Source organism: Pholcus phalangioides, unplaced genomic scaffold (genome assembly GCF_987345545.1).
Source record: "Pholcus phalangioides strain wild (caught in Gottingen) unplaced genomic scaffold, Ppha-v1.0 ptg000015l_1, whole genome shotgun sequence".
NCBI lineage: Eukaryota > Metazoa > Arthropoda > Arachnida > Araneae > Pholcidae > Pholcus > Pholcus phalangioides.
This window is the reverse complement of record NW_028301608.1, coordinates 79,739,232-80,027,589: the sequence shown is the minus strand read 5'-3', so window position 1 is coordinate 80,027,589 and position 288,358 is coordinate 79,739,232. Positions and strand designations below refer to the sequence as shown.

At 36.0% G+C, this 288,358-nt stretch overlaps 1 protein-coding gene across 1 annotated transcript; it reads left to right on the top strand.

The window, feature by feature from the left end:
• Positions 1–86,405: 86,405 nt before the first annotated feature.
• LOC149076767 (glutamate receptor ionotropic, kainate 3-like) lies at positions 86,406–219,560 on the top strand. Its single transcript, XM_089244429.1, has 15 exons — positions 86,406–87,129; positions 169,285–169,443; positions 179,717–179,968; positions 183,216–183,394; positions 186,603–186,656; positions 187,449–187,613; positions 191,255–191,407; positions 191,546–191,656; positions 195,060–195,173; positions 199,555–199,761; positions 202,093–202,454; positions 206,906–207,104; positions 210,046–210,271; positions 213,820–214,067; positions 218,293–219,560. The coding sequence occupies exons 1-15, from the start codon at positions 87,027–87,029 to the stop codon at positions 218,452–218,454; spliced, it is 2,694 nt and encodes an 897-aa protein (XP_089100555.1). The 5' UTR covers positions 86,406–87,026; the 3' UTR covers positions 218,455–219,560.
• The last annotated feature ends 68,798 nt before the right edge of the window (positions 219,561–288,358 follow it).

Sequence of the window (288,358 nt, the reverse complement as noted above, 5' to 3'; positions counted from 1 at the left end):
AGACCGATTCTTCTATATGCTGTGCCTGTCTGGTTGTTCTCGAAGAAAATGAATATCATCGCTCTGGAGAGATTTCAGAACAAGACTCTGAAGAGATACACCGGACTACCTTGGTACGTTAGAAACGTTAATATCAGACGTGATTCCGGAGTGGCTGATGTAACGTCATATGCAAAGAAACTGGCAAAGAACTTATTTGATAAATTGAACGATTCTGAATTTCCACACTTTGCGGAGATTTCATCATACGACAGTAGAAACAAATCACGATTAAAAAGACCAAAAAATTTTCTACACATGCCTCGACCTGTGTTGCCAGGTTTATGAACATTTGAAAACTAGGAAATTATAGCTCGGCTCTCGGGAGCCGAGAAGAAAAAAAAAAAACCCTCGGGTCTCTCAGGTGAACCTACGTCTTCACCCACTTTATTAGAATCTAACTATCATTGCAAAGCGCACTACTGCACAGGAATTGGCAGAGTCATGAAGGGGGTTTGATGGATTATAACTATCCATTGGAACCCCGTTTCACCAATTACGGTTTTCGGTTTAACTAAGATTTCTAAAATCTTTTGCTTCTTGTATGATATTACATAAAATTTAGAGATTTCTTTGAATTTTGACAGTTTACGAACAAATATTTGCCCCCCCCCATCACCTTCATGTTTTTCATGTTTTTGTCTTCTTATTTGTATCACCATTAATTTATATATCGTTTGGTTACCAGTAATTTTTGTATGTTGAACACGGAAATTATGGAACTTATGTATGTGCACGCTCATACTTATGTATAGTTTTTTTTTATTCTGAATTTTTATTTTTTCTCTTTTTTTGACTGTGTAATTTTTATACCGATGTATTCAGTATATTTCGCGCTTCAAATTCATCAACCAATATCTGTTTTTGTATCTGTGTTGTCACTTTTGCTTTTTGCTTATGGTTTGTTACCAACGCAAATAAATAAATTATTATTATAGTAAATTACCCATGACGATAGACCGGAGTTGTGTGCTATTTATTTGATATTTTATTGCATTTGTGTAGTAATTAAAGATAATTTTTATGTGAAAGTAATTTCTACAATTTATGACTCTATTTGCTCCATTTTACCCCCAAATTATCCTTAAGGTAGGTCAGGTCCATATTAGCTCGGCTAATCGGAGTCTTATTCCACTTATGAGTATTAAATGCAAGTTTAGTTCCTTAGAGCAATTAATTTTGATTCAAAGTTGCTTGAAACAAAATGAAATACACGCATATCCAAAAGAACCTTTTAAAACTTGAATTCCGTAGTGAACGAGGCAGAGTTTCCCGTTGTTCGCAAAATACGAACTGAAAACTACTCATTTTCTTTCTTACACTAATCCTTTTTCTCGCCATAATTAATTCTTTTCAGAAAGTCTCAGACTACAAAATGAATAATTTCTATAATCTTGTGTAGCTCCTGATCTACCTGCTCAAATTGAAAGTGATTAATTGTAAGTTGTGAGACAGAAAAGGAGCCTTGATGTATTATAAGCATAGTATGGAACAACGTCTCCTCGTAATGTAGGTAAGGCTTTCCTCCCTAGCTCTGAAGCAAACTTATGTAAAGAGACGTCTTCATCTGAATTATGCATTAATCATATTCGTCCTCGGACTTCTCGTGTGTACGAGTGCTAATTTGAATCCAGCCGAATTCTAAAATGGGATTCACCAAAGTCATGGGGAATTTTCACCGTCTTGTTTTAAATGCGAGGAGATGCTCCAGCTAAATGAAGCGTTAAACATGTTGAGAGCATACGATGAATGGATTTATGGTAATAAGTTACCGACTTATTACTCTGCGAGTTAAGTGTTCCACAAATTTAAATTAGACTTCGCATTTTATACATGCTTTCGATAGAAAGTATTTTTATTTGCGAGTACAAAAGTGCTTATATGTAAAGTTTTAATTTCGATAGAAATAGTTATCGAACAAATAATTTGTTTGCGCAAAATAGGATTATTCGAATAAGTCACGTAATTAATCGAAATTCTCTCTGATATTTGTCCGATACATTTCACGATGAGAATTTATGATAAAACTGTTTCAATGTAATACGTGAATATTTTCCCAGTAGATTCCGGAGTGAGTATTTGATTGTATTTGATTATTTTATTTTGATACCGAAACAAATGATAATATTTCAGTTAAATTCAACGAATGCTGGAAAAACCGATTCTTTCTAATTGGTTGTCTCTTATCAGGAATGCACATAAACTTACTTAGAGGAAAGGAAAAGAAAACATTGCTAACATTTTTATTTTTGGGATTTACATTCATTATTTTTTTCGACGTTAAGACTCGTGAAAAGAAACGCATATGCGCTTTATTTGGCTTAATTGCAACTGCAATGAAATAAATAACGCTAGTAAAAAAAAGTCCGTAACTCTAATTGGAATGATAATCACATAAATGCCTGAGCGGATCATATTTTTCGGCGGTGACTTCTGAGAAATGTATGTGAAATAAGAAAACATTTTCGAAACGTCGAAAGTTCAAACGTAAGACTAATTACAAAGAAAACCCATAGAATACACGCTAGTAATAAATAATGCAACTGTTTTTCTCTGTCTCGATTTGACGCGAAGCACCATTAGGCACTATTAGTTGCTTGTGAAAACAATGCAATTAACTCGAAAGCGATACGAAGGCTGCACATACAAGCTGCCCTAAATTGTTTACACAACAGATCTCTTTGCAATCGTTGACTTTAGAGAAACATGCTTTTAATTGCAAAAAGTTTTCAAATCTCGTGCACTTACTTAAAACCTCAAAATTTGATTGAGGTGTCGTATACATAAAAAATAATTTATTTTCTATACAGTTCCAATGTGTTCCCAGAGTTCCAATTACGCAATTCAACAGTTTTTAATATTTTTTTTATAACGTGAGTGAAATAAATTTTTTAAGCCAGTTTTGTGTGGGGTGCTGAATGCAAATAAGATTGCCAAAAAAAAAAAATCTCCATCACGTACAATTTTTTTCTGTATGCGCGATAGTCATTTTTTGAAATACGTATACACTATTAAAAACTTACACATCTTGAAAATATGCAGGTTTAAATACAAATACAAATACAAATACAACGCCACAACAGGCAAACCGCCCAACGAGGTGGCTGACCTAAGAACATCATGGATCCCCGAGCCATTTTTTGGAGGCCCTACCTACTACTGCTACACCACACATGCACCCCCCCCCCCCGCGGAACCCCCCCACAACGAACCCCCAACGAATCGGTACATGCGGGAATGTGCGTGTACATGTAGTGCAACCTGACGTAAAGTTTGTTTCTGTGTAATGCTTGTTATGTGTAGTGCTGTCATCTGCCCCCAGTTTTTCTAACTATGAGTGAAGTGTTATGATTGAATGATTTATCGTTGTAGGACTGTTGCTCTCTGTGGCGAGACTTTTTAACGGGGAGATCGGCTCGCATTTGCGCCTTGAAGTTGGGAACCACAGAAAACCAACTTCAGCCGACCACCACTGTGGGGTTCGAACCCGGATCCTCGCATCACGAGTCCGGCACTATAACCACTCGACCACCACAGCGGCACCATTAATATATATACTCTTATAACAAATTATAAAACACACACACACACACATGGACGCACGCGCGCGAAATTTCTTTCATCATATTCAGACATCGCTATACATGAAATAGGAAAAAACAATTTTCTTTTCTTCATATACACATACACACAGGTTTTGCTGCAATTCACCAGCGAACCGTTGAGCCAGGACTTTGCCACTGGACTTATCCTGTTGCCGAGATCTCTTCCAGCCCAGCTTTCGTGGCAGAGTCTGGAATAACCTAGAGCAGTGGTTCCAAACCTTTTTTCATACCACGATCCACCAAAGCATCTCCGAAATCCTAATGCCACCCCCCCCTCCCCGTGAGAGCTGTGAAAATAAATTTTTGATTTTTGTTAGTAGTTGAAAACTTTTTGCAATTAAAAGTATGTTTCTCTAAAGTCAACGATTGCAAAGAGATCTGTTGAGTAAACAATTTAGGGCAGCTTGTATGTGCAGCCTTCGTATCGCTTTCGAGTTAATTGCATTGTTTTCACAAGCAACTAATAGTTAGTATCCTCCCTTCCTCCATGAAACTCCATGCTTCCATGACAAAGTTTTGTTGTTATGTATCGTAAAAACCATTCTTTTCTGCTTTGCGTCCTTAAATTTTGCAACTCGAAGGCTTCCAGCTCTAATATTGTCTTTTTTCTCCCCTTGTAAACACTTGTAATTCTTGTTATTCAAAAAATGCTGAGGGAGCCAAGAGAGCAAGTCATTTACTTCGTCAGAAAAGCACTGTTCTGAACCAGGGGCCCTCGATTTGATGAAAAATTAAACGGGGATGAGTGGGTGGATGAGTGAGTAACTACATGAGTAATCAAATGAGTGGTTGAGTGAGTAACTACATGAGTAATCAAATGAGTGGTTGAGTGAGTAACTACATGAGTAATCAAATGAGTGGTTGAGTGAGTAACTACATGAGTAATCAAATGAGTGGTTGAGTGAGTAACTACATGAGTAATCAAATGAGTGGTTGAGTGAGTAACTACATGAGTAATCAAATGAGTGGTTGAGTGAGTAACTACATGAGTAATCAAATGAGTGGTTGAGGTGAATAACCGTATGAGTGATCGGCTAAGTTGGTGAGTAATCACGAAAGTAAGCTATTGAGTGTGTGACCAAGTAAGTGGGTAAGTGACCGATTTAGTGATCGTATGAGTAAACCGGTGAATGGGTGAGTTGTTGAGTAAGTGAGTGATTGAGAGAGCCAGTGGATACATGAGTGCGGAAGAGTAATGACTTTGCCTAATAATACTTAAAAAAACGTCAACGAATAAGGTAAATACCAGGAAATACTAAAAAATTCCTAACGAAACTTTTTAGTATTTTCTGGAATTTGCTTTATTCGTTGACAATTTTTTGAGTAAAATATGAGTGACCGAGTAAGTGATTGAGTGACCATCTGAGTGAGTGACGGTATGAGTCAGTCACTTGCTCACTTGTTCACTCACTTGCTCACTTACCTACTCATCCACTCACTCACTATGTCTTTTGTCGATGAATTGTTAGTCGGTGAATTTCCTGGACATGAATTGTCATGTCAGTGAATTTTCCTTTCGGTGAACATTGTGGTGGTGAGTTTTGTGGTTGCGATGAATTTTCAGCACATGGGGGGGGGGGGGGTGCTCAGAGAGACGATGGGGCTCTGTAAGCTTGGATGAGAAAACAATTAATTCATTGTTTCTACACTGCCATGCACAGAATATTATCTTATAAATAAAGCGGTCGATAGCTTCCATTTCCTTCATTTTATTGGCACAGAAGATCCGCGGACTTCATCTTACTATGCAGCGCATATTGTCCATCGATGAAACAGAAAACGTTAAGAATCCCCTGGGCGAACCCATTCAAAAAAAAAAACAAAAAAACAACAACAATGAAAATAAAAGAAAGAAGAAATCATTAAAGTGTGTAAAAAGTGTCAATTTGAATTTGAACTGATATAAAGATGGTGGGAGATCTTAAAAGTTCCAAGCCTAAAAATGAATTCGTCCCCCTCCCCAATTTGTGAGGCGTGAGCTCCACGTTGGGAATCACCGCCCTAGAGGCATAATTCCATACAGGAAAAAAGTATCCAAATACAGTGTAGAATTCAGATATGCCATCTATGTTGTAAGGGGTTGTATAGTTATTGAAATAAAACCATGAACTTTTATACTGACACCCTGTCCTCAAAAACCCAATAAGAAAGTTGTTGGACTGTCACTCCTGAGGGCAAAGAAAGAAAAATCCACGTTTCTATTCGCTGAGATACATTCTTATTTGAATTAAAAAAAACGGAGAAATTTGGGAAAAACATGATAAATGTTACTTATCTTAAATATCTCAGTGAATGTTGCACTTAGAAACGTAGAATTTCTTCGTTGGCATCAGGAGAGACAGGGTAAAAACTTTCTCGCCGGGGTTTTGAGCACAGTGTGCCCGTTTAAAAAGTTATTTTTTTATTTTAACAACTATACAACCCCTTGCAAAGTCAATGATTCACTTGGATTCAACACGTTATTTGGATAATTTTCTAATTGGAAGTATGCCTGGTGGATCAACGGTTCGGCAGTAAAAGGCGGCAAAGGGAATTAAGTAAAATCCCCTTGTATAATATGCATAGACTACACATGTATATACACGGGCTATATTTATACGTATTTTTCCAGTATTTTATAAAATGTAGTTCTTTTTCCCCCTCTTATATGTATCGTGTTGTCTTCTCTCTGCAAAAAACCAACAGTAATCACTCATCCTTGAAGGGTCCCATCTTCTTCCTCCATAGTTCGAATGCCTTGGCGAAACATTTCGCCTTGTTCATCACTGACTGCTCCCAAGTTATCAGGGGAGAAAAAAAAATCAAAGTATATTTTTGGTGGCATTCGATATCCAAGATTTGTGAACGAACAGAGCAAGTCTTGAACAAGCTGTTGGTAATTTACTTCTTTGTGGTTCCCTATGAACCCCTTCACTACAAATATGTGAATTATTGCTTTGCAGAGAGTTAAAAGTTACCTACAATTACTTTTTTTATTTTAGTTTTACCTCACTCAATTTTGGAAAATTTTTCTTTCAAATGCAAGAAACTTGATGCCAGGTATGCCCATAGCCTTCATAATGTTTTTTTCCATCAGCCCCAGGGAAGTACGCAAGAGCGACTTAGAAGGGGCCACAGAGGATTTTGGGGGATCCGGAAGTATTTTCTTCCAGAGAAAATGTTAGTCGTTATTCAAAAAGCATTTAAAATAACAAAAATGTATTAAAATAGCTTATGTGTAAGTACTTTCTTTCGATTTTATTTTTTAAACTCAATTTTTTTTACTTACTTCACAAATACAAAAGTATAATACACAAATTCAGACATGTGTTACCCGAATACAAACATGTAATACACAAAAAATACATGCACACATATTAATGGCTCGGGGATCCATGATGTTCGTAAGTCAGCCACCTCGTTGGGCAATTTGCCTGTTGTGGCGTTGTATTTGAATTTGTATAAATGCTGAAAGCTTTTAAAGTCAGATATCTCTGTTAAAGTCTAGCGTTGAAGAGATAAATATATCTAGTGTGCAAACAATTTGCTGCCGCCTCTACAGCAGTGGTTCTCAAACATTTGTCCCCTGCGGCTCCCTTGATGAATTCAAGGCTCGTCTGCAGCTCCCCAAAGTACTTTATAGTAGATACTTTCATTTATAAAAGAACCACCTCGAAGCGTAAATAAACATACAAATCAATATAATATATTTAATTTTTAATGAAATCGGGTGTACCCACTGGTGTCATTATGACCTGGCTGGAAGAAATCTCGGCAATGAGACAATGAACGCTAGGGCTTGGCCACAGTAGTTATCCCGTTGCCGAGATCTCTTCCAACCCAGCCTCGTGGCAGAGTCTAGAACAAAGTGTGCGTGTACCTAAAAGTCTGAGTCCGTATCTAGTGTGTGTTTGATTCTTTCAGTGCCACCATCTATATGTCGAGAAATCTCGGCAACGGTTTATGACATTGACTTGGCATTCGTGGTACCGTAATGGGGCAATTCTCGAAGACTATGAAAACGATCTATACGAAAATTTACGTTAAAAACGCAACTGAATAAATACGTACGGATCCATAGTGATTTGGATTCAATTTGATGGATTTCTCCCCATCATTATGTAAATCCTATCATCACAGAATAAAGTTTGAAAAATGAACAACCAAATAACAACGGAATATAATTGCGTAGTTTATCATTGCAACAGGACAAAAAATGCATAACATTTAAAAACCCACACAGGTTACGTTTCTTTGGAACGAATTTCACAAATTTTTAAGTTTGCTTTTAACGCCGTTTCACTATCAAAGTAATGTAATGATGCCATCCGCAATCTCACCCCGAATTTTTAAAGGTTCTTCCGAAATAGGAGCCGCTAAAGCAAATTAGATTTTGTCCTCGCAGCAGATGGCTTTTAAGTGAAAAAAAAAAGCCCAAATGTGAAAATCTATTCATTAAGATCTGCTTTTTCGTTCCCGGTGCATTTTATCAGAGTATGAATGGCAGCAGCATCGAGATAATGGGTGAGAAAGAAGAGAAGAGTAAAGATTCTACGCGGAAAGAATTTTGCATAAATTCTAATGTAGGGTCTTCCCCGGGAAGAACTTAAGATGTTTATCATGCTTTTCATTTTTTTCTGGCGAAATGATCCCGCCAAAGATTTTGTGGATGCGTCTTCCCCATATCCCACTTTTCTATTCGTGAACTTCGAGAGAAAATTGCTTTCCACACCTCACATATTGTTATTTACAAACTGGATAGGAAATGTGAGCAAAAAAAAAAAAAAAAAATCTATCTTACAATGATACATCATTCAAAACCTTGAAATGGTAATTCAATTGAAAGAAGACACTTTCCTGGGTCTTAAAAGTTTAATACACGTTGAAATGAAACATGTGACATCAATTGAGGAGAAAAATTCGGATGTGCGATTTTGATGCATTCATCTAAGATTTACAAGCAGCTTTGAGTTCAGCTGGTTTTACTGCTTTGAAAAGCCATTCACTTGAGAGAATTTGTAAAAGAAACGATCACGCGAGGTTCTCCACCATACCAGTGTGTTCAAAAATGTGGCCCGCAGATCCCTGGGGGTCCGTGAGTAATTTGTAAGTGGTGCGCGGGGTCATTCTCATTTACTATAATTGAATGAATGATGCATTTAGAGATAGTGATATATTGATAATTATTACCTCAGTTTTTGTGATAGAAAAATTATAAAAAACAATGAATTTTGGATTCTAGAAAATTGTAGCTACGAAACTTTTGGATTTTTGGAGATTGATAGTTATTAATAAATAAAGCAACAGGTAAATTTAAATGGATATAACAACTCTGGATTTGGTTACAAAGACAGTCAATATCTGTATTATTAGCAATTTGTCATTGAATTAATGAATAAGAAAAAAACATTTTTAGCATAAAATTTCATTTTACCAGGTTTTGGTTGTCATCATTCATTTATTTAATTGAATGAATGAATTTAACGAATATATATATATATTTACAACTGTCAGGCTGATATACTCTGTTCTTTTTAAGTATACAGAGATGCCATAATAGGATCGAGAGCATTTTACTAGCTTTTAGCTAGTGCTCTCTCTTTCCTCTCTCTCTCTCTCCCAGCTTTCTTCATTACATTATATAAATAACTGTTCTATTGTGCCCATTCAAATATAATTTTTTCTTCCTCTCTTTGTATTTTCTTTCAAATATTGTAAAATATGTAATTTAATAATAAACTTTAACTTGTATATAGTTTCATTGCAATTGACTAGAGACAAGTAAATTATTTTATGTTATGTGATTTGCATGCTCCTTATGCATTATCATTGAAATAGGACTTACATTTTATCCTAAAAACTAGAGCCGACCGGAGAAAATCGATGCCGAATTCGGGATCAGCGCCCCAAAATCACCATAATATTTTGGCCGGGCATTGAAATTCTGGTTCACTCTTCATTTTAGTCATGGAGTTTAACTTTGCGTGCACTTTATTTAGAATTACTTAACATTTCTAAGATGAACGAGGATTTTTTTCTCCCTTCAGCTTAAATATCCAGCGAGCGCACCGTAAGTAAACATATGAGAAAATATGAATTAAAAAAAATGTCATTTTTTTAACATTTAAGAAAAGGATGCAGTATAGCCGTTGTCTTGGAAAGTCGACCCAATAATCTCTTGGTTGATGATTGATGGCGTAGAAATAATGCAGTGACCGAACCGGAAATGCAGCCTTTTAGGTTATTTCTTTTATATTTCTTTCTTTCCATTCTTCTGTACGTCCACGATCAGTTGTGTGCTATTGGCAGTGAGCCATTTGTCATCCGAAGCAGAACATGGTTAAGATGAACATCACAGTTCTCTCTTTCGTTGAGAATCATATTCATACACAAATCCAATGCACGCAGCAGTCGATTCTTTCCAGATTTCAAAACATTCAAAGTAAATTCTTTTTAGTTATTTATTTTTTCGAAATACAGTGTAAAATAAAATAAACTAAAAAAATTAATGGAAAAAATGGAATTTCATGATTCAGTAAAAATCGATAAAACTTTCACTTTTACTTTGTGCACTTGGAGTTGGTCCGCACAACTGATCTAACTTTAAATTTATCTTTAAAAACTAAATACAGTACATGCCTCTTAATTTGATCGGGGTTTCGGAAAAAAATAACCGGTTGATAACAATATCCGAAAAAAACTCGGTTGTAGGCACGGCGACCATATGTCCGGTTCGGTCACACGTTGGAAACGGGACGACTCCGTTCTTCTTGCTAACATATCAGATTTCAAAATGTTAAATCGTGCACTTTTTAATTATTCTAATATAAAATGTGTATTATGACTTGCGATTCCTTTTATAATGTTCGGTACATTCCATAGACTTCCTTGTGGAAGTATTCTGGCCGAGAAACTGTGAATGTGGTCAGTTGAAAGAAACTGACCATGAACTGAAGAAAGGGACATTTTTTTCACCTCACACATGCCTTCACTATAGCAAGAAATTGCAAAAGAAGCGCTACACGTACATAAACCATAACGGCTATTACGGCACAGTTATGACATTGGGAACCTGTGTGCGGAAAATTTTCTCAATAATGGAGCCTTCTGACCTCCTACATAGTCTAGCAGATTGATAACGATAACATATAGAGATGGGAGAATGAGCCTTTTTTTTCAGTTATAACTTCAAAATATGTTATTGTTCTGAAATCACAGTAATTGAAGTTTTAATAAAAGGGGGAAAATATATATTTCATTCCAAAACGACGTTTTAAACCTCATCGGTACCTTGATCGAAAATATTTTATGTAGATATAAATATATTTTAGCATGCCATTTTCTCTATTAGTATCTATTATAAATTAGAAAGAGCTTATTGAATAATCAGCAAAAAGAAAAATTCAAATTTCGAATGTTTTCACAAATTATCTCAAAAACGCATTTACATGAACACATTCCATTGCACACAACGCAACGGGAACACAAAAAGATAAATCCCTATGCAAGAGATTATAATGAGAAAAGTCAACAACAACGAAAACCTTTGGATTCATCATCTGAAAAATTTAATATATTTTGTTTCATATTTTAAAACAAACAACTTACAAAATATCTATTTTCAACGTCCGAAATAATTGAGTCACGTCTTCCCCCCCCCCCCTGAAATATGTAATGCCTTTCAAAATGTAATGGAGTATGAAATTGGAATGAATAAGAAGTTACAACGATATATTTCTTCTCGGATTATTTACATATGGTATGTTCAGAGGGGGTGAAATGCAAATGGAAAATACGTAAAGATGTTAATCGTATACAATATTCAGTTGCCATAAATAATGACTGTTGTTATAGTTTCTCGCCTGTCTTCTACCTGAATATTTTCTGTTTAAAAAAAAGAAGAGGCCGAAAGGAAACAACACCACATTCATTTAATTTCCTTTTTTCCAATTTTTTTTTTCTTTTGGAAAAAGCCCTCGAGATAAAAACTACGCGAAGGAATTAAACGGGAATTTTAAAAAAATAAAGAACCATAATATGAGTCTGTTTGAATAAAAAGAAACAGAAGGTACCATTAATGTGATAAAACCCTCAAGATCACGCAAATGATAAATAAATAAAAGGTTAATGAATACAGCGTATCTCGAGTTAATTAAACGGTATTATATTGCATTAGACAAAAACCTCGTCATTTGTTTATTCAGGATATTTGAGAACATTTTTAGCTTGAATAATTTATTGCAAAAACTGATATCACATGAATAATGATAATAGTTTTGTGAATAATGATTAATATATTTCATTATTTTTGAAACAAATTTTCCAGCAAAAATTTCCATGATCGCTCGAGGGGCGGGGGGGGGGCGGTGTTCAGGATTGAAACCATACGTCAGTGTACATAATGTAAGAAACATAATCGATTTGGAATCTGAATTGGAAACATTTCCTTGGGGGATTTTAGATCCTTCGAAAAACATACGATATAGATCAGGAGTGGCCAACTTTTTCCTGTTCAAGGACTAACGTAATGGTCAGCTGTAGCGTCGCGTTCCGTATCAGGTCCAACACACCGTGTCTGGGTTTTGTTAAGAAGGATGAATGTACACATATGTATTAGAATAGAGGTATATTTTAAAAGCAATTGTAGGGGGGCCCCCATGCCATCTCATCTGTTGATCTTACACTTGTCATATTATATACATAGGATACAACAAACAACACGAAAATCTTATCGTGTAATATAAAATATCCATCCGAGCGAGATATCTCGCGTAACACCTTGTTGGTGAGCACAAATATTAAAAGACCCGCTGCATATTTACAGACAGACACCTTGAATGACCCACGGCACAGTCCAAGATCACTTGACCTCTTCGCTCCAGAGGTGCATATATGTGTAAATTCATTTTTAAAGGTCTTTAATGGTTTTATTGATTATTTTATCAGATATGATAAGACATGAGGTATGGGTAAAAGGGTACCTAACTCAAATGGTCCTGGTAAAGATATCGACCCAAATTAAGTAATTGGTTTTTTTTTTCTTTTTAAAGAACATTTTGACATGCAATAAACATAAAAAATCAAGAAATACGGAAGACTGGATGTTGTGAAGATATTTATTATTTGAGATGTTAATTTTTTAAGGAAGGAAAAAACTCATCTCTGCCTCTGCCGGGAGTCATGTCATATAAAAAATCAATCAATCAATTAAAAAAATAGTAATAAGGGTTAGCTTTGGCTCAGGTTTCAAGAGGTTAAGTGGCCCGCTGCGCATTTACAGATTGCATAAGTGATCAGCGGCACAGTTCCAGATCACTCGAACGCTTCGCGGCACATTAACATATTATTTAAGTTACCCGCGGCATATTTACAGATTACTTGAATGACCTGCGGCACAGTCACAGATCAATTAAGCGGCCCGCGATGCAGTTCCACAACACTTAGGTCATCCGCGGCATAATTACAGATCTACATAAATAAGTATCTGCGGCAGAGCTCTTAAGTAGTCCGCGGTGCAGGACATTTAAGCGATCCTCGGTGCAGTTCCGCATCACTCAAGTGGCCTGCGGCACAGTTCCGGGTAACTCAAACGACCCGCGGCCCATTTACACATCACTTATGTGATCTGCGAGAGATGCCGTTCCAGATCACTTAAGTCGTCCGCGACACGTTTTCAAACCAATGAGGAACTCTGCGCTGAAGGTTGAGCAGAGCCCTTGGAGAGAGCCCCTACCGCCATATAGAATAAATTTTTAAAATTTGGTTATTCGAATTTTCAAATTACACGCGTGCCTTACACGGGGTGTCTTTTAAGTGCTAATGCGACCTTTATCTCATCAACCGTCCGTCATGCAGGTATGATTCCAATTTAAAAAATGATCAAAATGTGTTCAGAAATCATTCTGTTCCAGTTTTGAGAGAGAAAATACAATGTGCCACAAAAAGTGCCGTTTGTCAGCAAATTTTTAGCCATTTTCGACCCCCTCACCCCCTTGTTAGCAAAAGTCAGCAAAACTCTGACCCCTTCCCCTCATTGTTAGCAAAACTACGTCATCGGCTCTGTCTCCTAACGCATATTGGTGGAATCGGAGACGTACGCGCGAGGGGGGCGGGATAGGGTGGGCCGTGCCCACGATAAATAATTCATTGTTTTAATACAAAATTAAAAAAAAAAAATTAAATTTCGGAAGAAAATACCTTTATATGCTGTTATAATCAATTTCTGTTAATTTCAATCCTATTTGACGAACTCAAAATTTATTTTTAAGAAATTCATTGCGACCCACCTTCTAAGCCATATATGATAAACACTTGGCCCGCTGTCCAAATGTGGCCCTGGGGGTTATCTGATATGACCTGCCCCACCTCAAACATAATTTTGCAATAATAAACTAAGCCGCACATTTACAGGTCACTTAAGTGGATCGTGGCACGACTCCAGAACACATGAGCGATCCGTGGAACATTTAGAGATCCCTTGAGTGACATGTGGCACAGTTTCAGAGCGCTTAAGCGACCCCTAGTGCGGTTCTACATCACTCAAGTTACCATTCCCAGATTACTTAAGTTATCCGCTGCTTAATTACGGATACTTGAAAGATGTGACACAGCTCCAGAGCACTTAAGCGGCCCGGACACATTTCCAGATCACTTGGATCCGCGAAATATTTAGAGATCACTGAAGAAGCTCTGTCGGGGACTTATCAATAGGGAGAATGTTAGTTCAGGTGGCCACAAACTATCGAAACGTTTTTCTCGTTTTTTTTGCGCACCGAATAAGATGCGATTAAGAATAGTTCATATTTTCATAAAGGGTGGTTGATGACGTAAGCATTATCCAACACCCCCCCTTGTCATCAAAAGTCAGTGAATTGGAAACTACCATCGATGCTGACGTAATACTTGAATGACCTAAATAAAAATAATCTACATTTTTATACGGTCCCCTTGTCCTCTAACTTTCAATTAGAAAGTTGTTGCCTGTATCTCTCTCTCCTAACAACCCCCCCCCCCCCAAAAAAAAAAATTGCATGTTTCCTACTGCAATATTCGCTGAACATATTTGAATTCAAAAATCGACGAAAAGTTATGGAAGAACAGCAAAAACTAACGGACAACTCTCATTTCACTCATTTAGGCTGTCCTTTCCAAACTTTTCTCCGTCTTTTGAATTCGAATATCTCAGCGAGTATTGCACTTAAAAATGCGAATTTTTTTCTGTTGCCCTCAGGAGAAAGACGTCAACAACTTTGTAATTGTAAGTTGCGGGACAAAGAGACCGTATAAAAATTTGGATTCTTTAATTTGTGACAAACTGTATTTTTACTCTCAAAACTGGTGCAGGGTAATTTTTGACTAACTTTTCAGCATTTTTTAAAACGAATGATTTTTTCCATGTCTTCTACGATAGACGGATGATGCGATAAAGGCTGCATTGGCACTTACAGGACACCCTGTATGTAGCTCTACGTTTCATTTTGTGGTGAGCAGTCAGGTTTATTTGATTACAAAAATGTATAGTTGGCTTAATATGTGGAGTCATGTCATCAGAAAAGCAAGAAATTGCATTTTTCCCGGCCAACGATATCTGTCTTACTAACTCAAGGAGACCACGGGGAAGTTATTGTTTTCGTGGATGCTGTTAGACTACGTCTGACTTTGATAAGAGAGGAAAAAGATCAAAGATTGCGCTCTTTCTTGTCTTTTAATACTGATCTCTAGGATTTCTTTGGATATGTCAGGACTATAGGAAATATCCGTCCTCGAAAATTATATGCCTCCATTTTTTTCTTTCTTTTATTCTTCCCCAGAGAGTATAGGGCCGATCAATTCGGGGTCTCTGCCGAAGAAGAGATCGATTATTTCCCGTACATATAAGAACAAAAATATCAATAAAAGCAATCTTGCCGTACATGAAAATTTTCAGATGACTGGAGCAAGTACCGCTTATGCGGAACTTTTCAGAATTTTTGAAGGGAAAATAATACTTCTTGCATTGATTTCACCCTTCTTGTTCATGTCACACCAGCTTTCGTCTTTTAGGCAGCCCATAGTCGAGGAAGAAAAAGGTGAAGATGTCTGTCAAGAGTGGCGGATGGAAATAGTTCAGGATACGTTCACGCCGCGTAAAAAAAAAATTAAGAACAATGTTATACCTTATTACTAGCTGTCACTGACTTTTTCACTGTGTATAGGTAGCCTCAAAAGTCGATTTTACATAAAAAATTGAATTGTACCTATAAGCAGAAAAAGATAGACTTGACGGGCTGGGCAAGTAGTAGGCCACCACCATGATGATGATGATGATGATGATATGGTGCCCGAGTGGCGTAATGGTAAAATTTTCATCTACCACCATGAAGACTGCCATCGGGTTCGATCCTGAGGAAGAACATTTTCACTGGTTCCTTAACTTCAAGGCGCAAATGTCAGTCTATCTCCACGTTAAAAAGTCCCGCCAAGGAGACCAACAGGCCAAAAACGGTACAGTTTTCAGTCATTACACTTCAGTCATAGTTCGAAATATAGATGGCGGATGGCAAAACTATAACAAGCATTACACCGAAACAAACTTTACGTTAGGTTTGCAACACATACACTCACAGCTACCAGCATGGACTAAGTCTTCGATCACTTGCTTATATCTCTTAATTGAGACATGGGGCTGGCCATGATCTGGTTAGGAGGAGGGAAAAATTTAGATAATTAGTTGTTTTCCCTACCGAATCCAACTCGACCACCGATAGATGGCTAATTAATTTCATACTCAACTCGATCGGTAACAAATTGCTGCAATAAAATCTTGAGTATACAGGTGATGTAGCATTGGCACCCGAAGATTATTGCACAAACTCAAATCCTCCCTTTTTGCAGACATTTTCTCTAATTTCGAGAAATTGCATGGATTTTTCGTGCGGATTTTTTAAAAAAATTTACCGTCTTCAAAGTAGTAAGCCAACTATCTATTGGCTTAAAACAGAGGAAAAAGAAACAAAATGAAATAATTAAATGGAATGGGGACACACAGAGCTTAGACACTTCGAGTCCCCAAGCGTAGGTTTTCTATTAGCCTTAACTGGCAACGTATTTGCCATAGTTCTCAAATGTTTTATCTAATAAAAATATTATGCACATACATAGTGGATAATGTATATTTACAGTTATCGTCTGAACCCTAATATCCGATTAAGCGGGGAAAAGTTTTCGAAACTATTCAAAAAGTGGGGAACCTTAACATATTGTTCGATGGAAGAAGTTTTGGTTCTAGGGGATTTTATCCGTATAAGCGGGATATCCGTTTATGCCTTACTCGATTAAGCGGGGCCCGACTGTATTTCCACTTTTATTCTGATATTCCAATAATATTAGGAGCTCCAATTTAATGCGAAAGAAATTTCCGCTGGCCCCCCAGAGTAAAGCGAAAATATTACGCAAATCCAATCCACCCCAGCATGTAAACATTTAGGCTGTTTTTCAATGAACGGAAATCTAAATTCCGAGTGACAGGTAAAATGGTCATAAATGAAGCAATAAGTTTGTAGTATAGTTGCTCGTGAATAATTTCGTTTGAAATATATACCTGGGAAAATGAAGTTATAAAGACTCTACCCAGAGTCTATTTTTATGTATATATCTATATTTTATTAGGAAGAATCGGGATTTCTTCTTTCGGAACTGAAGTACATTTGTGAGTTCCGAGAAGTAAGGGTAATATCACAAAGAAATTCCGTAAATAGGAAAAGAAAAGTGTCTTCTCTCGGAATCCCTTTAAAGCATTCAGACTCTGTGTACGGTTAACAAGTTGCTCTTTCTTTAGAAGTCGGAATAAGGAGGATTTTTCTTTGAAGGTCTCAAGAATTTCCGATATTTCCTTCAAAGAGTCTTCGCGGTAAAAGAAGTAAATTTCATTTATGTGATTTCAAATCAGCATCTGCAGTCACGAGTATTTCGTTGCAGAATTTATTTTCAAAAACTGCCTCTCCCTCTTACAATGCAAGCAGATCATCATTAGAGTCGGATTTCGGAAATAAATTCATTTATAATATATTTTTCTTTCCTTTTTTTCACTATCCTTCCTCTTTTTCTCCGTCAGGGCGTCGTACCAGGACCGATTCCGGATTCAGATTTGGTAAGAAGAAAAATAAATGTTTTTATTTCTCTTAGCTGTTTCATAAAATTTTAGTTACATTTTGATACGTTCACCTTATTACATGGCTTTTTTTGTCTTTCTGTACATGCCTTTTTCCCTCTCCATACTCTATAGTACGCTGCTAAGGGTCATTCAAGTATTACGTCAGCATCCGGAGGGGGGGGGGGTTCGGATTTGCTGACTTTTGATGACGGGGGGGGGGGTTCGAAGGTTGCTTACGTCATCAACTACCCCTTTTTGAAGATATGAAATATTCTAAGCTGCTGACGAAATTTTGCTGACAAGGGGGGGGGGGAGGGGTCAAAAATGGCTAAAAATCTGCTTACGTAATACTTGAATGGCCCCTAACCAGTCGCTGTGTGTGTTGGAGTGGGCAGGAATCCTACTGGACCCTAATTGTGAGGATCACATTTTTCTAGCACGGCCCAGATCTTCGACCACCTGCTTATATGTTTTCTTTGAAACAGAGCGGTGGGCCATTATCTGGTAAGGAGTACGAAGATATCCGAACCTCGTTGGTAGTGAAGTTGATTTTATGCGGTTTTCTAACCTCGAGGCGTGAACGCCAGTCAGTCTTGCATTTGAAAAACTCTGTCTGCAGGAAGAAGGCAGATCTATAATACGATACTTGCATAAAAGCCGTAGCGAGAAAGTTGGGGACGAAATGGTGCTAAATGGCTAATATATAGTGAATAACATAATATATAGTGAATAAGGAGGACGCTTGAAATGACATAAAAAAGAGGGATGTCTGGCAACCCTACATGTATGGTCAAAAGTAGTATTAGTACACTGCTAACTATAAATGCTGGGCAGATGCAAAATGTGAATTTTAGGATGTGTAAAAATGACTGAGAATGGTACAAATTAACTGAAGACATCGGTAGACACATGAGGTAAATGAAACTGATAGGCCGACGATTATTAAAACTTTTTGAATCACGTGACAGCAATATATGGTAGAACCTCGTTTATCCGAACAACTCGGTCAACCGAACATCTTTTCAACCTAACTAATTTTCAGTTTTCTACAGTCAATGGTGGTCAACAGTTGGTATTTTCTTGGAACTTGAATCCTCTTTTCTCCCAACTCGATAGCTTCACTCTATTGTACAATAATTCACTTCCAAACAACTTACCGTACCTGTAATCTACAGATGTAAGTAGGGGGGAATGAGATGGTAAGATAAGTAGGGATCCGCGTACAGTTTATGTAATTATACACGATTGACACAAGAGCGAACAAACGTGTGAATGGGAGCAGATTTAGCTGTCATCTTTTTTTTTCGTTTCTAACGAATTCATCTTAAATTGAATTTGGTCCTTCGCGCCATCGAATTAGAATGCCCTAAATATATTTTTCTTTCCTATTTTTAAACTTTTGTTTTTTATAAAAATGCCTTTTTTTGAATTTTTTTCTTTCGTTAATGCGAATTTCAACATTGTTTTATGTTTGTCCATGAATTTTAGAGGTCATATCTTATATGACTTGAATATTTTAGGCATTAAAAACCTCACAACTATTTTTCATTTTAAAATTATCAATTCTTAGTGCAAATTTCTATCAGAAAGCCTCACCCTTTCCAGCCCCAATAAAGAGAAACAGACGGTGTATTGGCAGCCAATTTTGAGACTTTTAATATCTTATTTTCTTTTTTCCCTTTGATTATAAATGCATTTTTATTTCGTGCCTTTTTTGAGCATATTTATTGCTTTTTTGGCTGCCTATACTTTCAGGTTTTTTAGTGCCTAAACTTCCGGTCTCTAGATATGATATACCATTTACTCTTCGATCCTTTACAAGATTTTTTTAATAGTGATAAATAATCCACATTGTGAATGAACAATAGAGATTTCACCAATGCTAAAGTACTTTTGTTACAAAACAAAAGCTTTAAAAAAGCTCGATATTTGATATCAAAGCCTTGAATAAAATTAAGGTATAAGGTAAGTAAGGTATAATTAAGGCAAAAAAAGCACGAATAACTAATTCTTCATGAATTAAGCACAAGCTAACTCCGATTTTCAATTTATTATAGGCTAAATTTTATTTATATTTCCAAATGAAATCTACATTTAAAAAATCCTCGCAAAAAACGTCATGAAATGATTTAAATGGGAGCGAAATATTGTTACTTACAAAAGCCGAGATCAAATTAATAGTTTTATTCCAAATATTTCCAGAAAAACATCTAGAACTGACTTATATTATATTGACTCTATCTGACTTGTCTTTATTATCATGCAAATAGAATGATCACACCAACACAGGGATGACTGTAAATTATTTTTCTATACTTGTTATATTCTTCTATATACGCTTTTCATCCAATACTTAATTTACATTCCGTCGTTCATATTGCACTCTTTTGACTTCAACGCAATTAATTAGTGGCTGTCTTTGTAACACGCCTTTTGCTTTCATCTAATGCAATCGTCTTCCATTTACGCTAAATTCTTCGAATAGCGGTCGGAAGCAATTTATTAGTATGGGGGAAAATAACAGAATTTTTCTTTCTTTAAGAGATTCTCTTGGTCTTTTGAAATTGCTTTTCAGCCACCGTTTTTTTATGAGGATTCAGGTTCGAAACCCGTTGACGAACTATGGAATTGGTTTTCACTGAAGTTGGTTTTCTGCAATTTTTCACCTTCAGTACGTGAGTGCGAGCAGGTCTCCTATTTAAAGAAGTATCTGTGAATAGAGCAGGCAGGCCTACAACACGATTCCAATATATCCTGAAAACATTTACTTCAAGCACATCTTTAGTTCAAAATATGGAAGACAGATCATATCACCAGCGAGAACACGAAAATATTGTAAGCACGATTCTGACAACATAAATACCTCTATATACTCGTGTGCAAGCCTGTTCGTGCATAAGCCAACCCGCCCCTCTCAACTTCAGGAGCACCAAAAGAAGAGAAAATTGGAAACCAGTATACATCAGCCGATTCTAAAAAATTAGACACAATTTGGAATGAAAAATGTATATTTCCTCTAAGATATAAAAATTGTGCAGGGTGCATGAGAGCTAATGGTCGACAAAGCAAATTACTGCGAACCGTTGAGCTTACAGGCACGCTTCCAAGTAGAAAAAGAATCCGAATAACATGTAAACCACATATACGACATTCATGTTGCAAGGTGTTGTAAATTATCAAAATACAAAAATGAACTTATGTGGACACCCTGGGCTCAAAAACCTTGTTAAAAAGTTGTTGCTATGTTTCTCCTGAGGCGAACAAAAGGAATTTCACGTTTACCAAGTGCTATATTAGCTGAGACATTCGAATTTAAAAAAACCGAGAAAAGTGGGGAAAGAACGGGAAAAATGGAGATAAAACGCTTTTTATCCCCATTTATGGGGATTTTTTTCTCAACTTTTCTCCGTTTTTATGTATTGATCCTGTTTTTTTGAGACCTCCTTTGACGTAGGACCGTCCAAGTGCAAGAACTCAACTGTTGGGCCTCTTGGTGCACGAGGGGCTCAGATCATGGGTTTCAAACTGGTGTTCCGTGGAGCTCTAGGGTTCTGTGACATCTTTTTTTGAGCTCCGTCAGACCAGACACGACCCGGGCTCTGTCCCTCCCGGGATATAAGCCTTTTACCCGTGTGGGTTGGGTCGCGCTGGGGAATTTTTTTTTTTAACTCCCGTATGATTAGACGCCATGGGAACCTTAAAAACCCTTAAAAATCCCGGAATCCGGAGAGCTTTTAAAGAATACTTTGTTGTTACTTGAATTTTAACGATATATAGTGTGTTAAAAAAAAATCAGGTTGTTCTTGGTTGACTCAACATCTTAAACACCTGGAGCTCGTGAAAGCATGTGAACGATCAAAAGAGTGACTTGGGCATATTTACGGGTTGAAGGAGCGAGCCATATAGTCCAAAGCGGCTACTTTGGAGGAATGGGAGGAGGGGATATTCTGTTTATTTCACCTGGACACCGACTTGCTGTTACCCTGCTCACAGAATTTCGATATCGGGCGAAATGGCGAAATAAAATACTATGTTTTACAATTACGGGGAATTTTTCTCTCCTCAGCAGAAAAATTCTGTATACAGGGTGATTCAAAAAAGAAGGGAAAAACTTTAAGAGGTGATAGTACACACCAATACAAACAATTGAAATCAAAAAGTTCGTGGTCTAACATGAAACGCAAACGCACTAGCGCGTTTCGAAACGGCGGCTCCGGAAACATGAAAACGGCATTTCTATTGAAATTTATCGGGAGAAAAAGAACATCATGCATGCATGCATGCAAATGTACCCTGGGAAAGAAGAAGAAACCGTATGCAAATCTGCGTCACAGTGAATAAAAGCCGCGGACGCCATATCGTACTGTTAGAACGGTTGCACGTTGGAATAACTTCACAGGGCTGGCGTCCGTGCTTTTTATTCACTGTGACGCGCATATTTGTATATGGTTTATTCTTCATTTTCTCCGGGTTACATTCGCATGCATCGTGTTCTTTTTCTTCCGATAAATTTCAACAGGAATATCGTTTTAACGTTTGCGGAGTGACCGTTTCAAAACGCGCTAGCGCTTTTGTGTTTCATGTTAGACCAGTGTCTCCCAAAGTGGGCAATATCGCCCCCCGATGGGCGATAAAAGCTACAGGTTCAACATAGGATCCTATGGGTTCGCTTGAGGGGGGGGGGGGCTATGAGAGAGAAAAAAACAAAAAGTTTGAAAAACTATGTGTTAGACCATAGTTTCCCAACCTTTTTTGTCCCATCGCCCCCCAACGCAATCTAACCCATAGGATCCTATGTTATACCCGTGGCTTTTACCGCCCCCCTGGAACATTCCATCGCCCCAAGGGGGCGTTAATGCGCACGTTGGGAATCACTGTGTTAGACCATGCCTTCTTCGATTACAATTGTTTGTATTGGAGTGTACTATCACCTCTTGAAGTTTCTCCCATCTTTTCTGAATCATCCTGTATAGGGAAGCAATTCTCAGTCATTCACAAACAGGCAAAAATACAATTTTACAGTAAAAATGTGTATTCTAGAAATTATTGAAAATAAGTATACACTAGAGTATAATATTGAATGTGAGAAATACATTAAATAACTGGAACACCTCCTGCCACCTATCGAATAAAAATTCTTTTTTTTTTCTTTTTAAATTTCCAATTTAATTCTTCGATTGAAATTGGTGACCAGCTCCTGATTAATGTGTCGCATAGAAAAATCAATGTAGTGTGATATCAATAAATATTTTATGGGCAATAACATTAGTTGTCACGTTCGCTTTAATATCTTAACAGTTCTTATTTGAGTGTGATAACGAACATTAGTAAATAACGCGGAATCAGCTCGGTTCTGGTCTACATCCTTTTTGATTATAAATACAAAAAAACACCTTAGAATTACATTCTGTGCATCTTACTAATAGCAATTTATCGCACGCAAACAACAACTGTTAAATTTTTGAAGCAAACGTGTCAATTTAAATTAATCTTACTGCTCATAAAATATTTCTTAATAACGCACTACATTGACTTTTTTTCTATACGAAACATTAATCAGAAACCGATCACGAATTTCGATCGAATAATTATAACAGTTTCATTTGATAAGTGGCAGAAGGTATTTAATTTCAATGATGTTTCTTGCATGTAACTGTATACTGCACTCTGTATACGTATTTTCAATAATTTCTAGAAGGCACATTTTTACAGTTATATAAAATTGTATTTTTACCCGTTTATCGATTATGGACAACAGTAACAAAGAGATAGGCCCCATTTTTTTTCATGGTGAATAAGTTTGCAAAATATGGACGTTTGCTATCTGAAAATGACAGAGATTCTACTGCGCAGAAAAAAATATACCCTATATTGCATAAGGTAGCATGCTATTTTGTTATCACGCACGGATATCGAGGTATCAAAAATTCTGTGTTCAGGGGAAAAAACAGATCTGTGCACGTGAAATAATATAGAATGTGTGGACGAAAAAAAAGAGGGCACACATTTCACGTAGGAATAAACATTTCCATTTTCCCGCGAACATCTTGGTGCTTACCATGTCGCTCCCCCCACACAAAACCTCACCAGGCTCCCTAGACTAAGATCTTTGGTGGGCCTCCTCTATAATGAATTTATAGTGTAATATATATATATATATATATATTACACTATAAATTCTAATATATATATAATATATATAATATATATATAATATATAATATATCTAATATATATATAATATATATAATATATATAATATATATATAATATATAATATATCTAATATATATATAATATATAATATATCTAATATATATATATATATATATATATATGAGCACAAGTACTTTAAATCAGATCAAATAATTTTTTTGAAATAAAAAATAATGCAAATAAAATACACAATAACACATACCAATATTAGCGCCTAAGGCAGCCTGAATATATAGTGTGATAAAAAAAGCAACGAAGATGAAATTTGAAAGCAAGTAGCTTAGTGCAAAAACGAAATCTGAAAGTAATTTAAAATATTAATATTCAGTCGAAACAAATCCGACGTGAAGAAGCAAAGCCATTTTTGATGTTCTTCATCGGGGGGAAACACCACAGAGAATGTCTGAAATAGCAAAAACGTTTCTGAAAGCACTTTAGGCCTGAGCCTTAAACGAAAGTCCTTGTTGGCCTAGCACTTTGGCCAATGCAGAACATCAGAGGACCATCAAACGCATTCAACTGCGAAAATCCAATCACTCCGTGCAAACACACTTTTAACATAAATAAACTGTGAACAATAAACAAGAGACGTAGAAAATAATTATTTATACGTAGGAATCGCATTATATATATAAAATGGGATTTGTTCCGGGCTCCCTGTGCTAGCCCTGCCAGGCCTAACCTAGAGTGCACCCTGTGGGAAGGGGATTCAAGGTGCTGACTTAAACCATTGAGGATGGATGCTTGATTTCGTACTCAGGAGATATGTATTAACCAACAACTCAGATAAACACCCTGAGATTCAATGATTCGAACTATAATTATTTCAGTTTCAGTCAATACAGGTTCTTCTACGGATGCTTTTCTTATGGTGATGGTTACAATTAAAGCTCTTAATTCGTGAATATGCCTCCCAATAGACTCACAGGCCTCCAACTTCGTCACTACGCATCGATTTGAAGGCTGAAACACACTACACTGACGTGACGAGACTATCACGTCACGCCAGATACGTTGTGAATTCTGATTCGTGAAATTTCGTGACATGGAAATTATATGACGCGCCGTGGATGATGAAAATACGGCTTTGTTTTCGTGGGTCAAGTTGAACCCACTTTGCGGGCCAGAATTAGTGCACTTTGTTACAGGGGAAGGGGTGTTGTGTGCTAAAATTCGGGCTGAATTTTTTTTTCTTTCAAAAACTGACCCGTGTATAAGCCGATCCTCCAAATGTATGAAAGATCTTTTCTGAACAAAAAATCTCGGCTTATAAACGTGTATATATGGTAGTCAGGACCACACATACACTCCGAACACACGTTCCGGCATGCAATTCGTTAGAAATTCCGTAGAGGAATGTGTACGAGTTGCATGAACGGTTAAGTAAGAGTAGCCATTGTATTTATACAAATTGTAAAATATAGCCCCGTATCAAGTTTTCTATGAAAATGAAAAATCATTAAAGGAATCAAAATAAAAGATGTTAATTAAGCACAATTATAATGGGTGACGGATATGATATAATTTTAAAATTTTCAATTAAAAATGGCTACTCGTAGCTTTGAATGCTTCTTTCCCTCTAAGTACAATTTGGTTTATGTTAAGGGAGTTAAAAAAATAGTATTCTTTTTTTATTTTTCACCAAATTTATCATAAGAGACGATTTTTAAAAAAAAATATCGCTTAAAGTATGCAGTGAGATAAAATCTTAATCAGTTATCTTATATTTGAATATGTTCATTGGGTTCTTGAGAGACTCGACTGTCGGGTTTTATGTGAGCGCTTATGCTATAGCTTAGCCTAGGTGCTCGCTCAAGTGATGGGATGCAATGGAAACAAATTGAATGAACACACGATCAACTTGACTGGATAAATACCATCCCATGGGGTTTACAGCTCGAATGAATTATTGATTGATTCGTACTCCTGGACCCTTCCTTTATCACGGGAAAACATACACTCTGATCCAGAAACTCTGTTAATATTGTAAGGCTGTTCGGTAATAATAACAATAATGGTCTTATTTACTGTCCTCGCGGCAGAGACGATAATGGTACATTAGTTTACTTGCGGAGAACATCATGAAATAGATCCTAAAAATGTTATTTAACTTTTAAATCGTAAGAACTCATCAATTGACATTCTTTAGGACAGAATTTCTCATCCAATGGTTCCCAATGATGGCATAGGTGATCGCCGGCAGAATCGATAATTTGATTCTATCTGATTGAAACATTATTCAGTTGTTGCAATTGAGATTACTAATATCCATATGTGTTCAAATAAAAATTGTACCTTCATTACTTTGGGGGAAACTTGGGTTCGCTATACCTCATCAACGAAAATGCAGACAAATTTTCTTATTACTGCAAAAATGGGTGAAGGTTGGAGGAAATAAATGGCTACTACTACTACTACTACTAGTAGTTAACCGTATATGCCCTTCGTACACATTCGTCTAAGGAATTTAACATATTTAAAAGAACTAGTTGTTCTACACGTGCGCCGTTATGAGGTAGTCGTAAAGTAGTTATATAGCCTTGGATGCTATGGGGGTTAAAAAGTTGGTTGTACTTTAAACTACCGTCAGCACTGAAAGGGTGAAGCGATAGTCTGCCAAGAAGTCAGCGGACCAATTTGAAAACCATTAACACCGGATTATTATTTCGATATCATTAAAGTGACTGCCTCCTTTCGGAATACTTTCTTTTCAACAAAAAAGTCACTTTGGATAAAACGAATGTGGTTTTAGTTTGGATATGGTATAAAATTAAGGAAATAAATGTTATTTCATGAATATTTTGGCCAAAAAATATTATTGCCAATTTTTTTGTGTAAAATTAGAGCATTTTACTTTTTTTAGTACTTTTACTAGATATTGTACCCTAAAAAATATTGCCTATATCATGTTATTCACAAAGACTATTGCTCTGACATTTTTCTGTGCAATGGGGAAACACAAGTTTTAGAATATTGCAAGAAAATTTTGATGTTAACGTGAAAAAAACACATTTTTCATTAAAAATACTTGATTCTCTCAATTCAAAATCATGTAAATCTAAAAGTTTCACACACGTGGCTTGATTTTCAGTTCATTGCACAGCCAGAACTCTCTAGAATACAGTGGGAAAGTTTTATCGATATAAGTTAAAAAATGCTTGAGCTATTAAGCTTTCCGTGAAGTGAAAAAAGCAACAGGAAAAAAAACATACCTTGAGAAAACGCATTCAAAGATTTCATTACCGGATTTAGAAAATTAATTTCGTTTAACTAAATCAACAATAACTTCGCTTCTAGTTATTGCAGAGACAAAAATAAAACAGCTTTGGATTCCATAATAACTGCACTCAAATGAACACATGAAATCAATTTAAAACATTTTGTGAAATTCGTCATTCGAAGGCAGGCAGTCGCTTCGAGTATCGATTTCATTAAGTACTGACGAAACAAAAATCTTCGTAAGAAAATTCACTGATTCTAGATAGTTCTTTTGCACTGCTACATTTTACAAGCCAAAAAAGAAAAGAAAAACGGAAAGCTCATAATGACCAAACTTCTTATCCATGAGCACTCGTAAAAAACATGAAATTTCTAATGCAATCGAACAATCGAATAATAAACCAAAGATGATTTTAAAAATGCTAGTACTAACTGTGATTAACAGTGCGCGTATCAAATAAGTCCAACTGATATGTTTTCGCTGGAAGAATTTAGTACTCTCCGGAATTTATTTAAATTTAAAAACATGAAAAAAATTATTTTTGCCAAAAATTTCATTTTTGACTAGAGAATTTTGATTCGAAGCGTTTATCATCAACCAAGTTCTCTATTGCCAGAAGAAAAAAAAAGTTATATGCATTGCCGTCATATGTTATTTAGTTGTCCAGTTAAAATTTTCTACCATGGATGATATAGCTCCAGACGTAGCTTATTGAAGCACTTATTTTCTTCTTGGGTACGGCAACAAACGGAAAACCACCGTCTGAAATGTACTGTGAGCTGAGCGCTTGATGTTAAGAAAAGCCATAACGATGTTGTTCATTGCCATCGTAAACTTGATGGGCCGATCAGAGCAATGTGAGTAAACTCGTTCCAGTCTCATGAACCATAAGTCTGCCGAAAATGTTTTCTGAAAAGTGGATTTGTGGGTTTTATCAAAGGGCAAATTCAATAACATAACCTCCGCTCTTTATTCTTTCACGCGGAAGAAGTTTGGAAAACTCAAACTGAACTCGATTTTGAAGACGAGTTTCTATCTGGAATTTATTGTTCAAAAAAAATTAAGAAAAAAAATCATTGGGGTCCTTTTCAGTTGAATAAAATATATATATTTTTAAATTCACACACGGTTGAAAAAAAGAGACAATAAAATGTTATATACATTGATAAGAATATCGACAGATTAATAAAACAGTTTTCAGTTATTTCCATAGACTAAAGATATAATTCTAACTCTGTGGTTATTTCGTTTCATCTCCATCGAAGATATCTACCTCTGATGTGGACGCAACGCTTGTAAATAAAAATTACTCTCGACTACAAATCTCTATCCTATGATCATTTATTCCTGCAGAGAAAGCCACCAATATCTTATTTCATATATTATGACAGTCATCTCTCAGTATTCGCAGGGGTTACGTTCCGGGGGTCATCTGCGAACAAGGAAAATCTGCGAATTAACCCAAATTATATATGTATATATAACAAATTATCATATATATTTATTTATTTATTGGCATCTCGTTTATATCTTCTTTGCTTGACAGAACTAGAAAGCGGGTGTACTGTGATTCTGAGCAATATTTTCTAAGCGAACATTATAATGTCTGTTAGATGTTCCTTCTTCATTTAAGCAAACTTGTTAGAGTATAGTGACAAGGCATAATCCACCAATTATTCTAGGCGTGAGCAACGCACCATAGACGGGTCTACACACATTTAAACAAACAAAACCGTTGCTCATAATGAACTCTTGTTTCCCACTTTTTAATTTTTATGATCTTCATCGGGTATTGCGTTAGCTTCTGGAACAGTCAGCGTGAAAACATCCTCCTTTGTAAATTTCTGAATTTCTGTTGATTAATTCCCCGATTTATTTTACGCTCACATCATTGAACCTTTCTTGATCCCTTCCTGTTTTGCTAACGTGACAATGTCTCTGATAATGTGTTCGCCCTGGCTCCGTAGTAATGGATGTGCCTCGTGCACACATTGGGGACAAACGTTCTTCCCCCTCGAGATGACGCATCCCATCTTTAGAACTCCCATGGCTCTAGCAATGACGCTAATGACATCATTGAAACATTCATCCACGACTTGACTGGTAAGACGTTTCTTGCATTTGCATCTTCTTCGATTGCCTGCACAATCATTATTGAGTAATGTGTATAATGAGCCATAAATGTTCGCATAAACCGTGATCAAGTAGCTGAATGCTAGATGTTGAGTTGGAAGACTTATAGTGGACTTAAACATCATGGTGTTCAAGAGCGTTATACAGTATCCGAAGAATTTTGACTAGCATGTCTTTACTCTCAAGGTGCCTTCTGATTCTAGGAACGAAACAGCGTTTAGATCAATCCAGGAAAACTTTCGTAGTCTAAGCTTGTGGATTTGCAGATTTAATAATAACAGTTGTAGAGAGTACATGCAAGCTATGCAGTACATCAGTTTCATACTTTTTTAATCGCATCCAAGGAGAGATAAACCACTTTTGAAATTTTTTGAAATTGAAATTTTTATTTACACACACGCACGCGCAACATAATATACACAAAGCGCGCAAAAACGCGCATGTATATACTGTATAGGTAAAAATCTGCATGTGGATCCACGGCTATAAAGTATGGTAGCAGGTGTGGCTACAGAAACGGTTGATCGAATTGTGTTTTATTTTGTTAAGTATATATCCGATTGTGTGTAGATTCATTGATGTTATAATAATGGCGAACCGCAGTAATCAAGCTAACCATTGCAAGTATTTCAAGTTATCACTTTCAAATACATTTGAATAACAGCCTTTTAGAAACATTTCCGGAAGAACTTGAAAAACCTTTAGGACGGGGGGGGGGGGGGTTATACAAAACGTTTATTTAACACGTACAATTTATATTTTGATCCGGTACGAGAATTATCTTTGCAAAAGTTTCTTCCAGAAAAACTGGGAAAAATACCGTGACAAGGAAATCCGCGAATACCGAGGATTACTGGATATCGGATATTTATGTAAAACGTAAAGGCGTGAGGGCAGGACCGTCTTAAGAGCATCATGGGCCCCGGGAAAAGTGTTTTTTTTGAGGCACTACCACGTAAGTTCTATAACATTTCAACCAAATCTCATTTTTGTGAGTCCCCCTCTTCTCTGGAGCCCGGGTGGGCACATGCGTTAACACGGCACTGCGTGAGAGATGTTACATGCATTTAGCCAGCCATAACCAACCAACACATCGTTATAATAATGATAAAAAGCGCCAACAAGAACAAATCTAAAATCTCCGTACATTAATTAACAATAGTTATACAGAAGGAATATGAATATTATGTGAGAGAAAGTTTACAAAATGAATCGAACTTTTCAAGAAAACTATACAAATACAAACACAACGCCACAACAGGCAAAATGCCCAACGAGGTGGCTGAGAAAAAGATGCTCATAAAAATATGGATGTCATATATTTCAAAAATACAGCAATCCAATTAAAAATGCAATTAACAAAAATTATAAACAATATATACAAAAGATAAAATATTATACAATGCCCATAAGGAATACTTATGGTTGTCTTATTCTATTCTAAGAATGGATAGTTTCTCGATTTACCCCAACATGTTTAACTACCATCACTATTATTTATTATTGAAATGTGAGTACCTATTTTTTGTTGAGACAACGGAACATGCAAAATTGTGCCGGTGAATGTTATTATTTAAATCGGGTTGGCCGGGAGAGCGTGTTCGAGGTACTCGACGAGTTAAAAAGAAAGTTATATAAATGGAGAAGGGGGAAACTCTTCAAAATATTCCTAATCTGACAAATGAAAATTCAAATATCTGCATTGAAAAATGTTATTGCTTTCATAAAACATTCTTTGGCTACTTTCGCTTGACATTCTTTAAAAAATTTTGAAAGAATTATGATTCATTCTTTTGAAATTTTCATACGGAAGAAAATTTTTATTTGAATGGAATAGAGAGGATAACAGAAATTTGGTTTGTGATATATATATATACTTCCATATGCTTTTCTCGTTTTTTTCATATTACGTTTTCATTACTGGCGAAATTCACGGAATAATTCAGTGAATTCCTTCGTCGGATTTTATTTTAAGTTATCTCCGCAATAATCACGGTCAAGAAAAAAAATGATAATAGATGAAAGTGCGCGCGCACACACACACACTCACACACCAAAGACAATGGAAAAATTCCAACATATCACTAAATTTTTTTATTTATTTTTGCATCATAACATGTTCCGCGACCCCTCTCTACGAAAATAAGTAAAAGAAATAAAAATTTTCTTTCGCAAATACATTTTATAATGAAAATTTTCATTCGTTGCAATGCTTGAAACGAAAAACTAAACATAGAAAATAAGAATTTCATACGTCAAATAGAAAAGAAAAGAAATAATAAGAATAATAAATGCAAAACAGAAAGGCAGAAAATTGGAATTCCAATTTGAAGTTTTTCAAAAGCATAACAAATAACATATTTTGTACACTTGACGAACTGAATTAGGTGACGAAACGCTATTTCTCATAGTCATTTTTCTCCCAACGTGAACGCTAGTTTCTTTTTTAACATTCTGTTAATCGCTTTTCACTTTTATAGGAATAAATACATTTCAATGTGAAATTCCCTAAGGGAAAGGTGACCGAATTTTAAGAAAGGGCTACGGGGAAATATGCTTAAGCTTTTATTTAATGACGGTGGTAAGTATCACTTCACATAAACGCTTGGATTTATAAGTATGACAACTTTCTGACGGTTTTCAGTGGGATATACAACATGAATCTCCTGGGAGTAGCCGAAATGTTGTAAGAAACTTTTACAACATTTGGACAACTCACAGGAGTGTTGTAAGAAGCTCTTGTCAATTTTCATTCTTTTAGTCATGCAGAACATTCTGTTTTCCCCCAGTAGAGTAGAAGTTATTTTATGAGTGAGACTCTGCGTTCATTCATACTTTTTTTTACTATTAGTTTCCCATAAGTTTTATAATTTTTCTTTGTCTTTCTTCTCCAGGCGCTTCGGGCGTGCTATCGATCAAAAAATACATTCTATACATCATAATGTACGAGAATGTACTCCGAATTTTATGTGTACAATCGCTATCACCGAGCATGGTACTTTTCCAGTGTATCTTCGGCGTTTTAAACTCTAGTAAATACGAGAGTCTAATTGACCTGGGTTAAAGCCCATACAGGCACATTGTTACGATATAAAAGTGAAGGTTTTATAATGCCTGGTTATGCCAAAAGCATGAAGTGAATTGTAGATGACCACTTGGCAATATGGTTTTTAGAATGGCTACTGTAAATAAATCTGTGATGTTGAAGGCCGGGCGTTTCCTTGTGTGAAGAGTGTCATTCACTTACATTCGATGTATCTGGTTCAACCACTCCGTCGTATCGCAACACATATTTGGCCAAGTAGTTTGTTCCATCGGGTGCTTAGAGAGGGCGTGTTGCAGGCGTGACAGATCAACTGGAATACATGTGCAGCACACAGAGGATGCACACAAAATATAATGACGAGTCCACAGGAGTTCGAACGTATGACCTGGAAGGAAAACAATCGCTATCACCGAGCATGGTCCTTTTCCGGTGTATCTTTTGCGTTCTAAACTCTCTAGTAACAGCGTATGCATCTGCGGTTCAAATGGTTCCTTGTGACATCATCACGTGCCCCCAGACGAAGGACTTCTCCTTTGGCGAACTGTCCGAGTCCAGAATGTTGGGTTGGAAGATAAGAATTTTAGACAGCGCTCTGAACTTCCAACGTTTGCAGAATTTGATTCAATTCCTGGACAGTAACCTACATCTACTCCACAATAAGACTTGAGCTGTAGGAACAAGTGGGTGGCATTCACGCTCAGAGAACCCGTCTTATGAGCCAACAAGAGAGGTAGCACGGATACCTATTAAAAAGTATAATTTACAGCCGAGAAGACAAGCATCGGCTGTTTCATCCAGTACTGGCGGACATGAATGAAATGCACACGCCGGCCCATAGACGACAATTTATATCCTATTCTGGCGTGATTACTCAAAATCAATGAGATTGGTATATTCTATATATAAATTGGACAAATTGAATTCCAGATTCTATCATTGTGCGACTATCTACATAAGAGCAATGGTACGATTACGAACTGATTAACCATGGACGATGTAATGATTACAATTTTTATTCCATATTCCTTATTGTAGATATTTATATATATGAAATATCGTTGTTTGTTATCTTCACATAATTAAGAAATTACCGGATAACACATCCTTCGGGAACGCTTCGATATCTCTCTGAGATGGGAAGCGGGGTGTGTGTCCGGTAGTTCGATGTTGAATGTCTTAATTTTATCGTGAAATTGTTTTAAATGTTCATAAAATAACGTTCAATCTGCAATAACGGAATTTATACAAAAATTATTAATATTTTCATATTGTTTAAAAATAAAAATAAACGAAAGCTATCTAATTAATTCATTGGAAAGGTAATCTGTGGTTTAAAAAGTGAAGTTCTTTTCCTCATTCGACACAGTCGTACACAAATGAAAAACTGTAAGATGTGCATTACTTTGGTATTCGTTTTACATACACGATACTAATTGAAATGGACCATCTGCAAAAAATAATAAAAATTCGATCATTTACTTATGTTTTCAAACTCAGATACACGTGCGTGGTTTATAACTTTAAGCTAAGATGAATATGACAAAAAGTAGTAGATACATGTTAAATGAAAACGTAACGGTGGAAAAGTCCTATGGACTGCTTTATTTAATGTGCTGTAGCGCGTAACATACAGTGAGTGGTTATTTACATTTGCAAGTTTTTGAATGATATTGCCTTAGGTTTATCGCAATGCCCAAATAGTGAATATAGAATGATACAAGGTTCTTATACGGGTAGTATATATTCATTTGCTTTATTTTTTTTGCTTCGCGAATGATGTATACTCATCAGTCATGAACGAAATACGGAGGAATATTGAAAATAGACCTTTCACGAGTGAATTATTTCAGAATCCTTACGAAATGAAGTTTTCCCTATTTTTTCCCCCGTTTCAGTGATACATAAATTATTCTATTTTAATGCAAAAACTTTTCTTACGTTTATTTCTTACATGATTATCGTTTCATCTGGTCCCCAAACTTCGCTTTTTCTTTTCTTTGCAGCGATCAAAGAAAAAAAGAGATTCAATATCTGATACATAAATATCTTTCCTAATTTACATATAAATATCTTTCTTGCTACGCGGGGTAACCGAGATACGCCTGGATGATTAAATTTTGCCCATAATTCTAAGATATAAATAGGTTTCTACAAACAGGAAAAAATTTCTTTTGGAACTTACGTTTATTTTCATGCACCTTCAAAAAAGGGAGAAAAATACAAATAACGTATTTCACGAAGAAAGTTGAGTTTTTGAGTCTTTCAACCTATTATGTCATTCTGAGAACAGAAGATACAAAAGAGGGATAAAAAAAATGTCTATCGTATTCGAAACTGAATTTATCATCAAAATCAATACAACGGAGCACATATGTACATTGTACAATGCACATACGCTGATGAACTATAAGTAAATGAACTATAATAGCGTCGCACTGTGTTGCCGCTAGAGGGCTGGGCTAAGAAAGGAAAATTTAACTCCCAAGACAATAGCATAGATGAATTGTTTGTGAAGATATGTAGAAAAAACGTGATTTGATGGAATTTGAGTGTGGAGTATTTTGGAGGACCTTGAAGCTATGGGGCGAGTATCAGCGAAAAAGTCACATTTGTGAAATATTCAAGAACAGCTGTAGTTAAAATGTGAAAGACAAAAGAACGCAGCATATTTTAATAAAATCGGCTCAAAGCATCTCTGAACGTATTGCTTGCCGTACAATGTAATGCAATGTACGAGATATGGAAGCTAAAAGCCACATCGTTGCGGTGTGCATCTAAAGCGAACAAACGTCTCGAATTCGCTCAGGGATCGGACAGTGGGAAAAAAAAACCATGCGGTCCGATGAATCACGTTTTCAGCTACACCCATGCGGATGGGTGAGTGTGAATTTGGCAGAAACAGCACGAAAGCATGGGCATTGCTAGAGCCCTTCAAGCTGGTGGAGGCAATGCGATGGTTTGGGAAATATTTTTGTTGCATGCTTTGGTCCCTTTAATTCATGTCGCCCCCCCCCCTCGCGTAAACGTTTAAATGAGGCATCATATCTAAACATTGTTGATGACCAAGTACATCCTGCTATGTTGATGGTTTACTATTTACTCACAGACGTAATTAGCGGCGTTTTCGTGGCTGGAACCAATTGAACGTTTTCTTCTGCAGCCACACAAGGATACAATGGTCTATCAGTTACTAATTACGTGCATCACATATAGGCCTATTGGGCTTGATCGTTCTCGAGAATTTGAGGAAATTTATATAATCATTCTCAACAGGATTATCTAGTAATTATATCTATTTCTGCAGGAACGCAATCAGCGTAAGAGTTTGATTTTTATTTACAATGACCGCCGTGATACCCGATTATGCCACTGCGATTCTAGATTTCCACTGCTAAAGTAGCAGATCTGCTCATTGTAGCTGCGTTTTTTTTGTGCCATGAATAGAGGAATGAATCACAGTCCATCTAAACGACGACAGACACTATGACGGCTGGACTGGCAAGATCATGCAAGAATCTGAACTGACTATGTAATACTACACCAACCACCATATCGCTATATACTGTCATTAGTGAGATGGGTTGGAAGTGAAGACGCTGTCTATCGGTGGTCGCCTCGAGTTCATTAGGGAAAATATCTTATCCATATCCTCCCTTGGGTTCGAACCCGGGACCCTGAAAACAACCTTTACGATGATAGACGAGCATCTTACCAGCATGCCACTCGGGCACAACTATGCAATAAGTAATCACGTCCTCATTCTTACGTCCTCGAATGTCCTCATTCGAGATTACTGTTTAACGGAGGATATTCACCTACCCTCAAGGACGATCCCAGCGCGAAGAGACGATCATCGAATGTTGTATTCGGGATTTATAGAGTAATCCTTGTGTTATTGGGCCAGATTGCTCTAAATCTGTATTAATACCTCGAGCTTTATGATACCATTACATGGATAATTATTGAAGATACTAATCAATTTACTTTTACCACCCTTGTCGGAAGCGGCTCTATGTTACTTGTTATTTAATAAAATTTCCGGACACATCTATCCTTCGAGAACACTTCGACATCTGTCTGAGAGATATGAAGTAGGATGTGTTCGGTCCTTCATAGTTTAATATGTGTTATCCCATGACGATGGTTACTTTCAACAAGATAATGCGCCCTGCCATAGTGCTTTTATTGCACAGAATTGGTTAGAGGAATATGAAGGAGCGTTCACTTTGCTTATGTGCCTCCCCTCCACAATCCCCAGATCTTATTCAGCATTTGTGGGATGAGGACATCAGACGTCTAGATCAATAATTATTCAATCCCCTGCTATTGAAATGTGCTATTCTTCAAGCATGGGTCTCAGATTTCACAAACGAACTATCAACATCTCGTAGAGTCTGTCCCCAAGGAGAATCGACGCTGCATTAAAGGCAAAAAAGTGGCCCAACAAAATGTTGATTAAGTGGCCACTCAGTGTATTAAGATGTACGACACATAGTTACATGGCTGTATTTTAAAGAAAGAGTCTATATAGTAATAAATCAAAATTAGTTGTAGAGACAAAAACAGAAAATAGGAACCATCAACATTTTTTGTTCTTGTTACGAATAAGGAATGTTTTTTCCTTATTCACGGAATCCCCTTATTACGTCAAATGTTTCTGTATCTCTTGTCTTCTCTCTGCCAGAGTGTGTTTTATTTCTGATAACGACACTGATTCTTCTTTCAGTAACTAATGGAGCTAACAATCATTAAGGCTAATTGCAGTGGCTAATTTGCAGATTACTTTGTTTTTCCCCAAAAAAGACAACTTGGGAAACTTCTTAAATCCACCATTTTTTCTATCATCCTTTTCTTTCCCTACAATTTATTTGTGAACTATAGTTGTGTTTGTTTTGTGCTCTTTGTGTTGCACCAAAAACATTTGGAAGATTCGCACCAAGAAAAGCATCATCGACATTTTTTGAAAATTTATCGCTCTTCCATGTGAGTTTTCTTTCATCGGAGTGAGTGTGTTTGTAATAGGTAAGCATATGCACAAGGTTTCCTCGGGGGTAGGGGTTCATTTTTAAATGAAAAGAAAAACAAAACAAAAACAAACGCTATGATATCAGCTCAGGGGGCTTCTCCCTTGCCTAAGCCAGTGCCTACAATCAAGTCAAAAAAAAAAAAAAATCCTAAAATTGGGGGGCTGTGTTTCTGTAAATTTTCACAAAATTTTGTATATACAGGAAAGTTCTTTTGTCCTGGAATAACTCACGAACCGTTGACCCCAGAATTATATTTTCAATTGGAAAAAATGTATCCAAATAACGAGTAGACCTCAGATACGTCACTCATATTGAAAGAGGTTGCATAGTTATTAAAATAAAAATCGGGGATAGGCAGTTTCCTGGACACGGCCGCAAGTTTTGACGTGAATACGTTATTTCCGTCGTCTACCTTTGCGTGGCAGGTACTGACATAATTTCATTATGTCATTATCAACGGCTTTGTCTTTGTAATAGCTAATAAACAATGCCAATGTTTATTACTTTCATTGTGAACTAACTGCTCTAGACATAATAGAAAAGAATTCGCAACTAATCAGGGAAGCGGGCCTGGTACCCGGGTGGGAAGAGATATTAAAACAGGAGTGACATCACATTGAATGCATCTTTCTAATGTGCATCTGACGATACCATTGCTTTTGACTTGCTTTTCGTACTTTTCATGATATCAGCGTTCAAAGAATTTCGTCACGCAACCCTTTGCGAATGGTCCCAGTATGGTTAGATGATTTAAAAGACGTACCGTCGAAAAATAACTTTTTATTTGGTCATCTTGTCATAAAAATTCCAACTAGAGTCAGTTGTTATCTCTCATGAGTACGACAAAATATTTTCCATGTTTTCAAGTGCAATGTTCTGTTTGATATTTGTTCGCTGAAAATGAAGGAAAGAACAACATAAACTAATGGACAAGCTCATTCTACGCATCGTATGCTTTCTTTTCCTTTCCCTTCAGCAATATTTAGATAAATCGTACAACTCAAGATAAACAAGAGTATATATATACATGGTTTTCATACTCGAGTAAAAGCAAACCTCATGACTTGAGAACCACCAAAGCGACAAAAACTTTGAAAGTAAAAAGTATATATTACCCTGTATATATAATATATATAGGGTATTCTAATTTTTTTGGCCACAAAAAGGAATTCAATATCAAATACTTATAATTTGTTAGAAGTGTAGGGGCATTTCATTACTGCGCATGCATGTTCTTATTGCTGTCGGTCTTTTATTGATTAGGAATGCCATGCTACTTGCATTACTTTACTTTCAAGGAGGGATAGATTTTTCTCACCGGTGTAGGTATTAGGTATTTGTATATTCTCTTCCAGAAAAAAAAAATCAACTTTGGTTGTCTTTTTTCCTCGGCGCCTATATGCAAGAAGCTTTGGCATTCACTTAGAGTATTGACATTCGTTTGTGCCGAAATTCCTATCAATGCTGTTTAGCGAATTAGGAGGTATACCCTATTCTCCTGTTAATCAGATTGAGAGTTATTTTGTTCTTCATTCCAAAGTAAGTTGCATGCCTGAGGAGGTTAGGAATGCACAAGAGGGGGAACCTAATCTTGTTGAGCAATAACGCCGTCCACGCAGGATTTTCCTTAAACAAGAGGCAAAAAAAAGGAACCCGCGAAGTGCAATCTTATTATGCTCTCTCTCTCTCTCTCACTATATCCACCGAATTTTGTATTGGAGCTGGGTTTGTTTGAGCGAAGCAAAATAAATATAAAAAAAAGAAAACAAGGGGCTGAATTGATTCTTATCTCTTGGGACGTAGATTGGTCGTTAAACACTTAGCTATGGAGTTTTTCATGCACGAGATAAACGCCAAGCTGGGTCTTTTATGATGCGGCAATTTCATTAAAATTATGCTTATACAGTACGCCCCACTTGATGTGATCACATCGGGACTCTGGGTTTCCGATAACAATAACCGAATGGTAACTATATCCGGAAAAGGTCCAGACTTTTTTGCCATGGTGTCTCATTACCAGCAGTTGTAATTGAATCGGGGGAAATTAACTTTATAATTTAAAAGTAAATATATTTCATTTCGTTGACACTAGAACGACGGAAGCGGTAATTTTCAACGCAAAGCAACTTTGACATGCGATTACATCTATACGGTTTATCTCAAGTTGCTGAAATTCCATGTCTTTTTCCATCATGTCAAGGCTCTTGGATCATCAAAATATAAATGTTCTAGGTTTCTTAGTTCATTGGTAAAATGAAGTTCTACCTATAATGACGATGACAGTCATTTTTTGACCGCTATAGAGATATTTAACTAATATGATTGCAAAACATGCTGAAACGGCCAGTCTTCTTACGAGAAAATTAATATTGGGAGAATAGAGAGAGAGAGAGAGAGAGAGAGAGAGAAGTGTTCTAGCATGGTGTGTGTGCACCGATTTTGTACCATTCAGACCTTCTACTTTTGAAGAAGCTCGTCGTCATACGTTATTCAATTCATTTAGCGTTTCTATGGATCTTTTTTTTTTTGCTGCATTGCATGCACTGGTACAATGTCGCACGACATTGTACCAATGAACAAGGCTCCGGGGGTCGAGAAAATTCTCATAATTTTTCGTTTTTCCGCAATATAAACTCTATATAGAGGGTCTCCGGGGGCCCCACCAAATATCCCAGCCTAGGAGCACTACTGGATGATGTTTGGAGACGTTATTCGACCACATATGCTTTCGACTGGTAAAGAAAGTTATTATAAAAAAATAATACAGATGGTAAGCAGAGGAAATCTTGGTCTTAAGTACCATGCGCACACAAAATTGGAATCACAGACAAAGAAAATTTCTGCCTGAAATTATGAAATTTTATCTACTATGAGTGTTGCTGATGTTTTCGACAAAATAAACTCACTCAATGCGCAATGCAATCGGCATCTAAAAGCTGTCTAACGTATGTATTTTGTATTGTTCGTGATTTTGCGAATATTTGCGGCTTTTTCATTCCGCACACGCAATCTCTTCGCAAACTTCTCAAACATATCGTACTTCACACTTCACGCCCTGTCAGGGAACTGGCAAGTAAAAATGAAGCCACGAAAAAAATCATAGTCAAACGTCTTTCTAAAGGATTAGTCTTTGACATAACATACTCTTTTTGTGCAAAATTGCAAAAAAAAAAAAAGTACGTGAACAAGCGCTTATTGCAGAAATGAGTCAAAGACTGAATTGATACGTTTAGGTAAAAATATGAATAATTTTTACTTTCATTTTTTTCCCTATTGCCGCCAAAATGAACGATAGCCGTCGTTCTAGTTCTAACAAATGCAGTAGACTCTCTATATTCCGGCATTGTGGTAATCCGGTCCATCCAGTAATTTGGCATTTTTAGGCGGAAAATAGTTCCTCCGAGACATTTTGAGAGGAAACCATCTCATTGCATGTCTTTGCACAGAATTCTATATTATTTAAATGGGCCTTTTTTCAATCACTTCCAGTATTCTAGTGATTTCGGTAATAAGACATACACTGATTTAATATGCACAGGATTAGCGAGATTTTACTGTATAATCAGAGAACGCGTATTAATTACAGCATGTAAGGAACAGAAATTATTTTATTAGGGAAAAAACATGCCATTAAACGAAATTTAACTGAAAATGTTATCTATTTTTCGATCAAAAATTATTTACTTTTATTTCAGGAATCGATAAAAAGCGATCCATAAATGTACATTGATACGAAAATCATACCTCCCTCAGTCGTTGTTTTATTATTTGTTTAAAGTTTCAAAAAAAAAGATTGCTGGAATAAAAAAACACACACACACACACACACACACACACACACACACACACACACACCCAACGTTCCATAGAGCAAAGATAGATAACATAAATATATCAGTTCACGTTCACCAACGGTATGATAAACCGCTGTCGATAATTTCGAAACGCAATTATCGATTTTTAAGCCAAAGAATAATCGTTGAAGCTGTTTTCATCCCTTAAGACGAGCTCGTAATCTGTACATTATTCTTCTCTTCAGCCCTCCTCCGCACTAAAAACGATAAATTTTTCTTTTGTATTGCGTGTTTCGTGTGGCAGCCATTTTCGAAGCCAGGGACGGAAATTAGTACTTTTGTTAGCGATTCTGCGGATGAAACTCTTCCTTATCTTTAGCTCGGGGAGATTGTTCCTGCGAGTATTTCTAATGCATTCTTAATGGAACAACCCCCATAAGGGAATCGTTGGGCGCCGATGTTCGGGGGAAACTCTTTCTGCGTCCGGAATATTTATTCATTACTTTGTTTCTACGGCTCTGACCTTGATAATGAGTGCACGGCCGAACAATTCGCCAGTTTGGCAAGTGAATAAAGTAAGCAAGCGTAAGACACCCGATATCAAGAGATAAGCTCGATTATTCACCCTGACGGGAAACCATTTTTTTTCGTTTTATTCTCGCCGAAAATAATACGTTCGGCGAACCTGCAAAATGGCATTACATATGACCGACCACATACACGCGAATAATAAATTTACTTGGATGAAAAAAAAGATAATCTCGACCACCCTTCCAATTGTTTTTAATAACTACTATAAAAAAACCCCCTGCGAGTAAATCAATGAACATTAAAAAGGTTCTTTTTCTTATTTTTTTAAAAAACTAAAAAGTAGAAAATTTTTCAGAAATTAATGTAATAAAATAAGGAGAAAAGTTTTGTGAACGTGGTGTAATTAGGACCAAAAAAGTTTTAGTTTTCTGATTCATAAATTTAATGTTTCCATGATGTAGGTTATAATCACAGTTTGTTTTGAATTGCTATTTAGATAACTAATTTCATACCGAATTTTTCAAAAAAATATAGCTCATGTATAAAGTTCATAATAATAATATATTGAAAAATCATTTTAAAATTAACTTTCAAAAACAAAGCATACAGAAAAACATTCGTACCACTCATAAGTTATTTCTACATTTTTAAATAATGTATTTGGGATTATATTATTATTATTCAATTGCTTGATATTATTTGAATATCATTTGAGATATTTTTTTAATTCAAAGAAACTGCTACGTTTATACCCGGTTTTGGTATTACATTACACTGTTTCATTTATCCAACTACGTTTGAAATGTAACTTTGGAGAGAAAAAAAAATCGATTTTTATCTTTTGTGAAAACATTTCTTGTAATTCCAAAACAGGTCTTGTTTTGCTGATATGCTGGTTTGAACCAAAATTACGTGCAAATTAAAGAGTGTTGCGTTTTCACATAAAAGTAATCGGTGAATAAAAACTTTAAATGTGTTTTACGAAGAATGCTATTTTTGACATTTGACTTGAATTTAAAACATGGTTTCCATAAACCTATTGATTGTATCATTAAAAATTTTAACATTATGTTCTGCCATATATTTTTTTTATGAACTGAAATCTAAGGTCTATAGCTTGTGTTTGTCTAATTACAGTGTCTTTTACACACGATATATTAAATGAAATTTCAAAAAAAAATCGCGCGTACATCAACAGATTTAGGTATAACTTATGAACATATTATGTAATCATTTAAATTTTAGTTCATGACCTGCAGCATTACTAGCTGAATTTACTACAAAGAAAAATAAACAGTTCATTTATAGAATTTTTTGCGATCATGTTTCTAATATTGCATGAATTTTACTTAAAATTTGACATAAAAATGACTTTTTCAAAGAAAATGACATCCAAAATTTATCATTGTTCGCACCATTTGAAACACTTTGTATTAAAAAAAAATTTAAGTTCTCTCCGGTACCATTTTATAGAAAACTGATAAGAAAAGTAATCCGGTACCTTAAAATATTCTATATTTGGCCATTATGCTCAAGAAAGAAAAAAACAAAATATGTTGAGTTTGCTATAAGGCTCATTCAATATGCTTTTTGGAGTATAAAAAATAAATTTATCTTATAAATCAGCAGAAATGAGTTGCGAGTTAAACGCACTAAAACATTTACTAAGCAAAGTTTTTTTTATCACACACAATTAGAAACTTTGCCTGGTTTGAATTTATACAAAAATTGCCACGTTTTCAAGACAAATAAAATTTAATTGGTCGACGCATTTCGGCTCTTCAATGGAGAACCGTCATCAGGACCTCGTGGTCAGAATTGACACGACTGAGTCGTGGAGGGGTGATGTTTACGACCGGTCGTCCGAAGAGTTTGAATTTGTATTTGGTGCGTCCGAGTGGTCTTTGGATGCGAATTGGGGGATCCATCTGTTTATCATCGACAAGATCCTCAAAAAAATTACCCAGACATTCACCACGAACTTTTGCTCCCAGCTGACTCAAAAAAGTTTTCTATAATACCGTTGTTCTTCCATTCGGTTCTTCAACTTTCATGATCTCTTCTATCTTAAAGAAATTTGACTTCCATACAATATTCCAGCCAACAAATATACTCACCTTTTCCCATCTGAAAGATACTATCTCACCCTCCAAAGAATCTGGTATCTACTTCATCCGATGCAAGAATTGCGAAAATGGGTATATTGGCCAAACTAGGAGAAATCTAAATATTCGAGTTCTGAAACACCGAAAGCATGTTGAAGGGGGACGGACGGATAGTTCGGCTATTGCCCAACACTGCTGGTAACTTTCACATTATTTTGATTTTGATAAAGTGTTTATTTTTAAAAAAGCAACACATAATTGCGAACTGAATTTTCTCGAGGGATACTTCATCAGAACATGCCAGAATTTCCTCGTTAATGATGGAAGAAACACGCCACCTATTTCGTCAGCTTGGACAGGCTTTATTAACCTCAGTCGTGACAAAACTTTCAACACTTTGCAACAGATGGCTCCCCAATTCGCATCCAAAGACCAGTCGGACGCAGCAAATACAAAGGCGAACTCTTCGGACGACCAGACGTAAACATCACTCCTCCACGACTCATTCGTGTGAATTTTGACCACGAGGTCCTGATGACGGTTCTCCATTGAAGAGCCGAAACGCGTCGACCAATTAAATTTTATTTGTCTTGAAAACGTGGCAATTTCTGTATAAAGTTTTTTTCCTGTATGACTGAAGAGATCGAATACAGCATTTAAAATATTTTTACTTGTAACTATATAGTAAGGGGAAACGACAGAAACCAAGCAGATGGATGGCATGCCATGTCATTCTAGAGCAGTTGTCTTCAACCTTTCAGGCATTATGGGCCAAACTGAAATTTTTCACGAAGCTCGCGCCACCACTTACATCAAGTGTTTTCAAAATTCTGACGCAGTATGCGTTCTGGATTCACAGGGGCTTAATGTACAGTGACTTCTGAACGGATTGGGCACCACGGCACCGAGTTAAGATGAGCGTCTAAAATAACTGGAGGACACTTATTCGTTCTAAAATAATTTCTTTCAACAATTCTGAAATAATTATTATTTTGATTTTGATATAATTTCTTTCAGTATGTTGAAGTTCTTTAAATGTTTTTTTTTAAATATTATTTTCCTCAATTATTCTGAAATATTTTCTGTCGCTAATTCTGAAAATTTTTCTGAATTTTTTCCTTTCGAAAATTCTGAAATGACTTTTCATTAAGAGAGTTTCAAGTATTTCCGTAAATTGCATAAGAATGAATACCTTTTTGGATGCCGATCCCCCCCACCCCCGCCTGAGATAATGAAATTAAGGTCCCCAAAAAAAACGTGTTTGCTCTACTCGACCCCCACTGCAAAACTAGTAATAATGCGGGCTTTAACAATTATTTTTGATTTATTCAATAATCTTCCATTTTTTTTTACAGATATTTCTTTTCTTCCAAACTAGGCACAATTCCGGTGTATCGCCATGGGCGTGTGATTAGTGCCGAAAGTATGAATGTATGTACTTTATAGTCTGAGTGTGTATATAGTGTTGTTCGATTTTTCAGTGCTGCCATCTATATTTCAGAAGTGAAGTATAATGATTAGATATTTTCACCATTGTAGGCCCGTTGCTCTTTGTGGCGAGACTTTTTAACGGGGAGATCGGCTCGCATTCTTACCTCGAAGTTGGGAACCACAGAAAACCAACTTCAGACGACCATCACTGTAGTGATATGGGTTCGAACCCGGGTTATCGCGACGCGAGTCCATCAATATGAGCAATCGACCACCACAGCGGCAGGTATTATCTAAAAATGATCAATGATTTACAGGTGAAAACTTCGAGGCATTGCAGAACCTTGTACAAAAGTGTTAGAACACTTAGTTAGTGATTCACGAGGTGATAGAAAACTTTCGCCAAAACGCAGCTACATCAAAGTCACTCCCATTGTTGCCATTGTGGAACGAAAAAGCATCGCATTCATGTACGAAAGCATTAACGGGCACCGCAGCATCTCTAAAAACCGTTTGATGAAGAACTTACGATCAAGTTTTGTGCTGATTCTGTTCTTTACTTGGAATTCTGTTTCGAGAAGAGCTTTATTTTTTAAACTCTTTTCTGTTTGCGTTCACTCTCTTTCGTTGACTTTTATATTACTTGTTCTTTGCTTTTGCTAAGGGTCTCCTCTTGTGTTAGTCTTCACACATACTGTATTTTTTCCTACGAAGGTTTCCTTAAAATCGAAGTTTTGTTATCGATTCTTTTTGATATCTTGGTAAACAGAGGAGAATCCTATGACTTTCAGTGTGACAGATAGTGTTATCTAACCAAAGTTCTTCAAACTACTAGAGTTCATGAAAAATTTAACTTCATTAGTATTATTTTTATTTCAGTCATTAATTTACGCAGGGGTGTATGTAGAACCTACCTATTGAAAATGAGAATACACTGGGGTAAATTGGTGAGAGAGAGAGTTGGAATCTCTTTCAGAAAATTTGTTATGAACCAACCTCATAAAAATACGGTTTAAACTAAAATAAATTGAACAAAACATCAAATAAACATTAAAAAACCCCACATCCAAACAACAATATGTGCAGCTAAGTGTCCATACTTTACTTTTATATACAATTTCAAACTTTGCACTAAAAAAATTAAACTCTCAATGAAACGTAACAATTAAAAAAAAAACCCACATTTTAAAGGGTGTTTAGGCTCTTTGTACTAATATTTTGATAATTTTAGGTATATATTTTGCACTTATAAAAAAAAAAAATGGCGTTTGTTCGGGTTACCCTAACAATTTAGGTGTGGGTACCCTAACTTGGAACAATATAGTTTTTGTGAGTTGTCTCATGTTTAAGTGCCTTAGTTTTGACTTAGGACTGGTTAAATGTTTTTAGACAGAAGCCCTAAATCAATATCAGACTAGAAATAATTGTATTGCTCAAAAATAACGGCACAACGTTTATTCTGGTAGGGAAATATCGCACCTCGCAACACACATTCAAAAAAGGGACAAATGAACTCGGGAAGTATAAAAATTTAACTAAAAAAACAACATGAACAAACTTGAAAATTTTTAATATATGTACCGACTATGGCTGATACGAACGAAAAAGAACAAAATATTGCAATGTTTGAAACGCTAGAGGACAAAAGTATAACAATCTCAGTAGACTCAATTGAATTTCACCATTCTTTTTATCTCACTTTTTGAAACTTCAAAAATTTCATCAATATCAGAATATGGAAAAAAATATCTGTTTTGCTTATGTAAGTTCTCATGAAACAGATTGTGGCTCACCTGAACCAGCACAAAATAAAAAGTTGTTTTTATCGAGGGATTGGATTACACTCGATGTACCGCATGTCAACATTCGGAAACCTGTACAATGATATCACATTTTCTAATATGGCACAGTGTCCCAAGTTTACACAAACTTGATTTTTTCTATTCAAGGCTGGCGTCACTCAACAATAATGACGATAAAAAAGATTGAAACTGTCTTTTACGGAAGAGACCTTGGCCTAAATCAGAAAAACCCCATGTCTAACTGTAGTGCAAACCTTAGAAGTTCATTAAAAAAAAATTGCAAAACTTTAACAACGCATGAAAAACTTTTCCTCTCAACCGAAACACTTTCCACACTACTGAAGCTAATCATGAAATGTTAACACAACAACAAACGAACGTGATGACTCGTTTTTTAAACGTAACCTGCAACAACTGTCAGAGCTACCAACTTATTAAAACAGAGTCCTAAATTTTCCCAAGTAAAGCCCCTGTCGCAAGTATGGACACTTGAGTTTATATAAAATTTTTGATCGAAATACGATAAATATAAATATCAAAGTTCAGTGCTAAAAATAGCTGCAACCGTAAACTCGGTTACCATACTTTATTATTATCAATAGTAAGGGGCCGTTCAAGTATTACGTCATCATCGATGGGGGGGGGGGGGGAGGGTTTTCGATTTCCTGACTTTTGATGACATGGGGGGGGGGTTTGGATAATGTTTACGTCATCAACCACCCTTTATGAAAATATGAGTTAGGATTCAGAGAGGCAGAGCTGATGACGAAATTTTACTGACAAGGGGGGGGGGAGGGGGTAAAAAATGGCTAAATATTTGCTTACGTAATACTTGAACGGCCCCTAACTATATGTGAAAAATGCTAAATGGAATCAATGATGATCATAATCATGATTATCATCATTTAGAGTATAATGAAACATCATACTGTAAAATAGTATTTAAATGTCATAACTTATTAAAATATCAAAAGCAGGACTTACCAAAAAAATAAAAAAATGGAGAAAAATATGCAAAAATAATTAGCTTAAGTAGAATATTGAGTAATAAAATAAAATAATAGCGGAAAAATTCATGGCTTTTAATCGAAATCGATTTTTTGAATGAAAAAATTATGTATTTTTGTAACTATTACTATTTTTTCTTATTAATAGAGTAAAAATAAAACAAAAATAAAAAGGCTGAGATTCAGTAGACGCATATAAATATAATGGCAGTATTCAGTACAAATCCCTATCGATAACCACCTGAATTTCGAAAATTCAGTCATTAAATCAGAAAATGTCTTCATTTGTTCGATAACCGTTGCAATGAATCATAAAGAAAAGACATTCACGATGCAATTTTAGACTGCATACGAACAAAGAAGGGAACTACCGTTTGTATTTATTGCCGGACATAATGCTTTGTAATTGATAGCTATTAAACGAAACTATTTTTTTCGCATTTCCCACGGTCCCATTAAATTTTTTTGATAAGAATGATTTTCATGTTCTTCGAAAGTGAATTCGATTTGATTCATTTTCATGTACATTTAAAATATTTAATAGCGTAATATGTTACGGTTAATGTATTTTAATGTCGAATTTTTTATAAGAACAATAGAGTTAGATTTTCTTGTGAACAAGGGTAACCGTATGACCCCCATTTCTCGGGAAATTCGCATATTTTCCCATGATTTTGGCCATCCCGTTTTTTTAAAAAAATTAAAATGTCCCTTTCTTAATGTATTTTCAACAGTCTACTTGAACTATTATTATTATTTTTTACTGAAATGAAGAATAAATTAAAATTATTTTCGCTATTTTGAACTTTCTTATGATAACTATGACTATTTAATTACGAAAATTCATCTCACATATCTTTCATGTTTGAAGGTTTTCATTTTGTTTAGTAGAACTCGTTTAAATCCACTGCATAATTTGCAGCAATGCTTCAACTTCATTTCTTGCTATTGGTGATTTTGGCAATAATTGGCAACTTGGCTTACATATGGCATAATTTTTAGCGACGACTGGCAATTTCACGTGTTTTGGAACTCAATTTCCCGTGCTTTTTCCGAGGAAATATGGTCAGTCCACTGTTAATGAAATCGAAGCTGTGAAGTTAGTGAAAATATGGAATTTAAGAAAAATTCACAAATCAATAATTAGTTAGCAGAATCATTTATGAGCAGTATAATTGTTTCGCAGATACTGGCTGTTCCAGGAACTCCGAAGCCGTTAACCTTTTTGGCTTTTCTCGTACAACAGTATCTCGAGACTTCAAACAATGACAGCTAAGCCAAAAGCTTCGAGCGGAAAGCGGAATAGGGGTCGAAAATCGCTTCTGAACGAAAGAGGTGCCAGGTGACTGACACGCATTGTGTGCAGCAACAGAAGAGCTACAACTCAATAAATTGCAGAGCAATACGACTCAGGATCATCGCAAAGCATATCTATTCGTTCTACAACACGGATCTTGAAAGGAATTGGTTTTAGTAAATGGCGAGCACCTTCGATTTCACCGCAAAATAGAAGAAAACGGATTTTGTGGGCTATAAAACGCCTAAATTGAACAATTGATGAATGGATGAAAGTTTTCTGGTCTGGTGAGTCAAGATTTCTTCTACATGATGTTGTTGGCGCTATCCGTGTATGGCGCAAGCAGCACGAAGCCATGGATCGGGCATGCCACATGACAACTGTTCAAGTGAATGGCAGCGGAATCACTGTCTGGGGAACATTTTCCTGGTAGACTGTTGGTCCCTCATTTATGCCGCTGTGGTGGTCGAGTGGTCATATTCCGGGCTTCGAACCCCACCGTCGCCACAGTGGTGGTCGGCTAAGTTGGTTTTCTGTGGTTCCCAACTTCAAGGCGCAAATGCTAGTCAATATCCCCTTTAAAGAGTCTCATCACAGAGAGCAAGAGACCTACAAACGGTACAAATGCATTTCAATCATAACACGTCACTCATTTCCCTTCTGAAATATAGATGGCAGCACTGAAAAATCAAACACAACACTACATATGCACTCAGACTGTTAGGTACACACACAATTACACTTCCGGTGCAATTCACTAGGTAGTAAATCGCCCATAGATGGTGATAGACCATGAGTTGTGCTTGGTTTGAAAGAAAGAAAGAAAAGGTCCCTTATTTCCATTAGAAACATCCGACAATGCCAGCGCCTACCTTCATATCATTGCTGACCACGTGTATCCGTTTATGGCCATAATGTTTCCTGATGATGATGGCTATTTCCAGCAGGACAATGCATCCTCCCACGGGGCTGGAATTACATCAGATTTGTTTGAGGAATATAGTCAGAGATTCAATTGCTTTAATGGCTCCCCTGAGTCGATCTCATCTCAATTGGGCATTTGTGGGACGAGGTTGAAAGGTCTGTTAAAAGCTCCGAAACACCACTTTCTAATCTGAGGGAATTAAGAGCTACCATTTCTTTAGCATGGGCTAATATTCCTCCTCAACGATATCAGCGACTTCTAGAGTCCATGCATAGAAGAATATCTGTTGTCGTCAAAGCCAGAGGAAGTCCCACACGATATTAGTGACGAGTAGCAGGGTGTTTCTAATTTTTTGGCCAATGAGTTTACAATCCAATGCTATGATCACAGTCACAGCCTCTCTTTATGTGACAATGGGCCATGCGATATTGAAATTTTCACAAAATACCAAGTTTTTGGTAATTTTTTATGACTGATTTCCAAAAGTACTAATGCCACCATTATATATACATATAAATTGATCACATTAAATAATTTTTTTACAGTCCTAGATAGAAAATCAGCAATAATTAAAACACAACGTGTTCCCTACGTTTACTATGAAAAAGACTAAAAGAGCGGTTTCAAAGAATGTGGAATACAAAGAACTTTCCAACTAATTCAAAGATTGAAAAAGCTTGGGATATCTCTGTTCGTATTTATAACGGCTCCCTAGGTAATCGCTGGACTAAAATTCATCTTATAAAGTTATGGAAAAACATAGAAATCTATGCAAAAATGAAACGTTCAATGTTTCTCCAAATGGCACATCGCATTCTCCACGCTCATCTCGAAAAATTCAAAGAAAGCATGAGTATTTACCCAAAAGAGCACTATCACCACAGTATTCTTGAGTGTTGGAGCATTTATATAATAAAATCTCTTCACACCTGAGCCAAAACTGGCCATTAAAGAAAATTTTTTTTTATTGATTTGTGTTTATTGTATGTCAATATGCCCTTTAAAAGAAAAGAAATACGAATTAATTAGTTAATTTTGGTCAATATCTTTACCAGAGAACGCGTAGGGTGAGGATGAAAAGAGGACTCTACAAAAAACACCGTATTATCTACCTTATCTATTATTCTTTTTCATTTTTATCCCCCCCCCCACTCTTTTTCTAACGTGCGATTAGGTTAAACACGTCTACCAGATTTATCGTCGATCCACCAAATAGACATAATGCAAATTTCTTGCCAAAAGCTTGTAAGTGAAGTGGCTAAAAATAGAGTAAAAAGGCTTTCAATGTTTTTCGATTTACACTAAGAAAAGAGCTATATATATATATATATATATGAAAAACTGAAAACAAATTAATTATGTGAACATCGAAATCAGAATGGGAAACTGGCAATTGAATGACTATTTTGCACGCATTTGCAGCGCCTGAGGAATATTTTGCTTTATAAATTAAAGAAGATGTGACGAGTAGTCAGGTTATTCGGATGAGTTGTGGGGGGGGGAGGGGGTTGGACACCGAAGGCATCAGCGGGGTTTTGATCCCCTAGTAAAAATATAAAAATAGATGCAGAAGATGCAAGTACATAACATGTTCAAGGCTATGGACGGTCAGATCTAAAGTGAACAGTTATAGTTACTGGTGTGATGAGGGAGTAAGTCCAAAGTGTAAGGAAAACCTGTTGCATATTAAGATTTTTTTAAGATTATTTGAAACTCGCTGGCATTATTACAAATATGTTTGATGCGAGAAATTTGAGAAAATACAATATTTTTGAAAACCTTTTTGCTGATATTTGAATTGTGATTGGTTAGAAAATTGACTTTAAAATTAGTCTTTTCGTTTGTTGTGGATTGTCAAGACCATATGGTTAGCAATGTTTATTTTTAAGGTATCCGACTACGTTGAAAACGTCATTTTGGAAGAAAAAAATATGGATTTTCATTATTTTTTATAAAAGCCCTATTTGTTGTGATTCCAAAACGGGCCTTGTTTTGTTTATATGATGTCATAATCAAAGTTACGTTCACTTTAGTGTTGCGTTTTTACATACAAGTAATACGCGAATAAAGACTTTAAACGTGTTTTACGAAGAATGCTATTTTTGACATTTTACTTGACTTTGTGACATGATTTGTAAACTCTATTCATTGCATCATCACGAAATTTTAATGTGATATTTTGCTATATATTGTTGAGGTTATGAACCAAAATCTAAGATCTATCACGTATATTTTTTGAATTATAGTGTTTTATAGACAAAATGTAGGATGAAATTTCAAAAAAATTCACACGTACTTAGACATATTTTGGTGTAACTTATGAACATATCATGCAATCCTTTAAATTTTGGTTCATAGCCTGCAACATTACTAGATAAATGCACTGTGAAAATCACAAACCACTAATAAAAATAATAAAATCATAATAAAATCATAAATCACTAATAAAAGTTTTTGCAATCGTGTTTCGAATATCACATGAATTTCGCCTGAAATTTGACATAAAAACGACTTTTCAATAGAAAATACAATAGATAGACCAAAATTTGTCACTGTTTTCACCATTTCGAGACAATTTCTATCAAAAAATGTATTTAAAGTTCACTCCAGAACCATTTTAAAGAAATGTGACAAGAAAGGTAGTCGGATACCTTAAGTGAATGAAATCAGCTTGATTATTGTTTTAATTGGTTTTTTAAGATTTAAAGTGCTAGGATAAACTTGCTGGCTGCTTTGTGAAAGTTTTTGTAGTTGAAGATTATTAAATCATTAGTGTATCGGAAACCAGTAATATATTAAGAGAAATTAAATTTTTGTTTTCAAAGTAATGCAAGAAAATATTTGCAAAAGCACTTGAAAAACAAGTCCCCGTAGGAATCCCCGTGGTTTGTTTATACAAACAAATACCATTAAAAAGATAGTTCTCAAAAATACAAAATTTTTGCAAGATTCAACCATTCGTTTTTTTCCATTTTTATGTTCATTCATATGTTTATTGTTCATAGTTATTATAGAGAAATTCACAGATGTTGAGAATCCGTTCGATATTGCACATTTATATATTCAGAAAAATGTACAAAATGAGATTATGAAAATTATGAACATTATGAAAACTAAAATTTGTCGAATCTCACCAATACCAGCGCCATAGACAGCTGCAATTTGCAGTGTAGTGAAAAAACGTTGTAAAAATATTATTTTTATATATGAAAACCGAAAACAAATTAATTATGCGAACTGGAAAGCAAAAAATTAAGAATGAAAATTTCAAAAATGAAAAATTCAAAAAAAAATTCAAAAATGAAAGAAGTTATAGCTCATGTGTAGGGGGGTTTCTCATCTTGTTTTTCAAGTGCTTTTGCAAATATTTTCTTGCATTACACTGAAAACAAAAATTTAATTTCTCTTAATATTTCTGGTTTCAGATACGCACATTGATGATTTAATAATCTTCAACTATAACAACTTTCACGAAATCAGCCAGCAAGTCCTAGCACATTAAATGTTAAAAAACTAATCACAACTGATTAAAAAAACTAATCAAGCTGATTTCCTTGACTTAAAAATAAACATTGCTAACAATATGGTCTTAACTGGTATACACGACAAAAGAAAAGACTTCAATTTCAAAGTCAATTTTCCAACCAATCACAATTCAAATATCAGCAAAAAGATTTTCAGAAATATTGTATTTTCTCAAGTTTCTCGCATCAAACATATCTGTAATAATGCCAATGATTTTAAAAATGCTTTGAATAATCTCAAAAACATCTTAATATGCAATGGGTTTCCTCCTTTCACTTTGGACTCACTTCCTCCTCTCACCAATAAATATAATTGTTCACTTTGAGCACAAACTAGAACTAACGCATAGTATGTACTTGCACCTACTGCATCTATTTTCTATTTTTATATTGACTGCTACTTGGCTATTTCATGAATTTGACAAAAAACACTTATTTTTTGGCTTTGCTTTCCAGTTCACATAATTAATTTGTTTTCATATAAATGTATAAAAATGATATTTTTACTATAAATGTGTGTGTGTGTATGTGTGTATATATATATAGGGTGATTCAAAACTCAACGTACAAACTTTTAGAGGAGGTAGAAAACACAAAAACAAAACAGAATCACATAGGAATGTATGACCGGAAACCCTAACCTGATCAGCTGGAAGATAAACGCAGAAATGACAAGCAAATAATGGGTGAGGAAACAACTCCTTATTTAGCGATACTTTACACGAAGACAGTACGTGTACACGTTAAGTTTCAAAGACTCAGGACCAATGTCGAGTAATTCTGGTAGTACCTCCTCCAGAAGAATGCGATATTTCCGGCCATGCAGTCGGGTCAGTAAGAGGTGTGGCCCGATTAAGTAATCACCAATAATACCCGCCCATACATTCACGGACAACCGTTGTTGGACAGCATGTGGGTTGGGCATGTGGCATTTCGTAGGTTGTCGTGGTGAATATGGACATTGTGTTGATTAAAGATCCCTTCAAAAGTGAAAATTTCTTCATCCGTAAACAGAATGAATGTTGGAAACCCCGGGTTCTCGTTGCGTTTGCCCAAGTACCAGCGCGAATTCCACACGTCGAAGATAATCCTGAGGCAGCAATGACTAGGCCCGTTGCAAATGGTATAGATGTAAATTCTCCCTGTGTAATGTGCGCCACACACTGGATTGAGATGGTGCAATATCACGGGCAATGGTTCGTGTGCTTGTATCAGGAACTTCTTCCATTCGACGCAATGTCTCCAAGGCAGGTGAGCGTGTCGTTCGTGGCCGCTCTGTATCATGCCTGCTGCTACAGAATGTCCCGTATTCACACATGTTACGGTGCAAGTTCCCAAACATGTGGTGGTAAACGTCTGTTCGGGTACCGTTCGGCATATAACCGTGCCGAAGCCCTTCCGTTCCCGTAAACTGCAACCATACACAAGGTGTATATATATAAGGTATATATACATGTTCACCATTCCAGCGTTCGTAAATTGTTGCTTGCTCACGCAATCAGAACTTTAAATGACTAATATGGCATTCCAACTACGGCGCTGGTGAACAGCACCCTCATGCGGATAACAGAGCCCTCAAACGTGCATGACTGTGGATGGTATCACTTGTTTTGAAACTTAACATGTACACGTACTGTCTTCGTGTAAACTATCGCTAAATAAGTTTTCCTCAATCATTATTTACTTGTCATTTCTGCGTTTATCTTCCAGCTGATCAGGTTGGGGTTTCCGGTCATACATCCTTACGTGTTTCTGTTTTGTTTTTGTGATTTTAAATCTCCAAAAAGTTTCTACGTTGAGTTTTGAATCACCCTGTATATGCATGTGTGTGTGTTATGATCAGCATTAGTAAATTAAATTCTTTAATATTTAATTCGGGCATCGATCAAAACCTCACGAGTATGAAATCGGTCACATCGGCACTTTGAAGAGCATCACTGTGCTCGCGAGTTTTCATCAGCACGCAACTTCGTAGTAGACTGAAGTTGTTCTGAAGTATTCTCCATTCTTTACCTTGGTGGGATAGAACAGAAAGGAAAGAAGAGATGGAAGGAAAAGATTGAAACTGAATACATTTGAAACGACACGGTTTTGACTAGAGCATGGATCGTGAATGGATGAAAATGATACCTCATCCGTATTTTTACAAGAACAAACCGATCATGACATTCGCGCTGTTCCCATAAGGGATATAAACTGGTTATTAAAAAGAATATGGGTCATGGTGGGAAAAATCTAACGTATTTTTACAGAAAAAAGGAAAGAAAAGGAAATTATTTAAAATACATGGTAGTTATCTGTATATTTTTTTTCAGTTGGAAGTGCGTTTCTATGGTCAACGATTCAAAATTTGAATTCATATTCCAACGGAGATCACATTATTTTCGCTTCAGTTTCTGTTTATCGTTAGACATGACTTAACACGCAATTAGACATATGACTTGATCAACGATATCTTTTAGATTACCAGATGTAGATGGCATGCTATTTTGTCAACATAAAGAGGAAACTCAATCTCACAAAGCCTATTAATATTACGATGCGGCTGATGTTAAGCAGTTTAAGTTGTGAATATTAAGACGGCATTAGTTCCAACGATTTATGGTGGTAGAAAAGTAAATGGTCAAAAAGTGGCAGTCTTTTACAAATAAACGGGAGGATTGAAATATTATTGGTTAATTTTTCTCCAAACTCTAATGCACCGTTTATGTGTACACAGACATTTTCTATATCAAAAATAATTTTTTAAAACAATTATATGAGAAGGCCCATTCGAAAAAAAGATTGGGTTTTCTCTCTCCCACCCCAAACTACATTTCTTATACCAGATGGGACAATCACCTCTTTACGGTAACAGAAAATTTCGGTAAACGATGAAAATTGGCGAAACGGGAATCAGCGTAACGTTAAACTCGCTAAAATTATTCGTGATTTGTTGTTTGAAGAAATGAACAAGAAAAAGAGAGAGAGAGAGAAATGTTCTAATTACCACCGGTCGGGTTCTTGGAGAAAACAGTGAGAATCTTGTTGATGGAGCGTCGTTTCACGCTGCACCAATTTTCTCTTCAACTTAAATGCTCCGAAATGAAATTTCCCAAAAAGGGAATTGAAATCCAATCTCTTGTTACCGTCACTACTGTTTAAATTATTAGCTCAATAATTTCGGTCTCGTTATTCTGGTCCATAAAATTACCACCAGTGTTATGGCATCGCGACTTCCAAATTCTCGAGAAAGATGTAAAAGTTTTTTTGAGCATTTTTTTTTCTTTAGCGACGGCGACGCCGATCAACGGGAAAAAGAAGAGATGGTGTTAGAGGATGGTATAAGGGTAGAGGGGGATAATTATCTAATATGTGAGGAGAATCTAGCGTACGGATATACGTACGTCGAGTGCATTATTTCGTACTTTGCAGAACTTCTTAACTATTTATCTTTCACCAAATGAGTGTGAAAAACGTACAGTGGGGTAAAAAAATATTGGAGCAGATGAAAAATGGCGATTAGAAAAAAAGTAACAGTAAGAAAATTTGCGAAATTTTTTACGGAGATGGCGTAAAAAATTTGCGTTGAATTTGTTAGGTCAAAAGTATCCATTTATTCTTGTTAGTATTTAGCCTAAGTCGAAAATTTCGACTTCGTTTTTTATTGTAGAAATATATTTTTCCAAATTTTTAATCAGCTCTTCTCAGTTGTTGCAGCTGAGAACACCAGAACAGTATCATCTGCAAATGAGACCAGTTGACGGAAATATTATAATATTATGAATTTCGTTAATGTAAATCTCAAAAAATATGGGGCCCAGAACCGATCCCCGAAGTACGCTTGACCATCCATTGACTTCAACTCACTTATATTACCTCGTAAACATTTCTCCGGGGAATTTCTAACGAACCGGCGCATGCCGCAACTTGTGTTGTGTGTGTGTGTGTGTGTATAGCCTAACAAACTAACTACTGATATGCACTAAATACAAGCTCTAAACTGAAGACATAAATACTTTAGAGTCTAAAGTATTTATGAATTACAAATTCATACAAATTCTTTACAAATTCCTAATAAATTCCCCGAAATTACCAAAGGAATTTTTGCAAAGCCAATGTATGGTTAAGTAAGTCACATTGATTTTATAATAATATATATTAAATATACAAAAAGAAACCTGATTCAATTTTCGTATTCGCCCAACCAGATGTTTTTCGAATTAATATCCACTAGTTCTTCAACTTATCGAGCGTTGGAAATTAAATTCTACCCACTCGCTCGATCGCGAGGAATTCAAATACCGCAATATCTTCCCGATACATACAAGAATTCCAATTCCCCATTGGTCTTTAATTGAAATTATTCTGATTAACTTAAATGCACTAACAAGAGTTTTGGGAATTACTGTATTTAATAAATTTCAAATGTATAATAACAAATCATAATTTTAGATATAAACTCATCGTTTTTTTCTTTTGCAATATTAGCGCAACAAAACAGAAAAATGAATACTGGAAAACTATCATTTTTTTCGTCTTCGAATATATATAAATTACTTCTTTTTTTCCTTTTTATTCATTTCAAACAGCACATGAAATAAGAAATTAAGTAAATTCACATTCAAAACTGCATTCGCATTGGAAAACAAACACTAACGACAAGGCAGATAATAAAATATCGTGTATATATTGTTTATAATTTTTATTAATTGCATTTTTAATTGGGTTGCTGTATTTTGGAATTATCACATCCATATTTTTATATATTACAATATTTCCGTCAACTGGTCTCATTGCAGATGATACTGTTCTGATGTTGTCAGCTGCAACAACTGAGAAGAGGTGATTAAAAATTTGGAAAAATATATTTCTACAATAAAAAACGAAGTCGAAGTCTTCGACTTAGGCTAAATACTAACAAGAATAAATGGATACTTTTGACCTTACAAATTCAAACACACAGACGATTAAAATGAAATTTCATGAATGTAATAACATTCTCTTCAATACTACTAGTAACCTGTACGTACATTGAAAGAGTAATGCACTACAAATATATATATATTTTTTAATTTTTAAAAAATAACGTGATCCACACGTATTCCGAAGGGACCAGTATTTGAAGGGTCCAGGGAATTTGTTAGTGTTAGTAAACATCCATGCCCGAACCGAGATACCTTGGAATTATTATTTCAGATAACCTAAAATGGAAAAATCATACTCTAATTCAATTGTCAATAAATTAAGACTGACTTCTCAAGACTGATATTTAACTTGAAAAATATTATACAGTAAAATCCCTCTTAACGAACACCCGTCAGATACGATCACCCCTCCTTTAAGACAAAATACTAATTTCCCCTTGTATAATAAAAGTATGCATTTCTAACTCCTGATTAACGGTCACCCCTCTTTTAGGGTCGTCTTTTCGTTTTTTTGTCCCGCCAGTGTCCGCAAAAGAGAGGTTTTACTACATCATATAAAAGTTTGACAAGTATTTTTTGCATGGGTGTTTCCTCACATTTTATATGGAACTAACGGTATGGGGAGAGGGTGAACATATAAAAATTCGATCTCTACTATAAATCATCTTCATGACTGTCTTCGTGATATCATTACAAACTGAGTTTTTCCCATAAAGGGTGAGTTTCAAAGTTAAGAGTGAATGAATAATCCAATTTAATATACGACAACTTTATTTACATAAAAGTTTTACTATTTATGTATAAAAACCTTAATTGGTACCCCAAAGTAGCTAAAGTGGCTCAGAGGGATAAAGAAGCACTTTGAGATCCATCACGTATATCACATACCAAAGCAAAAAAAGTATCCCTAAAAAAAAGAATTATTCTAAGAAAAAGGAAAACAAAAATGAATTTTACGAGAGTGAAATAAAACCTATGCAGTGGATCGTCATCAGGGGAAACCCCATGCATGGTTCGAAAAATGTAGGCGTTCCTGAAGGGTGGCTATGCCTAATTGCATGAAAAATGCCAACCCTTGTTTCCCGACACCTGCCTTGATAATTGAAAGTTGACGAAAGTTTTACAATGAAAAAATGTTAAAAAATACAATATGTGGAAAAATATACACAGAGCTTCAGATTGAAAGCTGAAAAAAACTTGAGAAAAATATATATAAAGTTACAAGAATACAATAATTACAGTGAATATTTTACAAAGGTTATGAAAAAAGTCAAAAATAAATTAAAAGCCCAAAAAAGTAGTCAAAAAATCACCGGACATACCTTATGAGTGGGGAAGACCGTTTTTATTCGGAAGAGAAGTTTTCTAAAATGTCGTTGCGTTGTGAAGAAGGCGGTTGGAACAATGTTGCCAGATGCAGCTTTGAAAAGATTGAGGAGTGCTGTATTGAACTCCTGTTTATTATTACAAATGTGTCTATATATATATATATATATATGTATACATATAATAATCAGACTCATGGAAGGTTCCTTTTTTTTTTGAATAATAACTGGATCCTCACGTATTCCCAAGATAACTGTATGATCTGTCCAGGGAAATTTGTAAGTGTTAGTAGACATCCATGCCCGAACCCAGACCTACACGGTCAGAACTCCCACTGGACTGCCAGGCGACTTTTTTTATCACTTTGAGTCAAAAAGTGTATGTTCGTGTTTTGTATGGTCGATTGTGATGGATGTTTGTTTGTTCGTTTTGTTCAATATTAAAAAAAAAGAAGGAAAGTGGTGCTCGAATTGTTGAGTAGTGTGTAGTGGAGTTTTACGACACGGTCCGTCCCTTAGCTATGGCAAACACTAATGTTACCACATGAAGATGGAACTTGGGCCGTGAATGGTTTGATTCTGTGTGTAGATATACGTTCTACTGCAGGCACATGAGTACTTGTAATTACTACTATCTTTTTCAAATTGTTATAAAGTGAATGTAATAATGGTGGAATCGAGCGATGCATTTTTTTATAAGTTATGGACTGCTTTAATTAACACACTTCTGTTTTGATGAATCTAGATATTATCATACAATGTTCTAGCCACAAATCGCAGCGGAAAATCAGTTTCAGCCGATTTGAGCTAAGCTGTCATTGGGATGGAATCCTGGGATCCTCAGCTGCTACCAACAGGCTCGATTGTGGATATAGCTGTACATAGAAATTTATTGCAAATCAACGATTTCAGCCCCATAATGATTGTACATTTGTCTCCATTGGTTTTTCTTTATGATAATGTGAACGACCAACGTAAAACGATTTCTATTGCAATTTCGTTTATCATGTGATTTGCCATCTTTTGCTCCACTTTGGTGTCAAATATAGTTTATTTAATTGAAGAATGTGAAGAATCATGGAATATGCGGATAAGGAAAAAGATGATTTTTTACGTGAAGGTGGCTGTTTCAAACAACGTCGATTCATCTCCGGAAGATGAACAGATGAAGATGTGACGTAAGCGATGTTAATACAAAAAAAAAGTAAATAAATAAAAAAATAAATAAAGATAATAAAAAAAAAATGAAGCTTTTTATGCTCTTCTTGTTCATTTAATGCCACATTACATTAACTGAATTGAAGTCAGTTTCAACGCACGATTATATCAAGAAAATGTTCCTCGTTACTTTTCTATGGCATTCAAGCTTCCGCCACCTGTTTTATTTCGCGATTTCATCATTTACAGCTTTCTTAATGAGGTTTCGTGGAAAAATAACGATGCATACCATATATTCCACAAACAAAATTTTCATACATACAAGCAATTACAAGTTTCTATTTCCTCTCTAAGTTTCACGCAAACATACAACGCGAATCTTCAGTTTTACGAGCCGCAGTAAAAGCTAAACAATGTGTCGTCGTGAAACAATGAAGCCAATCTTAATGTTCTCGTCTCTCGAGACTTATTCCGATCTTCTCCAGAAGAAGAAAAAAATCGAAAAAAATCTTATATATATATATGCATATAGCGAAATTCATTTTTACGATTTTTATTTCTCCGAAAAGAGTCTTTTGTTACGATAAAGGCCGCGCCTCTTCACTCTCTACGGTATATTCCTTGCTATGCGATATATTATTTCGACAAAATTTCTAACAAAAAAGGAAACAAGTTATGAGTGTCGCAATAATTCTATTCCGATAACCTCTTTAGCAATGCAGTAAAGTTCTTTTACGTTATATTTTACGCAGAGAGAACCATTACCATTTCCTTATTCTGGAGAATCCGAAGGAAATAAAAAACGATTATCATTTCCGAGAATTCGCAGTAAATTGTGAGGATGAAGGAAAAAGTGCCATTGTTTATGTTCGCAAATAATACGTAAGAGCAAAAAAACGTAATTTCACGAAATTTGTTTATAAAATATGTAGAATGTGCCTTATCGAAAGTACGAGTGGCGAAGTAACATAACAAACAAATAGAATTATTATTCTATTTTTGAGTGCCAACAATTTTCATAATGCAATTCTCCTTCTGGTGTATAGAATTTTATGTTTTATCGTGTATATTATTTAATGTTTTTTGCAATAATACAAATTTCTTGGGACCTAGATTCTGGATTAATTTACCATAGACTCTAACACTTATAAATAGTCTACCCAGGGCCTGTTCTTCATAAGTTCGGGCCTTTATACATAGCATCCTTTAAGACACAGTCGTGTGTTGAGGTACAGGAGCATGGAGGGGTCCCTGCCCCTCCCCCCAAAGGCACGATGAAAAATTAATGATGTTCATATTTTTGTAAAAAATTAAAACATCGAAAGATGATGCTGATTTTTTGACATTGATCCGAACCGGTCACGAAAATTTGTGTGCGAGAAACGGGCCACGTTCAAGAGGAAGTTGAAAAACTGCTTATAGCTATGTATATACTCGTGCGTTTTTACTGTGACATTGCCCTTTCCACTGGCGCACGTGACTTCAAGTGTGACATTATCACTCAGTCGTGACTCGTGAAAACCAAAAAATGGCTATCTTCCAACAAGTGGCATTCCTGTTAATTCTGCTCCAATACACACACGCACGCACGCACGCACGCTATGAGGAATTATTGACGAAAATTTAAATTTATGGTAGTTATACTATAAAATTAAATGATTATCTTGAAAAGTATTTTTTTAAATCCAATTCTATATGTCAAGTTGGTTTTTCTTTTCATATTTTGGTGAGGAGCTCATGGTATGGGGATTGCTGTGTAATTATTAAATAATTTACGAGAGCTTCGCAGGGCCACCTGAACGCATGGGCCAATCCAGACACGGTGTGTGGACCTTAGATGTGCTGCAGGGCTATTTATGATAATGAGATCTAATGCTATGATTTTTTAAAGTATGTAAAATTGGTGCTCCCTCTGAATATCACTTTTCCCAGAGGCCCATGCTGCTGTTAAAAACTTGACTCGTCCGCATTTTCAAAACATTTCGCGGAAGTGCACGAAGAATACTTAGTCAACTGTTGTAGGATCACCCTTGCAGGATGCAGGACCCCTTCACCCGTGCCTGTTTCTTGTATGAGTGAATGGATCACACGAACATAAAGTTTTAGGCACCCCCCCCCCTAAAAATTGGCTGTTATTCATTTATATTTAAATCTCTTCTCCGCCTCCCCTCTTCCGTAGAATTTTGCAAATCTGGAATTTATTTTGACAGCAATTATGTAAAGTTTTTACACAATTATACTCTAATCAGGCATATTTAACCTGTTACTTGCGAGCACCGTGGTGCTTCCTGAAGCACCCAGAGTGGACAATGCTCGTGTCCGTTTTCGTGCTTGAGAGCACTCGATCACCGTCCCAGTTTTAAACTGTACACAGTTAACACTGTTCCGTCTTCTATCGTGCAATTTTCCTTCGCATTTTTTTTACATGGAAATATGGAAATAATACCCGTTACGATAGTTGCATCAGCATCTGAATTTAAAGGTTTCGCCGTATACGTGTGGAGAGAAAAAGGCAAGACACTTGAGGCATGCGATAGAGTTCAGCGGTGAAAAAAATAAATAAAAAATAAACGGATTGAAAGTCGACAGCTGTTTAAAGAAGGCACACTAGCGAGGACATAGCTGGCTGGCATTCTAATGGGCATAGAAAATTTTTGTCCTGGGCACCTGCCTCGTTTGCCTATACGCGAAATAGGCCCAGAGTCTACCTATATTAAAGAGGAAGTTGAAAAACTGCTTATTACTAACATGTGCAACCCTACTAAATATCAATGCAAGCAGACGCACTCAATCTGTCAAAAATTTTTTTTCGTTTTTCACTCAGTTAAATGGTTTTACTATACTAATAGATGTGCCACTTGGTTATACGGGGTGATTCAGAAAAAATGGGGAAAAACTTTAAGAGGTGATAGTCACACTAATACATACAATTGTCATCAAAGAATGAATACATGGTCTAACATTAAACGCAAACGCGCTAGCGCGTTTCGAAACGGCCGCTCTGCAAACGTTAAAACGGCATTCCTGTTGAAATTTATCGGAAGGAAAAAAACACCATGCATTGCAAATGTAACTTGGGGAAGAAGAAACCGCGCATGCAAGTCTGCGTCACGGTGAATAAAAGACGCGGACGCCATCCCTGTGAAGTTATTCCAGCGTGCAACCGTTTTAACAATTGTAAAGTACGGTATATGGGCGCACTTTAGTAATATTGAAAAAGCAGACATGCATTTCATTTACACAGCTGCAAACGGAAGTACTACAGAGGCAGCACGAATGTATGGTGAGCGTTTTCTGAACATACAGTTGCCAAATCCGAAAACATTTGCTTGCATCGGCAGCTGTGCCAAAAGGGATCCTTTCTTGCTTCCCGGTCTGATAGAGGTCGTGCAAGGACTGTCAGAACGGATGTGCATACGGTTTTTCCTTCTTCCGCAGATACATTTGCATGCATGGTGTTCTTTTTCTCCCGATCTTTTTTTCTCAACAGGAGTGCCGTTTTAACGTTTGCGGAGCGGCCGTTGCGAAACGCGCAAGCGCGTTTGCGTTTAATGTATTTGTATTCGTGTATATTGCACTATCACCTCTTAAAGTTTTGTCTATCTTTTCTGAATCACCCTGTATGCTTATATACTGTGTGTATATGTATACCTATATGTATAGGGTGTACCGAAAATCTTGATGAGGCTTTACCTTTCATCAACCGTTCGACGCAGAGGAATGATTCCACGTTAAAAAAATGCTGTAAATGTGTTCGACAAAAATCATCCACGTACCAGTTTTGAGAATGAGAATACAGCGCGGTTTAAAATAAAAATAAAAATCTAATTTTTTATACGCGAACGCATAGTCTTCTAACTACCAATAAAAAGCTGTTGGCTTATAACTCCTGATGCTAACAAAAAATTCCGTGTTTCTAAGTGCTATATTCGCTGCGATATTTGAATTCAAAAATCTAAGAAGAAAAATTGGGGAAGAACAGCATAAGCTAACAGACAACACTTCTTTCTCTCATTTACGATCTTCTTTCTCAACGTTTCTTCGATTTTTTGAAGTTGTATCACGGGAAGGTCTCTACTGTACATTGTCACATTCCCGATTGCTTATATACACTGCTGGCCACCCAAATTGCAACACCAAGAAAGACAAGAGATATCGCAACAATATTTATTTTGTAGATAACATGTTGACCAAGCATCAAATGATTAAATTTATAGACTTCTGTGAAGTGTGGTTCCTGCCAAAATCAGTAGCCAGAGTAGCCGCCATTGTTGGAGATCACCGCTGCCACACGCCTCGGCATTGATTCAAAGAGACTTTGGATGTTCTTGGGGGTACAGCAGACCAAGCAGCTTCCACGCGTTGCCAAAGTTGATCTGGTGTGGCAGCTGGGGATGTAATCTGGGTCAATCGTTGAGCAACCATGGACCACATGTTTTCTATCGGCGAAAGATCCGGAGAGCGAGCTGGCCAGGGAAGCAATTCAATCTGGCGATTGACGAAGAACCTTTGGACAATGCGTGCCACGTGTGGTCGCGCATTATCCTGTTGAAATATGGCTGTGGGGAAGCCCTGAAGGTAAGGAAGGACAACTGGCTCCAACACCTCGGAGATGTAGCGCTGGCTTTTTAAAGTACCGGCAATGCGTACTAGAGGAGTGCGAGAGTGATATCCAATACCGCCCCATACCATAATACCCGGTGCAGGACCAGTGTGGCGGTGCATAACGCAGCTGTTCAGCATCCTCTCTCCACGTTGTCTCCAGACTCGAATCCGACCATCGTGGTGTTGCAGACAGAAGCGTGACTCGTCAGTAAAGACAATTTCATTCCATTGTGCCGTCAACATCCTTCTTTCATCGCACCATTGGCGGCGGAGACGTCTGTGGTTCTGCGTCAAGGGTAGACGAAGCAATGGACGTCTTGCGGACAGACCACTCTGCTGTAAACGGCGTCGAATGGTACGCGCAGACACTGGATGATGCGGTACAGACTGAATGTGCTGTGCTATGGTTCGTGATGTGGCTGAGCGATCCGTCACTGCCATACGCACAATACGCCTGTCATCACGTGAAGTGGTGCACTGAGGTGGATGCGATCGAACACGTCGGTCCATCGTACCCTCCTGCATCCAACGATCACATATCCGCATTACAGTTGTTTGGTTTCGTCCAACACGACTACCGATTTCCCTGAAAGATAATCCACAATCTCGGTAGGCCACTATCCTTCCTCTGTCGAACTCGGATACTTGATCAAAAGATGATCGCCGTTTTCTACGAGGCATAATTGATCGTTTTTTTGAAAAAAACACAAGAAAAACACAATTGCCGTACTTCAAATCGTCGAAATCTCCAAGCCTTAAATAGGGCTTTGAAGTGGCGCCACAGGCGCGCGTGATGTGCGTCTGCGCTGAAATTCTAATCATTTGCATATCTCACCTCCGCTAATGCATATTGTAAATTTCATATTATTTGCATGCTTCCTTCAGGGTGTTGCATTTACGGTGGCCAGCAGTGTATTTCCATTCTACAATATATTCAAGTGGAAAATTAACACACATATGAACATGTGCGTTTATTTGTATAAATCTTAGGAAACGAAATCATAAATTCAAGATAAAGTTTAATATCTCAAAGATTTCATCCATAAAATCAGAGTGGGAAACATCCAGTCATGAAGCTCTGACCAATATCATCGGAGGCAATTAAGGTGCCGATTATGTCCTGCTTCAACAGCTCCGAAAGATATTGCCGAGCTTCCGGCTTTTGAGTCTATCATACTCGCGCCTCAATCAGCAACGATGAAATACATAAATTACGGGTTCAATCCGTATCTTGAATGTTACGATGCGAATAAGTGAAATTACAAATTCAATAACTAATAACATTTGGAGAATCGTGGACTGTTACCCAAATACGTTCATCGAAATTAAATAAAATCGATCCAAATAGTAAGTAGTAATAAACGAAGTTGTTTTATGGGGGAAACACATGTTCGTATTGAACTACTAAGCTAACTTCGCCGTCTTTGAGCGAAAGTATGACGTCAGTACTATCGCTATAGCCAATCGCTGTCCTTTATCCCGTTCCCCCCCCCCCCCATCAATTTCAGTCGGAGATATCGCTTGGAGCAACAAACCTGTTTGGTTAATGAAGGAGGATGACGAGTCCGCTCTTCATTATAAAAGTCTTAAATAGGACCGCAAAACGATTTTTTTCGCCCTCAGACGTGGGATGCTCGTGAGAGTAAGGCCTGCCATCCATCTTTCACTCAGGATGATAGGGCCTGAGATTCGAGAAACGAATTTTGTTTCCATCTGCATTCTCTGTTATTGACCTCAGCATCTCACTCACGTCGGTAGGCAACACCTCTGCACCGTTTTCAACAAAATTGTCGTTCAGCGTTATTCAAACTCCAAAATAGAGCTTAGAATGTTTTTATTCGACAACGTACACAGTGCATTAACTACACACGCACGTAATGACAAATACTATCATAGTATCATTGATTCGAGAGCATTTTTGTACCGCATGGTTACAATATGGATTTCACTTTCTTTCAGAATGAATTTGTAGTGTTTTTAAGTATTATTATAGTAATTGTTTTTATGGTTATGATTATAAAAAGCGTCTTCTAAGCAGCGCTCTTTGGCATGAGAGCTTCAGGAGATAATGCCATTTGTTTTCCCAATAGAAAAGTACCTACTGTATACCATAATAATTATGGTGATGATGATGGAATTTTTTTGATTAGATGGGAACAGTTTGTTCTCTTGTGGAAGACAATCCAAATATATCTATACGTAGTAATGATCCCGGAAGTTTAGGCACTAAAAATGGTGAAAGTATGTCCCCAAAAAGGTACTAAAATGCCTCGAAACAAGCACCAAAATTTATAATTAATGGAAAAGTGGAGGAAAAATAACCAAAAACTATGATATTAATTTTTGTTCTTAGTTAATGAAACGCATAGAAAGCCTGAAAAAAGCCTTTAAAAAATCCATCTCGAATTTTACTGCTTATACAAAGACTTAAAGAGGCCGTATAGAGCCTCAAAAATCGAACATAAAGTAAATGTATTGAATTAATATAACATTCAATATATATATATATATATATATGTATAATTACGGTCTTTGTGATATATGATGAGAAAAAAAATTCTTATTACAAACTTCAAGGTAAAACCACAGAAAGAAATGCAAACAAAACATTTTAACAAATTAGCAAAATCACAGCCTAAGTTGTTGTCATTAATTGGAACATCTACCGGCAAATTCAAGACGTAACATGGAAAGAAATTCAACTTACATGAAAAGTCAATTCTGAATTTTCAACTTGAAACTGGCTGCAGTAATGAACGTCGGAATGACTTTTTGCATATACGCAAAGCTACGCATTTAAGGGTAAAGAATGCAAAAATTGGTTGTATTTACTCATGACAAAAATAAGTGTATGTTTCCTCAATTTTATATGTTGGAATTGATATAATCAGATGCGAAATACGTAGCTGACATTTAAAATGATGCTAGCTGAAATTGAATAATAATTAATGATTGATAACATTCGTGAAAGGAAATCAATTGCTTTTAAAAATATTTCTACTTCAAACAGTAATTTAATATTATCTATTCTAAATTACAGTCCATGTATGAAATTTTACGCAATCTAAACTGAATTTCATAATGTAAGTTCATTAATTAGGAAAACTTTGTAGATAAACTACAATAAATTCGCCGCTTCCAGAGAGAAACTTCCGAACACGAACTTCTATGGAGAACTTAATGATTAACTAGAGAAGCTCTAGAGCTCTTAGATCGTTCTCACCGATGGTCAAAGCATCGCTAACACAATATCAGGAATTTGCGTCTTGATATCCAAGTCGTCGGAATGATTGGGCTGATTACAATTTGATTCAAAAGCCATCTTTGCCTCGCAATGCCGTCAGCGATGGAATCGCTCGGAATGACTGATCCATCGGGAAAAGTTTTTCCTTCTGGGATATCATCGACGCGAAACAGCTTAAATGACTCGAATACTGTCTCCGAATACCGTGGAATTCAGACCCATTTATGCACTCGCGAGACGTAAGAAGAATCAATGCAACGTGAAAATGAGAAGTTTCCAGCTTTTGTACCCGTTATATAAGTAAGCATTCGATTACTAGTTGGAAATAAATTTAGATTTCCCTTCAATGAGTAGATAAATAAAGTTTTCCCTTCTAAAACGGGCCAAATGGAAATGGCGAAAAGAGAGATTTCCCCTCACGTGATGAAAGCTGGCGAATTAGACATTCCGCTCTCATGATTCACATTCAGTATTTCCCTGATAAGAATTATGCGCGTCCGCCGAAGAATTCTTTTGAAATAAATTTAAATTGATTCCTCAATTTAAACGTCGGAGCGAAAACTCCTTCCTCTTCCTAATCTAAGTATCAGCGGCTCTTGGGATTTTCAAATGGGGCCCCCCCCACCACCCTGATAGCCTCTCGATTCGATTCTTTTAAAATGGATTAGAAGGGTATCGATTCGAATCGATTTCTCGTCACTCACCATCTCCCTCTCTCTCTTTCCCTCCAGCGAATCACATAAAAGAAAATCGCATTTCATTTGACACCGTTTACTGCGTGAAATGGGAGTTTCAAAAAACTGTAATCTAATACAGTATATATATATATATGGGAGCTTGATGCATAAAAATATGTGCATCTCTTTATTTTCGAAACATAAGTATTCCTAATAATAATAAAATAATAGATATCGTATAATCAGTGTAGGCTTTTTTAAAAACCCTAAGTATATAATGAGTATGAGTGAAATCACACCACCAATTAGTAGGCCATTTTAACTCTTACAGCAATGACGAAATATCTCGTCTAACATGATCCACTTCATTTTGGCAATCCCGAAATATCTCGATTCCATATAACCCTCTCATTTCGGTAATCCCGTTCCCAGCTACTGCATTGAAGTGGGTTTTAGCAGGGCTATATAGTAAGGGCTGGCTGTTTCATCTCTTTGATGTTGCACTTGTCGCCTTGGCTAGTGGACGTAATTTAGCAGCTTCTGTGTGACGTCACGGCCCTGCTATTTTTTTTCTCGCAGACGACATCAGTTTACGAAATTTACTGTATTGAAGAGGATTATTTCAAATTTTGGTTGCTTGTTGCACTGCTTGTAAGTCAGTGATCTCTTGTTTATGGTGTTGTTTTAGTGTAATAGGTACGGGCTTGGTACTTTTATAGTCTTTTTTATAATTTATAAGCTAACAAAAGGATTAAATACAAGAAATAGCTGGTAACTAATAATTAGGGCTGGTCCAATTAATCGATTAATCGATCAGTTAAAAATTTTGTTAATCACAGTTAAAAATTTTAATTGACTTAATCAACTCGATCAATTCGATTAGAATGTTTATTAAATATTTATGAATTAATACGATTAAAAAAAAACCAGATCAGTGATGTCTTATAAATCATGTTCAGTGTAGAACATTTTGGATAAGTAACCATATTTAAAAAATGTTTGAGTCAATGTTTTGATCGAATATTGGATTCAACTGAAATTGACGATTTTAGTTTCAAATTGAATTTGGTGGGAGTTTTAGAAGACGACCAAAATTTATTGTCTCCGCTAAGACGTTTTTCGTATTCTTGGAAGCATTAGCTTATCTCCTCACAAGTACCATTCGAGAGGAGTTTCTAGGAAAGCAAGCAACAGTATAATCGAAAGTAGTGTCGAAATAAGAGAATAATAAACAAAAATAACCAATTTTTTTTGAAACGGCAAGATCCAAGTGAAGAAGTGACAGGTTTTGATAAAATATATTCAGCATATTAAATTGGTTGAAGTGGGCAAACTTTTTCTTAACCTATTCCTATATTCGTTTCCATCTGCCGAATAGATGAAGGAAAAGAATAAAATATATTTTATTTTATATCATCGCTAGGTCACGGGAATTTTTTTAAGACAGGAAAAAACATCCGATAGAGGGCTCTAGTACGAGTGACTTCGGTGGAAATATGCAAATGAGACAGTTATAAGAACTTGCGCTCCTAATCCAAAATCAGTTTACCGTTGTAAACCGTGTATGTGAACAAGGATGCCGAGTGCGAAGGATAAAGCTTTGTTGGTGAAGTTGTTTTACGTGAACCAGGAATCATCGACTATTGCCTTTCGTGAATTCCGAGTTCAGAATGTGAGGACTGGAAAAGGGCCTTTAACAGTGACAGTCCTCATAAAGCTTCTTCAGTGTTTGAGGAAACTGGAACGCTGGAGGATCATGTAAGAGCCGGATGACCATGTTTAAGGAAGGCAACGTTCGCAGCGTATTGCAGCCGAAATGGAAACGTTAGCGTCCGAATCAGCTGCAGGGACCAGCAGTGCTCGTGAAGCTGCTAGACGTTTGGGCTTACCACCATCTTCGATACGCAATATTCTTCATGGAATCCTTGATCTGTACCCATACAGATCGCAGCCGTGCCGTGAACTTTTAGCAGCGGATATCGTACAAAGGAAAGCATTTGCGAGGTGGGCTTTCTCCAACATCGAACAGAATCCCACCTGGGTCTTTAACATCTGGATGAGATCATGAAACTTGAAGAATCGAATGGAAGAACAACAGAATTAGAAAACTTTTTTGAGTCATCTGGGAGCAAGTTCGTGGTGCGTGTCTGGGTCATTTTTTTGAGGATCTTGTTGATGAGAAAAGGTGAAAACCACGATTGGAAGCGATGTCACGAAAGATATTGAGTTCATTCTGGAGGGAGGAAAAGTTTTAGTGCCCGATGAATAAAAGAAGAAAATGCCGAAAGTTTCTGATTGGGAGGATGAAAGGATTTTGCATGAAGTGGCATGGAGATAGCAAATGGCTTACGATACATAGATGTATGAATTGTGTGTTTTCAGCTGCCCATTTGACTTATCGAGATTAGACTGTATACACTTCATTATGCGTACAGTATATTGCTTTTTTTTTGTACTACAATTTTCCCCTTCTTTTGCTACAAAGAAATGATTCTTTTTGCTATATCTTTATGACCTTTACCGAATATATGTACAATATGCAGTGCGTAGGTATAAAAATGTATGCGTGTAACAATAATATAACAATATAACAAATCACCATATCTTTTTCTCTATTCTATCTTTTTTCATTTCTTTTCATTCCATTCAAAACCGAAAAGGAAATTTTTTTATTTTTCTCCAGGAAAGTAAAACCAGAACTGTATCCGTCTGTACGCATCTATGGCTTCAAACAAACTCTCTGCTGATTTCGATACATACGTAAAAAAAAGAAAAGAAAAAAAGAAAATCGATTTGTTACAATAAGAATTCGATGCATTCTTCCAAGATTTTGAAGCTTTTGAATTCTTGAGCCGGCCGATATTCTGCGAGGGTGTGCGCAACAAAAGCCACGACAAAGATTTATGCAGTGTTTACCCTTCGAAAACTACGCGTTTGTGGTCTTTAGAAATGCCAGCAACGATATAGACAGAGAAGCACCAGCAACGACTTCAGAACGTTAGTTAGTTTCGTATCGATTCGTTTCGAGAGCCACAAAAGGCAGAAATATTTCCGTACAAATTCGCGAAATGATCTCGTTACTCAAACGCCGAGTCTTTTGTCTTATCACGGATGAAGCTATTTTTGCGTGATTAATATATCATACTGGGGGCTTTTAAAGAAAACTATTCCACGTATATGAAATTCAAGTAGACTTGTTTACGTTTGATATGCAATATGGTGATCGCATGAGTATAAGCATGAGCCATATTATTTTAGTGGGTAAGCATATAAACTTTATATATAACTTAATATTTTGTTATCGCATTGTAAAAAAAAAGAACTTTGCACGAAAAAATCACCGGAGGATTACTGTATGTACGGAGTGTTTTATAAAAGACTTTCTAACTTTGAAATGATATAACTTGAAAACAGTAATAGATAGAAGAATAAAACAAGTGGTACGTTTGATGCACAGCCCCCCCCCCCTGGAATTTTAGATGCACTGGTTGAAGATCTGAATTATAAGTTTAACTTATAGATGGTACAACAGTTATTTTATTTCATGACTTCTTTCTGTAAGGGTAAGGTCTCATTTGAAGATAATTTTTTAAAGCAAGAGTCCTCCACGTTGCATCAGCTTGAACAGTTTATCCGTGAGGCATACGCATCTAGCGAAGTAGAGGCATAGCTGGAAAGGTGCTTTCGACTTCACACTAGTCACTACTTCACCAAACACCAACTCTGGCCATATCGCGATTTACTGCCATTAGTGAGATGGGTTGGAAGTGAAGGCGCTGTCTATCGGTGGTCGCCTCGAGTTCGTTAGGGAAAATATCTTATCTATATCCTCCTTTGGGTTCGAACCCGGGACCCTGACAACAACCTTCAAGATAGTAGACGAGCATCTTACCACCATGCCACTCGGGCACACACTAGTCACTGTCACTTTCGTCGTTATGGAAGGTGACCATATCGAACCCACCCTTATGTGCTATTTGAATGATGTTTGCGAAAGAAAATATTACCCACTGTTCTTAAAGGAGACCGTGATTATCTATTAGCCAAAGTTGTAGATAATTCCACAAACTAGCGTAAATGAAATTTCGGACCTGCCCATTGAACCAATTGATTCATATTTCTATCACTGTTTTCAAGTTAAAGCGTTCTTCGTGAAACATCCTGTGTTTTTTTTTTTACATTGACATTTCACTGTAAAGTCAACAAAATTGTCGAATAACCACTATTTTTGTTTTCTTTCTTTCTCTTTCTGTCTCTCTCTATTTAAGAATTAAGTTGAGGATGGATCTCTGTCATTTACCATTGCACATGCTTCTTGTAAATGCTATTCTGAGGAACTTCTAACAAAGGAACGTCACGGAGAGAAAATCACGCATTTGTTTACTCCTTCTTTCTATTATTAGTTTCTATGAATATGCACATTATTCATTGAGACTTTTGTTATTCCCAGTTTCTAACCATGGTCATTTTTCGCTGCCAGGGGCTTATTTGTCAGGAACAGAACCATAACAGTTTGAAGAACTTTTACTGTTTTCAAACTTCTGAACAACTCGTGCTATAAGAACTCTTCACATTAGTGGGAAGGTGTTGAGTCCATGAACGACGATTTCAACATTGAGATTATAATTGATGATTATCAAAATGAAAATTATAATTTTAATTGTTCGGTCAGTATGGAAAATTGTTAGCTACAAGCAAAAAAATCTAATTTCGGGATTGGAATCCTGTTTTTTTAGTAATACAAGACCGAAATAAACTTAAATAATGTTTGTTCTTCAACCACACTTCCGCGGACTAACGCCGGTCCGTGGAAATTTTCTGCCCATGAGAATCATTTCGTTCAATATTAAATAAGGTGCCAAATAATTTTATTTATTTAATTAAATATTATACTGCTCTATATCGGTTTTTATTTTTGTTTTAGCTACACATCAGTTGGACCGTTAAATATCTCTATTTCTTATTTTTTTTCTGTGACACAAATTATTTCTTCTATTAAATGTATTTATTCTTTGCTAAACAAATTTACGGATCAGCGAATTTGTTCTCCAATTTGTTTATTTTTTGTTTGTTCGCATTTTCTTTTAGTTATTTAGCGTTTTCTGGTCCTCGAATCATTTCTTCCATTTATTTATATTTCGACGGTCCGCAAATTATTTCTCCTATTACATTTTCCCCGGTCCCAAAACTATTTCTCAAACTTTTGCTGGTTCGTGAAATTGTTCAACTACTTTCAGCGGTCTGCAGTTGAAGAACTGCGGTTGACAAAGTTCAGAAAAAAAGTTGAAGAACACTGATATAAAAGCCGGTTGTAATGCACGTAAAAAATTACAAAGTTCTTATTGACAGAGTAAAAATAAAATTCAAACTCAATTTTTCCGTGAACTCTAGTTTTACCGACTTATTGTAGTTGCCGAATCACTGACAAAATCCCACTCCATTTATAAAAACATAAATGCTAAGATACTAAATAAAACTCACTTTTTTCGAATTTAATTCAAGAAAAATGTATGAATAACATTTTGTTTTGGAAAAATAAGCATTGCATTATATAACAATGAATTCATACAGAAGTGGTCAATCGTATAAGTTGTACAAATGTCGTGTATGTATAGCTCATAAAATGTAGTTTTCTCGCAGGAAAAAGAAGAAATGAGAATATTAAATAACGTCTTAAGAGAAATCACTGTTTTTATTCATGGGGGGGGGGGAAGCTTAAAATCAAACTTAAAACTCGTTATGATGGGCTTACGATGCTTTTTAATTAAAAAAAAAGTGTAACTTTTTCGCGAGAGAAAGTAAAAAGAAACATAGAAAAAAAAAATATGAAGAACACTTGAGGAAAAAAAACTCTCTAATCAACATTTAACTAGGTTTTTCCCGAATTCTAAATTCCGTTTCGGTCTTCAGTGGAATGGGGGGGGGGGGAGGGAGGAATAAAGTATATTCCAGAAGTTGATGAGTATAGTGTTTTCAATTTGTTTTCTTCCCCGGGATTTCCACTCACTGAAGAGAAATAGCTAAAAGTCTGGAAGTTATTAGCATTCGAATTCATTGCTTATGTAAATTGTTTCTGATGGAATATAATACCTCTTTTTTATTTATTTTTTTTAAAAGTAAAACAAACTTTTTTTCTCCGCAGATGGTAAGTGTAAAAGATTTTACGAAATTTCACTTGAAATAAAAATGGATATTTTATGCTGCACTCAATGAAGAGCTTTCTTCGATTGCAGAAGTTGATTGAAAAATAAGAATAAAAAACTCGCTTTCATCTTAGAGTTTGTTCAAGATGACGGTGTCTGAATAGTGTTACCGCAAAGAGAAATTTTAGTGCTTTTTTGAGCAATTGATAACAAATATTTAATTAAAAATATCATTTAATCCCCGTTTCTTGATGAGAGTGCAGCATCGCGATGCATTTAGCGATGCAAGTAGCGATGCCGAAAAGAAAAAAATAGTGAAAAAACTACAACTGAACAGAATGCAATTTAACTTTAATGTGGTAATTGCTTTTTGATAATCTATAAAAAATAGAGAATTCGTTGGAAAGTTTTTGCCGAATGCTCAGAACAAAATCTTGAATAGTTGAAATGTAATAAAAAACTGAAGCCTCCAGCTGGCAAACGAGTCTATTCAAAAAGTTTTGTCTTGGAGATTCATTGCGCGATTTCTCTAGTCGTGAATATCATATTGAAATAAACAAAACATTAAGTTATATTGTAGTTGATATTTCAGTACCGATATTTAGTTTTAAGATAATGTTCATAAACAACTTCGAGTTTCTTAAAATGGTGCCGCGTTCGTATAAAAGAAAATAAGTTTGTCGTAAAAAATATGTTTGCAAAAGCACAAGTTGCTCATCGAATGGATGGATAAAAAATGTTATTCATTAATTACAGGTAATAATTTTTATTTAGAAAACGGTAATTAGAAATTTTATGCAGTAGGACTTCCCAAATCCAGACTTCCTTAATCCGGACACTACAGCAGAATTTTTTGGTTTTTTCTTTACCGAAATTCTGTTTCAGACCAATCTGCTAAATAGATCATTTCATTTGTTTTTTGGTACCACTCGTTGTTGGTGTTCACTGCGATTTCCGGACTTCTCAGAAACATTAATGCCACCCGAGTGTCTAAATGAATATGATATGTCAGAAAGTCAGCTTTGATCAAAATAACTTTTCATTTCATTTCTCCGCGCTGTACAGTTAACCTTAGTGTTTTAAAACTTTCTTTTTGCACTGTACAAGTTATTATTTTCAGTGGTTATCGAAGTGAATCTCCGATCCCGCCGAAAACGTCAAGTGATATGACAGGTACAAATTGCAAATGGAAGCATCGTGCTTCCTTTAAGATACGTGAGAAGTTGAACTTTTGAAAAAGTCAGAATGCAGAACACCAGTATAAATATTGTGTGGGGAACGTGGAATCGGAAAATCTACTGTTTACGATCTTCAGAAAAAAAACTTTTTCGGAATTGAGCAATAAATAAAAAATACATTTAAAAAGCAAATAAGGATTTTTTTTATCCTATCGGTAACTAGTAAAGGCATATAAATTAAAAAGATTTTTTTTTAAATTAAATTATTTGTTACTATAAACAGATATATTAGTTTTTTTTTCAAAGGAAATTTTTAATCAAAGTACTCAAAGACGTATATCCCTGCTTTAAATATGAACACTTCGGAAACAAACAAAACTGGATTCATAACCTGGAAGATTCTCTAATCCGGAATCACCTAGATCCCGAGGAGTCTGGATTTGAGAGGTCGTACTGCATATATATTCCAAGGAAGAACTTGAGAAAAGGTAATGTCGATACTGTTCCAAAATATTTTTTTTGTTTCATTTCTTCAATTCGTTAAAAAAAATGGAACAGGACAATTTTATAAAAAATGATTTTGATGATGTTATCAACAGATGTGAGAGAATAAATTTTTTTCAGGACAATTAATTTTTTTATTCTGGCTGAACTCTTTTATCTATAATAATAATAATAATTTATTACACTTATTTTTCTTTATCTCAATTTAATTCTTCTTAAAACAAATAACAATACTTTTTTTAATATTATTCACATATATATTTATAAGCATATATTATTCCAAGGATAGCTCCAGACAGAGATTTTTTTTTTCTGTGGAGGCGGCAGCAAGCCAAACTGACTAGGCATGGAAACGATCCAAAAAAACAGAAAGAGACAGAGGTGAAGACGAGGAGGCTGAGAGGTCTAAACTCTCTCTCTCTCTTGATGACATTATCAGTTGCCTCTCTTCCCACATTATCAGTGAACGCGAGATTTGAGGAATCGGCAATAATGAAAAAAAACAAAAAACCGTGGATAGTGAGAGAGTAAGAAGTAGAAAATAAGGATTCCGATCGTAGACCCTAATGACCATTTCTGTCACTCATTGCCCTCACTATCAACACCCTCCCTCCGACTTCAGTTGCCCCAGTAAGGTTGATAATGTTCTCTCATCGTCCATTGTTCATCCATTATCAGTTTCTTGGAGAGAACATTTATCCAGATCGCGACGAGACACTTTTTCCTTTTTTTTCGTTCCTTTTTCTCCCCCTCTAAAAGCATTCATTCTTTCTCTTGCAAGATTTGAATTAAGTCACCTTGAACTATAAATTTTAATTGATTGCAGTTATATTGTACCCGTTTTTTTAAAAGTGTATTTTTTCCAGTGGAGGCTGAGCAACTAGTGTTTCAAGATACGACGTGTATAAACTCGAACCAAGGGTGTTCCCGACGTAAAACTTTCCGCGGAACCCTTGATTTATAAGGCTGTTTCACGGACCTGAAAAAATTGGGTCTCTACTGCAGTCTAAACAGCATCATAGCCCCAGGGCAAAATGAAATAGGGCTTAGGCACCACCACCCCTTAATTTGTATATTTCTTTTCATAAATCATTGCGAACGATCTTATCGTGGAAGCGCCTACGCAAATGAGGTCTTCGTGCCTTGAGCGGGAGGAATTGGGGTGTTAAGATGGCCCCTAGGTGTCACGTAAAGTAAATTCTGCAGTTAAAGAGTCTTCGCTTCCAACAGATGAAACATTTTCAAAAAAAATCGTTTTTGCAACTTATATAATTCCCTGATAAGGCAGAAAACAACATTCAGGAACTAGTGGTACGAAAATTCGATGTGGAAAAATCTAATGTTACCATTTCTAAGTTGTTACTCATCCAAAGTTGTCTGATTTTTATAAACGACACTATCTCGTTAAAATTCAAAATGAAGAACGGCTTTGCGAATGTCAGTAACAATAAAGGCTTACTGTTTGAAAGCTCTCCGGGTTCCGGAATTTTTAAGGGTTCCGTGGCGTTTGATCATGCGGAACCCAAAAAATACTGTCGAGGAAACCCAATGTTCCGTGGAACTCAAGTTGGAAGCCCATGTCTTAGTCGCACACAGAAATAAGAAAACAATATTTAAAGATATAAGGAAATCATCTGGCACTGATCAGCATACTATAGAGGCAAAATCTTTTTTCTCAGTACGCTTGCCCAGTTTGCAGGAAGTCCTGGGTTCGATTCCCGGTTGAGCCAACGGAACTTTTTTCAAGTGTTCACCTCTGTATAATAGCCAGAAAGGCTATTGATTCGATGTATCGTTGGCCGAGAACAAAAAATCATTATCCAAATCTAATAATCAAACAATCTCTTTTTACGGGTCTTATCCGAGTCTCTTGGAGGGTAAAAATGTGAAAATGTGAAATGCATAGTATTGTGAAAATTATCTTCCTGAATACACGAAATATTTGTTTCTTCTTGTTTTAGAAGAAGAAAAAAAATTCAGAAGTAAAAGAAATATTAGCATAAAAATATGGAATTATTTATTCACTATACTGAATCAATGTATCCAAATATATGACGTTCAGATTTCTCAGTCTACTGGAATGTTTCACATGAAGAATAAAAAAAAGAGCTGCTTTTATTTTTGGGAGTATGGGGTGAATCGAAAGGGAATTCCTTTCCAGATAGTTTAAGATTGATGATTTGATATCGCAATCATTCATTTTTCCATCCATATTGCTACGTGACGTTTCATGCATAACATATCAGTAAACATCATAAGTCATTGTCAAACATGACGAACAGTGTATAGAGACCTAGTGATGTGCTTTTTTTAAGAAGCTTATGGCAGAAATATAAAGATTACAGGGTTATGCCCGGAACCTTCACCCATGTGCAATGTTTTTACATCATATACTGCATATAATATCGCCATTTTTTCTCCTTTCCTTGGCAACGATAACAAAAAAGAAATACGGACTAAGAGTTAATTTTCTTTTGTATGTAAGAAACTTTGGAATACATATATTTTGGGAAATTTATTGTTAACGCTTGAGTCAATCATAAAATATTTTTTTTCCATTCTTATCGAAATTCGAACACCTTGAAATTTAGAAGCACTAAAAATTAATACAGTCCACGCCGCTGACGTTATCACATCGGGACTCGGGGGTTTGTGATAATAATTTCCGAACGATAAATATGTCCGAAAAAGTCCCGTTTGGAAAGTTCAGTGACCATACATCCCATTTGATCGAACGGGATATATTGTAAAAGAGCATTGGAAAAACGGAACAAACTGTTTTTTCCCCACATAATTGGTTTTCCCACATTTTTCCACATTGGTTTTTTTCTGCCTTTAAATTAAAATTCTGCATTGTATTATTCAGCCATGTGTGGTATTAGAATGAAATATCTAATTTGTATTAAGAATCGCGATATTCTTTATAATGTACGGTGCCTTCCATACATTCCCTTGAGAAAGTCTCACGGAAAATGAAATTTGAATCTGGTCAACTGAAAGAAACTGATTAAGAACTAATGGAAAGGGATTTTTTTCAGTCATAAATTTTCTTTCACTTTGGAAGGCTAAAAAAAAAAGCTTCACACGTACATGGATCAGGGGTGGGGCACATAGAACACTTTCTAGCCTCCTACAGTCTAGCAGCCTGATAACGATAATTTACAAAAAAAAAAAAAAAATAAGTGTGGTTAAACCTTAGATTAAGAATGCGCAAAACAACTTTCGACAGAAGAAAAAGATAACATTATACGGAGTCCTGATAACTTTTCACAAATTTTTCCCAAGTTATGATATTGGGCAGTTCCGTTCTTTGCTAAAATGATAACAATATTCGGAAGATTAACATTACCCGTGATTATTATAAGAAGCGTCAACTCTAGTGAAAACCCGAGGGAAATATTTTGCCCCAATGTTTTCCAAAAGTGGGAAATATCTCCCCCAGGAAGGTTCAGGGGGAATCTACCCATGGGATCCTATGGGTTGGCTTCAGTTGTGGGGGTGGGACAATGGAACAAAAAGTTTGGGTACCTCTGGTATACAGGGTGATTCGCAATTCTCCTTGCCACGTTTTACTGGCGAACCGTTGATCCTAGAGGCATACTTCCAAAAAAAAAGTATATATATATATATATATATACAAATAACACGTATAAAACTCAGATACGCCAGTCACGTTGCAAAGGGCTACATAATTATCAAAATGAAAAATTTTTTATACGGCATCCAGTCCTCAAAAACCCAACAAGAAAGAGAGTGTCCTGTCTTCCTTCAGGACAACAAACAATATTCCATGTTTCTAAATGCAATATTAATAAATTAATTAATTTTTTCTTTTTTTTCTGTTTTTGTTTTTTTTATTGATTCACTCTACCATAACATTCAATCAGACTACACTTTCTATTATACGTGTATCATGTTTGTGTATAATTTGTAATTTTTGGTTTATTTTATTAATTTTTTTTTTGAGTATTGACATGTCACAATGAATAACTTTTTGTATGCGCCAACATGGTCCACGCAATCCTTGGTGTTTCGAACACTTGATGATGTGTAATTATGTCTTAAATAAATAAATTACTAAAAAATATATATATATTCACTAAAATATTTTAATCCAAAGATTGGAGAAAAATTTGAAAAAAGAACAGCATTGATTGGAGAAAAAGAACAGCAAAAAAAACTAAACTAAACTTCTTTGCTTTATTTCAGCTGTTCTTTCCCAACTATCCTCCGATTTTTTAAATTGAAATTTTTCACTGAATGTTTCACTTAGAAACGTGGATTTTTTTTGTTGGCTTCAAGAGAGACAAAGCAACAAATTTCTCATTGGGTTTTCAAGGACAGGGTGTCCGTATAAAAAGTTGTTATTTTGTTTATTTCAATAACTATATAACTTCTCCTTGCAACATGAATGGATTATCTGAGTACTGCACTTATTTGGATACTTTTTTTTTTCAGAAGTATGCCTGTAAGGCGGTTATGACGGTAATAATAACTGGTAATAACGGTTCGCCGGTAAAATGCGACAAGTGAAATTAAGTAATCACCCTGCATACTGAATGTTTTTTCCCGAAAAGGGATCCCTGGCCATCATTTTATTTGTATAAAGCCGCGGTTCTAACTTTTTCGATTCACGGTTCTCTTGCAAGACATCACTTATCCCCAGACTGATCTAGAAAAATGCCATTTCAATATACCGAACAGGCACGCATTAATGATTAATGTCACCAGTTTATCGCGACGCTTCTAACGAAGTTTGGCGTCTCCCCTTAAGAGCTACTACGAACTTTTTGGGATACACTGATATAAAGGAATCCATGGGATGTGCAAATGGTTAAGAACCCTACCCCCCCCCCCCCTATATACAGGTGAATAAAGGGAGAAAAATTGTGACGACTCTCTGAGTTCCGTAGAACTGTTCATTTACCACGCCCATTTTAACGTATGTGCCTGTCCGTGGGACTGCATGATTAGATGTTGTTAAAAGTAAGTATGTAAATATATATTAAGCTGTATTTTGAAGTGAAACTTCTATAGCGCTGTCATAACGCTGTACATCCAGAGTGCTTCACTTTTTTTCATTTTCTTACTCTTCGTACTCCTGTACAAGACTTCAGTCTCGCTAAAAAGTCCTAACCCGCCCCCCTCCCCCGATTTAGAGCCAACCACAATTATCGCCAGAAATAAAATTCAGTGTTAAATAATTAAAATGAAATTCATTCGAGGTGAATCGAATCATGTAGCTCTATAAGTTTCACTTTTATCGCGGGAGATTTAGTGAAGTACGGAGGAACACGGTGTTGAGACCGTCTACCCCATAGAACTAAACTCACCGAATTCCAGCCCAGGGGTACGGCGTTCGCGCGACCTTATTTATACAGATATATTTTTTACTATAAGTTTACTGATTAAATCAATTGAATAAGTAGATAGGGGCTCACTCCTGGATGTGGGGGTGGGGGGTGGGGTATTAGATGAGCGATGAGAACAAAACATTGTTCAACGGGGGACATGGAAGAATAAAGCTTGAGAAACAAGGGTTTACTTACATAATATAATTGATATTTTAGAACGCAATTCTCTCCTGAACATGTACACTATGCAAATACCATTGATTTTCAAAACAAATATTTATATTCGAAATGGAGAAAATTTTGATTCATTAATACACTAAATTTCAAATCCAATTTATTATTGCGTGTCTTTGGCTATTCACATTCAGTTGTTTATTGAACAATCTTTCGATCGAGCCGACGTGGTTCTTACTCGTCTTTCGTGTTTACGAATTTGATTGAAATATGTTTTGAGATCAACTTCGGATCTGAATTTCGAATTTTTTGGAGTAAGTATAAAATTAAACAACGAAAAATTCGAAATTCAGATCCGAAGTTGATCTCAAAACATATTTCAATCAAATTCGTAAACACGAAAGACGAGTAAGAACTAAGTTGGCTCAATCGAAAGATTGAGAGAGAGAGAGAGAGAGTGTGTGTGTCTGTGTAATTAAATAATTTAATAATAATTAATAATTTAATTAAACACGCATTTCTCGGTGTATCCACCACAGTGCTTTATGCGTGTCTTTTTATAAAGAACATTATTTCGGAAAATTGTGTGCGGCGCATATTCTTTTAAGAATTCGGGTATAAACATTAACGTATCATATTCAAGTACCTACTGATTAAAATTATATTTTAATAATTTAAAATTGCTTCTGAGTAAGAACAAGCATTTTCTAATAAACAATTGGTTTGTGGAATACGGAAAAACTGCATGTACAGTCGACGTCGCTTGTTAGAATCACGGATAATGTGACCATTCAGGTAATTAGTTGATAAAGTTTTGCGGTCATTATTTGATGGAAAGTCGAACCCGAACAAACAATTTTCATTCAGGTAATGTTATCACTTTTGCAAACAACCGATATATCATAACATGGGTTGCTATCGGGTCTTCCGATATAATGTTACCATTTTTTTTCCGTCGAAAGTTGTTTTTTTTTGCGCATTCTGCAGCGAAAGTTTAACGAAATTAATTTTTTTCTCTGTGAGTTACCATTATAAGGCTGCAAGACTATGCAGGAGGCTACAATGTGTTATCTGTCTCCCCTCTCTCTTGCTGACAAAAAATTCTGTACTTAATGTCGTAATGTGTCCGTAGTATTCGCTGTGATCTATGTACGGGTGAAACTGCTTTTTCATTAGTCTTCCTACAGTGCAAGTCAATGTATGACGAAAAAGAAAGTCTTTTCCTTCAGTTCATGATCGGCTCCTTTCAGTTGACCAGATTCAAATTTTTTTCAGAGAGAGACATTCTCAAGGAATCTGTGAAACGTACTGTACATTTCAAAAAAATATCGTAATTTGTGATATACATTATACAGTTCCATTCCAGCACCTCACAATGGCTGAATGACAAAAATTCTGGAGGATTTTAGCTCAAAGGAAGAAAAACCCGTTTTAGATTAGAATAAAAAGAATGGAACGAGATTGGACATTTTTCGACCAATTACGTGTGAAAGAGAAACAGAATTGTCTCGTTTTACTACATGTTCCCGTTCCACGAAATGGGATGTATGGTTACTTACAAATGGGACTATTTGGACTATTTCGACGCTAAAATTTGCCAAAACTTGTTATTCAGTATAATCGATGATTGAAAGAGTGATCGAAAGTATAAAACGCCGGGATTACACTATAAAAGTTAGATAAAAGATCTTTTACAAAACTGGAAAAATGAAACCAATAAGCGTATCTGTTACATTCAATCGGATGCAATCAATAGGCTTGTTTTTTCCAAGTTTTGTAAAATATTTTTATAGTGTAATCTCGGCCTAAAAGACTATTTTTATGGTACTACATTTTGTTTATGTATCTGTTACTGCCAAATTCCGAATTTTGCAGAAATTATTCGGACTTTGGATTGACATTTCGTGAAGTCACCGGAGATCCCTGGTCAAAGCCTGATGTGCTGATGCAAGATGGCGTGGTAGGAACCAAATACATTTTATCATATATGTAGCAGCTGTATTGAATTAGCTCCATGTGACGAGAGATGAAAAGGTGAAATTTGAGAGGAAAGCTATAAAAATAAATGTATAAAAATACATTGTTTTCTGTCAAATTTTAGAGAAAAAAATGCTTGCCGCATCGAGACTGCGGTTTGAGGAGCTACCATAGCTAACGTGAACATAATTATCACGAAGAAATGCGCGAACTTGGTGATGATCCGGAATCATCTTTTGTTATTTGACTTTGTCGTGTCAATATTTAACGAAACTGGCCAATTAGCGAAGTTTCCGGTCCCTTCGGGAATTGGACAATATCGGGCTTTGGCAGTAACCCATCTATTAGAATTTTGAGCGTCTTAAAACAAAAATTTTTCAAATCATTGCAATCCCCCAATCATGCTGAAGCTCCATTAAGGCATCTCTTTTAGCCTAAACAACGGTTTTCTAAACTTTTTGTTCCATCGCCGCCTTCTTCAGAAATTGTTTTCTCTCATCGGCCCCAACACAAGAGTACCCATAGGATTCTATGTTATACCCGTAGCTTCTATCGTCCTGCTGAACAATTCCATCGCCAACTCTGGGAAACACTGGCTTAAACCAATTGAATTTCCGACGTGAACAAATTGACATGCCGGAAATAGTGACAGCGATTGTAAAAAAATATGTTCATGGGTGAAAAAAACAACCAATTAACCTATTGGTTACATTCGGTCAAATGTAACTGATGCGCTTATTGGTTGCAAGCTTTATAAAATAAGTTTTCTAAAACCTTTATAGTGTAAGGTTGGGATTACACTATAAAAATTTTATAAAAGTGTTTTTATAAAACTTGAAAAATACAACCAATGAACTTTCGGTTGTATTTGCTCGAATTTAATCGATCAGCTTATTGGTCGTATTTTTAAGTTTTGTAAAAGAACTTTTACAGTGTAATCCCGGCCTCATCCTGGCTTAAGAAATATGCATAAATACATAAAAGGTCAAGTTTTTCAATCAATTTCAGGTTTGAAACATCACTTTCAACAGGTAACCAGTCTTATGTTAACCGAGAACGGGATCCAAGAAAAGCTGTTCAAAGGAAGCAAAAAGAGAGAGTTTTCCTTCAGGAAGAAAGAAGACGTATAAATATGAATCCACAACAAAAATAGAAAGTCGCAAAAACTTTCCGCTTTTACTTTTGGGACAATAATAATAGAAGAAAACCTTTTATATTGTAGAAAAAGGAAAGGAAGAAGTGTATATACGTGAGAGTTTTCGGTGTGTGTGTGTATATATATAAGAATCAACAAGAGAAAGAGAGGTGGTTAGAGTCCCAGGCAGTTTATCATGGCACGTGGTGCTTTCTGGGAGAGTGCGGACGAGTCGGATAAGCGAGTTAACGTGCGGCGCGCGTGCGCAGCTGCTTTTTGTGGTGCGTGTGATTGGGAGAGTTAGTGCAGGCTCTCGGGCATCCCAAAAACTGAAAACGAACGATCCGGGGAGTGCGCCCGCTGATGGGCTACTGCTGCTGCTGCTGCGAACTCGTGGGCGCGAGCGCTTCGCACTCGAAAGCCGAATTCATAAGTTCTCTCGTCGGTCAACGAAGAGAGAGAGAGAGAGAGGGAGGGAGTGTGTGCGAAAAAGTGCGCGTGTGTGTGTCTCTGTAAATAATATGTATCCTAGTACTGCTATCCGTCGTCCCGTATGAAGTGTCGGCTCGGGCTCGACAACTACTTTTAACGGACATGTTACGTGTAAATCATAGCGAATGAATTTTTAGCAACACGTTCTGGATTACCGCGGAACTTTCCGAGAAGGATTACGAAAGTTTCTTTGTTCTCGTGAATGAAATTTAAGATGATGTGAATTATATTGAGGCGTTTCAACTGATCGGCGAGTTGAAGTGAACATAATTCTGAACCGTATAACCGACCGACCGACCGACAGTGTGTCTTTCGTTCTGCCCGTATCTAAACCTTCGATAATGCGGTGGAAGAAAAAACGTTTGTGGTCTTGTGTGTTACAGACTATAGTCGTGTTTAATTTGTTAGCCGAAACATTGGCTTTGCCCGAAGTTATAAAAGTTGGTGAGTTTTCTTCTATTCGAATCCCTATAGTCTCGAAAGTGTTTTTCTTTTATTCACATCTTACTTATTTATCTATTAAAAAAATGGAATTTTTTCAGCAGTTCAGGTTAACTAATTTCTCATGATACCTGCCTGTTTTAAAATTCACGTCATTTTTCTTGTGTGTTTAAATTTAAAATTTTTTTTCCGTAGTGCCGTAATTTCCTGCGTATGATGAGGATTTCCATTATTTACCTTCATTATTAGCTGATGTAAATTTTCTTCATTAATAATGAAATATTAAGGAATGGATCGGGTTATGGGTCACGTTTTTGTATAAAATTTTCTAGTTTTCAACTCGCGTATATAATATTCGCCATCTATACATATTTTTTCACAAACTAATTTTTTAAATATTTCTATTCTAACCTCTTAGAAAAAAAAATCTGCAGATAATACCAGCGGTAATAAAATATTCCAATGTTGTTTAAAGTATAGTTCGCGGATTACACGCAAGAAATCACGGTAAATATAGTTATTTTTCATTTAGTTCATATGTGCGTATCAAGGAGATATCAAGATATAATGGCTTTTCCATAATATCTCAAGCGTAACAGAATATTGGTATCCGACGTTGACTTTATGATTATATTGGATTTGATTTTACACATTTTAAAGAATAACAAATTGGGTTATCAATCAAGAATGGACGGAATAAGACATAACCACTTGCTAATGAGTTAATTTGTGAAGCAATTTAGTCCCTACTCAGTCACTCACTCACTAATATATATATGGGAATGTTTTTATGATTCTTCTGAAGCAGTGGTTCTTAACCAGGGGCACGAGGACTCCTTGGTCCTTGAAGACATTTGGGGGGGGGTCATGAGCTTAGACGAAAAAAAAATTAACTTTATTGTTTTTATTTTACTATTTTCTAAATATTATTTTGTTAATTAGTCCGTGCACTTCATCTTATTAACAAAAAGAGCTCGTGGAACACAAAAGTTAAGAACCCCTGGTTCAAAGCGGAATTAAAACAAACCTTCCGCTGTTTGGTCATGGTACTGTAAATTACTCTCAGAATCAGAAACATGTTTTCTTAACATATGAGGCAGAAAATATGTGAAAGCTTACGAAAAACATGTCAAAAAATTCAGCTGATAGCGGGATGTTAAATACAAGAACAATTTTTTTCTCATGGAATATGAAATCTTAATGTAATTTAAGAAACTGTCAATAAATCAACCCAAAAATAATTTATTGACATGTAACTTTTCTAATGTATTTCATTCCCGTTGTGAAGTTTTTTTCCCGTACATTTATTATTATTTTTATTTTGAAGTGATTGTCGTTATACGTCAAAAGACGTTCATGCAAGGAAGATTCATATAATATAAGCACACAATACACAGGGAACGTCAAGTATATCAAGAGATGGGAAACTCTATACTGTACTCAATTTGCAAGGATTACCGGGAGCGGAGCTGAGATTAAATGATTGTACAAATCTTAGTAATCGGTGTTGATTTATTTTGATAGATGACGTATGTTAAATGGGGAGAGAGCGATGATATCCATCTACGTGATAAATGTACAACTCTACTACCTAATTTTAGTATCATCCAATTTTAGGGATAGATGTATATGCATACGTACTGATGCTAGATCCCTGCATAGGGGAAATGCCATTCAACACGGATTTGTAGGAATATTCACGCGATTGTGGAAAATGCGTTCTTTTTTTTATGGAAAATAGAATCATTTCACCTTGAGGAGATTAGAACGTTTGGAAGTATTCAATTGATAATGCTCGAAAATCTCACTGACAATAGTTTTATTTGGCAATTCAAAATGTTAACTAAAACGTGAAAAACTCGCATTTCGTTAGTTTAAATATGAGGTTTTAACACTTTAATTAGTACTTTTATTTTCGAAAAACACAAAAGGAAAACAACAAAAAATCCTCATACATACAGTAATATACAGGGTAGACGAGACGTCCTGGATACATTTTAAAAATCAATAACAAAACAAACAATTGGCATGAAAAGGTGCGATTTGCACTAAAATAGTTATCATGGCCTAAAGTGTTTTTAATAAATTAAAAACTTCAAATTTCACTCCCAGGTGGCGCTGTAAAACAAAAAGCTCATCATACACTTAAAATACAACACAAACAATGCGTAATTAATGTTTATGACAATTTGCGTTGCACGAAACTATCACATTTCAATAGGGGGTACACTTTTTATCTCAGGCTACGTCTAAATATGTGAAAGCGTGCTCATTTTTGAAATATGGTAGTTTAATGTAACGGAAATTGTCATAAAGACATAAATTATACACCATTTGTGTTGCATTTTATGTGTTGTGTCGAGTTTTTGGATTCATAGTGCCACGTTTGAATAAAATTTGAAGGGTATTTTTTTAAATTTACAGGGGGAAAAAACTTCAGGCCATGATTAGTAGTATAGTACAAGCCGCGCCCTCCTTATGTCACTTGGTTGATTTCTAATTTATGTTTAAAATATCTCTAAGAATTCTCGTTCATCCTGTATATCAGGGGTGCACAACCTGCGGCTCTGAAAGGGGTTCCATCCGGACCGCAGAAAGAAAAGTAGGGTAGAAAAGTAGCAATATAGGCAATACACGGAAATTACATAGGCTGACCATACTCCAATCATAAAATACGGGAAATCGGAATCCTTATGGGATGTCGGTAATTATCGCAAAATATTGTCACATACTTTTATGTTGCCAACTACAGCTGTATAAAAACGGTTAAAGGCAATTAAAGTTGTCAATATAGGCAGAAAAATTGCAAAATGTGTGCAAGTGAAGTTGCCATCTATCGCTAAAATTGCTGAAAAATCACCAACAATGGAAAATGAAGAGCTACTGCAAGTCGCAGTGGGTAAAAATGTAATTCACAAAAAAAAACCCATGTTTTTGACAAATGTGTAAGATGAATAAATTTATGACAAAACTAAATTACGATACATAGCACAGCTTCTAAGTCTTGAAAATTATCTTAATTGAAATTGATGATTGAAAATTATCTTATTAAATTCAAGTAAGCTTTGTTGGTGATAAGGGGAAAAACGGGATATTTTATAAGAATGTTGGGGGCGGCCGAAATTTCGGGAATATCCCGTGGAATACGGAATACGGGTCATATGTTCTCTCGATCCCCCCATATATATATATATATATACCAGATTATGTCCCGCGTTGTGCACCCCCTGCTGCATACAGTGTCCTGTAAGTGCTAATGCGTCCTTTATTTCATCAACCGTCCGTCGTAGAGGCATGATTCCAATTTGAAAAATGCTCAAGAGGCGTTCAAAAATTACCCTGTTTTGAGAGTACAAAAACAGTGTGTAATAAAATAAAAAAATCTTAATTTTTATATGGTTCCCCTTTTCCACTAAATCCTAATTAGAAAGTTGTTACCCTGAATCTCATGAAGCCAGCAGAAAAAAAATGTCCATGTTCAAGTGCAATATTCGCTAAGACATTTTTGAATTCAAAAATCGTAGAAAAGTTATGAAAGAACAACAAAAACTAACGGACAACGTTCCTTACCCTCATTTATGCTGTCCTTTCCCAGCTTTCTTATTGGAAGTGAGAGGACACGGAAACAGTATAAAAATTAAATTTTGACTTTTCATTTCGTCACACTGTATTTTCACTCTCAAAATTGGTACAGGGTAATTTTTGAACGCCTTTTGAGCATTTTTTAAATTGAAACCATTCCTCTACAAAGGAACGGTTGATGAGATAAAGAGCCGAATTAGTACAGTATTAATTAATTAAGTATATAGGACACTCTTTATGCTGTATCTCAACGCATACATCAAAATTAAAAGAACAATAAGAAAATATTACGAAACGGAGTTTTTTTCAACATTCAACACTGGCGGTGGAAATATTTTAATGAGATAAAACAGCAAATAACAAGTTAATCCCTTAATTATCCGATGGAAAGCCATCACGAGTCTCAAGCCAAAGAAAGCGCAGAAATTTCCCTATTACATAAAAGGATAGTCACTTATTCTAATTAGAGATCCAATTGCTTCTGAAGCTTAAGCTCTTCAAGGATCTGAAGATCGCGTTTCACAGCCGAGGACAAGCTTTCGTGTGTCGATTTTCTCGTTCCAAGCTATCAATTGCAATATCTCGAGAAACACTAGCTGGCATTTCAACTTGAAATTAGGTATCGTTAACACACATTCCTTAGCAATTAAACTTTTTGCTGGAAAGGATTCTATGTTAGATCCACATCGCGTAATTTTCTGTATGTACGCAAAAGAATCGTGATTAGTGGATTGAAGGCAAGAAAAATCAGCCAAATATCTTTGCAGAATCAAAACGTAATATGATACATATGAAAAACGATCGTCTGCGTAGATCAGTTAGTGACTCCTGAGGCGTACCACCGGGGATATGTGATTGGTCATGTCCGCTTGAAAATAATAATTATTATTGGCCAAAGATCATTATTAATCCTAGAATTATTATGAAATTACCGGGATTCTCTCCAGCGATTTGATGAAAATCCGAAATACAGTATATGAAAGAATTTAATTAAACGAGGCTAATTTTTAAGTTAAATAGTTAAAAAATTAATCAGAGAAATAATTCCAGCACTAATGAGATAATAATTCCATAATTAATAAGAGAAATAATTCCATAATTAATAAGAGAAATAATTCCATAATTAATAAGAGAAATAATTCCCTAATTATTAAGAGAAATAATTCCTGAATGACTGAGAGAAGTAATTCTTTAATAATAATTGAGAGAAATAATTCTGGAATTATAATGAGAGAAATAATTCTGGAATTATAATGAGAGAAATAATTCTGGAATTATAATGAGAGAAATAATTCTGGAATTATAATGAGAGAAATAATTCTGGAATTATAATCATTCTCGACCCACTGGCTACTTTCCCTGATTCCAGAAACTAAACATTTTTTAAGTCAGAAGTATTCAATGCGATTAAACGGGGTAGTCGGACCCCGATATAAAAAACTCCCATTTAATGAATTTCAAGATGTAACGCCTAAAATCATGATTTCATGATTAAAAAGTCTTTAAATAGAAAAATTTGTCAAAAAGTCTTTATAGAAAGTCTCTCTTAGTCTCTAAAAAAATTTGTCATATAAAATGTTCGTTATATCGAGGCCTGATTTCCGAATTCGCCTTGTAGGAGTTACTTCGGGGTTGTTTGGAAAAATTTGGCAAATGAGAGTTTTCATTATATTCAGTTCTAACTCTGCTCTCGAGTCCAGCCATTCAAATAACAAATCTTATCATGGCAATGGGACCGATTTACCATATTTATGCATAATGCATAATCACCGGAAAAAGTGATAAATTGCGCAATAACCGGATTCGTCGTACTTAACGTAACATATGCAGTATTTGCATCATCAACGAAATTCTAAAAAAAAAACCAGAAAAAGTTGAATTTACCTTGATGTTTCTTAAACTACTTTTTATTCTGTTCCGCATAATTTCTTATCTTTTCTTGTTTTGTTTTATCGATACTTCGGTTAGTAGAAAAACCTCAAACTCTCGCACTTCACGTATCGAAGGACCGATCGCAAGACGATGGAAGAAAACGCTATAATCATCAGAAAAAAAAAAAAATAAATAAAAAGATAAGAAAAAGACTTTAAAGATTCGGCCGATCGATCGATCGAAACATTTTACTACTTCTTGCTCTTTCCTTTTTATTTTTCTTCTTGTTTTGCTTCCGGGAATTCCAAGCACATCGAATAAACTTAATCCAAATTTAATCTGCAGCAATTGCATCGCATGTACATGAGATTATTATCGTAAACATTGAAACTGACTTCATCGTTATAGAGCGAATAACAATAAAAAACTTTTTTTGAAACATTTTTCGCTTTGGAAAATATCCTGATTATTTCGTTACATATTTAAATATCACGTATCGGCAGTAAAATCCTTTATGGTATAATATTATATACGTATTTACCTCGATTTGTTTTTTATGCGTTTTAAGCTCTCTTTTTGCTGTCTCTCTAATTACTCTACTTTTATGAGAAGTAGTTATGAGCAATATGAATGTTACGGTGAATAGATGAATCCGGTAATTATATATAATAACCGGTTATTATGCATAACCACCAAGCATTTTTCTAAGATTAATAAATTTCCTTAAATTAATTAATTTCCCTTGACGTATAAGTTCTGAATGCACTAACAATGTATGAATTTGCATGAAAATATATGAAAATCTTCATGACATTTAAAATTATATCGTAAATATTGCGATTTTTAAAATGTTTAAGATAATAATTATTTTTTTTAATTATTAAGCCGTGAACAAAGAAGTGTATGCCTTTATAATATTTGTAATTAGTGTGATGCGGAGATATTTTTAGGCGATGCATTATATTTTATACATTAAAAATTAACTAAAATAGCGAAAAACATAACATAAGCGAAATAATGATTTTCTAAGATTAAGTTTGGAAACTCTAAAGCTCATAAAAAAAAGTTAATGAGTATGAACTTAAGTAGCTGAAATGAACAAAGAAAAGTTAAGAACCCTACCAAGAATTTAATCTTCATTTCCCGAACCCCTAAATTCTAAAATTATTCGACGAAATGATTTTAAATTAACGTTTCGAATGCATCGCAATACAATATAACGCATATGAAATTTAAAATATCATACGCGTTATTTTCATGTATTATTTGATATAAATTAAGTTAAATTATCTTATTAGATTATCTTAGAAAAATGTATTTATCTAAATGAATAATTTATCGCTATTGCTGAAATTGGGTTCTCACAAAGTCCTACTGTTAGGTGAGGTAATGATAAAATTAATTTTCAGAAAAATATCCACTAAAATAATTTCTTACTAAAAAATTATAATGATAAAGCAAAAAAAAAAAAACGAAAAAAAAAACCAGTTTATATTTTAATTTCTTTTAAAAGATGTTCCGTACTTTATAAAATACAAATATATTTGAATTTATCTATTCATCCGCTTAATTTGATCCCATCGGGACTCGGAGTTACTGATAACTATATCCGAAAAAAATCCGTTTGCAAGTACAATAACTGTTTGGTGGAAAGGTATGGATGAAAACTGAACTATATAAACTGAAGAGCCAAAAAAACTGGTACAGGCATGCGTATGCAAATAAAGAGATATGGAACCAATCAGAGTACGGCGCTACAGTCGGCAACGCCGATATAACACAACAAGTGTCTGGCATAGTTGTTTGATCGGTTACTGCTGCTACAATGGCAGGTTATCGAGATTAAGTGAGTTTGAACGTGGTGTTATACTCGGCGCACGGGAGATGGGACATAGCATCTCCCAGGTAACGATGAAATTTGAATTTTCACGTATGACCATTTCACGAGTGTACCATGAATATCGGGAATCCGGTAAAAAATTAAATCGACGACATCGCTGCGGCCGAAAAAGATCATGCAAGAACGGGACCAACGACGACTGACGAGAATCATTAAACGTGACAGACGTGCAAACCTTCCGCAAATTGCTGCAGATTTCAATGCTGGGCCATCAACAAGTGTCAGCGTGCGAACCATTCAACGAAACATCATCGATATAAGCTTTCGGAGCCGAAGGCCCACTCGTGTACCCTTGATGACTGCACGACACAAAGCTTTACGCCTCGCCTGGGCCCGACAACAATGACATTGGACTGTTGAGGACTGGAAACACGTTGCCTGGTCCGACGAGTCTCGGTTCCAATTGCTTCGAGCTGATGGACGTGTACGGGTATGGAGACAACCTCATGAATCCATGGACCCTACATGTCAACAGGGGACTGTTCAAGCTGGTGGAGGCTCTGTGATGGTATGGGGCGTGTGCAGTTGGCGTGATATGGGACCCCTGATACGTCTAGATACGACTCTGACAGGTGGCAGGACGTAAGCCTCCTGTCTGATCACCTGCTCCCATTCATGTCCATTGTGCATTCCAACGGACTTGGACAATTTCAGCAGGACAATGCGACACCCCACACGTCCAAAATTGCTACGAAGTGGCTCCAGGAACACTCTTCTGACTTTAGACACTTCCGCTGGCCACCTAAATCCCCAGACATGAACATTATTGAACATATCTGGGATGCCTTGCAACGTGCTGTTCAGAAGAGATCTCCACCCCCTCTTACTCCTACGGATTTATGGACAGCCCTGCAGGATTGATGGTGCCAATTACCTCCAGCACTACTTCAGACATTAGTCGAGTCCATGCCACATCGTGTTGCGGCACTTCTGCGGGCTCGCGGGGGCCCCCTACACGATATTAGGCAGGTGGACCAGTTTTTTTGGCTCTTCAGTGTATATATATATGTATACTTCGGTATTTTTTCTTCCCATACATAACAGGTGGGATCGGGAGCGTTTTTCAATTGTGAAAAAAAATGGTTTTTTTCCGCCTTTTCAGCTGAAATCCCTTTGTTTTTGCAGAAAGTGGAAGTGTCTGATATCTATTACGTGTTACGATACTTCTTATAACGGCACGGTACATTCCATAGACTTCCGTGTGAAAATCTTCCTGCCAAGGAATGGTGAATGTGGTCAGTTAAAAAATAAATACAAATACAAAGGCCACAACAGGCAAAACACCCAATGAGGTGGCTGAAAGAAGATGCCTATAAAAAACACGGGTGTCAAATACGGTACGTATATCTAAACTATCAAAAATACGGCAACCCTAAAAACCGAACAATAAAAAACGGATAATTATGATAAAAACTGCTCATAAAAAAGATTATGGTTGTGTTATCTAAGAATGAATATCTTCTCGATTTATCCCGATATGTTACGTATTTATTTTTAAACGTGTCAATTGTATTAGAATTCAGGAGCCCGGAGGTAAACTATTCCCTTTATTCATAACTTTATTGAAGAAACGTTCCTGCGACACACACGTTAGTACTTTACTTCACACAAACTCCGGTCATATCGCAATACGGTAGTTTCCAACCAATGGATGTAGGTGATAGTAATAGGAACTGAGGGCCTCCCAGGTTCTGTTACACTCGATGATGTTAGCAAATTGTCCCAGGGTACTCGGGGGAACCTAACCATTTACTAAGCTTGAACAAGATATACAAGGTATATAGATAACAGGGCGTATGACATTTTACCATTGAACTTAGAGCCACACTTTAAAAAATCCAATTAAAACGTTGTTGCCCTGTCTCTCCTGATGCCGACCAAACAAATTCCACGTTTCTAAGTGCAACATTCATTATCAAGTGAAAAATATCATTAATATAACATTTATAGCATTAAACGCGGAAAAACCGTTTTAACCGCATTTAATGCTGTTTTTTCTTCCAACTTTCCTCCGATTTTCGAATTCGAATATCTCAGCTGATATTACACTTAGAAACGGGGATTCCTTTTTGTTGGAATTAAGAGAGACAGCGTAACAACTTTGTAACTGGGTTTCTGAGCACAGGGTGTTTTATAAAATGTTTCTTTATATATTTTTTTATTTTAGTAACTATACAACCCCTTTCAACATGAATGACATATCCGATATACACGTTATTTGGATACTTTTTCTAATTGAAAGTATGTCCCTAGGATCAACGGTTCGCCAACAAAATACCATACGCCTACGCCCATCCGTCTAAAAGACCATACCTATGCACCCTGTACATGCATTGGCAGGTGCCTTTATACAAATCCCCAGTAAACAAGTATAAAAGTTTATGATCAAAAAATTATTATAGAGATAATCGAATCACACAATCTTCATAATCGGAAATAGTTCTTGACAATCGATAAAATTTGATCAGTTTCTCTTCAGGGAGTTTCATTGACCACTTTGATGCTGTATCTGATTACATTTGATACTGAATATTTACATTGATAACTGAATCAATTTGTAGCTGGGTTGATCCAATTGCTACTACTACTTAACCGTACTTGCACCTCGTACACATTCCTGTATGGAATTCTTAACGAATCCCGTTCTGAGTGTGCGTGTTTGTGGCCTTTAACGTATCTATGTTGCGGTTGTTTAGTGTTACACGCTTTTTTTTTTTTTTTTTTCAAACCGAGCACAACTCAGGTCTATTGCCATAGGCAATTTACTACCTAGTGAGTTGTGCCGGAAGTGTAAGTGCGTGTACCTAACAGTCTGAGTGCGTATCTAGTGTTGTGTATGATTTTTCAGTGCTGCCATCTATCTCTCAGAAGTGAAGTGAGTGATGTGTAGTGACTGAATATTTGTACTGTTTGTAGGACTGTTGCTCTCTGTGGCGAGACTTTTTAACGGGGAGATCGGCTCGCATTTGCGCCTCGAAGTTGGGAACCACAGAAAACCAACTTCAGTCGACCACCACTGTGGTGACGGTGGGGCTCGAACCCGGGTCCACTATGACCACTCGACCACCACAGCGGCAGTGTTACATGCTGCCATCTGTCTTGAAGTAAAGATGGAAATGCTTGTATTTTCGTGTTATGCCAGTATCGTGTTGTAGGTCTGTCTGCTCTCTGTGGCGATACTTTTTCAAATGGCACCTCGAAGCTGGAAAAGTGCAGAAAACCAACTGCCGACCACCACTGTGCTGTCAACGGGGTTCGAACCTGGATCCTGAGGACGAGAGTCCAGCATAATGCCCACACCACCTCAAAGCGGCAATGATCCAATTCCTGCACCGCGTGGTTTGATTAAGTCCGAAAGACATTCGTCCGACTTTAAAAATTTCTCCCTTGTAATCAGCTTTTTGGGAAAACCCCGTATATCTATCATATCTATCCTCGACTACTTTGGCTCCTCCTCCGTGAACAGATGTATGAGGTCGCTGTCTGGGTGTACTTCACGTTTCATTCTAGATCTCCTCGGAATGGAGTTGGGTGGGAAATGAAGGCTTCATCTATCAGGTTTGGTAGGTAAAGAATTTGTTTTCTCGATGTTCTTCCCCTATATCAAACCCGTGGAACCCGACGGTAACCTACATGGTGGAGGACGATAATCTTAACATTGTCCTACTCTGGCGCGACACCACAGCCCCTGGAGTTGTTCCTTACCAATCGATACTGGTGGACACCAGTATATATTTGTATTTATACGTATTTCTTTAGTTAACTGACAATTTACTGGAGAAAGGTACTTTTTTTTGTACCTTGCATATGCCTCCGTTATGGGAAAGAAACTGCTAAAGAAGCGATACACGTACATGGATCATCGCGGCAAAAGCGTCCCGATGAGGACATTGTGAACTGAGTACGAGAAGTTTTCTTCATAAGGGAACCTTCTGACCTCCAACATAGCCATGGAGGTCGATAACGATAACTTATAGGGATAAAATGAGTCTGGTTCAACCTTAGCTTCAAAAAAATGCGAAAATGGGGAAAAAAAAACCCTTTCAATGGAAAAAAATAAACAGTCCAGTGATAACTATAAACGGATATTTTCCATGTTATAATATTGAAAGTGATAACGATACCGTAATGGTAACATTATCCGTGATTTCAATAAGCTGTGTCTAGTGTATTTAGTTTAAAATAATAAAATAATTAACTTGTTTTATATATATGTAAGATGAAAACACTTAATGCACATGTTATGAGATACAAATATACGCGATTTCCAACGAATGTAATATCAGGAGTTCTGAGTTATTGAAAGAGAGTTTGAATAATAATGGTTCGCGAGTTATCGAGTAACTTTTGCGATTTGAATTTTCATCGAAAACGAGGGGAGTTGCCGTTATTGTCGGCGTTTGTCTTATCCGTTATTAAGCGAATATCAGCCCAAACCATGTAGTCGTCATTAGTATGTATGTATCTCCCGAATAATTAGAGCTCGTGGTCTCGTCTCTACGTTAAACATTCTCGGCCATAACCAATGCCCATGAGATGATGTTTGAGAGCTAGAAACACAGAAAACCGTTTTGAACGCTCCCCCGATGAAGCGGAAGGTGGTGTCCAAAGGATTGTGAGGGTGGAATAAATTGCCCATTTGCTGCCAAGCGTCGAAACACGAGTTGTCAGGAGAAAGGTTACAGACGTATCAAGCGCTAATTGCTAAGCGCATTTCGCAGCACATGATATCTCTCTCTCTCTCTTTCCTCGGCAAACAGTGGGATCCGTCTGAATCCAGAAATAAACCGCAGATGGGAGAAGAGAAGGTTGGGAAAGACGTATGGTGAGTTTCTTGGGTTCCCGTGAGTAGTAAGACACCCAAGGGAATGTCCCTAAATTAGCCGAATCCTTTTGACACGGAATATCTCTTCTTTTGCTGCGACTCTAACTTTGTCTGTAATTATAAGGAGTCGGGGCAAGAACTCGTTCATTGAATACACGAGGAAAGAGAAGAGGGAAATGTATTTTCCCGACCTTCTTGACTTCTTTTTGGATCGCAAAGTCCGAAATATCGAGTTGCTCGATTAAAGCGGTAACACGATCGGTATTGGTTATACCAGGGACGACGGCATGAAGAGGAAGCGAAGGTACGCCTCCTAGGAAATTTTAAGTGAATTATTTAATTCTTCGGATGTATCTGATACCAATTTAATGTCATTGAAATTCTGTTGAAAATGAGGTGGATAAAACTATAAGAGGAGTATTTTCCGTAAGAGTACTAGTTGAAGGGGGGGGGGGGAACCATTGGTAGAGGCTGTGACAGCGTCACGTGTAAACGCAAATACGGCTTTTATATCCCGTTACAGTGCAATGAGACATATTTAGTCTTGCAATTGAACTTGAAATTTCCTTTGCTTGCATAGGGTATTGTGTAGTTTTCTCTCAACAGATCTTGTTACGAATAAGGGCAGCGGACCTGGGGCCCGGCCAGAAAGAGGTATTAAAAAAAAAAAGAGTGTTATTATCGTATTGGTATTTGCAATACCCATCTGACGATATCATTGGTTTTGAATTGCGATATGAGCGTTCTTTCTGAGATATGAGCGCTTAAACATTTACGTTTTCAGTTACGCAACTTTTTCGTGACGTACCGTCAGATGATTTAAAAGATGTATTCACGTCAAAAATTGTCCCGTAAAATATGGAGCATATGGCCATCCCATAATAAGTTTTGGTGCGTGAGTATCAAGTGCCGAAAGAGAGGGTAGATCGAGGTAAGGGAGAAAATAAAATGGTCGGTTCCATTGATTATTATACTTTTTCTGGAAGCACGAAAGAAGCATCCACGGATACTACTTTACTACACACCAACTCAGGTCATATATCGCCATACGGCAATTTCAAACCACGATAGTTGGATGGAAATGAAGGTGCCATCCAATCAGTGGTCGCCCAGACTCGTACATTCATAGATCACTCGTAGGTAAAGAACTTTTCTAATGTTCTGTACCCGGACCCGTAGACATTGAGACATAGACGGTAACCTTCATAGTGGCATCTTACCATTGCACCACTCGGGCCTGATGCTGCAATATTTTACATTAGAACATAATTATTGAAAGAAGAGTATAAATTTTTAACCATATATATACGTTTATATTTGCAATATGCGATCGCTGACAAAGTTGTCCCATGCATAGGCTCACCCGGGCACAGCCCGTGGACCTCAATCGCCGAGCGGCCTCATGACAATCATACAGTATCTGGTTACGATTTCAGAGATTGAGTATGCTAATTGGTAGTCAGATATTTCATGCTAGTTAGGGAGCCTCAGATATAAGCGTATACAGTTGCTCCTCGAACGGGGAAGGCGAATAAACGTGGGTTTATATGGTGAACAAGAGAGTATATATATGTGTGTGTGTGTTGCGTTGATAGAGCATTACTATTTTATTACAGAAAGAATAGATGTACAGGCAATGTAAACAACCATTTGACCAGGTAACGAAAATGGTAATATACCCGCATCATAATGAAATGCAAAATCATTTTGGCACATCCCAGAATTTTCTGTGACGAGCCGCCATTTGAACTGCATTATCTCCCCGTCTTTTAATGAATTAATTTATTATTAACTGCATGTTGAAAGGCCTTGCAAGGCTCTTTTTGTACACATCATAGCTGGCCCATCTGACGACTAGTGTAACTCTAGCTTTTATTTAATGACACGCAAACACGCATTTTGTATCATTAATTAAGAGCAATTGCTCTTTCTGTCAATTTCTTCTAGTACATTTGCTTGTACCTCATTTATAAAGTAGTAATCAGTTGCATACGATTAATGTAGCACACCTATACTTAATGTTATAAACGCTAGATGTGCATATCATTTGTATTGGAAAGAAAATGAAGAAGAAAAGGAAAAGTGAAGGCCATGCCTGTAAGCACTCAGTCACAAACTGAATAATTTAGGTGCCATTACACATGAGAGATGATGTCATACGTTTCGGAACGATGGCTGCAAGAGAAAGAGTTTAATCACTCGCCTCTCTTCTGGCCTCGGAATTCTGAAAAATTTGCTCTCGTATTTCGAAGTCTTTGTATGATCATTTGCAACGAAACGAACTAAATCGATATCCAATTATATAGCGATGTCATTCAGAAAAACCGGACCAGAAATTCTACAGATCCATTTAATGGTACTTGTACCGATGGCAATAGACAGGACTTTATTAGATTTCAGGATTTCAATTTATACTCACAGTTCATTGAAGAAAGTTAACCTCGTGGTCTTTTGAGGATGGAAGGTAATGGTATATAGAACGATCCTTCGCAGAGATGAAAGAGATTCCACGAAGTTTTCTGAGGATGTCATTTTCTGAACTGCTCATCACCTTTTAATGAGAGAAATTCGCTAGAGTACAAAGGGTGGAAGAGAATAAAACTTGAGAAAACTCTTGATTTGACAAAAAAATATAAAAAAAAACCCTATTGTCGGACAACTTTAAATGTTGCGGCCCTTTAAACTAATCGATACCAACTAGTTATCGCCGAAAGAAAGAGTTATTCAAGAGAATCGTTCTTCCCATGTTCCACTTTCGCCATCTGCCATACGTTAATTACAATCTTATACAACAAATATACATTGAAACCAACACTGCCCGTGACAGCTCGATCCTCTTGTAGCTTGTTATGCAAATTTTAGTTACCTACTAGTTTTGATTCGGAAGTATTCACAGGAATCAATATCAGAAGGGAAAAGCGTAAATTATGCGTGTGGATATTAATGGATAAAGACATCGAATAACCTTTGTTCGCATGTCTCTAGGTTTTTAACCAGTATTAGCCGTGACACCGAACTTATGGCGCTCGATTCAGGTGATTTTGTGCGTTTAAGCATGATAACATTGATTAGGGGGTCTCGTACCTTTTGACATGGAAGGCGTGCACATGGAAGGTTGGTGCATAATCTTGGCTTCCCATGCTTTCCTATGGGAAAAATCTGCTTTCTTTAAGGAACATTTAAATTTCTATTCACTTTAGGGGAACTCAATTTTTTTTCCTTAAATACCATGTGTGTGTTTTTTGTGTGGATATATTCATACAATTTAGTTATTAGAAGCATTTAGGATTTTAATTGTTTTTACATGCAACTTTTTCAAAAATCACCACAATTTACCCATATTTCGTGTCGTAAATTTTCTTTTAAAGTAATGTTAACCAAAAATCCTCGTGTTAAAGTATGTAACACCATAGTATTGGAAGAGACACACAAAGTTTCAAGACATTTGAATCAGTGGTGTTCGAAAAAATGCTCCTTATCTAACAGAAAACTTAATTTTGAGAAAAGAGCATGAACACAGATGCAGAAAATTTTCATAGTATTTGAAAATTGAAAAATTCTAAAATGTGTTTTTTGATACATTTGCGTGCACCGACCCCCATAATTCAAATTTGCTATACATATTTCCGACTGCATATGCTACGCTATGCTAGCACAATATATTACATATCTCTAATACTATTTTTCATTGGAAATTTTCAAATGCAAAGAAAAGAAAAATAATTATTGTTAGCGTGGCATCAATGCAATATAATGAATATTGATTCGAAATAAAGAAAATTCTTCAGTTCATCAAATACAGCGGAATATTGAAATTTCATTGATTCAATGTGATTTAAAATTCAAATTTGTTTTTCATATCACATAGATAAGAATGGATCTCAAATGTTTTACATCATTTGACGAACTAGACCAGAGTGGTCTGCCGACTTAAGCCGGTCTAAAGGATTTTCCTGCCGATACGTGAATACATCGGGTTTTAATGTATTTTTCTTATAATGATATCATTAATTTATGTTCGAAATTTAAAATATGAAATTGAAAACAAATACCGTAAATCTTTTATTGTGTAGAAAATAAGTGTTCAAGATATAAGCAAGTGTGATTACGTCGCTTTTCTTTTCACGCTTCATCGCTTTAAAAAATGAAGGCCGTGTCAATAATAAAAACACAAACTGAAGAATAGAATGATAGTTAATACAGCGCTTTATATCCAAGAAGCAACGCCGAAGACACGTTTTTGTTTTTCACGAAGGAACTCGCGGATTTTCAAAAAGACTTTCTCGCTTTCCGCGGAGACTTACGTCCGAATAACCTCAGATGATGCCTGCCACAAATGCGGACGAAACGTCAGGAAGGAAATGCCTTAGACCATGGCCTAGTAGCCCGGAAACCGTTTGTAAGTCATTGATTCCATGACCCGATCGATTGAAAAGAGAGAACTAGAAATGCTAAAACACATTCTTGATTTGAAAACTATTGAAAAGAAAAAATGATGTCTTAAAAAAAGGATTTTTAATACTTCGTGTTCATCAAAATAAAAAGAAAAAATTATAAATCATTTAATGGTGATTAACTTAAGACTTGAAAGTTTCAAATAATTACATCTATTCTACTTAATTATGAAAGATCAATAATAACGATTCCTTTTTCTAATTTCATTATATGACATTCCGTCCGTTAAAGATGACTCAATATTTCAGTAGATTCAATCGATTCCTCCCCAACTCGTATTTTTAGTATTGCTTACAGAAACATTCGAACTGACAATGTTTTTTGTGGAAGTATATCGGTATTATGAAAAAATTGATCTCAGCATGAACCCCGAAGTTAATTTCCTGTGAAATAAGTTGTATTCCCCCTTCCCCCTTCTCGAAATAGAATGAAAATAATTTTGTCCGATGTGCACATTTTTTTGAAGTGGCGTCAGAGAAATAAATTTGAAGAAAAAAAATGTTCCGCAAGCTGTCGAAAAAAATTTAACTTGATTTCATAAGTTAAAAAAAAAATCTTCCTTGGAAATTTCAGTTTTTTTCTTCCATCGATTTGTTCAAAATTGCAAAATTGGCTGGTTGAACAGGCAAAATAAAAACAAGATCGGAGGAAAAAAATTGATGGCTCATCCTCTCGTCCTTAATTTTAAATAAAATTCTTATTTAAAACCCAAAATGTGCAGTGAAGAATTTTACTTGTTTGGCGTTTTTCATTGAGAATTTATTTAAAGAAACGTTTTTCATTTTAAATACATAAAATCAGTAACTTTTTTCCGACGAAATTTATAAAATTAACGATCAACTCAACGAGTGAAAACAATGAAGTTTTTATTTTGTAATTTGACGAATGATACAAATATTTTTTTTCTTTAATGCGAGAAAAGGAATTCGAATCTGTAAAGGATATTTCTTTTTAAAGCGCATGATTTCGGTGAAATTGAAGAGATCATTGGAGAAAAACGAATTTCATATACGCTAATTCATTTTTTTAATGAATCATTGAACCTGCATTTTTCAAAGTGATTAAGTCTGAAAAGAAAAGCGACGTAATCACACTTGATTATCTTGAACACTTATTTTTCTACACAATAAAAGATTTACGGTATTTGTTTTCAATTTTCACATTTTAAATTTCGAACATAAATTAATGATGCCATTATAAAGAAAAAAATACATTGAAACCCGATGACAAATTGTGAAGTTTAATGCTTTTTTTGCAGTTGTAATTGTTTTTTCGTAGCGTTTTATTCTGTATGTACTGTATAAACTTGTATTAATAATACTTATTTCTGACATTTCCATCCATTAACTACCACTAGATTATTTCCATTTAACCGTGCGTGTACCTCGTACAAATTCCTCTGCACAATTTCTAACGAAATGGTACATGCCGGAATGTATGTTATGAGCGTGTGTGGCTCTAACGTATTTGTATAACCACAGTTGTGCTTGTTTCGTGTCATGGGCGCAGATAAGGTGTGGGGAGCATTGGGGCAGGTGGAGTTGACTGTTCTAATGAATATGTGTATATATGAATTGACATGATCATCATCGTGCCCCCCCCCCCTCCAGAATTTCAAGTCCACATCCACCTACGTTTCGTGTTCTTGCTGTTGACTTCGAAAACAGAACCCAACCTCTATGTACCACTAAGAAATGTATCTATGATTTATGTATACAGATAATATATATAGAGACTGATTTTTTCTGACGTACTTGTTGGGTTGGAATTTTATTTAATCAAAATGATAACATACAGAAAATAAAAATACGCACATACAAATACATACAATAATTTTTCATATTATGACATATTTTGTTGCAACTTGTTACATTCTTGTCACAACAAGTTCTTCTTCTTTATCGCATACCAACTCCGGTCAAATTGTCATACGGAAATTTCCTACCGATTGAGTTGGGTGAGAAACGAAGGTGCTTATCTATTGGTGGTCGGTCGCCCAGACTCTATAGGTGAAGAACTTGTGTGCTTTCTATATTCTTCCCCTCAGATAGAATCCATAGACCTAATCGGTAACCTTCATGGTGGAAGACGAGTATCTTACCACTGCGGCACTGGGTGCTAGCGTGTTCTTCTGGTACTGCCATCTTTCTTCGATATTTTCCACTGAAGATATCAGATGTTTGAATTTGCATGTTATTTATCGTATTTACTCGTGTTTTGGGCGTGGTTTCTATTCAATTTTCACTGCTTCAAAAACCTAGGTCGTCCTATATGTGCGAGCGGATGCTTGAACAAAAGATTTCCTTGAAACACACACACACACACCTTGGGTCAGACATAAGTATCTCAACATTAGCGTCAGAGCCGGGGCCGCAGTAGGTGCATAAGCACGCACAGTAATTTGTAAAAAATTCGAGACAATGCAATTATTCATAATAACCGGGTATTATTTGTTATATACCCGATTTATCACATTAATCTTAACATATACAGGGTGTTGCCTTGAAGTGGCGAGAAACTAAGAGGGATGATATTAGGCATCAAGAGGATCAAAAATTGCCATAGAACATGGTACTGAAAACCACGTTTACTCTGTGCAAATCTCAGTTTTTTGTCTAGCACTGACATCGCCAGCACAATCGGTGTCTTAGAACGCGTCCGACAATCGTTACTCCGTCGCTGTCGGTTCTGCAAAATGACCTTCGAACAACTCCTGTAATCATTTGTCTTCGTCTACTTTCTGACATTTAACTGTGCTGCACAGGCTGTATTGTAATCATGCTGTCAAGTAAATTGTATTTGCACTCATTATTGCAGTTTATTTTGTACACCCCAGGCTGTGTTGTAATCATGTTGTTAAATAAATGTTAATTAAGTCTCTCCACAGTGCAAATAAAATTGTCTCCACAGATAGCAACAAGCCTACAACGGTACAAGTTTTAAATAATTACACCTCACTCGTAGTTGGAAAAATTGATGGTAGATGGCAACACTACACATAACAAGCAATACTCAGAAACAAACTTCCACGTTAGGTTCACAACTCTTACGCGCACATTCCAACATGCACCAATTCGTTAGACATTCCACGGAGTAATGTAGACGAGGTGCATGTATGGTTTAGTAGTAGTAGTAGGCTAACATAATGCCAAATAAATGTTTTTTTTCTATTTTCATTGGTCTTTTTTTCCACTCGACGTCACACCCTTCATAAGTATTTTTGTGATTATCACCGATTAAATGTGGTTTGCGATATCATGTTCTATGGCAATTTTCTTTATTCTTGATGCCTAATATCAACCCTCTGAGTTTGTCGCCACTTCAAGGCAACACCCTGTATAAAATGAATTCCTCTTTCTCACTGATTCAATGTTAAGGTAATTTTATCGGTGTTTTCTAAATATTTCAAAGTTTCGTACTCTGACTGGAACGTAATTTCAGCGTCGACAAATGACGTTTCTAAGTGCCAAATTGGAAAAGGGAAAGTCGATGTCTCCCGACAACAGGGAATCGCATCAATTAAAACACAGGCTAGAATTCATAATATATATCGAAACATAATTACTCCGGTTGGGAATAAGTGACCGTTCGAGCCCAATGACAGCTTTTCGTCGATGGAAAACCTTTTCGTTCCGGAAGTAATCATTAATTTCAAGGATGATTGAAGTAACAAATTGTGTACGGTATGTGTGTCCATGTTTAATATAACAAGCCTTGTGAAATGACCAACCCCACTTCCTCCTCCGCCTCGTTGAATATGATGTTAGCTTTAGATTACTTATGGATACCCTTGTATTCCAGAGTGGGAATAAATGAACGATGTGCTCTCTTTAAAAGATAAATTAAACTAAACATTATTCCGCGGATAATCTACCCTAATGCTAACTAGCAAAGATAATCATGCCTATTGGAAGATTAAAAATTTATGCTTATATAAGATCCGTTCTCTCTCTCTCTCTCCCTCAATTGTTTGGATAATTTTTTCTAATTTTTAAGTAAATCAGTTCGATTATTTTCGTTGATGTGATTGATTTAAAAATTATATTGAATTCAAACTTGGAGTTAAAATCGTTAAATGCTATTTTTCATTCACATCACCAGAGGCTATGCGAGAAATAATAATGAATATGAAGAGTATACATAGCATGAAGCAAACAACGGAGGGGGGGGGGGTTATGACATTTTGCTGGCGAACCGTTGATCCTGAAGGTATACTTCTAATTAGAAGAAGTTTCCAAATAACGTATAGTACTCAAATATGCTTCCTGTTTCAAGGAGTTGTATCTTATATATAAATGTGATTATTATTGTATGTATTGTATGTTTGTTCTTTATACAAATCTACAATTTTAGACCGATCGTCGCCAAAACATTTGCATATATATACTAAACAGGACCGGGATTGAACCATAGGATACGTTAAAAGTTATTCAGAGCTGGGCAAATGTCCGAAATGGGCGAAAATCCCTCGGAAAACGATGGTTCCTGGGCCCCAACAATAACTTTTGGAATGTTTACTTCGGTTACCGGGGTTCCCAAACAATGCGTTTCAGACATGCATATACCTTTGCAATGGTTTGCCTCTTCTTTAATGCTGCCAGTATTATAGTTTATTCCTTTATGATGGTTTGAAATTTTATCGATCCTACCAGTAATTGAAGAAAACCCGGGCAGCGCCGGGTATTAGAGCTAGTAGTTATTAAAAAAAACCTTTTATACGGTCACCCTGTGCTTAGAAACCCAATTACAAAGTTTTTACCCTGGCTCTCGTGACACCAACGAAAAACGTTTCTAAGCGCAATATTCACTGAGATAATCGAAAAATGGAGGAAAGTTGGGAAAAGACAGCATTAAATGCGGGAAAACCGTTTTATTCGCATTTAACGCTTTTTCAACTATACTCGGTTTTTCGAGTTCGAATATTTCAAGTACCCACGGCGTAGTTCTAGCTCAGTTAAATGACCCACAACACAGTTCCAGATCACTTAAATGACTTGTGGGTCTGCTTCAGATCACTTAAGCGTCCCGCGACACATTTGCAGATCACTTAAGTAGCCCGCGACACGTTTGCAGATTAGGACAACCAAGTGTCCTAAGTGTAGGATTAGTGACCCGAGTGTCATATTTACAGATCACTTTTGATTGAAGCGGTTCATAGTTCCAGATCACTTAATCGGCCAGCGGCACATATGCAGATACCTTAAGTGCCTGGGTGTGCGCCCTCCCAGATCACCTAATTAAGCGGCTCACAACCCGTTTTCAAATAAATAAAGTAACCCGTATCCTCCTGAAGGTTGAGCACCTTTGATCTAAACGATTTGTATGTATAGATAATTTACGGAATGTGGTTGGATTTCCTTGAAAGTGGTCGGACTTCGAGGATTCTATAAAACATGCGTATTGTATGAAGAGAATCGTGTTAATACAATATGTACGGAAAACTGAGTGTTTGCAGAGATACTGATGTTCAGAAAAGGAAAATTATTCTCTGTCCTCACGGGACACTCGTATACAAAACGAATGTTCTACCTCTAAGCTATGAAAGCAGGTAGAATATTCCCTCCTTGAAACGTGTTGCGCACATGTATATACGTAAACGACATATATATACGCTCCAAGGAGGGAATATTCTATCTGCTTTCATACTTACAGCTAGAGCACTAGTGCATGCGAGAGATCGGGGTTCAAGTCCCCGTCAGCGCAGAGATGATTTTTTTTCCCTAAGCCTAATTTCTTCACGCAGCCAGTTTCCCGTATATTTTGTATCAGCAATATATTATGTGCTCCCTGTAACATGAACATTAATTCAGAAACTCCTTGAAAAAAGAAGATCGTTTCAACCTTTCCTAGAATATCGTTATAAGGATTCTTCAGGGCATGGATAATGCTTTTTTTGCTTCGCGAAAATATCATGACTTCCTTAAGGGCAACTATCTTGAGAGACACTGCTATGACGTATAGATATTGCTCGGGATTCCAGAACAAGCCCAGAACCAATTGTAACGAGTAATTTCACTCCTTCCGTTTTTTTTAAGGAAATTTTCTTGAAAAGACGTATATATATATTAAGGAATAAATAATTTCAAATTATCGTGCATATTTATGGATGTAACATTCACACTTCGTGAACACTGTTTTCTACCGTACTTGAAGCGTCTGTTACAACCAAATCACAGTTTCATTTACATATTTACTTCTGAATTACTGATTTTGCCGCTTTCATATGAACTTTCGTGCAGTATTAAATTCAACGGCTTGGTGGGGGGGGTGTACATATATATTTTTTTAAATTAACCTGAAATACGAAAGCGTATTTTCACTCCTTGAAATTCCTTAAAAAAATAAATTTTTAGGAGTAAAAATGAATTTCGATGCGATCAACACGCGTCTAAAGGCGTATTAGCAAACACCGCAAGGTATGTATTATGAAAAGGATTTCTTATTTGATTATGTATTCTTATGATGTTTCTTATATTCAAAAAAATATTAAGAATATCATATATAAACAATTCCCAACACGGTTATTTCTTTCCCGACATCATTACTGTTCATGAAAATGTGTTCATCATTGATAATAATTCAAAACCATTCCCACAAATAAATAACGCATGATAGCAGATGCGTAAATATACCGTACATGATACAATGCTTCATGTGAGAGGTATTTTTTCGCATTCACATCGAATGTGATTAAATTTGAATTCTAAACATCTTTACGAATTCTCAATATTTTTGTATTTTTGCTTTAATGCAGTTCCGTCCAAAGAAATAGCGCGTAATTGCGCTAGTCGTGGTGGTATATAAAGATCACCAAAACCCCGCATTCGACAATCACACGGGTGGGGTGATAAACGATTTCAGGAATTACACGTTATTTATTTGTACATTTTCGATGTGTGTGTGTGCCTTCTCTTTCCCACATTAGTAGATACCAAGAAAAGCCAATTAGGAACCCAGAAATTTCCGAGTACGGAATATTTTTCTCAGATTGTAATGATTTGGGAAGACATTAACGAGATACAGAAAGATTCATAAATCGGGCTGCAAAGAAAGAATTTCAAGAGCGTTTCATAAATCTCAATTTATCTCGTATGCTTTGAATTCCTCGTATACGGGAAGTAGCTTGGAAGCGGTTCGAGGGGCAAGGAGAAATGGGAGTGTTATTCCATTATTATTTTCCAGGGTAAATCTCAAAAACGTTTTCTTCCCGTTTTATTGTACTGCTGATTTTTTTCTTTGGTTTAACAAGGTGTTTCGAAAGCTCTTGGAATAATACTATGCAACACAATTTTTGTTCCTCGTTAGGCAGTTTCATTTCCCAATGACGTACGACTATAAAATACAGAAAAAATATTTTTTCAACTTTGCTTTTTGAACTCGGAGAAGGAAAGTATGGTTATTTTTGCAGTTAAATACACGATAAGAGAGATTGTGTGAGTTCTAAGGGAGTATCACGAGAGTATTACGTCATAAATTGACGTTTTCCAACCAAGAGATGTCAGTTATTGATCTCACAAATCAGGGATACCCAAGAGGGACCATATTTCAATAAAACTGAAGCGGGTCATACAGCTAATTTACATTACATTATTTGTGAATGGCAGGTTGCCACTCACATCACAAAAAGGGGGGAAAAGACGCACACACACAAAAAAAAAATAAACAAATAAACAGACAAACAAATAAAGTAAAACAAACAAGTTTCGAGTAAAACAAAAGCAATAAAAACAGACAGGAAAGTAAAAGATTTCAAAAAAGTAAAAATATTCGAAGACTATTTATTATAAGAGGCGTAAATAAAAGAATACAATGATAAGTTATAACCGTAACAACATAACACCGGCTCAGAGATGATAAAAACAGTGAAAAAGAAATAAAATGAAAAAAACATAGCATCGAAGATGTGGAGACAGATCGGGGTTTTTTTTAACCCCTTCGCTTACACGTGATGGCAACTAATTCGGATTACCTCTTCGGCGAATCGTCCATAAATATGGTAAACTTGTTCTTATCTAACCGCACATTCGAAAAAGGAAAAGAAGAAGAAAAAAACAAATTAAAGAGTAAAACAATATAATTAATTATAATTATATAAATTGATTCATTTATGGGTGTCTGACTTGTATTTCGTTTTGCATTATGCTTGAACTGGACACGAGAGGAGCATCTCTTACCACAGTAGTGAATCCAGCATCTAAGTTGGCCTTTTTTCACTGGTGACGTTGCTCTATGGACCTGAGCAATTTTTTACCATACAATAACGCTCGTTAAGCGCATTTCAGCTGTTAACAGGGTTTTAGTATATCAAAAACAAGAGCCAATAAAACTTTTCCAATGGAATATTTTTGTTCAGCAGGTCCAAACTATTCGGAATTTTATATTTTCGTATCAGATACAATTTCATCGTTGTCCAGTGTAATAACTATTATGATGGAGATTAATGGAATGCAATTTATGGATATTAAAAGAACACGTGTGTGTATGATGTTTCTTTCCTTCATAAGAAGATTTTGAGGACAAGTTTCATTTGAGAAGCGATACCAGCGTATACCAGTCATAATAAAGATTATTTAATAACGGCCGAATCTAATAGTTTCTTTTCTTGGGTGCGAGACATCTAGTGCCGTAAGCAATAATATATGGTTCTTTTACCTCTTACATGTATTAATAAGTGCTTCGATCTCTTCTAGTGGAACACCGTTATGTCGGGAAATTATTATCTCTTTTTTTCTCTCTCTCTTCATGACGTAAAAATGACTAACGACTTCAAGAGAGAGAGAGAATGGAGGGGAGAGACAAAACACACACCATTCTGAGAACAAAATCCAGCAACTTTCGCTAAGCTTTTCTCTTTTCTTTCCAATTCTATCGCTTTCTCTTACGAATTTCGGCGAAGGAATGCATTTAAAAGGTTTAATAAACGACGCAATGCTCATCATTATTCCTTGATGCGATGCTAATGAATCACGTAACGTAGCCTCTAGAACTTTCTTAAATTAATATAAGCTTGATGTTCATGTCGTTTACGGAAAATAAATGTCTGTGAAATGCAACGGAATATTCAGTTAATTCCTCTCGAGATGATGAACGAAAAACATTAACTCTTCCTTTACATTGAGTTTCTGGAATGGTTCGAATAGTTTTGCGTGTTGTTCCGCGATGAATTGCTCGCTACCCATATCATTTATAATCATTCGATGGAAATTTTCACAACTTTGGAAAGTAACATTTACGTTTCTACAAGCTGTTACGAGTCCAAAATCACCATGGATTAATAGAAGAATGAACGCTTCGCTTTCTCGGTTCGGTGTCGCAATGAAAGGAAAGTTTCGTGTATCTGTGAACTAGACAATGACTTGTCATGGTCTATACTTGGAAATAACAGCTTATTTGTGGTATATTATAGGTATTTACATACTTACGCTCGATTACCTAATCTCATCATGTAGGCCCCTATGGACAACAGGCCACAGGCCATTGGCACGTGGGTGCATGGATTCAGATGGTCATAGCTATATGGGCTGAATTCTGAGTAACATTTTTTCTTAAATTATTTCACTTGAAAGCTTTATTTCGTTCCAGCTCTCTATAGCCTCTTCAGCACATGTCACGGTGACTCTTTTAATCTGATTTTCACCCATGGGTCTTTAAACGCTTCGCGTACAAACTTTTGGCGGAAAATTAGTATTGTCTCTGAGTTTGACGAATCGGAGGTAAATCTGGCAACCTTGTCCTAATCTAATCGCACCTTAGAAAAGGTAAGGGAAAAGAAAAAAATATGTAAAAGGAAAAAGTATAATAGATAAGATAGATGAGAGAGTATTTTTAGTCCTCTTTCCACCCTCACCCTACGTATTCTCTTTCGCTCCCACATGTAAGCTATGTAGTAGAAAGATGCCTTATAATTATGTGTGGGAAAAATCATTAATAGGAGTGAAGAAAGAAAGGAGGGAAAGAAAAAAATTAATCCAGTTGATGGAGTTACTATAAAGCTTTGCGAGGTGAAGAGAGAGAAAAGAAAACACAGAGAACTTTTTTTTGTTCGAATTTATACCACTGGCGATTGGACGCAATATTACGTCCGTGATCGTATATATGAAGGGTTTGAAATATACCAGGACCGCTTCTCGAGCGGGAGTATGAATCACTAAGGTGTGCATATTGCATGGGGAGACGAATGTCCCCCTCCGTCTTCCCGTCTATACCAATAATAGATTTTTGTTACTGAATGGGGGGGGGGGGGGTATGATCACCCTCTTCGCCCCGCCCCGTGTCCGCTTATGACAAGCGAGAGCATATGACCCAGGTTGAGAAACATTGATGAAGTGAAATTTGATTTCCCAAATGTTTCGTATGCAGCTGCGTCAACTGTCTTCATTCATAGATATTCGTAAATTAACGGACACAGACAAGAATAGTTATGTCCTTCTGATAAATGAAAAGAGTCAATAAAGTAACATCCTTCTCTGCATTTGTTGATGCGAATATTAATACCAGAGTACCTTTATTTTTAGAATAACCATACAAAGGGGCACTAACGGAACATTACCTTTCTATTACTGTGATCTTTTCTCAGAACTTTCCTAAAATGCGGAAGTCTTTGAAAGATGCAATAGTAAAGAGGAAAAAATCCCTATTTCGGGCGCTAATAAAGATGCCCAACGACGATGACGTTCGAGGGAAGATGCCGAAGCACGTTGATATTTGAAGCTAGAAAAGTTCACGAATCTGTTGAACCACGTCTAATTGGTGCATGTGAGCAAAGTTTTATATACACCAGATAGATCTTTCCATGCAAACTTCTATTATCCTATCGCTATTCAGAACTATTCTCCCGAATTTTTTACTTCTCTTTCTGAAGGGCGTACTTTACAAAGATTCGAAGTCCTCGTTACGGTATGAACCTTCGTTATTTACACCAGTCTTAATATCGTTACTGCGAAGAAAAGACGAGAGAAAGCACTCTCCTAAGATTCAGCCTTTTTCAACAATGTTGCTTCATAACGAGAGTAAAAAAGAAAAAATTAAATTTTCCATACATTCAGCTTTACCAAAATAGTGACTATAGTTCGCTTTACGTTTTTTTCAGTAGATTTTAGGAGAAAAAGCAGAAGAAAGAAACCTAATAATAGAAGTAAAAGGAGTTGTCCTCGTTGTACGTTGGCTTCCTCTCATGTTAGTCTAAGAGAAAGTTCGTCAGGAAAAACCTAGTGGTTTCTTCCACTTGAATGACAGAAAAGTAAACATCGTTAGCGGTCGTAGGAACAGAATCGGATTTTACAGCTGTTGTACGAAACTGTAAACCTGGGACAAAAAAATATTCTGCGAAAAGAAACGGTGGTGTTTTGACAATCCATGGAAATGAAGGCTCCAGAAAAATCTCTCCCTCGCATACACATCTAAAGCATTTTCCAAGTGGTATGTGAATTTTAACGAAGCTAAGCTTACTTAGATTATGTGGTTGGGAAGAATATTAGATCAGTTCGCTTCCGTGAATACGCCGAATTCAATACTTGATATTGAACCAACTTGAAAACTAATTTTTCCTGCGATGCCTCATTCTCATTATAAAGAGCACATTTTACAAAAACTGAGAATAATTTCTTTTGTTCGCAACGCCACACAACTCAAGGAAAAGAGCAAACATTTTTTTGTCATTTTAAGAGAATGTATATCAAAATATTTTTAAGGGAGCAGGAAATTCTATTTTCTAAATTGAACAGTTCAAAGAGCCATTGTGCAGTCGTGAGGTCACCGTTCTGGACTCTCACCCTGAGGATCAAGGTTCGAAACCCGTTGACGGCAGAGTGGTGATCGGCTGAGATTCGGTTTTCTGTGGTTTTCCAACTTCGAAAAAAATCGATTCGGTCTCCAATTAAAAAAAAGCCTCTCCGCAGGGAGCAGGCATGATGCTTACATAACAAAGAAATTCACCAACTTCACTTCGAAATGGGGAAGACAGATGGCTGCACAAGCAGGAACACGAAACAAGCGCAACTCGCACATCATAAATACGTCAGATGCCACACACGCACTCAGAACACACATTCCGGCATGTACCGATTTGTTAGAAATTCTGCAGTGGAATGTGTATGAGGTTCACACGATTGCTTCAGTAGTGGCAGTTGTTTTAAGAACTGTTGCTCATTTCTCATGCAGCAATCGAGGTGAATGTTGCAGAGTTAAGAAATGAAATGTTGTGCGGTAAAATGTTGCTATCGTTTGGGCAAAACAGCTCTAGAAACGGTTAATCTAATGAAAGAAGCTTACAAGAGAACAAATGTTTTGGTCACTTTACGATTTTGAGGCACAGTGATATAACCCATTATTTCGCCGTGTTGCTTTCAAAATCAACTCAAGTTTCTTATATTTTTCAAGTAATGGCGATTATTTCGATCTCGTTTCGGCATTGATACTCCTAAGCATTCGAATTTAATTTATGAGCTGTTCATGAAGCTTCTATAATTACCAGCGTAATGGCTCAGAGGTGCTTCCCTATTTCTTGGCAAGCCAAGCCAGAACGATTTCAGACCCTTGCATTTTAGAGGGAAATACCATGCCTGGAGGAGACTGCTATGCATTTTTCAACACTGATAGACAAGTAAGTTCGAAAACAATATAAATGACATTTTGATATTTTTAAGCTATTAAAATCTATGTGAATCATATAAATAAAGTGAAGTGCAACATCCCATATTTTTTTTAAATATTGACTGTAATTTTTTTTTATCCCATGTAATTGCTGTATAACCATGTGGGTTGCTGTATTTTTGAAATATATGGGCATGTTTTTCTCTGCCACCTCGTTGGGTATTTTGCCTGTTGTGGCATTGTATTTGTAATAGTACTCGGGGTATTTCATTTGCTTAATGTATAACTCTTCAAAATTTTTCGATGTTTGTCAAATAAAGGGTTAAAAAAGACGTTTGCTAGCAGAACTGGCTATAAGTCCTGTTCGACCTGTAAGTGTTGTGAATGATCGAAATGATTATACTGTAAGTGTAATATTACAAGAAAATTGGCGAATGTGTGTGTGTGTGTGTGCGTGTCACGCGAAGAACTGGCGGTGTCAACTAAGATATTTCGAAAACGTCGATATTTCTTATTCTATGCAAAAATTTATTGCTGCGCCGTGTTAGTTACAGATGAATCCTTCATCACCTTACTACAGAACAAATGCAAACAAGAGTTCACCAGTGTCACGAGTGGAAGCAGACGGTTGAAAATACTCCGAGAAACGAGTCCGAATCACAAGAAAAATTAATTGTGAAGAAAATTCAGTAAAGACGCTGACGTAATTTCAGCCCGTACAGTGGGTTCTATGAAACAGCTTCCAGAGAAAGTTTTTTTACTTGCTTTGAAAAGTGGATTGGACGTGGGACCATTTCATATTATCTCAAGAAAGATATTTTGGAAAAGAATAAATTATTTTTTACTGTACCTATAATTTTTTGATTTTGCTTTCAGTTGTGCAACGTACCTTGTATTATTGTTTTGTTAGCGCTATGTAGTTTTATAAAAACGTAAATGGAATTAACTAGTCGAAAAATATTTATTTACGTCTCAATCATTCGAAAAAAACACCTGACGAGCACAATCTTTTCACAGAAACAACAATGCATTGTTCTCATAGAAATAGCATTCTTTTTATTTCTGAATTGACGGTAGTTCCGAAAAGAATATTCCATAAATAGGAATTTGTTTACCCGTTAATGGTGTCAGTCCCTTTTATCGTAATTACACAATATTCCTGATAAATAGAATAATATAAAATTTGCAAAGGAAGGAAAAAATTAAATCATAATGATAATAATAGTAATAACGACATTGTTTTGTACAGAAAAATCAATATTCGTTACAGAAACAGATTTCATCCCTTATGAAATGTAAGATAATGTTTCCAAAAAAAGAAGGTTTCGGCCATTGTGAAACGGAACTGATCGCCGATGGCAAACATCGGTGTTTCTCTTTTGTTCCATGATATAATTTTCTTTTTATTAACTTCTACATCCTTTTAGTTCCATTTTACTGCTTTCCTGATATAACAGACGTTTTTTTCCGTCATTAGCCTTGATAAAGTGCTGATGCTTCTGTGTAGATTTTAATGGATTCGACAAAAGGAGTTTCGCCAAAGAATTGCTTAATGACCATCTACTTGAACTAATTCAATATTCCTATAAGATAATGGAGGGAAACAAAAATTGACTCGTTTAAAAATTCAAACTGATTTTTTGACAGAATTTTCGAACAAGAAATTAAGGGGGGAAAAAAAGGTTCATGTTCATCGATTCTGATTCATTAGTAAAGACTGTGTAATGTTTGGTGTGATTAATCTCAGCACATAAAGGCAGACACAGATGTAGGATCAGTTCAGCCAAATTTGGGAACGTAAAACTCTTCGGATGGAAAAAAAGATTCCAACGAAACGGAACATGTATAAGAATAACAATGAGAAGAGAAGAGAATCTATTGAGCTAGAGCAAACGAGAGATCATGAATTTAGATCCATTCATTATTCTCATATGGTTTCATTCACAGACTATGCTATCTTCCGTTTTTATCGTAAGAAGTCATTCACGAGGTTTCATTTTTCATATTTTATAATTGGTTTTAAGAGAAAATACTCTAATGAATTAGGCAATTTCGCAGTTTAACACTGTTTTTAGGTCTTCAATGCTTTTTACTTGAAACCAAAGTTTCGATCGTCGCCACTAATTACTTTTTCTTAAACACGATTCCAAAATGGCTATTGCATTGCTGATAAAAGACTATTTGAGACTATTTGTTTCAGACCAGACTACTCGTTTTTTTGTAATTTTTAAATTTTCTTTGCATTTTTTGGCATGATTCATTTTATACGAATTTATTTTTTTCAGCCACGATGATGCTGAAGGTATATTTATCTTTACATACAATGTTTTCCAGAATTTATTGCCAAATTTTATGTAATAAATCCCATTTTTCTCGAAGGTACTTTCTCCTGGAAGCCATTTTAAAACCCTTGAAAGTTAAATTGTAAGTGCTGCCTTCTGATGAAAGCCCCGGAAGTTCATATTCACCATATTTCTAACTCTAAACTAACACGATCCTGTGAGTTAAGGCTTAACTCCCTGAGGTCAAAAGGAAAAAAAATATCTTGTGAGAAAAAGCAACCCACACATTCGTGGCATCAGGGTCTGAAAGGGTTACATAAGTGAAATTCTTCTCTATAATTAAGTATACTCAAAAATGGGTAGCGATTAGTAAATATAAGACTTATAAACTGTTAAAACTATGCGTATACAGTACAATATTTGAGTCAACGACTGAAGTAGTCTAACAACTCGTAGACTTTGGACTTTGGCCAATAAAAGTAATGGTCTGACTTTAGACGTTACCCGTGATACACAGCATATATATATCACGTGCGCGTTTCCCTGAAAATTACAAGTCATTAATTTAATTCTTGAAATGGATTTTATGCTAACTTCTCATGCCATAGAATTTCTTTTCTTTTTTTGAAATGAATTTGATAAATTAGAAAATAAATATTTTCGCCAGCATTGAGAAAATAAGAGTTCCGTAAAATACTGGTCATTTGGTCAAGGTTCGGAGGCACTTTTCTATGGAGAGAGCTCTGTGTATTCTTCTTTCGTCTTTGGGTGCTTTTCGTCGTGCGTCATATGAGAGATACCCTTTAGCAGTGGAAATACGAGAGAACAGAGATAGTTACCACGCGTTATTAAGCTCGTTTTGGTCGTGCTGAAAACGCGCCCCGGATACTGATGCTGCCTTCTACCTTCTATCTTTTAAATCTGTTGAATCTTTTAAATAAGAATATATTTTAATAAAATATATATATATTTTTTATAACTTTATCAAAAAAATTTATACACCTATGAAATTAGAGTATATTTTTGGCAGAAAAGTATGCATTTTCACAATTTGGAAAAAAAAACCATTCCGATGGCAACGGCTAAACTTAAATGATGATTTTCAACGTTGCGAAGATATCGATTAAGCTCACTGCACAAATTATTTACGGAAATGTTGCGTTTATAGATATTCAGATAATGTGAAAAATAATTTGATAAACAGAAATAAAAGTTTTCAATGCACTGAAATACTTTACTAATTGTAAATTGACTACGTATATTCACCGATAGATGGCAGTATATTTTTGGAAATCTGTGCCCCCCAAAGTATCCAACCACGAGCCGCGTACGGTTAAGTACACGCACTTCGCAAACATTCCACTGGGGAATTTCTAACGGATTGGTACATGCAGGAACATGTTGTGTATACACGGTGATTACTTTATTCTCCTTGACGCATTTCACTAAGCACCGTTGGTCCCAGAGGCGCACATCCAATTAGAAAAAATTATCCAAATAACGTGTAGAATTCTGATATACGTGATTCTTGTTGCAAGGGGTTGTATAGTTATTAAAGTAAAACAAAATAACTTTTTATAAAGACACGTGTCTTTAAAAAGCCAGTTAGAAAGTTTTTGCACTTGTCCTTCTTGAGGCCAACAAAACAGTTCCACTTTCTGAGTGCAACATTCGCTGAGATATTCGAATTAAAAAAAATGGAGGGAAGTTGGAAAAGAAAAACTTATATAAGGTAAAGAAACGCTGTCCGTTCCGTTTTGCTGTTCTTTGCCAATTTCTTTTCCAATTTTTATTCAAATACCTCAGAGAATGTTACGCTTACAAACGTGGAACTATTTTGTTGGCTTCAAGGGGGGGGGGGAAGAGGAATGGAAAAATGAAAACAAATCAATCTAATAATTAGTAGGCGGACTAAAAATGAGAAAACTTGCATCTAAAAGTGCCGAAAAATGAAGGAAAATAATAAAATTTATAATATATATATATATATATATATATATATATATATATATATATATATATATATATTTTACTATAATACTCAATTTTCATAATTTTATATAATTTTCATAGATTTTTTAGATAATTTTCATATAAATACTGAAATATGCATTTAAAGATATAAAATTATGCTTTAAAAATTTTTAAATATACCCCATGGGAATATTCAAAAATATGCAAAAATTTTTTTGCAAAATTTTTTTCTTTGCAAAAAAAAATTCACAAAAATGTCAAAAAAATTCACAAAAATGTAAAAAAATTCACAAAAATGTAAAAAAAATTCACAAAAATGTAAAAAAAATTCACAAAAATGTAAAAAAATTCACAAAAATGTAAAAAAAATTCACAGAAATGTAAAAAAGTTCACAAATATGTAAAAAAATGCACGAAAAATAAAAATAAAAGCATATTATAACCACTGAAGTTGTGGCCCTAAGAACACACAAAGTAAAAGTAGAACACTCAAACTTTTGAATATGCGCAAAAAGTGAGGAAAACATGCCTTTAGAAGTGCAAAAATATGAATTTCAAAATGCCTAAAAATCTACCCCTAAAGTGAGCAATACCTAAGCATTTTCTTAATAAATTAAAGAAATTTGATTGAATTTTGAGAATTAAAAGATGAAATCATTAAATGCACAACACGATCAATAGAAAAAAAATGCTGTATATAAAAATACTGAAAATATGCATTTATTCTAAAATTCTGGCAAGTTTATCCATTTATATGGTGTAACTATGAATAGTGTAAAACTATGCACTTTTGCATTCGTATATTATTCGAGCTCTAGTAACTGTATATTCGTGAATCTAACGTATCTATGTTGTCGGAACTATTCCTGTTTGGTGCTATACAACTACTAAACCCCACATGCACCTCGTTCATATTACTCTGCGGAATTTCTAATGACTTTATACATGTTGGAATGTGAGTGTGTGTGTAAGTGCTGTGAACCTAACATAAAGTTTGTTTCTGTGTGATGCTTTTTATGTGTAGAACTGCTATCTCTCTGCCATGGTTTTATTCTAACTATGAGTGAAGTGTAATGATTGAATAATTGTACCGTGGTTGGAATTGTGGGCCGGCTACTTGCATTATACCGTTATGTCGTTGAATAATTGTATTTTTTTCGAATTATGTGCTGGTGCTACATTTCATACTTTGTAGTGCAAATGGCAAATAATGGAATTTCCATATCATGCGGTGTTGATGGTCTACTGTACGCGTCAGCACGGCCTTTAATCTCATCAACCATCCGTCGTAGAGGTATGATTCTAATTTAAAAAATGCTCAAAAGGCGTTCAAAAATCACAAATTGGGAGTGATTGTATTTCATACTGTGATATTTGAGTGTTGATACTGTATTTCCCAGTATTAGGAAATACAGTATGTAACTACATAAAAAAATCTAAATATTTAATACGGTCTCCCCGTGCTTTAATTTCCAGTAAGAATATTATTGCCAATGAAAAAAAGTCCCATGTTTCCAGATTTAGAAGATTTGGAAGAGAGCAGCGTCAAAACCGTTTTACACGCTTTGATTTTGCAAAAATTAAATTTTTAAAAATTTTATTCCGATTTTCTATCTGAATTTTTTCCCTGACCATGAACAGAAATAATTTTTTTAAAAATTATTTTTTTTTTTCTCAATTTTTTTTTGTCACGAGGAACATGAGGTTTCCCAAACTTATAATTATTAATTATTTTGATTAAATCAAGATATTTAATTTACATTAATTAGAAAGTTGATTAATTGGAAATTTACATTCACTACAAAGAAAAATGCTAAATTGATGTTCAGTATTTTGAAACTCCTAAAATATGTTATTTAAGTAGCCAGTTATCATATACAGGGTGTTTATTGCCTAGAAGTGGCAACACTTCTAGGCCTAATATCACCCCTCGCCCCTTCAAGCAAACACTCTGTGCAATATAAAAAAATTGTGCGATTTGGGGTCACGAATTGTAAGAGCGGTCAAAAATGGGTGACTAATATAACGCCTTTTTCTCACATATTTTTCTGTAGAAAAATTCCTGAGAACAACGATTATAGGAATCTAGGCCACAATGACAACAACAAACTTGTAACCACCAACTTTGGTTCTGTTGGTCGATCGATTGTGACACTAAAGTTTGGATTTGCGTCTCGATAACAATTTTGTCGATTACGTTCCTTGCGTATGTCTACGTACGAATATTCAAGATTTATCTGGTCTTCGTCGAACCCTCCCTTATTGCAAATTCCTTTGTTATTCTGTTTTCCGTCCTCTTTGGCATCTACCAATTTCATCAATTACGTAAACATGAGATAGGTTCATTTCTCGCAATATGCGTTCCCGCGGTATTACTGTCTAATCAGAGTAACGTTGTTCGCTCCAAAAAGCTAAGGACACCATAAAATACTGACAAAGAACAAATCATCTGTTCATATACGGTATTACTGCTTCGTTCCAGGGCACAGAGAGAGAGAGAGAGAGAGAGAGAGAGAGAGTGTTCCCTCTCTTTTACCACTCACTCCTTGTCTTTCTTTGAGCCGCTTCGGCGTGGAGAAATTGTTCTTCCGCCTGGGAGAAAGTTGTGATATGATTGACCGGGAAAGCAATTTTTGTGCAACATATTTTTGTGCCTCTTGCCCCTTAATAGGAAAAGAAATATACCGCGATATATTTCTCTCTCTATTTTGCTTATTCTTTTGTGAGTGATGGTAGCAGATGTTCATCTCGCCGGTGAAGTAACGCATTGTGCGATGCGGAAGCTCATTGTGTGTGTGTGCAATACGCATATTTATTTACTTATTTCTACAGCTTCATTACAACTGATGAAAGACTGGGATTTAATTAATTAGCGCTTGCCATCTATTTAGCCAATGCATAAATTCATTTTTATCAATAAAGGAATATGCAGAATTCTAGACAATGTGATCTCGTGAAAACGAAGAAACATAAATAATTTCTAACCATATTTGCTTTCTATTACTATCAGGTATGTGTATATGCGGCTGCTACTCGAAGATAAATTTTATAAATCACGACACTTTTTGTTATCAAATCGGGACTCGAGGTTTATTCGATAACAAAATAATAACTATATCCGAAGTTCCGTTTGCACGTAGCATGACCATACACCCCCGTTTGGTCGAACAAGACGTTCGGTAAACGGGTATTGGTAAAACGGGACAACTCTGTCTAGACTCATTTTGCCCCTTAAGTTGTCGTTATCAATCTACTAAACTATGTAGGAGGTCAGAAGACTTCTTTATTGACGAATTTCTGTAATTAGTTCACTATGTCGTAACAGGGCCGTTATAGCCGCTTTGATTCCATGAACGTGTAGCACTTTTTTACAATTTCTTTCCTATAGTTAGTGCATGTGTAAAGTAAAAGAATAGGTGCCTTTCTTTAGTTGATGGTCAGTTTTTTTTTCAATTGATCACATTCAGAGTTCTTCGGCCGGAAGGTTTCACAAGGGAATCTATCGGGCATACATTAAAATAAGTTATTGAAATTCGAAAAACGCCTTATTTAAACTCCTCACAATGTCTGCATTCTTTCGGATATAGTTATCAATCTGGTATTGGTATCCGAATCTCCAAGTCCCGATGTGATCACATGAAGCGGTGTGCACTAAATTACATATTATCAATGAGTGAAAACCTATATGTCCGTTTCAGCTCAAATAACTCGTAAACCGATAGCTATAGGAACACACTTTTAATTTGAGAAAGTGTCCAAATAATGTACCTATCTTTTACAAAGTATGTGCTGAGATACAAAATTCAATTTTTTATACGATTCATCCCTGTTCTCTAACTTCCATCAAGAAAGCTGTTGTCCTGTCTCTACTACTACTACTTCACCAAACACCAACTCTGGCCATATCGCTATATTGCAATTTACTGCCATTAGTGAGATGGGTTGGAAGTGAAGGCGCTGTCTATCAGTGGTCGCCTCGAGTTCGTTAGGGAAAATAACTTATCTATTTCCTCCCTTGGGTTGGAAATAGATAAGTTGGTGTCCTGTCTCTACTGGGTAAAAGAAAAACGCATAGCATTTTTCTAAGATCAATATTCACTGAGATATTTGAGTTCAAAAAATTACTAAAAACGATGAAAACAACAGCATACATTGAGGGTAAAACTAAAAAAAAATACAGTGCTAAAACTTGAAAGATACCTTAAACTTCCGTTAAAATCTTTCTTCACTATTAGACGCCTCCTTTATTATCAATGAGAAGTTATGTCCCAGTGAATATTGAAAACGGATTTTTTTAGGCCCAAGAAAACGCATGACAAGAACTTAATAATGGGAAATTGCACTTGGGGGGGGGGGGGTGGTATGAAAAATTATCCATATCTCGGTACAAATACGGCTGCTAGTGAAAAGAACGGACATATATAAAATGGAAACATTATTTTGAATGCTTTTTACAACTGAAAATATGTTTCTATGCAATATGTTGACTATGAACGAGGATCTACCGTCACGGTAGGTGAGCTCAATATACAGTAGAAGCAAATCGAAATGAACCGTAGGTAAGTTTTTTATTTCGAAATTTGTTTTTTTTAAACCCAAAATATCGAGCAACATTCAGATTTTTCAAAATTGTCAGGATAGAGTGATACAATATCGCTAAAAATATGTAAATAAAAACAATAGGTTGCGATATTGATAAATGAGTGCATCGTACATTCGGTCGAGAGAGCTTTACTCAAAAAGAAACGCTTCGAAGAAAGTCGACTTTCTCTTATTCGGAATATTTTTCTTGAAAATTTTTCTTCTTCAGTAAAGATTTATATGGTGTTGGTATTAAAAGTGCGATTTTTTTTATTTCTCTTCTTTCCTTAGTGACATCGATATCAATCGTGTGTGATCGAATATGTTTCACGATCGCAAACTTTTGTTTGATCGTTTAGCCGCATTTTATCATCTAGATTAAACAAAAAAAAAACGATAATATATTATTTTCCCCCGTCCGTTATTTTTTCATCTAGTGGCCTATTCTCCCAGTTACAAAAATTTATTTATTATTCCTTTGTTTTTATTCGTGAATAGAAATTCGTTAAGGCCGCGAAAATACACACACACAGTACATGCCTACATGCAACCAATTTCTTAGAAATTCCACAGAGGAATGTGTACGGGTGCATGTACGGTACGGTAATCTTTACATGGCTTGTTGATGTATATGTCCATGGGATGACCAATTTACAGACTCAAGATTGGCCCAGTAGTATGCTACAAATAGCCGTTGTGGTAGTCGACTGGTCATAGTGAAGGTCTCGCATAGTGGGGACTCTGGTTCAAACTCCACCATCGACACTGTGATGGTCGGCTGAAGTTGGTTTTCTGAAGTTCCCAACTCCGAGGCGCAAAAGTGGGCCGCCTGGCAGTCCAGTGGTTAGGGAGCTAGTTTCTGACTCTGCAGGTCTGGGTTCGAATCCCGGTTCGGGCATGGATGTTTACTAACGCACTAACAAATTCCCTGGACAGGTCGTAAAGATCTCTTGGGAATAAGTGATTATCACGTTATTAAAAATAAATTAATTAATAAGTAAAGTCTTTCCGATAAACAGTCACGCCACAGGCCTACAACGGTGCGATTATTCAATCATTACACTTCACCAAAAGTCAGACAAATTGACGGCAGATAGCAGCACATAACAAGCATTACACATAAAAAAACTTCACGCTATGTTCACAACGTATATACGCATATTCTAACATGTACCGATTCGTTAAAAGTGGAGGAATGGAAAGGGAATATGGGCGAGGAGCATGTGTGGTTTAGTTAGTAGTAGTGGTATGCTGCAATTATTCAGTGGAGCTATGTACGGTTAAAAAAACAAAAAACCGCAGCGAATCTTTCGCACGCGCATATAGGACGACTTAAGTGTTTGCAGCAGTGAAAATTGAATAAAAACCTCGCCGAGTACATACGGTACATGAAGTTTTTTTCGAAATGAATACCTGTCTGTTTACTGTGTAATCGAGATGATATTTAAGTAATTAACGCATGAGTGTAACGAATGAAAACTAAATTAGAAAAAAATAATAATAAATGGTTTCGAACAAATTCTCATGGGAAACTAATGGAACACTGTAACTATTTTATCGTCACTTGTGCTAATTGAATCCAAAGAAAATGTTTTCTTGAATTTTCCATTTTTGTCAAAAAACGATTTCTCTTCCAGAAAAGAGCAATTGCACACACTTTCATTAAGTGTATGAGATAAGAGACGCTCATTATAACGAGGGCTTTTCTTTGCTTTATGAAGCAAATGATTAAGCAGAAGAACGAATATTGAGGAAATCGCTTTCATGAAAGGAATCTTCCTTTAAGCCGTTGGGTCTTAAATGAGCAAAGGAAACACGAGTTTCTATTGCGATCCTCCCCCCATCATCTAGCTGTCTTGCATCATCTAGAAGTGATTCTATATCTCAAAAGTAATAAAGAGCTCGAGAAGGACTAACGAGATATTGAAGGCAAAAATATGAGAGCATTCATTTTCAAAGCAATCAATGCTCGACGGATGATTTATGTAACAGCAGCGTGTCTTGTGCCGTTGCTTTAAAATGTTCACATTATCTTCTTAGTTAAGGAGGGGGTGGGTGGCAGGTTCGAAATTTATGCAGTCAATTTAAAAGACTTCCGAGTTGCAGTTTTCTGTTGCCGAAAGATACTTTATCGTCTCGGATGGCAGGAAAGCGATATTGTCTTAAGAGCATGAGCTTGTCCATTATCGCAACCCATGCGTTACCCAATGATGTCCTCCTCCTCCATCTATAATGCTCTTTGGTCTAAAAATATTAGTTATGGAACGAACAAAAATTTTCTTCGTGTTTTTGATGGTCTCAAGAATGTTCGTTGTGCCTTTCCAACAGCTTGGATGGATCGATTTCGGCAATTTTGGAAATTCCAACAGTTTCATCTTCAAGCCATCAATTGAACTGAGATTAAAAGGCCAAAATTACAAGTTTTCTAAACAACTCTTTTTAATTCTAAAGTGGTCTGAAGGCATTTGTTTTTGCTTAACAATGTTTCAAACTTTTATGTTAATTTTAGGAGGAAAATTATTGACGACGTGATTTTAACTCATATAATTATTATTTTTTCCCAGTTGGTTAATGTCGCATCATTGCTTTTTCTGACAAAGCAATTGTTTTCAATGTCTTCTTAAAATATAAGTGTCCCAGGTGTTTACACCAATGATTGGAGAAATTTCAAGATTAAAATGTGGGCGTATTATTTTACATCATTTGACAAGAAATTCGCGTTTTCTTCCGGCATTAGGAAGATTTCAATTTAGGATAGTGAGTGTGTAAACGATAACATTGACCATTGCTGTACCGGACATACCCAGCACAACATCTAAGAGGAAGATTTCAAGGAATTCCCGAAGGATGGGTGTATCCAGAAACTTTACTGAACAGCAAAAACACCATGACAACAAAAATATGCGATAAAAGATTGAGACGATAACAGCAATGGTTAAATGAACATTCCCAATATGAATGATCCTATTTCTCGATGATGCGTTCAAGAATCCACGAACATCTCAACGGAAATAGGATAGGGGCACCATCGCATTAGTAGATTCATAATGTGGATTCCCAACTGTAGCATGAGCCAGTTTTGAAACATGTCTATATATATTCGTCCTGTAGGGTGGTCTATCCGCATGAGGAAAAAGATTTAACCATTTATTGATTTTTGACGCCATCTGACCACCACCAAACCGACCGTGACGCTTGCTTTATCTCCAGAGGAGATATTAACCAGAGTTAGTTAACCACAGAATATGTGGGTCACAGTGGAAAAAACTAATGACATTCAGGACAGGAAAGGTCGACACCAGGCCATACAGCAGAAGACCACAGCCCCAAAAGAACCCGGCCGCATATCCTTTCTGCGCCTTCTTACCGACGAATTTTTTATACTACTAAACCGTACATACACCTCGTACACATTCCTCTGCGCAGTTTCTAACGAATCGACACATGCCAGAATGTGTGTTCTAAGTGACCCTAACGTGCACATTTATGTTATCAAAATTGTGCTTGTTTCGTGTTGTTACTCGTACTGCGATCTGTGCATGTTAACTATCATGTTGAAGATCTACCTGCTCTATACGGAAAAACGTTTTCCAAACTTTTGGAAAACTCGCATTCGCACCCCGAAGTTGGAATCTTCAGGAAAAATCCACTTAGTCGACCACCACTGTGCCGCCAACGGGATTCGAACCTGGATCTTCACGAAGAGATTCCAGAATGATGCCCACAAGACCGCACAGCTGTCATCTTACCGACTATAAGGCAACCATTGTCTTTCTACGGCGACGGACGAAAACGTACGGAAACCTCTAATTCTCCGTATCCCTAATGACCGCATCCATAAAAAATAACGACATCATTCCAATCATTTATAGACATCCTGTAATGTTAGAAAGACGTGAATAGAATTTATAAAATCCTCGTCACAGTATTTATTATCTCTTTGAGTTTTTAATGGTAATCACATCATCGCTTTCTAATGATTTTCCAAGTCCAATATCCGAAAACAGTCTAACCGTGAAGAAAACACACTGTCTACTATAGCTTTTGTTTCGTCTGTTATCAGATATAGTTTTCGGATTTTTATATTATAATTATGTTTGCGGATATCGATGAAGAAAAAAGACTGTATTCACTTTTCTGTGAGAAAGCAAATGATAAGACTCGGCTAAGTTTAAAATTTTGAAGGAAAAATCCATCAGATAATGAAAGAAATTCCAATTTAGAATCTATTCCAGAGTATTTTATAGCCGCTATTCGTCCGTTGGGCATCGTGATGGACTCTCATCGTGAAGATTCAGGTTCGAATCTCGTTGGCATCACAGTAATGTCCGGTTGAAATTGATTTGCTGCGGATTTACAACTTCGAAACACGAAAAAGCGGTCTTCCAAGTGAAAAAATCCTCTCAGCAGAGAACAGGTAGACCTTTGATACGCAGACCGTAAACTCGGGCTACTTTAGACCTGGAGGAGAGGGTTACTTGAAACACGTGTGCTACAAGTTGATTGCTTCAAGTTCGCATAGCATCCAGCGATTCCACCAGGCCATAACACTAGTTAGGCCATCTCCCTTTCAATAGAGTTCTAATATACTACGCCGCTAGGTTGCAGCAATGATGCTTTCACACATAACGCTGTTGAATACACATGTTTTATTGCTGTCAAACTTCGTTTTGTGGAAAGAATTTAGTACATGGTTTAGTTTAGGTAAGTACGGAATTTTAAAGCCAATAGCAACGTAATTAAGAATATGTAAAATGCTTTTGTTGAACTATCAAGGTTATCATGGTAAAATGCATTGATCAAAAAATAGTACTATACTTCACCGCGCACCAACTCCGGTCATACATCGCCATACGGCAATTTCGAAACAGTGGAGGTGTGCGGGAAAAGAAGGCTCCATCTATCGATGGTCGTCCCAGCACCGGTAGGTAAAGAACTTGTTTCTGACGTTCTATGTACGGATTCGAACTCGTGGATCTTGACGGTAACTTTAATAGTGGAAGACGAGAATCTTACCACTGCGCCACTCGGGCGCAAAAAAATGGTACTGGTAACCCCAAAAAAAAAGGTTATTTATCCGAAAGAAATGTGGGAAAAAGAAGTGTAAAATGTTTGAGTCAACACCGGGAACTAGTAGTAGTAAAACTAACAACAAGTCTGTTGAAAAAAAAAATCAGCCATTGGAATCAATTCCGCCAAAAACTGTGGAAACCCAGTATCTAAAGAAACTAACTTTGAAAGGACGAGAAATTGAAGTAGTCGCTCGTGGAAAAAGGAAAACATTTTCCATTACTTGTTATGAGTGCAGCAGAAACTGGCACTATTGTGGATTGCATGAAGACCACAAAAAAAAAAAAGAATATTGCAAAGCCAAGAATTGAAAGTTGTTTTTGAACTTACAAAGATTATACTTGCGTCTATGTAAGAGATCTAATCAGACTGATTTTGTTTAATCTTTTTTCTTCATTTATTTGTAAAAATTTCTACTTTCGAGTATAAATCTAATCTTATAAAAATATCTTCTAAGAATAAAGAAAGTGTATTTTTGTATTGATTATGTGGGAGGTTTTTTTTTTCAAAACCATTGAGTTTCATTGATGCAAGCATATTTTACAGTGTTCGAAAATAGGAACATTTGATGTGGGGCAAAGTTACCCTAAGTTAAGGGCTACTTTTGATCAAAATGAAAAAAAAAAAAAATTCACAAAAACATTATAGAAAATGAATTTGTTACATCACAGTCTTTAAGAGGAAGATTTGAACTACACTACCAAAAAAATTACCTTAAATATCCGAATTTATTATTTGCTATTTTCTAGCATAAGATTGAATAAGAAGTTTTGTAACATCTGGCCACATAAAAAAAACATACCGTGTTTACGGTACATACTTATATGCGTAACATAAAAATTCAGACATTTGTCACTTGTACTCAACCCGAAACAAGCATAACTATGGCAGCATAAATACGTTAGAGCCACACATATACACCCAACACAACATGTTTCTGCATGCCCTAATTCGTTAGAAATTACCCAGAGGAAAGTTTAAGAGGTGCAAGTGTACATTAGGTATTTTTAGGTATTCAGAAATTAAGTATTTCTAGAAATTTTATTTGGTTTATACTTCGTTTGCATGTTGTATTATAATTGCCACTAAATTTACATTTACGCTGTCACGGATCTACGAACCAAAACAAATACAGACTGATAGATAATAAAAAGTGTTCGTGATAGATATTTGAAGAAAAAGTTTCTCTTGACGTTGTTTTTAAACTTATCCCTCCCTCTGTTAGAGAAATTCTGAATCAAATTCTGAAGGCAACACGAGTAAATTCGAATGCTATCCTATTGTGCCACCGAATAAATGCGCGCAAATTTCCAGGCGCGATGTGAAGCTTAGATGAAGAAAAAAGGAGAGAAAAGTAAAGGCAATATGAAGGTCGAAGGAACCAATTCGGAGCGAAGAAATGACGTCCTTTAGTTGTGTGATCGCTTGGCTGCCGTTCGGTTGATGGTCAAGTTGATAGAGAACGAGAAAGAATAAGCAACGAATACTTCTCTTCGACCTTTTCGGCCAATATTGTATTCCGGTTTCTTCCATCCTCTGTGGACAGATTGCTTTGGACGTAGGCCAGATGACAAAGCCTCTCAACCTCCATCTTCTCACCCATTCTCTCCGGAAATGCTTCCGATCTTGTGTAATGCGCGCCGAAAATTGAGGAAAAGCGAATTCGTTTCTCTTCTCCCTTTATTTCTTTTTTATTTATATCACATAATCGTTTGGGGGAACAAAAATTCTTCCTTATATATGTAATATTCACATTATTTAGGTGATAAAATCTTTGTATCTCTTCAAATCATTTCATTGATTTAATACTTGAGAAACTAGAGAAGCAATAAAAATCTTACATTACAAGCTGCATCGCGATGTGTCACAAAATATATATAGCCGTGAAAGCAAAAGATTTAAAATTGAAGAATGGTAAATTTAAAAGTACTATTATTTTCTTATTGCTGTCAGGGTGTGTCGCTCAGAGAAATTTTAACGTGGAGTGCAAATATTAATATGTTATTTTTAAATTCTATTTGGAGTACCCGAACTTTCCGGAACATAGGCAGATTTTACGACCTTACAAAAGTTTTATGAAAATCGTAGTGTTTATATACATTGCAATGTGATGAGATTAAACAAGGACAAAATTTCACAAGTAATTCCTAGATTTAATCATTTTTTGGAACAATATCTCTACTTTACATTGGAAAACTAAGTATACTATGTAACCTAAAATATCCAGATCCACCTGTGCGGTCGTGTGATCATAGTGACGGACTCGCATCTTCAGGTTCGAATCATACCGGAGTACGACCCGTACAGGGACGGTCTTTTGAAGTTAGTATTCTGCGGTTCTCAATTTCAAAAGACGCGAATGCGGGCTGATCTCCCTGTTGAAAACTATCGTCGCAGAAAGCAACATGCCTACAACGGTATAATATTATAAATATTCACTTCACTCATTGTTTGAAAAAGAGATGGCAGACCTAAATATTCGCGCATGACGCCAGATACACTTTCAGACTGTCAGGTACACATATACAACCCATTCGGTAATGAAATGCCCATGACAATACACAGGAGTTGTGCTCAGTTTCAATGAAAGGAAGTATAAGATCCATAAAAAAAAGAGTTTCTTCATAGAACAAGATGAGAAAAGATGAGGATGGTGAACATGAAGAGGAAAGATGGTGCGCATAAATAGGAACAGAAAGAGATTTTCGAGCCTTCTAATGAAATCAAGACAATGGATCAGATGACTCTGCTCCTCCCGAGCAACCTCATATTTCTAGACGTACTGATGACAGTGAACTCAAGTCCAGAACCATACATACTCAATGCATCATTGGTCAGTCAACTGTAGAAACATTTTGAACTTTTACAAACGATTCTTCTAATCCAGTATCGAATAACCCCACGCTTCCTGATGATGTCAACCACTTATGTTGGGGAAACGTTAAGAAAAAAACGAACTCGTACACCAACGACGGCCCGAGTTTTTCTGTTTGCCCCAAGAAACCTTCTTTTTAACAAAGAGCAATAATTTTTTGAATTTCAATAAGAATCTTGTTGCAATCTATAAGCGCAGAACACGGGATTAATTTTTTTTCATTTCATTACGTTTTACAACAATTTTTATTTCGAAATTTTATGCTCTTTATAGTGACCGAACAATAAATAATGAGAAATAAAAGTGAAGAATATCTTATGTATTAAAAAAATTAATATAATGCAAGGATAAAACTATTCTCTGTCACAGAAGGAAAAAAAGAAAAGTAGGAAAAAAATTCGCAATTCTATTTCTTGAAATTATTTAAAAATTTCAATTACACCAGACTTTCTTTTACCAAAAAATAAATTTTTCTCTATAAATAGATATTTTTCCCTCGGAATTTGAAAAAAAAAATTTATTAAATGAAGAAAAAAAATGAAATTGATAATAGAGTACAGTATTAAGGAAATTTAAATAAAGAGAAAAGAAAATAAGAAAATTTAAATAAAGAGAAGTGCATGATGCGCGAGAAAATTGATAATAGGACTGTGTGCGGAACGAATATCATGAATACTCGCTTTCTCCTCTGTAAGAACACTATTAATTAGCGAAAAACAAACGTAGTATAACAACGAGTGAGGCAAGATTCCAAATTTTGTTTGCTCCATTACGAAAGTTTCCTTTTCATCACATTACACAATGTACTTTGTGAAACTTAATTCCTTATTTAAAAAGAGAAAGTAACTCGTCGGGGAGGGAAAGAAATTCATCATTTCGGATAAAAGATCAAAAGCTACGAATTTTCTAAGATTTCTCATGCGAATAAATACATTAAAATTTTTTTCGAAAAAAAAAAAATTAAGTTTTTCTTCTTTTTTATGAATAAGTGAGTTTTTTGAACAAACAACGACGACTCATTTTAGATGTTCACTCATCTGATCAAAGCGCTTTATTTAGAGGGAAAAAGGTTTCAAATTACTATTTAAAATGATTATATCTATGCGGAATCACGATGACAATAGAATAAAGAGAATACGTCTGTCATAATGTTGATGAAATTGGCTCATGAAAAAAAAAAAGTGTGTTGAGAATGAAGACAATCTTAAGTTATCGTCACAGTTTGTTTGCTATAATGGGGGGGGGGGGAAGCTAAAAGCCCTGTTTTCAGAATATTTTTCTATAACACGTGTTATCCGATTTATATAATATAATGATCTATATATAATGATAATGATCTATATATAATATTTCGATTTATATCTATGAATTGCAGGCTGATTCTATATTTATAGGGGGAACATTAAGAGGTGATATAAGACTCGTAAACAAGCATTCCCGGTCATGGAATGCGCGGTAGACGGTGGTTTTAGAGAGCGCACAACAGTACTTCACCCAAATTAAATACTGTATCATATTTTCTGAAGAATGTGCTGGAATCTATCGTTCGAGGGTGCACGGTATTTTAATGTGGTAGGGCAACCTTCTTAACACAATTTCTACCACAAGTGCATGGTCATTGTTTGGCGCAGCATACTCTTGATGGTCCTCGCACTAATAAAAAACAAGCTCTAATCCAATCCGAAGAAGCATATACACCCTCAAACGATTGATAGCACATGTCGTAGCAAATCCGTCGGAAAAATATTATATATATTTTTTTTTTGGTGAGGTGCGCTCTCTTAAAAACATCCTCAACTGCCTTTGTTATTGAGATTCGACCACACTTTCTATGATAAAAAATGTTTGTTTAAGTGTCTTATATTGTCTCTCAAAGTTTGTCCAAAGAATTTAGAATCATCCTGTATATTTTTCGAATAACTTTCTATAGTTTTCTTATGAAAAATGTTACAAATGATCGTACTTTTTTCTTACATTGTGTCCATTTTAATGGTTATCCAATGGCTAAAAAGCCGTAAGTCTAATAGGAATCTGCAGAAAAATGTTTCCAATATTATTACACATCATCTTAAAAGCCCGTTAATATGATAAATATTTTTTGAAAAAGTTGTAGAATTCTCATCTCAAGTTCTGTAATGTACAGGGTATCCCATAAATTCGTAAATACAGTAGAACTTGGTTATTTCGAATTTTGAACAATTAGAAATTTTACAAATTCCTCATGAGAATTTATATCTAATTTTATGTTTAAATTTCTTTTTTAATTAGAATTTTTTTCATATGTTTTTGGAATTCAAAACTGGGAGGGAAAACAATCATTATTTTTGTTTGAGTAAATTTAGTTTGAGAAAATGCTAAGAAGCCAGACTTTTTTGTGATCAAGTTGTTAAATAATAAATTTTTAAAGACCAATTAAAGTTTCAAAATTCAGTTCTTCTTTGGTAATTAAAAATGTCCATTTTAATATTGTTCAGCTGGAATTCATTAAGACTGTGTACCGCTTATGCTTTTCAACCTATAAATCAAGGTGTAACATTCAATATAGGAATTCTTTTTGTCGTCATTTAAGAGTATTGAAAGCATCGGAAAGTTCAGGTTGTTTAATATGTTAGTGAAAGTGTGTTTCCTTGATTGCAAAATTTGGGAAACAGTTTCGTAACAAATGATCATGAATTGTTTCCATAGATTCCATTTTCAGAAAAATGGAATAACGTAGCAGCTGAAATCGTTATAATTATAAACTATTTAATTATTAAAATTTGGGAAACTGTTCCGCAAATGATGATAAAGTTTTAACAATTGATAACCGTTACATTGTGCGAATGTCGATGATTATTTAAAGCCTTTCAACAAATCCAGGAGTGTATAATTGGATAGTTCGAAATTTTTTCCAGTGGCATTCGACTTCGAGTTACTAAGTTAGACTGTAGTTCAGAAGTTTATAAAAAATGAACGAATTTGTATAATTGAATATGGTTTCCGGAAAAAGTTATTTTTTTACGAAGGGGAATTTATTTTATACGGAAAAAATAGTTCGAATTTTTCGTCACTAGAGGGCGGTGCACAGCAGTGGATCACAGAAAAGATGCCGATGTATGTAACGCTTAGATAACGTTTTCATCGTGATGTCGACATTGGTGGATGTAGTAGTATCCGTGAAGTTGTTTCTGCCACGAATCATCACCTGGAGCTTTACGAACGTTTCGGATACAGAAGATAAGAAGAAGTAATTTTCCATTAATTCTACGATTTGCTTTCGTGCAGCGCTGTCTATCAATGGAAATTTAAATACATTTTTTTCCTATACCAAAAAAATCCCTTTCTTGAGAATAATTTTTTTTCACACACTGCAATCAAATACATAAATTCTTTCAATTTTTATAAAATTTTAGACTATTTACTAATTTATGGGACATGCTGTATATCAATTAAAAACAACTTCATGCGCTGGCAAATTAGAAATAACGTACAATACATTCATATAGATTAAAGAAAGCGATTTCTGTATATTAACATTGACGGGAACTTTTGAAAGAAAAGTTTGTTATCTGCATTTAGAATGTAACACTGGCCCTCTTGCAGTCCAAGCAACTCACTAACGGATATTGCACAAAGACACAAACTATTCTTTTCCTTATTATAACACGCACAGTAGAGTGATGCGCTGAGTACAGAACGTACTAGCCTCTCTTAATTTAGCGATAGGGGCACTTAGGTAGTTGTCAAGAGTTAACATAGATGTTGTTTACTTAGCACACAAGCCTTGTATGCTAAGAAAACAATATTCCTCTCGAAATACAAATAAAAATACAAGGCCACAACAGGCAAACTGCCCAACGAAGTGGCTGAAAAAAAGATGTCCATAACAAATATGGATGTCATGTATTACTAAAATACAGCAACCCAACCAAAAATGTCATTACGAAAACACCCCCCACACTGGGGCTATGCACCCTGTATATTATGTATCACACGTTCTATAAAATTCGACACCACATAATCTGCAACATGTTCTAACGAAGCTCCGCCAAATGACCAATAATTAGAAGTTTCTACGTTCAGAAAAGACGCGAGAAATTTCTGAACATTCATTACCTTAAGTACACGAAATTAATTGCAAAAAATTAGAATGAGCCAAAATATTGCACCTTTAGCAACCAGTTCCACCCAAAAATACTTCAGTCGTTATCCCTGCTTAATTAACGCGTGTTTGTACCTCAATCTATTCAATATTTAAGACTTATTTTATTTTATGTTTCGAAAGTGCATCATTTCTACGATACTTTCCATACAAATAGCATACTCCCATTTTCATTTTTTTCTACAATTTTCAAAGTTTTTACGAAGTTTTGACGCACCGGATATAAATATATATCAATGGTAAAAGCGAATGTGTCTCCGTGTTTTCGTAAACGAATACACTTGAAATTTTGAAAATAAAAGTAAAACGTCTGAAGTTGTTTTCTCAAATTTTCATCTGAAATCATGAAATGCGGGAATTTTCATTTTGCGTAATGAGCCTGTTTCGTTACACATGTTAAAACATATACAGCATGACGTAGCGGCAAATTTTACTTATTCATGATTTCACTGGAAAAAGCTAAAATGTGGAAAATATTTCCGGGGTCCATGTTTTTTCTTTCTTTTCCATTTCTTTTCGGGTGCCTTATTATTGTAATAGCATTTCCGGAAGACAGAAATCCAAGAAAACGGGAGTTATTTTCCTTGAATTTACGCATATGAAACGGATAGTCGAGGATCAAATTCATTCATCTGGCAAGACTCCAGGGCAAGAGGATGCAAAGCAACTTCTCTTTTTATCTTCTTTCTTTTTTCTCATGCAATTTTCTTTCTATATTTTCTTCTTTTCTTGTTAAATAATAATAATAACAATAATAACAATAATATTAAAAACCCCAAAAAATAACTGAGATGAATTCTGTCTTTTTCCTCAAAAATTGGGAATCTTACCACCTTTTTTCCCCCATGGCTGGACATGAAAAAAAAATGCCAATGCAATTAGGAATATCATCGCATTTCCCGAAAGTTCAGGAAACAATATTTATTAAACTCGATTATATTTGCAATACTTAAAAAGTTCATATACGTATGAGAGAAATCACATTTTGTGTTCCACTCGAATGAATATAATACGAAAGAAAATAAATAAGCACCGAATCTCTTGAAAAGATTATTTTCAGAGATGTAATTTTTTTGTAATTCAAAGATGCCACAGTGTATGCAAAGGCAGGAGTTCGATAATGCCGAGACATGGCAATCATTACACTCCCAAAGTCCATACGTCGGATAAGATGACGTTCATACGCTGTCGCTTTGATTAATCATCAGCTAACTAACTGAATCACACTCCTCTTTTAATATTAAAGAAAACGTTGAATCTTAAATAATAATTGTCAAAGTATGTGTTCATTTTAAGGTAATCTGCGCTGAAATGGCATTTTCGAAGAAATATCGATTTTTCGAAATTTTAATTTTTTATGAAAGCGCAATTATTTTTGTGATACTAAAAAAGGCCTTATTTTTTCGAATGACGTTGAGAACCAAAGTTATGTCCACTTAAGTGTTGTGTTTTTACATGCAAGTGAAACCTGAATAGAACCTTTAACCGTGTATCACGAAGAATTCTGGTTTTTGACTTTTTATTGGAGTTTGAAACAGATTTCTTAATATCTATCGATTGTATCATTACAAAATTTTAATTTGATATTTTGTCATATAATGGTAACGTTTTGTACCAAAATCTAAGGGCTATCGCATGTATTTGTCTAATGGAAGTGTTTTATAGACGATATAAGGATAAAATATTTCAAAAATTCACATGCACATCAACAAATTTGAATGCATCTTATGACCACAATTATACACTACATTTGGGTTTTCGTAGCAAACTTGCATCATCACTTGCTAAATTTACTGAGAAAAAAAATTCATTCGTAGAGTTCTTTTGCAATCATGTTTCGAATATTGAATTTTGGTTAAACTTTGACATAAAAATGACTTTTTCATAGAAATCCGACATGGATTATGTTCAAAATTGATTACTGTTTCATCGTTTTGAGACACATTCTATTGAAAAATTTTATTAGTTCACTCCCCATGTGCTGCAGTAATATTTTATGAAAAATATCTAAGAAAAGTGGTCGGATACCTTAATTAATGGTGTACTCTTTTTCATATGGTCAAGATCCGGGATTCTTGAGGATCGAGAAATCCTTTTCCTTGATAATAACGTGAATAAATCTATACGCTATTTCGATTTTTTTCAGCAACTTTTACATTTGATTTCTATTCTATCGAAAGAACATCGAGTTGGCTCATATACAGAATGTAAAAAAGGACCCAGGTTGCGACATTCCTCTTCTTCTTCCCATGAATTTCCCACGAGACATAATTTATATAACTTTCCTTACACGTCCGCATCTTTTCTTTTTCGTCTTCACAGAAGTAATCCGATCTGTTCGTTTCGTCTGTGAAGAAAAAAAGAATTCAAAGGATTCCGGTTACGTCTGCGCAAACTACCCGCAAGACGAAGTTCGAAGGAATGCAAGTTATATAGGGGAGGAGAAAAAATAAGAAGATTCAAGAAACTTTATATTTGGTTAATGATGCTGCAATAATATCACCAGCAAGTTATGATTTTCTTCCGTGGTCCCAGCGAGGGAGCTTGAAGCATTTTTTAAGCAAGTGGAGAATTAAAAAGTGATTATACTCGTAGTTCTTATAAGAATGAATAGTCGCTAGGACATCGTGTTGGGCTGGTATTAGCGAGAACATCTAACGGCATAGTGATGGGCAGCTGAAGTTTGTATTCTGTGGCTTTCCAATTCCAATACGTGAATGCGAGCCGGTCGCGTTATTCCATACTATACATAGGATTTTAACATGGGTTACGCTCATTGGATAAGATCAGATATAACAAACTCGGATTTAATGAATTTTTTTCGAGCATCCCCGACATACAGTGGAACCCGCTTATAACGTTCTTCTAAAAGTTCTTTCTTCATGAAAAACGCTGTAAGCGGGAAAACGCTATAAACGGGAAATCTTAATGAGAATTACTTATAGTTGAGACCACAAAAATAAATCGTACTAAGCGGAAAAATGTTATTAACGGGATCGACTGTATATTTCTTCTACAATTGATTCCTATTTGAAGAATTCCGAAATTGGATATCGATATAAAGAGAACTCCCACTAGCAAATTCTTAGATTCAGTGAATTTTTACGAGTTCTTGAGGGTATACAATCAGACCGAAACTAACAAACAGACTTTGACGGATCCTATAATCAGACCCCGATGTAACGAAGTGCGATGCAATGAATTTTTAAAAGATCCTGTGCGAAAATGTTATTCGCAACCGCTATATAACGATATTCCTCGATTTCATCCGATTCATCAAATCGGGCAATTCTTATCGGGGTAAATTAAACATACTAGACTCATATGAAAACTCTTTCATGTTTATCAAATTCATCAATTACACCAGGCCATTATGCATAATCACCGGAAAAAGTGATAAATTTCAAGTATTTATCAAATTAACCAAGTACTTTTTTCAGTATTATTCATAATCGCTGACAAAAGTGATGAAATTATCAAACTTGGGGAAACGATTGTGTGGGATCATGCATAACAGATTTATATATCACGTTTACCGTAACATATATACCAAAACATTTTGCACCCCTTGCCTCTTTAACCCCGCCTCGCATTTAGTGACGTAATAGTGATCTTGGCCAATGAGCGTATCCTCATGCTAAAATCCTATGTATAGTATGGAGTAGCCTGTGTGTGTGTGAGACGGTCTCCCATTTATAAAAGTCTTTCTGCAGAGAGCCCACACACAATCAGGACTACAGCAGATGGCTACTACATTGTGTGTATATATATATACACACCTACATATGCAATCTAAGCGCATATTTGGAAAGCGAAGAAAATTGTACCCTATATAAGATCACACCGATTTCATTGAAATATCTGAATTTGGTGGCGAGCTGCAGGCGCTGAAAGATTGGAGTAGTTCAAGATCGAACTGTCGCCAAAATGTTCAATTGCCAATTCCGGAAACACACTTCTAACTGCTACAATCGGTAAAATTCGCCAAAAACTTGTCCCTCTCACTCACAAAAGCTCTCAGTTAAGGCCCTGAGTGACATCCCCGAGAGCCACGTCGCGCACTTTGAAAAAAAGTTGGTCCTAATGTTGATTTGCAATCCGGCCTGTAGTCGTAGAGAAAGATGGAAGATGCAAGTCTCATTCGAGATGGCGCTGGCAAACGACGAACAAGTAGTTTCAGTTTAACGCAGCAGATTTTTATTCTAAATTACAAAGGAAGTGGTGCGTAGCTTTTTCGTTGGACTCGGATTTCTGAGAATCATTAGTTGGCTGATGATTAATCAAAGCGACAGCGTATGAACGTCGTCGTATCCCAGACCCTGGCTCGTTTAAAGATCGCGGCGTTTTGCTTTACTATGCAAGACGATTTCGCTTATCATTAAGAAACGCTTAGGGAACTTACGGAACGCTCGTGAATCAAGGTTGCCTTCTCTTAGCATTCGATTCTAATGGCTTTTCAGTTTTGAATATTATGAAATAACGATCATAATATCTTCGGCTAATGATTTATTTAGCTTATTTTGCGAATGCCCCGCTCGTCTTTCATGTTTAGAAATGCCTTTAAAAAATATATATTATATACATGTGATTTATTTCATCAATAGTGTTCAATCCACATTATTTTGAGATTATATTACGATTTTGCTCCCCCTAGTTATTTAGTTGAAGACGAATATAGTGTCGCCTCTGGGAATCGGGACCGTATATGCGCATTCAAGAAATTGCCAAATAGGTGTATATAGAGAACATTGCCTCGTGATTCGACATCAGTTCGGTGTGGAATTAGAGTTGATTTACGAGCAACCCACCACTAGTTAATAACAATAAAGCTGTGCGAACCGAATAGGACTATTTCGTGTCGTAGAAATGTGCACCTTTATCATGCTACGCGTTTGTATTGCTAGCATCAGCAGTTTTGTCGTCTGAATAACCACACTAAGCACAACAAAAAATGCTAAGAAGATGGAAGAAACGCGAGGCGTACGACGCATTTTACTCCTCCAGCACCAGTCGGCTTATTAAAGGACTATATCTTCTCTGAAGATAGAAAAAAAAAGCTAGAGAATTGGTGGAAATCATGCAGAATCTCCAGGAATTGCATGATATGTGAATGGATGTATTTCATAAATAACAAAATACGTATCCAATGTAAGCATAATGTATCATTGTATCAAAGTTCAGGGGGGTGTGTCTTCAGTTTCATTCTTCACTAAGCTTTTTCTGTAGAGAAATTTGTATAATTGTGCTACTTCTACTACTACTTAATCGCACATGCACCTCGTACACATTTCTCTGCTCCTTTGCAGAAATTATAATGAATCGATACATACCGGGACATATTGTTGCGTGTGTTAATGTATAATGTACATAATGTAATAAACCCTATAATGTATTCATGTTGCTAGAGTTGTGGTTATTTCTTGTTCTTGCTATTGCTGTCATGTATCTACCATATATTGAATGGAAGATTGTAAATGTCGTGTTAATGCCTGCTCTTTCCGGTGAGACTTTTCCAAATGGGAAACCGCCACACATTCGCACCTCAAAAAAGAGAAAACCGATTTATGAGAGCGCACATATTTTCACCTCATCAGAGAGAAAGTCCTGGTTTAGCGGTTTGCATCTGGCAGTCCTTCAGATATCTGTTCTGTGGCGGGATTAGTGTCCGCAAAAAATGGCTAAATAACTATTAATATCAGATATGGTCAAACAGATGAAAAGGTGACGAGGGCTACAGGAAAAAAAGTACACACAAACATTATTCAAAAGCGAGTGCGGTTTTTTACATATCACAGAGCATATCTATAGTGTATACACGACGACGTTAGGAATTCTTGATAGGAAGTCTCGCTCAGCTCAGTATTACAGATTCATGCTCCACACTATCATCGATAACCAAGGCTAATGTACCCACTGCTGACTGAGTTCTTTTAGAGTAGTAGTTGTCGCAGAGCTGCCATTAGGGGTATGCGACAGCGGCGGTGGGGCGATGTGGTGTACCTACGGGATGATATCCTGTGGTGGCACTCACCCAGCCCCCCCCCCCCCATTTCCCTGCAGCATGACTCAACCCAACTGAGTAAAGGGTTTATATCCCTTAAGGTACAGAGTCCTGGTCTTTTCTGGATTGGGTTGGTCTTACCGGACCTCGCACTCAGAAATGAGAGGAATGTACGGGAAAGACATGGGAAAAATGTAATTATATAATTAAACTTGATGTGTAATTGAAATTTAACATTATTTATGTTATTACTTGTTATATTTTTGAAAAATTCATACATGTTAATCTGCTTCACAGTACAACAGAAAGAATGGAGTAACAACACTACGCACAGTCCCGAAAGCCAACTCACGAGGCGAATTTTTCGAATCGAATCTCCGTCACGTAGAAATTGAACGTGATCGACGTCATGTGGTGGAATTTCATAAGAAATCCATACGTGTGCTTTCCCCGAACATTCCGGAAGCTTCTGCTGGAATATGAATTTCGATAACTCGACGTTGTGGTTGGTCATCATTCATTTTTCATTCTACGAGGATCGTAATGATGCAGACTTCAGCTCGGCGCGAGAGTTTCAATACAGAATTTATACACGAAATTCGGTTTCACGCATTACAATTTTATTTCCGATCCCTTTCGTGTCTACAATAACCATTTCATATGGTCATAACTCAATCAAATTCGTCTCAGCCTACGATGTTCACTCCAACTACTTTAATTCCCTTGAAAGCTATGCGTTGTTATACAAGGGAAAACCACGATAGAAGGTTCTATCCAATGATAGAACTCTTTTATTACAACAAAACCTTCACGAAAGATTAAGAAAACGTTTCTTAAATATTAATTAATTAATTATGGTAGAAAAAAAGGACTACAAAGTATGTTGTTTATGTAACCCAGGTGTGCACGATCTTCGGCCCACGAAAGGAGTGACGATTGAAAAATATCAAAATACACACACAACACAATAAATATCTAACAAGATCATATTTCCTTTATTAAAATGCAGGAAACTGTGTGAGATCTACACAGGACACATCGCCCATTACTGCTAAAAATTATCGAATGTAGATTAAGTTGGTAACTACATCCAAAAAGAAATCTGTCAAAGGCAAGGGAAGTTACCAATTACGGCCAAAAAAAGATTGCCAAAAGCTAGTAAAGATGTCACTTACAGCCGGAAAAGTCAAAAACAAGTAAAGTTGTCATAATTACAGTCAGGAAATAATCGAAGGAAATTTTGTCTACTAAAATTAACTGCTAAAAAAGTTGTCAAAGCAAGTAAAATTCACATCTTTCGCTGAAATTGAAAAACGGAGAAATGTCTCGTGAAATACAGTTTATATATATATATATATATATATATATATATATATATATATATATATATATATATATGGACATCGTACATATATATAAGTTTCTGCTGGCCCGCGGACTAGAAAGATTGTGCATCTCTGACAAAACCCAAATATAGACTTGTAGGAAGGAAAGGGACATGGGTATGTATAGACACTCTGATATCGTGAAAAGAGCTGCGAAGTTAGATTTTGTTTCCTTGTAGTTATATCAAAGTGCCTCATTCTTTTGTTTACCTCCGTTTTCGGGAATGGAAACTACGATCGATGTTTATTGACTTCCGGGTCGTTTTCTTAGGAATGTTCTATCGATTGCCGATATGTATCATGTTCCCAGTCGACCGTTTCGGCATTGCTGTCGCTTCTACCGACACGCTGTACCGATATTGCCCGTGTGTGATCAATCCCCGCTTTATTCTCTTAAATTTCAACTTTCGGACTCTTTTGGATTGTCCGGCTGCGAAACACGAGTCACTACGGTCCGTAGAATTCAATGAACGTTTTCTCTCTCTCTCTCGCTTTCTCAGTACTATACCATTACCAAAAAAGTACTATCGATGCAATAAAACCTTCGATAATTTACTTAAACTTCACAAATATTTCGTTTGACTGCTCGGCATTTTCCTGCATTCGATACAATATAGAATAGAAGTACAGTAGGACCTCGATTTTATCCGAACCTATGCAGACTGGACCTAACCCTGATACAGTGAGAAAACGGATAATACGGGCCTTAATAAATCCATAAACACGTTTTGGAGCCACGCATATATATATATATATATATATATATATATATATACACACACACACACACACGCAAAACATTCCGGCACGTATTCGTTAGAAATTCCGCAGATTTGTACGAGGCTCATGTACGATTCAGTAATGGAGTTCTAAATGCTCCAGGGCATGGTACCATGATATTCACTAACAGGTTTAGAACTCGGTGTAGAACTCAGATATGTCATTCATATTGCAAGGGATTGAAAATACAATGAAACTTCGGTTAGAGAGCTTAATTCGTTCGGTGAACGTGCTCGTTATCCGAATAAAACTTCACCGTACAAAATAATGGGGACTCGGAGAATTCGTTCCGCAATCATTCATTAACATAAAAATCTATCTATATATATGAAATTGATTTTCTGTCTGTCTGTGTGTGCATGTTTTCTATACAAATCTACAATTTCCGATCTATCGTCGCCAAATTTTGCATATATACCAAATGGAACCCAACTTGAACGATAGACTACTTTAAAAGTTTCTCAGTAATGGCCGAATGTCTGAAACGGGCGAAAAACTGTCGGCAACAATGGTTTTTGGGTCTCGACAATCACTTTCGGAATGCTTACATTGGTTATTTTGGTTCCCTAGAAATGCGCTTCAGATGTATGCCTTTACAATGGTTTGCCACTTTTTCAATCCTCCCAGCAATTAAAGAAAACCCTTGCAGCGCCGGGTGCTACAGCCAGTGACTAATAAAAAAAGTGCATTCAATCAATAATTAAACGCAATAACAACATAATAATTAATACAATAAAATATATTTAATATAAAAATACCCATAAATAAACATACAGTACGATATAATGTTTGCAAATTAACTTGCTCTAAACGACGAGAGAAAGGAGAACTATCGTCAGACGAGATACCGTCCATAAACTGTTACTGCTGCGTGTGTAAAGGAAATCCCATTAGCACATCTACGGTCAACTCCTTGCCAGGTTCTTCCAATAGTTCTTGAATGCCATCCTGATTCACCTCCAGTCCCATGGTCTTTAGTAAGAATACAATCTCTTTGACAAATATTGCTTCTGCTCGTGAGCTAGCCTCTAAAAGTTACGTTCGATAATGCAATCAACCCACACTTCTATCACAGTTTCCTCCAAGCAGAAAATATTAAAAAAAATATATATTTTCAAGCTCACATACGCGTGGTTATAATGCTACATCTAGTTTCGTATCGTAAACACTCACACCCGCACTTGTGTTTGTTTTTTGAGTGAGACAAGCTGACCTGAAACTGAAGGGAAGAATATTACCCACAATTTCACAGTACGCGTGAGGACTAAAGTGAAAACCATCGACTCAGTTTTGATAATGTGAAACTAAATAGAAAAAGCGCAACATTTTTGCTCGTAATACGAATCACCGCTCGTTAACCGAGTCAACATTTGTTCAAAATTTTGCTCGTTCACCGTAATTCCACTGTAAAAAAAATACTACTTTTTATACAGACACCCTATCCTCAAAAAATCAATTAGAGAGTTGTTACCTTGTCTCACCTGAGGCCATGAAAAAAACGTTTCTGCGAGAAAATTCGCTGAGATATTTGGATTCAAATACTTAGAAAATTTCGGGGGGGGGGGGACCGCATAAACTAACGGGCAACGCTTCTTTCCCTCGTTTATGATGTTCTTTTCCAACTTTTTTTTCCGATTTGAATTCAAATATCTCGGTAAATATCATTCTTAGAAACATGGGATTTTGTTTGGTTAGCCTCAGGAGAGAGAGAGACAGGCCACAACAACTTTCTCTCTCTAATTGGGTTTTTTGAGCAAAGGGTGTTCATATAAAAAGTTTTTATTTTTATTTTGATAACTAAACAACTCCTCTTGCAACGTGAATGAGATATTTGAGAGAGTTCTACATGTTATCTGAGTACTTTTTCTCACCGGAAATATGTCTCTAGGATCAACGGCTCGCCACTAAAATGCAGCAAGGGAATCATCCCTGTATATTACACAAGTTGTAGCCATTCGTACCCACCCAAATAGAATTGCAAAACATGCCCACAAGTTCAGTTTATAAAAAATACCAAATACACGGGAATGAAAATGGGATATTTGAAATAGCGTCTCTCGATATGGTGGACAGGATGGCCTCGTAAGTTTATTCAAGAAATATACACTAGTAAATAATGCGATCTCCGGCACATCTTGCATCAAAGAATTCCGTTCTCCAATGAGAGTGCTTTTCGCGATCCCTGCGCAGCACTGGACACGGCGAGCAAATACATATTTCTGAGAAACATTTGCATGAATTATGCTAATTTTGAGCAATTTTGTGATCTGAATGTCTTTTCAAAGCACCGCGTGTCCCGCGCTTCAATTTTGGACAAGCGTGTTTGTGCATATACATACGCATATCTCTCCCCTTTTGTTACTTTTCATTAAATATTCTTTCTTCTAATGATATTTCCTTTCTTTCTTCTTTTGAGGATAGAAAATTTGCTAGCTTTAAATTTCCAAGGAAACTTTCCTTAACCCTTTAAGCAGACACGTCATTTCCAATTTTTCCGGGGGGCAAGGGGGAGGGTTCCGAAGAACATATACTCAGTATATGCGTGTGTGTACAGGTTGCATAGGTAAATTGGCATATGGCATTTTACTGGTGAACCGTTAATTATAACCGGTATGAGACATACTTCCAGCTAGAAAAAAAAGTATCAAATAACGCTTAGTACTCATACATATGATTCACGTTGCAAGGAGGTATATTGTTATTAAAAGCAAAAAAAGAAAACGTTTTTATACAGTCCCCCATGTGCCCGAAACCCCAATCCGCTTCAAGCAATTTAATATGCTAAACATAATTGCCAAAACCATTCCAAACTAATCCATTTCTTCGCTTGGAACTTGTTTTTTTTTTATCGGTTATTTTTGATTATTATATATTCACTGGTTTCCAAACTATTTTTGATTATACTGTGTGTGCGTGTGTTGCTTGTTTTCCTAGAAACTCCTCTAGAATGGTACTTGTGAGATGAGGTGATGCTTCCAACAGTACGAAAAACTACTATAAATAGTGGAGACAATAAATTTTGTTCGTATTCTAAAAAAATCTCACTAAACTCAATTTAAAACCGAAATCATCAGTTTTTTGTAGAATATAATTCGATCAAAATATTAATTCAAATATTTTTAAATATGGTCACTTGTACAAAATGTTCTGCATAAAACATGATTTTTAAGGCATCTCCTCGGTTTTTTTCAAAAAAATCAAGAGATTTCAAAAACTTTTAATAGAAATTTTATCAAATATTAATCGAGTCGATTATCTCAACCGCGAATAACAATTGATCGATTAACTGACACGATTAATCGATTAATATCGGACCAGCCCTAATATATATATACAAAAATTTAAAAAATATATATATATACTCTATAGCCGCTGTGGTGGTCGAGTGGTTATAGTGCCGGACTCGTGATGCGAGAATCCGGGTTCGAACCCCACAGTGGTGGTCGGCTGAAGTTGGTTTTCTGTGGTTCCCAACTTCAAGGTGCAAATGCGAGCCGATCTCCCCGTTAAAAAGTCTCGCCACAGAGAGCAACAGTCCTACAATGGTAAATCATTCAAACACAACACTTCACTCATAGTTAGTAAAACTGGGGGCAGATGACAGCACTACACATAACAAGCATTACACAGAAACAAAACTTTACGTCAGGTTGCACTACACGTACACACACATTCCCGCATGTACCGATTCGTTGGGGGGTTCCGCGGGGGGGGGTGCATGTGTGGTGTAGCAGTATTAGGTAGGGGCTCGGGGATCCATGATGTCTTAAGTCAGCCACCTCGTTGGGCAATTTGCCTGTTGTGGCGTTGTATTTGTATTTGTATTTATTTGTATTTGTATATATATATTTTTTAAATTTTTGTAAAAGCTATGGGGGGGGGCGCAACTGCCAACACCTTCTATAGCAGAAAGCCTCCACGCGAAGCTGGTGATATTACTGAAGTCGTCCATTTCACCTATAGTCGTTGGATATACTGCAAAAGAAAGGTAAATATTTTGCATACGTCGGACTGCAATACGCAATGGCTACACGGGAAATGGACGACTTCAGTGACGTCAACGCTTCGCACGGAGGCTTTCTGCTGTAGAGGGTGTTGGCAGTTGCCCCACCTTGACCCCCCTCCCCGAAACGACGTTTGTCACAACCAATAAAGGGGTAAACGTAGAGTTTCATCAGCAAAACTATGCCTTCTGGAAAATATTGAAAACAATTATACAGTACAGGACGGGACTGCCCTTATACGGTTTTTAAATTTTCCTGGTCGGGATTAAAACTGCCCCAGTAGAAATCACTAAACCTTCTAGGAATCAAATCAAATCAAATTTATTCATTTCCAACATACAGAGATTTATATTAGTTTAAAAAAAAACATATTTATCACCCAGAGGCTGTGATGCCTGTACGGATGATTGAAAATTTACATGATATTTAATGAATAAAATTTATAAAGCATACGACATGAACAGAAACATAAAAAAAAGACACATATACAACATAAAAGAGACAAAATTATCACTGTCAAATATAAAAATACGTAAAGATAAAAAAAAATCAAGAACGAAAAAACATACACAACACAAAGAAAGACAAAGTTCTTAATGCATGGCGAGAAATGTGAAATAAAACAAAACATTATAGATAAAAAATATATGAGGGAAAAAAAAATGAAACTCGCACATACATACACAAACACAAACAATTTTTTTTAATTGTTTTTAATAAAAATACACATAATTGAAGTGGCAAAGCTAAAGTGAATAAATTTTATTGCTCCTCGTAAAGGTCAAAATAAGAGTCTACATCGTCTATTGAAATTAATAATTTGAATAATCATTTTTTAAATGCCGCGTATGTGGGTATATTTTGTATTTCTAATGGTGAATTATATATTTTCGGAGCTAAATAATAAAAATGTTTACGAAAAATTTCTTTCCCAAAAGTAGGAATACGGTAAATCATACGAGGTCTTCACTCGGAAACATTATCTTTTAAATTGCATAAGCCTTTATTTAGAATAATACGAAAAAGAGCATTATGGTGTAAAGGAGAAATAGATTAAGATTTCTAAAAATTGTAGAAGAATGAGACTGACCCCGATTAAAAATTTGGTCGGGAAATAGAATTGCCACCTATTTTCGAGAAAATATTTTTTTTTCAGATTCCGACCTGATAAATGAATTCCCCGGATCCGAGATTAATTAGAATAAAAAAAAAAAAAAAGGAAGAGAACAAAACTATCGCTTTCTATTTTTTATGCTGTACGCAATAATACTTCAGTACCTCGAAGGTTATTGTACCACTTCCGACACAACTCAATCGGTAGTAAATTGCCTACGGCGATAGACCACAGTTGTGCTCGGTTCGAAACGAAAGGACAAGAAAATACCTTGAAAAGGGAAAGAAAAATCATCCACTCTCTCTCTCTCTCTCCCCTTCCGTTAGCAGACTTTGACAACAAAAGCTGACTGCGCCCACTGAGAGTTGATCGACAGGACGGAGGGGGGGGGGGGAGAAAAACACATTATTATCAGGAGAAAAAAAAAACCTAAACGGTATTTGGACTCGAGGTTGCCAGAATTAAAGCGTTTTAAAAACCTGAGATATCCTGGGATTGTCACTGTAAGGGATAAAATGTTTTGGAAAATTTCACTTTGGACGTTCTTGGCTGTCTTCATAGTCAGTCTTTGGACTTCTGCTACTAAACCGTTCATGTACCTCGTACACATTCCTCTACGGAATTTCTAATGAATCGGCACATGCCGGAGAATTATGTGTTCTGAGTGTATGTAGGGCTCCTAACGTATTTATCTTGTCGAGTTGCGTTTGTTTCGTATTAGTGCTGCTATCCAGCTTCCACTTTCTGAAGTACAGATGGAAATGCTTGAATTTTCATGTCACGTCAGTATCGTGTTTTACGTCTGCTTGCTGTCTGCGGAGGGAATTTTTCATCTGAGAGACTGGCTTGCATTTGCGCCTCGAAGCTGGAAAATCGCAGGAAACCAACTTAAGCCGACTACCACTGTGCCGTCAACGGGGTTCGAACCCGGATCCTTAAGACACTGCAGGTATAGAAGCTATCCAACAATAATGCTTAAAGTAAAAGAACCATCCATGTAGGCCTAATTGATTATGAATTTTGGTTACATTACAGAAGGCAACGTTTCAAGTTTATATGCACTATTATACAGGGTCGCCCATAAATTCGTAAATAATTTAAAAATTCATAAAAAATAAAGGAATTGGTATATTTTGACTGCAGTTTGCAAAAACGTTATCTTATCGAAGAGGTTTTTTTTTTCTTTTTGGTACCGAAAAAAAAATTTAATTCCGATAAGTGGCGACAAAGGACACTGCATGAAAGTCCGACAGGAGTGATTGGACCCAAGCCTTTTCTGAATCTCTTCTGTGTCCGTACATGCACCACGCACACACAATTAACTAGTAGCAGCCGGCAATTCAAGGGTTAAACGTGACTTCACTAATAGTGAACTTTATCCACGAATGCTAACATCACAATGAAAACCTTATGTAAGCGCCAGTAATTCATAAATGAGCTGTTAATCGTACACCCTACATTTTATAGTATGCATATTTCCAGTGATTTGTTTTCGTGCAGTATCCTCTATCGACAAGAAATTTAACTATTTTTTTGTACCAAAAGAAAAAATTCGTTCTTAGAATAGCTTTTCACAAACACTTAAACATCATCAAAATATACCAAATCATTCAAATGAATTTTAAAATTATTTACGAATTTCTGGGACACCCTGCACAACTTAAAGCAGTTAAATGCAAGCATCGTTAGTGACTTTGCATATGTCCAAACGGTACTTGATCTCTTGTCAAGTGTTTAGTGGAATTTTAGGTGTCATTAAGTCAACTGCTGTAGAGATATTCCAATCGGTTCATATACTGCGTTTAACAAGCGTCACTGATTTAAATTCAGCTAGCCAAAGCATATACCTAAAGCATTAAATCTTAATTTGTAGCGTTCTAGTGCTCATTACTACAACTAATTAACCGTACATGCATATAACATAAATTCCTCTGCGAAATTTGTGACGAATCGGTACATGTCGGAATGTGTGTTCTGAGCGTATATGTGACCCCTAACGTATTTTATGTCGTCAGAGTTGTGCTTGTATCGTGTGCTGACTGGCAATCAGCGCGTGACTGCTGCGAAAAGCGTTTCAAAGCAGCTGCCAACGGTGCACATGCGTGACCCTGGTAGACAACTTGGAGCAATCCCCCCTTTCGACGCCGGACGATTTTAATGGCTATAAGCATGGGTGTTTCTCCATGTATAAGTCACTGCGTTGACGATTTCCTCAGACTGGCAATCACAATATGCACTAGAGTAAAGACGCGGATGTGAAATTTAGGATTTTTCATATTGATGTAAAAGCAAAATGAAAAGTTACTTTTTTCCTAAATATTTTTCTACGTGTATATTTGCATATTCCGTATGATAACACAGTCGACACCGCTTATTAAAATGTATGATAATGTCATCTAATTCGGGTATTACTACTTTTTCAAAGAACGGAACGGACGAATATCGTAGAGCTGCTTTTGCAATGGGCATTCCTATAGTGAAAAAAAAAATGTATGATGAAGAAAAAGTCCCTTCTTTCAGTTCTTGATTCAATTTCTTTCAGTGTTGACCAGATTCAAATTTCTTTTCCCGAGTGACTTTCTCAAGGGATCCGTGAAACGCTAAAAAAAAAAAAATATCGTAATTCGGGATATACATTAGAGGACAATTCTATTCTAATATGTTTCACTCCGCAATGGCGAAGTAACGTAAATGCAGGATTTTACCTCAAAGGGAAAAAAAGTAGTTTCCATTTTAGGATTCGATAAAAAAAAGAGTGAAAGAATAGAACATTTTACAACCAATTACATATGTGGAAAAGGAAAACAGATTTGTCCCGTTTTGCCACACGTTCCGGTTAACTAAACGGGATGTAAGGTCACCGTACGTGATACGTCGATCCTGTTGAAGTCAAAGTCTTTTGGTATGGCAGCATGGCTGGGATGACTGGATGGACTCTGGTCATATTTTTAAGCCCTCCCTTCTATAGTTAATTTATAGCGTCTAAAAAAAAAAAGAAGCCTCGCGCATCATAGCTGGAGCCCTGTCACCTTTGCAGGGGGGGGGGGGGGTATACCTTTTGGATAGTTTTAGCACAACCTAAAAATAAGGCAGACTTAAGTGGTGCGACCATATTTAAAAAGACAGGACATTTCATCGATGCTCAACTTCGCGTACAATAAACAATTCGCGATTAAAAAAGTTTCAGTAAAGTGAATTTTCTTAGCATACTTGACAAAATTAGCACTTTCACTAAAACGATGATATAGTGGGTTAGCCGAATACTATAAAAACAAATTCTGTCCGTAAAAAAAAATTATAAGGGACGTATAGAGTCCTTTTAGTCTTTGGTCATAACAATTGTGAATGAGAAAATTTCGATGCACCACGGTGGGGGAAGGGGAGAGGGGTTTAGGTGAATCTAACCAAACCCAATATTAGAGAAGTAAGGGGAAAAAATGAAGTGCGTTGACAACGCTATATATACACAAAAAACACAAATACACAAACGCTACACTTAAAAACTGCTTCGAATTTTTCCTTCAGATTATTCGTGCGAGGTGGCAAAAAGAGCATCTGGATACATTCTGTATAAGAAAAGCGTTTAGTGGAAACAATTGGAAAAACAAAACGGAATGGGGAGCTACAACAAAAAGCCGGAAAAGTTCACTGGCCCGATATTTTTCAAACATACACAATCCAGGGCGAGAATTTCACGGAAGAAGAGACAAAGGACTGAGACATTGCCAAGGTATTACAGGAGGGTCTCCAAGAAATTCAAGAATAGAAAAGAGATCTCGAGATAAGGAGACAGGAAGCTAAATGGAAGAAACAGGGTGGGAGGGAATAATCGCTGGTATTCTCAGAATGGGAACCGCAAACAATGGAACAAAAACAATAACAATTGCAGTTTGTATCTTTTCGAAAGTCTTTTTCTTATTTTTACGGCTTACACTGAAGTCATGGGAGGAGCGCATAGATTTAGTGGAGGTATGAATCTCCCGATTACGAATTTAGGAAACCTCGGCACGTGCACTAATAGAACGGTAGCTATTGTTTCATTTTGTTAATGGCATTTGGTCCTGATTACTTGAGTTTAATTTAGGAGGACGGACTTCTTTGTGCGGGAAAAACTGAAGCCGTAAAATCTGATAACAAATGAGACATACGTATGACATACGTATAATGAGAATATGTATGGCTTTCATCACAAACGACCGACATATATTAGTAAACACAGATTCACAAAGTTATTCGCAGCGAAATGATTTTTCTGAGTCATGGTATCGGTGGTGTTGATTTATTGTCGTTAAGTTATGTATTTTTGAAGGCACGAATATATTTGCTTTTGTAAATGTCTATGAACTAAGTTCCACTAGTCTAGTTATGTCTGAAGTTCATTTTATGTAGTTCGAGGCGCGAATGATAATCGATCTCACCGTTAAAAAGTCTAGCGACAGAGAGCAACGGGTCTACAACAGTACACTTATTCAATCATTACACTTCACTCATAGTTATAAAAATTGATGGCAGATGGCCGGCATGTGTAATATCAATTTGTTAGAAGTTCCGCAGAGGAATATGGACAAGGCATATTTGTGAGTTAGTAGTATAGTTATGTCTGAGTTCTACAAACAAAAAAAATATTTGTCGATTTCGCATTCTGCAAGATAACATTTGAGATCTAGATATCTAGAAACTACAGAAGCAGTTATATACGTTAAAAAAATTGTCCATCTCTACTGTCGCCACCTGGAGGATATAACTGAAGTCAAAGAGATGCTGCAGTACCTCTACTCAGCAAGTCACGCTACTGTGCGTATTTAAAGGGAAAAATAGTCTCTCTGTGGTATAATTGTCAGTGCGCTTGCCCAGTATGGATGAGATTCGGTTGGTGGTAAAATCAACTTTTCTTTTTTCCCAAGTTCACCTCGGCACGATATCCAGAGAGAGAAAGATAGGCAATTGGTACCACTGTAAATCCATGTTTAATCCCTCAAAATTCTGGACGTGTTTGCTTGAAATGAACTGACCCCATGTTTGACAAGATTTTTTTTTTTTTTTTCAAACAAGAAGTTTTGACCAGTTATTTCACTCTTGCAACTCGATCACCAATAATAAACAATTGGGCTTTACAAGTTCTTGACAACGCTAGATTTGGCTTTACTTGAGTTAAAAATATTGTATATAGGTATGTTAAGACGGGGGGGGGGGGGGATATGCTTTTGGCGAAAAATATGCATTTTTTCTTAGACAAACAAAATTAATTACTCTTTCACCAATATCAAAAGAAAATATTATATTTTTATTACTTTTTAAATAAGAAAAAGAAACGGTGAAAAGTGTTCGAATTTTCTTGCACTTTAAGGAGATATTATACCGCGTACATATTTTCTAATAGAATCTCAGTATATTTTTATAATATTTTTAATTTCCTGCACAAGTTTCTTATTTCCGGCTTCTTCTCGTCTGGAGTTTGCGTTTTTCCTTTTAAATTCCAGTATTTTCTGAGATTATCTTCTTCTATATTCACAGCAAGAAGTCAACACAGTGGGAAGCATCGCGTGTAGACGAACTTTAGAAAATTACATATATAAGATCCATCACAAAGAGAGATTTTCATTGAAAGAGCGCTTTTGATGAACGGCGGTGAAAATTAGTTTCTTCGTTGTATTCAAGGAATCTTCGAGGTCGGAAGCGGCTTTTGAATCATCTGAAAACTTCCTTTAAATTACGTATCGTTACAAACGTCTCGCTGGGGCATATAAGCGATCTTGTCGCCTCCTCCCTCCTCCTTGGGTCCTAAAACTTCACGTATGTTCCGGGACGTTTTCAAATCAATCGCGAATTGCCATCCAGTCAAATACAAACCACAACAGCGACGAAGATATGACTTGTTATAAAAGCAAACTCTCGACTCGGTAGTGGCTGTCGTACGCACCTGATAGGGACGATTTGTCTCGGGACGCAGCCCGAATCGATTGCTGGCAGTGGGATTCCGGGAACACGTCGCATCTGATAAAGAACATTAATTATATTCCCGCGTGTGACTCGAATCTATTAATATTTAATCACGGAGGCTTCTTCTTAACTGGCAGCGATTAATCTCTCGCGATGCTCCAGTTGCTGAAAAAGCATTTTTCGATTTTTCGAAACATTAAAAAAATGAAAAATTTCATTCCCATAATTACATGTTTAAATTTTCCAATTATTATTTTTTCCTCATCGTTGTTCTTCTGAGACACTGTATGACGTCATAAGTTACAACGGCGTTAATTATCAGTTTTAGAATTAATTCTAGTGAAGATTGATTTGAGAGGAACATTATATCAAGCCGGTCGAAGAATACGGCAAAAATATTGGAGAGATGTGGAAAAAATAGAAAGAGTTCAAAATGATTAATAACATCAGTTACAAATGAATGTGATTAGAAGCCATTTCTATTACAGTTTGGTGTGAAACGTGAATGACAAATTTTTCTCAGGGACAAAATAATGCCGAGATGGTCTGTGTAATGGTATAGATACAGTAAAAGTCCATTTTAAAGAGAGTTCACAACCACGAAAGAAATGGTCGTTACAATGGACATTTCCTTATAAGAGAATTTCAATTTTCTGCTCTTTCACAGGTTATAAAATGCAAAAGAAGTCCTGCTTTATCTGCGTTATGATAATCTTAGAGATCATTCCGTTCTAATATTTCCTTTTATATTTTCTCCATATATATATTCCCACTATTTCTCTACTATTTTCTGTCTATCTAAAGCATATAAAGTTCCCGATCACAGTAAAAAACAATTATGAAAAGCAAGAAAAGTTGAAAATACAGCCAATAAATTGTGAGAATCTAGTAAAGTTGCCAGTTACTGCCAAAAAGAAAATTATCAAACGCATTTATAAGTCATGAAAATAAATAATCTTAATTCCTTATTTCAAAAATGGTGAAAAAGCCTTGGTGAAAATATAAGAAAAAACGTAGTGTTTTATAAAAAAAAAGTGGGGACGACCAAAATTATACGAAATGTCCCGTAAATTACGGGTCATATGGTCTCCCTATATATACAATTTTCTGGTCTGCGAGTAGCAGAATCACGGTAAATCTGGCCCGCGAACTGAAAAGGTTGAGCAGCATTCACTTTGGCCGGTATTACAATATAAATTTTTGTGAAAGAACTTAAGGAAGTGAGCATTATAGAACGCTGGCCTAACTGGCTATTATGTAATACGGCCCACCCTTCCGCCACATTAGGCCGGATAGTCTATTGTAGTAGCATGACAGAAAAAAAAATCGGAAATTTCCTGATCAACAAATTTCTTACCGCGGGAATTTCCTCTGTATACATATATACACAGTCTAAAAAACTTCCACGTCGCTATACAAACGTGTCTCAGCAACGCTGAGAGCTTAGTAATATTTCTTCAAACTTAAAAAAATTTTTAGAGTGATTTCTCGCGTTTCTGCACGCATCTTCTCGTCCTACATCGTTCTCATTAACGTAGCATTTCTCTTGGTTTCACAACAGCAGCACCAGTGCCGGAGGTTCTAAAATCAAGCTTTTAAGATTGGAATTACTGTAGCGATATGAAATGCGTGTAAACATTTCGGATGTCACAAATGAATTCGCTGCCGGCTGTGGATTATTAGTGTCTCATATATTCAGAATGTCCATGGAAAATAAGAAACTTAAAGAAATGACTACTTGCAGATGTGTTCTCATGCGAAAGAAACTCGAAATTTCATTCTACTATTCATGATTTCAATCTTCTCGTCCAATTTTTCTTTTTATTCTCTCCATTATGGTGCTACTGGAAATGCTTATTTTGCCAAAAAAAGGGCATTAATTCACATTGTAATTGCATACTATACCACTGAAAAAAATTCCTACAGATTAAAATTTTTGCTGATAAATTTAAAAAAAAAATGATTCGTTGCTTAAAAATGCTTACAATATGACAAATAGCTTGAAAATGTGCAAAATATGACTTGTCATGAAGAAAAAAAATTGCATGTCATGATCCGAGCCCTAATGATGACCACACGCCCCGGTTGGTCAATTACAAATTACTTATAAAAATAATAATATCATATAATTAAAGTAGTTACAAAGTGTTCAACCACGCTGGTTAAACATTTAAAATTGGTTTAAAAATGTTCAACCGCACCGGGGTTTTTTTTCACATTCTAAAACGAATTTTTTTTTATTTTAAGCAAAAATACTGTGTGTGTGTGTGTGTGTGTGTGTGAGTGGAGTTGAAATGTAATTGCCTAATATTTCACGAATTACGATTTGCATTTTTTTTAATGCAAAGTAAGTTCCATAGATCCCTTGAGGAAATCTAGAATTTGGGAAAATGCAAATCTCGACAACTGCAAGAAACTGACCAAAAACCGAAGAAGGAGGTCGTTCTTTATTGGGTTGCTGTATTTTAGAAATATATGACATCAATATTTGTCATGGGATTTTTTCTTTTTTCAGCCACCTTGTTGTTTCCTGTTGCGGGCTTGTATTTGTATTTGCATTTGAGGTGGGGGCTCTGTTTCACCTTACATTCGCCTGCGCTATAGTTCATTGGTACATTGCAAAACGAACTCCACACGGTACATGGATCAAATCGGCTAATATGGCCCGATTCGGACGTTGTGAACAGAGTACGTTTCTCTTAATTTTTTCTAACCTCCTACACAGCGCTGCAGGTAGATAACGATAACTTACAGAGAAAAAAAAATGAGCCTGGTTAAACCTCAGCTTCAAAGTGAGCAAAAACACTTTCGACGAAAAAAAAGATAACATAAATCCAAGTCCCAATAACTGAACGAATTTTTCCCCATGTTATGGTATAGATTCATTCCGTAGTTTGCAAAACTGATAACAATACCCGAATGATAAAATTATCCATTGTTCCAATAAGCGGCATTTACTATTATTTATACACTGCTGGCCACCCAAATTGCAACACCAAGAAAGACAAGAGATATCGCAACAATATTAATTTTGTAGATAACATGTTGACCAAGCATCAAATGATTAAATTTATAGACTTCTGTGAAGTGTGGTTCCTGCCAAAATCAGTAGCCAGAGTAGCCGCCATTGTTGGAGATCACCGCTGCCACACGCCTCGGCATTGATTCAAAGAGACTTTGGATGTGTTCTTGGGGTACAGCAGACCAAGCAGCTTCCACGCGTTGCCAAAGTTGATCTGGTGTGGCAGCTGGGGATGTAATCTGGGGCAATCGTTGAGCAACCGTGGACCACATGTTTTCTATCGGCGAAAGATCCGGAGAGCGAGCTGGCCAGGGAAGCAATTCAATCTGGCGATTGACGAAGAACCTTTGGACAATGCGTGCCACGTGTGGTCGCGCATTATCCTGTTGAAATATGGCTGTGGGCAAGCCCTGAAGGTAAGGAAGGACAACTGGCTCCAACACCTCGGAGATGTAGCGCTGGCTTTTTAAAGTACCGGCAATGCGTACTAGAGGAGTGCGAGAGTGATATCCAATACCGCCCCATACCATAATACCCGGTGCAGGACCAGTGTGGCGGTGCATAACGCAGCTGTTCAGCATCCTCTCTCCACGGTGTCTCCAGACTCGAATCCGACCATCGTGGTGTTGCAGACAGAAGCGTGACTCGTCAGTAAAGACAATTTCATTCCATCGTGCCGTCCACATCCTTCGTTCATCGCACCATTGGCGGCGGAGACGTCTGTGGTTCTGCGTCAAGGGTAGACGAAGCAATGGACGTCTTGCGGACAGACCACTCTGCTGTAAACGGCGTCGAATGGTACGCGCAGACACTGGATGATGCGGTACGGACTGAATGTGCTGTGCTATGGTTCGTGATGTGGCTGAGCGATCCGTCACTGCCATACGCCTGTCATCACGTGAAGTGGTGCACTGAGGTGGATGCGATCGAACACGTCGGTCCGTCGTACTCTCCTGCATCCAACGATCACATATCCGCATTACAGTTGTTTGGTTTCGTCCAACACGACTACCGATTTCCCTGAAAGATAATCCACAATCTCGGTAGGCCACTATCCTTCCTCTGTCGAACTCGGATACTTGATCAAAAGATGATCGCTGTTTTCTACAAGACATAATTGATCGTTTTTTTGAAAAAACACAAGAAAAACACAATCGCCGTACTTCAAATCGTCGAAATCTCCAAGCCTTAAATAGCGCTTTGAAGTGGCGCTACAGGCGCGCGTGATGTGCGTCTGCGCTGAAATTCTAATCATTTGCATATCTCACCTCCACTAATGCATGTTGTAAATTTCATATTATTTGCATGCTTCCTTCAGGGTGTTGCATTTACGGTGGCCAGCAGTGTAGTTTAAAAACAACGAAAACACACGCGTTAATAATTCAAACTTTTCAGATACTAGCTATATAAAAGTAAATCGAAAAAATTACTTCCGTGGTTGTTTGTGGTAACCAATCCCCGGTCCATCGCTATAAGGCTATTTTCAATCATTGTATTTGTATTTTACTTTCTTGACGGGGGAAGGGGGTGGCCCAATGTCTAGATGCTTGTTGAATAGAAAGAAAAAAATCAAGATCTATAAAAATTACAGACGTTCGCTTTCCTGCCATGTATGGCATTTTTGTGTTGCTACGGTCAGAGCAACACGACATTTGAAAAGACGAGCAAAGAAAATACGACCGAACTAGACCTTTTTTCTTTTTCGACTGACTAGTGAAAAAAAGCTCCATTCGTATGGACATACATGTGAATTCTGAAAAGAAATGTGATATTAGACCGTTTCCATCTTTTTTGAGATAAATTTTGGTGTGGAGGGTGGAGGGATAGGTCATCGAACATAAAATACGACACACGAAACGGGAATAAACGAGAAAATATGGCCATACTTGTATCCTCTAGTTTCATTCCAGAAAAGCAGATAAGCGACCATATCTCATGCGGAATGTGCCTTTTATGCTCACTCCGCCAAATGTGAAGAAACGCCAAGAAACAGGAGAACATTCAAATTTTATTCTTAAAGTGCGATAAAAGTTACCGAACGTTGCACTGGGAAAAATGTCCGTAAATTTCAGTGTGACATTCGAAAACGCAGAGCAGATATAAGCGAGTTTCGGGTAGCCGATACACTGGATAGGTTGTTTAACTCCTTTCTCAAGCAACTAGGGCGAGATGTAGCTGGAGGCATTTCGTTGCACAAGACTTATTCAGGAACTAGGAAGAATAAAGCTAATCGATCGGCTATTAAGGAATCTTTGACCAACCACAGAACGCGCACAAACAAATGACAAGACATAGTATCTTTTAAAAATGGTAGTTTGGTACAGAAAAATTCATCCACAATAGTAATACACACAATACAGGGTGGTTATGAATTTAACTGTGATAACACTCAGACATATGTAATGCCTGTTCTGGTGGACGTATTTCGTTGAAACTTGGCAGATACGTTGTATGGAGATTGGGGAAAAGAAACCTACAATAAGAAAAATCCAATGTTTCCACTCGGTGGTAAAAATTGAATTATTTTTGTTGCATTTTGCCCCCATGATCCATATATACAATACAAACCAAGTTTCAACGAAATACGTTTACCACAACATACGCTGCATAGGTCTCAGTTGTGTCAATTCAATTATAACCACTATGTATACAAGAACACAGCTGGGATACCTAAACACAACCAATGTGTTAAGAGAAAGGGTTGCTCCCTGTCTAACCTGAGCTCAACAACAAAAATCCATGTTTCTAAGGGGTACACACGACGTTTGGACGTGGCTGTTCGGACGCAATTCATTGGACGCGAGTCACTTGGAAGCATTTCTTGGCAGGATTTTTCTCGCGTTTATTTTTTAATAACTCTGCTGTTGTTTTCCTAATTTTAAACGATTTTAAACTCAAATGTCTCGGCTATTATTGTACTTGGAAATATGGATTTTTGATGTTGAGCTCAGGGGTTAGATAGGGAGTAACTTTTTTTTAGAGATCAAGGAGACCTATAAGAAATTAAATTTTGTATCTCAGTGCATATATATACGTAAATATAGCAAAATAAATGACGTATCTAAAGTCGGCACGCTGTTTAGATTGTGGCGACAGCGTCCACCACTAATTGGCGCTGTCTGCCTAATGAGTAGTAAGGAAAAGAGCGCGCCTTCACTGTGGAGGAATTGGACTCACGTTTGGTCGCTCAAACCAGACAGTCACGCCGTCCGCTCATTCTTGTAGGTTCTGTAAGTTTAATAAATGTTAATTATATCTATGAATATTGTGAAGGAAGTGTTTGACTTCAACCACCACATACCTTCTACAATAATTCATAGTAAATCAACATTTATTATACAATACCTTTTATATGCATCTGTCACCGACGGTTCAAAAGATATAGCGTATAAAAGTATGCTTTTTACATCTTGTATTAGTGTTATGCGAAAAAAGTATTTTTGAAAAGTAATTCCACTCCTTTCCAAACTTTTAAAAAGCAGTTTTAGAAAGAAGGGCACTTTTCTTTAATGAAAAACAGAGAAATTATATTAAGAAAAAAAAAAGCACAATTTTTGAAGTATTTTCGCTTGTCATCGGAATTTGGAGGAGGGAAATTAAAATTTTATGCGTATTGGAGAACACTGCCCTGTATGCAAAAGAGAGACAATATATAGCGAAAAACTTATACTGCGTACCTCTTGGGGGACGGACCGACCGGAGTTTCCATCCCTAAAAATGTTATTGTTGCGCCATCTCGACGAGGAGTGCAGTTATACTGGGAAGAAAAGTCACTGTTTTCTTGACGTACCTTTCGCCTTGAATTGCATTAATAAAAATATGCCGTTTTGGGTGATTCGGAGAAGTATGTAAGAAGGCCGCGATAAATCCGTGAGTGGTTGACCTGCGCTGATGAATGTGCAGTATAGGACTCGATGCGAGTGGGAGTAGAGAGATCGACCGGTGTGTTATATTGCCTCCAGCTGAGTTTCTAAATGTGTCTCTTATCTCTGGCAGCAGTAATTGCTCGGTAATGAGAAGCCGAGACAAAGTCTTCAAGTTGTAATGAGCGCTGCGCTCTGGTCTCACATTTTCTAGATTTCATTACGGCTTAAAAATATCAATTTGACTGAGCGACCTGAATGCGTTATTTTCGGGTTTACGCTCTGTCGTTAAAATTTGTTCGATCAAGAGAATGATTCTTTCCCCGTTCGTTTCGCGCAACTTTTTAATGAACACATATTTTAGGTATAGTGAATCTTCGCTACAACGATATCCGATGTGACGATGAATCCCTCTACAACGATATTTATCTTATTCTTATTTGGAAAGTTAAAATCCGCTGCCTCCCTATATAACGGTAATCCACTACAAGGATATTTTTTCTTGGTCCGCAGAGTATTGTTATACCGAGATTTTACTGTATTTCCACACATTAAAAATAACTTTTTCTCAGTGATGAAAAATTCAACAAATCAAGGTATAACCTTGTTTTATCTACATAAAATGCAGTTGATCATGTTTTTCAGCTTATCGATCGAGATAGAAACACGTTCACAAACTAAGTTTCGTTCAACGAAACGCACAACTAAAATATTTATTGACAGCGCTCATCTAATTGGCAACTTCCTAATATTACTTTGTGAATTATTGACTATTTTCCGTTAATGGAAAGGCTTGTTTATTCCGATTTTATAAAACTATTTTTAAATAAAGTTAAAGAGGGTCAGTGAACGATTTTGAATACCCATGATATACTACGGTGCAAATTACCTGTCTTGAAGTAACATTTAAAAAACTACGATTCCTCAAGTGTTTAATTATTTTTTTATAAATTTTCTGTGAATACTTTCGTATCTTCAGCGAGAGCTTTTAACCTCTTAATGATTTTTTTTCCTCCAAACCTAAAACTTCAGCAACATGCAACTTTTTCAAAAACTACCTAAATTACTTGAAATCCTTTTATTAAAAAAAAAAATCTTTCTTTAAAGCATGTGACACCACACGGAGACGTACAAAATTTCAAGACATTTTGAACAAGTAGTATTTGAAAACATATTTCTTTATCTGTCAAAAAAAGTAGTTTTGAGAAAAGAACATTTTAAAGGAAAAAGGGGGTTCGAAGATAACATGTAGAAATCACGCCGAACAAAAACCTCTGAAGCTATGGCCATGAAATTTGGTTAGTAGCTTCATTTCATGAAATAAAAACCCACTAAGAAAGGGTTTTTCGAAATTCAATACCTAAGGGGGGTCATAAGAGGGTTCAAAGGTTGTATAGTGAAATCATGATGAGCCGAAACTGATGCAGCTATAATTATGAAATTTGGTCACTAGTTTTTTTTTGATGGCGTAAAGAGAAACTAAGAATGGGATTTTTTTGAATTTCGACCCCTAAGGGGGGTCATATGGGGTGTGGGGTAGGTTTCAAAGGTTATAATTTAAATTATAACCTTTATTTATAATTTCGTTCAAAGGTTATTTCCGCAATCATCGTTGAAAAAAAATTCGATGTGCTATAATGTGAAACTTGGTGAGTATTATATTTTATATTACATAGGATTCTGAAAATTTAACCCGAAACGTGGTGCAAATGTTACAGTATATGGGGGAATTCATTGCAGAACAATTTTCAGATGACCAAATTCACGCGAGCGAAGTCGCGTGTTACAGCTAGTATAGTACAGCATTTATAGTCCATACTTACAGATAAGACAACCAGAGAGAATCTTTTTACGGTGCTACGAATCTTGAATGCTTACGAATCTTTTTACTTTTTCACTGCATTATATATCATTAATTTTATTTTGGTGATGCACGTTTTTATAATGGGTATTTTGGTTATGTTTGACATTCTTTTTTTTATGGGCATAGTTTTTTACAGCCACCCCGTTGGGCAATTTTGACTGCTGTTGCCTTTGTGTTTTGTATGTATACTTTGTGTAGTACATATTCTTTGAGCATAACTTGGTCAGAAATTTCTTTAGTTCGAAAAAACCAAAATCAAATCAAAAAATAGAATCCATGAAAAATCGGACGATTAAAAAATAAACTCGTACCGACGGCTACTGAAGAACCTCCTTTTCCAATGTTCCCTTCAAATATTTTAAAACATATTACAACTTGTTGATTTAGATGTTCTTGAGATAATTGTATGCGTCTTGAAAGCAGATGCCATAACAAAATACATTATGTGCTTATTCACGTAAATAAATAAAGTGCTGAAATATTTATGGTTTAAACAGACAGCTATTTTATATTATATTGTAGTTAGGGATTTATTTATTTCGATACATATTTCCGTTTTTTCCAACTTTATTTTTGGACATTGTGTTTTCGATTTTCGGAAAAAAAAAATATCTTGCCTTCTCACTGTAGCAGTCGCGACGAAATAGAAATATGTCGTAAACCCTGAAGTAATTCAGTGAATGTGGATGCTGAAAAACCAATCTTCATAAAGGTTATTCGATAGTAAGTACACATCTGAAAATAGACGATTTCGTCCCGGAACGAAAGTTTCTCAAAATCAAATATAGGGCGACAGCGAAAGCAAATCGGTCATTATTTCTCCACGGAACAAAATACAAGAAAGGGAAAAACTCTTTACGGCTTTTTACACACCGAAAGAATGAGCTATTGTCGCTCTTTACAAAGACGTGTCTCCTTCTTTCACACATCTTTTTTTTCCCGTTTATTCTTTTATTTCAAAACATTTCAAATATATATATATATAATGATCGTGGCAGCTGTTGCGATTTCGAATCATGAAATAGCAAGATGGAAGGCTCGAGACAAGCCAGTTGGAACTATTCCTGGAAAAGAAAACGAATAAACAGCACCAACACTATCAGAGTGTAGAAGGAGAAGAGAAGAGCCGTGTTTGTAAGCTGTTTGCCGCCTCACACTCGGTGCTCTGAACTCTCTTTCTGAATCTGGGATGTCGGTGTGTTCCGGGGAGATCCGAAAATGCTAACATAGATAGAGAGCTACATAATATAGATGGAAGCGAGAGCAGCTTCTACACATAACCCATGCGTATGTGTGTGTTGATGTTTTTCTGTGGTGGGGCCGATACTGGATTACTGCCAGGTCTATTCACAGGGACAGAATGACTCGGGCAAGAATTGGAAACGTCTTTGACTTTGAGCCAGAAATATTTTTATTCCTCTTTGCTCGTTAAACTTTTTTTCCTTTTACTGTTTTTTCCGTCCATCCCACTTTGGGATCATGTCCCCCGAATATTTTTATTTCCATTTTTTTTTTTTTTGTCGTGCCACCCGACTTTATTTCTAATGCGTTCACTCCATCACGATTTATCCCTCACGGGAATGGGAGAACATAAGTTTGTCGAGAGATTGCGCTCATACGCCACGGGTCGCGTTCGAGTCCAGAATCGCGAGATGACACGTCTGGTCATGTGACTGTGATCTCGTATTCTCGAGCGCATTTGCAGAGAATAAAAAGACACATACTTTTTACGAGCGATTCGCGGAATTGTTCAAATAAAAACGAGAAAGACAAAAACGCATTGAAGTTTCAAATGGAACAGAGCGTTGATAACACATCCTTTAACGGTTAAAACAAATGCTGCGCGTTTCGAAATATGACGTTGGAAAAAAAATGCGTTTGTTCAAAATATTCAACTCGATGAGCTGTTGAAGGAGGAAAGATCCGTTCTTTTTGTTTTTTTTCATGTCATTCGTGGAAAAAAAAAAACTGAACAAAATACGAATGACTGTTTGGCTCTTATTTTCGCAGATAAATGGCTTTCACTTCTCACTATAATTCTGTTCTCAGATGGCAAAATGTTATGTCACCTTTTTTTCACAAATTTCATGATGGCAAATTTGTACACAATATTTTTATAAAATGCGATTGTATGGGGGTTTTTTTTTTTCTGACTTATTACAATTTGCCTTCGTTGTATCCTCATAAACTGCAAGAAAAAGACCAAATTTTGCCACCTTCCAAATTTTTGACGAACGAAACTCCGGAATGCCAATAATTCAATTTTTTGAGAAAAGTGACTTACAGCATTTTTCCATCTGAGCACAGAATTTGAAAATCTACTAGAAATTGTAGTTTTTCTTATTTAATTTTTCCTATATAAAATACTGTCGGCCCCGCTTAATCGGATAACGGATACTCTCTCCCCCTTAAACAGATAAAAACAATTTCCTCCGGCACCAAAAAGTTTCCCCTAGAGACAATATGAAGTTCCCCGTATGATAATTTAAACGACTTTTCCTCGCTTAATCGAATATTACGCTTCACACGTCAACTGTTAATGCACATCAACCACTATGCACAGAATGTTTTTATTGAATGAAACATTTGCAATTAATGGAAAATATGTTACTAAGCGCTAAGATAAATACATTTAAGAGCAAGCACTTTCTTTCCTTCAAACAGAGCACAACTCAGGTCTATCGCCATGGGCAATTTACTGTCTAATGCGTCGGGTCGGACGTGTGAGTGTGTGTACCTAACATTCTGAGTTTCGTACGTACTGTGAGTAGGTACTGGCCTCCAAGTATTCACGTTTTCTTCAATAAGTACATTTAATTACGTTATTTTTGTTCCTAATAAAGGGTCCTTTCCTAATGAAAAGTGAAAATCGTAGATACCATATTGTGATCATAAAAATTAAATATAGTTTTCCATTTCAATTTTGATGTTTGATTTATTCGAGAAGATTTGTTAATGTTGATCCTTCATCAGGTTTCAAAATATACAAACTATACTAACGTGGAAAAATGGCAATTGAATTGATTCTCGCATGATCGATAGTCCGCTTAATTGGTTAATGGGATCTGGAATCGTTGATATCCGATTTAGCTGAGCCGATTGTATTTATCATAGAGCTTGCTCATTTTTTGACACACGATTCATTTGATCATTTTTGTCGCATTACGGTCATTTTCTGCACGACTGAGACCTACAATTTATTGCCGGTTCAAACCACGACAGTGTTCTGAACCGGCAATAAATTTTTGTCTTTTTATACTCACCGAGAGGTTGGTGCACTAATTTCGCGTTGTGTGACTAGAAATCGTTTTCTGTGATCACGTTGTTGCCTTTTTCTGTTGTACTTCGACGGCAGCGGAGTTCCTGACCAGAATGAATCAAGTTTCGAACTTGCAACATCCTTTACCCCTTCGCTTACAAGCTATTGGCAAATAATCCGGATGATCTCTGTTTGACAAATCGGCAATAAATATGGTAACCGTGTCCTAACCTAACCGCACGTCAGAAAACGGAAAAGAAGAAGAAAAACAGAAATGAAAGGAAAACAGTATAATAGATAAGTATATAGATAAGTAGATACGAAGAAGATTTATCTTCTCACCCTTACCCTACTTGTTCTCTTTCGCTCCTATGTGTATATAGTAAAAGGATATGTGGAAAACAATCACTAATAAAAGTATAGAAATAATCCAAGAAAAAGAGAACAACTTTTATCCATAGGGTTACAACAAAGCTTCGCAATGATGAAGAGAAAGGAAAGAAAACAGGGAAAAATTGTTTGAATTTATTCCACTGGCGTTTGGACGCAATACTACGCCCTTGATTGTAAAATAGTTAAACATCGTTTGGTATTTCAGGCGAGTATCTTACTGACGTGGGCTACCGCTCCTCATACGAACGATTCATTTTATTATTTGCGCCGTTTAAAGTTTAATATTTACGTCGATTTCATTGTTTTTGGTGATGTGTCGTTTAGAATTTATCATGCTTGATTGCATTATGAAAGCATGAATAATAAATCATTTTCTCATGTGCAGGTGGAATTTTTGAAACGTCTGACGAACAGCAAGAAGCTGCCTTCCACTTCGCCATAAGCAACATAAATGCTAACAGCGGTATACTCCCAAAATCCAAACTTTCAGCTCTAGTTGACGGCAAAGTTGCACCGCAGGATAGTTTTAGAGCTCTGAAGACAGGTGAGAAGATTACAGATTCCCCATTCTTATAATTAGAGTTTAGTCTATTCTTGGTATAAATTAATAGTTTATGTCTCGACTATAATATGAAGCACCTACAAAAATACTTTTCATTCAAAATCTGATAATTTTTCTCCTTTATAATATGTACATTGTTTTTTTTAAAGAAATTTTTGAGAGATAATAAGTTATAAGGTGAAGTAATTTATCCTGATTCAGGCATGTTGCGAAAGCTGATTCCTTTCAAAATTAAAGCGTGGATCAACACGTATATCGATGTATTTACTAGTACTATTGAAGTCTGTCGTTCCCGATATTGCTCACAATCCATCCACGTTGTTGCGAAATTTTGTGGCATATTTACCCATTGAGTCGTCAAGTGACTACAAGGTGCGTTCCCTATGAACTCAGAGTAAAATCATAAAACATCAAGAAATATAGGCGCACGGCAAAAAATATAATTTAGTATTTTTCAAAATATCTTTCCTCAGATGATATGCAATGCTTTCATCGTTCAACCCAATTTTCGAAGAACATAGAAATGGCTTTTTCCGAAAGCTCTTTCATACAACCCTGCATAATTGAAGTAATACGGCATTTACATATTATGTTTCATTTTTGAAATGTTTGCGACAACACATATCGAGAAAGCATCGTGAACTAGTAAGAAATTGGACGCTACATCACGATTACACCTGTTCGCAAGTTGTTGCTTCAGCAGTATCCAAGTAAATGCAATATTAAAATCAAGCCACAACCCCCCCCTACAGTCTCGCAACATGTGATTTCTCGTCGTTTCCGATGTTGAAGGAGAGGAATCTCCGTTGGGGGAATTAGTACTTATTTCAGTAGTGCAGGGTTCACTGACACAGCTTCCAGAAAACACCTTCTCTACTTGCTTTGAAAAGTGAATTGAACGATGAGACCATTGTATATCATTTGAGGGAAGGTATTTTGAAAAAGGGAGTAAATTATTTTACACGTAGTTCTTATGAAACGCACCTTATAGATAAAAGAAAATGAAAATGTATGTTCGCGGTTACTTTACGGTCTAAAATGTATATCTGTACTTCTAGATTTTTGCACCATATTGCGTACAACGTGCTTTTTATTTTCTTATCTACCTCTCAGAATTGTTTTTATGTCTCGGTATACTGAATCCCAAAATTTCTAAATGAGGTTCGAATACAGTGTTTAAATTCCTTTTTCCAAGGTTTCATAAAAACATTCTATTTAAGGAGTCTCATACTTTTTAACATCGTGAAAAACTTTCTTAATGAAATATTATAAAAAAATGTTGTTATCCATTGATTTATTTCAAATCTTTACTAAACGTATTTGATTGTGTATGCTGTTCTATGTGCGAGTACAAAATTTTACATATCTCCAATAGTACTTAACTTGTGTCAATGAAATTGACACAAAATAAAGTGTTCCAGACTCTGCCACGAAGCTGGGCTGGAAGAGATCTCGGCAACGGGATAAGTCCAGTGGCAAAGTTTTGGCGTTCATTCATTCATTCAGAAATCAATGAAGTTGAATAAAAATTTAATCAAAATAATGAAAAGTTTCGGTTCATGAAATGATGAAAAAGATTTGAGATCTGTTCATAAATATAATTGGATTATCATTTTTTTAATTTGAAAGATTAGATTAACGCGTTAACATTGGTTTGCTGTTATGCCGAAATTATTCGGGAAGACTTTTCTCCTCATGAAAAATGATAATTATTGGCATTTTAACAGTATTTTACCACCATTGTGTTTTAATGGTAATATTATAATCAAACAACTAATTTTTTATACAAATATTATTTTTTCAAGAACTGAGGGTACAGAGAATTTTATCACCACTTCTTTCTGACAAAACGTCAGAAGCAATGTAATAAAGAACACTTTAATTTTGAAAGTCAAAATAAAATTTTAGAAATTAAAATTAAAAATATAAAGTTTAAAAATCATAATAATGTTCAAGAAATTTCAGAAATTATAATATTATGCTGTGTAAAATTCCAAATATTTTACAAATTACAGAAAAATTATTAGAAATTATACCGGTATTAAAATTATAAAAATATTAGAAATTTTAAAAATTGATCTTAAAGAAAAATTATTAATTGATCTTAAAATGAAATCTTAAGCAACTTCAACATAATAAAATTCAAGAAATTTCATAAATTATTATGTAATTATTCGTAAAAATTATCATAAAATTTAAGTTTAATAATTTTAATAATAATTATTAAAATTTTTTAATAATTTTTTTCTAAAGGGAATTTTAGAAAAACAAAATGAAGTTCTTCAAATTTAATTCTAAAAACACAGAATTTTTCCAAAACGCAATCGAAATGAAAAATGTCAACAAATAATGAAAGCATGAAAAACTGCGATTTCTATTGAAAATTGAAAAACGTAGAATCAGAATTTTATTGGAAACGTAATTTCGCCATACGAAACCAAAATACAACGACAACAAATATCGGAGAATTGTTTCGCCACGTATCAATCTCGTTTTGTATTCGGTGATGCTTTTGTTGAAAAACAAAATAAAAGCGGGAAGTGGAAAAAAAAAGAAATAAAAAAACCGAGATTAGAGATATATAGAAAAGAGAAGTAAAAAAAGAATTTTCAACGTCACAAGCGGGATCCCCAGCAGCTTGGCAACAACTCGAGAGTATCATCATCTGTGTTTCTTACTAGGACACACACATACACAAGGGAATGCGACTTTCGCTAGAAATAGCTTTGTTTCACAATTTTGTTCTTCTTTTGATTAGTTCTCGTCATCTTGTCTGGCTTTTGCGGCATCGTACTCGAAAAGAAACGAGAATTATTACTCGTCTCACGGCAAAAAATTACTTTGTTTTAAGATAGATTACGATTTCGTAAACGCATGAACAGAACTACTGTCTCAATAATGTATGGCACATCACTGCATGACAACGAACCCATATATCTTCAAAATGAACTATTTCAAATGAAAGTTGTAGTTTAGTTTAGATTAACTTTAGTTTCGAACAATCGCAAAATATTTTCTTTTAAATATATTTCTAATATTACACTAGTGTGTAAAAATTATGGACGAGACGGGTTTTTCTAATGTAACGTCGTGCAAAAGTGTTCCAAATCGACACAGATAATACCATAAGATCGCCAAGACGTAAGAACATGGGAAAAGTAAACAAAACATTCCAAAAAGGAAATCCAAAGGATAAAAAGGAACTTTATTGAAAAACTAGCTTCGAGCACAATTGGACAGAAGACCGAAACATCCATGTGACAAGTGAAAAGAAAAATCCAGCGTTCAGTAGGTGATATGATCACCCCTGGCTGCTATGAAGGATTAACATCGTCTGCCCATGCTGAGTGCAAGGTTTTCAACGAGCTGTTGAGGCATTGCTGCCCATTCCTGTTGTAGCGCCACTCGCAGCTCCGGAATCGTTGTCGACTGTTGGTGACGTGCTGTCAAGCGGCTCGCTAGTGTCCCACACGTGTTCGATTCGATTTAGCTTCGGTGACCTTGCTGGCCAATCGATGCGTTGAATATCGTCACTCTCCAATAGCTCTGCGGCAGCCACTGTACGATGAGGCGCAGCATTGTCATGTATGTAGAGAGACTGAGGGCCCATAGTATTTCTAAAAAGAAGGTAGTGAGGATGGAGAACCGGTACAATATCGGCACCAGTGACTTGAATTGGAAATACCAGACAGATACCCACGCTAATATTCCTTGCAGAACCTCTAACGTAAATTGTATCTGTTGGGAAAGTAGCAACACCCTCCCATAGCCCACCAATCTATCCACTCCATCTGACCAAACAAACATGACAACACTTTTTTCAAAGTATATGAGAGTAAAAAAAACAAAACAAACGAAAATACAATGTAAACACGAAACAATGAAAAAAAAGTAAACATCTGTGCTAGGCACAATGGACGTCACAGTCCGAGAAAAAAAATTTTCGGCTTCGTCCTTAATTTTTGCACACCAGTGTAGAATAACATGGGTAGTACAGTTCGGTTATATAATCAAATATTAAAGCCACTAACTAAAGGTTAAGACATCTCTGACTAGGGGAATGTCATTCAGAGCAAATTCCTATGACAGACTGTCTGAGCCTCTGGCCTGTAAGCGTGTTGATGCAAGCGATAATTTTAAAAAGCGTGAAGTCCCTTCTATCACTCAGAAAGTACTCGATTATAAAATAAGTAAAAATACAATAACATACAAGAAATCAGTCTACACTTCGGCAGTGATTCGCGTCTGTGAAACGGTCGAGAGGAACGAATCATTTCGGTTTACATTATTTGTTATGTAAAGTTAGCTTCGCCATACAATTGTTTTGAATTACGAACACGTTCACAGAACGAGTTATGCTCGTAAACCGCAGTTACATTGTATAGGAAAATTATTTGTAGAAGTTGTTATTTTTGATATTATCGTTGGCACGCACCGAGAACAAACTGGTGGATGTTGAGAAAGAATAAGTAAGATTTGAGTTTTATTCTCTTTGCAAAAAAAATAAAATAAAAAAAAATAATAATAGTGTGTGTATATACAAAAAAATGCATGGAAGGAAAAACAGGAAAACAAAACCCCGGAGGCACACAGGGAAAAAAAAGTTTTGAAACGCGACTGGAAGCAGCAGCATCATCATCACAATTTGGGAATAAAAGCAAAGAAAAGTTTGAGGCAGACGCAGGGAATCTCGCTTCACTGGATAAAAAAAAGGGATCCATAGAAATCAATACGACGCCCATCCCATCTCCAAAGAAGAAGCAAAAACATAAAATAAAACGCATTAAAAAAGAAGAAGAAAAGAAATAGTTAAGGCTTAGCGCAGCTAAATCTGCGGCAAGGCGAAAACATGGATATAAGAAACATTTTCGGCATATTTCTTTCCTTTAGAACGGATTTTTTTTTATCAATCGAACAGATGTTTGTATATATACATACTTGAGATAGCAGTATAAGAGCTCGAACCCTATTTTATTTTTATTTATTTATTTTCTGTCACGTTCTCTCCTGTCTATTGTAGCTTCATTTTTTTTCCCCGAAAAGTAAGAAAAAAAAAATTGAAAGAAGAGTAAGCTTTTCTATGTCTTATCTTCCCACCAGCCGAAATAGAAGAAATTTAATAATAACTGCTAATACCAGAGCTGCGAAGTAAAAATGTAGAAACATCGAAGAAATGGTCCTATAGTTTTCTTCTTTTGTAAATGAATATCAGTAACGGCTATAGGGAGATATTAAATCCACACAAGTGTTTTATACACTACGTAAAAACAGGGTGTGTAGCTGCAGGGTGCTAGCTTCGAACCGTAAATTGCTGGCGAACCGTTGATCCTAGAGGCATACTTCCAGATAAAAAAAGTACCCAAATAACGTGTGGTCCTCGGATATCTCATACATATTGCAAGGGGCTGTATAGTTATTAAAATATATAAGAGAGAATTTACTTTCTATACCAGTGATTCCCAACGTGGGCGTTAACGTACCCTGGGGGCGATGGAATGTTCCACGGGGGCGGTAACACCTACGGGTATTAGAATTAACTTTCGGTAACAGCTACGGGTATTAGAATTAACTTTCGGTAACAGCTATGGGTATTAGAATTAACTTTTGGTAACAGCTACGGGTATTAGAATTAACTTTCGGTAACAGCTACGGGTATTAGAATTAACTTTCGGTAACAGCTACGGGTATTAGAATTAACTTTCGGTAACAGCTACGGGTATTAGAATTAACTTTCGGTAACAGCTACGGGTATTAGAATTAACTTTAATTATATAGAATTAACTTTCTATACCACTGATTCCCAACGTGGGCGTTAACGTCCCAGGGGGCGATGGAATGTTCCGGGGGGGGGCGGTAACAGCTACGGATATAGCATAGGATTCTATGGGTTAGATTGCGTTGGGGGGCGCTGGGAGAAAAAAATGTCTGAAGAAGGGGGCGATGGGACAAAACAGGTTAGGAAACTATGTTCTATACGAACACCTTGTGCTCAAAAGTTCAATTAGAAAGTTTTTAACCCTGATGTGCAAACCCTGTCTCTCCCGAGGCCAAACAAGGAAATTCCACATTTCTAAGTGCAATATTCTATGAGATATTTGATTTCAAAATTGTGGGGGAAAGTTTTGAAAGAACAGCAAAAACTAACCGGCAACGCTTCTTTCGCTTATTTATACGCTATTCTTTCTAATTTTCCTCCGATTTCTGAATTCCAATATCTCTGCGAATATTGCAAATAGAAACGCGGATTTTTTTGGCGTCAGGAGAGACTGGGCAACAACTTTCTAATTGGGTTTTAGAGAACAGGGTGTCCGTATAAAAAATTATTCATTTTTATTTTAATGAATTTTTAACTCTTTGTAACATGAATGACGTATCTGAGTTCTAAACATTATTAGGAAATTTTTACTAATTGAACGTTTGTCTCTAGGATCGACGATTCGCCAGTAATTTTCTGTTCCAGGCTAGCACCTTATAGTTGTGCACCCTGTATACGTAGTGCATAAAATATGCACCTACATAAACGCTATTCATTTCCCTTTAAATATTTGGGTTTCGGAATGTAAATGCAGATGATGTTTGAACAATGAAATGTTGGTACAACAAGAATATAACCCAACTCTCACATATTGTACTTACATTCATGTAACTCATATTTCTGAACTTAAGTGCTCTGGATCACACTTAAATAATCTGAGAATGTGTCGCGGTGACGTAGAACCGCACTGGGGCCCACTTAAGTGTTCTAAAATTACGTCACATGTCACTCAAGGGATCTGTAAATATGTCACGGATCGCTTAAGTGTTCTGGAACTGTGTCCCGGATATTTAAGTGATCTGAAAATTTGCCACGGGCCGCTTAAGTATTCTGGAATTGTACCACGGGATACTTAAGCGATCTGTAAAAATGTGCCGCTTAGTTCATTTTTACAACATTAGGTTTGAGGAGGGCAGGCCACATCAGATAACCCGCAGGACCATATTTGGTCCGCGGGCCAAGGGCTTTTATGAGATTTATATGGCTTAGAGGGTGGGCCTCAATGAAGTTATTAAAGATAAATTTTGAGTTCATAGCTTTCAAATAACATTGAAATTAACACAGAAATAATAACCTATAAAGGTATTTTCTTCTGAAATTTGAATTAAAAAAAATATTTTTTTGCATTAAAACAAATTTTTGATCATGGGGCATGAGCCGCCCTATGCCCCCCCCCCTCTCTGTGTACGAGAGGTGTCATGTATACACCCGAACCTGCTGCACTCTGCCGTTGATGGATTTGTGACTCGCCTACAATGTGTTATCCCCTGTGGTGGTGGTCATGTGGAACACATACGGGTGTAATAAACGATTTGGGGGCACCCTGTTCGTTATTTGCGTATCTTTTCTTTGACTCGTGTACGTCAGAGCTACCTATCGGCTCTTTTTGGAGTTATTTTGCCGTATTGAAAGAATCCCGTGACCTAGCGATGCTAACCCTGCAAACTGTTTTTTATTGCGGTTGCTTTTCCGGTTTTGATGAATTTTTAAAATTTTTACGGACTTTTTCCCACCCTGTATTTGTTTAATTTTAATAGACTTTCAATGTTTTTCAGCTATTTCCTAAAACTGATCAGCGAGCCATGCATTGAAGACACCTAATGTGGAATTTATACAATTTTGTCTCCATTCAAAATAATGGAACCGAAACGACAATTAAATGAGCCGTTCGAATAAACCCTTATAGTGTGCACAAATGTATGCGTTGACACACAATTCGTTTCAGGTCAATATTTCGTCAGGAAAAATATTTGCGGAACCGGCTGACCTAAAACACATTATAAGTATCTCGGGGTTGTTCTATTTTTTTTTTTTTGCGGACAATAACTCATTTGTGCGTTTCCTTGACCAACGGTCAAATAATCCCCCGGAATTTCTTGGCCGATTTCTCTTTATTTATATCGTACGTCCAACTTCTACTAGAAGAGATTTCTCGGCGCTATATCCAGTTGCAGAATGTAATGTTCAGCTGTGTAAATACGTGTCCACATCGACCGTCGTTACTCGACCCAAGTCTTAACGCTGCCGTTGATGAGTTCCATCAGGAATGTTGGTTTCGCTGGATAAATAACCTCATTAAGTGTGCAGCGGAGAAAATATTTTTTTTTTCCTTGAGAAATAACGTCTTAAGACTCCCTGTTTTTCGTCAAACTCCCCCCCCCCCACACACACACACAAACACACACCTCCCCATCAAAATAAGGAGACGATGAAAAGGATGAAGGGGAAAAAATAGATGAAAAAAAAAAAGAGTGAGAAATAAAACGATATAAATAGATAAAAAAAGTCGCCATATTGTTCTTCTGCGAGGTCTTGAGGTGGATATTCCATTATTATAAGTTTACTGAATCAAACACGTACTCGTCTCTTTCTTTATCGAGTTTAATTCCACATTTTGGAACCACAACAAAATTTCATTTGCCGGCAAAAATTAATATTTTGAACTCGATTTCAAAGAAGTTAAGATGGTATAATGCAAGCGTGCTCATTCTTTTGAAGAGTGCGGGTCACTTCATTGGTTAGAAAACATGTAAGTGATCTAGAACAGCGTTCCGGGTCTCTTCATTGGTTAGAAAACATGTAAGTGATCTAGAACAGCGTTCCGGGTCACTTCATTGGTTAGAAAACATGTAAGTGATCTAGAACAGTATTCCGGGTCACTTTATTGATCTAGAACAGTGTCCCACTTATGCTTTTCACGCCGCCTAGCTCAAAGCGGCGACACACTATGCAAATGAACGGAGCGTTTCCCCATTATTCGGATTGGTCCGATTGCCGAAATCGGAAACCCGAAGAAATTCTTTCCCGTTAATCGTCCACAACCTGGAATCTAAAACAAGTTGAAATTAAGATTTTAAACCAATCAGAAACGACGCGAATTTCCATAATCGAAAACAAGCACGCACTACGTTCGCACCCTAATTTTTGAACTGTACCTGTGGTACAGAGTTCCACCTCACTCAAGTGGCCCACAGCACATCCCTAGATCACTTAAGTAACCCGCGGATCATTTAGCTTCAATTTAAAGATTACTTGCATAGCCTACCACATCTTGGTTTTTGCGGGTCTCTCGGTATTTCTCACGGGCTCGTTCTATAGTGAGTTTATATTATTGAAAAAAAACCCGATGAGAATCTTCCCGGGCCCCCAGGTTAGAACCCTGTCAGTCCCACTCTTGGTGAGAATGATTATTTGAGTGATTCATGGTACAGTTCCAGATCACTTAAGCGACCCGCGGTGCAGTTTCTCATCACTTTAGTCACCAGCAGCACATTTACAGATCACACACGTGGCGCTGTTTGTTTCCTATCACTTGAGCTAACCACGGCACAGTTTACTATCACTTGAGTGTCCTGCCATGATTTCTTTCCTTATTTCTTTCTTTCTTTCTTGCGGTGGTCGAGTGGCCGTAGTGACGGACTCGCATCGCGAGGATCCGGGTTCGAACCCTCACTGGTGCCACAGTGGTAGTCGGCTGAAGTTCCTTTTCTGTGGTTCTCAAATTCGAGACGTGAATGCGAAAGAAGAATTGAAAACCAATTTCCTTGAGAGAAGGTCTCGCCACAGAGAGCAGCAGACCTACAAACAGGTATTCATGTAATTCAATCATTACACTTCGCTCACTTCACTTTTGAAACACAGATGGCAGCACTGAAAAATGGTGGACACAACACTAGATACGCACTGTTAGGTGCCTCACTTACACTTACGGCACAACTCGCTAGGTAGTAAACTGCCCATGGCGATAGGCCTGAGTTTTGTTCGGTTTGAAAGAAAGAAAGGGGAGTGAACCATTTTCTGAGCAAAGGAAAGATTCGCAGCTCCAACTGATATATCGGAAATCACTGAGAATACGGATAGGGAACAGAGATTTGTGACTACTGATGTCACACTTTTGTTTAAAGATGGCGAATGAGTCAGCCTCGCATTTCAAGGTACTGTAGGCTTGGGCATCGCAAATATTGCACGTTTGAATATCCATTGAGAGAGAGTTTGGGAGACACAGGTAAGAGATTCGTATGTCTGGTACAGCTGTCATTTTTCATATGAGTCGTAGTATGAGACGAGAAACATAGATCTTCAACCAGGCTCGTGTTTTATGCTATTTCTCCTTGTGAAATGATGAATATTATTATTTTTATTCATTTCAAGGTCAATTATGCTTATGTTTTGGGGAAAAAACATTGAAAACTTATCAGAAAAAAATGCATTCTATTTCAGCATGTGATTACTTCAAGCAAGGCATCGCGGCTCTATTTGGTCCAGCATCTCCGTCCATAGCAGGAACGCTGCAGGCCGCCTCCGATAACCTGCAAGTTCCTTATTTTCAAACACATTGGGATTATAAGAGCATACCCAGGAACCACACGATCAGCCTGTTTCCGGATCGGAAGACTCTAGCCATGGCCTTTCTGGATGTCATAACGAAATTAGCTTGGAAATCCTTCACTATCATATACGAAGACAACGAGGGTACGTCATATATAATTAGTACCTAAGAATTTTTTTTTTCAATACGAAAACAATAAACTGTACCAAATACTATAATAGTGAAATTCCATGTTACAATAAATAACATGTATATATCGCATATAATACATGTAATGAGTAGCTCAAAACACCAACAAATTGTTTCAAATATTTTGAAAAATTTAGGCCCATTAAAATATGTGCATGATTATACAGGATGATCATAAATAAACTGGCCCATTTAGACCTCTATATAACCTGCTCTACGAATTGGATTTTCATAGAACATAGTATTACTTAAACAGGATTCGGTGGTGCTATTTTGCTTTTGAATATTGATATTACTGTACAGTATTTTTCCGAATGAGATACAGTCAAATTCGGTTGTAACGACATCTCGGCTATAACGTTAAAAATTATAGTGATATCAACTAATTCTCATAGAGAATAGTGGTAATGAGCCTAGCTCATAACATCAATAACATGCAATGACCTCCGATATAACGACACTTCTTCGACGCTTCTGCTTCCATTTTTTTTGGGTTTTCCAAAAAAATAAATAAATAATAATAATAATGCAATTAGAGTTCAGCACATTGTGTGTGTGTGAGGAGATGATTTTCTGTCGTTTAATTCTGGACTAACAATTAAAAAAAGATTTATTACATGTTTAACAGTTCGACTTGCTTCTTGGTATGACCCGTATACGGGACATTCCTGATTTTATAATAATGTACCGATTTTGCATGAAGCTTACTTTAATTCACAATCTTTACTAAAATCGGGGATCAAGAGATAAGTTGTATAATTTATGAATTGCATTATTAAGAATATGACTATAAATATTCATTTCTCACAGTCTTCACACACATTCAACTTTTTTTCGTGAAATATATTTTATGTTGCTGCAGACGTGCTCTCTGTAGTACTTTATTTCCCGCCAAGATTTGCACGCAATAACTGGCAATTTTTCCAGCAATGTGCAACATTTTCGTTGTCGAGAACTGACAATATCTCGTATTTATACAAGATGAACTTGACTTCTTCCGCCAAACGAAAGGGGATAAATAGACGAGCCCACAAGTTGATTATGAATCGTCCTATACCAACCCAGTCCTATTTCGAACCGTTTTCGAATTATAGTGGATAACAGATTATGGGGAAAAAATGTGTAAAGTCTGAAAAACCCGGATTTGTGAGACATAACTGGCAACTAAGCACATATTTGGAGAGAACAGAAAAAATCCTGTAAGAGAGGTGACATTAATTTAATCAAAATATCTGGATTTAATGGCGAGTTTCAAACACTGAAAGACTGGCAGAGTTCAAAATCGAATTGTCGCCACAATTTTTAATCGCCGATTCCAGCAAATGCCCTTCTAGCTACAATCGGTCATATTTACCAAAAACTTGTCCATTGCGCCAGCTTTCAAAAGAGCCTACAATAAAGCATATCTGTGATTCTAGTTCAGAAGAAATTCAGCCTTTTATTTGCAATCTCTATATACAAAACTGATTTTCTGTCTGTGTGTCTGTGTGTGTGTGTGTGTGTGTGTGTGTATGTTCTCTATACAAATCTACAATTTTAGATCGATCGTCGCCAAATTTTGCATATATACCAAATGGGACTCAACTTGAACGATAAGCTACTTTAAAATTTCGTCAGCGTAGGGCAAGTGCCCCAAATGGGCAAAAAACTGTCGGGCAACAATGGTTTTTGGACCTCAACAATCACTTTCCGAACGTTTACTTTGGTTACCGTGGTTCCCTAGCGATGAGTTTCAGACGTGTTTATGTCTTTACAATGGTTTGTCACTTCTTTAATGCTGCCAGTTATGTATAATATTTTATGCCTTTACAATGGTTGGCCACTTTTTCTAACCTCCCAGTAATGAGGCTTTTTGAATAGACGTCATAATCATCATCCGCATCAGTTTGAGGGTCAGGCAAAGTATGATTCCCATAGAAATCAGTGTTAAAATTGCCGATTTTGCAGTAGAAATACGGAAATTTGGTGGTGTTTTCCGCCCCATTAATAATTTTAAAAATTGAATAGAATTCTCGATTTTTGAAATATTGAGTTCGCTTAGAGATACGAAGCCCAGGAGATTAAATATGAAGTAATTAGCCGGACCTACTTTTGAGTTGGATATCCATGCAATAACACATTGATTTCAACTTTTTATTTACATCTTCTCAAGAATGAAAATTAATGTCTCCGTATTGTCTTTTAATATTTAACTGCATAAATTCATATAGTTTGAGATATTTTAAAATTAGTTATGGGCCTGTAAGAAGTACATTAAAGAAATTCCACAGTTTAATTAAGCATTTTTGAAAGCTGAAACAGGCAGATGGATAACTTGAAGTTCAGGAGGGGGGGGGGGGGGGATCGAAATACCTAGCTCCCCTTAAAAAAGGGTAAAAAATTCATTTCTACGTTTCTTTAAATCTAGATTTGTTTATTTCATGAATCGTGCAGGAAGTCGCCATATTGGTTAACTTGGACACGGTTTGTATGTCCCAGAAAAAGAGAGGGAGATATCACGAGATCCAAAAAAGCCTCATTGAAAAAAACCCGGGCAACGCCGGGTATTTTAGCTAGTACATCAATAAAATATGTTTGCCGAAGTAAATATTCGACAAAAAATTTAATTCAGCTACAACCTGAAACAAAAATACAGATTTAAATCCAGATATTTCGGTGAAATTGGTTTCAGCTTATATAAAAGGATTTTTCTGCTCTCGCGCTCTCCAAAGATGTGCTTAGTTTGTGTATGTCTTTCAGAAACTTCACAAATCTGGGCTTTTCAGATTTCATGCATTTTTTTCCGTAATCGATTACCCACCGTAACTTGAAAAAGGTTCGAGACAGGATAGGGTTGGTATAGGGTGCTTCATGTTCAACTTGGGCTAGTCTATTTATCCTCTTTCGTTTGGCAGAACAGGTCACGTTCACCCTGTATAATCTCAATTTCCCGTATTTTCCTCCTTAAAATATTGTCATATACCCCATAAACATAATGTCAAATAAAATCTTCGTGTACGGTATTTTTTGATTGCATCTGATTATGTTTTTCACTAAGGTGCCTTGAAAACATCAACCTCGTTTTTACCTCGGTTATAACGATAAAATTCCGCGGGATCCTCGATGTCGTTATAATCGAGTTTGGCTACATTTGTGTCTACTTTGAATTTCATCGGTTTATCAATTGATCGTCGAATTAATTTGCCATTTATTCAACTTTAGCATTGATGAGACTCCAGGAGATCGTGAAAGAGCCGACGGCGAAAGACATAAAAGTAAAAGTCCGTCACGTCGATCCAGACAAAGATTACAAGAAACTGATCAAAGATCTAAAGAACTCCAGGGAATATAACTTCGTTGTCGATCTTCCGCTGCACAAAGTTCAGAAGCTATTTGCTGACGTAAGGGCCGCATATGGTTATTTTATGCAGTGGAACTTCGGTTAACGAGCTTAATTCGTTCCGCTAACGTGCTTGTTACACGAATCAAACTTCCCCGTAGGAAATAATGGAAACTCGGATAATTCGTTAAACAATTATTCATTCACATAAAAATGACTAATAAAAACGACATTTAATCAATAATTGAACGCAATAATATATAATACAATAAAATATACATAATATAAATAACGCCATAAATAAACATACAATACGATAATGTTTACAAACATGTTTATAAACATTTTTGACTTTGAACTTACTCTAAACGACAAGAGAGAGGAGTACTATCGTTTAGGATGTCAAGTGCCCAATGACACTTGCTTCCTCCTTTCTAGGATTTCTAGGAAATGGTAAATTGCAGTATTCGTTGGACAGATTTATTGCTCGCACACTGCTACAGCTTTATTTGGGTGGTTCTTTTCGACACAGTTTTGCACAGATTCCACACATTCTACACATCTCTCTAATCTCATTTTATGCGAGGGTATCTCCTTACTTATCTCTTCCTCAGATGAGATACCGTCCATGAACTATTGCTGGTGCGTGCAAGATCCATTACTTCATCTACCTTCAACGTCTAGATATTTTTCACCACTAGTTTCCCCATGCACCTCCAGTCCATGGTCTTCCCCATGCACACGATCTCTTCGACAAAGTAGAAGCTCCTGTTCATGAGCTAGCCCCTTCAAAATCACGTTCAATAATGCAATCAGTCCACAGTCTTCTCCAAGCAGAATTTGAAAAAATTTCAAGCTCACATACACGACGCTTCTATGCTACATCTAGTTTAAATATTCGTAAATATTCACACTCGCACGTGTGTTAATTTTCCGAGTTGAGGCACGCTTACCGGAGACCTTAGGGGAGAATATTATCCACAATTCCACAACACGTGTATGGGCGGAAGCAAAAAATCATCAGCTCAGTTGTGATAACGTGGAAATAAATGAACAAAGCGCAAACTTTTGCTCGCAATGCGAATCATCGCTCGTTAACTGAACCAAAATTTTTGCTCGTTATGCGAATTGCTCGTTAAGCGAAGTTCCACTGTATAATGAAAAACATGACTCACACATTTATTTGTATGAAAGCAGTTCGACGCCGCTTATTAGAATCACAAGTAACGTTATCATTCGAGTATCGTTCTCACTCTTGCAAAGAACGAAACGGACCATTATCACAACATGACGAGAAAAAATCTTATTCGTTATCGGGATTTCGGATAGCTTTTTTTCCGTATTTTTAAGCTAAGGTTTAACCAAGCCTATTTATTTTTTGCCTGTAAGTTATCGTTATCGCGCTGCAAGACTATGTAGGATGCTAGCAGGTGTTCCCTCCCCCCATCGTTGACAAACGTTTCCGAAATTAATGTCGTAATCAGTCCGTAGTATCGACTGTGATCCACGTACTTGTGAAGCTGCTTTTTGCAATGAATTCTTATAGTGATAGGGAAATGTATGATAAAAAAAAAGGTTATTTTTCCTTCACGTCTTGTTCAATTTATTTCAGTTGACAATTCACAGATTTCTTTCTCCGAGAGACAAGGATCTATGAAACGTATTATACATTCAAAAATATCGTAATTTGGGCTATACATTAGGCAGTTCCATTCTAACGCCTCGCATTGCTTGAACAACAAAAGCAAATGTTGGGTTTTAGCTGAAGGGGCGAAAAAGTCCCGTTTTTGAATAGAATAATAATAATCAAATGTAACGATTGAACATTTTGCAACCAATTAAAGAGTTTCGCGTGTGTGTGTATATGCTGGCCCTAAAGTATTTATGTTACCAGAATTGCGTTTGTTGTGTGTTCTTGTTGGTGCTGCCATCTGACTTCCATATTTTGATGTTACATGGTAAAAAATTTTCATGTTATTTATATGCAAGAATGACTGCCTATCTCGAGATTCATGATTACTGTAGGTTTATTAAACAAGCTATTGAAAGAAGGGCCGCATCGGGCCTACCCAGGGATCAAATCAGCGAGAGCCGTATTGCTAATGCGCTAGGAGCAAGCTCCGTAGACAAGAAATGCGCAGGTTTAGAGAGTTCTCTTTGCGCGAGATAAGAGTTTAAGGATAATGGTTTTCGGTAAATGGAGTCGCAAGAAATTCAAGCCGAAATTCGGAGATGCAGCAGATGTCGCTTATTAGAATCACGGATAATGTTACCATTCGGGTATTGTTATCACTTTCGCTAAGTACGGAGAAGATCAATATCATACCACGGGAAAAAATTCGTTTGTGCTTATCGGGAATTTGGTATGTTTTCAATTATTTTTCGTCGAAGTGTTTTCCCCTTTTGCATATTTTGTGAAACTAAAAATAAACCATATTAATTTTCTCCCTTATAATTTATCGTTATCAGCCTGCCGTACCATGTAGGAGGTCAGAAGGCTCCTTTGTTTACAAAACCGTTTGTACTCTGTTCACAATGTCCTAATCGGGCCGTAAGAGCAGCTACGACACACGTACGTAAAGCTTCTTTTGCAATAGCTTTCCTGTAGTGAAGGCATGTGTAAAGGTAAAAAAGAAAGTCCAGTTCTTGGTCAGTTCCTAGTCCGGAAGACTTCCACGAGGGATCTGTAGAATGATACGTACGTTATAAAATATATTACAATTCGTTATACACATTTAGACAGTTCCATTCTATTCATAATTTCTGAATAAAAGGTATAATTTTGGTTTGAAGGAAAAAATGCTCTGTTTTAGAACAATATTTAAAAAAACAGTTTTGATTCAACATTCTGAAACTTATTATGTGGGGGAAAAACCGGAGTTTTCCCATTCCCATACGTCCCGTTTGTCAAATGGGACATGGTCATCGTACTTACAGCCGGGATTTTCTTTGGATATAGTTATAATTCGGTTATTATTATCAGAAACAATAAGTCTCGATGCAATTCCATTAAGCGGCACGCACTGTATTTGCAAATAATTAGTGTAGATCGCGGAAAAATATTACTGAAAAATAAGTCCTAATGTATTTTTTGGAACAGAAATTAATTTAAGAGCGGATCTTATTTTCGGTGAAACACGGTATATATTTTGAAACTCTCAGACCAAATTTTGTGAGAAATGAAACTCTATTAAAGAATAGTAAGTACATCCTTGATTATTCTTCAAATGTTTTGTAAACATCAAAAATATTTTTGTTTCATTCAACAGGCGAAAGAACTTGAATGGATGACAACCTACCAGACGTATCTGCTGACATCATTGGTAAATTTAACGAGTTTAATTTTTTATATAACTGATCTCGAAAGTAACATCAAAGAAGTCAAAGTAGTTATCATTAGAATCTCTTTGCTATAAACACAGTCTCAATATTATTCCAGTCAAATCCTATGCTGATGACAGAGTAGTTTCTAAGAAATTTATTTCATCCTCTCTTAACGGTGATCAATTATTATCATTTTGATTCTTAGTCAGTTATTTTAGTTTTTTGCGATGCTTCTGTCAAGTATGAAATAATCTTTTTTACTTTAAAAGTTTCATTTTATATGAAAAATGCTATCAGTTCTGTCGACACCATTTATTAAAGCATAACCTAAAAGGTTATATACACGACCTCATCATTGCGAATGCGTCAAGGAAAAAGAAGACAAATTGCTTTAAAAAAACCCCAGTAAATTTTTAATACTTATTCAACTTCCCGTGGGAAATGAATTACCTCAATTTTCTATATAACAAAAGGAAACTATCCCATCCCGATGGTTTAAAAAAAAATAGAAAAGAGAGGAAAGCGGAATGACTTTGTGCATTCCTAATGAGTTCTTGAACACAATTTCACGAGCCATCAAGATGTTGGAATAAATTCAAGCGATATGTTTTTTTCCATGCATCAAATGAATATTAAATCATCATTTATTTGGGTTTTTCTAGTAAAAAACATCAATTAGAGCTTGATTAGTTTAAGAATCTTAGATTTATTTAATTTCACGTAATTTCTTGTGGAATCAATCCGTTATTGAATATGGTATTTGTGTCCTTCCCATTCTGTCTTCGGCACAGGATGTACACACTGTTCAATGGAATGCAGACGTAGTTCAGCAACCGAATATCACAGCTCTAAGGATAGTCGATCCAGACAATCCAGACGTCAGCAGAGTTGTCAAAGACTGGATTTTCTCCGAAAAACGTTTAGGAAGACGAGTCAACAGCAAGCAGCCACTTCTGGTAAACCCAACAGTTTCTTTTAATTCTTTAAATCTATAGATTTGTGGATCAAATGTCCCCGGATCAGGTGCCCGAATCAAATGTCCCCGATCTTAAACAGCTGTTGAATGTCAGTAATACCACGTCAGGTGGCGATATTAGAAAAATATGGCTGCTCAACTCTGAGAGTTTGGCGACATATTTTCTGAAACTGTCATTACCTGACCTCCGTTGTTGCGAGTAGATGAAAAGAAAAATAAGAGTTAATATACAGGAGAAGGCGCTAATTTTGTTCTGTAGTGATGTGAGTCTGATTTCATCTACAGCAGTGGTTCTTAATTGGGGGTGCCTGGACCTGAGGGGATCCACGGCCAAATTGTAGAATTATATTAAAAAATTAGTACTAAGTGTAAAAAAATATAAATAAGTAACTTAAAAAGAAATGTTTTAAAATTGTACTTGTAGTGACTTGTCTTGACAGCAGCATGAAACGTTATTCAGGTTTTTTTTTGCAGTCCAATAGATTGCATTGGTATTGCATCACATTTACTGGTACTGGATAAAATGTCTTCCATTCTTCGAGAACATTCTCGTCGCTGAAGATGGCTGTAATTTCTACTGCTATAAATTAGGGGCAGGGGGTAATTCAATATTTCCGGGGTTCCACAACTAAAAGTGGGGACCCATGCCAGCCATCAAGTTTTCCGTGGGGGCAAAGGTCAACGGCTAAAGGTATTTTGGAACCGGTGATCTATAGGATCATTATTACAGATGAGGCAATATTTCATGTGTCTAACAGGGCCGAATTGTCGAATAATAGGTTCAAATATGCTACATTTGATGCTCAGAGAATTCGTGTAAAATATTTAAAGTAGAAAGAAACTATCTCAAAATCAGTGTGTGGTATGCGCTTTTATGTAATATGGTACCTCTCACTGGTCTTTCCTTCGTGAGAGAGCACAATAGAAAAACTGGGAAATTTTCATTGGTTCTAAAGTTGCCATCTTTAGGGACTGCACGCAAATAGAATGAACTCAACAATTTTATTTTTTTATTCACAATTAATAACAATTAGATATTTTGACAATTACAGAATGTTACAACTTTGAATATAATTAACGTTTTGAAATTTACGAACCACGCCCTCGATCGTCGGCAATCTTTGACGCTAGACAATTCAAAGTCAAATATCTCCATTAAAATATTGTATTTGAGCATATGCAATTTTTTTTTGTAAATGACTTCTCAGAGTCGCATTTACATTTCGCTAATTGGAAGTTTTAGCACACAGGGTCTGCATGAAAAGTTAATTTTTCTGTTATTATTATTATTGTTTCTTTATGTTACGACCTCTTAGGATATTTAAGACATTTTGAGTAACCGCACATCTTACACCTTTTGGAAACTTTAATTGAAAAAGCATGTTTATAAAGTCAACGATTTCAGAGATGCAGACAATTTGAGAGAGCCCGTATATCAGTCCACTAGTTTTCCTCTGAAGATACGTCAAAGGTTGCGTTTACAGCATAAAGATCCATGATCTGCAAGATTTGCGTTCCGGCATAACGGGTGTTATTAATACTGCCATCTTGCATACGCTGCAGAGGGCATGGCTTGAACTCCGCAACGGATCGGTTACCGTCCGTGCAACAAAAGGAGCACATGTGGAAGCACACTGATTGTTTTTACAAAAAACAATTTGAGTTTGTCTTTCTATTTAATACACCTTTCTCACCCTTTCCAACAACTGCTCAAAAATAAGACCATTTGAACCTGAAATCCCGTAAAATTATTAGACACAATACTTTCTATGCTAATCTATTTAAAAAAAAAAAGAAGTCTGAAATGCAGTTTCGAAACATATTATTAATGCATGAATGTGTGTCCATAATTATTCGTGTCACTTTGGTGGCATTTGTCAATGGCAGTTTATTTAAATCGAATATATCCGCTTTATTTCATTTTTTTTAAGGACTTGGTTTCCCTTGCCATAATCAAGAAGTTACATTATATGCGGACCACAGAGAAACTAATGGTATTCGAGGAAACTCGTGAAAACGGCAAATGAGAAATTAATTTAAAAGTTTTTATCATTTCGTTTTCCCTCTTACGTCAAATGCACTCACTCGACGATCACCGTGATTTCGCCGTTGAAAAGTAGGGATAATTCTCTCTTCCCCTCGAAGGATGGAGCAACAAATTTATATTCAAATTGCGACATACTTTTAGAATAAATCGAGTGATTTATATGATAAAAAAAAGGAGACCATGAGAGAGTGTATCGTGATGTTTTAAAAATACCGTTTATATCGAGAGCCATTTGAAAAGAAACACTCAAGTTTCGTTCGTGAAACAAACTTTGAGAAATAGCTCGTCGGAAATTTCTAAAACTTCTCACTCGATGCAGAATACAATAATTAGTTTTGAGTGTTCACGACAAAATTTATTCGAACCAAATTTTCTAACTGTTGCGAAAAATTTTTTAAGTGAAAGTTTCATGCACTAATATAATGTATTATAATTATGATTATATTTATTATAATTATGCAAGTTCGCAACATGTTTTTTTTCTCGATTTTTGTAATTATGCAAGTTCGAAAACATGTTTTCTCTTTCAATTCTGTACTCGGCCAACGCCGGGTATTTTAATCGACGCCGTTGTGCGGTCGTGTGGGCGTCGTGCTGGACTCGTCCCGAAGATCCACGTTCGAACCCCGCTGACTGCATAGTGGTGGTCGGCTGAAGTTGATTTTCTGCGGTTTTCCAAGTTCGCCGCTGTGGTGGTCGAGTGGTCATAGGATCCGGGTTCGAACCCTACCGTCGCCGCAGTGGTGGTCGGCTAAAGTTGGTTTCTTGTGGTTCCCAACTTCAAGGCGCAAATGCGAGCTGATCTCTCCACTGAAAAGTCTCACCACAGAGAGCAACAAGCCTACACAATGATACAATTATTCAAACATTACACTTCACTCATAGTTATAAAAAACTGGTGGAACTACACATAACAGTCATTACACGGATACAAACTTCACGTCAGGTTTCACTGCACGTACACGCACATTCCAACATGTGCTAATTCGTTAGAAGTTCCGCAGAGGAATTTGGACGAGGTACATGTATGGTTTAGTAGTAGTTTTCCCAAGTTCAAGATGCGAATGTGAGCACCCCCCCCCCCCCCCCCAGAGAGCAGGCAGACCAACAACACGATACTAACATAACATGAAAATTCAAGCCTTTTCACCTTCACTTCAGAAAATGGAAGGCAGATGGCAACACGAAACAAGCGCAACTCGACAGCATAAATACATTAGGGCCACACATATACTCAGAACATTCCGGCAATGTGCCGATTCGTCTCATCTCTGCTCATCAAAAAACTCATCTCTGCCTCTCCCGGTAGAGGCAGAGATGAGTTTTTCCTTCCTTAAAAAATTAACATCTCAAATAATAAATATCTTCACAACATCCAGTCTTCAGTATATCTTGTATTAACAAGTGGAGAGCGACATTCATGTCATATATAGATTTTTAAAACCATGCCAGCAAATCCTGTTTAACTTAGTTCTTTATATATTTATTATTAACTTCTTTTTTTGTGCCGCATGTGTGATCATGATTCGTTATAATGTGATTTGAACTCATTAATTATCGATCATTTCTGCTAGACAGAAACAGCTCTGATTTTCGATGGCATCGATGTCCTTGCAAGAGCTTTGGAAGAACTCGACAACACGCAGACGGTCGACCTCAAGTCCCTTTATTGCTACGACACTTTCCAATGGCATCATGGCAAATCTATTGCAAACTATATCAAATTGGTACGATTGTCTCTCTGATTTTCTCTGATTCAAAATTATGAATAAACCGATATAAATTTAATTTTTAATTATTTCAAAGTCTCGCACACGTGCTGTGATTTCCTTTATAGTTGTTATTATTATTGTTATTGTTTTCAGAAACCTAGACATGGACTTAGTGGAGAGATTAGATTTGATCCCCAGTCTGGCACAAGAACGTACTTTACGGCAGATATCATGAGGTTATCGACCAAAGGAATCCCTCGTAAAGTTAGTGAATAAAGATTGACATTTTTTTTGTCTTTCAAATTTTGAATTTTCAAAAAAAGAAATTTACAATTTTATCTAGTCAACAAACATTTTGCCAGAAATGTGAATTTAAATTCAATGCACGAAGCTTGATGTGATCACCTTAAGATTCGGGGTTTTTGATAACAATAACATGTTGATAACTTTACCCGAAAAAATATGCAGTTGTGAGTACGATGACCATATGTCCCGGTTTGTTCAACGGAATGTATAGTAACAGGGTAGCTTACCTTTTCTTCCCCCCTCCCCCTTATAGTTCCAAAATGTTAAATTGCGCATTTTTTCAAATGTTATAAAATGCGGCGACAGCGTCCACCACTGGATGGATTTTCTCCTTTTAAGCTTAAATCATTCTTTTTTACTCAGAACTTGAGAGGAGCTAGAATGTAACTGTTTAATGTGTATTGCAGTGCATTGTATAGATCCCATGTGGAAATCACCCGGCCGAGAATGTAGTCAGCTAATAGAAATGAAGAAAGGAACGTTTTTACTTTACACATGTCTTCACTATAGGAAAGTTATTGCAAAAGATCGCTGTATGGACATGGAGCATAGCGCCTATTGTGGACCTGAGTACGGAAATTTTTGTCAATACGGGGGCCTCCTGAACTCCTGAAATAGTCTTGCAGATTGATAACGATAGCTTTTTGTTAAAAAATGAGTCTGGTTCAACTTCAGCTTCAAAATATGCAAAAAGGAAAGACTTTCGACAAAAAAAAAAAAAAAAAAGATAACATAAACGAAATCCTGATAACTATGTAAACGATTTTCCCCATATTATGATATTGGTCCATTACGTACTTAGTGAGAATGTTTGCAAATACACACGTGAAAAAATTTAATTGAAAAGATGAAATCCTCTCACAACTTTAATAATATAAAATTACGACATAAGAAAATAATTTCATACTTTTCGTAATTTGAGCTTATCAGTCGTCAATAAACGTGTGTGCATCGGATGAGAATTCTTGCTAGAAGATGGCTTTTCTAAAACAAAATACCTCGCTGCGTTTTTATGCTCTAGTATCTCTAGAGATATCTGTGTTATCACTATCAATATAGAGAAAATATTGACGACGCAGTGCATTTTTTTCATGCAGTATCATTTAGTACATTCTATCGGGTACACGTGGATAAGTAACAAGAGACACACTTCACTCAGGGGAATGGTGCTCTTTCATGAAGGCAGAAAAACACAGTCTCAATAATATCAAGAGGGGGAAAAATAAGATGTTCGCTCCTATTGAATGTTGCTGAATTTCTTCTCGTACACAAGAAGAAATTCCGAATCTTTCTCCGACTTGACAACAATTTAGAGCAGAGATATTGCATAGAGATACAACAGGAAATGTATACAAGAAAAATCTATTCTCAAAACTTCACGGCGAGAGTATTGTCAATAATGTTTTGAATGTCTGCTATTTTCTCTAACACTTTTTCATCAGTTCGGGAGTGGGGGGGGGGGGAACTATATTAAAACGCTTAAAATAGTTTTAATATAGTCCACGCCGTACATTAAAATCACGGATAATGTTATCATCCGGGTGTTGTTATCACTTTCCCAAAGAACGGAACGAACCAATATCATAACATAGGGGGGAAAATGTGTTTATAGTTATCGGGACCTCGAATAATGTTATCAATTTTTCCCCCATCGAATTTTTTTTGGACATTCGGAAGCTAAGGCATGACGAAATTTATTTTTTCCCCTGTTAGTTATCGTTATCAGGAGGCTAGAATGTGGTCTCTCATACCTCCCTTGTAGGTAAATATTTCGGTACTCCGTAAACGGTCCGTAGTATTCGCTCTGATTCATGTGTGCGTAGAGCTGCTTTTTCAATGGCTTTCCCATAGTGAAAGCAAATGTATGACGAAACTCCCCTTCCCTTCAGTTCTTCATCAGTTTTTTTTCAGTTGCCCAGATTCAAATTCAATTTTCGTATGAAACGTACATTAAAAAGAAAGTAATTTATGATATACTGTATATTAGAAAGTTTCGTTCTAAATGCCTCATAATGCCTGAATTTAAAAAAAAATGCAGGAATGTAGCTTGACGGAGCAAAAAAAAGAAAAAAAAGTCACGTTTTAGAATGAAAAATAAACAAAAACGGAATGATTGAACACATTTTGCAACCAGATTTTGCAAAGAACACAGTTGTCAGGTTTTACCAATGCCCGTTTACCATCCGTCTCATTTAATCAAACGGGATGTATATCCACCGTACTTGCTAATAGGGCTTTTCTGGATATAGTTATCATTTTCTCTCTCAGCTATTGTTATCAGTAACTCCGAACCCCCATATGATCACATTAAGCAGCGTGGACTGTGGTACTGTTTACTTGGTGATGTTTTTGGAGTGTCTGAGATTAAGAAACACATAAGCTTGCAACTGATTGCGATTCTATAAATCTTTGTCTGTGTGCTTGACAGAGATTTTGTATGTAGTCACATATTTCCGTAACAAAATTCATCGCTGGTTTTTGCCGCGTTCCTTCACAACATCGCAAGTTTAGTGAACTATATTTAGTAAATATAATCCATACGGATGAATCATACCAAATGCTCATACCAGCACTGTGAATAAAGTTACTATTATTTTTCACATATTGTGTGGAGTATCGTGTGTCTTGAAACAAAAAGTAAGAACTTATAAAACTCGAAATTTTCACAGGTTACCTTGGAATACTCAATTTGCGCACAATAAATACAGTAATTTTTAATACTTCTTCTTTTCTCTTTTGCCTTGAACACAATTTATATTTTAAATTTTAATTGAATACTTCTCTCGTACAAAAATATTCAGCTAACTCCCATTTCTTCTTTTCCATCCACGTTTCGTTACTCCCTTGATCAAATTTGTTAGGGAAAAAAGCGTCAAGCAGCTTACAGTGTTCCAACAAAAACTTTTACCAAGTGAAATTTCTTGGAAGACAAGAGGTGTTAAAATATTTTATTACCCACCAGCGTCAGATATAGCAAATGTTAACATCACGGAGATGTTGTACCTCTAACACAAACACTTGCAATCGAAGGAACTGACAGAACTAAATGTTTAAAAACATTTTATTTTCCTTTCTACAAGTATAATGTAGAATAATTAACATTTCATCTACGTAAATACGTTCCTACCTCCATTGGATATTAATTGGGGGTTGCTCTATTTTAGAAATATGTGACATCCACATTTGTTATTAACATCTTCCTTTCAGTCACCTCGTTGGGCATTTTGCCTGTTGTGGCCTTGTATTTGTATAAAAATATTGTTCCAAGGTATAACATTCTCCCCTACTTCCAAAAAAAAAAAAAGTGATGCTGCCTATACTATACAAAAAAGTATTATAAAATAATTTCATGATTCTATAGGTTGGTGTGTGGGATCCTGATAACGGAGCCAATTTCTTCGGTCAGGACCCGAAAGAGGCTGGAGATTATTTAAAAGTGATGAGAAATATGACTCTACGAGTATCTACGATAATAGTAAGTATTTCTTTCTCACGTGGTAAATTTTCAAGCGGGTTTGGATGCCATCCTCTTACCCATACTTATTATAGAAACTCCTACAATTAACTTATCTATAATTATTGTAGAACTTAATAAAGAAACTCGGTAGATTTTCCTTTTGAAATCGAAATATTGATAAAAAGCAGGTCCAAAGAAATTACCTGACCATATTGGGAGTTATTATTTCAAGATACGTAGGTGATGTCAAAATGTCCGACACATTTTGACCATTAAGTCAATTAAAACACCTCCAAGATGACCGAAAGTTAATCTGTCCAAATGTTCCTCCCGAAGGTTTGTGCGACAAGAGAGAGAGAGAGCAATTCCATCGGATGGTTTATCCGGTCTTCTGGGAAGCAATTTCCGATACGGGAACGTGACATCACCAGATTTACTCACAGAAGCACTTAACCCTATAATTTGGGAGATGTCACCTTCGGATAAAGGTCTTCTTAAATGAGCCCGAAGTTGTTTACGGGATCTAAAATTACCATTACAACAACCAATCGTGAGAATTAGAATAAGAAGAAAATGATAATGAATATAATTAAAAAGATATATATATATATATATATGATGATAATAATAAATTATTATTATTTCAAATTATTTAGTAGGTGATTTTAGTTCCAAATTAAAGTGAAAAAATGGAAAAATAATGATTTTCAAGCAATTAGTAAATAACAAATTATCTAACCTAGTATTTCAGAATACCGTCAGTAGATAAAAGGTTAATATATATTTTAATGCTGCGAATGTTCAATAAATTCAGTAAACGATGTATAAAAAGTGCGGGAATAATGGAATAAATATGTAATACCGGGTTTTCTCCGTCTCCACTTCCCTAGATTTTGGCCGCCAAATGCAGCATTGATAAACTTCTTCAAAATCCACTGATGATGTCATTGAGTCAGTGTCGTTGTGCCATAATCACTGCTGCTACAGAATAATACATATTTGTTTTTTCCCCTTCTTGAAATTTACGCAGGAAAGTTTTCTTACGTTATTATTATTTATTGGAAATGTATCCAAATAATTTGAAACTGACATCAATGTGCATCACAATAGTTGCATTTTATTGTGCTGTGCTAGCAATTTTTTCCGTTCAGATGGAAAGCTATTTTTTCAAAGATGTGGGTGTGTCCGTCAATACGGAATGCTGTATCATCCGAGTCGGGCTAGAATATCTCTTCGAGACAAAAAGTTTTGGCGGATAGAAGACAAGAGGCCTGGGCATATTTTGTATCCTGTTTTCTGTGGGCCTACCTTGATTATTTTGGGCTAGAGGAAGAAGATTGCATCTGTGACTTTTGTAGATGCACTTTTGACACCACAATCATCAACTATAAAAGAAAAATAGATAGAATTTTTATTTACCATTAATTGTCAGGCTCATTAAATCCTGTTTTTAATCAATTTGAATTAGTTTTCTTCCTTTTATGAATCCCTTATACCATATTACACCCCCGAATATCATTTTTATAAATACGTTTTTTCTCGGACACGATATTTATTTTTAAATACAGTAGAACTTCGGTTAATGAGCGATTCGGTTAACGGGTGATTCGTTTAATGAGCAAAAAGTTTTCAACAAATTTTGATTCGATTAACGAGTGATGATTCACATTACGAGTAAAAATTTTGCGCTTTTTTCATTTAGTTTCACGCTATCACAACTCAGCCGATGGTTTTTTTCGCTTTCTCTTACGCACATGCACTGTAGAGTCGTGAATAACATTCTTCTCTACAGACTTTGGTCAGCGTGCATCACTCGAAAAACTAACACACGTGTGAACATGACTGTTTACGATACGAAACTGGATGTCGCATTGCACACACACACAACCATTTCTTCAAAAAATCACCAAAATTGATCCATATTTTGTGCCATGAATTTTTTTTTAAAATTAGGTTTCAGGGCACGGGCCACATCAGATCAATCTGAAGGCCTCATTTGGCTCGCGGGACATGTGTTGAGCATATATGTTGCGAACGCTTGAAAGTAACCATGTTCGTATGAAAATGTCTGAAAAGAAAAAAACCCGTAGAATCGAAAAAGTTGCGCAACGTTCGATAAATATTGTTGAGATTGAGGCTTTATATTGAGCAACAGTTTAATTTTCCGCAGACAAAACAAATGCGTTTCGACTATTTCTATTCGTTGTCTTTTTTTCTATCACATAGGTGTTTTTATATGGATATAAATATATTTCCTTTCGCCTGGTGTTCGCGAGAATATCGCACCGATTCGTGTTGCTGTTTACACTTCGTATTTCATTCGACCGCTCGCACCTTGTCAAGAACATCTGCGTTGTCTTGTCTGCTGTATACGCCGCCAATGACAACTGAAAATGATAAAATGGCTACGATGCACAGAAAAGCGAGCTTCTCTCTCATCCTCCATATGCTTTTTGTTGTAGAAATATTTCCCTCCAATGAATTTCGGCATGAGAGCGAGAGAATCCGCGTTCTCCGTAAAATATATACGAGCTTCATCTCAAATCCCTGCTAAGAAAGAAATATGATCAGACAGAAGTAAATTTTAGATGTACTAAAAGAAATAGTAGATCTCCCAAGGATTTTCCCCTTTCCGTGAGAAATGGTTATTCATTTATGAAATTAGTTCGAATTTTCCTGCACCTGATAATAGCAGTAAATCGGTACGATTTCCTCACGCCTTGTGATTTTACACACTACTACTTAAACGTACACGCACCCCGTACACATTCCTCTACGGAATTTCTAACGAATTGTTGCATGTCGCAATTGATGTTCTGAATTTGAGGCCCTAATGTATTTATGTTCTCAGGACTGTGCGAGTTTCGTTCTTGCTAGTGCTGACATCTATTTTCCATATTTTGAAGTAGAGATCGTAAATGTGTGCTCGAATTTTGATGTGTTATGTCAGTATCGTGTTGTAGATCTGCCTGCTTGCTCTCTCTGCAGAGAGGTATTTTTTTTATATTGGAGATCATCTTGCAGCCACCTCCACTGTGCGTCAACGAGGTTCGAAATCGGATCCTCACGACGATAGTCCAGCACGATTCTTACACAACTGGAAATTGTGACCGATACGATGAATGAAATGGATTTCCTTGTACAAACTATCAAAAAATGTTTGCACAGCTCATAGCTTTGCACGCAACTGTTCACTTTGGAAACATTTTCTATTGCAAAATTTTTTCAAATGACGTGCAATTATTTAAAATCTCAGAATTTGATTGAGGAGTCGTATACATAGAAAAAATAAAGAAAATAATTATTTATACGGTCGTCGCGTGTTAAACGTTGCAATAATTAAAATGTAGGTCTCTCTGTGGAAAGGTCATTTGTAAAAAATTGCATGTCTTTAAACACAATATTCACAGAGAGACATTAAATATATAAAATAACTGTTTTGGCTACTTATCAAAATTTTGGCATGTTTTTTATTGGCCCAAAAGGTGCATTTTTAGGAATTGTAGAATGAACTCAAACATTTCATTCTTTTATTCCCAATGCACATCTGAATAGTGTCAACACGAACGGCATATAATTACATTTATTCTGAAATGGCTTTACATTTATATACACATTTGGGCTTTTGATACAGCATTTCCATTACATCCATATACAGGGTGGTCATAAAATAATTTTGCTGATATTCCTAGCGACAGCAAATTTCAATTACTGCTTATGAAATTCGAGATATAGCTGTTTGAAGGCGCTCGAGAATGAGATTACAAACTAAAACCTAGCTCTCGCGGTTACTGTTATAGTGACAAAATTTCGAAAAAATTTGTGCGCAATGAAAAACCACAAGTTGCGTTGAATCAGTACGTGTATCACCACCGGCGCAGGGTGCAGAGGAAGAAAGAAGATCTTATAAAGGAATTGGTGGGCTAACCGCTCGGTTATCTCGGTCCGCTGTGCAGGAAATCCCGACCGAGCGGTTAGTGCACCAACCCCTTGGTGAGGTCACCTTTTTTTGTCCGAGTCCTGCACCGGCGTTTGTGGTGATATAGGTACCGTTTCAATGTCATTCGTGGTTTTTATTGCGCAGATTACTTTTCAGTGTATAAAAAGGCGTGTTACTATTTGAATTCTTCGAAATTTGGTTGCTGTAACCATAACCGCGCATACACCTATATCTCGCGAATTTCATTAGCATTAGTTGAATTTTGTGGCTGCTATGAGCACTTATTGGCAAAGTTATTCCCTAACCACCTTGTAGGTTCGTTTCAGCAAAAACACTTGAGCATAGAAAAAAATTGGACTTCTACCTTGTATATATTTTTTTAAGGTTGGCGTGATTAGAATATGTTATAAGTTTGTTCTCAAGAGGAATACCTCGATTATTACTATTTTACTTTTCCAGTCCGAACCTTACATAATGAAGAAGAATGCGCCTGAAGGAGTCGTCTTAGAAGGAAATGACCGCTACGAGGGATTCTGCGTGGACGTGCTGAACGAACTCGCCGAACTCATAAACTTCAAATTCGCGATCGATGTTCTCGATCCCCCGGGATATGGCGATAACAAGACTGGAGAATGGGACGGGATGATCGGGAAACTTCTGAAAAGGGTAAAGTGAAACGGAAATGATCATGTTAACAATTGTGTAATAATGGTTATTGTATAATTATGTCCACGGCTTTTCCTTGCTTTAGAATAGAAACTAAGCTTCGAAAAATTCATTCATTTGTAATGAGAAGCGCAGGAAAACAACGTGTGTGTTGTAACAAACAGTCATTTTATCGCGATGGACTTCAGAGTCGAATTTATATGATTCCGGGAATGTTTTTTTAACCCAATTTACCGTTGATTGGCACGTAGGGTTGACTTTATGATTTTCATTTAGAATTATAGGGAAACCTCCCGTATCTTAAACTTCCCATAATGAACCAATAGTATATTTTACTCGTGCATATTTAACCATTTTCGGTCCTACGTCGATGTGAACTCAGAAATCAACAATATTAGAACGATTCCTTACGGTAATAGGAAGATCCCTGTGAATTCAGCTTCTCAGCAGAACTCACAAGCTATACCAAAACTGCAAAGGGACAAACACCCAGGGGCCTTCCCCTCATTGCGGGGGAGTCGCTTTAAGCACGTAACGATGAGGTATATATTTGAGGTGAATGAAGAACGAAATGTATTGAGTAATTTTGAGTAAGTTCTGTCAGATTTATGTGAAATTGTATGAATGAAATGACCATATATATCTACACTATCAGCCCTTTATTTACCTTCAAAGTCCCTTTATTCAAACTTGACTTGACTTACTCTACTTAAGCTATGACGTATGGGTTTCTTTACTTTTTTCCCCCCAGTCACCTTATTGGGGAATTTATCTGTTGTGGCTTCAATTTTTGCAATTTTATTTGAGCGTTTCAAGCTCTTTTATAGCTCTACGGAGGTTATTAATTTAACTGGTTAAGAAAAACTGGTGGCAGATGACAGCACTACACATAACAAGCATTACAGAGAAACAAAAAAAACTTCACGTCAGGTTTCACTACACGTACACGCACATTCGCGCATGTACCGATTCGTTGGGGGTTCCGCGGGGGGGGGGTGCATGTGTGGTGTAGCAGCAGAGTAGTAGCTAGGGCCTCCAAAAAATGGCTCGGGGATCCATGATGTTCTTAAGTCAGCCACCTCGTTGGGCAATTTGCCTGTTGTGGCGTTGTATTTGTATTTGTATTTATTTAAAAAATAATAATTTCTTTTTAATCCGAAATAATGGCGGCTATACTCAGTGAAGGTTCTACTGCACTTCGCAGGATTAATTTCGTGATCATTCACCCAAATTAATAGCGCAGTTGAACCTTGTTAAGACGAATTTGCTTAATACGAATTAAATATTTTTACGTTTGTGGACTAATACTACTACTAAACCGCACATGCACCTTGTACACATTCCTCTGCGGAATTTCCAATTACTCGGTACATGCCGGAACGTATTTTATGAGTAAATGCGTGGGCTCAAAGTATTTATGTTGTCAGAGCTTTACTTGTTTCATATTATAATTAATGGTCATCGGTCTTCTATATTTGATGGCAAAGTGAAGATGGCAAATACTTGAATTTCTACAGTTGAATCTCGACTGTAGAAAGTTCACCCTCTTCGATTTGAAGGTACACTTACGTGTACCTCACTTTTAACGGTTCTAAGAGGTTTTTCTATAACGATACCTTTTTCAGGGTTAAGACGTGTCACCTAACTCAAATAATTCTAGTAAAGATATCGAAGCAGAGTAATCAATTAATTTATTTTTAAAGGGTATTGTGACATAAAATAAACAATCAATCAGAATATATTTTTTAATAGTTAGTTTTAGTTTTGGCTCAGGTGTGAAAAAGTCACAGAAAGTATTTTTGGTTTGAAATTAGGAAATTATATATAATGTCCATATGATATAAATGCGTGCATAGGTGTATCGTATATGGAAAATACATTTCTCGTGTATTTACGTTCACGGACGAAATATTTCGTTCAAACGCAAGTGTGGGGGGGGGGGAATAAATGTAATCCAGTTCTGTGTTTTCTTTCCCCTCTCCTCACCGTCGTGAATTTTTATTGTAACCCTATGAACTGAACTTTTCTCCAATTTTTTTCTTCCTTCCCTCCATTGTTTTTCTAACGTGCGCTTTGGATAGGACAAGGTTACCATATTTATCGGCGATTCATCAAATAGAGATAAATAAATTTGTTGCCAGAAGTTTGTACGGGAAGTGGTTGCATTAATACAATGATTTGTAATTTTAAAATCGTGATCGGATATCGGTCTATGTATGTGTATATAAAATAATCTCTAAGGTTATATTACTGCTTACTTTTCATTGTATGTAATCCTGTTGCTCAAAATAAGCCGTCACAACTTAGGGAACTATTTAATCTCGTTCACAGGAGGCAGATCTGGCCATAGCTGACTTGACTATAACGCACAAAAGGGAGAGCGTCGTGGACTTCACGCATCCATTCATGACTCTGGGAATTAGTATCCTATTCAAGAAGCCAGTCAAGGCACCACCAACACTTTTCTCTTTCACTCAGCCACTTTCGCTGGAAGTCTGGTTCTACATGGCAACCGCTTTCCTGGGAGTCAGTCTATTCCTGTTCATCACCGCGAGGCTCACTCCTTACGAGTGGGTGAATCCACATCCATGTGAAACAGAAAACGAAGTACTGGAGAACCAATTCACTTTGCTGAATAGTTTTTGGTTCGTCATGGGTTCGATAATGCAACAGGGTTCGGACATCTTACCTAGGTATCCATTTCTCTTCTGATCACAAAATCGATGCTGACAATTGCGAACAATTATTTTCGTGTAGTTCTAGACATTTTTTTGGATGACATACAAATTTATTGGTCCGTACTGAGCGTTAGCGTATTGAATTTGTGATATGAAATAATTTTGTTAGGAAATATTTTTAACCTAATTTCGGAAAATTTATCGCCAACAATTCACCGCCACACAATTCACTGACATTCACTGGTAGGAAAATTCACCAATAAACAATTAATCGATTAAGGCCGGTATTCACCGACATGGTTTAAGCTATAGTCACAATTTTTTGATAACAGATCGACACGGATTCGTTAAATTCAGGTTTTTAACTAATCTATGTAGATCCCTTATCCAAAAATTGTGACTACAGTTCAAACCATGTCGGTGAATACGGCCCTAAAAGACACACGTAAGTGATTGGAAAAGCAGGTTGAGTGAGCTAGTGATTGATCAATCGAGTCAGAGACAGTGATTGATCAATTGAGTCAGGGATAGTGAGGGATAGTGATTGATCAATAGAGTCAGGGATAGTGTGGGATAGTGATTGATCAATTGAGTCAGGGATAGTGATTGATCAATTGAGTCAGGGATAGTGATTGATCAATTGAGTCAGGGATAGTGATTGATCAATTGAGTCAGGGATAGTGATTGATCAATTGAGTCAGGGAGTTAGTGAGTGAACAGATGAGCAAGGTAATTACCGAGTTATTCTGTGAGTTGCCGAATGACCCACCCACTCGGTCATTCAGACTCACTCTTCCATTCGTCATCCAGACTGTCACCCTCCCACTCGTCATTCAGACTCACTCTCCCATTTGTCATTCAGACTGTCACCCTCCCACTCGTCATTCAGACTCACTCTCCCATTCGTCATTCAGACTGTCACCCTCCCACTCGTCATTCGGACTGTCACCCTGCCATTCGTCATTCAGACTGTCACTCACCCACTCATTTGGTCACTCGTATGGTCACTGACCCGCTGAATCGTTCGCTCACTCAATCACCCGTTTACCCAATCAGTTGATCAATCATACGGTCACTCACTCGTTCACTCACGCCCACTCACTTGATCACTTATACGGTTATTCACTTACTGGATCACTCTACAATCACTTGATCACTTATACGATCTCTCACTCAATCGATGTCTGACGCTGTCATTCATGCGATCCCTCACTCGGTCGCTCACCCAATTATTTGATCACTTATACAATCACTCACTCCATGGATCTCTCACTCGGCCGTTCATACGTCACTCACACGGTTACTCAGTCGCTTACTCACGCGGTCACTCATGCGGATACTCATACATCCACTCACTCGTCAGTCATAAAGTTATCCACTTGCTCACTTATAAGGTTACCCTCTCACTGTATATTTCGCTAGGCAATTCATAATTTCATTTAGTCTCTCAGTTGTTCACTTATTCGTTCACTTGCTGAACCACTCGGCCACTCACAAACTGTTGTCGTTGAGTTTTTCCAGCGGTGAATTTTCCTGTCAGTAAATTGCGCGACGCCGAAATGTTGGCTGTGAATTTGCCATAAATCATTTGTGATTAATAATAGTAAATATTTCTGATGGCAATACTAATGCGGCATATATTCTTATATTTAAAAACTGAAAAAAGCTTTAATGAAAAGTTTCACTAAACATTTCTTTAAAAAATCTGAAAATAAGAACAAGAAGATAAGCACATGATTTACGACAAATTTCAAATTGTCCCAACACCTCGAAAAAATACTTTAATTACTCGAAATAAGCTTACAAGTATTTGATTAAGGGGAAAAACAAAGTTAAACGTATTTAATGCCGTAAAAAGTAAAATGCAAATTTATTCGAGTATATATATAATACAACGAAAATATATTAAATTATTAAAGCAACAAGCCACGAGAGATGAAAAATCAAGCGAATTTGTTCTGCGGCTGAGACTATGGAACGTTTCTTAATGTGTTTATTTCCGGAATCAGAACGCCTGCAATTTATACTTAATTAGTTTTAACGCAAACAAGTTTTTTTTTTGGAATTCAAAACAGATTTTTGTTGTCTCATACCTTTTAACAGGGTGAGGGAAAATCATGGTGAAAAACCATGCTCTAATAGAAATATCATTAAAAATACTATTTCATTTATCGATTTATTCCAAATATTGTATACATGCTCTTGATTATATATGCTATCCTATGCTGGTATAGAGTTTCTCATATCTTAGATACTCAATTTTCCGTAAATTTTCAAATAAATGCATTAAAAACAGCTTGCACGGAAGCTAATATACCATGATACCAAAGTAATTGAATAAAAATTTATTAAAAATAAAGGAAATTGTTTCAATTCATGAAATGAAGCGAAAGGTTGAGATTTCATTGACTCCAATCTTATTTGAAATTAAATTTTAAAATTTAAATTCTAAATTCCAAACATTTTTTAAATAAAAATCCAATTTTAAATAAGATTGAGTTAATGAAATCTCAACTTTTTGCTTCATTTCGTTTCCTTTATTTTTAATAAATTTTTATTCAATTACTTTGGTATCATGGTATATTAGCTTCCGTGCAAGCTGTTTTTAATGCATTTATTTGAAAATTTACAAAAATTAAGTATCTAAGATGTGTAAAACTTTAGACGAGCATAGGATAACACATATAATCAAGAGCATGCGTAAAATATTTGGAATAAATCAATGGTCAAATAGTATTTTTAATGATATTTCTATTAGAGCATGGTTTTTCACCATGTTAAAAGGTATGAGACCCCTTAAAAACGAAATTTTAAATTAATAACACTCAGATCTGAATAAAATTGATGTAAAGTGAATGCAGTCGTGAAAACTAGTATGAAGTTTTGATGCGGATCCAACATTCACGAAAAATATCAATTCAATATCACGGAAAGAAGGGAAAAAGGGCATGTGAATGTGTTTCGGTAAAATGCCGGTATTATCACTATTAACGACGATTATGCATGTTTTACCCAAGTGTCCTTGGTAAATGTAATGGATAATATTAAAAAATTATCACTTTTACCGTTGATTATTCATAATACCCAAACATCATTGCTAAACGAGGCAAATCTCGTACAAGACTCATCACATTTGTAGGTTGTATATTATGCGTAATCATCATTTCGTATTGGTAAATGTGATAAATCGGTCCCATTGCCGTGATAACACATATTATTAAGATGACCATACTTATCAACCAGAACCCAAACCGGATATAATTAACTCGGATTTAACGAATTTTTCCGAACATCGCCGAAATACTTCCTATACTTTTCTCCCCATTTGACGAATTCTGAAATCGGATCTCGATAAACAAACTGCCATTTAACAAATTTTACGATCGTGTCCCAATACAACAAACTCTTCTTTTACAAATTCCTCGATTTAATGAATTTTCGTAAGAGTTTTAGATTATATTATAGAAAAAAAAAGTTTTATATTATGCAAATCGCGGTCAGTGATAACTTTTTTTTTCAGTATTTATCAAATTCACCAACGACGTTTGGGTATTTTACACGACTTATCAATCTTACCAAGGCGATTGGTGATTATGCATAATAATCGATCGTTATGTATAATAACCGATTTATCACATTTAACTTATTACTCACATCGTAACTTGTAAAAATATAGATTTTATGATAAATTACTTTATGTTGTTTATACCTTACAGTGATATATAGTGCAATTTTATGCGCTTTATTTTGGCAACCCCGAAATTTCTCGGGCTCATAAAACGTGCTTATTTCGGCATTGACGGGCCCAGCAAGGTCTGTACAACGGTCTTTCCCTGATAACACGTTTTCCTCCCCCCCCCCCCCACGTCTTGTCAATAAACTGACAGTGGGCGGAGTCAGTTTCTGTTCAAAGTCCGATAACAGAAAGAACACGTTTTTTTCTTTCCCCTTCCAGGCAGTATAGGATTATTGTGTACAGCATAAATAACAGAAAATGATTGGTTTTTCCCTCTGCCTTGTTTTTATTTATTATTTTCGTTGTTGGGGAGACGAGGAAGCATTTGTCTGCTCATGCCCAACAGAAAGAAATTTTCTTCTTGAATTTAAAATAATTGGTAATTTCTAGAAGGTTTAGTGATTTCTACTGTGGAATTTATAATGCTGATCAGGAAAATTTAAAAAACCGTTGATTGAAAGGGTTGAACATTTCTTAACACTTGAAAAAAAATGTCGTATTTTTTTTTTAATGAAGTATGTTCTTTCCCGATTTTCAGCTGATGCAAATTGAAGGGTTTAGGGAAAGATATTGCATTGAGAAAATCAACTTAACAAAATATCTGCGCTTGTCTATGCTAAAATAAGAGGTTTTTAAGGAAGGGCAGATAGTTCCCTATGTCGCTTGAAGGGTTAATGTTGATAACACATTTTTCATACTATTCGTTTTGATTGTTTTATTCTATTTACAGGGCGGTTTCAACGCGCATTCTCGCCAGCAGCTGGTGGTTTTTCACGATGATCATGATTTCATCGTACACGGCCAACTTAGCCGCTTTTCTCACATCTCAAAGGATGACGTCACCGATCGAAAGTGCCACCGATCTCGCCAAGCAAACCAAAATTGTTTACGGATGTGTATCTGGTGGTTCTACGCAATCTTTCTTCAAAGTGAGTTTCACACGTCTTATATCCACCGTATACACAGAATGTTTCACAAAGGACTGTTTTACTTTGAAACGACATACATTGAAAACAATGCTTGAATGATGAAACAAGTAGTTCGTTTAATGCGCAGTTTCTGCAATTTCAGTTATGCTGGCATGTGAAATTAGTTACCACTTCGGCTAATAGATGATGCCACAATCTCGACGCAGTGTCTTTTAAACAATGTGCGAATTTTTCCTTCACAAACATGGGTCAGATCCAAAACGATTCATTTGAAATGACTGCCCTGATTAGAGCAATGATATGATTCGAGCATAGACTAGAATTTAAAGCCACTTTCTTGAAGTGCCTCTAATGCAATAGATGCGTATGCCTCACAAATGAACTGTTCAAGCTGATACAGCGTTTGAAAACTGTTAATGTGAACAATGACCTTTAAATAGCCCCAGAGAAAGAAGTAATGATATAAAAAAGACTGTCACGTCGTCTATAAACTAAAATTGCAATTAATTTTGCAAACCGGTAAATTTAAAATTCCAGACCATCCAACGAACCACTTGTTTCAGCTTTCTATCAGTCAGTGTAATCAGGTTATGTCATTTCAATGTTAAAAATGTTAAAAAGTCCCATTCTAAACAAACTGTGGAAACCCTACTTCTATTAACAACTTTCCCCATTTACAGAACTATAAAACTTATATCCGTATGTCGGAATTCAAGAGCACCATGTGCCAAAAGAAAAAAATTACTGGAGAACCGTGTTTTTAAATATTTTTTTTAGTATGGGTCTATGGAGTTCATACTTTTATAAAGTAAATATCTCTGTTATTTATTAAAATAGGACTTACTATGTGTAAAGTAACGAAAACGCAGCAAATTAATAACGTTGTCTCAATATTGACGAAAATGGAATTAGTACCCTTTACCTCCGGCATACAGATCATACCTCTTGAGTTCGATTGCAGTATTCACCGCTTTACATTTAAATTATGTAGACAAAAAAGTTGATTGCATTTTCGCTCAGACTTGAAAATTGTATTAAGGTATTCGACTGCATTTAAATGTAATTTTGGAAGAAAATATTTTTTTCACAAGCTGTATGTAAATTAAAATTTCAAAAAATTTACACTTACATCAACAGATTTGAATGTACCCTATGAGAACAACGCCCAAACCTTTAAATTTTAGTTCATAACCTGCATCATTATTAGCTGCATGTACCGTGAAAATCTCAAAACATTTCAATCGTAGAATTTTTTGCAATCGTATTTAGAATATTATGTAGAATTAATATTAATATTATATATAAATGGATTTTGATTTAAATTTGTCATAAAAATGACGTTTTCATGGAAAATGCCAAAGGTAGTCCACAAAATCTGACATTTTTTTCACCATTTTGAGGTACGTTCTATTAAAAAAAATGGTATTAATGTTTCCTTTAGTACCATTATATAGAAAAGCGCTAAGAAAGGTAGCCGGTTACCTTAAGCATAAGGATACCAGGAGGAGCCATTTGCTTTTCTTGTTGATAGAAAGAAGTTTTTGTATGTTTTTCAATGTTAGAAAAGGAATCGAAAATTTGAAAACTGTGTTTCTAAAGATGAATATAAAAATGAAAGTAGTTATGCAATATACAGTAGAATGCGGATTATCCGTCCTAATGTGGTGGAGGAGCGGGTAGGATAACAGAAAATCCGAATAGAGCCAGAGTTCTATAAATGCTCATTTCTTACTCACATCATACCATTAAAACACTATTTTAATACCAAAAACCTCTCCTATACATATTTTGTGACTTCTTGGTACAGGTCAGTACTTTATACATAAATGTATACATAATGTAAATGTTTGCACTGTACTAATTGGTTATGTACGCTTTAAAAATTTATTTCAGAAAAAAAGAAGGCCAAGAATATAAATATTGTTACGAAAATTATGTAAATAGTTCATATTTATCATTGTATTTTCGCCTATAAATAGTCAATATCTTATGTAAAAATAAAAATTAACGCATTCCTCTGTAAATATTGCCAAACTGGCAACAATCGTAGCGAATTTTGGCGACAGTCTCAATCATTTGGCGGCGCCAAGAAGCCGGATAGTCGAGATTCTACTGTATTTTGAAATTAAGGGCAACTGCTGTACCTTGAGCATAGTGAATTGAATCCCCAAATTAAAAAAAATAATAATAATACAAGTCCCATATCTTATTCTTCTAAAACCCTTGGCATCAACATTCACATGTTAGAAAGAACTGGATCTCTTAATGTAAGCCATAACTTCGAGGAAAAACATTAGGTAAGGCATATGTCATGAAAAAACAAAATAGTGAGTATACTTTTTATATATTTGAACATAACTCGTGGGTTTTTATCTTTTAAAGTACTGCATCGTAATTTAGGGATGGAAGTAAAACTTACCGAATGAAAAGTATCAGCAAAATAAACGAGTGAATGTATAAAAGTAAAGATGCACCATTTTCTGTCGATGTCTGTTTTCTACAGTGGAGTCAAGTGGATGTTTCTATATAGTTTTCAATATTTTTACTATCAGAATATGAATTTCACACGCGTATTTTTATAGTTTATTTATTCATTTTAAATGAGGGCATATTCACGAATAAACAAATGTTCTTTGAATGTGCAGACGCTTTTGCCGCATTTTTTCGATGGATATCGCTGCTGTAGATTGCATTTCAAAGGGAGTATATTAGTATAAATATATATCTCCTGTGACGTAATAGAATGAAATAGGCGGAAATAAATAAACAACCGGATAAAAAAATCTATATGTTTATTCTATGGAAAGGAGAAATATAATATTTAGAATAGAGAAAAACAAAATGCTTTCCTCGGATTCGTTTCATTTTTAAGCCCGTGTTTTGTGTATTTACCGAGTTTGTTTGTTGTATTATTTTATTTACTTTCTGTTATATCCCGTAGAATTCGGAGTATCCCATATACAAAAGGATGTGGTCGTTTATGGAGTCCCACAGACCAAGTGTTTTCACGAAGAACAATCCCGAAGGCATCGAGAGAGTCAAGGCTGGAAATTATGCATTCCTCATGGAATCGACTTCCATAGAATATCAAATAGAAAGACAATGCGAACTCACTAAAATTGGAGGCGAGTTGGATGCGAAGGGATACGGGATAGCCATGCCCCCCAGTAAGTCATTCATTCTTCGAACAATTCCATTCAATGGCCCTTCATGTGTTTTATCTTTTAGTTTCTCCATGTTTTATATGTCAAGCGACTTGCTTATTTGTTTTATTTTACGACTGTCGGCGTATTTCCTAAATATTTCTTTCCGTAAAAATTAGTGAGTTCGAACCATTTCTTCGATTAAAACTAGCAAATACAGACAGACAGAGACAGAAAACCGCAGATTAGGTCATGTTGCAGGTATTTTTCTATTCAAGAGTTTTCCCTTTTTTTTATCCTTGTCTTACCCATATGAATCGTTGGTGATAGAAAAAGCTTTCAATCGGGAAAAAGTATTAAAATGGCGCTCCCCTAGTTTAGGTCAGGGCCGTCTTAAGAGTATCATGGGCCCCCGGGCCAACTGATTTTTCTGAGGCCCTACAGAACGAATTCTCGAAAATTTCAACCAGATCTCATTTTTGTGAGGCCCCCGGGCCGTGCCCGGGTGTGCCCATGCCTTAAGACGGCACTGGTTTAGGTATGTAATTTCTTGTATCAATGGTCATATATGCACTGAGATACAAAATTTAATTTCTTTCCCCTGTACTTCTAGTCAAAAAGTTTACGTGTCACTCCTTCGCCCCAAAAAAAAGTTTCTTAGTGCAATATTAGCCCACATATTTGAAGTCAAATACGTATCAGTATTAGGGTTGCATTTGAGATCAGAAAATGAGGGAAAGAGCAGTATATAAGAAAAGTTTGTTCTATGTTGTTATTCAATTCATTTTTCAGCGGTTTTCTGAATTCCAATAGGGTATATATATAGGTATGACTTACATTAACTAAACTAAGGAAATTAGGGTAGTTAATGTAAGTCCTAACTTCGAGGAATAACATTACGTAAAGGGTTGGAATTTAGGGATCAAGTGGGGCCGTATAAAAATTATTTTTTTCATCTCGGTACAGTACATATATGGACCCTAATGAAATGAATGGAGTACATACAATTGTCCCGTTATTTGAGTACTTTTCTTATTGAAAGTATACTTCTATCTAACCCAACCGCTGAAAAGATAGAGTGTATAATGATAAGACTGTGCACCCCCTGTAATGTACAGGGTAATTTATGCTGATCGATTGATGCAGCGTAGATGCATGATATACGCGTATATCATACATCGATCAGTAAATACATAAAAACCACCCATCACACGTGTAGGTCCTTTGGAAGGTGAATGTGCTACTATGCTGCAATTTTAGTGAATAACAATGAAACCAAGTGAGTACAAGGAAAACAGATTTCACCATTATACTTATATCATCAGCAAGCATCGATTGAGAATTTGTCATTAATACACCCACTAATACCATAAGCAGTCTTCCACTAAGGTTGCCTCAATTCAAGGTGTAAATGTGACCGTCTCACGGTGAGACTCTCACCTTTGAGAAAATCTCTCAGCAGCCGGTAAACAGACATTAAAACATTTAAATTTTATACTGATGAGAATAATTATCAATTTTCAGTTTCGTCTTTAGCATCCGAGTGGAGCAGTGGTAAGATGTTCGTCTTAAACTATGAAGGTTACCGTCATGGTCCACGGGTTCGAATCTTAGGCATGGGACGTCAGAAACAAGTTCGTTACCTACCAAGCCTGGTAAGACCACAGATAGGTGGCGCCTTCATTTTCCACCCAACTCCACTGGTTGGAAATTGCCGTATGGCGATGTATGATCGGAGTTGGTGTGCGGTAAAGTAGCTTCATCTTTAGAAGATAGGTAGCAGCATGTGAACACATACATGCCCGAAACATACATAGGTTGAGTTCCATTATAATTAGTCCTCCCACCTGCCTCATCGGAGGTACATGTGTAATGGTAATGAATTTTCTGTATGAGGAGAGCGTGGGGGTGGGGGGTTGGAGTAGCACAGTAGTAAGGTGCTCATCGATCACCATGAAGGTCACCATCAGGTCCGATCCCAGGGAAAGGCGACGAAAATTTCTTACCCTATCAGACTTGAAGTGATCGCCGATACACGGTGCTTCAATATACCCTTGCCGAAAGTCCCCTCCCCGTTCAAGACGAGGACTTTCCCAAGAGAGGAAGATAAAGTTCTGCATGGCGATACGACCGGAGTTGGTGAGCAGTAGGTAGAAAGAAAAGACTGCGTGTGTCGTAGTAAAATAAAGTCTCAGATTTTCAATAGGCAAGACTACATTTCCACAGAATGAATTAAAGCTTATGAACCGGCGAAATTTCTAAATCTAGCCATGACTTTTGGGTCATTGTTGCTATATTCTATAAAAGTGGTGCAAACCTTTACTTTTTTCCATGTTACAACGACACGAGCTATCGATCCGTGGAGCATGGTTCTAGGCAATTGCACTATCTTCCATTTAAGAACCAACCCCATCCATGTTTCTGAATGCAATATAGGCAGAGACATTAAGACTTCAAAAATCACTGGGTATGAACGAAAGAACAGCGTAAGGAAAAAAAGTACAAGCCTATTCCACGTGTCGTACGCTGTTATTTTCCTTATTTTCGGCGATTTTGAAATCAAATGTCTCGACTAATACCTTACTTCGATAAATGCATTTTGTTTGGGGCTTAGCAGAGACGGGCAAAAATTTTATAGCTGAAAATTTGAAGACGGGCGCTTATGAAAAATTAAATTTTGTATCTCAATGCGTATACGCCCTCAGTAAAATAAATGAAAACTCTAAAATGGAGAAGGTATTTGAATATTTGATATATTTAAATGATTCTATAACAAACAGTTTTAAAAATGTATATAGACGAGAACTTAAAAATTCATAAAAACCGGAAAAATAACCGAAATAAAAAACGATTTGTAGGTTTAGTATCGCTAAGGACACGTGAATTTCTTTAAAACAGGAAAAAATAACTAAAAAACAGCTGATAGGTGGCGCTGACGAACACAAGTCAAAGAAAAGATATGCAAATAACGAACAGAATGCTTCCAAATCGTTTATTACAGCAGTATGTGTTCCACATGACCACCACCACAGGATATAACATATTGCAGGCGAGTCACGAATCCAGAAACGGTAAAGTGCAGCAGGTCCACATACACGGTTTACAACGGTGAACTGATTGTGGATTAGGAGCGCAAGTTCTTATAACCGTCTCATTTACATATTTCCACCGAAGTCACTCTTACCAGCGTCACCTATCGGTTGTTTTCTGAGTTATTGTTTTTTTCTTGTCTTTCATTCTTTGTCGTTCATTCTTTTTGCCTTAAAAGTATGGAAAATATTGTAAAGTTCAGATTTTAATACGTTAGTGAAAATATATTTCCTTGACAACAATAAGAATGATAAGCAAAATTCGGGAAATAGTTTCGTAACGAATGATTATGAACTATTTCCGTAAATCAGGCTTTGAACATGGGTAAGAAATTAAGCAATCATGCGGATTCCAGAACAGTGGTATAACTGTTTCGTAATCATTCGAACTTTTTTCCAGTGACTTTGTACTTCGAATTTACCAAGTTCGACTTTTGTTCGTTATTTGTAAACGTTAATTGTTTTTCGATTTGCGCCTCGTAGATTCACCATTCCTCGGCATACTCAACAGCGGCGTGTTAAACATGCAGGGTAGAGGAAGGTTTCATATCCTTAAAGATAAATGGTGGAAAATGAGTGCGGCGGCCTGCGAACACGAAGGTCCTCCGTCGGCAGAGATGGGTATCGGCAACGTTGCTGGCGTCTTCCTTGTGGTTGCCGTTGGTATCGTCGCTGGCATCATTGTGGTCATCTTCGAATACGTTTGGAAAGCAAAGAAACAACTCGACAGGGTAAGCGAAATATATTAATTCATTTACTCGCTACAAAATTTTTCAATACGAACAATGGATAAATGGTGACTCATGGCATTGATAGTGAATAAACTCATTACAGTATGAATAGTATTTACGATGGAATTAGGGTTTTATGCATGAAAATATAGTCGACATTCGTCATGACAATCCCCTCCTTCCACTGAAAACGGATGTTGCACTGGGAGTTCGTTCATAACGAAAGTTTAAAAAAAAGCAACTTCTTAAGAGAATTCATATTCGGACGGAATGAAAAAAAGCAGTCGCAGGGAAAATGCATCAGGTTGGAAATAGTAGTAAAATTGTAAAAAAATTAATTACATCCAAGTACGTATTTGTATCAAATTCTCCAATATCAAGGGTGAAGGTCGAACACAATTTTGGCAAATGGAAAAGTCGAATTTCTTACATTTATTTGCGGAAAAAAGAGCGGTGTAGCCGAGTTTGGACGTTGCATTGGATTGAATGGTCTTTGTGTGTCGTTATATTGGCCGAAAAATAGCATGGGATGAACAGGACAATATTTGGGACTCATCCTACAACTGGTCGTTATAGTGTAACTGTGATAATAACGCATGGCCATTATAACCAACGTCGATTACGTATAATACCAGATGTAAAACGGGGAAATACAGGACAATGCCAATTACCATCAAAAAGAACGCCAAAAGTGAGCAAAATTGCCAACTCGTTTTAAAATCACAGAAAAGTCAGAAATCGCGGAAAATGCAGTGCCACTTTATAATGCAGTGAATTAGAAAATAAATATGACAAATATGTGTGAGATGAATATTCTTAATTGTGTAATCATAATGTAAATTTGAGATGATAAGATAATTTAATCGTTGCTTTGAAGAGTAAAAAAGCAGAGTTGGTTTTGTTGAAAATACGTGAGAAACCGGACATTTTTGTTAAAAAGTCGGGACAGTCAGAAGAACAGAATGTTCCGAGATAAACGTGACTTATGGTCACCCTACACAAGAGTGAATTTCTGTTAGGGAGAGGAGATTCATCACAAAAAGTGGGAAACTTCCTTCTTCCTCAAAAACCCAACTTTCTTTTCCCCTCTAATTGATTGTGTGATGATAAGCAAGGCCCAATAAGGAAATGGGTTGCGGTGGTGGTTAGAAGATGTCAAGAGAAGTTCGACCGTGTAAAAGAAAATAAAGTTGGGGGGGGGGAGGAGCCAGTTTATTACCACAGGAGAGAGTATATTTCCGTTTTTAATGAATTTTTAAACTTTATTTGACATAATTTATATTATATTGGCATACTTATAGTAACTACAAATTTTCGAAATTTCGTGAATCTGGTCATGTCAAACCTAAAAGTGTCACTTCTATCACGCGAAATTCTTTTTTTCTAATTACTGCAAATTTTTCACATACGCAACTTTAGTGACGCGGAGGATCTCAAGTTCATATATAATTTCTTGCAATGTCATTTGAAACATTGGGTTTTACAAAGAATGGAAGTAAAATAGCTTGGAGTAAAAAAAAAAAGTCAGTTTTTTCCAATAATTTATTGATTTCATTTCTGTTCGGTTGTTGTCATTAAACTTTTTCATTGAATTTATGAATACATTTATTTTTTCGTATCTCTACTTGCATTAAATTCTGGGTGGTCCGGACAAACGGCTTATGGCATTTAAATGAGAAAGTTTCAAAGTTTATTTTTTACTCAAATCCATTTTACTTCCATTCCTTGTAACACTCATGTTACAAATAACCAGGCAAGAAATGTTATATAGGTGCGAGTGTAGAAATTTTGCAGTAATTCGAAAAAAAAGAACTTTAAAAACTTTTGTTTGAAATGTTTCGAGCCGTTTGTCTTTAGCTTCAACAGTTTTTTCGTATTTTTTTTTTCAAATAATGTCAGGACACCCTGTTTTATTTATCTCAATAACCTGCTATTCGGATGATCAAATAGTACCTATTAAAAGTTAACAGCTGCATCATTTGCACATCCAACGAGACACTCTTTCAATCATTTGACTCTTTCAGTTGTAATTTTTATCGCTAAAGCATTTATATCAGAGCTGCACAATTTTTTCATGCCACGGGTCCGATACGCTGTATTTCTGCAGCTTGTGTTGCAGAAACCATACAAATAGTGACCATATGACTACGTTTTGGGCGATATTCCGTAATTCCGGCCGTCCTTCATTTTTATGAAATGTCCGGTTTTTTGTCCCTTTTTCAACAAGGCTTTGTTGATTTTTTTAAATGAAGAATTGCGATTATTTTTCATGACTTTTTATTACATTATGATAACTATGACTTTAGCATAATTAATTACAGTCAAGTAATTATATTCATCTCTGATATTTGTCAAACGCGTACTTTTTTGGTGAATTTGGGGTAACCGATTTTTCAGAAATTTTAGCGATAGTGAGTAACTTTACTTGTCTTTGAGAATTTCTTTTGCTGTAACTGACGATTTCACTTGCCTTTTACCTGTTTTTTTTTTGTTTTTTTTTGGCTGCAATTACCGATTTTATTTAGCTTTGACAATTTTTTAGGCTGTAAATGGCAACTTTACTTGCCATTACAACATTTCTATCGATATCCCGCATTTTTATGAAAGAAGTATGGTCAACTTAGGTATTTATCGTGTTGTATGTATTGATATTTTTTATCGGAACAACTTTCGCTGGTCGAATTGACATCCTTCGTGAGTCTGAGGTTGTGCACTCCCTCCTGATTGATAAGCTCATGAGAGAACAATAGGGAAACGCAAGTATATTTAAAGGCTCATGCATCGATCACGTCGAAATATCATCGCTGCATATACGCATACATGACTACCAATCACGTTTCTTCTCCAACATTGATCGAAACATATCAGTAATCAACGTGATAAATAACTGCACAACGACGCTCATCTTGACTCAGAATCACTGTAGTGGAAAATTAGAAAGAGTACATAGCTGTATTTGACTGTTATTGCCCTCACATTTATCGTTTTTCTGCCCTTACATAAAAGGAGAAGTCATAAAATTTCGAGAAGGTCATTCCTCTCCCGCTCTCGCAATAGCATACAAGATGGTTTATGGTATCGTCATCGATCCTATCAGTAATGGGTCATCCAAAAGCTGTTTTGCTCTTACCTCATTGAAGTAAAGAGGGGAAAAAACCATTCAAATCTCGTTTATTTTTAAGTTCATTGTTTTCGAAATAAGAGAGACGAGAAAGAATAAAATTTCAGTTTATGCAATTGGTTTTGAATTTCAATTTGAAAAAAAAGAGAGATTTGAGAGGCTCCATATACATTGTTTGAATAGATATTCTCCATCATTTCAATTCAATAATTTCTATGTTACAAAAATATTCTATTCTATTTCGAAGAAGCAATGCGAAGTGAAATTTAATCAATTGTACGGGATCCCCTAATGCCAGCAGATGTTAGGAAATGTCGGATCGTGTGTGGTGACAGCATTCACCACTGGATGCACTGTTCGTGCGTTGGAGGAACTTGGCACGTTTTGCCGCTCAAGCAAGGCAGTCACGCGGTCCGCTTGTATTGTCCAGTTCTTGGAGGTTTTGTAACTTTAATTGTGTGATAGATGTTTAATTTTGTTTTAGAATTGGGAATGAAGTGTTTGCCTTCAACTGTGTCTCACTCCTTCTAGAATAACTGGTGACCCGGACGTGATCAATCGCGCAGACAGCATCATCCAGTAGTGGACGCTATCACCAAACGTGTATTTTTTACTTTACAACTCGATGATGACATTATTAAAAATTATAATAAGAGAAGAGACACAAAAAATGTTATTTAAATGTAATTTTTTATGATTACTTTTTCTTTTAATAATTGCAAAATTATACAATTTCAAATGACTCCTTGGGCTTCGTACTAAAACAAGACCGATGATCTGTTTTGATACAGATTCAAAAGTGAATTGAAACTTTTTTTACATTAATAGCTTAAACACAGAGCACATAAAAAATTCCATGCTAAACAGTTTTTTCTGTCGTTGCCGTTACTAGTTGGTGTGAATTAACGACATTTATTTTTTATGGGATTTAACCAAAGTTTGTTAATTTGAATTACATATATTATGATGATTGCTTCATAGGCTGATTATTTTCTGGTCGTTTTGGTCCGGAATCTAGTTGTTTTTGACGAAAAATTTGATTAGAAAATTGTATTACTCTAGGAAACACGAGTCACAAATTTTGTTGTTTTTTCTTCTTCTTAGGAACCGATTCCGTTCATGCTGTGGCGTGATCTCGTCGACATCCTACGAGGACGAGGTTCGACTCGTCCCGTTCCTAAAGAATCCGAGGACCCTTCCGTTGAGAAGTTGCCTATGGTCAATCTCAGGACTAATCCAACAACAGAAGCAGAACTTTTCTCATGACCACGGACAAGGACACTCTCACGACAAACATGCCTTTGATGAAGAAAAAAAGAAATTCCTCGTTTTCATTAATATATGTGTATATGTATGTATGTAAAATCATTTCCTCTCCTTGTTTATTGAAACATTCAAGAAGGAGGGAATGAAATTTAAAAAAAAAAAGAGGCTCCACTCCTGAATATTTGGGGAAAAACACCATACAACGAGCTTTTATCAAAAGGAGCAAAATGGGTCTGATAGTAAAAACATTGTGGAAGAAAAATGTGAAAAATATTTCCCTGCACTGTGTCCTTCCCGATCTTTAAAATATTTTTTGAACATTATTTTAATTAAATATTCATTTTTTATACATATATCTCCTTGCATTATAAGTTGTAGTGTCTTATCCAGGGTTATTTTCGAACTGACTGGGTTAGATAACAATGAATTCAAACGTACCGGAAAATTCATTTGACTTCAAAATAAATAAATATACAAGGTGGGTGAAATGTCCACGACACATTTTAAAAATTAAGAAAATCAACAAATTGACATATGAAAAAATTGTGGTTTGCACCACTTATCATGGCGTAGAGTTGTTTTTCGTTTAGAAAATTGGAAAAAAGGTTCAAAACTTCACTCTTAGATGACGCTTTATCACTAAAAAAATTGAAATAACACATAAAATGCAACCCAGTGCATAATTAATATCTAATACGATTTGGGTGACATAAAACTATCACATTTCAATGTGAGCAGCGTTTCTAGCTTTGCATATAAACTGGTGAAAGAGAACTTATATCTAAATTTGGAAGTTTTATTGAACCCAAATCGTAATAAAAATACACGTAATTATGCACTGTTTGCGGCCCAACTCATGTGTTATGTCTAGTTTTTGGTGATACAGAGCCGTCCGTGAGTGAAATTTTGATCTTTTTGTAATTGATCAAGGAAAAAACTCCACGTCTGGATAAGTTATCTTGCTCGAAATTACCTTTTTTTATGGCAATTTGATGATTTTTTTTTATTAATTTTTAAAATCTGTCATGGAATTTTTGAATACCAATATATATATTTTTAATCACAGAAATATATATATATACATGGTATTAAAAAAAAAAAGACATCTCGCTGAACATCACAAACATTCTTCCGTATGAGATAACACTGAACAACACATTTTAAAAAACATTCGGCGTCCGAAACAAAAATAGTCATTTCTAATGTGATTCGGTGTGCTAAAGACGAATTTCTCCATTAAAAAAATAGCTAGATTGGGTACGGTTTTCTACGGAACTGCACATTTAATACACGTACAACAGCACAAGACACTGCATTGAAACACAACATGAGTATAGAAAGCAAAACAAATATACTTGAATAACAATACAAATACAGTCATTCGACGCAACTTCTTTTCGTTTTGAAGCCAAGGTTAACTAAAAATTTTTCCCCTTATAAGTTACCATTATCATTCTGTAGGAGAGGCTAGAAGGTTTTCCCGCCTTCCCCCATCTTGTTGACAAACATTTCCGTGCTTAATGTCGTGATCAGTCGGTAGTATTCGGTGGGATTCGTGCACGTGTGCAGCTGCGTTTGCAATGACCTTCCTTTCGTGAAGGCAAATGCATAACGGAAAAAAATATCTTTCAGTTGTCCAGATTCAAATTTCTTTTTTCCTGATAGACCTTTTTTAAAGGAATCTATGAAACGTATCGCGCATTTGAAAAAAAAAAAAAAAAATTGTACTTTATCATATATGTTAGATTAGACAGTTCCATTCTAACGCCTCACAATGCCTGAACAAAAGAAGAACAGGAAAAAAAAAGTCCCGTTTTACAATAGAATAAAAAAAATTGGAACGATTGGACATTTTGCAAAAATGTTTTACCTGTCGGTCATTCGTACTGTTTGGCCGAACGATTTGTATGGCCACCGCACATACAAATGGGCTTTTTTTCAGATGCAGCTATATCACTAAATTATCCTTATCAGAAACCCTGAGTCCCGATGTGATCACATTGAACTGCACATGGACTCTTTTCCCAAACTTCTAACGGATATTTATAGAGGCACATCATCAAAAAACATGAAAACACAACACACACGCAAATACATAAAACAAAACAAAAATGCATAGATAAAAAAGCAAATGCGTTACAGCACAATGGATCATTCATCGGCATCTGAAGAGTACTTTGCTTTGCACTGCGCTTGTACTGGAAATGAGGAGCATCTCATACAATTGTCCAATAGTAGTCAGCCAGCTGGCATCTAAGTTGATCCAGTAATTTTCCACTGGTAAGGTTGTTCTATGGTCCTTACCACTTTTCCACCGAACGATAACGCTTGTAAAGCTGTTAGAAGCTGTTAAAATATCTCAAAAATAAGAGCCAATGAAACGTTTTAATGGTGATATTCGTGTTCAGCAGGTCGAAATAACTCGAAATTGTGTACTTTCATGTCGGACGCAATTTCATTGTTTTTTCAGAGCAATTAATTGATGAAACGTGCATCGAAATATACAGATTCTATTCAGCCTGTCGTCTAGAAATGGGAAGTATAATCTAATTCAAAAATGGAACTGGATCAATTCCAACAGCTTCAAGTTACTTTGTGTGTATCAACAATCCGGGAATTTACGATTCTAAAGAAACGCCTACGGCAGCGAGGAATCGGGACCACGAATTTCTATATTTCTGTTCTATTCATAATACGTACAATCCTCATTCACATTTCCCATTCGGATCATCAAATATTCATACTTCGCGACTCGTTCCATATTTTGCTCGTCCCTTTTTACAAAACAATTTGTTTTACTGATGAAACTAGATAAAATGTGTTTTTCATTCTTTTCCGTCATAACCCGTTTAAAATTTTGATACTTGCATTGAAATCATGTAAAACTTTACGTTCAGGCTTTAATTTGTGAAGAAGTTGGTATTTTTTTTCAACGGACTTCTCATACCTTTTAAAAGTTTCAAAATTCATCAAAAATCACGCTGTCTCTAAGTAGAAATATCCTTGAAAATATTATTTAACCATTGATTTCTTCCAACTCTGCTATACATGTTTTTTGATTGTATACGTATTATGCCAGTGTTGGGCAAACGTTTTAGAAATGGGATAGAAAAATAAAAAAAGGAAAAAAAAATTGGTTTGTCGGAACATATCCTGATTCGTGATTGGTTTTTTATGCTTCTTTGAAGTGAGGTGGCGGGATATGTGCTGTGTTCTTTTTTTGAATACTGCCAAGATTTCATTGCAAATCAGACGCAATGGTTTATCTTTACCAAATGTGAAAAAAGGTATATTTTAATAACGTCATGCATAAGCAAAAATTTTAAACCATTTTCTATTCAAATCCTCACAGTTATATTTTGCATATGTAAAAAATGGAACACTCCCACTAAATGAATTTTTTTATAAACATTGAAATTGAACATTTCTATACTATTGTTTTAAAATTTGTTGCTGGCCGAATAGAACCTTTAAGTTGGTCGTAGTTTTCTCATCGCTATACTATGCTATGCCGACGCATTGTGTTTCATTTGTGCAATACTTACTTTTTTTGCAAACTTTCAAACATCAGAAAAAAGTTACTCATTAACTGCGCATGTGATGAAATAGCTATATCAATATGTAATTGAATACATTGATTCAAAATAAAGAAAAATGTCTAGTCCATCAAATGAGGCAACATATATGATGCCCATTCATACATACTTGAATTATAATTTTTTTTTATTAAAATTAAATATAATTAATAAGCTAATTATATTTTAGTTTTTTTTAAATTTTTTTTAATTTTCGAATATTAAATTCAATTTTAAATAAGATTGAGTCAATGAAATTTCAGTATTTTTCCTCATTTGTGTGATGCTGAATGGTTTTCTTTATTTTCAATCAATTTTTCTTCAATTACCATCAATTACAACGACATCGAAAATTCTACGAACTTTTGTCGTCACAACCGAGGTTGACATTTTCAAGACCTTTTTTGACATAAAATATAATCAGAGGCAATCAAATATCTCATATGAAGGTTTTGTTACTTTATGATTAGGGCGACTAATTTGATCGAGAAAAATACTGAAAATTGGGATAATTTATACTGAATATTGCCAATTCTTGCACATGTTGTCAAACAAATGTTGTTTATAAATAACTGTCGGCGAGAAAAATATGTTGCAGCAAGACTGCTAAGATGTATAGTATTTCATGGGAAAGGTGAATCTGGCAAATATTTGAGACAAATATTTTTGATCATCATATTCATTACAACATAACTTATAGGTTAAAAAATGTTAATTACCAATTAATTATTAGGTTATAAAATAAAATGTTAATTACTTTCATTCCAGATTCTCGTAAATATTAGAAATTAAAGCAAACTTCGTTGAAAAAAAAGGGACATTTTTATAAGTCCTGATAGTACTGGTTGTGGGCAAAGTACGGAAATATTTCGTATAGTGGTCATGTCAATGAGTCAGATAAATCAAACATGCAACAAATCTTTCTTTTTTTTCAGTATTAGGTATAAAAAAAAAACAACAGACGAACATTCCCTGGATGTTATCAGCTCTAATCTCAGAAATTTCTTGAAAAAACATTATTAAACAAAAGCAAAAGTGACGAAAACTTATCCTTATATCTCAGGTGATTTTCATCGACATTAATGAAAAAGTAAGGCTCATTGAGATTATTCTCTATGGGAATGATTCCGGACTACAATTTATTGATGCCATTGCCGAGTTGTCGTTGTAACCGAGGTCGTTATAACGGAGTTTGGCTGTACATTGATATCATACTATTTTATCATGCACGTAAAGTGTAAAGTGTTAATAATACATTTTTCTGATGTTTGAAAATTTGCAAAACATAAATATCAGACACGTGGAGGGCATTTTGCTTGAATAGTATCATAACATATACTAAAAATTTGTACTAAATTTGAAATCAATTCATGTGGTTAAATAAATTTTTTAATGAAATTTCTTCTTGAGCAGGGTTTTTGAGGCTTTTTGACCATGTTAAAGGTCAATTCTTTGATTGATTAGAACAAGTAAAGATAATTTAATTAAAGTTATTTATAAGGTAAAATATTAATCAGTAATTAATTTAGATTAATCACAGAAATAAAACCTCAACAAATCAAGTTTTTTTGATTTCCAACTTCATTATAATACATATGAAAGCACATTTCGACATGGGAGTGGAGCTTTTTTACGACATGACTAAGCGTCTGGCCTTGTAACGTGCCTATAAATACTAACAAACCCAAAAAAAGTTTATTACCAAACCAGTGGGTACTGCGAGTCATTTAAATAGAAAGCAACGAGAAGAGGAGAATTTATTTGCTCTCGTGGTTCTTTTGCACTGGTTTCTCTACATACACACACACGAACACAAACACGTACATAACAATAATGAAAGAGATCTCTATTTTGCTACCCATTGATGTGAGATATAAAATATGTAGATGATTGTCTAATAAATTTATATTTCTTGTACTTTTGCCTCATTCAATTTATTTATGAAGCCAATCACACACATACAAACATGTGAATTCAAGATGTTTCTAGTCAAATTTTGATTTGCGATGAATTTTTTCCCGAGTCTGCTTCCTTGAATACAGATGCGAAGAGTCGTAATAAATAGGGCAAGAGTATTTATAATGAATCAATGACACATTTTAAATATTCGTAAAAAATCAACCGACAAAAAAGTGCGGCTTGTAGTAAAATGTTCATCATATGGCGTAGAGTTTTTTTGGGTGAATGCAAAAAATACCGTGCTTGACAAATGCTTAGGAACAGTATTACTTTATCTATCGATAGACATCCTTCAAAGAATTGAAACCTGGCACATATTTAATAGGCATCCATCCTGAATATCTCTATAATACAAAACAAAACAGATATCGCCACAGGCAAAAAAAGATAAGCAAAAGAAAAAAAAAGGTGCTCCTTGCAGCAATTGTAAACGGTTACGAAAAGTGCTCGTTCTGCTGGAAATAAGGATACAGATATGAGTTCGTCAGTATGAAGTGTGACCTCAATGGACACTGATGCACATTTGCCATCTGTTGTGCATCATGATGTCCACTAAATTTGCGAGGAGAGCTTGAGGGATTTTGTCCTGTTCGTCCTTCAAAGAGATTTTCAGTTCCTCTATGGCTGAATGGTTGAAGGAGCGTTATGTCTTTGAGCGATACGTCAACCAAGTGCATCCCAGGCGTGCTTAGAGGGATTTAGGTTTGGCGAATATGCAGGTCATAACATGCGCTCAATACCTTCGCTTGTTAGTGTGTGAAACACTTCTTTTGCCTTATGCGGACGGGCATTGTCATCCATGAACAGAAAGTCTGGACCAACTACACCTCGGAAAAGACGGACATGACCAAGGAGAATGTCGGTACAATACCGCTTTGATTTTACGATACCTCCATAATACACTCATGTCCATAAATTAAGGATAATGCCAGGTCCGGCAAATAAAGGTTCAGAAACAAAACAAACGTTACTTATTCATAAAGCCAATTTATTAAACAAAAGATAAAGAACAAAAACGATGGTGTATGTATGATAACATTCATAAAAACTACGATTTTTGCTCCCTGGAGCAATTGTAAAAAATATCTCCTTTACAAAAACTTACTATTGCATGGTTGGTATGATGGTTAATACATTGTATGTCTCCCATGCGATGAAATGCAGTCCATACAACGCCTAGGCATGCTGAGTATCAAATTATGATCTTGGGGAAGATCACTCCACTCAGCAAGCAATATTCTCCGAAGTTCCAGTACACATGTAGGAGGTAATTGACGGGCTGCAACTCGTCGGCCAAGCATGTCCCACACATGCTCTATCGGATTCAAGTCAGGTGAGAGTGCTGGCCATTCCATACGGGTTATATCCTCAAATTCAAGGCATTCGTTTACGATTTTTGCTCGGTGAGGACGGGCGTTGTCATCCATAAACACAAATTCTGCAAATTCTCGCCCATGGCACCCCTAAACAAACGTACATGTTGTTCCAGAATGATGTCCCGATAAATTTGGGCTTTCATGGTTCCGGTTTGAGCATGCAGATCTGTTCTGGAACCCAGTATAATTCCACCCCAAACGAGCAATGCTGCACCACCGTAACGTTGTCGTTGAATGATGTTGTCTTAGTGGTAACGGATACCTGGCGTTCTCCATATGAAAGTACGACGTGAATCAGACTGCAAGCTAAACCTGGACCCGTCGAAAACATCACACAAGCCCACTGTGGCGATGTCCACATTGCATGTTCTCTACTCCAGGCTAATCGCTGCCGACAGTGAGTTGCCGTGAGCGGAACACATCTGACAGGCCTGCGAGCATATAGACCAATATCTCCAAAACGTCTGTACACGGTTTGTCCTGAAACTGTGGTACCCGTGGCTGCAGATAGCTGACGAGACAGGTCGGATGCTGTGCTCCGTCTGCTTCTTTTGACAGCTACTGCCAAATACCGGTCTTCATTCGGCGTTGTAATTCGGGGGCGACCTGTACTGTAACGTCTACTGACATTTCCGTTATCTTGGAATCGTTGCTAAAGCCTAGAGATGACACTTTGGGCAATTCCAAGTTCCTCGGATACTTCCATCTGAGTACGCCCACATTCCAGACGGCCGATAATTCTACCACGTAAAAAATCATCCACATGCGTCTTGTGTCATAACTATTCGCTTATGGCACTGAGCGCCTTACAGAACTCTTGTGAACAATTTTACTTCTTTGCCACCATTCCTTATATACCCCCCCCCCTCTTACACTCTCGTCATTGTGACGTACTATCGGCATCATCTGGTGGCTTCCTGAAATTTGCATATCATTCTTGTAGATTTATGTGTAATTCTACAGGTGAAATTTTTACTTTAGATTTCGATTTCCGTGTGATTCTGAATTATCCTTAATTTATGGACATGAGTGTACATTGAAGATATGAAGCGGAGTTCTCCTATTGTGCATGATACCCGAACACACAATTACTCCTTGGCCACAGCAATCAATTTCCTGAACATTGCACCGATGGCAACGAGTTCCCTGCGCTCTCCACAGTAGCTGATGTCCAGAATCACTGTTGATGCTGAAGCGTAATTCGTCAGAGAACACTACTCTGTTGCTGTTAACAACCAATATGCTTATTACACCAACGTAATATTTTTCGACGATGATGTGCTCGTAGCAGGATGCATTTTACAGCCAGCATTTTTTAATGACCTTGGTTCATTTTTTAATGGTTCTCGCAAATTATCGAGTGTCAGTGCCGTTATCAAAGTCTGCGGCTATCTGTCCAGGAGTGGAATTTCTTTTTTTCACTAGACTGACATATTTACCTTTTCCGAATTGCGGTGATCCTCCTATGGCTTCCAGCACTCGTCAGAAATATTACTCAAAGACATAACCCTCTTTGAACCATACAGGAACCTGTAATCGCCTTGAAGGGTGAATGGGATAAAATCTCCCAAGCTCTCCTCAACAATTTAGTGAACAGCATGCACAGCAAATGCCAAATGTGCATCAGTGTCCAATGAGGTTACAAATTATACTAGCGAATTCATATTTATCCTTATTTCCAGCAGAACGAGCAAATTTGTAACCGTTTACAATTACTGTAAAAAGCAGCACCTTTTTTTTCCCCCTTCCACTTACCTCTTTTTCTATGTGGCGATATATGTTTCATTTTGCATGATAAAGAAACTTCATTACACCCACTAAAAACGTGCCACGTGTCAATCCTTTGAAGGATGGCTCCATAAAACTACATTTCAGCAAGAGCACCTATTGTATCCGGACCACATCCAAATGATAATTCCCAAATTTTTTGAACCATCACCCCAACCCAACCCAAAAAATCCTATACTAAACCGATAGCTATTACCACCTCCTGGACCATTTCATTCTATGCGCCATTTTGCAAACACTGATTCTATTATACAAACAATTTCGACCCAAGTATCTGCCAAGATCTATTGTGGACAAAGTCTCAATCACTTCATGATTCGTGCCTTCAGTTCCTCGATGTTCGTTACACGTGAGGCGTGAACTTCACGTTTGGCATATCCTACAAAGAGAAATCAAGGGAGAATCAATTTGGGGACCGAAGTGGTGCGAAACTTTTTTTTGAAACATGTATAATAAGTTTTTGTTCGAAATACGTACCTATACAATTCGATCTTTCACTGAGCCAACCTTTTTAAGTATGTTGTGATATCGGAATTCGAAATGTTCAAATTACATTTCGTTATGGTTTACAAGTAGATGCAAATAATCATGTAAAGATGAATTACCTCATTACCGGTTCCAGAAAAATAAGGTAAGCAAATGCCATTGATCTGTTGAGCCATTGGAGCTTTTGGCGAAACCGAATTTCGCCAAATAACTCACTTTTTAGTTGACGCTGCAAAAATTAGTAAAATAATTATGAAAATAATGGCACAATATATATAATTAATATTAAATAATATAATTTAAGCCTTTTTGAAATTAATAGAATAAAACAATGGAATTGGAGGAATCGAAAAAAATCGCCTGAAACCACGTGCGAAAATAAACCGATAGAGAGAAAAAAGAAACACCACTCAACTTCGCCAAATTTGAATTTCGCCAAGAATTTCACTAGTCGCCAACATTCACATATTTTCCAAAAGGGGCCCGATTTGAATATTAGACTACTTTATAAGTTAATCAGAGCTGGGCAAATGCCCGAATGGCAAACATACTGTCTGGCAACAATGGTTCGTGCTTCTCAAAAATGACTTTTACTTTGATATGATATTTACTTTGATTACTGTGGTTCCTTAGCAATGCGTTTCAAAAATGCATATGCCTTTACAATGGTTTGTCGCTTCTTTAATCCCGACAGTATACATGTATAATAGCTTATATGCTTTTATAATGGTTTGTCACTTTTCAATCCTCTCAATAATTGAAGGAAACCCGGGTAGCGCCGGGTAATATAGCTAGTTTATCACAAAAATGCTACGTCAAGTCAAGCATTTTAGCGTAAAGCTCGAGCTTCTCTGTGTGACTTGATTATATATTTAATTAGTATTCGAAATGAACTATGGACCTTTCGCCCACACTGTATTTTCTGAATGAATTAAAGCCCAACCTCGCCCTATTTCTCTCTCGAAGAAACGAACACCGAAGTTAGTTCATTGCGAACAAATTATCGAGTAACCATTTGATGGTTTTCATTTACTCATAGATGAGGTTCTTGTTCAGATCGACATTATTTCTCAATCACTGTTTAAGTGCGCGACAGATTTTATCTTATAACAACTTACCCATAAAAAAAAAGCAGCGCAGGAGATGCTTAAACAAAATTGAGAGTCGAAACTACAATCTTCCGATGAAAGGGAGAAGCTTAAAGATATTGCTCCGAAAGAATAGTTTCGTCAGAAAATCCTTAAAATGGGGCTGCCCCTGTCCAACCGAGGCATAGCGCGTTAATTACTGCATTAATAGTTATCTGATCTTATTCCGATAGATTAAGTCTTTTGTTTGGAAATTTTTCAAATTTGAGAGGAGGGGAGGTTGGCTGAGATTGAGTCATTATCTAATAGCTTACCCGTCGAGCTATTAGTTCCGAATCATTTGGGAATGTTAGTCGTTCGTCAGTTCGTTCGATGTATTGTATGCGTGTGTGTACACACACATTTACTACAAATGCTTGTATAATGTGCGCGTTACTTAAACCTGCACATTAAGAAGATTTAACGATGAGCTCGGATGGGTTTTCAGATTAGGAGAGTTTATCGTAGCCAGGCAGCTGACAGTTTTCCGAAGAATAAATTGTTCTTTAAAAGACTTCCCTGTGCGAAGACAACTCTTTTACTGAGAGAGTTATTCAGTTGTGTTTTAATCAACTAATTATAACTTTAAGAGCCATCGCCCGCAGCTCATCATGGATCCACTCAGGAACTCTTTACACGTGCCCCGTTGTGTCGTACTACTTAGACTTTACTCATCTTTCCGAACCACTCCTTCGAAACTTTGTTCTTCTTACAAAAAAAGTCTCCGTAATAAGATATCCATTCAATGCTTTGTGCTTTAGAAAGCCTTTCCAGCTTCGATGAATGTAATTTGCATAATTTAACTCGAGTGTGTTCTGCTAGCTGAATTGCTGAATTGGATAGAAAACAAAAAAATACCACTGTTGCAAAATTAAAATAAAATAATGAATAAATAAAACACGACCACATACTCTGGCGATGTTTTTGATACTCTTAAGGGTTGATTGGAAGTATAGTATCAAGATTTCCGTTAGTTTAAGTTAAGCTATTTAACGTGAAATGTTTCTTCGTAACACGGATATCCTCGATGCCGTTTGTGTAGATAACGGAATAGAATAGAATCCAAAGCAACTTGTTTCAAGTGGTTTTCGATTACGTTCTTGTGTAGTTGGATATCTGTGAAGAATGGAAATAACCACATTATTAATTGTAACAGAAGTAAACAGTGTGTGTTTGAACATTCTGAGGCGTCGATTTTAGAAATTAATTTGAATGAATATAAACCGATCACAATCTTATATATATATTCAAATAAAACGAAATTTCTTGCAATGAAAAAGTAATGTTTATGATTGAATTTTTTCATAACCTTGCAATGCACAAATTTATATGCTGCATCTCACAAAATCGATTTTCTTCTAATTTTTGTTACGCTTCTCAGACGATAGTTTTATTGGATAAAACATTTGGAATTAATGCGCCTAGTAAAGACTTAGGAAAAAACCTATACCAAAGAATGAGTGCTCGCCTCGAAGTAGCAAAGTTGTCTTCAATCAGGGCTATGTAGTATGAGCTGTTTCATCCCGTCGAAGTTGTGCTTGCCGTCTTGGATCAGTGGGCGTGGTCTCGGAGTTACTGGGTGGCATCACTGCTCAAACACTTTCTTTTAATCCGCACGCGAAACGTGCTGACTTTTTTTTACATTTTATTTACTCATTTTACTGTTTTAAGTGAGTGAACTCTCGTTTGCGGTGTTTTAGTGTCACGGATATGCTTTTGTATGACACCTTTATAATCTGTAAGTTGAGAAATGGATTAAATCGAAGAAATAGTTGGTAAGTAATAATATATTTTTGTATAAGTAGTCGCAAAATAATAAACGTCCATTTGAGTAATTTTATTTTTGTTCTCTGTTGAGCCCATAGAGGGCATCGATTTTCGCTACGAAAAGTTTGAATCGTTGGTATTGCAATCTAGAGCCAATTAGAATATACAATATAAAAAACGTCCTTTAAAGACGCCTTTTTGTGATCGTTGTAACTCAGTTTAATTTTATATCTGATTTATTCGAGAAATTTTATTAATATATTGATCCTTCATCAGTTTCCAAAATACAAACTATACTGACGTTGTATAATGGCAATTGAATTGTTCCCAGCATAAACGATTACCCCGCTGAATCGGAAATTGTTTGTTGGAACCGTTGATATATGTTTAAGCAGGGCCGATTGTATATGAAAACTAAAATCATTTCAAAATGATGCAGTGTGGGTAAAAATTTCATTTCATGCCTCATTTTCAAAATCAATATAATCTGCAAATTGATGTTTGAGAATGCGGTTTGCAATAATTTTTTAATTGGATGCTTTATTTCAAAACGAAAAAATTATAATACAAAATTCCTTGCATAAAGTGGGCAGTGCAACGTTTGTATTTAGCCGAAGACAAAAAACCACACAAGTAATGAGATTTCCGCAATGTTTTAACAGGTAAATAAATAAAATAAATACTGTACTATAAAAATTAATACAACTATATTTTATTGTCGATAAAATATATGATGTTTCATCTATTTCACTTATATGTGTGTGTGTGTGTGTGTGTGTGTGTGTGTGTTTTCTGCTCCAGAATAACGTGTGTAAGTTTGCTTGTCAGTTTCTTACTGCTGAGAAATTTCTCTTTTTCCTTTGTTTTATTTTTTTTTCTCACTAAATTTTTCTTTCCTATGTTCGATTTTATTTATATAAAAAATAAATCTCCGAGGTGGCCGTAGATTGAGGATGACACTTACAAAACGTGACCTGTTCGGTTTTTATCTACTCGACGCTGTAGACCGACAGCAGCATTATCTCATCCGGACAACAACAAAAAAAAACCCCATTTTTTTTTGCTTTAGGTAGCTATTGAACAAAAATTAGAGACGATGTCACTTGGATGATCTTCAGCGATTCTTCCAAAAAGTGTTTTACTTCCACTTTCGGTAATATCGTTGAGAAAGACGTTTGACTCCTATTTGAATTTTCAAAATTCCCAAGATTACATCATTATGAACGTATATTTATTTATTTTTTAGTACGTACAGAAACGCAAAGAACATTCGGCATACTTCCAGTTAGAAAAAGTATCCAAATAACGTGCAGTACTCGGATGCGTCATTCACGTTGCAATGGGTTGATAGTTATTAAAATTTTTAAAAAATACTAATTTTTTATACGAACACTCTGCCCTCAAAATCCCAGTTAGAAAGTTGTTGCCCTGTTTATCCTGACGTCAACAAAAAATCCACGTTTCTGAGTGCAATATTCACTGAGATATTCGAATTCGGATTCAGAGAAAAGTTGAGAAAGGATAACATAAACTATCCGACAAAGCCTCTTTCCATCGTTTATGCTTTTTTGCTCTACTTTTCCTCTAATATTTGAATTCAAATATCTCAGCGAATATTGCATTTAGAAACATGGATTTTTTTTTCAGCTCAGGAAAGACAGAGCAAAAACTTTCCAATTGGGTTTATGAGAACAGGGTGCCCGTATAAAAAAGTTATTTTTCTCTATCTCAATAACTATACGACCCCTTCTAATATGAATGGCATATCTTAGGTATACGCGTTATTTGGATATTTTTTCTAACGGAAGTATACTTCTAGGATCAACGATTCACCAGTAAAATGCAGCTGGGGGAAATTATGGAATCACACACACACTCTTGTACAACGACCAAATCTTAGAGATAAAGTAATAATTCATTTTTTCTCGTTGCTTACACCAAAGAGATCGTTGTATGCATAGATAAAACTATTGAAGACGCGGACAAATCAAACACATCTGGGGCTCTATCTCCATTGGAGATGAATCTCCTCCCGATTTGAATGAATAATAAAACCACTGTGAGTAAAATGTACGGCGTTACTTCACTCATTAATGCTACCTCTCAATCTCGTAAAAATCCGCGAAATCCATAACATACGTATGTAATCTGTCTTAATCGTATGATTGATTCAGGCCATGTTGCCTGTGTAGTTGTCCAGCAACACACATACACTATTTACCTTAATGACTTTCTAGTTCTTTATTTTTCAGTATCTTCTCATAATATTTCGTGTTTATATATCTATATGTATGTATGTATGTTTAGCTATTTCTGTATTTTTCTGTCAGCAAAGCATATCGAGAAAAGAAGCAGAGCAGAAAGTACGCGAACCAAACTCGATAACCCGGTCACGTCCATCATATCTCGTTGGTACTTTTTTACTGCAACGGAAGGGTTTCCGTCGGGATCAAGTGCGAAACCGGCCATCTCAGTCGAATGAAGGAGACAAAAAAAAAAAAAAAAAAAATATTCCGACACTAAATCCCTCGAACTCTTTCTTTTAGGATAACCAGTAACTTAGGAAATGCATGCCATAGATTACTACTCTTTATTACATTTTGGAACATGGAGCTGCGAGATGAAAGTATCATCTCTTCATTCTTCCATATCTTGCTTCTTGAGCCTTTTTCACGACAGCAGCTATATGTCTTCATTCATTCATTCGCGATCTCTTGTCTGCTTTTGTTTCACGTGGAGTTTTAAAGTTTCGGGGAAAACATAAACAAAATTCTTTCTAATGCTGTTTAGTTTTTGATCCTCCTCATATTCTTTACTTTCTTCAGGAAACTGCTGTTTTGTGATAATATGTGTACCAGTTTCACCTCAACGCTGCATTTCTTAACCTTCTGATATCCTTTGGAAAAGATAAAAACTCCTGTCGCATTTTTTCTCTTCTGACGAGGGACGTATCACGAACATATTATATCTAAATAAAACCAAACATGCTCATTTAATTCATTATGGACTCTTGTGTTGTGTGTCACTTTTATACATTATTCAATTGGCACTTCAATCCGGTTCAGAAATGTGAATGCCTAGGCCCTATTCGCAGTATTTCATTTTTTTAAAAATAGAAATTTGCTCAGCTCTGCTAAAAATACTTTCTAATTTCTGTTGCTAAATTCTTTGTCAATTTCTTTTCTGAAATCGTAAGAACAGTTATGTTATATAATATGTCTACTCTATGCAATAAAAATATTTTACTGTGATTATTTTAAAAGCTAATCAGGCGATAACAAATTTCACCGCCTGTGACAGACCGTTTACTGAGATCCACGCAGAGGAGTTAAGCATTCTAACATATTTTAAAAAACATGATCTCATCTATCAATTTAAACTCTTCAATAAAATTTTCTCTTCATTTTAACGATTAAACTGCTGATTTCGGTCGTGATAATAATATTCAATTCAAACAAAACGCAAAATTCACATTGGAAGAAAATTACTTTAGGCCGTTAAAAAAGTAGTAATTCTAATAAAAACTAAAAAAAAAAACCGATAAGTTAGTATAATAGTTACTCGAAATTAAAAAAACACGCACACTCAATCAATATCATCCTCTGCTCATTGGAAGCGCCCCGTGGCAAAAAAACTCGGGACCTCCCAACACTAAAAGTTCCCGCCAAGAAGTGTGTGACACAACTACTACCAAACCAGACATGCACTTCGTCCATATTCCTCTGCGGAACTTTGTATGACACAACTATAATACGAGCACCTTGATAGAGATGCGGTGATGTAAATGGCCAATAAGGATCGTCTGTCCATTTTGGAATTTCATCCAAACGTGGGAACGGGACAGAAAGTACAAGGGTTATAATTTGAGGCAGTCTCCAACTGAAAAATGTAACACATTGGTATATACGAAGTTCGAAAGGCTTTCTTCGAAGATAAGAAGTAAAAGCAGGCCTCAGCCAAAATAGAGCAAATAAAATTTTTTTTCAATTCTATGATTTTCACTAGAAGGAATTAAAATACTTATGGGAAGGGGGAGGGGAGGAGCACTCTCACGACACTTGGACAATTTTTTTAAAGAGAACAATGTCATATATAATACCTGTTCATAATCTTGTTGAAATTTGTTAATTGAAAAAAAGGGATGAAAAAACCAAGAAAGGAGAAAGAAAAGGAACACCCACACTTTCTAGCATGCCGGGAAATTCGAGTCAAAGATTCCGGATAATTCTTGAATGTATGTGCTGAATAAATTTGATTTGGGCCGTGTGTGTTCTCTGAATTTTAGGATCCTTTCTGTTTTTTTTTTTCCTGTTTTCGAACTTTTTGTTCGCTTTTGCTGAAACAAATCGTAATTTGCCAGTAATATCGGATATTAAGCGTGCCATTCATTTTCGTAGATTTGATGGAAATAATGGAATGGAAATAACAGAAATAATTTTAATGGAAATCAATATAAGTGGAAGTGAAATATGTTTGTATATTCCTTGATCGTTTTTGATCAATGCGTGAAATTGCAATAAGTTAAGCGAGAAATTGAAATTTTACGGAAAAACATGATATTGTAACACAAAATTGACAGCAGATTTCTTTAATCTTGGGCATGTAAAAGAAAAAGCGTGAAAAACACAGTTCTTCTATTTCTCTGATTACGTTCATGATAATAATTAAATTAGAGCAATAAGTAAATGCCCGTAAATGCTCAATCTTCATTATCGTTATTAAATTTCAGGGCAAAACATGCTTTCAACAGACAAAAAACTGAAATCGGCCTTTTAAATGCATTTTGCGATCTTTATCAGACCTCGATTATCCCGGCATGTCGGAAATGGAAGGGACTGCAGCATTCAAGAAGCTCGTGCACCTGAATTTTATGACATGTCGGTTATTGCGGGGAAAATACGGCATATTGACAATATGAATTTTCTTAATTCTTATATTCAAAGCAGTTTCATTACTATATTCGATCTCTTCATATTATCTTGCTTGACATACAACAAAAGCTTTAGAGACTTTAACACGGAATACGCTTACGGTTTTTCCCATATATTTTCAAACAAATATAACTTTCTGAAATTCTCTCAACAAGTAAGTCAGAGAAATTTGCGCGTATAATGGATTAAAAGAATGGATTTTGCGATACCCTAGAGACACCGGTGATGAGAAAAATAATAAGTACTCCATCTTGGATGTATTAAGAGCTAAATTAAAGGTCTCTTCAAAATTTTATAAGTTTCTTCAGTTGGAAAATTCAATCTCGAATTTTTAATCTCATATAAGAAAACCGGAAGAATGTCCCAAGACAAATACATTTAAATTTCCGTGTTATTCTCAGTGTTATGAAAATAATCTGTTAGCGATATTTTGAAGATACACCGAGTGAACAAGATACTGAAATCATCACTGCTAAACGAGTTCCTCGTAGCGCTTCTCAAGCCTTATGCAAACTTTTATGTCTCCCGTCGTTTTCTCAGATGAACATGTTTGAAATGAATGCGCGGTTTCAAGCGCCCACAAAACACTTAGCACACGCTACTCCTTTAACTGAAGATCCGCTCCATTCAGAGCAAACGCTGGGGGAAGAATTCAGAGCGTAAGTATAATTAATCTCTCGCAAAGTTAAACTCGTCTCCTGCTCCGTTTTCACTCTCGTCTCCATTCATAATAACGTTCTCGTTTTAGAAAGACGAATGCGAAAATATGCGGACAGAAAATTTAACAGGAGCCCGGAATGGGACCCGGAAAAGCCAGAGATATTATCGCTGCGATTCGTCATTTTATGGAACAGTTGCTTTTCACGGTAATTTGGGAAATACTTTAACGAAATATTTTCCGCGAGGGATATTAGTTTATTTTTCACGCTGCACACATTAAACAATTTACAGTTTCATCTCTCTCTGCCATATTTTTTCCCCACATGCTCTTTTCTCCTCGTTCCTAATTAGGTAAGTAGCTGAGGGCACACAGAAGGCGCTTCTCCATTATATCAAAATATTTTTTGATACAATGTTATTTTACGAACTGGAAATGTTTTTTCAGTAAATACAAGACTAATTAATATCATAGCTGAGTAATTCGTTCGCGTATCACGAGTTTTGCTGTCAATAAACGACTTAATTCGAAAGTAAATGATGATCATGTGTGTGTGTGAACTTATTATTCTTTAAATCAGACCTATAAAGTTGTAATTAACTGATTATTTATCATCACATGGCCGATACTAATTTGATGGTTATGTTCTGAGCAAAACTGGGGCTACTTTGCACCACCCAAAAAGTCGTATAAACCAACCCCAGAGTAGTTTCTTTTCACTTCATTTTAGGCTTAATTCAACTCGCGCGATTGATATTAATTACAATTTTTATCACTTGTTTGTTGATAAAATAATACTAAATTTCATTCATATTAGTTGATTTTTTTTGCATATTAACCCTTTAAGCACCATATTATGAAAAGTAGAATAAGAAGAAAATGATAATAAATAAAAAGATAAATAATCAATATGGTAATATAATTATCATTTAAATTATTGAGTAGGTCATTTTACTTCCAATTAAAGATAAAAATTTAAAAAAACAATTCAATTTTTTAAACAATGAATTAATGCATAAATAATTATCTAACCTGGTACTTTGAAGTGCAGTCAGAAAATAAAGGGTTAAATGAGAGATTGGTTGCATTTTTTGAATTTTGATCGATTTTGTTTTTCATTCAAGACCAAAAAAAAAAAATTAATTTCTGTCAGTTTCCCATAATACTTTGTGGTAACACAATAAATTTTGAGTGGGTCGACAGTGCTCTAAACTATTGTCTTGCTCAGACATAAACGTTATATTAGGTGGTACAAAGTAACCCGTTCGTTTGGTTACTTCGGAAAAAATTCATGAAAATTAAAAATACATTGGATTTTCATGATAACATACCTGTTCTCACATTGTCATAGAATATATCAGGATCATTTTCAAAAAATATTTTATACAGTTGGTATGCCTAGAAGAGAACATAAGATTTCCCTGATAAACTCTCAAAAACGGTGCAAACTAGTCCCGTGTTACGGTAGCAAATCAAACAAGATTTTAGAAATGTTCGTGAAAGTTATGATCTCGTATTTACTCGCGTTGAATTTACTATTTAAGACTTTTAGAGTTAAGATATTCAATATCAACTATTTGGTGCGGGTATTATTCAAACTTATTCTGAAATTTCTCTCATTTACACTTATTCAACTTCTATTTATTCTTTACATTTCTTACTTGGATCTATATATATTTTCCATAATATTTTATTGAGTAAAGAAATACTTGCCTATCAACAGTGAGAAAGTCAAACTGAACTAAGAAATTGAAAATTCATAAATGATAAATTGGTTTTCATAAAAGAGCTCAAAATATACGATTAAAGCTTGGAAGCTCTAATACTAAAAAGTAATCTCGAAGACACAGAAGCCAATTGAATTTTCTTACTGTATCGAATGGACAGAAAATCAATTCAGCCATATTTGTTATTCAAGGTAGAATAACCTCCAAGTTGTCGGAGTATTTGCTCACTTGCGTGTTAGTGTTAAATTCTTAAAACAAACTCTGCCGAACAAAATTCTTCCGCTACGAAAGCCAATCAAACTTTTGGTTTACGACACTGAACATGTAAACATTGCTCTGTGTTAAATAATAATTTTCAATGCCAAAGTGTTTGCGGTCGGAACAATAAGTTTGTTTTTCTCTGGTTTCTTCCTGTTTATCTTGACAAATGATTTTTTTACATCTGACAAGAAATAACTTTTTTCCTTTGTTTTTTTTTTTCATAAAAAAATACAATCTTTATGTTTGATGTCGAATTATCAAATAAAAATTGAATTACTCCAGAATAAATTTTTTTAGTAGGATGAGCTGCATTCCAATTCGATATTTGGAAAGTACATTTGCGTACACACTGTTTACGATCTTATATGCTAACTACAGGGTGTTCTGTTAATGGACCGACAAACTCAGAGTGTTGTCAGTAGGTATCAAGAGGAACAAAAATTGCAATGGAACATGGTTTCGCAAACCACGTTGAGAGGGTGAAAATCGCGAAAAACGCATGCAGGTTTCGTCAGGTGCGGACACTGCCTCATCGGATATTGCTGTTGGTACATTCGCTGTGCTAAGCACCCATTGCCATCTGCTCGACCGTAAATCAGATGCATATCAGCGTATTCCTCGTTCGTGTAGTCAACCATCACGATACTCATTGTATGTAACAGACAACTACTACACGTGCTTACTACCGCAATAGCGCTAATTTACATCGTCCTCAGTGCTTGATCCTACCCCAGCGCATGCGTTTCGCGACGCTGCTTATGTCAGATATGGTGAGCGAACCCACAAACGCATTCAGCGATGAACCTTTCGTCTCGTCTGAACTCAGAGCCTGCATCTGTTTTTCGCGATTTTCACACTCTCAACGTGGTTTGCAACACCATGTTCCATTGCAATTTTTGTTCCTCTTGATGCCTACTAACAACCCTCTGAGTTTGTCGGTACATTGGCAGAGCTGTTCAGTAAGTTCTAGCGTGACCTTTATATCATTAACTGTCCGTCGTTGAGGTTTGATTCCAATTTAAAAACTGCTCAAAAGGCGTTCAAAAATTACCCTTTACCAGTTTTGGGAGTGAAAATGCAGTGGGCAGTTAAAGTTGGGAACCACAGGAAACTAACCTCAGCTGGCCATCACTGTGACGACGGTGGGGGATCCCAACACTATTAAATGACGCATTATGTGCCAGCTGTAACCACCTAAAGCGGAAAGCCCAAGACAGAGATGAGTGGCGACTGCTCAAGCGAACTAGTCTTAGGATTGATGTCCCATTGATAATGATTATCGTCATATTATTTTATGAGAATCTGGTCCCGAACGATAACAACTATAAAATTCGATAAGGAAGAATAACATTTTTTAATCGAAGACACACACAGAGAATGAAAGTTTTAGAAGACTGTGTCTTAGCGAAAAAAAAGGCCGTACCCGGGAAAGTGACTATGCGTGAGAAAGAACAGACATATATGATGGAATAGTCTTCCAAAGCCAAATGGTTCAAGTATTGAAAAATAGGCAACATATATGCGCAAACATTCTTTTTTTTTTCTAAAGTAATATCATATGTACGGAGCATCTCTTCCATCTCAGACAACTTTAACGTACGAAAAACGGAGAGAAACAAAAATAGAAAACATAACGTCATTGAACTTCGACCATTTAGAATTCATTTCTACATTCTGACATTGCTGAAAATGCAAGAGGAAATAAAATGAATTGCCGTATCGTAAATATGGTTTTATGACCATTTTTTTGAAAAAATTTCATTTCAATCTTATTTTTATGAACGAGAAATGAAGCAAAGAACTGTTCCAAATAAAAATTCCCAAATCAGAAAAGAATAATAATGAGTTTAGCGCCTGCCACCTTCGTATGATTTACTTATGCAATTATACAGTACTTGGTTTCTGGTGACGTGACGGTATGCTACGCCTAATTACGCAGTAAACTGTGCGTGCTCGGATGCGAAATCCCAAAAATAGATTACCAAAACTCATGGAACGAAGTAAGAGAAAAAAATGGGAGTTTATTTTTAAGTTTTTCTCGAACCCCCCCATTCACCTTTTCTGCTTTTCTCTCCCTATTAAAATAGACGTTCGACTTTTAATGCACTGCAACGTATTACGAGAGAGAGAGAGAGATGATAAACTAATTAAATAAAAATTCCCAGCTATTTTTCCATCCCATTCATTGGTTTTTCTTTATTTTTATTTTAGGACATCCATAAGATTATACCGAAAGAAAAAATAACTGATGCGTGTTCATAATGTTTTATGGATATTTCGCATGCACGGTCACCATTTAATAAGCTGATTTAAAATTATAATCAATATTATCGTGTCGGTTTTTTCATTTAATATCAACTTCTTACAGGAGAGTATCTAGAACCGCTGTAAATGTTTACGAGATAAATATTTTCAGTTCTTGTTTAGGCTTGAAAAATGCATTCATGACATGCTAGAAAAACGCCATGTACTTCGTAATTTGCAGATTGAAAATGTTTCCAAAACTACGTTTGAATCTAGTACAGTTAAACCTCGCTACAACGATGTATCCCTCTACAGTGACATTTTTCAAGTCTTGATTCAAAAGTGCCTGTAGTCTAATATTAAACTGCTGCTTCCGACATAACGATTAACCTTCTACAATGATATTTTTTCGTGGCTTACAGAATATCGTTACATCGAGATTTCACTGTATTATAAATAGAAATATCACGAATACCATTCTAAAACCTGTATTATATTAAAACAAAACTGATGTAAGCAGGGTAAGCAGTACTCATTTCGCCCCTGTGCGGTCGTGTTGGTACCGTGGTGAAATCGCATCACGAGCTCCTGTGTTCGATTTCCGAAGGCAGTACAGCGGTGGTTGATTTTTGCTTTGATTTCAAGTTGGTTTTTTGCGGTTCCTAACTTCAAGGGGCAAATGCAGGCCAATGCCATCATCCCAAATGAAAAGTCGCGCAAGGGGGGAGGGAGGTTTGAAGGTTGCTTATGTCATCAACCACCCTTTCTGAAGATATGAAATATTCTAAGCTGCTGACAAGGGGGGGGGGTCAAAATGGCTAAAAATCTGCTTACGTAATACTTGAATGGCCCTAAGGTAATTATGTTGCCAGAGTTATGCTTGTTTTGTGCTTTTATTCATTCTGCTGTCGATGGTGAATGCTTGGATCTTCATGTTATGTAAATATTTCTATGTTGAAGTTCCGCCTGCTCTCTGTGGAGAGACTTTTTCGAATTAGGAACCGACTCGCATTCACGCATTGAAGTTGAAAACCGCAGAAAACCAATTTCGTCCAACCACCACTGTGTTGCCAACGGGGTTCAGACCTGAGTACACACCTCGCGATGAGAGTCCAGCACGACGACTACATGACCGCATAGCGGTTGATGCCAGCAGCAGTAAATTTGACGGTGTCTGATTATAATGCTACCACCTGATATAACGATAACCCCTCTGAAACTATATTTTTTCTGGGACCGCAGAGTAGTGATATATCGAGGTTTTACTGAATTATTTTCCGTAATATTTTCTGCGCATCCCTGAATAACATGTCACTGATTTGTGACGTTTAATGAAATGTGTTTCAAAATACATTCGACACCAATAAAATCATGGATATTGTTATTATTCAGGTATTATTATCACTTTCGGAAAGAACGGAACGGATCAATATAATAACATGGGGAAAAATTCGTTTGCAATTATCGGGACTTCAGATAATGTTATCAATTTTTTTCTGCCGAAAATTATTTTTTTTCGCATTCTGTTAATGTTTAATCAAACTTGCTTTTTTCCCCCCTGCAATTTATCGTTATCAGGCTGCAAGACTATATATATATGTAGGAGGCTAGAAGGTCCCTTCTCTCTTATTAACAAAAGTTTCCGTTCTTAATGTTGCCATCAGTCCATAGTGTTCACTATGATACTTACAATCCAGACATTTTTCGAATATACATACCATTCGGTTATTGTTATCAGAAACCCAGAGTCCCGATGTGATCACACAAATCGGCGTGAACTGTATTTAGACTTTAGATTGTATTTTTCTTTCAGCAATAAACTAATCAGATAAATAGCCTGCAAAAGCAAGAAATAATCCTATTATTCAAAAGTATCCGAAAAAATATGTGATTCTATTTAACGCAGTCAAAATAACATTTTGAGGAAACGTGAACTTCAGTGTATCAGTAAATAATATCTATAAAATTTACCGATGCAAATAAAAGAACAAAAATTATCGGAAATTTTCTCGATAGTATATTAAACATTAATAGATAGACTTCTGAACGGATCTATAAATGAATGCAAGTTTACAAAGAGAAGAAGAAAAACACATAATCATAAGAGGTATTCATGTTTTTAACTGCTATCGGAAAAGTTTACAATCAGATATTTCCAGGAATGCATTGAAGAAAATGTATCGCAAATATCATCTCCGAATTACATAAGTATTCAACTTTTTCTTTCAGAAACATTAAATTATTTTTATCGTTGAAATCGGAACGTAATCGCATCAGCTGGCTGAATACCAGCAGAACAAAAAAAAAGAAAGAAAAGGCAAATCATCGTATCTTTTCCATCTTAAAATACGACTTTTTTTTTCCTTAAGTTCGAATAAATTTCCATTTTCGATCGGCCATAATGCAATTATTTTTAAAGTGTTTTGAACAACAAAGATCTTGATTCAAAACATTAAAGAAAATGCGGAGGAGGAACAAAAAAAGGGGGGCAACCCACCGAAATCACCACGCAGAATTTCCGAATAATAAAGGAGAGAAAAAAAAGGAAATGTTTAAAAATCATAAAATTATGTCGGGAGGCACGCAAATCAAATTACTTTGAAAATTTCCAGAAAAAGTTACGCTCGAATTCCCAGCAATGAGATTCTTTACGGTAACCCTTGATTTGGTTTAGAAAGTTTATGCCTCGGAATGCCGAACGACATAAAAATCTTAATTTTTCTACTGACTCTGAAACTCAAACTTTGAAAGAAGTTCCATCAGTAAAACGTTTTACTGCGCGTTCGGGTCTTATTTTCTCATTAAAAACTTTGGTTATGGCGAATAGGTCGTCAAAGACTTGTTGTGGCCAACTAAAAATATTACTTAATTTAAAGTCTAGTTTGTCGTTTCTTTCGAGGTAATAGGTGAAAATATGTTTATAATCTCTGAGACGGATCCACATCATTCCTGAATACAAGAATCAATGCAGAAAATCTGTGGAAAGATTCAAGTAAACAGTTATACAGATTGAGATATTCGTTTCCTCTGTAGTCTAGTGGTCAAGGACGTTCACCCGGGAAGTGAAAGGACGTGGGTTTGATTCCCCGCAGGGGCAGTTGAATCTTCTCTCTTTCCAAAATATATCTCCACATCAGCCAGCTGTTAACACCATTGTATGGATAGCGGAGAATAACATCATCCTCGGACTTGTACATTTATTCATTTAAAAAACATTGTTGGCAAACTTACCATGGAAACAAGGCAACTTTTCCATATGTGTTAAAACCAATGGGAAATCATCATCAGAATTTTTTTTTCTCTAAACTATAAAAACACCGTACATGTTAGTATTAACTCTTTATTGTAAAGAAAGGTACGCAGAGGAATATCAAGAAATTCGGATGCTCTTTATTTGACGAATCGGCAATATTTATGGTGACCTTGTCCTAACCTAACCTCACGTTAGAAGAAAGAAGAAGAAGGAAACAAAAAGTAGAAGAGAAAGGAAAAAACAAATGCAAAAAGAGTAAAACAGTAAAATAGATAAGTTGATAAGAATCTAGGTACACCACACCAAGTTAGATTTCTCTTTTCGCCCTCACCCAACCTGTTCTCTTTCACTCTTATATGAAAGATACATCATATGTGAAAAAAAAACATCGCTAGCAGGGTATACAAAAAACCAAGAAGAAGAAACTCATAAGGTCGAAAAAACTCTTCACGAGGATGAGGAGAGAGAGGAAAGAAAATAGGTTGAGGTTGAACTTGTTTGAATTTATTCCACTGGCATGTGTACGCAATATTACGTTCTTGATCGTGAAGTGGTTAAAGAAAAGTTTTTGAGAAAAGTAAATTTCCCATAATTTTTATTGTAAAGAAGGTCAATTATATATGTACACGATCTCCTCTACTGTATATTAAGATGAGTACATCAGGTGCGTTTGGGGAGTAAAGAAATCCCCTATGTCAGTTGTATATATGACAACTCGAACTCCCCGTCTTCATAAAAATTGAATGAGTTTACCATTTGAAAACATTAGAGCCTCTATTGGTTGGTTCAGGGGAATTTGGCAGAGTGAAAAACATAATGTTTTTTTGAAAACTGCCAAGGTTGCCCCCACGTGGCAAAGTTGTCCCGGTTGAAGACATCTTGATTAACCCTCAGCTGTTTAGAAGTTTTTAGGCACTTCGTTGGTACAGCTCGTACTTTATAGCGGCTTCCCTCGCAATGAGAAAGGTCCCTGAATGTTTGTCTCTTTGAAATTTCTGTATAGCTTATGTCAGTTCTGCTAAGTATTTATAATTAAGCAAATTTCTCTAATATGAATCACAGAAAAGTCCGTTGAAGACACTAACTCACAAGTTTCTTTGAACCTTGTTGATGCGATCATGAGCTGCTTTAAAACGTTGACCGAGGGAAAGTTATGGGGCATAAACGTCCCCCACGTTACTCCAATAATTCGTTTATTGATTTCCACCTCACCTACCGAATTAGTTAAATTAAAATCCCGCGATCATCAATGCGGTAACTCCGAAAATCGAAATCGATTTATCGTTGCAAAATCTCATTTGAGCGTGAATTCCGTTTCCGATTTAATACGGTTTCACTCGGATAAGGTTTGCCTATAGGCGGAGAGGTTATGTATCAGCCAAAATTAATCTCCTCGCCCGCTTCTATCGGACATCGAAAGTTACATGCGAGATTGTGTAATTCTAATTTTTCCTGATTTTCATCTTGCTTGCCGTGTTACCGTGGGCGAATGAAATGAATCTTTTTAAAACGTTCTTGTGTGTGCACTCGTGTGGAAGTAATAGATATTGGTACGAGCGAGTCGATCAAGACGGTAAAAACTTTATCCGCGTCAGTACAGTTTCACTATTTATCGGTTAACAAGTTGCGAAGCTACACTCAAACACTTTAATAGTCAAACATTGAAATATTTCAAATATCTAGAGAAGAAAAATTTTGAGAAGTTACATATTAAGCAAATGAAATGCCACAAATGCTATTGCATGATAAAAAAAATACATATTTTCATTACTTAAAAAACTATGGGATATTGCACTTCAGGGAACACATTTTTATTTATATGTTTCGCATAGATTTATAAATACGTATATAATTGTAGTATGAACATGTCATTTACTGTTTGCCAACTTACTTTTTTTACCATTTTCGAAGAATACATAGCAATATGTCTTCACCACACATATTTCCCTCCAAAATGCAAGGGTCAAAAGTCATTCTTGCTATGCTTGTTGAAAAATAGGAGACGAGTGCACCTTTGAGACATTCCGCTGGTAATTATAGAAACTTCGTGAACAGCTCACGAGGAAAAATTGGATGTTTACGAGTGGCTTGGAAGCATCAATGCCGAAACGGGCTCAAAACATAAAATGCGTTTATTTGAAAAATATAAGCAAATCATGTTGCCCTTTCTAAAATAAAAAATAAAATTAAAAACAAAAAAAGGCGTCGCTCTTGGAAAAACAAAAGCGTTACTACATAAACGGAGTGACCCGTTAAATCTCATGGCGGTGCTGCTACCCACTGATGAGTTCGTGAACGTAAAGCAAATTGATTGTTAGTCAAACGAATTCAACCTCAGAAAAATTTATAGATTAAAGTTAATTATATTAATTTTAATTTTTCATATCAAATTTTCCTTCCATCCCACGATCGTGAAATTTCAAGACCAGGATAAGGGCGTTTTGACTTGCAGTAGATTTTTCACGCCAAAAAATTACTATCCAAATAAGAATAATAGAATGATATTTTTAACACTTCAAGACTATCAGAATTTATTGAAAAAAATAACAATTAAATTTATCAGATCAGCGCGTAATAATCACAACTACAATCATGATAACTATCCATGTTTGTCGTATGAATGAAACCAAGAATAAAAAAAAAAAAAACAGTTCAGTTGTATATAACAGCACTCTACAATATTCTCAGAGCTAAATAACTTAATGCGGCATTGCGGCCTTAGGTGCATCAGTAGCCTTAATGATAATGGGATTGGGTATCATGATTTTTGTAATAATGATTTTGTGTAAATAGGTATGCGGGCCTTCCTGCATACCTATAGGTCCCCGCCCTTGTCGTGTCCAGGTGGTCCCATCCATAAAGATGGGACTGTATGCAGGTACGACTTTAAAGGTAGGAGCCCAGAATATATTTTTGCCAGCGGGGGGTCCTATGATACTGTTAAGACGGTCACACACGCTATCCCTCTATGCTATAGCGGGGCTTCTAAGCAAGGAACTCAAACAGAACTGTCGTGCTACCCCGTTGTAAATTTTTTTTGGTATACAATAGAAAAAACACGAATTCACACAAAATAAATTCATCTTTGTCCCTCGAACTGTCAAGAGGGACAAAGTCTATCAAGCTTCTTTCTGTAGGAGTCCATGCTCTGCCGAATGGCGGGAGAAAACAGTCAATAGTTGATTATCGTGTATATTGCATGAAGTGTTTTTGATTTCTATGAAAATTTATGAAGGGTATTTTCACACACATAAAAGTGACCCACTCCTCCACCTTAAGCACAGTGTGGTTTAAAATGTAACCAATGAGTGCATCGTGTATCGGTTACATTCGAGCGAGGCTATTGGTTTTTTTTTTCCAAGTTTTATGAAAGAACTTTTATCGAACTTTTATAGTGTAATCCCGGCCTTATTCGTGAGATAAATGTCTCGTTCATTCTGTAGTTAAATGGGATCCGGAAATTTTACCCAGGGCATTTCCCCTGCCCTGAGTGACCGAGTGAGTAACCAAATAAGTGACTGACTGTGTGAGAGACCAAGTGATTGGGTGAGTGGCTATGTGAATGGTCATATGAGTAACTCATATGAGGAGTGGGACTGTACAAGTGACCATATGAGTGAGTGAATGACTGTATGAGAGACGAAGTGAGTGTGTAATTGACTGTATGAGAGACGAAGTGAGTGTGTAATTGACTGTATGAGAGACGAAGTGAGTGTGTAATTGACTGTATGAGAGACGAAGTGAGTGTGTAATTGACTGTATGAGAGACGAAGTGAGTGTGTAATTGACTGTATGAGAGACGAAGTGAGTGTGTAATTGACTGTATGAGAGACGAAGTGAGTGTGTAATTGACTGTATGAGAGACGAAGTGAGTGTGTAATTGACTGAGTGTGTAATTGACTGTATGAGAGACGAAGTAAGTGTGTAATTGACTGTATGAGAGACGAAGTAAGTGTGTAATTGACTGTATGAGAGACGAAGTGAGTGTGTAATTGACTGTATGAGTGAGCGACCGTATGAGTGACCAAGTGAGTCATCGTATGAGTAAGTGTGAGTGACTGCAGATTGATTGTTAAAAAATATGAATGATCATATGAATGATCAATAGAGTAACTGTATGGCTGACTGAGTGACTATATACGTGACTGTGTGAGTGACCAGGGAGCGACAGTATAAATGATCAAGTTAATAAATGATTGACCAAGGGAGTGACAGTATGATTGACCGGACTAATGACTGTATGAGTGACCACGCACACTTGGTCTGTCATACGGTCACTCACCCCTTCACTTTGTCACTCACACGGTCAGGGCAGGCGAAATGACAGGTGCGGAATATCGGGTTGAAATTTCTGGGACGAAACGTCGGGAGGCGAAATTTTCGTAAATCAGTCAAACTGCTCATTGATGCCTTTTCTAAAGCATTTTTAAAATTGTCATCGATATCTTTATTTTTATAGTTTAACAAACTTCGTTTCCGATGTTTACGAAGTTCTGTTTTTCTGAAGTTCTTTCTTACAAATCGCCATTTGTTGATTCCTACGAAAAGATCTAAATTATTCGCAAATATTTTAGCTCTCAAATGTACTACATTATTGCGGTGGGTTCGTTGCATTATTGCTGTACTAGTAGATCACAACTTTGAAGAAATTTTTAATGATTTCCCTGGCGATTTTTAAAGCGTTATGGGTGAATAATTGGTTGTTTAATTATCTGTGATGAGGTAAAGAGCTGGCTTTAAAACAAGTCTTTCCACTTAACAAGCCTCCCGGAGTGAACGGATTTTTCTGAAAATCAGTGCCGTATTTAGATTATTTAGCCCTTGGAGAATAGACATGATTCCAAAAAAATAAATAAATAGAATATAGACAAAATTTCCACCAACAGATGAAAATGTATGTCAATTACGTATTGGTATTATAATTAATTCATCGGTTCGGATATCGAATAGATACATAAAATTATTTTACAGCTTTTCAACACATTATTTTCATTTAATTTAAAGAACGCGCTTAATATGCAAGTCTCTCTGCCAATTATAACGGGCTACATTGAGGGAGCGTGATCAACAGTTGAATGGAAAATGTAAGCGAGGCTATGAATTCAAGCAAAAAATGTACGCATATTTCCCCGATAAACCCAATCTTTCAGAAGAATCTTCAAAGTCAGAAATCATACGAAGTCAAGTCAAGTCATTGTCGCTTTTCTGGTGCAAAATGTGTCAAATATTTCTTTAAACTGATCGTGCATTTTCGCAATACCTCATTAGTGATCAGTGATATTTTCTGTCTTTTCAAAGGCAATATCGTTCCATTGCATGGAATTTATCATTTGATCATTTTTGTCGCACCACGGTCATTTTCTGCACACGAGGGCTAATTAGACCGGGACTTACAATTTATTGCCGATTCCGAACAGCAGGCTTGTTTTTTTTAATGAATACTATAATTAAGCAGAATAAAGGATTACGTTTCACACTGAAAGAAAAATATTTGCACAATATTTAGGTTCAACTCATTGATATTACATCAACAACTGAGTTGTTTGGCAGAATTTTGTATCGTCTTCAGTATTATTTATGACATAGAAGATTTTGATGTTATCAGCATGTATCAAACTATCATTATTAATGTAATTTTCCAAATCATTGAAAAATAAAATCTAAAGCAATGGGCCCAAAATCCCGAGGCAATCCTGAGGAACATCAGAAACAAAAAGACAACGGCAAAATTTAGCACCATTAAAATTTACTTGTTGGTATCAATGCACGAGGTAGGATTCGAATCACCTGGCGAATTCACGTGAAAAACCCCAAGCCATAATTTTCAGAAGAAGTATAATATAGTTAACGCTATCAAACACTTTGGAAAAATCAGTGTATATTACGTCCAGTTGTTGGTTTCTGTCAATAGCTTGAGCAATGGCCTGAGATATCTCTACAAGAATCGTGCATGATCAATTAATTCGTGCGTTAAAATGTATAATTACCGGCTATATTATGCATAATAACCGATTTTATCACATTTACTTTAACAAATATGTAGGAAAAAGAAAGGCGAATAATTTCTCAGTACATACATAAAATCGATACATGGACGTCTATAATATCTTGTGAAATTATTGTTGTTTAACTATCATTACTTATCGCTCTTGTCCACTCATCAGGATCAAACAAAAAACGAATCAAGACTGAGAAATGTTAAAATGTGAAATTTTAATCGGTCTCATTTAACATTTGCTCTTTAACTCTCATTACTCTTTAGCTATTATATACCATCATTATCATGCAATCGGATCGAGTTAATGAATTGAAGGGTGCGGTAGCCCAGGTCGATAAGACTCTCGTCAAAAGTACCAAAGGATATTTAGAGGTTTCGCGAGTTCGATACCCCCGTTCGTTTTTATCAGCAACTTTCTGACGCAGGGGAACAGCAAAAACGGTGACCAGACCACAGAAAAAGATTCCTAAAGCAGTGAGTCCCCCAGCGAGAGGTTAGCGTTCAGAATTCGAAATAAATTGTAGGTCTCAGTATAATTAGCTCTCGTGTTCAGAAAATGACCGTAGCGCGACAAAATTGATCAAATGATTAATGAACTGAATAAGTTTTCTTTGAAAAAGAAAATAAATATATGGAGTAATTGTTCGATAAAAAATATTTGAATGAAAAAACTTGTCGATAGAAAAAGAAAACAGATCCTGATTCTTCGCACGCGACTTTATTTTATATGCAAAAGAAAAAAAAAGAGAGGAGCTACGCACACATTATTCAACGTGTTAAAAGCGACGAACTTTCAAGATGAGAGGAAATATGATGGGAAAAGGAAGGAGTCAGCGCATGTTATCGGAAACTTGCAAGCATTATCAACGCGTACGCACGGTATTTGAGTATGACAGACTACCTAATAAAGTTATGCGTTATCAGCTGCGGGAAATTGAAGACCCTCCCTTAGTAGCTGTTACACAGTTTTGTCATTTTATTGAAGGATTAGTGAGCTACGAAGTTCGATCGAGTAATTAACGCGTGATATCGCTTCTGTTTTATGCCATCATTAATTTCGAGATGAAGCATCGGCTAATTAATCGAAAATTGAACCCCGCGTCCTCCTGTCCTCCTTCGCGAAACATTTGCGGCTTGTGAGGAATTCTTGCATTTTTCAGGAATAATTTAATCCCCTCCCCTTTTTTTTCCTTCTTCTTTTTCTGAAGGTGAAGTAGTTTTCTAATAGGGAGTTTAACTACCGGTGAGAGAGAACATTTTCTGGACATTACGTGAAGTACCTGTGCCATCATTAGACGAAAAATAACAGGGTTTATCTATCTGTTGTAATCACTTGAAAAATATGCATGAAAGATATACATTGACATCATACATGCTCAACCCATGGCCCAACGTACAAATATTTCCCTCGGAGTAATCTGATGTCGCCCGTGAACTCAAAACTGATTTCGCCAAAATGAACTAAGAGGCACATTACCATATCACTTAAGTGACCGGCGGCACGCACGTTTTCAGATCGATTGAAGGCCTAGTGGCACATTTCCAAATCACTCGCAGTGGATTTCACTTTAGTGACACACGGCACATTTACAGGTAACAAGAGTGACCTACGATACAGTTCCAGAGCACATAAACGGCTTGCGGCGCATTTCCAGATCACCGATATGACCAATATTATGTAACGTAACTCCACCGAAAAATGTAAATGTTGATTTTTCTTCATTTCCGTATTTGTTTCCACCTCATTTGATTTAAGAGTTTTCCCTTATGAAAAACTTCATTCGAAACTTCGCTAACTACTTTAGCAATTGTGTGTTTATTTGCAATATATAGGAAAATACGATTTTCCATAACAATAATATTACGCTAAATATAAAACTTAAACTTAGTCATGATGGAAGTTGTTAATTTTTTGTGTATCTGAATAATTCAAATGCTTAAATTTGTTCCTATATAAATATATATTTTTCTTTTTTTTTTACATTTATACTGATGACTGTTCATTCGCCCTTATGATAAAGGTGACTTTCGCTGTTTCCTTCTGGGAAATAAATTAGCAATAATTCAATTTCTAAAGAAACTTTCAGTTCGTTATCCCTAATTCATTTTTCTGTTAAGAAACATTTCGTTATTGTCGAGGATTATAAGAAGTGAAAAAATAAAATAAAATGTCCGTCTGTAGATGTAAGTTTTCTGAAACGTAACAAATATTTCTTATGATTACATTCTCGTTACCGTTGTGTCAAGAAATACGAAACGCGATCAGATTTATGCTAAAAGTTGGTCTATTTATACTCAGAGCTTTCGCGACGGATATTTTTCCTTTTAATCCTCTTATGCCAGAGCTGAAATAACGTAGTTCTACGAAGCCCTGTGCATATTTGTTCGGTGTTTTTCATTCTTTTTCCCCGTTTATTCCCACAGAGGTAATACATAACACTGACATCCGTTGGAGTAAATTGAATATATTTCGTGAGCTAAAAATTCACGACAGAATTTTAACGTCAAAATTTACATTTGCCAAAACCGCGATACAATGGATGATATATGTTCATAAATATATGTCCGTTCAAAGTTTCACACACTGAATTCAATATTCCTGTGAGCACACCATGCTACGGTTTCCTTTTGCTTTGTTTGCATGATATTTGAATCTTACTAACCGTAGACAACTGTTCGGTCGTATGGGCATCATGAGGATCCTGTGTTATATTCCTGCATGAATGAATGAACGCCAGGGTCTGCCAGGCCAGCTTCCTGGCAGAGTCTGGAACAAAGTGAGTGTGTACACCTAACAGTCTGAGTATGTAGCTAGTGTTTTGTATGATATTTCAGTGCTGCCATCTATACTTCAAATTGTGAGTGTTATATTCCTGCAGGTGGAAGTGCGGTGGTCAGCTCTGAATGTGGTTTCATGTTGGTTCCTAACTCTGAGGCGCGATAGCGAGCCGATCTCCTTGTTGAAAAGTCTTGCCTCAAAGAGCTACAGACTGACACCGATACAGATATTCAGTCATTGCATTTCATTCAAAGTTTCAACATAAACGGCAGCCCAAAAAATGTATTTTCCACCTTCGAGACGTGATTGCGAGCCGGTTTCCCACTTGGAAAAGTCTCTGGGCAGAAATCAGGCAGACCCACAACATCATACTTACACAACATGAAAATTCAAATATTTGCCATGTTCAATTAAAAATATGGAAGGCAGATGGCAGGAAGAATACGAATCAAGCAAAACTGTAACAACATAAACACATTATGAACCACACATGCGCTCATAATACATTCACACCGTCATATACCTATTCCGTTACAGATTCCACAGAGGATTTTTTACGAGGTGAATGGAAGTTTAAGTAGTAGTAGGATTGAGATTCACACACACAATTCCTTAAATAGTTTATCAGATTGTTAGGTGCTCACGCACACTGCCGACACAACTCATTTCGTTGTAAATTGCCCATCCCGATATACCGTAGCTGTGTCTGGTTTCACAATAGAAGAGTGGTAGGCATTCTATATTTTCATGAATACAGTTTACCGTCCCTTTTACCTCCAAAGAACTGGTCGTATCGGAATTATTTATTGTGAAGAATAAGGCTCTGAAATACCCTTGAGTGCAAGAAATATATATATATATATATATATATATATAATTCCAAAATTGATGAATATTCAGAACAAATGAAAGAAATAATTTTAGAATTCATGAAAATTTAGAGTTTCAAAAATGGTGCGAAAGTTCGATATTGCATAATTATTTCCATCTAAATGAAAATGGAGATTTCCATAGTGGACAAAAATTGAGAGTTAATGAAAGAAATAGTTTCAGAATGGACGAAAATTAATCATTTATGAAATATTTTCAAAATGGATATACATTGAGAATTTATGAAGAAAATAGCTTCAGAATAAATGTTAGTTCAGAATATTTAGGAATCTCATTATTATTACCGTAAATGTGCGGTAGTAATATGCCCTAAATCTTCTGGGTAGACTCACATTACCGCCTCAAAAACCACAGAAAATTGCATCCACCGAGCATTGTGCTGTGAACGAGGTTCGAACCTATATCCTCGTTATGCGTGTCTATTACCATGCCCATACATGACTACACAGTGGCTGCCAAACTGACTAATTGACTTACTTTTTTTCTGAAAGTTGTAAGATCTATTTTTCACTGTGGAGAGATTTTATTGTACGGGTAAACCACCACAGATTGGCGTCTCGAAGTTTGAAAACCGCAAAAAACCAACACGATCAATTTACGAGTCTCGCAAGGACAGTGCTTTTCACAGGACGGTAAAATAGAATTTTTGTTAAAAGAGTCAATATATAAGGAACTCAAAAAGAAGAAATTGTAGAAATATTTACTTTCCTCGGGCAAATTAGTAAAACTGCCATCTAAATAGTCGTAATGATAAAAGCAGAAACTATAATAGAAAAATGTTTGTATTCGAACAAACTTTTAATGCCTCGATGGAAAAAGTAGTTGGAGATCGACTTAAATTCGCAATATCATCGGCGTCATGAAATTTCTTTTCGACTCGCTGTTTATAGGTTGGCAGTTTGATGCATTTCAGTAGAAGTAAGAAAGACCTATGAATGCTTCGTTTGAGTTGCATTCGCCGTAAGTATATTTCTGCTTCACGAATAAAGTTTTTTCTGAGAGTCATGAAAGTCTTTGCTTCCTTTTTTTCCCCCATTCCCATTCCGGGGAAATAAAAAAATATAATAATGTAAAAAAAAAAATCCGAATTTTTCCACTGAATCCACTTAACGTCCTGATGCGTTTTAAGCGCATTACAAATCTAAGCACGAACTTCATTTACGGAGTTTTCGGTAAGCTAAAATTGTGAGACATAAAACCACGAGATTTGAATACCGAGACTCTTTTTGTGGATTCAAATGCGGTGGTAAAGTGACTTTTTTCCCTCCCTCTTTCACAAAGAAAAACACATTTTGCATTTTCAAGCATATATATCCATATCGAAGAAAAATCCCAAAAAAATGTGGAAAAATGTCTCGCATCCATCAAGCAAATATTACAAACTGTAAGAGGGTAAGTAATATTCCATAGCAATGTTCCAACAGGATTTTTTTTTTTTTTCATTGAGAAGCATGTGAATCAATCTTGAATTTATTTTCTTTTTTTTTTCTTCTACGTGGAACATACATTTCACGCGAACAGATTTCTATATGAGCTCGCTTCTATTTTTTTTTTACCTGAACTGAAGTTACAATATCTTTTCTTAAAAACGTTCTAGGAACACTAGGAGTGTGTGCGTGCACACGATATATATAGAATTCAAGTCTTACAACTCTTTTCGAACGCCACGAAAATAGGCCAGGCATTGACTTCAAATAATTTCTGGACAACACATGCAAAGACAATGTTCAATTGTCTATTCAATTCTTCTATTTGAAGGCTTTTTTTTTTCCAAACCGAGCACAACTCAGGTCTATTGCCATAGGTAATTTACTACCTAGTGAGTTGTGCCGGAAGTGTAAGTGCGTGTACCTAACAGTCTGAGTGCGTATCTCGTGGTGTGTATGATTTTTCAGTGCTGCCATCTATATCTCAGAAGTGAAGTGAGTGATGTGTAGTGACTGAATAGGACTGTTGCTCTCTGTGGTGAGACTTTTTAACGGGGAAATCGGCTCGCATTTGCGCCTCGAAGTTGGGAACCACAGAAAACTAACTTCGGCCGACCACCACTGTGGTGACGGTGGGGCTCGAACCCATACAAAATTGATGTTTAATAAATTCATTGCGACCCACCCTCTAAGCCATATAACAATGAATCACATTAACGCCCTTGGCCCGTGGACCAAATATGGCATTGGGGGAGGGGGGGGGGGGGTTATCTGATGCGGCCTGCCGTCCTCAAACCTAATTTTTTAAAAATGAACTAAGCACATTTACAGATCGCTTAAGTGTCCCGTGACACATTTAGAGATCCCTTGAGTGACATGTGACGTAGTTTAGAGCACTTAAGTGGCCCCCAGTGCGGTTCTACATCACTCAAGTTACCCGCGGCACATTCTCAGATTATTCAAATGATCCACGGAATATAATTACGGATCACTTGAGTGATTCGTGGCACAGTTTTAGAGCACTTGAGCGGTCCCGACACATTTCCAGATCACTTGGATCTGCGAAACATTTAGAGATCACTAAAGTGACTCTGTATGTAGGGCACTTATCAATAGGGGGAATGTTACTTCAAGTGCCCACAATTATCGAAAGGCTTTTCTCGTTTTTGGGCACAGAGTAAGATGCCATTAAGAACATTTCATATTTTCATAAAGGGTGGTTGATGACGGAAGCATCATCCAAACACACCCCCCCCCCTTTTTGTCATCAAAAGTCAGCAAATCGGAAACCCCCTCCCCCCATCGACGCTGACATAATACTTGAATGGCCGCTTATTCACTATACACGGCATACATTGATGAAACTGCAAATAGAAAATAAGGGTGATTAGGCACGCTTTACAAACTGATTATAGTCATTATACTGATATTAAACTGATTCATTGATTTCATCTCATTTTGAAATTTGTTACCTCCGGCTATGGGCGGAGATACGGGGAGCGTCGGGGGGCAATGCCTCTTTCCCCCAGCGTCGACTGATCTAATGTATAAATGTTGAATTCTGAATTGACATCATCATCATCGTTCCCCCACCCCCAGCAATAATGACCGTGTTTCCCCCCCCCCCAGACTTCCAAGTCTATCTCCGTCTATGCCTACGACTAAATTCATCCTTTACATGCCATTTATTTTGTTTAACTGAGGAGATATCGCAGAAACAAAAACCGTTTCCTCATTTAATCAATTTACTTTGAAGATGGATAAAATGCTTTCATCTTTCTGAAAACATCTCTTTTCATAAAATCGGTGGGTGGATGGGGGGTAACAATTTCTTGTTTATCCTAAATTTTTCTCCGAATACCTCATTTCTTTGTGATTATTCCAATTTGACGTTTCATGCTTTTAATTTTTTTTTGTTTTTTTGTTGTTTCGGGAACTTATTTTTATGTCACGGGCAGAGAAAAAAACGCGATGTAATATAATCCATTTCTTTATATGCTTTTTATATACGGATTTCCGTGAATTTGTACTTGGATATCGGCGGGGGATTAAAGTCTATATGTTTATTAAGACGTCATCAACCAATAAGGCAAATAAACGAAAAATACAAAACTCCTAATGCATTAGGATTTTTTGTTGTTCAATTTTCATTATGATTTGCTCGTTGGTGACACTTCTTAATATTCTTGGGGAAATTCCATCAACTCTTCCAAAACGTGTTTATTCGTTCAATATGATAGTTATTTCTCGTATCGTACGATTAAGTAATTTATTACTTTTCGTGTTTTTTTTTTAGCATAAGCCCCAGGGTTCTATTCTACAGTAATTTTTTTTTATTTATCGTCAACGTTTATCTTCTTATTTTTCTCCCCATTTCTTTTGACTCTTCAAAGAAAAAAACAAAATAAAAATAATCGTTTACGTGATGAAGTGCAATAATGCTCCGGCAATTTATCGCACAATTTATGATATTTGTATTGTTCGTTGTCCAGAATCTCTTCTTATTCAATGAAGGGGGAACGACAAAATATATAATGAATGACTCACTTTCGTCTCTGCACACAATTATAGACGAGAAATTTATTGGTCCTTCGTTAAAAATAACAATAACAGAGATTTGAAACACGAACATCAACTTCGAAAACGTTTATCTTTTCATTTCGTAATGAAAGTTTTTACGATATTTGTAACGTGGTACAAAAATTTAGTAAATATGACGAGGGAATTATATATAGGTAATAATAATGTTCTGATATTATCTAATGCTTCTTTATTAGACAATATTTCAATTTTATGTTGTTTATGTGAAATGATCTCACCGCAATAACCTTTTCATCTTTCGAATACGTAACGAATAAAACGATTTTTATTTGATACGTTCAAAATATTTTAAACGTCAAGTATCATTGGGCTATTCAGGGCGTCCAAAAAATTCTTAAATAGTTGAAAAATTTAAGGAATTGGTGCAGAAGGATAGACCTGAGCCTTCCTTCAGTCTCACCTGTGTCTGAAACGATCTTATTGCCGTAGCCGGCAATTCAAGGCTGAGGTAAAATAACTTTGCCAATAGTGCTTCATCAACATCACAATGAAAATTTTATGTAAGCGACAGCAACAGAAAAATTCAGAAATTGGCTGTTAATCGTACACCCTGCATTTTATAGGCCTCTGATTTGCATATTTCCATTGATTCGTGCGTCGCCCTCTATTGGTAAAAATTTAGCCCTCCAGTGCGCTGCTGAGAAAATGTTCCGTGAGTGCATGGGTTGGGGATCTGGCACGAATACTAAATATGTATGAATATTTAGTGTTAGTATAGTTAATATATAGTTAGTATATATTAGTATTAATATATATTATGAATACTAAATAATTTATGCATACTGTATAAGTACTTTTATAAATAGTGTATAAATACTATTTATACACTATATTTTTTCAGTTTTTTTTTCATTATCACATCATTTCAGTTGCAATATGAACATAAAATTAATATACTTAACCATTGTATACTATTTTTTACAGTAAATTTCAAATGAACAATTCTAGACCATCATAATAAAGCAGAAACTCAATGATAAAAACAAAAAAAATGAATTTTTTCCCATGTATGTGAAATGGACCTTATAATATGGAAAAACATGAACATTCATATGCCATTTCTACACTAGTTTTAAAATAACCATAAAATAACGGGTTGGGTCTTACAGACTCAGATACAGATAAATATTCCAACAGCTCTAAAACCACACCCAATGTAGATAAACGATTTTGAACAGGAAATTAAACGACAACCCCCCCCTCAAGAAAATTATTCCTGGAACCTGTCGGTAAATAAGAAAAATGTCCACGGCCATGGAACTCACAAACCAAACCCGTGCACTCGTGGGTTAAACTTTTTTCCTTCCTGCACCAAAAAAAAAAAAAATCCTTCTTTGTGAGAATAATTATTTTGCAAACGCATCCAAATATACACCAATTCCTTTCATTTTTTATGAACTTTTAAACTATTCATGAATTTATGGGTCATCCCGCACATGCATGGTCAAGCATATCGTTTTTTGACAATAACTGTAGTAAATTACTATTTTTCCTAATTATTTCCCATTAATGAAAAAATTACAGTAAATGTACTTACGGAAGTACCGTATATATACAGTATTTATCCTGTGCTACAACATTTTTTAAGTGTCCAAGATATTTTTTTGCAGCCGTTCCAACTGCTTCGAAGTAAGCGCTGAAGATCATTTGTAATCTAATCGTAGTCAAGAGAATATGCATTATTCCACTTTTCCCCCGATTTTATTAATGAGTTATACGGAGCAAAATAAGAGAATTAGAGCTGTATAATTTATGGCGATGTTCCGAAAGCCCGACAGTTTGAAAAACAAATTTTGGCATTTCTTGGCCAACGATCAATACAAGCCATAAAATGGATGGCGCGAAAAAGAAAGGGAGGTATTTATTATTCTATTATTCAGAAGAGACTTGCCCACAAAGTGGAAATCGATAGTCTGTGGTCAACAGCTGACAGAACCAGTGGCTAGACGATGATGAGTAAATCGCCTTGTAATAGAATTTTAATGGCTCTAAGAGAAAAAATAAATCCATAAAACACGAGTTATTATTCAATATTCGAACTATCGTTTCCGACAGCCATTAGAGAGAAGCAGAAGCCTCGGGCTTTAATTTACGAAATTTAATTATATCTGAAATGTGTGGTGAATTACACCACGCGAAGTATTACAATTTCCATTTTTCTGCTGCTGTGGTGATCGAGTGGTCATAATGACGGACTCGCATCGCGTGGCCCCCGGTTTCGAACCCGACAGACCAGACACGACCCAGGCTCTGTCCCTCCCGGGATATAAGCCTTTTACCCGTGTGGGCTGGGTCTGGTTTCTAACCCGGCGAAACAGTGGTGGTCGGCTGAAGTTGATTTTTTGTGGTTTCCAACTTCCAGGCGCGAATGTGAGCCGATCTTTCCGTTAAAGTCTCACCACAGAGAGCAACAGGCGTACAAATATTCAACCATTGTACTTCACTTCTGCAATGTAGATGGAAAAATCAGACAACACTAGATGCACACTGAGGCTGTTAGGTACACACACTTACACTTCCGGCACAACTCACTCGGTAGTAAATTGCTCCCAGCGATAGACCCGAGTTGTGCTCTGTTTGAAAAAATAACATTTTTGAGAAACAATCATTACCCCGTACAGTGACTTTCATGTGAGGATTTCGCGAGATATAATGGCAATGCGATGAAGGACTGTGCAATAGATCTTATCGAAAACTTTTTTCATGACTGGAACATATTAATAAAATAATTATTGTGTTTTTCTATCTCACTTGTCTTCCCCCTCCCCCAATCGCATGGAGGGACTCAGAAGCCAATCAGTGTAAGTCAATAAACATTGAAAAATGAGATAAAAGTATCTTTTTATTCTGTAGTCGGTGTAAGTGGCGCTGTCTGCTGTTGCAATATGAAGATAGTGACTTGAATACTTTGGCAACTGAAAGTTTTAACAATAAATACAAATACAACGCCACAACAGGCAAAATGCCCAACGAGGTGGCTGAGAAAAAGATGCCCATAAAAATATGGATGTCATGACCCACTTAAAATACCAAAGTGATTTTCAGGTAGTTGACTTAGACTCATTTGCTTCTCAGGCTCCATATAGATAAGATCGTGACTTTTTTCATGGTTGACACGTCTAATTACGTTTTCCCTGCTCCTCTTAAATTCTAATTTAACTTTACCCTTACAGCGGCAGTGACGAGATATCCCGCTTAACTTGATCCCTTCTATTTCGACAATAACAAAATATCTCGCCTCCTTTAAATCCTCTTAGAAGTTTGATAACAGAAGGAGAGGGACAGTGTTTATTCTTTTCCATTCGAAGTAGTATAGGAATATGCGCACAGTACAAATAACAAAAAAAAGATAGAGCATTTCTCTTCCTTGGTTTTTTATTGTTATTATTCTCGGTGTTGGGTGAAAAAAACCCAGATCGAAAAAAAATATTATTTTTGCAAACAGGTGGTATTTTGCAAAGAATTCATTGATTTGCACTGTGTCAGTTATAAAGCGAATGAGGAAAATTTTAGAAACCGCTCAAAGAGTTAACTGAGTTGACTGAGCTTACAATCAACTGCATATCTATCTTACTGTCACGATAGGAATTGAAATTTCAGTGCACAAAAAAAATCTGAATACTCGTTTTTTTGTTTCACTCGTGCAGGATTATTTGTTATTATGCATCTGGCTACAGACAAAATCGTTAAGTGTTCGCTTTCAAACAACATTATACAGTATTCATTGTACATCTTGTACTTGTTTATTCCTCGCAACACTTTACTTATGTCATCCCATAATTCTGTTATAAATTACCAAGAGAAATTATTAACGATAGGTATACTACTAATTTCTCATGTTTTGAAAAACCAATCAAACGATACAATATCATCTCTTGATAGCGTAGAAAATTTGTTCTTGAAGCTTTTCTGTAGCTCAGATATTTAAATAATTAGTTGAATTTTATTTACGTGTTGCATCTCTTGCTAATTTTTTTTCTTAAATACTAAAAAAATGATATCAGTGATGATAAAGTTAAAGTGATACATACAGGTGTGAATTTTTATATAAATTGCACTTTCTATTGTAAATTTTGTATATATACGGATAATATGTATGTATAATTTTACTTCTCCACTGTATTTTCTGGTTTTTACTAATTTCACCAAAATTTTAGCCCCAGCATGGGTAATTTTCTTTTTCCACATTTTTGTACTCGCATAACAATGGCAATAAACAATGTTCTGCACATTCATTTTTTATCTGTTGCCACATTTTGCTTCAATACTACACGCATTTAAAAATTTTCTCATATTTCAGTAACGTGACATGGAATGACCTAACAGAGTGAAATTCGTTGATCTGGATGGACTAATTAGCACAAAAATGTGCCTGATGTTCTTGTGGCCGTGATCCATTTTTTTCTTCTCTCATGAAATTTGCAGTTGACACCTCTGTCTTCTAAACTATCAACCGGAGTCATTTGATGACAACGGGAGAAAAAATAATACTGAGATGTAGTAAGAAAAAAGAAAACGAGGCTTGGACGAGCGAGAGGAAAAAAAAAGTTTGAGAATTTTCCAGAAACAAGATTTATTGCCTAAGATAGTGAAGCCGAAAAACTTCTTCCAACATAATTATCTGGACCGAAATTGCTTAGCTTAGCAGGAATTCGGGAGCTACTTTGTAACGTAAGAAAAACGTGTTTCTTTTCTGTCTGCAAAGAGAAAAGATCTAAAGCAAGAATTATAATTAGTTCCAAAGTTCTCGCTTTTGTTATGTTAACTGCTTACGCAAACGATTTAAAAGATAAGAAAGAACTAAAAGCCAAATTAGCTCAAGGAAAAGATTCGATGAAACTGTTTGCTTTTGTATCTTATGTTCTTATTCCCAGTTCCCTCCCTCTCCTCCCAGACCTAACATATCACCCTTTTGTTTACTTTTTTTTCCACTTCATTTCCCATAATATTCACGATGGAAACTTGCTTTATGAGTTATTGTGCCTTCCGCCAGCAGCTGTTTTATAAGAATGCATTTGATATGAAAACCTAAAGCGGGGGTCTTCAACCTTTCAGACACGGTGGGGGGGGGGGGATCAAATTGAAACTTCCCACGAACCCCGCGGGCCACCAACTCATGTAATTTAGTGACATCTTAATAGAAAATACCTTGAGTTAAACAGGGCAAAAATAATTTTTAAAATAATGAAGATTTTTATTTGTTCTGAAATTATTATTATCTTATTAATTATCAATTTCGATTAATTTCTAAATAATTTGTTCACTAATTTCTGAAACAGTTTTAGATTAATCACTGATAAAATGAATTAATTCTTATATTAGTTTAAATCTGCAGTCACTTTAAATATTTCTTTAGTGCTGTAGTGGTGGGTTGGTAAGATACGGGGTTAGAGATGGGAAGAGTTCAGGTTACATGGGTTCAAACCCACCCACTTCCAAATATTTGCCGCTGTGGTGGTCGAGTGGTTATAGTGCCGCGCTCGTGATGCGAGGATCCGGGTTCGAACCCCACAGTGGTGGTCGGCTGAAGTTGGTTTTCTGTGGTTCCCAACTTCAAGGCGCAAATACGAGCCGATCTCCCCATTAAAAAAGTCTCGCAACAGTCCTACAACGGTAAATCATTCAACCATAACACTTCACTCATAGTTAGAAAAACTGGGGGCAGATGCACTACACATAACAAGCATTACACAGAAACAAACTTTACGTCAGGTTGCACTACACGTACATGCACATTCCCGCATGTACCGGTTCGTTGGGGGGTTCCGCGGGGGGGGGGTTCATGTGTGGTGTAGCAGGTAGGGCCTCCAAAAAATGGCTCGGGGATCCATGATGTTCTTAAGTCAGCCACCTCGTTGGGCAATTTGCCTGTTGTGGCGTTGTATTTGTATTAATTATTTATTTCAGTAATTCTGAAACTATTTTATTTCTCAATCCGTCAATCATTTCTTTCCATAATTATGCAATTATTATTTTATTTATTGTGGAATAATTTATATCAGAAATTACGAAATTGTTTCTCTCATTGTTTAATAAGTTTTTTCTCTAGTTCTGAAATTATTTGTTTCAAAAATTCTAAAATAATTTCTTTCAGTAATTCTGAATTTGCATCAATTCTGGAATTTTTTTTTTTTTTATTTAGCCTAGAATTTTTTTTTTCCTTTATTCTAAAATTATTTCTCTGGTCACTTCTGAAATTATTCCTTTCATTAATTCTAGAATTAATAGTTTTTCAATGCTTTTTCAACCCTTTGTCTAAAAATGATCGGCGGGCCACGACCAAAAACTCCAAGGGCCAAATGTGACCCACAGGCCATGCGTTGATGACCCCTGACTTGGAGATACTGTACTATTTATGGATTTGAGGTGAGACTAATTATCATATGCGTAATACGTATTATACAATATTGTAGGAAAGGGCCATTTAGTTCATGTAATTTTCAAGTATTTGTTGACTTAAATAAAATCGAGACACTGGAAACGAGTCTTTCAATTAACCCGTTCGTTATTTACTGACGGTACTCAAAGTAGCGGGTTAGGCACTAATTAATTACTTGGAATTAGCATTTTTTTATTAATTTGTCTTTAACTAGAACTGAAATGATCTACTAAATAATTTACTTTACCAATTATATGATTTTTTAATTTATAGTACTTTTTAGTGTTGCAGTGTAAGCTGTTCAATGTAATCACATTGAGATTCGGGGTTTCAACAATAACAGAATAATAATCACAATTGACGCTGCTTATTATAATCACATATATAGTATTATCATTCGTGTATTGTTATAAGTTTTGAAAAAAACCGAAGGAACCAATACCATAACATGTGAAAAATTAGTTTTTGTTATCGGATATTCAGTTTATATTATCAAATTATTTTGTTGAATTTTTTTTCTCGCATTTTGAAGATCAGGCTCAACCAAACTGATTTTTGCCCTACGTTATCGGTATCATAGCCTGCAAGGCAATGTGTAGGAGGCTAGAAGGTGTTTTCTCCCCCTCTCCCTTTCAACAAACTTTTCCGTACTTGATTTCACAATCAGTGCGCAGTATATTCATTGTGATCCGAATTGGGATTCCATTTTGCAATGACCTTTTTATAGTGAAGGCAGATGTATGGGGGAGGAAATCTTTTTGTTTCAGTTCTTGATCAGTTTCTTTCAGTTGACCAGATTAAAATTTATTTTTCCTAGAGACTTTCTGAAGGAATCCATGAAACAAAAGTAATTAATTACAATAGACAATTCCATTCTAACGCATCACCAATGGCTGAATAAAAAAATGAAGGATATTAACTTAAGGGGGGAAAAGAAAGTACCGTTTCCAAATAGAATTTAAAAAAAAGAAACGATTGCACATTTTGCAAACATTTATGTTGGAGAGAAAAACAGTGTTGTCCCGTTTGCTGAAACCCGTTTACCACATGTCCCATTCCTTTAAACGGAATGTATGGTCACCGTACTTGCAAAAGGAATTTTTTCGGACATCGTTATCATTTGGTTATCATTATAAGAAACCACAAGTCCCGACGTGACCTGTTCGTCCAAAATGAGTCCCAGTTCCAAGTACGATGACCATACATCCTGTTTGATCGATCGAACAGGACGTATAAAAACGGGACAAATTTGATTTTCTTTCCACACAACTGGTTGCAAAATGGCCAATCGTGGTTTTTTTTTCATATTGCTATAAAACGGGATTTTCTCCCCTTTAATCCTTTATCCTTTCCTTTTCCCTCTTATCTTTTTTTTAATATATATTCAGCCATTGTGAGGAGCTATAATAGATCTGTCTAGTGTGTAAGAGGAATTTCACTTTTTTTTATAATGTACGGGACGTTACATAGATCCCTTATGAGAGAGAATCTTCCGGCAGAAGAACTGTGAATGTAGAACTAAAGAAAGAAACTGATTTTACCTCTTACATGCTTTCAGCAAGAAAAGTCGTAAATTATGTTTTTTTCGTTGATTTTAAAGCCGCTTGCGTTACAATTAATTGACAGGAACCAAACTCTTTAAAAGTAGATTGAACTACAAGTTTGTGAACTTCACTCATTGATGCACCCGTGACCCACCTCGAAGGGTATTTCAGGCTACTAAATGAGACGCTGCAGTACTGCACAATAAGATACTTGGCAACGCGAAACAGAAATAAATCCCGAGTCGAGTGCTAGTGAGGTCTGATTCGAAGGTGGGGTGCCACCCCTCTTTATGTCCTTCGTGTGGTTTTTGCTTAAGATACAGATCTCTTATAAACAGCCTTCGACCACAGGGCACTGCATAACGGTAGAGCCAAACTGAAGTCCTACCCTATAGGCAAGGACTAAATACTCAATAGTTGGGTAAAACTAGCCTATCTCACGACGGTCAACTTTATGATGGTATGTATGGTCGAGTTCTTTGTGATGGAGGCCTCTATACACCATTCCCCATACAGATCCGTGACAAACAGGGTTGCACATTAAGAGTCTGCTACTTTTCAGCATATATTCAAATGATTTTTTAATATACATTTGTGTGATTCAGTTGTCCAGGGAGAATCAATGCTAATGAAGAAATAGTAGTCTTAGCTTAAAAAATTACCGTTTTCAAATGTCTACAAAAATCCCAAATCCTATAGGTGGTTCTTCAAAGCATCTGAAATAGAAAAAGTAATGTAATTATCTTAATATTTTATTTCAGTACAACGGCTCGTTCGGGAAATATATTACCAGTGATAAGGTTCGTATGAAAACACGGGAGGACAAACTTTTGATTTCGACTTCAGTAAATCGTTTAAGTAGGTTTAAAGGACAGTATGAAATTGATGGATTCTGTGATCTTAAAAACCAACCGGCTTATATCGCGGGAAAATCTCGGAGCCCAAATTTGAAATATGCTTGCCATTATTCAATCGGCATTTATAAAAAATGGTATAATATATCATTTTATGTTCCTTCATATTAAATTTACATACAACCTGGCAGATTGCCAGTGCAGTTCACCATTGCGAAAAAAAAGTCGTGAACATTTTTTGTTGGTTAATTCATATAACCGATGTAACCAATTAAGTATGTTCTGCCTAAATCGGAGTGTTAATCATAAGGTGCGATGGGGAAACCGCGTTGAAGCCCTCTTAAATATCATTAGGTAATTTAGGTTCATCTGCATTCTTCTCCGATTGGTCTAAGGCCAATTTCGAATCTGTCACATATGCAATCGTGGAAAATTTTGTTGACATTTTCGAATAGCATTAAAGAAAGCAATTTTAACCCATATTATATAAACATATCAAAAGTTTCTTTCTACCTGAGGAATACTTGAATTTTCAACAGAATACCTTATATCGGACTATTTCACTACAAGCTCGTTGTATCTGGGGCCTAAATCGTTTTTCTAATATATGCCAATGTTGTGATTATCGTGGGAAATTGATTTTGTACACGTCATTGCAAACTGCAGTCATTTAGATGGTCAACGTCTCACAGTTTTTGGATTTCAGTCATTCTCATTGTGTGATTTATCCAGTATTTGAGTTCTTTTATAGGTAATTTTAATGATTTACAACCAATTAAAACATGCCATAAAATGAAAAAAAATGTTTTTGCTTTTAATTTTCCGTGTTTATTTAAATCCTGCATCAATGTGTTTGTCTTTGTCTACGTCGACCAACTAAGTGTTTCTTTTTTGCAATATTTTTTTGCATTTGGGCTCTGGCCTAATGCACAATAAAGACAATACACTCCCGTGCCATCACTATAGGAAAACCATTGCAAAAGAAGTGCTACATGTATCATAGCAGATACTACGGCAAAATTAGGAAATACAGTATTTTTAATAAGAGAGGCTTCTGACATTCCTACATAGTCTTGTGAATTGATAACTTATAGGACAAAAAATGAGTCTGGTTTAACCTTAGATTCAAAATATGCAAAAAGGAAAAAATATTTCGAAGCAAAAACATTGGTAAAATAAACCAAAGTCCTGATACCGATGAACGAATTTTCCGCATGTTATGATATTGTCCGTTCCGTGCATTGCAATAAAGTGATATCAATGCCCTAATGATAACATTATCCCTGATAAGCAACGCCTATTGTATATTTACATTAATACCCCCATTTTCTTCTCATTCTACTTTTCATAATGTCGTAGATAAAGGGTAAACACACATTCCACCTCATGCAGTTAGAAACTGCGTGGAGGCTATTCATTTAAATCAATTACCACAATTGCGTTACTTCCAGAATTGGGGAGAAACTAACACCTAACTTAAACAACCATTTTATTTGGAAAACATTGTTTAACGACTGATCACTTTTAGAGGACGATATAACTTTGTTTTTGTTATGCAACAGAAAATCCACCACTAACATCGCTGCACAAAAAAGCAGCTAATGCAAATACATTTTCGACGTTAGATAATATTTCGCCAAGGAAACGTTAATGGATTTAAACAAAGGTGCATTGCAATTCGTGAAATGTCGGAGTCAGACAAATATTTGATTTTACGACGACAATTCTGTCTAAACTGAAAAATCTGAATAGAAATAACACAAAACCAGACGTTTCTGTCGTGAAAGGAAAAAAAAAATAGCCTCGAGCGAACACATTTATCATAAAAGAGCATGAAATAATAATGATAAAAGAAATTGTTTTGAATCAAAAGGGAGTAAGGAATGCTAGGTTTATATTCACTTTAAATACGGAAATGCGAATTTGAAATTATTTCGTATTTTAATACGGAATGGTATTATTTCATGCGTATCGGCGGTGGGAATGAATAATGAATTATGTCATAATACATATTTATTCAGCTCATTTGCCGTAAATAATAAGGCGTGAATGCGTATTCGAATACATTAATTATAATCTATCTGTGTGATAATATTCGAAAAGAAATATGTGCGATTCGTTTTAAACAGAGAGTTGTGTATGTATAATACGTACGTAATAAATACATGCTCGATCTCCCTATCGAACATCTATTTAGGCTGTGAAGGCCAAGGAATGCTCTCAGAAACGTTATGTGTTAAGCCAAAGTCATAGTGTCCCCCCCACCCCCCGATGAGAGTCTTAGATATTGACTATAACTTTTTTATTTTTGAATTTCTATTTGAATTTTTCATATTTTTGCTGTTTCAAGTTCACATATTAATTTGTTTGCAGTATTTCATTTAAAATATTAAACATATATTTTAAATGAAATTTACAGTAAAATATTCCCAAATATTTTACTATATATATACATATTGTAATTTTAACTATATATAATAAATAAATAAATAAATATATACCCAAGCGATGTTGGCAAACATGGTGAATCGAACTGAATTTATCCCATTTGCCGGTTAATATGCGTATTTGCCATTTTCGTATTGGTAAATAAGATATATCGATCCAATTGGCGTGATTTATTCTTTAGATGACCGTACTTGTTGGTCAGAGTCTAAATCGGATATAATGAACTCTTCTCCGAACATTCCCGAAATAACTCCTATTCGACAATTATGAAATCTGACCTTTTTATAACGAACTCTTATTTGACAAATTTTATAATCGCACACCGTAACGAACGACGTATTTCACAACTTCTTTGGATTAACGAATTTCACAAGTTTTTGTGTGTATACAATCAGACCCCAATACAACAACTCCTTTCCTATTTGATGAATTTTACAATTTGATCCCGATATAACTTGTATTTAACAAATTTTACGATCGTGCTTCGATAATACGTATCATTTTACACATTTTTCATTACGCATAATTTAGTTTTGGATTTTCCAAATTTACCAACGACACTTGATATCATGCATAATCACCGGGAAAAGTCATAAATTTATAACACTTACCGAGACGATCGGCAATTATGCATAATAACTGGGTCATCGCATTCACCATAACAGATAGAAGAGTGTCATTGATTACCACTTGCTCGTCTAAGAGGTCAGTGATGAATGATGCCACGTCCACGGTGAACGCGACGACCCCTTCAGGAAAGTAGTGATTCACTGACTACCATAACATTATATCAAATCTCTCAGTGGTTTCCAAATACTTTCAGTCGTGAACCTCCTCCCCGCATTTCTTCGGAAATCTTGATACCTACCATGGACCGACATTTGTAGCAACAATGACTACAGCCAGTCTAAATGAGCGGAGAATGTTTTGGGAACATTGGAGGACATTCTGTCTAGTACTAGTAAATGTGATGCGATAGTAATGCCTTTACTGCCGGAACTAAATTAGCGTTTCATACTCCTATCAAGAGATGTCACCACAAGGAAAATTTTTGCACACCATAACAATATGGTATTTGTATCAGTTTTAATAATTTGAACCATTTGTATGTATATAATATTATTACTGCAATCTACCAACGTTGCAACGATGTTATAGCGTGTGTATTTAATTAAAAGTTTTCTTTTTCAACTACATTCTATTTTTTTTCAACCTATCGTTAATTTTTTTATAATTCTAAAATTGGGCCGTGAGGTGCTTTCTATCCCCCCGCGGGGGGATAGAAAGCACCCCCCTCCCCGAATTGGGAACCATTACTTTAGATCATTTACAAACATGAAAATTTTCATGGGAAAGTTTAACATAATTGTTCTCCATGGTAAAAGAAATAATATTCCAATAAATTAATGATCATGAATTACGATTTTCTCTTCCCGTACATTTAGACCAGTGGTTCTCAACCTTTTTTGATTCCGTGGGGCTATTTATCGTGTATAATTTCTATGGTGGAGCCCCGAAGGCCTATTTTTTACTTATTCATTAAAGTTAGTGATTTATTTTTACAATTTAAAAATATTTTTTTTCTTAAAATTTACTGGTTTTCATTTTCCTCAAGTGGCCGCGGAGCACTGGTTGAGAACCGCTGATTTAGACCATTCAATGTTAATTTTTTTTTGTCAATTATCTCGTGCTAATGATATCACGACTCTTGATATATGTGATATATGTGCATATCTATTAAAAGAATCAAGTGTTGCCATTACATACAAAGGCTCGAATGAACAATTATATCCCATTTATTTTCTTGTTAATAAAGATTTTGACAAGATTTTCGATTTATTACTAGTCATCCCAACAAGATAAATATATAAATCCATTCAACCTTACTTAACTCCAGTTAAGTATGTATAACTAACATACAACCTTAGAAAATGCTAATCGATGAAGCCTTACCTCCATGACGACGGGGATCTCCATGGCGTCCAACTCCAGTGTTGATTTCATCTCTCTTCTTCTCTTCCAATCAAACATCACAACTTATTAATCAATTGAGTAATAAATCGTTCAGGTTCACCTGAAAATATCATGAGCAGAAAATTATCAAATCGTGATAGCAGTAATTTGCAGTTATGGTCCTCTGTTGAGAAGCCGTCCCCTTTTATGCTGGGGTTTGGCACTGTTGAGTCCCATTGATGAAATAATAATCAGTCGAACGAATTTTCAAATGTTTTCAAGCAACAGTCTAAAGCAGGGGTAGCTAGCTTCTCTATGCTCGGGGCCAACATAATAACTGCAGCGTCGTGGGCCGCAGTAAGGGTAGCACTCTGGTGTATAAGTCGTCATCTTGATTTCCACTGATTTCTGTAATATATATGTTTAATTTTGTTGCGATCCATGCGGGTCCTTATAATGTTGTATACCCGTTGCAATGTCTTTTCTCTATTGGAAAATGATGTTCATCGTGATTTTCACTGATTTCTGCTAAATAAGTTTAATTCCGTTTTGATCCATGTGGGTCTTTATAATGCTGTATTCCCGTTGCAATGGCGGTTTTTTGTTTTGACTTGCGTTCCTTCGTTTTTCTCTATATGTTCATCGTTTATCTTGTTACGACCCCAGCTACACGAATACGTACAAAAGTTAGAGTGTCTTTCCATCCATAGATTGAATTTTACAAACAAAATTTCCAAATAGTTCTGCAATTATTATTTTTTCATAGCTTTGATTTGGCACCCATCCAATGGCAAATTCACGAGTGGAATAGTCGCCCAAGAGTATATTATCCCATCGGTAGACTTTGAGAGGAGCTTTGTTATTGGGATGAAAAGCGTGCCAAAAGCCAGTCACGTGGATAGTATTACAAATACAAATACAACGACACAAGAAACAAAATGCCCAACGAGGTGGCTGAGAGAAATATGACCATAATAAATATGGATGTCATATATTTCAAAATCATATATATATTTCAAAGACCATCCGGAAATTGTTAACACGTGACCAAGATAAGATGGACTATTCACTAGGCTGACTACCTGGGGATGTGAAAGAATGCAAGCACCCTCACTTGATGTTCCTGTTCGTCCATAAGATTACACGTAACCAAATTCGCGATACACGTCGCTCATTAAGAGGGAGTTCCCTTCTTTTACTAAAAACATTGCTATTTCGGTTTGAAGAACTGCCACTCTAACGTAACGAAAAATGCCACCAACCTGTCTTGTCGAAATTTAGGGGTGGACGCTTCTCTGCTTTCGACACAAATGACCATCGTGTCCAGGTGCCGTATTCAACAGCACAATATGAACCTGACTATTAAATATGACGCATTTTTGCCCTTTGGAGTTATTAAGGGCTACCTAGCCTACATATATTTGGTTGAAATTCCGTGATGTCATTCTGAGTTCTCATATCCACTTCGAAAATGTTTCTACACAGTGAGCACAACACCACAAATATGCATTCAAATAACAAATACAGCGACCAATGCAGACAACTTACCCAACGAGGTGGTAGAAAGAAACAGAAAAAAAAAATCCACTATAAAGTTTATAGTAAGTTTTGGTGTTCGAAAAGGTAAGAACGGTGGCAATTAAATTATTTTCGTCAATAGAAGTGAAGAATGAAGGTATTTTATTTATGAGGAAGTCTGCTGTTGGGACCAAATGCACAAAAATAATAATGATCAGGAATTCAATTTAATACACAACATTTAAAATTTGTCGGAGGCGGGGGAGGAGGGGAGGTTGGTTCCACAAAATACCCTCGCGGGCCAGCAATTGGCCACCCCGATATAGAATATACATATGAAACTTGAGATGCAGCCGCAACGAACGAGTTTAACCAACTATCAATTTAGTTTGGCGTTATTAATTAACACCGCAAAAAATTCCAATAGCAGGGAAATTTATTATTAAATTAAATAGAATGAGCTGGTAAATAATCGACATAATTGATCCCACAGGCTATTATAAAAATAACGATATCCTTCATCATTCAAGCACCGTGATATAACTGCTGCTGAAAAGTGTTCTTTTTTTTCTTTCTAGTTGGGATATGAACTGACTGAAATTATCTTTTCTTCTTTCATCTTTCCCATCCTTTAATAAGATCGTCAGAATGAGTGATGGCAGCCATTACTCCCACTTTCTCTCTTTCCCCTCCAATGATGTTACCAGCAATTTATGATCTTTTCTGCTCTTGGCTAGAAGAAGAAAAACTCCAATATGATGTACGTACTAAAAGAATGAAAGCTTTTAACGATTTTATCACCATATTTTGAAACAGCTTTTCTTGTTAAGGATCTGTCAAGATTAAACTTTTTCTTCCAAATTGCTCCCAAAAATTCTCACCATTTTACGGATTATTTCTACCACTTTTATTCGATAGATCTTATAATTCTTGGTGTTCCAGAAAATTTCTGAGAGTTGACGCTAAAAAGGTTGGTGCACGCAAATTTTCCAAAAAGACCCACATTTTTCAATTTTTAAATACTATGAAATTTTCTGCGTCTAACTGTGTAAAAGTTTTTGTCCTACCTGTACTAAAAATATATATAAAATATTTCAATATAGTTTTTTGTTAGATAAGGAACATTTTTTCGAACACCACTCATTCAAATGTCTTGAAGTTTTGTGTTTTCTCAATACTATGGTGTTACATACTTTAACACGAGGATTTCTTATTAAAATTATTTAAAATTTTTATGTCGCAAAATATGGGTAAATTTAGATGATTTTTGAAAAATTTGCATGTTGTTAAAATTCAAGAAAAAAATTAACAAAAATTAAAATCCTAAAAGCTCGTAATGTATGTAACACCATAGTGTTAAGAGACACACTAAGTTTCAAGACATTTAAATGAGTGGTGTTCGAAAAAATGTTTCTTATCTAACAAAAAACTGTTTTGAGAAAACAACATTTTTTAGTGGAAAACAATAGGATGTGTAATGCCTGCCAGCAGTTCATTCTAAAATATTTTAGAAATATTTTTAGTACAGGTAGAACAAAAATTTTGACACAGTTAGACGCAGAAAATTGATTCATACTAGTTAAAAATTGGAAAAGGTGTTTTTTGGAAAGTTTCATCTCGAATTATGAGTGAAATGTTACGGTTGACGATTTGTACTATCATAGGCCTGTTGCTCTCTGTTGCGAGACATTTTAACGGGGAGATCGACATGCATTCAAGCCACGAAGTTCGGAATCACAGAATTTTTTTTTATCTATTACAAAATATATACTTGTGTACCTTCAAGTTATGCGAACGATGCCAGTCCCATAACAAGCATTTCATATCTTGTTATGCGTAGCATGTGGGTTGCAAAGAGGGGAAGTAAAATGAACGAAAGAGTAAAAAAAACTGAAACCTCTTTCAGCTTTAAAACATCTGTCTCTATCTGTAACAGCTTTTTATTACTCCATGTATGTGTTTTTTTTTTCAAAACGAATCCAGATTTCTGGACCACCTGTAAGTATAATTACGATGAAAAAAAAGTTGTTAATGAAAATTTTACGTTCATTACAATGGTAGTTCTCAAACTTGCATCCATTTTCTTGGCTATTTTGTGCAGTGAGCAATTACTCTGACACTTTTGGCGAGAGTATAAATTGGGTAAAATCTCTAGTTCTTTTTCTAGCTATAGCCATGCACCGGCATCCTCGATTCAAAGTGACGCCCTAAAAAAAGTTTTTCGCCGTCTTTGTGAAACTTGACACACATATACTTTTTTTCTTTCAAACTGAGCACAACTCAGGTCTATTGCTATGGGCAATTTACTACCTAACGAATTGTGCCGGAAGTGTGTGTTTACCTAACAGTCTGAGTGCATATCTTGTGTTGTATCTGATTTTTCAGTACGGCCATCTATATTTCAGAAATGAAGTGAGTAAAGTGTAATAATTGAATATTTGTATCGTTTGTAGGATTGTTGCTCTCTGTGGCGAGACTTTTTAACGGGGAGATCGGCTCGCATTCTCGCCTCGAAGTTGGGAACCACAAAAAGCAACTTCAGTTGACCACCACTGTGGGGTTCGAACCCAGGACCTCGTGATGCGATTCCGTCACTAAGACCATTCGACCACCTCAGCTGCCGACGCAATTACTGAGAAGCACGGTATTACAAGACTATGTCCTTCAGAAGTGAAATATTCTGCAACGATTTTCACCCACAATCTAACAATCGCAGAACAACTTCCATTGAACGTAAAAGCAATGATTGAACCATTCCGATTTAAAATTTCCTTATTTACAAATAAAATACGTAACAGAATGAGGTAGTTAAAAAAAAAAAGAAAAAAAGATTATTATCTCCTCTTTTTTTTTTTCATATGATCTGAGTTTTTTCTTTATCTTTTCTCTTCTGAAAAAGAAATGTTAATTCTAGAGCTGGAACCGATCGAAAAATACTCAGAGAAAAACACTCCAGTAAAAAAAAAGTATTGAAAATAACACGTGAGAGAGAAACCTCTGCTTGTGAGTCATTTGATGGAAACGAATACCTTGGGGGAGGAGGGGAAAAAAGAAAAAGATGTGAAAAGAATTCTTTTTTATTCTCTGATCTCATTAAAATGATAGAACTTAACTCGACATTGGCCAGAATTTATTTTCTTTTGCAGCTTTTTCTTACCCATTTTAAAGTGTTTGAAAGTACACGAGGGTTTCTCTTTCTAAAATTCATTAGACATCTTCCTATTCATTATGATGGATGCTTTCCTAATTAAGTAAGATTATAAAAGAAAAAGTTGTTCTCGAAGTATCTTTGATTAGCTATATAATGAAAAAAAGGCTTCCTCTCTTTATCTCTTGATTTTCTATCGCGTTGCGAAGGCGTAGGTGGATCAAATATAAACCAGAATTTCAGTCCAGAAGGGTAGGAGGTGTTGGTGGATGGCCCTCTATATAACGGATAGAAGTAGGCGGTTTGGATTTTGTATTGCCTTGCCTCATCATTTCGTTTTCAGCAACTCAAATCTGTACTCAGTTGCGCACTGAGCGAGCAAGAGGTGCGTACATCCGTTCAGCAACGTGTTATAATAATATTTTTGGCTGAAAATGACTTGAAACCGTCTGAAATTTTGAGAATTATCTGTGCACACAGTTCGGGAAAAAAACAAATTCTCTCTTCAGAACTCAAAATGCATGATTCGCATAAATTTTTTAAGCAGAACCTGAAGCGATCGAAAATGATCGTAGCATTGCAAGCAGCAAAAGCCTGTTTTTGGAGGCGCATACTTGATGGCAACAGGGATTGGGTCATGCTGACTGGCCGGGAAGAATTGTTTATCGCATGGTACGAAAGCTCCCCATGGAATGCCTGAGTTGGTATAAGGAGACAATGATTTTTTTTACTAGCCATGACCCTTTCCCGGCTTATCACGAACACTTTAAGCTTAACACGCTAATCAAAATTGTGGGTGCGGCGTGTAAGGTGTGCCGCTACATTATGCCAAAACGTGCATCCGAGGAACAAGTGCAAAAAATGTGTGTTAGTGGAGAAGGAACATTACTTGTTACCCTGGTACCAACAACTAATGCGTTTGATTCTTTGGTGCAGCGGCCAGCAGCACCGAGCGTGAACATGTTGTCTTCGTGTCCATCAAGTTTCTGTTGACCACAAAATTTATAGAGTTTCTTATATCGAGTTCCTATTACAGGATTCGTCAAATAGGAGTTTATTATAAGAGTTACTTTGGGGATATTTGAAAAACTTCGTTAAATCCGAATTCATTATATCCGGTTCAGACTCTGGATCACGAATACGGTAATCTAAGTAATATGCAAATCTTATCACGGCAATAGAACCGATTTTCATATTTACCAATATGAATGGCTATTATGCATAATAACCGGCAAATATGGTGAATAGAGTAAGATTTTTCATGTTTATAAAACAACGCTTGGATATTATGCATAATCTGCGATAAAAGTGATAAATTTAGGGAAGTTCATGAAATTTACCAAAATTGTCAGTGAATGTTCATAATATAACCGACTTTATTACATTTACCATAACATATAAACTTCATATTTTGTTAATGGTATTATCAGTGCTTGTTATTTTGACTGAAAAAAGTTATGTTAGAAAAATTCATAAACCCTCAAATAAAACTTCTTTTACTCTCTCCTTTTTCTCGCTTGTTTTTCAGGGATATACATACAGGAACTTGACTCTATCGGAAAATTACTATGAACGTATTACTCAAAATATTCATCACGCCTCCATTAATAAAGTTAAGACATAATTGGAGGAGTAAACAAATCCAGTTCAATTCCAAGGGAAGTTCTTCAAGTATCCCAATACTGTCCATATCCATTTAGTGTTGATATGTTTAGTAGAGGGAGAGATTATGTTAAATAATACGCGTTGATATTCGGTTACGGTCTGAATCTTTATAGTATTTTTTACTCTCGCGGAGACGTGGAATTTTTCTCACGGCATTATGTACTAACTCCAATAAGTATCAAAAAAAAAAAAAAAAAAATTAAACGGTGAAGAAAAACAGGGAAAGGGTATAACTATAGAGTAAAAGGCATTTTGTCGATTCCAGGCAGGAGCGATATACATCAGAGAAATGCCTCCTCATGCCGGCAGCTTGCCGCAGACAACGAGAATGTCGGAGTCATTTATCTTTTGCCTGACGACATAAGTGTCCCCTTCCAGAAATAGTTTTGTACTATTGCCAAGAAACCTCCTATATCTCTTTCTCTCTCCTCTCTTGAGCGATATCTGCTCTCTCTCTCTCGGCTCTGCTTCGTGTCCTTGGATTCTTTTTTTTTTTCCTTCGTGTTTTTGTTTTATAGATTCAAACAAAATAAATCAATAATTTATCTTTAATACTGGAAGATTGTTAGAGTCGTTACGTGACATTGAAAGAAAACGGATAAATCAAAGCAATAATGTCAAATTGAGTCCATATTCGTAAATGATATTTGAGAGAAATCTGAATCGGATAAACAAAAATGCTCTTCATCCAATTCCTTTGACAATTTCTCCCATGTTTCTTCTTCTGCTTCTTTCTTTCTTTTCTTGGAGTAAATCTGACGTTCGCATCAATTTCATCCCGTTCTAACATTTTGGCACGGATCTTTTGTCTTTAGAAAAATTATCGTGTTTATGGTGTGGTCTTCTTGTGACAGTAATAGGATATTTTATTAACAATCATCGGTCTTAATATAAGGTGTCATGATCAAATGTGTCTATTTTTAATCATTTCCTACACTTTAAAGAAAAATGTAAAGGATGAGAAAAGTATATAAATTGAAATAAACACAATACATTTTTGCAAAGAAATCAGTGCACATTTTCAGTATAAAACTCCTTTTGCTGGCAGATGAAAATCTCGCCCAATGACCATATCACGTGAAAATGCTCACCGCACATTGATTTCGAGGTTGTTTCTCTGCAGTTCAAAAATCGAACGGGGATTTTCTAAGCCTCAAATTCGGCAACTGTGCTTATTAAGACACATAAAATGTTACCTTATCTGGGAAAAAAATTCTTGGGGAAGAAATCAGGTTCACCTTCGATGAGAGCTAATATCTCCAAAGAACAATTTGCGCCTTCTTTTATAGTGATACCATTTTTTCTACATTTTTCTCTTTGCTTGCTCATAGCAATGGCAGCACAGGTAATGACGCTTTCAGAAAATTTGTCGTTAAAGTCACAGACTTGGGCAGCCAAATTTTTCTAACACCGGCACCTTACGTGACATTACTGATTTTCAATCGCTGTTTGATCGAATCAAACACAGCCGAATTTTACTCTCGCTAAATACGGAACCTATCTAAGATAAATATTATTTGGACTCAACAAACCTATCTCAATTTATTTTTAGTGCTCGATATGAAGAAGAGTTTCAAGATATTTATTTTATTTACAGCAGCTGATATATATATAAAACTTTGTTTTGTCATTTTGTTTTAGCATTGAAAAAAAACCTTTTGTCGCTTTTGCCAGATTTGTTAATTACTAATTCATCGAATACTTGAATTTTGGTGCCAGTTTGTAAGAGAAAAGTTTATAATATATATTGAGAAATCATTAATCAGAAACATATTATTAATGCATAATGTAGATAAATAAGCAGTTAATAGGTTTGTGATGAAAGAAACAAATTGAAAGATATTCATTAAAATATAAAGTTAGTTTTTAATGTGAGAGATGTGGAGCTATAATGAAATCATAACAAGCTCTATTTAGAGCGATTGTTCAATTCTCAATGAAAAAACTGATACCATGAAAATCCTGACTACTGTCGTAAGACTCAATAGATTCAATATTCATGGCTAAAAAAATTGTTTTTGATGATGAGTTGGTTCATTACTATCTAACTTTTAATATATGCATTCTTATGATTTCAGCAACTCTATTTCCACTCCTTGGCAAAGTAAATAATGAACCTGGTTCAGTATTTTACATAGATAATAATCCATTAAAACTTTATCTGTAGATTTCCAATATTACTTGTTAAAAACCTTTAGGAAAAAAAAATCTAAAGAAAATATGTGTAACAAAATTATCTTAAAATTAGACAATGTTTAGTGATTGCAGACATTTAAAGAGGGAAGATTACATTTTTTTATAAATTGTGTATTTGAATACATAGAGGAATCTCTTACTTGAATTTTTATCTTATTTATTTTCGTTAGTTTGTTTTTCTTCCAAATTACAATTTGATAATTTGTTATATTTAATTTTTTTCCTAGTTTGCTTGCTAACAATAAATCTTTAAACTTGGAATTTAAGAGTTTTGAATTTGTGGGTTCTTTTGTTTGCGATATTTTTTCTTCTTTCGTTCATTTTTTAATAACTTTTTTTGGCGGCAGCTGATGAAAGATTTCGTTCTCCCGTAAAAGTGAAAAAAAAGAACGTCATGCACTCATATGGTTACTCACTTGATCCTTCACATGGTCAGTCACTAAAGCATACAGTCACTCACACTAGCATACTAATGCGGTTACTCACTGTGCCACTCATATAGTCACTCACTCGGTCACTCATATGGTCACACTAACACACTTATAAGGTCATTCCCCTAATTACTTGGTCACTCACACAGTTAGGCACTCATACGATCAGAGCAGTGAAATATGAGGTGCAAACTTTCCGGATCCCATGAAGAAGTGGCACTGGATTGTACGGATATACCTACCTATACGAAAAAAAAAGAAATTAAGAAAGCCAGATATAATTAAGCTGGAGATGAAGAAAGTTTTTTTTTATTGAAAATCAATGTTTTCTGTTTTTATCCCAATATTTCGTCCAGTAGTTGACGGAATATGAGCATTGCTATCGTTTTCTCTATTTACTCGTATCACACAATAAGTTCATATATCTAATAGAGGTTTCGCGCAGAACTAGTAATGCGGTGCAGTTTCGCGAACTTCTCAATTGCAATGAGAGATTGGAACAACAAGAGTTATATTCGAGTGTTTTATTAAGAGAAACGGGAAAGAAATGGGCGCAAATTAAATTGCCGGAGTCATAACACTTTTAATTACGGTGAAATGCTGTTATCCTCGTCTAAAGAACAATAACAGACCAATTGGAAAACGTTGTTATCGGTATTACTTCAATTAGGAAAAGGTAGAAGATATTCTTTAACTATATACTCCATTCGACGTAGAAGAAAACATTTTTTTTTTTAACTTGTTTTTTTTTTCAGTTGATGAAGAAATAGTTTGTATTCGTTTCCGAGGAAGTAAGTGGTGTTTTCAAGTCCTTTGTGTTGGTACTAGTAATTAGCGATCCGCAGTGACTTGGGTGAACGGTCGGCCTCTTGCCGTAGTAGCCGATGAGAGTTTTTCCGGAAAATGTTTCTGCTACAAGTGGAACCTGAAATGCGAAAGCTATTGATCGTTCTCGCAAATGAAACGCAGTTTGGGGTTAATGCTTTTCATAATTAGAAGCTATCATAGACTTTGTAGGGGCAGCTGCTTCTAATCTGGGAAAGTGGCAATAAGCAAGCATTCAGTAACCTGTACATGGTGTTCTCCATGGATTTTATTCTGCATCCGACGAGGAAAAATTACTTTTTTTACACTGAAAAAGAAGCAAAAGTGCATTCGTTTTTTTCATAACTTTCAAAAATTTTATAACGATGGCCAGTTATACTGTAAATCTGCATTAAATAATTAAAAGAATTTTATTATTAATTAGATTTTTTTGTTAGTTTTTCTGAGGGTGGAAAAATATTGCTCTCATATGTTTGAGCACTTAAATATCTCATCTGCGCTCTATAACAGTGCCCTTCAACCGCTGATCCATGGGAATTTCTTGCCGGTTCGCGAAATATTCCATTCGATTCCTATAGTTACTATAAAATTTTAGATCAAATAATTTAAACAAAATGAAACAAAAATACAGTCCATGCATATTGGTTTTTATTTCTGTCTGCAATTTCCTCCAGAAGACCTGTAAATTTGTTGATGGTCTGCAAATTATTTCTCTTATGTATTTTTGGAGGTCCGCAAATTATTTCTCGTGTTCAGGTATTTATCCGCCAATACGCAAATCACTTCTTTTTGCATATTTTTTTGCCAATCCACAAGTTTCTTTTCCCATCATTTAATTTGTCAGGTCGCGAATTTCATCTTCTATTCATTTTTACCTTTTCCGGTGAAATAAACGTTTTCTCCCATTTTCACGATCCGTGAAATTTTTCCACTATTTTTTGGGACATTGCTCAATAACACCTTACATAACATAAATTTAAAGCACGATCTGCACACTCATGCTGAAAAGTTACACCACAAACTGATAATTATCCATTGTAACTGTATGAGGATCTGGATAGAAATTGCTATTGGGGATTGCATCGATCTTCATGTCTTCACTAGAGGTTCAGAGACGGTAGTGCACTATCGAGATGACATTCTTGCACTATATGCTCTCACCATTTCTTTCTGCTACGGGACCTGAAAATCAGGTTTGTGGACGATAATGCAAAAGTTAACACAGTTTGTGTTGTCGAGCATTACGTTCTGAAAAGCTGGCCCTTCTCTTTCGACTTGAACCCGATAGAGAATACATATATTAGACATCCATGGAAAAAACTTTAAACTGCTCTCCATTATCCTTCCCAACTTGAACTGCGAACAAGTCTTTCGCTTAAATGGACCATGATACAGCAAAACGTTATTCATAATCTTATTATGAGCATGGATTTACGTTGTCGAGCCTGTGCATCCAGCATAGGTGGTCATATACCACTATAAATTTTTATTGGCCGACCTTTTCCATTGAACTTTTGGGGCTCAGTACATGAATGTTTTTTTCTACGCCAGTTATTTTCGATTTTGGATTTCCTGTTTTGTTTTTTTCACCATAAAGTATCCTTTGATTCACCCTGCGATCCATGTAAACTCCAACAAAAAAAAAGAAGAAGTTAAAACACTTGTTTTTATAAGTATTTTTAATTTTGTTGCTTAACTTTTGAGCGTTAATGTAGCTGTACTGAATTTAAAATTTCAAGAAAACTACTGGTCACAAACAACATGATCTGGAACCACATTCAAACTAAATCGCATAGAAGTCGAGTTCTGTACATATTAATTTCGTTAAGTTGTTTGAAATATTTGTTTAGATACAAAAAAAAAAACCAAGTTAAATTTTGTACTCTCAAAAAAAAAGGCCGAACATTTCTCTTTTTCTCTAGAAAACAAATTCCTTGTTATAATATTTTGTTTAATCACGACATAAAAAAAAACAATAATGAGCTTCTTCAGGTAATTAAACACCAACTTCTCTCTCTCTCTCTCTCAGTAACAGTTTTTGAAAACATACAATAAATTTTTAAATAACAATATAAATATTCAAAAGGCTTTTATTTTCACAATTACTCGTGAAATTGTTTGCACGAAATAAATATGTTACGGTTCTTTATCGTGAAAATGCCCCAAAAAATACACCAAAAATTACATTCTGAAAAAGAAGATAATTCTTTGTAGAAATAAGAAAATAAAAATTCACCTGAACCAATATTGGGAATTATGCAGAAGCGGACATGCACTTAATTTTTATCTATATTTTTATTATTACAACATATGTCTGAAAAATCGTAAATCATTTGCATATGGTACAGAATCATCGTCAAAGGAATCTACATACGGTATTAAATGCACATGGAGATTATGAATTAAGGTAAAATTTCACGCTGCCGATGCTCAGTGAAAAAAAAATCAGAGTAAGAATCTCCCGCGATAACAAGTGAAACTTCCAGGTTTGACATGGCTAGGTTCACCTCGCCTCACATCTACCTTTCAGTGGTCGCAAAATATCGAAGCGTGGGACCACATAATCCTACTCACTCCACCATACCCCAATTTTCTTTTCTTCCAAACTGTGTGCATCGCACATCTACCATCTGTAGTTCTACGATTCCAGTGGCGTCACGGGGGGGGGGGGGGTGGTGGGTAGGGAAAGGTTATAAACTGTCTTTGTCAGACACAAACCGCAAAATAGTTCAGGCAACCGTTTTTAAGGGTAAGCTTACGTCATTTCTGTTCCTCCGTTTCACTTTTTCTGACGTGTTTCAGAAAGTTCACTACATCGCCTAAAGAAGTTTCGCTTCAAAAAATAGCTATGTATGTAATTCCATTTTTAAGCAGCATTATAATGAATAGTGCATATCATTTACAATACATTCATCAATATGTTTTAACGTGTAATATTTCTGTTTTATCATTGTGAAAAATATGTTCGAATCGCTTTTTTTTTTCTTTGTAGAGCCGTATCATTCCTTAATTGGTAAAAAAAATGCTTTGTTTAGGTTGTGAGGATCCCATTATCCGCTTTCCTAAGACTTTCGAGGTTGGAAGACAGCCTTTGTTTTCCCATTGACTTCAATTCTTTGTCCTTTTTTTACCAGCAGACTTTGAGGTGATCATTTTCTTTTTAAAGTCATGTCATTTCCTTTATTTTCTTTTATAAGAAAAATGCTCCCCCTCTCCTCTTTATTTCTCATTACATTTCTCGCTCTTTGACGTCTCCCAAAACCATTAATTTACTTCTTTTTCCCCCTCCCAATGGTTGTTTTTTTTTTTGCACATTTTTTTTCTCGGCAATAACTTCAAAAAACAGACATTTCTTACTAGGATTCACGCTCCGTTTTCTTTGTATAAAATGTGAATAACGTGAATTATTCCTCGCGAATCTGGGAAGACCAAAAATATAGTATGGGGTGCGATAGTGAGGTTTTTTTTTCGATTTAAGGGGCCGTTCAAGTATTACGTAAGCAAATTTTAAACTATTTTTGACCCCCCCCCCTCCCCCCTTGATAGCAAAAGTCAACAAAACCCTGTCCTATCCACCTGTCATCAAAATTTCTTCATCAGCTCTGCCCACCTGAATCCTAACGCATATTGGTGGGATCAGAGACGTACACAGGGGGCTCTGCCCCCTCCCACGATCAGAAATTTATTTTTTAATGCAAAAAAATATTTTTTTAATTGAAATTTCGGGAGAAAATACCTTTATATGTTATAATAATCAATTTACCTCAATTTCAATGTTATTCGAAGGCTGTCAACTCAAAATTAATCTTTAATAAATTCATTGCGACCCACCCTCTAAGTCATATAATGATAAATCGCATAAAGGTCCTTGGCCTGCGGACCAAATATGGCCGTGCGGGTTATCTGATGCGGCCTGTCCTCATCAAACCTAATTTTGTAAAAATAAACTAAGCGGCAGATTTACAGATATCTTAAGTGTCCCGTGGTACAATTCCGCAACATTTAAGCGATCCGTGACACATTTAGAGATCCCTCGAGTGACATGTGACGTAGTTTTAGAGAACTTAAGTGGCCCCCCAGCGTGGTTCTAGATCACTTCAAGTTACCCGCGGCACAGTTCCAGAGCACTTAAGAGGCCCCGACACATTTTCAGATCATTTGGATCCGCGAAACATTTGGAGATCACTAAAGTGGCTCTGTAGGGCACTTATTAATAGGGGGAATGTTACTTCAAGTGCCCACAAACTATCGAAAAGTTTTTCTCGTTTTTGACGCACCGAGTAAGATGCCAATAAAAATATTTCATATTTTCATAAAGGGTGGTTGATGACGTAAGCAAAATCCAAACCCCCCTCCCCCCCACTGTCATCAAAAGTCAGCAAATAGGAAACCCCTCCCCCCATTGATGCTGACGTAATACTTGAATGACCCCTAATTAGGTGAATTTAGGTTATTTCGAACTTTGTTAATTCGAATTTTCGGAAAATTAGAAATTCTCCCTGTGTCAATCAATCAATTCGATGTTAAAATTACCTCTATAATTCGATATATTTTTTTCGCCATGTTTTGGGTAATTTGAAGTTCAGGGTCATATAAGTTCTGGCTTAATTTTGGTCATTCTTTTCGCCATTCCGTCAATTACTGATCTTTTCCATAATATAGCATGTAGTCAACATTAAAAATATTACAATTCAACAAAATTTAAACTTTTTATTTGTGGCCTTTAGCAATATGTAAGAAGTAATGTTTTCGTTACCAGTTCCAATACACTAGCGTCTGTTTTTCCGTAGACAGCTGGAGTTTTACCGTTTCTTGTATGGCTTCATTAACACCTGCCTATGAAACGGTAGGAATGACACTACTCGGGAAATGCGAAGGTTTGTGTGTGAGAGTGGCAGTCTTCACAAAAAGGGAATGTTTAAAAGCTGGAGTGCTGAAACTCGAGTAACTTCTGTGGTAAAATATGTTGAAATCTCCATCTCTCTCTAGCTTTATTGTTCGTCCGGTTTGGAATATCCATGTAGTTTAGCAACGATTTCTCCATGTCCAACCAAGGTTGATACGCTTGTTCAACTCTAGGAAGAAAAACTGGCCGCTTTACGGGTGCGGACATTGGTGAAGAACTACAGAATAAAAAGTCAGATATTCAATCTTCTCATGAAGAAAACGAAAACGAATGTATAAGAAAAGAAACAGGATCTTTACTTCCACACTTGCAGAAGCTACGGACATGTTAGAAAAAATAAGGCTGTTAAAGCTCGAAAATAGCACATTTCTCATTCCCAAAATTAATTTGAATATCAAAATTTCTAATTTCCAAATAAAATAGTATTCGTGATCGTGTACGTTTTATACAGGTTTACTAAGTAATATCATATTTGATAAACTTTTGAAATTATTGAGTGTTTGTTTTTTTGTTAAACGTGCTAATATAGCTTAACGTGCATTAATATATGTATCCTATATTAATGAATTGGATATTTTGAATTTTTTCGCTGTCTCCTTGAGCTTCGAATTCACCATGTTCGACTGTACCATTACGAGAATTGGTTTCTATGCATTTACATTAAAATTATGAATCTACATCTTTTACACATTTTTTTTGAAAAACTGCACTGAGAATCATTTACTTATACATGTTAAGAGAAAATAAATAAATTAATGGTGGCGTGCATCAGGCCTACCTGAGTATAAATTCCATCTGAAAATGGGGAATTCGAAAGTGTAGAAAGAAATGAAAAAATGCAAATTGAATTTGCCGAAATAGTGGTAGTACATTTCAAATTTATTAAAACGATAAGGGGCACCATTTACCTGACAAGTGTTTACATATTAATGAAACGGAGTATGTATCCAGAATTGCATCCGTAGCAAACATCAGCATAAAATTAATTAGAAAAAAAATTGAATGAAAGTTAAATCACATAAAATAAATTAGGAAAATGAATGCAAGATTAAGTTTGTCATTTATAGTCCCCCCCCCCAGCTTATTTTAAATAGATTACTTTAAATCTGAAACGTGCACACAAAAAAAAATAGTAATAATAAAATAAATTATATATATATATTATAAAAGTTCTGTATTTTAAATGAAATACCGCAAACAAATTAAGTCAACTAGAAAGATATAACAAAAATATGAAAATTCAAATAGGAATTCAAAAATGAGAAAAGTTATAGCTAATGTCTAGGGCTCTCACCGGGGGGGGGGGGAGAGACACCCTGACATTGGCTTAACACAGAACGTCCCCCTCAATACGGGGATCGAGCATATATTTAGGCTTTTTTTTTTTCAAACCGAGCACAACTCAGGTCTATCACCATAGTATGGGTGATTTACTACCTAGCGAGTTGTGCCGGAGGTGTAACTGTGTGTGTACCTAACAGTCTGAATGCGTATGTAGTGTAGTGTTTGATTTTTTCAGTGCCGCCATCTACATTTCAGAAGCGAAGTGATTGATGACTTATGATTGAATGAAATTTGTGCTGTTTGTAGGTCTGTTGCTCTCTGTGGCGAGACTTTTTAACGGGGATATCGGCTCGCATTCGCGCCTTGAAGTTGGGAACCACAGAAAACCAGCTTCAGCCGACCACCACTATGGCGGCGGTGGGGTTCGAACCCGGATCCTCGCGATGGGTATTTATGATTGTGAGTCGTCACTATGACCACTATATATTTAGGCTATGGAGGCCAAGAAATGCTCTCAGAAACGTTCTGTGTTAAGCCAATGCCAGGGTGTTCCCCCTGATGAGAGCTCTAAAGACATTGGCTATAACTTTTTTCATTTTTGATTTCCTATTTAAATTTTTCATTCCTTTTTGAATTTTCATATTTTTTCTATATCTTTCCAGTTCACTTAATTTGTTTTCAGTATTTCACATTTAATATATAGAACTTTTACAATGTTTTTCACTACACTTCATATTACAGCTGCCTATACCGCTGATATATTGGTGAGTTTCGACAAAATTTTTTTTTCATAATGTGCATTATCTATATATATATAATAAGCGCTCAGTGGGAACAAAAATAGGTACCTTACATTGTGCGTGTGTGTGTTGTGATCAGATTGTCTAGAAGGGCAAACCAACGTGTGTATATATTAATTGTAGCCATTGGTTTGTTTCGCGCAGTCCCATGAAGTCCCATAAGAAAACAAAAAAAAAAAGTTCTAAAGAAATAACTACTCAACTATTTAAAAAATAATTTATTCATATTTACATGCAAGCTTTTGTGATTGCGAAAAGAACTGATGGTATGTATAACACAAACGTACATAGTAAATAAATATTGTGATTTTCGTTCGTGGCGTTATGAAATAACTAGATTGATTGTTTGCGCATTTCCATCTTCAATAACCACATTCTATTATGGATATCTGCTTCCGTCCCTTTTGCTTTCACAAATACTTGCTTCATCTGAAAAACTGAACGTATGTTTCATGAAGGAAAACATTTCTTTTTTTTTCTTCTAAAGAATTAAGAAAATTGTACTCATTAGTGTTATGACTTCAATACGATGGAATCATACTACATAACCCGGATGAAGTACGTGTAATCAGCAGTTACATGGTATAGGTTAAGTAATGATATTGATTACTCAATTATTATAAATTTTAATGAATCGTTATCCAATGCTGGCATGAATTTCGTATAACTAAGTTTTGAAAAAGCTATTTCATGAATTTTTGAATTAGTGTTTTGTGCACAAAAGGTATGGTCATACAGCAAAATCTTGGTAAAACGATTGTAGAGGGATTATCGTTGTATCGAGTGGTAGCACTTTAAGATTGGACTACAGGCATTTCCTAACAAGACTTGAAGAATATCGATGTAGAGGGATTCATCGTTGTGTGTTTTTACTACGATTATTAAATTATCCATGTAATTTCTTCCTCACTAGAAAAGCACATAAAGGAGGAGAAATCTTGTGAGGAATATTCAGAATTTTTGGAAACAGCAATCTGTAGAAATAGCATAATCACAAAAGGAATTTAAAAAAATTTTATCATTGATGCTGATATTTATAAGTTAAAAAAATAATAATAGAGCATCAAAAGAAACTAGAATCACACACGACATTTAACGGTACTCG

What these genes read in the sequence shown, in the direction of transcription:
- LOC149076767 (XM_089244429.1), top strand. Translation starts at nt 87,027, where the DNA reads ATGCGGTGGAAGAAAAAACGTTTGTGGTCTTGTGTGTTACAGACTATA. An exon ending in TTGCAAACTATATCAAATTG is followed by an intron (nt 191,408 to 191,545) that starts GTACGATTGTCT and finishes TATTGTTTTCAG; the next exon opens with AAACCTAGACATGGACTTAG. An exon ending in CTACGCAATCTTTCTTCAAA is followed by an intron (nt 207,105 to 210,045) that starts GTGAGTTTCACA and finishes TATATCCCGTAG; the next exon opens with AATTCGGAGTATCCCATATA.